This window comes from Myotis daubentonii, chromosome 4 (genome assembly GCF_963259705.1).
Source record: "Myotis daubentonii chromosome 4, mMyoDau2.1, whole genome shotgun sequence".
In the NCBI taxonomy this organism is placed as follows: Eukaryota; Metazoa; Chordata; class Mammalia; order Chiroptera; family Vespertilionidae; genus Myotis; species Myotis daubentonii.
In genome coordinates, this window is record NC_081843.1 from 75,816,814 (window position 1) to 76,105,171 (window position 288,358).

The 288,358-nt window shown below is 43.7% G+C and overlaps 2 protein-coding genes and 1 pseudogene across 2 annotated transcripts in view; all 3 read right to left on the bottom strand.

The window, feature by feature from the left end:
• Positions 1–35,994, bottom strand: part of IQGAP2 (IQ motif containing GTPase activating protein 2) — a 269,990-nt gene extending 233,996 nt beyond the window's left edge. Inside the window, exon 1 of the mRNA XM_059694287.1 lies at positions 35,655–35,994. Coding sequence (XP_059550270.1) covers positions 35,655–35,700 — 46 coding nt within the window. The 5' untranslated portion in view covers positions 35,701–35,994. The remainder of the gene's footprint in view (positions 1–35,654) is intronic.
• A 45,127-nt stretch (positions 35,995–81,121) lies between these two features.
• On the bottom strand, positions 81,122–242,344 carry SV2C (synaptic vesicle glycoprotein 2C). Its single transcript, XM_059694290.1, has 13 exons — positions 242,090–242,344; positions 205,710–206,381; positions 176,928–177,108; positions 155,423–155,574; positions 110,129–110,262; positions 109,565–109,654; positions 106,134–106,244; positions 105,592–105,680; positions 102,960–103,124; positions 99,899–100,032; positions 98,569–98,772; positions 97,933–98,092; positions 81,122–88,104 (listed from the first exon to the last, which is right to left on the bottom strand). Exons 2-13 carry the CDS (start codon positions 206,287–206,289, stop codon positions 87,921–87,923), a joined length of 2,184 nt encoding a protein of 727 aa, XP_059550273.1. The 5' UTR covers positions 206,290–206,381; positions 242,090–242,344; the 3' UTR covers positions 81,122–87,920.
• LOC132232427 (5'(3')-deoxyribonucleotidase, cytosolic type-like) lies at positions 116,493–117,310 on the bottom strand (annotated as a pseudogene).
• Positions 242,345–288,358: the final 46,014 nt, after the last annotated feature.

Sequence of the window (288,358 nt, forward strand, 5' to 3'; positions counted from 1 at the left end):
ATAAAGTGCTACCATGTAAGTGATCTCATATGACTACAGCAGCCCCATCAGATAAATGGACAACTATTATTGTGACCACTTGACTAAGATGAAAACGGGGTAAGGGCTTTGCTCAAGGCCCCAGAACTAGAGTACAGAGCTGGTTTGTATTTAAAACCAACTCTTGGTGTTTGTTTAGTTTTTACTGAACTTTCGGAGGTCCCCTATTATATTAGAGCAAACACATTTTTATTCTTTTATGTCAACAGTACAGGGAGCCATAGGAAGAAATGGAATGGCTAATGTGGGAAGGGAGTTGAGTTGGCAAGAGTGAGTGAAGCTAACATAACATCAAGCCTGCAGGCTGAGGAGAATGTACACAAACCATGATTTTGTAAATTGCTTGCAAAGTGTATAGAATACCCTGGGAAGAGCTCTCTTGTGCAAAAGAATTTATCCCATTGGGCAGCAAAGCCAGAAACATTTTGGCTTTGGTTTGTTGTGAGCTTTTTGTTCTGACATGAAGTACCACTGCCCTTAGAAAGTACATTGTCCTGAGTTTAGAAAAATGGATGTCCTTGTAAACACAATGAAAGATGCCAAGGTTTTCTTTAGCCCAAAGCTCAAACTTTAGACAACAGCCAGGACAGCAACCACCTTAAATATAATTCATTTTCTTCTGCTTCAGATTCAAATGAGTGATTGATCTTCTTCAGGCATTTCTTTCTGGCTGGGAATGGCCCATGGTTCTGTAGGTAAACCCCCTGGCCCGCAGGTCTCCTGCAGGTCAGAGGAAGTAGCCTCTAGTTCCTTAGAGGATTTGAATATAATTTCAGAATTAAGTCATTGTTTCTACTCCAGCCATGAGAGCCCTGCTAGCATTTGTGCAGCAGAAGTGGCCACGATTATAAAGCCAAATGAGGAAAGAAATTTTTTCTTATTATTGATCCACTAGGTGCAAAATGCTGGCAGAGAATTATGGAGATGCAGAGTCCTAAAATGCTTCCAAGTGTCTTATAATTAAAACCAATAAATACAACAACAACAGAATGTGTTTCTTTTGGTATGTGGCAAAGTCTCTAACTAATGGCTAAATAATGCAGTGCAGGTCAGGGGTAGAAAGAAGAGATGAGATGGGTGGGAGAAAAGACTCTGTGCCCCTAATAGTTTACCATCTAACAAAACACATATTCAACACTGGAGAAAGGTTAGAAAACCCCTTTAAGACAAACTAATTATAGGACAAAGAACAGAAAAACCAAGGGAAAGAAAGATTATTCCTTGATGGGATTAATTAGAGCTAGTTTTCTAGATTAAGAGTTTGAAGTGGGGGTTGAAGAAGGTGAGAGAAAGTTGGGCAACACACCTAGAGAAGTAAAGACAAGAATGTGGAAACTACACTCACCTCAAGGTGCATTTCCGTGCTTTGTCTCCTGTCCCCTCCCTCAGCCCACAGTCTCCACTCCTCCCCTCCCCACCCTTCCAAAGGTCTCTAAACTTCTGGAGAAGAACAGACAGGCTGCCCAGGACATTTCACAGCTGTTTCTCAGCAGTGCAGTTGAAAAGACTACAGGTTGTTTGATGACAGTGCATAGACCAGATGATAGCTCACAATCAAGAAGCTGGACAGAGTTCCTTTTATTGCCAAAAGCTCATTCAACAAAGTTAACCTGCCACATCGAATAACACACATAATTGCTATAGAACATGTAGAGTTCATTGGGCATGGGTTGTTAAATCAGTGACGTCAATTACTGTAATAACTGTTAATCTAAATACCCAGACCAAGTTCCTCCTTTTTCCAGGTCACCAGAATTCAGGGTCATCAAGGATTTGCTTTCCCTTGGAACATCTTCAGAGTTGCATCCTGGGAAATGGGGTGAAGATTAAAGAAACAGCCCTCAATCTGCTCCTCACTATCTTTGATTCCTCATTCCCTCTCCCACTGCTCCATCCACTGCCATCGGATGTTACCACTTACCCGAGAGCCTTGAGCAGCACGCCAACTGTGTAGCTTAGGTGGATTCCTTAGGAATGGTCTTGGGCCACTCCAAACCCTCCCCTAACCCAGCCTTCCCTCCCTCTTATCATGTCGGGAGGAAACAGAGCACATACAATCATATAAGTGAAATAACAAATTGATGCAGAAAGAAAGCATAGTCTAGCAGTAGTTGGACTCCTAACCAGCACTCTGCCTTCAGCAGATGCAAACCAGCCTTTCTGGGCCCTCTTTGACCTTGACATACCTCCAGGCTTCCCAAGTCGTACATCAGTGAGCCTTTCCATAGAAAAATAATGCAGAAGAGAGTAAACACATAGAAAGAACTGGGGGTGAGGAGAAGTATCTAGGGGCACAGCTCAATGCCCAATAAACATGAATTGTCTCATTTCAGTCTCATACTTGAAAAAAGATCATCCAGTTTGCATTCTTCTCCACAAGTGAACTGTGTTTCAGTATTTAAAATACAAGGAGTTCCCACCTCCAGACTTAGTAGAATTGGCATTCCAAGCAGATGTCCATGGGTACCCTGCAGGCTGCACAGCCCGCATACCACCAGTGTCCAAGTTAGTGGTGTGGGGGTATCAGGCACTGACGTCAGCTTAGCTCACAGTTGGCTGCAAATGTGCAGGCATCTTAGAGAACCAGCTGGGAGGTGTCATTCTGGGAAGCATCTCATTAGACGCACTCCACCCACTTATTCCAGCTGCCCTGGAGGGTCTGGCTATGCCCCATTGCAGCACCCCTCGCTGTGACCCACAGCACTCTCTGGAACCGGGAATGGACGTACTCCTCTCAATGCAGTGGTGCCCACAGCACCCGCTGACACAGTAGGAAAGCATGCCAAGAGGGAAAGAGGAACAGAACTTTCTCATCCCATGTGTTTTTCCACATCTTTTTTCAGGGATGGACTGGTTTTACGCTGGATGCCCCAAGTCTGTTCTTCACTCAGGTTGTACAAAACTCTTGGAAGGTAGGTTTGGTCCAATCTGGTAGATAAAACTGCGTAAACCTACCTTTTACAGACTACAGCACATAAACCCAAAAGTGCTTTGTTTCTAAGTAAGTTCTTGCCATAAGCTTATTTATTATGAATTGTCTTTCTCCTTAAAACTAGAGTGCAGTGCATATACTGCGGGGGATGGGGGGTTGGCAGGAAACACAAAATAAGGGTTCTGGTACAAGTTTTGCTGGTAAACATTTGAACCAGTATCTGATTAGCCAGATTTCCCAAAGCTTATCTAGTAAAAATATTTTATTCATGCCTCTCTCTCTTTAAAAAGACTAAGGCAACAACTTAACAGACACTAAATATTAGACTACTGGTTGTTAAAAAAAATTCTAATATTTTTATATATAAGAACGCTTATTACTAAAAAAAAAAAAAAAGACATAAATTAACAAGTATCAATGAGAATGTGAAAAAACTGGAACCTGTGTACAATGCTGGTAGAAATGTAAAATAGTGCAACCCTGTGGAAAACAGTATGGTGATTCTTCAAAAAAATTAAACACAAAATTACCATATGATTCAACAATTCCACTCTGGGTATATATCCAAAAGAAGCAAAAGCAGGGACTTGAACAGATATTTGTACACCCATGTTCACAGAAGCATTATTTCCAATAGCCAAACGGTAGAAGTAACCCAAGTGCCCATCAACAAATAAACAGATAAAATGTGTATAGACCGTGCAAGAAGACACCTGCCAAGAAGGACTCCCAGAGGCTAACTGGGCTTATATTTAAAAGCAGAGCCTAGTAGCCTTTCCTAAATAGGGGCCTCTCACACGACCCATAATTCAGAGGAAAGCCAGCACTAAGCTGCCTGCCTCAGACTCTGAACTGTCTGCCTGCTCTGTGTTCCTGCCACCGGAGCCAGTCCTTGTAAAGGAATTCATAGAACAGTATTTCAATTAATAGGGCTGAGGCTTTCCCCATCCAATTGGAGCTGTGCAGTTATAATCCCCATCCCTCTTCAATGACCAATCAGAGCATCTGCATTCTGACCAGTCAGGACAGTGCCTTTTGAACCATTCAAAGTGTGAGGATTTGGAATGCTCATTTGCATGAGGAGGGACCAATCAGGGACCAGGGGCAAGGATTTCTGTCTATAAGTCCTCTGGCTTGGAGAGTGCACTTTCCCTCTTCACCAAAGAAGAAAGACTTTGTTTCCTGGCTGGAGCTGAATGAAGCACTAAAGATGTCTCACAGGAGCAGAGCAGACCAGTGCAGAGCAGGTGGAGAGACCAGAGCACAGCAGGGCTGTATAGCTGGAGGGGGGCCTGGCCCCAGAGTTGCCTTGTTCCCAAGCTGCCTCCCAGCCATGCTGTGAGCTGTTCCACAGCTGTGCTATTCTCGCAGCACTGCTGTATCCCAATTCGACTGTTTGCACAGAATAAAGTTTCCTTTGTCACAGCAACCCAAATCGGGGGCTCCTATTGATGCCAATGACCATTAGTGGACAATACATACAATGGATTATTATTCAGCCTTAAAAAGGAAGGAACTTCTGACACATGCTCCAACATGAATGAAGCTTGAGGACACTATGCTAAGTGAAATAAGCCAGTCACGAAAGGACAAACATTGTATGACTCCACTAACATGAGGTATTCAGGCTGGAATAGTATTTCAAATTCATGGAAACGTTAAGTAGAGTGGTAGTTGCCAGGTGCTGCCGGGAGGTATAAATAGGGACTTAAGTGTTCAATGGGTACAAAGCGTTAGTTTGAGAAGACGAAAAGTTCTGGAGATGGATGGGTGGTGATTGAACATCAATGTGAAGGTACTTAATTCCATGGAACTGCACACTTAAAAAAATGGTTAAAATAGTAAAATTATGTATATTTTACCACAATTTCATAAAATGCTTACATAGCACTTTCTATATGCCAGATACTGTCATAACTTTGTTGCAAATATCAACTCACTTAATTCCAAATATTAACCCTATGAGGCGGGTTCTATTATCTTTACCGTGGTCTTCATTATTATCCTTGCCCAGAGTCCACAGCTGGCAAGTGGCACAGCCAAGATGCACAGGCTGGCGCTCCAGCTCCATCACCTCACCCTTCACCATTCTGCACAGCTGCTTCCAGCAAGTGAGACTACTGGCCTGAGGGTCTCGCCCTTCAATTCATTCTGAAACAGAACAACACACCCTGTTGCTCACACACCATGGGAAGGGTCCTAAGACACCAGACTACCCAGTCCTGACTGTGGTGAATTTGGGAATATCCAGAGGGCTCAGCACATAGGTCTGGAATCAAATTTAGCTTTGCTAACCAATTTCATAGAACCAAGGAGTTTCAAATTAAAAATGGCATCTCTCTGGTCTAATCCTCTTTTTAAGATGGGAAGTACTGTTAATCTATACCAGAGAAGGTATGTTTGCTTTTTTATATTTTCTTAAGTTTCTAGAAAAAAAAATACACAGAACCAATGGTCCCAGAAGGCCAAGGGATAAATGTCTAGTCTGGGAGGCACCACCTAGAGCAAGTCATTCACTCTTCTCTGGGTCTTACTTCCTCATCTCCTAATGGGAACACTTTTAAATCTGCCTCCTCTTTAACAGTATTTAATGGCTTAAGATTAGCTTCAGTATAGAAAAATACTTTCAAAAAGGCAAAATGCTATTCTCATATTTCCATTCACTTGAGAGGCTGTTAAAAAAATAAAACTGAATAAAATACTCCACAGAGAGGTCAAGATTTACCACATTCAGGTCTCAAACATTGTTCCTAGGGTCCTCATCAGTTCTTTACAATTCTTACTCATCCATTCTAAAGGTAATAATGAGACATTCTCATTCTACTTAGCATTCCACCTCTGCTCAAAGGAAATGCCTGTCCCTATTGTTAGCCTCCATGCCTCTCCCAAGGGCATGCTGGGACAAGGGTAAACAGACCAATAGCTAAGAACATAATGACAAATGTCAGATCCCTAGCCCTAGGCTACAATTTCCCTCCCCACCTCCTCCCCAGTATATTTTATTTTATTGTGTGCTTTCCTTAAGAACAAGGGCATGACCTCAGAACAATTATCCAAATCAGGAAATTTAATATTAATACAACACTATTATCCAATTCACAGTCCATATTCAAGTCTCACCACTTGTCCTGGTCATGTCCTTTACAGCTTTCTTTTTGTCCCATGCTTTTGCTGCTGTCCTTCTAGCCTCCTTTAATCTCAAACAGTTATCAGCCCTTGTCTTTGTTGAGCTTATGGTTTTGAAGATTACAGACCATTAATTATGTAGAATGTCCACCAGTTTAGATTTGTCTGATCTTTCCCCATGATTCTATGCTGTTCATGACTTTGGGCACTTAAAACTACCCAAAACTCCCATCAGGAGGCATGTGAATTTGGTTTGTATCAACATGTGACATTATGTAATGTTAACTTTAATCACTTGGTTAAGGGGATGTGTGCCAAGTTTCTCCACTCTACATTTACTGTTTTTCTCTTTGTAATAGAAAGTAATTTGCAGGGAAATACTTTGAGAATATATCCTATATAGTAAAAGCATAGTATGCAAATTGTCCCCTCAACTAGAGTTCTTCTGGGAGTTCGACCAGGGGGCGGGCCAGCCGGGGGAAGGGAGGGAGGCCCTGGCCAGCAGCCGGCAGCCACTAGGGACCCTACCAGTGCATGAATTTCATGCACTGGGCATCTAGAGTGTGTGTGTGTGTGTGTGTGTGTGTGTGTGTGTGTGTGTGTGTATGTATATAAAATAAAACTTTCATCCACTAATGTTAGCATCTATTAAGAATTTTCTAACCCCATTATTCTTTCTACAATTAGAAGACCATCTATGGTAAGAGCCTCCCTTCTCATTTGTTTATATCAGTTTGTAGATTTTATCATCAATCCCACACCTATATTTGAAAAATTGACATGTAAGAAAAAATGCACCCAAGGGACTTTGGAATAGAAAAGAAAAATGCCAAGAAAGGGTTAAAATGATATGCAAAATGAGTCTAGAGTTTGCCCATCTATGTGCTAAAACTTCAGCCATGAAGTCTACAGCTGAAGACATGCTCTATGTTAAAACCCTGAGTGTATTTCAGACATAAAATGCCACATCCCACAGCAGCTGCCATTCGTTAATTTACAAGGCTTTGTGCTAGCAGCCTGACAGGTAACTACTGATCTGCTGGACAGACAATCCTAACTCACGGAGGAGGAAAACACAGCTCAGAGAGCTAGGGAGGCGAGATCCAGGTGTGTAGGTTCTAGAACCCAGGCTTTCCATATACGCCCCTGTCCTCTTGTATAAATTAAGCAGGACCAAGTTGAACTTGTACATCTACCATAACCTTTGCTTCCATCCATTTTATATGTCAGATAACTATTATATTAAAATGTTATACAATGAGATGATTTAAAACTCTGGAAATGACTAACTTGTACATGTTTTCTCACCATAAATTATGGCCGTCCCATTGAACAGCTCCTTCCAGCAAAATATTTTCAGCTAGAATGTGGCTATTTAAACTTCCGTTGTATATCTCTTTAGATTCATGAGAATGAGTTTGGTATTTACTCTGGTGTTATATTGTTAGACAGTTTTCAACTTAAGGGAAAAGAGAAAGAATTGGGGCTCCAACTTAGTGATTCGGGCAAGGTGAGATGTTTACACACACTCAACGTTCAACTCTCTGTCCCACGTGAAGGGAACATAAGTGGCCAGGTGTGTTTTCATATCTGCCCTGTGGCTCCACAACAGTTCCTCACAGGCCTGCGGTCAGTTTAGTTTGTGGGAAAGGACTCACATTCCTTCCCCTCCCCAACACACACACACACACACACACACACACACACACACACACACACACACACACACCATGCACACAGCTTACTTATTCATCACTAGAGCTAGTTAGTGGGTGAAGTCAATCCATTGGTCTAACAATGAGAGACTATACATGTTATAACCCAGTTTACCTTGGTACCATTTTCATTCAAGGAAATGAGATCAGACTATTGGGAGTTAAGAAAGATTTCTTATAATAAATATACCATAGGGTTTTATTTTAATTGGAAGGGTGGGAAGAAGAGAATTACAACATCCCCTTCAGAAAATCTGAGCAATAATCAATGAGTAGCTTATACCCGAATCCCTTTTTATTGCTCCCTTAACCTTCTCCACTGGCTTTAGACAACTCTGTGTTAATGTCTCAGCTGGAGGGGCTCAGATCATATGAAGAAGAGGTCGACCACCTCACTTCCAACTTTGGGTCCCAGGCTTTGAGTCCCAGGTTGTTTTATTTTGTTATTTATTTAATTATTTCTTTCTTTATTTATTGCCAGTTCCTTTCTTTTTTCCATGGCCATTCCCTAGCCAGTAGGTAGGTTTTTTCCGACTCCCCATGCTGTGAGTAGCTCTTTATGGTTCCTGGAGTTGATGCAGAGAGAACTGGGTACCAGATTCCTGTTTCTCATAGGCCTGACTTCATTCCACATGTGCTGTCCTCCTGCGTGCGACTCCTGTACACCCGGGCTTTGAACGCTCTCTTTGTGGCACACGGAAATGCTTCCTTAAGAAAAGCAAAATTTCTTTCATTTTGATATGTTTTACAGGTCTGATGTAAGAGGGATGCTTGTCTGCAACAATTTGGTCCACCAAGTTATAGAAGGTAGGAAAGTAATAGGATTAACACTTTGCAAGTTGAAGACACAGAGGCACAAAAGGTAGTGACTGAAAGGGTACTTGTCAAACTAACAGCAGAAGCAGACTAGAAACCAGCCCAAACATGTGGCTGAGACTCACCAGATCATAACCACTGGCTTTGTAAGAAACAGCATTCTTAGAGTGGTACCTTCTCTTCCCTAAAAGCTCACTTTCCCACCAGGCTCCTAATCCCTGCTTCTTTGGTTCTTTTTCTCATATCCCATCACTGAGACACACCTCTGCAAAAGTAGGTACATTAGAGAGTTAATTTCTGTATTCTATGCAGGAAAAAAAAAAGAGTTCACTGAAATGTGAAAGACGAGACCACAGAGGGATGTGATTATACAGGAGGAGGAAAAATCAATGGGCATCTCAGACTGTGAAGATGAGTGATGATGACAAACAGTGATTAAAAAACAGACCAAAAACATGCTAGCCATTATTGAGCACATACAGCTGTGATAGTCATCCTAAGTCCTTAACATAATTATTTTAATCCTCAGAAAAACTACGTGAGACAGGTGTTATAATTTCCACCTGTCAAATGAGGAGTGGTCACTTGTGGAGCCTGGATTGGAACCAGTGGTCTGGCTCAAGGACCCAGTTCTTCACCATTACGCTATGTTGCCTCAAAGACAGCTCTGCTTATAAAGCAATCATATGGCAGTCCTCACTGTCATCCCAGTTAGCCCAGAGTTCCTCGGCAGGTCAAGGAAATGAATAGGAGACTGGATGCAGTTGAGATGAGACTCAAGTAACATGATTAAGTTCTGGTATTTATAAGTCAAGAGATTGCACAGAGAAGTAAGTATTCTATCCCTCAAAATAGCCATCTGAGAAGCTCTATGTTCATTCCAACTTGGCTGCCGTGACTGAGCACATTCTTAGATGCCTCTTTTGGAATTCAACTCAATTATGCATTTCTTTCAAATATCCTGAAACTTGGTCTTCAGAGATGAAATCAAATGTTTGAAAACAACCAGCAGTCGACTTGAGTCTAGTCTGGAAAACAAGGTGGCAAAATGAAGGTCTCAGACTGTAGATGATTTTTTTTCTTCCTGGCTGATAAAATGATTCTGCCAGCAATTCCAAAAGAAAGTAGCAAAACTCTAAACAGTACAAGCTGACTTGAAGGATATTGCTTATTTAAATGTATAAGACCTAGTTTGTTGTCCAGCCTCCAAACTTCATAGTTCCATTTAACAGGTAAGAAACTTTTCCCTCAAGTCTCTCCTCAATTTGAGGATGACAATGAGAACCTACCCCTAGTCACTATAGGCAAATGGTAAAACACTGGATTTAAGAATTACGTTAGAGCCCTAGCCGGTTTGGCTCAGTGGATAGAGCATCAGCCTGTGGATCAAAGGGTCCCGGATTCGATTCCAGTCAAAGGCCCTGGCTGGGACTCATGCAGGGGGCAACCAATCATGTGTTTCTCTCACGTTGATGTTTATCTCTGTCTTTCCCTTTCTCTTCTACTCTCCCTAAAAATCAATGGAAAAATATTCTCGGGTGAGGCCTGACATAAAATAGCCTGGATACTAATCCCAGTTCTGATGTTCACTGATCTCTAAGCCTCAACTTCTCTATTAGCAAAATGGGATATTATCTAATTAGGGTACAGGCAGGGAAGAAATGGTATTCAAACAGGATAATGGAAACGAGTTTAAGGAAAGCACTATTTATATAGGCATAAACTAGTTCAGGGAAATGAGCAAGGATTGCGGGGTACCCAGGAGCTACAGAAGCAGAGAGCCCTCACCTCACCACATCTGAAGGGACAAGAAGAGGGAGCATTTGCTGCAAGAATTTAGCAGGGAAGAGCCACCAGAGAGGAGCTGTGACTTTCAGCAGAGGAACCCACATCATCTCCAATCCCCAGCCTGGGGGAGAATGGAGCAAGGAAAATAAATACCTTGACTTACCTTCCAAAACAGGGGGGCAAGGCGCCCATACCTATAACAGCCTGCCTCCCGGGACACAGAGCAGGATGGACTGGAAAGGGCAAGCAGAGGGCATCCTGCCTGGCGTTTCACAAAGTTGTGAGCCAGTCCTCTCATAATCACTTATTTGATGTGGGCAGGAAGTATTACCTATAGCACTGCCCAGCCAGGACATGGCTCAGTCACTGACACTGGCTAAGTCACTCTCACGACCTCTCATTAGGATATTACTGAAGTAATATCAGTTTGAAACATGATTGGTTTGCCATACAGCACAGGAAATAAGCAAGGGGCTTATATATTTAAAACACAGATCCAGATCTCCATTCATGCTTCCACCGTGTCCTATTAGCTCAAGGGGTGTGTGATGCTCAAAAAAACCCACCCCAGAATATGAGCTCAGAAATAGACCGGGTTAAATCTTATTAAAGCCATAAGCCTTTTCTAATGCTGCAGAATTCCCCCAACTTGATTATATGAATACAGTTAATTCCATTTGGGAGATAATACAAGCTTAAATGTTTCAACCCAACATGAGTATGCCCACTCTTCGAAAATATGAAAGCCATTAACAAAGGTCACTTGGAATCACCACGCATTTCAGGAACCATGCTGCCTGCCACCAACGAGACTTCTAGGCGAAGTAGCAAGAAGAGAAACAAAACCAAACAAATCAACAGAAAGACTGGTTTTCTTACATCTCTCTGCCGACTACAGTGCATGCTAAGCAGACTAGTGCCTACTTGTGCAAATATTAAACCATTATTACCGTAACGGTCATATAATAAAATACAAGGAAGGTAAAGTATAACAACATCCCAATTTTTAGATATTTACCCAGTCAACTTTAATATATTTTAAAAGTTAAAATCTCACACAGCAACTCATAAGAGCAATTTAGGAATACGTAATTCATTTAAAAATTTAAACTGCATGGAATTATAGAGTAACAAGTGAATTCTCCTTCATACCTAATACCACTCAAGTCCTACTCTTTTCCACACCAGAAACCCCCACTAACAGTTTGATGTGATTCCTTTTAAATTGTTTACTAAATTTTTACATATATGCTTATGCTATATTAAAATATTAATGAATTTTTGAATATGTTTTTCCTATAAATAATAGTCACTTAATACATGTCAGTACATGTAGAGCTATGCCATTCTTTTTAAAGGCTGCATAGTATTTCTTTTTTTTTCCCCTAATATACATATTTCAATTTATTAAAACCACTCTCTAGTTGTCAGGCACTTAAGTTAACTTCATCTTAGTTTTTTTCATTAATTCTTTTTTTATATATATTTTAATTGATTTCAGAGAGGAAGGGAGAGGGAGAAAGAGATAGAAACATTAATGATGAGAGAGAATCATTGATTGGCTGCCTCCTGCATGCCCCCTACTGGGGATCAAGCCCACAACCCAGGCACGTGCCCTTGACCAGAATCGAACCTGGGACCCTTCAATCCACAGGCCGACGCTCTATCCATTGAGCCAAACAAGCCAGGGCTCATTAATTCTTTACAATGTACACAGTTCATCTTTTATTTCCCCACTTATAATGAACTCATTCTTGATATAGCTTTGCTGACTTCTACTCACACTAATTTTCTATTGAATCAGTGCTACAATATAGAGTGGACTAAATAGTTGATGTGACTTTTTTAAGTGGTTACAAATGCTTTGATTCTGTCTATTAAGAGGTGGGATCTACTCTGGCCAGGTAGCTCAGTTGGTTAGAGAGCACCATCTTGATACTCCAAGGTTGCGTGTTTGATCTCCAGTCATGGCACATACAAGAATCAACCAATGAATACATAAGTAAATGGCACAACAAATCAATGTTGCTCTCTTCTCCCTCCTCTCTCTCTTTCTCTGCCTCTCTCCCTCCCTTCCTCTCTCTCTAAAAATTAATAAAAAGAGGTGGGATCTATGCCCCATCCCCATGAATCTGGGCAAACACTCAAGAGCTTCAACCAATAGAGGGTGGCAGAAGGGACTTTACCTGACTTCTGAGGCTGGCTTATCGAAGTCCATGCAGTTTCCTCTGCATCTCTTGGAAGCCAGCCCCATGCTAGGAGGGCCACGTGGACAGACTACCTGAGGGTGCTCTGGTAAGCAGCCCCAGCTGAGGCCAACCTGTAAGTCACTCCAGCCCAGGTACCCGGCATATGAATGAAGAAGTTTTCAGGTGATTCCACCTCCCCCAGAAGTTGGGTCTTTGCAGCACATTAATTGGTCCAGTAAATGGCGAAAAGACAAGCCATTCCACTCTTCCCTGCCTGAATTCCCAGCTCAGAGAATCTGTAAGCATAAGAAGATGGTGGTGGTTTTATTCACTATGTTTTGGGTGATTTGTTATACTAGAGCACTACATAAGAGAATCAGTGGTACACGGGTCTGCATGCCTAGCTCAAGCAGGTGACATTTCTCTCATCCCAAATCTTTTTACTGTCTAAACACTCTGAGGTCTGGACTAGGTCCTCAGATTAGCCTTTAAACCATTATAAACTCTCCTGGCCTTACCTATAAATTGGGGATATCTACTCTACTTCCTCTTATAGAATGATGCTGTGAGAACAAAAAATGTGTGAAAACTCTAACAAACAGACCTGCGTGTGCGTGTGCGTGTGCGTGTGTGTGTGTGTGTGTTCCTTTTCATTCGCAGGAGCAAAGGTATTCAAATGCAAATCTCCAGTGAACTTGGGGTTTAAGATTTAGTCGGGATCTCACTTCTGGATGGAGAATGCAGGCACTTTATTTGTTTGAATTCTCCCACAGAGACTTTCACAGATGGGCACTCTTCTAATTTTGAAAAGTTACGAATAGTGAAAATTTAACATCCTCTTCAACGTGATAGGAATATTAACTAATTTTAATACAGACAGACAAAAAATAAACAAAAGGACATACGGGAGGGAATAAAAACAAGAAAGAAATATGCCTAAATGCTCACAATGGTTGTATTGGGATAATGACATTAAAGATTATTTTACATTTTTCTTAAGTCAGTTTAATAAGCAGTGTAAGGACGAGGCTATCCTTGCAGATTAACATGCGGACCTGACACCTGGCACAGAGCAGTGGGAGGCCTGGGCTCTGTGCCTTCCTCTGCATCCCCAGCCTGAGAGGTTTCCCTTACTTCCCACACTGCCCAGTAGCACCTCCCACGTCCTTCCCTGGGACCAGCGGCCCTGCAGACACAAAGGGCAACCAGTGGAGTAGCCACTGCTCCGCATGCTGCCCAAGACCCGGGAGAGAGCCCCAGGCTGAGAGAGCGAGTGCCGGGCTGCCTGTCATCCCTGCCGAGCTGAGCGACTACAAAGTTGTGCCAAAACCCTTCTGAGGGGCTGGTTCTCCTGTGCGACTCTCTGCTCAAACAGAACCCAGGGAGCGAGCAAACAGCTCGGAGTCTAAAATGGTCCAATCTGCTGCCCTGCTGGAGCCGGTCTGCCCCTTCGATGCCCACTCAGGGGGTGCAGCCATCTGTCTCAGGCCGTCCTGCTAAACTCCTCACAGCGCCAGGTGAGCGGCTGCAAGCACCAGTCCTTCTGCTGCCTGACAGCCCGCAAGGCTCAAGCTCAAGTCCCGCCCACACACAGGTCTGTGGGCAGCCCCTCACAACAGATCGCCAAGCGCCGTATGCTGCCCCCCACTCAGGGTGCTCCATCCTCCTCCTGCACATATTGCCAATCTTTAACGCCAAGAGTGGGTCCTTATCAGTGCCTCACTGCTGGACGTGTGGTTTACAGACCAGCAGCACGGCCACCACCGAGGCACACATCTCCGGCCCGGCCCAGCTCCTGAACCTGCAGCTCAACCTGGATCCTCAGACCACGTACAGCACGTCAAAGTGTGAGTGAGAAGCACGGCACTGGAGAACCCTCATTTACAATGTAACGGTGCTGTCAGTATAAACCCCATTACACTAGTCACGGTAGAAATTTTGAGAAAGTAGTTTGAAGTGGTGGGAAACAGCATAATCGCATTCCCAGCAGAAAGACCTCATTATTCATGCACTCTTGAAAGGGGAGGGGGCAGAGCTCAGCTCACTTTAGTTCAGAGCCAAAGCCAAGCGCATGAAAGTGAGGCTATTCCATTTTAAATCACCTCCCACGGTCACAAACACTAATTGGCCCAGTAAATGGTATTATAAAGGCTTACGGTGGGAGCTTGGCCAGAACACAACACAACAGCACAAAAAGAAATATCCAGAAAACAATTCTGTTTCTTTACCATCGTAATGATTCTCAACCGGGGACGTCTGGCAACGTCTAGAGACGTTCTGGGTTGTCACAAGTGAGGGGGGTACTACTGGCAACCGGTGCATCAGGGATGCTACCGAACATCCTACAACACGCAGCCCCCCACAAGAACTGTTCAGTCTACAACGTGACTCATGCTGAGGTTGAGAAACCTTGACCTTCAGACTTAACCATAGTGTCATTTGCTCTTCCCTCTCAGTGTCCCCCATTACCTACTGCTCCCCCTACCAAGACACCCCCCACCTCCAGTAAAAAAGCCGCACTCCCCTTGCTCAATGGTCCCCCCCCCCCGCCCCCCCCCGCTTGCCTCAGAAAGGCGCCTGTCCCTGAGTGTGTGACAGGCAGGGACAGAGGAGCCAGGCCCTGTCCTTTCAGCAGGAAGGCCCCGCTCGGCCCCTCCTCTTCACTCAGGCACTGCAGGCCTTAGGTTGCCTATTCTAAAATCATGGGCTGGGTGGGGGCCTCACTGATCCTCTGGTCCGGCTCCCTCAGAGGCGTGTTAAAGGGGCTGCGTCCTGGCCTGCCGACTCAGCACGCAGCCCGCGTCCTTTATAACAGAGGAAAAGGAGCCGGGCTCACAGGAATGCACAGAAAGGAACAATAGCACAAACCCCAGTGCCTGAAGCGCCCAAGCAACTGTTGAATGGCAGGGCTCTATTTTTAGCTCATCTTTCCTGAAAAGGCACCCTGCTTCCCCTTTCCCCCAGTACCCCAGTATCCTCTCCAACACTCCGGCTTCCCCTCGCCTCCAAAGGTTGCTGTGAAGTTCTGTCTAGGAAAGTGAGGCTCATTTCACAGAACAGAGAGAGACTCATCCCGATGGGCAGGGAGACCGCACGTCCCAGTCTGTCCAGAAACGGCCCCGCTGACACCGCTGCTTTGACATAATGGACACACACACACACACACACACACACACACCCCTTCTTCCACCAGGTTTCTAGGTCTGGACAACGGATTACACTGTAGGCTGTCTTCTGGGACACGCTATTCCCAAGGAGAATGGAGCTCCAGGCCTGACGTACTCTGCCCAGCAGTCAGCCGCAGACGTGAGAGTTAAGCCCATGAGCAATTATGTCTCATTTGGCTCTTGCCGGTGACGTGCCAGCTGACCGGAATTCTGCTCACCCACGAAGGGAAACCCAGAACCGAGCCCACGCACTCTAATCTTGGGACTTGAGGGTGTCAAGAGAGAGGTTATTGGCACAGATCCTGGGAAAACCTGCTCTCAACCTGACCCATGAAGTTAGTTAAACAAGTTCCAATTCAAACTCAGTCCATCCTCCAACTTCTAACACCAGCACATAAGGAAAACACCAGTTCCTGTGTGGCACACATACTGACCTGTGAGGCCTAAGAGGTCTTACGGAGCTCAGAGGCTCAGGGGAAGGGTAGCATACAGCAGGGCCGGCAAGACGAGTCGCTGGCAATTATTTGTCACACCAGCAATTTCTACCTGAGACTACACTGGCCCAAGTCAATCAAGTCCAGATGGGGCAAGACTAGACATTTCTCACAATCAGCAGGAAAAATAGGAAAACCAGTGCGGGTGAGCCCCCACCCCTGCCCCCCCTACAATGATTGCAGGGCTCTTCAGGAAAAATGACGACTGCAGAACAGGAAACATGGTTCTCTCTAAAACAACTGTTAACAATTTGATGCATGTCTTTCCAGTCCTTCCCCCCACAGGATTTAAGTTCTAAGTTCCCCACGGGGTATCCTGCTTTCCACGTTATTATATAAGCATTTCTCCACATCATTAGAAACCAATCGGTTTATTTTAAGCTGTCTGTGGTTCTCCGATGGTAACATGAACAGCTGTCTGCTATTCAGACTTCAAAAGTTTATGTGTAACATAAGGTAGTAAATAAAGAGGATGGGGAAAAGAAATACTACAGCAATAAAATTTTAATGAAGAATCCATCTCCCAAAATAGTCTTGGTCACCAGTCTCGAACCTCCCCTTGGATTCTGCTGGAATCAGGGAAGAGGGCAGGCTCCTGCCTTAACTGGGCTGCACAGTGAGATGGAACAAGCTAATACATACACGGGAAGAAGCGGCCAGGCAGGCAGGCATGGTCAGGGCCTCCTCAGTGTCTCAAAATCCCTGCCCTCGCAGCAGCCACGGTCCTCCACGCACTCTGCCCTCCTCTCCTCTAACCAACCCCACATGCATTCTCAACCCTGGGCCTCAGCTCACATGGGCTCTTCTGGAACGCTTCTTACCCCACCCACTGAGCACTCACTACACGCCAGGCGCTGTGATAAGTGCTTTACATTTGCTATCCTACTTTGTCCTAATGTCGTCATCAGATGGGTTCCCTTACTTCATTTCACAGGAGAGGAAACAAGGGCTGACGGGTAGTAAGCAACAGAGCCCAGCTTTGCAACACTGTGCCATCTCCCTCCCAGAAGGTCCACTCTCAGAGGGCAGTGAGATCAGCCCAAGGCGCTCCTTTGTTGAATAAACTTTACACATATCTCACTTCCTTCCTAAAAGTGTTGGAGCAGGTAAACAAAGATAGATATATTAGAAAAAAAATGTATAAATATGAAGAAATAAATAGGGTAAATGGAAAAATGAAAGTAGAGAAGAAAGATGAAGGCAGAAGGGATATAAATATACCAAAACAATGGATAAGCCCTAAACACCAAATCAGAAAGGATATATGCACCCCTATGTTCATAGAAGCACAATTTACCATAGCTAAGATTTAGAAACAGCCTAAGTGCCCATCAGCAGATGAATGGATTAGAAAACTGTGGTACATCTACACAATAGAATACTACGCTGCTGTAAAAAAGGAATTCTTACCATTTGCCACAGCATGGATGGAACTGGAGAGCATTATGCTAAGTGAAATAAGCCAGTCAATGAAAGAAAAATACCACATGATCTCACTCATTTGTGGAATATAATGAACAACATAAACTGATGAACAAGGACAGATCCAGAGACAGAGAGGCATTGATTGGACTGTCGGGCCTTTGAGGGAAGGTAGGGGAGGGTGGGGGTAAGGGAGAGAGATCAACCAAAGGACTTATATGCAAGCATATAGGCCTAACCAATAGACACGGACAACAGGGGGTGAGGGCATGAGCGGGGGGGTAGGGGGTAACGTGGGGATAAGGACACATGTGATGTCTTAATCAATAAAAAATATATATTTTTAAAAAAAAACAAAACAATGGGTAAGCCCTTCTATATATATATATATATGCCCCAAATTTAGTTCTGTGCTTTCTATCAGCCAAAGCATAAAAACAGAAAGTGGATATTCATAAACTTGAATTATGGATTTATGTCAAAAAGTCTTGTTACCATAGAAATTATGTTGGAAACAATGTATGTCTCAGCCATCTAGCCTGATCAAAGGACTTCTAAATGAGCCTATTTTCTGCTTAACTGTTGGCTAAAGGACAGGCACTGCAAAGTAAATTGATAGAAACTGCTCTAAAAAAAAACCACAGAGTACCCAGTTCTCTTATTCAGAATGCACTGAATAGCCGTGAGGTCACTGAGAGGGCTTAAATGATCATTATGAGGGGCTTGCTCCTGCACAGTGATGATATTACTGCTCGCTTTCTCTTTCTGTCTGTCTCTCTCGCTCACTCGGTTAGTGCCCACGGTGCATCTGCCTTCTGATGCTTCCAAATCCTTTCTTTGATATTTGCTGCCTGCACTCTCCCCACTCGCCCTTCTTTCATCTGCTTTCATGATAATGTCTCAGCCTTGCCAATGCCGAGCCCTTGACTTAATGGCAGGCACCAGTCAACCCTGCTAACTCACCAACAGCTATACACAATGGCTATACTATTCATGATCAGCCAACGTCATAGGGCTAAAAAATCAGGATGTCTAAAGTTCTTCCTTTTCCCAAACGTAGTGGCTATACTGAGTTGAATAGTATCCCCCCCAAATCATGTGTGCCCAGAACCACAGCATGTGAACTTATTTGGAAATGGGTTCTTTACAGATGCAATAAATTAAAATGAGGTCACACTGCATTCTTAATCCAATGACTGGTGTCTTTATAAGAAGAAAAACCATACATCTCAGGAGAATGCCATGGAACCATGGAGGAAGAGATTGGAGTGATGCATCTAAAAGCCAAGGATGCTAAGGATTACCAGTAACACCAGAAGCCAGGAAGAGGGGAGGGAGGAGCCTCCAGCAGAGCCTTCAGAGGGACACAGCTCAGCCGACAACTGGGTTTTGGGCTTCTAGCCTCCAGTATGATGAGAGAATACATTTCTATTGTATTAAAGCCACAGAGTTTGTGTTAATTTGCTACAAAAAGGAAACTAATACAATGGCTAAATGCTTTGCCCAGAAGACAGAGTACAAGTAACCAAAACTGACTTTTTACTTGTACCCAACGGGTATGGTAGGCACAAAGCCTGGAGTGACACTGCCTGGGTTCAAATCTGCTGCTCACTGGCTGTGGGATCTTGGGCAAGTTACTTTACATCTCTGTACCTCAGTTTTCTCACCTATCAAATGGAGACAATATTACCAACCTCAAGGGTTGTTATGAGGATTAAATCAGGTGATTCATGTAAAGTGCTTGGAACATACATAGGGCACATATAAGCACTACATGTATTCGTTATTATCAGCACTAGGAGTTAAACTAACAGCAAAGGTAGCAACCAGTCCCCTCCTTTTAGAACTGTGTACACAACAGCCACCTCTCGGGGTCCTGTCCCGTCCTCCCAGGCATGAAGCACTACAGGATGTCTCTCCCAGATCAGGATCTTCCACTGAGGTAGGGCTGTCCAAGCTTCAGTGCTTCCTAGGCTGTTCTGCAGAGCCAACATTTTCTCTTGATAAAACTCCATAAACAATACTTAGCACATTTCCAAACTAATCATTAAGAGACAACAACTTGGTTACATGGAGTTAGACTGTTATAATTCTCAGCTCATTTCCAACAGGAGTGGAAGAATGACCAGCTTTCCAAAACAGCAGGCTCCCTAGTCCGGGTCCACCTTGGCCGGGCACAATGAAGCTGGGATCCTCCACACTTTCTTAATCTGGACCCGGATTAAGCAGTATTTAAAATGACCAACACCCACCCACAGGAAATAGTTCCTCCTTTCCCTTACTTTCAGTCCACAGATGTTCTAGAGGCCTGGCTTTCATGCTTTTGCTAGCTTTCATGCTGCCAGTCGGTCACAAGACAGCCAAATAGAAATGCCAAGTCCAGCAAAACTATAACTCACTTAAAAGTACCTGCATTTCAAATAATACTTCTGAGGATAATTGGGATTATCTATGGGATAATTGGGATTATCTAAGTAATATCTTTGAAATTGATGGGAAATATATTAAGACCTTGCACTGAGTGAGTAGGTTATCTGTACCAGGCACCAAGGACTTTATATAAATCGATTCATTTGATTCTTATTACTATTAGTATCCTCATTTTACAGTTAATAACCAGGGAAGTTAGGACTTTGCCCAAGGTCACACAGCTAGTATATGGAGGAGTCAGGTTTACAACTAAAACAATATTCTGTTTTTAAAATCCTATACACCCCAGAGAGGCAACATGTTACCTCCATTAGCACTGTTTATAGAGAGACCAAAAGCAACTTATTGCCTATGTTCTAATACTATTTAAATTACTAACCCAAAACTAAACTCTTTAAAAAGTTGTACATATGCAAAAATAAATAAATAAATAAGTTGTACATAATATAAATGAAATACTACATGCTAAACCTTGTGCTACATACTACCTAAGGTCACAAAGAAGTAAATCTTACAACAGCTAGATTTTTATACCCTTTACCATTGTCCCTTTTGAAGAATGGATCCACACATGCCCCTGGGAAGGTAATCTGAACAGGAGTCAGGAGGCCTGCATTCTGCGTTATTACTTGAACCCAAAGATATTTCACCCTTCTGAGGCTGCCTCAATTCACTCCATTGAAATATAAGAGGAGTGTGTGTCCTAATGCCCATGTCTGTTGCCCCCCAAACCCTGTGCTGTGACACCTGGGCCCATTCATCACCCAGCCAGGCCCCATGACCAGTGAGGATGCTGGCCTCTGGCCACCTCCACCCATCTAGCCCTAGAGTGCTCTGTGTATAAGAATGAATTAGAGTTGTCATCTTCACTGGTTTAAAAAAAAAAAAAACACACACACACAATTCACACAAGATGGGTGTGGCCATTCTTCATAAATTAAACACAGAATTGCCATATGAACCAGCAAATCCCATTTCTGGGTATATACCCAAAAGAAGTGAAAGCAGGGACTCAAATGTATACCTGTACGCCAATGTTCACAGCAGTGTTATTCACAATAGACAAAAGATAGAAGCAATCCAAATGTCCACTGAGGGATGAATGGATAAACAAAATGTGATATATATATGCAATGGATCATGATTCAGCCTTGAAAAGGAAGGAAATTTTGACACATCCTGCAACTTGGGTAAACTTTGAGGACATTATACTAAGTGAAATAAACCAGTCACTAAAAGACAAACATTGTATGATTTCACTTATGTAAGATATCTACAGTAATCAAAAGCAGAGAAACAGAAAGTAGAAGGGTGGTTTGGTTGCCAGGGGCTGGGGGGAAGGGGAATGGGGAGTTATTGTTCAATGAGTTATAAAGACAAAAAAGTGGTGATGGCTACACAACAATGTGAATGTACTTAATGCCACAGAACTGTATGCTTAAAATAGTTAAAATAGTACTTTAATGTATATTTTACAATAAACACACATATACAGAGTGAGGGATTTTGACTAATTCAACGAATTACAAACCTTGGTTATACATTATAATCTCCTAGGGAATTTTTTAAAATATATTTTTTATTGATTTTTAGAGAAAGAGGAAGGAAAAGGGATAGGGAGATAGAAACATCAATGAGAGAGGAACATCATCCATCGGCTGCCTCCTGCACACTCCCTACTGGGGATCGAGCCTGTAACCCAGGCATGTACCCTGACCGGGAATCGAACTGGTGACCTCTTGGTTCCTGGGTCGAGGCTCAACAGATGAGCCACACCGGCCGGGCATCCTAGGGGAATTTTTTAAAGTATTTATTCATTGCCACTAGTGGGAGGATGGACATGGTGGTCCCGATGTGATGCAGCCAAAGGAAATAGTGTCACTCGGGAGGCACTCATACCAGGAGGCAGACCTGGGTTCCTCAGGACAGTCAACGTCACTGAATGGAGAGGGATACAGGAGCACTGTTCCAGCCAGGGGAGGACCAAAGGGACATTACAGCCAAAGGCAATGTGAGAAACTTGACTGGACCCTGGATCCAAACCAAGGACAGATGGGGAAAATCTTGGTGTGGAATTTATGTTGGATGGTGAACTTGAACCCGGGGTACTGAGGATGTGGTTGTGAAGGCGAGCGTCCTTGTTGGCACGTGAGACACGTGCTGAAGCGTTTAGGGGTGAGCTGCTAATGTCTGCACGTGGAATGGTGTGACAAGATGCTAACAGTTGGTGAAGCTAAGTGAAATGAATGGATGTTCACTGTATTGCTCTTTGAGGTGTTGAGGGTTCAAAAATATTTAATAGAAACACAAAACCATAAATACCTATGCCAGAACCCTACCCCAAAATAAATACACTGAACATCTGGGGGATGAGACCTAGGAAATCAGCGATTTATTTGTTAAGTTCCTCTGGAGATTCTAATGGGCAACCAGGTTGACAACTAAGCTACAAGAGCTCTAAGCCAGGATGTGACATGACGATGGTGTGGATGGCAGTCAAAGACTTGCAATTAACCTGGGAGGCTGGCCCTCTGGAAAATCTTCTCAGGCCCCCAGATGACCCAACTGTCCTGCCTTTCACCCCTCTTTTATTTAACAATAAACCACAACAACCTCAACTTTATAAAGAAATGAGGTCTATCAGCAGAGTAGGAGACAGAAGGTAAACCTTTCCAGGTTTCATCGCTGAGTTGTTAAAAAAGCAGATTTCCTATGTCACAAAGACGTCTCCCTGCACGAAACATTCTCCTAGCAGAGTCTCAAAGATGCAATTCTTGATAAGTCTTTTCAATTTTCAGGGTCCTATTACTCACCTGTGTTTTCAACATTTACACTCCTAGTAAGAGAAATGCTCCAATGGACAAGGAAGGACCTGGCCAAAGATTATATATTAGGATTTGGAAAATGGATATATCAAACAAATTGTTACCAAAAGCCAAGAACTTGCCTTTAAAGCTGGAGGAGGGGGAAAGAAGTCCCATTCCAAACAGCATATGTCACAAAAACTAAAGTGGCACTGCTTTGAGATAGGTGATTAAGTGATAAACCCTTTCCAACACTATTAAGACTACATCAAATGGTTATGCAAATAAATGGCAAAATTACCCCCCAACCACCACCATCACACAAACACATCTGACCAGTTTTCAAATCAATCTCTCATACCTCACACCCCTTTAAGATAAAAATAAACTCATTTTTTTTCAGATGTAGACGGAAGCTCAGAAAAGTCATACCCAATGTCACAAAGTGACACCTCAATCTAAGACTTCAGATGCTAGATGCTGACCTTGCCATCATGGTGTTTCATGTCTCTCATCACCTTAAGGTGACAATACTTCATCACAGCTACCTGAGTTTTACAACATAATGGCAGGGGACAATGGCAGCTTCCAAGAAGCCAAGAAGCCCATACCAGGGGTGGGCAAACTTTTTGACTCGAGGGCCACAATGGGTTCTTAAACTGGACCGGAGGGCCGGAACAAAAGCATGGATGGAGTGTTTGTGTGAACTAATACGTGTTAACACTGCTGCTGGAGAAGGAGCGGAGGGGAGAGCAAGAGAACCCGCCGCTCTTTCAGCTCCGCGGGCCGGATAGAACAGCCGAATGGGCCGGATCCGGCCCGCGGGCCGTAGTTTGCCCACGGCTGCCATAGACGGATCTGGTTTTGACTGTTCACTGTTCACAAATATTTTCCTACCAAGTTGAGGGACTAAGATAGCAAAGGCCATCTCCAGTGGAGGGACTCTCCAAAGCTCCTTATCATGTTTATATAAGGCTCCAGTCACCCTTGACCCCTGAAGGCCCTGGGTCTGCAAACCCCATGTAAGTCCCATCATGCACACACAGCACCCTGCACCTCCTAATGCATGAAAGAGAAGTCATGGGTGTTCTATGTCCTTCCAGGCTCTTGAGGTTCTCCTTGAGTCCAGAGAATAATCCCCTCCTTTTATGTCAGCAACCTTTATTGTATGTGGACACTATTCTTGATTCCTGATTGCCTTTTACAGATCAGCTTCCTATAGTCTTTCCCTCCACAAATTTTAAAAACCTTGAGTAGCTACTGCGCACCTGGGCTTTTGAGTATGTCACCATTGCTAACTTCACCATGTTGATTCCTTATGTTTTTAATCGAACCTTTCATTGTCTCTATACAGCGTAACAGCTAGAGTCCTGGACCTTCAACACTTCAGTCTTTCCATCTCTGTCTCTCAATCTCTCTCTCATGCATACCTGTGCACATGTACACGCATACATACATGCATACACACACATATATACACCTGGAAAATTACACCTCCTTCCAATAATAACAGACCTGTTTTCAGACATTAATTTTCCCAAGACACAGTTTATAGCTAATGAGAACTTTGTATCTTGAGCAGTAAAAGGTAACTGTTGTAATTTTTCTAACTATAGACACATTTTTATAGTAGGAAATTTAGAGAAGGAAAAAAAGTGTTTCATTCACCCACGATCTCGAACAGCAATTTTCAACTGGTGCACCAAAAGAATTTTTTATAGCATTCTTAAAATTTTACTTATTTATTGATTTTTTAGAGAGAGAGGAATGGAGAGAGAAACACCGATGTGAGAGGGAAACATCGATCTGTTGCCTCTTGAACATACCCCGACTAGGGATGGAATCCACAATCTGGGCATGTGCCCTGACCAGAAACTGAACCCTCAACCTTTCAGTAGTATACAGGATGACACTCCAATGAACCACACTGGCCAGGGCCCACAAGAATTTCTAAAACATGCAATGCCTGGCTATTTAGTCAGGGGTACTGACCTCTTTTCCCTTCGATTGTCAAATAAAAAAAATAACAACAGCCAACACAACAATAGCCATGAGATGAAAAAGGTTGAAAGTCACTGATCTAGAAAGAATCACTGAAGACATGTTGACTGACTTATGTACCGGACATTGGAGATATAGCAGTGACCAAAAGACACGGTCCCCACCCTCAGGGATTATATTGCTGTTCTATTTTATCCGTGCTTTCCTCAGGGCAATCAATGTAGTATTTTCAAAACACACTGGCTTTGTTTTTCTTGAAAGGTAACACATGGAAAAAAACAATTTCAAATAGTATTCCCACCCTTGCCCTCAGTCCCCCACACAAAGGCAACCTTTAAAGAGATGTTTGCACAACCTTCTAGAGATATTCACAAGTACACATGTTAAGTGTACTTTCCCTGTTTGGTTGCTAAATGTTGTTTGTCCTACTGTACAGATCAAAGATTTTCAGAGATTTCAAAACTGCTACATGGAAGCACATTAAAAGTTTCCTTTCTTTCTCAGAGTTCACCTAATTGAATGTGAAAGTTATTGCCAGAGTCAATGAGGAACACGCAGGTACAACCCTCTGAACTGTTGGCAAATTCAAACCGACAACAGCAAACATTCTAGTATTGGAGAACTGAGGAAGAAAGCTCTGGGACCGTCACACAGTCAGTGCCTGCGCAAGGCGAGGACTCATGGGGCCCTGCTTCTCGTGGAGAGAGAACTGTATCTATCTAATATTATCTATTTTTTAATGAGTATTTTCTTTTTTTGGAAAATAAAACTCAGAGATAGAATGAAAGTGAAAACATGTTTGCATTTGACCATTTCCCAGACAAACTTCCTAATAGGAGCAAGAATCTGGAAAGACAATGGATCATATGGGGGGGGGGGGGCGGGAAACAAAGCTTAGGGGGTGGGTGGAGAGAGAACTCAGACTCTGTATGACTGACATCTTGCCAGGCCCCCTACCACACCCTGTAAAGCCTACCTGGTCAGCCCAGAGCTGAGGCAGAGAACTCCAAAGTGATGGGTGTACCCAAGAACCCAGGTAGGAACCAGCCAAGTCTGGCTGATTCCAATAATCTCTTTTTGGGGAAGTGAGTAGACAGGTCAATAGGAAACATTTATATGAAACTTGCCAGAACTAAACAAACAAATTGGCAGAAAGGGGAGGGAGGTAGAATGAATGAAGAATCAAAGTGAGCAAGTGAAAAGCAGCCCAGTTTCTCTATTTCTAATGGTTCCAACGTTCCAGTTATTCCTGTAAGTTGAGCTTCATTGGGGCCATGGAACTAAAACTTCACTAACTTTCTAGAGGCAGTAAACCCTAAGGGGTGTCTGATGAACTCTGTACTTCCCCCTCCTCTTCCCCACCTCCCTTCAAACACCAGGTTGACCAGAAGGTTGGCTGATCCTGGTAGCCAAGTCAAGCTCTGCAATCTGAACCAGGCACAAAGATGAACTTACTCAAGTAGCTCCTTCCCATTTTGATAGCATTATGCACCCCTATGTTCATAGCAGCACTATTTACCATAGCTAAGATTTGGAAACAGCCTAAGTGCCAATCAATAGATAAGCGGTACATCTACACAAGGAAAACAGTGGTACATCTACACAATGGACTACTATGCTGCTGTAAAAAAGAAAGAACTCTTACCATTTGCAACAGCATGGATGGAACTGGAGAGCATTACGCTAAGCGAAATAAGCCAGTCAGAGAAAGATAAATATCACATGATCGCACTCATTTGTGGAATATAATGAACAACATAAACTGATGAACAAAAACAGATCCAGAGACAGAGAAGCATCGATCAGACCATCAAACCTCAGAGGGAAGGTAGAGGAGGGTGGGGGTAAGGAGGAGAGATCAACCAAAGGACTTGTATGCATGCATATAGGCCTAACCAATGGACACAGACACCAGGGGGAGAGGGCATGAGTGGGGGGCTGTGGGGGCAATGAGGGGCTAAGGACACATATGTAATACCTTGATCAATAAAGAAAAAGAAAAAGAAAAAGAACCCTTGGGCTTTCAAACCGGCAGCAGCAGCAATGAGCAACGTAACCGTGAAGGAGGCAACAGGGCGGCTAGTAACTGCGGAGTGACAATTCCTCACTAAGGTAGTGACAACTACCACAGCCATTTCTTTTTAAAAAAATCTTCACCAGAGGATATGGTTTTCATTGATTCTAGAGAGAGAGAGGAAAGGAGAGGGAGGCGGAGAGAGAGAGACATCAATGTGAGAGAGAAACATCGATTGCCTCAGGCACACACCCAGCCCTGGGATCAAACCCAAACCTACCACGATCATTTCAAAAATGACCCAAAAAGCAGTGTAGAAACTCAATCCCCACCCAACTTCCTTTGGAAATAGTAATATCTACATTGGGGTGTTTTTTTAAGTATATTAACAATACTAAATTTGATCTCCACCCACATTGAGATGGGCTCCATTGCCATATAGATGAAGAATTTTCCCATGCGTATATGCTTTCGAGAGAGTATGGAGCCAAGATTTTAAATCCTTCCTGTTGAAGTGAGAAAGGGATGCGGGAAGGGGAGACAGTGAGGGGCTATGGTGGTCAGGGTGGTATTGGTGTCATCACCATCACTGTTTAAGTGCTGACTCTGTGGAAGCACATTCTGAACAGTAAAGTTTCTTTAAAAAGAAGATTTTTTTTCCAATTACAGTTGACATACAATATTATATTAGTTTCAGGTGTACAACACAGTGATTAAACATTTATACAACTTATGAAGTGGTCACCCCCGGAAGTAGAGTACCCATCTGACCCCATACAGAGTTACTACAATAGTATTGACTATAGTCCCTATGCTGTATTTGACATCCCCGTGACTGTTTTGTAACAGGCAATTCGCACATCTTAATGTTTTCATGCAGTAAGCCATTTAACCCTTTGAACGTGCACTTTCCCACCTGCATTTTGTAGGTAAAAAAATAAACAAAAACTAACAAACAAACAAAAAAATGGAGGCACAGAGAAATCAAAATAACTCGCATAGGTTCCACAGAGAGTGAAAGTAAACCTAAACTCAACATTAAATATTTGCCTGGCACTTGAAAGCTACTGAGATTATCTTTAATTTGACAGATAATAGAAGCATGTTCCTCATTTGCACAAACAGTACAGTCTAGATATTTTAAGGAAAAGCTGTAATAACAGCAAGTATTAAAGAAAGTATTAAGCCTCTTCTAGGTGCCAGGGTACCAGGGTACCAGGCTACCAGCTGCTTACTGAGCATAAACATTACTTAAGTATTTGAAATATATGTTGACTCAATCACATTCAAATCAAGTCTTTTTTTATATGGAGATGACTAAGGAAATGCATTAATTGACACTGCTTAAGTTTGAATTCATTTTGGCAGCAAAATATGAGAATTGAGACAAAATTATCAGGAACTAATCTACCTTAATTTTTTTTAAATGATATGAAATGTCTTCCATCAGAGATTTAGTAGTAATGGAAAAGGAGAATAATTAAAAGTCATCTTTGGGGGGATCCCACGCAATATCATAGGGATATCCTTCTATCTTTAACCAATAGCAGAATAAACAATCTGTAGTTTCCCTGCAATGTGGGGATGACCTGGTGCACGTAAGCCTATCTAATAGTATTTCGCTAACATGCAACTGTTCCAAAAACTGTGAATAAGTGAAAGAGTGAAACACTTACTTTAAGTTGTCCTAGAGGGGAAAAAAGTGGAGGAAGAGGACATTATACAACCCTTACTGTCCAGACACCTCTGCAAGGATTAGAATTGCCAGGCTTGGAGCCTCCCTTTTATACAAAAAGTCTCTCCAGCTCATTAGCCTTCCCAGTGGCTCCTAAGAGCACTACCTCCACCTCCATCCTTAAGGAGCTGATCTCACTTAATCCCTTCGTCAGTGGGGATGTTGGACTTGATCTTCCAAATCACATTTGTTTCCCAGAAGGGAGAAAAGCAACCTTAAAGCCATACCAAAATAAACACAAAGCTGTATAGAAATCAATGCCTGGGTTTGGATGTGGTCCATGTGTATGCTCAAATCAAAAACACAGTGAATTCAGTAAATAAGCATGCAGGCATGTGCTGTGTGTTTACACTTACTTGACAAAAACCTGCAAGCACAGTGAAGAGGTAACCACACAGAGGCGTTTTTTCGCCCTTGCACAAGGATCCTCGCCAAGATCCTTGCCTACCCCTTTTTTCTTACCTGCTCTCAAAGAATTTACCTTCTGGGATAGTTTAGAGTTAGCTGTCTGTCTCCCTGGCTGGAGTCTGCTAGGCTCCAGCAAGAGAGTCTACACCTACCTCTCTTCGTATCATTGAATGGCATCAATTCCAAAAGCATAATCACTGTTCAGTAACTTCTGGTCTATCCAAGCAGAACTACCTGACAAACCAGCGCATCCAAAAGAATTCCCAAACCTAGAAGCATGGTTAAGATGCCTCTGAGCCAAAGAGAGAGAGAAGAGGGCAGCAAAGGCACCCATCCCAAGCCCCACCCCCCTCCCTCAGTTCCCAACACCATGCACTCCAACCACACCTAACCTTCCCACCATTCCCAACTTCACTGGACCACTCATCAATGGAAGTGTAATGAAAAGTTTAAAAAGAAAAAAGATCCTTTTGCTTCCGTGAGAGACTGGCTCAAGCTTCTCTCCCCAAGACAACTCTACTTGCCCTTAGTTGCCTACATATAAAGAATTCCATGATAAACCCATTCCAGCTACAACTCTGTTCCACAGCACCATCCATACACCCTGAGCTTCAACCTCACCAAACTACCCACACAACAAATACACTGAGATGCCTTTCAGTTTTCCTCTGACCTTCCTTCAAGGTCATGTTCAAACTCAAAACTTTTGTGGCAGTCCCCGCTGCCCCCATCTAAATCGGTCAATCACTCTCATGTCTTCACTGCGACAGATCTTGAAGGTACACTAATCTATATATATAAAAGGCCAGCGACCAGACCAGAAGAACGACCAGAACAACCAGAATGACCAGTGGCTATGACGGCCCATCCCCACCAGCCTGGCCTGATGGGCCCCCATTGGGGTGGGTCAGCTGGACCCCACCCATGCATAAATTCATACACCAGGCCTCTAGTATAAGCGCTATTCTTTACCTTCCAGGTTTTCTTATAAGCTGTAAACATCTTAGTCATTTTTCCTTTATCTATAGTATGCTATACATGTTAGGTGCCCAATTAATTGAATGACTGCTATTTGTTTCACACATGTGCCAGGAACCCACAACAGCCACTGTTACAGGAATATAAAACACCTTTCAAACTACAGGAGAAACCCTCAGGGCTACAAGGGCAGTCAATGGCCAAGTCTGAATTCGAACCCACATCTACTCAATTCCAACGCTTCTGCCATTTCATCAACACCATCATGCCTTTCAAGGGAGAAAACTGAAATAGAACAGGAAGGTGAAAAAGTATCGGTCAGTCAGCTCACTGCAAGCTTCTGCCTGATTTCTCATCAACCTCAGACTTTAAGGCATGGTCGGTGTATGTAATAAAGTGTGTTTTACAAATTATTGTATTTCTAGTCATTGGAGCATGCCATTATGTTATGGAAAAGCCTTTCTTTTATTTCAGTGCCTCGAAGTGCGATGGTAAGTCTCTACATAGACGTGCAATCCTTTAATGAAGCCTGAATGTACTCTGTAAAAAGCCCACGTATTCTATGCTTTTCCTTGGGGCAGGCGGGTTGGGGGATCAACTTTAGAGAATCCCATGCATCATCTTTTAAGCTCGTACTATCCGAATGGCTACAGGTTTCTGAAGTTTGATGAAGTCATGGCAAACGCCTTAAACAGACACAAGGGGTAAAACACCTACAGTCCATTCAAGGGAGGTGAACTGGCCATAGCCCATGAGCTTCAGGTTCTGACAAGCGCTGGCTTTCCAGTTCCCACTGTAACCTGCTAACGGTGTGGCCTGGAGACAACATCCTGGATTTCAGCTTCTTTGTGAAATGGGGAAGCTAGTGGCCCGCTCAAAGGTAATGAGCAGCTGATAACAATAGCACAGGAAGAGCAGCCGCCCTGAATACGTTCACACACCTTAATTCCACACCCATGCTGAACTGCCTACCACCCTGTCCGACTTATCTGACTACCAAATCAGAAGCTGAGTGTCCTTTGTTTCTCTTTTGGTTATTTTGTGTGGATACTAACCTTTTAAATAAAATGAGCTGTTAAAAGCTTTTGGAGTAGAAAGGTGAGGGGTAACAGCAAAGGGGTTAGCTAACATCCTAAGTAACACTAAAATCTAACACAAACTCTGTACTGCAAGCTTAAACTCTCCCAAACAAGTCATTTGGCTAACAACATGTGTAATTAAAGTTAAAAGCATACTAAAACAACACTTTAGCTGTTGACCTTAAAGCTCCTTGTGCAATGCTCAACCGAAACATTAGCCTATGAAGGAGTGACTTGACTTTTTGTCTCCCAAAGACAGCATCACAGGGACACTGCACACATCTCAAACCTTCTGCAGTTCGAATGAAAGCACTAACAGAATGTTAGAGCCATGCTGCATTAAACACAGATGTATTCAATCCTGTTTTACACACCCAAGTTTAACTAGTTCAGAACTGACATTTTTTCATCTCCGGCTGATGCTGGTAAAGAGGTAAGTTTACTTATTGGAGTGGGCAACTCCAATATTCCAGTTACCAGGTGATTTAGAAATCCCACCATTCAGACAAGAGCATTATTCAAAAGCTCAAAGCATCAGCCAGAACCTTCCTTCCTCTGCAACACACACACACACACACACACACACACACACACACACACACACACAGGGTTTATGTTGCTCGTTTTAAAAGAAACCAACAGTGAAACCTTGATTACTATTAATTTTACAATGTTTCTCATGAGAGGAAAGGAATGCAAAAGGTAGATAACCACAGCTCCTACTACATGAACGTTGATTACAGACCCACAGTAGGCACTTAAATGTTGAATGAGTTAGTGATAAATCTGGTCCCAACGCCCCACTTTTGCCCTTACTGGCCTTTTTAACTCTCAATTTTAACTAGAACAAAACTTTTGAGAGATCATGGTAGAAATGTTATTTTAAGAATTACTTTGAAAATACATCATAATTCATTACAATAGCACAAAAGTCATTTCTGAACATATACCTAAAGTGTCATTTAAATTTGGTTTTGAGTGTAAAAAAACATTCTGGTTATAATACATACTCTTCTAGTTTTGTCTAAATTAGTACAGCAGTTTCCACCTTTCCCTTTTTTTTTTCTCAGTTCTTTCCTGCAGAACTGCATCTAGTGAAAAGCTGATATTTTAATTTTATTCTGTAGTAATACCACACAAAATAACTTCACAGGTTGCAGGGGGATGTGGCCAACATGAAAGCAGCAGAAATTAAACAGAAAGTGGTCTCTTTCGTTTTAATTCACTGCACCAATGTGTAATCAGGAAGATTTCAGCAATCTCTCATGTCAGAAAAAAAGAAGAAGGAAAGAGAGAAATCTGAGAAGGGCGCCTTCCTGGAGAACTCATTGAGAAATCTCTCAAGTACAGCTCACTCCACAGTGTTTTACAGACACTCAGCCTGGCGGAGAGGAAAGATACTCTAACAGTCTGAGCTGAGCTTATTTACCCTGTACAAGAATTACTAAATTAAAAGGCATTTCAAGGGGAGAAGGAGAGATGGCAAACAGAAGACCAGACCTGAAACAACTCTAACAACTTAATTCAAACTACCAAAATGCTGTTTTTAAAGCCCTGTCTCAAGTTCCTTTTACTCAAAGTGTACAACACTGGAACTGAAATGGTAACAATGAACAGGGAATGTATTGGGACTTTGCTTATTTTTAAATGTCTGGGATAAAGTCTGTTTGGTATAGTTTGAGGTTTTATTGAACCTGTACTTACCAAACCCACAAAAAGTAAAACGTGAAGCCCGATCATGCAACACAGCAAGGACAAGCCTGCACTGTCCTCGTGTTGACAGAAGCCCAGAAAGCCAACAACAACCAGAAATGATCTATCCCAAGACATCATATCATCCCCTTTTGCATAAACAGTCAATGTTAGGTAGCACTTATTAACACTAATGTATATGCCACCAGATACTTTCAAAATAGATGACGAACATGTGCCAGTCACACAACTGGTATCAAAACCAGAGAAATGTTCATTTTAGGACCTTACAGGCTATGGCATTAAAGCCTTCACATTTCAGGGTGGCCCGAAAGTCTGGAAACTGGCAAATATTTCCCACTTACTACTACATTAAGTGACCAAAGAATGCCAGCTCTTCATGACCTGGGGGAAGGTAAACAGGAGTGACTCTGACAAGGTGGCATATGGGACCAGAATCGGGAGGAAAGCTGGATGATGATTTCCTAAGACAGTGGCCATGTGGAGCGCTCTTCACGCCCGTGGGATCTGACTTCCTCGACTGCTGCTTCTGAGAGGTGTAATTAATGAAAACGAAGCAACATGTCAGATGCACATGCAGAGACAGATGGAAAGCTGCATGAACACACTCCACTCACTGCAACTTTTCACACCACAATGAACTAGTGAAGGGCCGCACACGGAACAGACCATGGTTTAAAATGTGACATAGTCACCCAGTTTCCAGACTTTGTGGTCATCTTATAATTTGACAGTGATGCTACTACAAGCATGTCAAACTCGCGGCCTGGGGGCCACATGCGGCCCACATGAATTTTTTGCGGCCCAGCCAATATAATGGTATGTAAGAAACGTTTTAATAAAAATGTCTTAACTTAATTTTTACAATATTCTGTTATACATAATTATGAATAACGAACTACAACGTTTGCTAATGACTGATTACGATGATAATGTTGCATCCATTTCCCTTACACGCCTTACATGCAGGTGCACCATTTCTCTCCACTAATACTAGCAGCGAATGATTGTCACATCATTAGTCTTGGACTGACTTGTTTGGTGCGAGCAACAGGAAATATTTTGCTCTCGGAGAACAAGAAAAATAGGTTTATTTTTGTTACACTTATTAATTTGTGCAGTTATTCAGTGTCTGGTAAGTGAATGTTCAAGAAAAAATGTTAATTTTATTAAAATGTTCTATTATTTTATGTTAACAATTACTCATTTATTTCAGCCCTTCGTATTCAGCATGTCTCTATCCAAATAAACCTACGTTTCTATGAAAATTGAAGCTTTTGTTTTTTTTTGCGGCCCACATAAACAAACCTTGTTTGGCCCGTGTTAGCCTTTGAGTTTGACATGCTTGTGCTACTACATGTTCTGGGAGCTTGTCACATATATAAAGGGCTTTCTCCAATTTGGATGAGCCCAGCATGCCTCCTTGCACCCAAGGAACTCTGCTGTCTGTGTGGTCTACCAAAGTGCAAACTAAGGCTGCAAAGAACTGGGTCTTGGTTAACTGCTGAATGCATTTCCCTAGAGCACGGAGACTTCAGCTGACTCCCCAGGCCTCCTCCTCACTGCCTGACACCAGCAGGGTCACGCTGGAAAATGAACTTGCCATCTCTGACACTCCATTCCAAGGAAGGGGAGCGGGAACTTACACAAGTTGACTACTCCCCTTTTTTTTCTTAGGCAAGTGTGTGGGCCTCCCAACCAGGCAAACCACAAAAAAACAACCCTACGACTCCACCTTACCCAAAACCTGGTACCTTTGCCACCAAGGCCAGCCTCCACAAAGATTAACCTGTGGTCCGTGGCCAAGCCTCACTAATAGGAGCAACCCTGGAGAGAGAGAGAGAGACGGAGAGGGAAAGAGGGAAAGAGAGAGAGAGAGAGAGAGAGAGAGAGAGAGAGAGAGAGAGAGAGAGAGAGAGAGAGAGAGAGCGCGAACGAGCGCCAACTTTCTGTTTGTTTTAGAAGAAATACTTCCTGGCACATGTTTAGTAAAGACTCTGAACTCTGCACACGAAGCCACGTGGTTGGTGCTAATCTGGCTCCATCCACCCCCGACCCGCCTCTAAAGCAACCTCTCTCAGAGGGCAGGCCCTGGGGTAATGGACACCGTCTCGTTCTAGTCACGCGCGCTCCTCTCTCCGCGGCAGCCCTCCCGCGTCGCGGCACTGTCCCCGCGGGGTTAGAGGGGAGCGAGGAGACGCTGGGGCCGGAGGTGTTCCCTTCGGCAGCAGCACGAAAGGGTTCACATCTGTGGGGCCCAAACTGGCTCCTTCGGCTCAGGTGAAGCCCGAGGGAGCGCGATAGGAGGAAATGCCTGCCTTCCAGAAAAGCCGCGCTGGCCACGCGAGCGCAGTGCGCGGGCACACCACTTCTGCGCCCACCTGTAGCCGCAGCAAACAAACTTTCCTTTCCTTCCGAGTCGGCCGAATCCGGTCCCTTACGCCACCCCCTGGCCCAAGCGAGCAGCGGCCTGGAGCCCCGCGGGCTCCTCACCTGATACCCATAAGCCCCCAACCTGGTCGGTCCCAGCGCGCAGACCCAGCGCTGCCGGCGCGCCCCGGGGCGGGGGGGCGGGGGTTGCGGGTAGAGCGTAGGTGTTGCCAGCTGGGGATCTGAAATGTGTGGGGAGAGTGGGAGGGCGTCGCTTCCTCCCCTTTGCAACTCCACCTCCCAACTTTGCAGCCACACAGCCGCTGCCCTCCCGCTCTCCCCGCGGCGCGCACCCGGCTCCCTCGGCTTTTCCAACGCGTTCCTCGGGAAGAGGGTTCCCCGGCGGTGGGAACCCGCACGCCCGGCGCACTTACAGCCATAGCGGGGTCTCTGCAAGGACGGCAGCTCCTCGTGGGGCATCCTGCGCGGCTCCGGGGGCCCGCCCCGGGCGCGCCCCCCGCGGCTTCCCTCGCTCGCCAGGCTCGCCGGCTCCGCGCCCCGCCGGCGCGCTCGTATCCGGCTTCTCGCTGCCCTCCCCGAGCCGTCCCGGGATGGGCGACCGGCTCCCTCGCTGCTCCCTCGTCAGCGCCCGTGCAGCCGCCGCGCGCTGACAACGGAGCCAAAGTGAACTCTCCTTCCTCGCTCCCTCTCGGCTGCCGCCGCCTCCCTCGGCAGGTTTCCTTTCTCCTCCAGCCCGGCCCCGTTATCCAACGCGCAGCGAGCGCGCCGCGGCGCAGCGACCCCTACCGCGTGTGGGGCGCAGCGCCCGGGCCGCGAGGACCCGCCCCTGCCCGGCCGGGGAGAAAGTGGCTGCGCGGTCGCGGGGCCGGGATCCCCTGCAGCTGGGGCCGGGATAGAGCTGGCGGCCCGGACTACAGCGCCCGCCTGACGCTTCACGTCTGGAGCGTTAGAGGGTGGAAGTGAACCCCCGCGCGCCAGAGCAAGGAAAACCGCAGAAGACGCAGGCAGCCCCCGTCGCCCAGCGTGTTGCTCTTACAGGACAAACAGCGCGGTTCCTTTTCCCCTGGGGAGATGGAGCCTTGATCTCTCGTCTTTTTTTTTACCCCCCTTTCGAAAGTTGCTTCTCTGCCTCCTTGTCTACAAAATACAGGGTTCCCCTTTCATGACAAGAAACTGAGAGTGTTTGCTGGAGGGGCGAGATACCCAAGCAACCACTCAAAACACAACTGGGAGTCACCCTCTTTTCGACTTCGGCCCGCCCTGCCTCTCTTCCGCGCGGTAAAAAACTACGGCCCAGCCCAGCTGGGGTCGCACACACAAAAACCTCTTCCGGCGAGGCTTTTAAGGAAATTAAACCACATGGGGCCCGTCTTAAAAGGGGGGTTTTCGTGCGGTCACCTGGAGCTGCTTTTCTCTTTGTGCCTCAGAGGGATAAGGCCTGGAGGAATGGGGGGCTCTTCTATACCTGTTCCCTCAGCTGCTTGTCAAAGGTGCAGTGTGTGGGTGACCAGCTGGATGGCAAAATAAGAAACAGGTAGAGTGATAAGGGATTTAGCTGAAGGTGACAGTGGCCCCGTTTTTAAGTATGCAAAGACACAGAAAGTGGCCACCTGTTTTCCGTTTCATATGGGTGGCGTAGTCCTTCTCTAACTTGAAACTCAGATTCTTGGGCCCCACCCTCAGAGTTTCCAGTTCAGTTGGTTCGGGGATCATGAATTTACATTTCTAACAAGCGGTCAGATGATGCTGACACTAAAGATCGGCAGACCGTGCTTAGAGTGGTTATTAAAAAAATAGGCACAAGGCGTTTCAGTTGGACTTGGGGAAATCTCAATCAGAGTGACAGCAGGAGGATTCTAACTACCACCCATTTCTCCCCCCCCCCCCCCCCCCGCCCCACACACACACACAACCTCCCAAGCATTAGATTCTCACTTGGTTGGAATGGGTTGAGTGGGGGGTTTTCTTCCTTAAAAAGCAGTTGCCACTCATTTTAAGAGCAAATCAAAGGTGAAAAGGCCACATTTTGAAGCACCGCATCTCATCAGCCAGTGTTCACCCAGAGGGAGAGAATTTCCTGTATTTCAGGAGATGTTGACTTGACTTGAATGATATCTAAAGTTCATCCCACCTCTATGATTCGATTCCATGTATTGAGTACTAACAAGCCTATACTTGCACATACCCATTTTTAGTACAGTGTGTGATTTAGGGCCAAATCAATGGGTAGTCTATGTTTTTTGGAGGTGGTGAAAAATCACTGTGAATTAGAATGGTCAAGGAAGGTAATAGTGTTGTGCCCAGATTTCAAAGTTCCCAAGACCCCCCAGGGAGCCAGTCAGTCAGATGCAAAAGCAAAGAGTCCTTTTTAATGCAAGCCAGCTTGCGCTCCCCGTTCACCAGACCCACCGACACAGCGGAAAGTCCAGTGGCCGAGAGAGCGAGGCCTGATGGGACAGGGGGTTTTATAGGGGGGGTGGAGTGAGGGCAGGAGAGGGGACTGTGTGCCCCTCCGATTGGCCAGGCGCGAGTCGGTACAGGATGTGGTCATAGTGATGGCGTGCACTTCCCTTGATTATTATTGGTTAGTCCAGAGAAATCCTGGGTGTGGCTAGCAGCGGCTTCCCCGGGGAAGAAGCACATGGCTCTGTCCCAAAATGGAGGACCCAAGGCAAGTTGGAGGGCGCAGTCCTTGCCCGGCTCCCGCTGCAAGGCAGGATGGCCCTCCGGCACAGCACCTGCAGCCAGCCTGCGGGCCGACGGGGACTCCCGCAGCGTCTGGGCGGCACAGGCTCAGCACACGGGGTGTGGCCGGTGGAGCGGCCCAGCTCTGGAAGAGCAGCATCCACCCGGAGCAGGCCCAGCCCACGGGCGGGTGCACCGCAGCACAGCGGCCTCCCCGGGCTAGGGCGCCGCTGCTGCACTGGGGCCGGGGGTCTACCCGGCCCGCGTGGACGCCCGGTCTGGGGGGCAGCAGGTGGGTGGCAGCCTGCGCTGGGCTCCCGATGTGGGCTGGGGAGCCGATGCCTCATGGGGCCCGGCGGCCGGCCCACGCAGGCCCCCCTGACCGGGCCCGAGTGCCGCATGGACCCCTGGCCCCAGCGCGGGCAAGGGGGGAGCCGACCACGGGGGAAGGGTGGAAAGAGCCAGGCGGTGAGGCCTTCTGCTCCCATGACCTCCCCTGTGGTCCGTCCCCGCCTGGCCCCACCCCTCGGCCCGCCGCTGGCCACGCAGCCGGTCTGGACACTCGGACCCGCTCCGGGGGAAGTCAGGCCCTACGGCGGGGGCGGGGGGATTTCAGAGCCCAGCGGCCAGACTCCTCCTCCCGAACCGCCCGGAAAAGCGGGCGGTGCGCCTTTCAATAGCATTTGAGAGCGAGGCTTGAGGTGGACCTTGAAAAATGGATGAGTTGGATGGAGAATGTCCACTCCTGGAAGACAGGCAGGGACAAGCGACAAAGGGATGGGGCATGAGAGTGGGAGAGTATAGAAGCCTTGAAACTGGTATCAGACCATGAAGGGCACTGAACGTCAGGCTAAGAAGACTGGACATTATCACAGGATCAGTTGAGAGTTCTTAAAGGGTTCCGGCGTGGATACTGCATGATGCCAGGGAGTTCAGGGAAGGTGAGTCTGCAGGAGATTATAGGGCGGATAGAGTGAGACGTCTTGGAGGTTCAGACACCTGGTGAAGGGGCTGTGGCAGAGGTAGAAGAGAAAAGCAAAGGGGCGCTTCAATGAGGTTGACACCAGTAAGAGTGATGAAGGGGAGTTTTAATACAAAGTTGGTGTCATCAACACAGATAGAGATCACAGGTCGTAATAAAGAGAGTAACTATCTGTTCATGGTAGAAAGTGAAGGTTGAAGCATATATGTGTGATCTGCAGGAGGGTAGTTCTAACTTCATGTTCTAGTTGGTCAGCTCTTCTCTGAAGGCTCTAGGGAGCTTTCAAGACTCTACCATGACTAATGTTTCTATGGAGAAATTAACACTAAGAAGACATTGTAAGTAAAAGCAAATGTTCCCATCTTTTTGCAAGGGCTGAAATTAGTCTTTCGCCATCCAGTCTGCATTCACTGGGCAACGGTACTATTCACAGATCACTTCTCCACAGAATCTCAAAAAAGAAACTCATCTGCAGAATTCTGGGCTATTTTCTCTTAAGGTTTGACATTGGAGGTTGATACAAGGCAATGTGCCAGCTTATTTTGCCATCTCCCTGGGCTTGCCATCATATTAAAAACAAAAACTGAAGCCATCTAGTGAAAAAATGTTTTTAATAAAGCAAAAAGATTTTTCTTTAATGTAAAATAAAAGATGACATTGGAAAACTACTAGATATGGTAAAACATTTTTTAAAATATTGTTTTAAAAAAGGATTGTTTTCTAAGGCCCATCTCTCTCCTTTTGATAAGTTGACATAAGCATGAAGGTGTTTGAAAAAATGCAGCTTTGTTTTTATAACAATAACAGATTATTTATATCAAGAGGTTCAAACAGGATTAAAAAGGTATGCTTGAATAGAAATCTTGGCATGCAACTTTAACATTCCATTTACCTTTGAAATGACTTGGTGATGTTCCAATAATATCATGTTATTGATCATTTTAACATATTTACCAGAATAGTGACCAGTGTGCTTTCAAAGCATCGCCAGAAGTGAGGCATGAAGAAACGACAGGAAAGAAATGAATCAGGGTTTTTTCAAAGTCCTGGGAGCCTTGGGTTGTCAGGATTTCTCTCCCTGTCCCAGATCAGAGAAACACTGAGCAGGAGCAGGACTGCACTTTATTGCAAAGGAGACTTCTATATCTAAAAAGGAAATTGTTACAGTCCAACATAAATTTAAAAAAAATCAGGCCCTGGCCTAGTAACTCAGTTGGCTGGAGCATCGTCCCATATACCAAGGTTGTGGGTTCAATCCCTAGAAAGGGCATATACCTAGGTTGTGGGTTCAATTTCCAGTTGGAGCACGTATGGGAGGCAACCAATCAATGTTTCTCTCACACATCCATGTTTTTCTCTCTCCTTCCCTTCCTCTCTTTCTAAAACCAATAAAAAAAAACATATTCTCTGGTGAGGATTTAAAAAAAAAAAGAATCACAACAGAAATATACACAACAGTGTTTCGGTTCTCAAAAACAAAAGCGGGGGTAGCAGTGTCTGGGGAGACAAAAAGTAGGACTGATGGCCTCTTAACATCATTTGATGGACAAGAAAACAGAGAGGCACAGAGATTGCAGGATTTCCACGGCTATGGAAGAATAGAGCCTAAACTACCTTCTGAGCCTCCTGAGGGTCTCTGCCCATTGCTTTTTCTAGTGTACATAGGTGTGTGTGTGTGTGTGTGTGTGTGTGTGTGTGTGTGTGTGTAATTTCCCAATGAAGTCCTTTTTCATTTCACTAAAGCCTATAATTTTGGACAACTTCCAAATATTTTGTCAATGCTAAATCGACAAGCCTTCCAGCAATCTTGCCTTTTCCTCTGCTTTAAAGTTCTAAACAAATCAAAGTTTGGAAAGACTGTTTAAACCTGCATTCTAGCACACAAATAAGTGAAACCATGCACAATTCCATTATTATTTTTCCCATTTCACAGCTTAAGAAAGTTAGAAGTTCAGTGACTTGGAAGATGATCCCCACCGTTGCCTGGAAATGAGCAGGAAAAAGCAGCATTGACTAGGCGGCTCACTTCCCATTTTACCCCTTTTACCCTGCCTTTTCTCAATTGCATCTATCACCTGACACACCAGATGGTGGATTATTTATTTACTAGGGGCCCGGTGCACGAAATTCGTGCACTGGGTGTGTGTGTGGGGGGGAGTGTCCCTCAGCCCAGCCTGCCCCCTCTCACATACTGGGAGCCCTCAAGCGTTGACCCCCATCACCCTCCAATCGCAGGATCGGCCCCTTGCTCAGGCCTGACACCTCTGGCCTAGGCATCTGGCCCGGGCAGCGGGGACCTGCAGTGGCAGCAGGGGGCGCCGCGATCGCGCGGGCTCCGCCCCTGCCCCTGCAGGATGCCTCTGGCTGAGGCGTCCGGCCCGGGCAGCGGGGACCCACAGCTGCAGCGGCCCCACGATTGTGGGCTTCGCTTTAGGCCCAGGCAAGGGACCCCTAGCTCCTGGGACTGCCAGCTTCGACCGTGCCCAGCTCCCATCGCTGGCTCCACCCCTACTTCCTGCTATCACTGGCCAGGGCGGCAAAGGCACCTGATTCTCCAATCATGGCTGGGGGGCAGGGCAAAGGCGGCCCCAGGGCTGCCTTTGCCCTTCCCCCCAGCTCTTAGCTCCCCCCTGGGTTTCCGATCACTGTCAGTGGCAGGGAGCTTCTTCCTGCTTTCCCTTTCACCTCCCTGCATTGTGCCTACATATGCAAATTAGCCGCCATCTTGTTGGCAGTTAACTGCCAATCTTAGTTGGCAGTTAATTTGCATATAGCCCTGATTAGCCAATGAAAAGGGTATCGTCGTACGCCAATTACCATTTTTCTCTTTTATTAGTGTAGAAGATTGTTTGTCATCTCCTTCTAGAATGTGAGCTTTTTTAAAAAAAAAAAAAAATTTAAATCCTCACCCAAGGATATTTTTTTCCCATTGATTTTCAGAAAGAATGGAAAGGAGGAAGGGAGGGGAAGAGAGAATGAGAAACACTGATGTGAGAGAGAGGCATTGATCGGTTGCCTCCCAAATGTGCCCCCTCTGGGGCCAAGTATAAACCTACAACCCAGGCGCATGCCCTTGACCAGGAATCAGAACCTGCGACCCTGGGTGCTCAGGCCAACACTCTAACCACAGGCCGCGCCAGCCTGGACTAGAATGTGAGCTTTTTGACCATTGAGATTTGGTCTAATTCTTCACTGCTGTTTGCCTACAACTTGCTGCAATGCCTGGAATGTAGTAGCTGCTCAACTAGTTTGTTACAGTTATGAATTTACTAAATATTAAATATACCTGATACTAACTAGGAATTGTTGTTTATCTGAGTCCCAACTTTTTCCCCAACACAGAAGCCAAACTCCTATTCTTTAGATTAATAAACTGAACTACAAATTTCAATATGTTCACCTTCTATTAAATATGTGTTCCCTTCTCCCAGGTGAATGCTAAAGGATCCACTACAAATGCCCCAAGTTATCACCATCTATTTGCCATCACAAAGCTTAGGGACAGGTCCAGTTTGTGTCCAGGCACTAGCTCTGATGAAGTTTCACTGATTTTTCCTGGAAGTTTCTTGTTGGACTCATAGGTATTGATGCGATAAGATCTGAAAGGCGCTCAATAAAGAGCTCTACCACATACCTGTAAACCTGTTCTGAATCCATTTTTTAAAATCATTCATTCTTTCCCATTGGTTTTAACTTCAAGTATGCTTTATCTTAATCTCAGATTGATCTGTCTTTGGCAGGAGCTCTTAGTCCTAGCTTAATTTGCTCTGCCTGACTCATATATTGCCCTTCTGGAACACTCTGTCTTAGTTAACGAGAGGCGAACAAACTTCTAACTGACCCAGGAAAGCTTGGATATTTTGAAAGAGGCTTCACTATCGGATAATAAAAATGAAAACACCCCTATGTTGACAAAAATTTAAATGTTCAACAAGTGAGGGCTATCAGGAGCCCTTTCACAATGTCAGGAGGTGAGTACTTTGAGCAATCATTTTGAGGAATAGTTAAGGTAAAGACAGATGTACCTTTCCTGAAACCCAGCAATTCCACATCTACTAAGATCCTCTAGAAAAGCCCCACACACAGAGGAAAACTCGTACAGATGTTAATGGTGAATGGCACCAGATGTTAGACCTGAGTCCTTGAGTTTTGGCTAAGAAAGAATTCTGATATTCCAGGGAAAAACTGGAAACAATTTAAATGTCCTTTAGTGGCAGAATGGGTAAGCACACTAAAATATATAAATAAGATAGACAATGGTAAATACAATGTAATGTTCATTTATGTGCAATTACAAACATATAAAATAATATTACAGGGTACATATTGGGACATATGTATGCATTAAACATGCACAGGAAAAACATACCAATTTCAGAATAGCAATAACCCCTGAGAAACTAGGGAAGGGAATGGAATCTGAGAAGGTAGACAAGGAACATCAAATATATCTATAAAATTTAATTTCCCTTTAAAAACTGAAGCAAATATGGCATTTGTTGCATCCAAGTGATCCTATATAATAAAAGGCAAATATGCAAATCGACCAAATGGCAGAACGACCAGTCGCTATGATGAGCACTGACCACCAGGGGACAGGCGCTCAATGCAGGAGCTGCCTCCTGGTGGTCAGTGCACTCCCACAAGGGGAGTACCTCTCAGCCTGAAGCTGGGCTCATGGCTGGCAAGTGCAGTGGTGGTGGTGGAAGCCTCTACTGCCTCTCCTGCCTAAGCTGGCAGGTGGACATCCCCCGAGGGGTCCCAGACTGCAAGAGGGCACAGGCCAGGCTGAGGGACGCCCTCTCCCCGCCCCCCCCCCAGTGCACAAATGTCGTGCACCGGGCCTCTAGTACATATACTATAAGTATTTGATATTTTATCTTCTCTAACTTTCTCTGTGTTTGCAATGCTTTTCAAATATAGATAGATAGATAGATAGATAGATAGATAGATAGATAGATATTTAATCATCACCCAAGGATATGTTTCTATTGATTTTTGAGAGAGAGAGGAAGGAAGAGAGAGAGAGAGAGAGAGAGAGAGACAGAAACATCGATGTGAGAGAGAAACATTGATCAATTGCCTCCCATATGCACCCCAACTGTGGATTGAACCACAACCCAGGTATGTGCCCTGACTGTGAATTGAACCCATACCCTTTGGTGCACGGGATGACTCTCCAACCAACTAAGCCACCCAGCCAGGGCTCAAATTTTTTTTTTTTTTTAAAGAAACATGCAACCTGTTAATATAGTCAAAATAGAAGTAATGTCTTAGGTTGTTGGTTTCCAGTTTTTAGTTCAGATTCATTTAATTTTCTTGATTAAGGCAAATCTATATTATTTCAAAACAAAGCCTCATTGAAATAATAGGCTAGCAATTTAGATGTGCAAATATGCACATCTTTCTAGGAAAGTACTTATTATATGATAAAGGGATTGTGGCTTCTGCTCCAAAACCCAGCAGCTCCCTCGGGGACTGCTAGGACACACTTCCTGGTAAATGGCTTCTCCATTTGGGGATTTGCTAGTGACTCCTAGCTCTCTTAGCTCTTCACTTAGGGTATAGGTAGAGGTTGACCACAGGATGGTCTATTCTCTAAGCAGAAATTGCCACACTTTCACAACGTACTGCTTAAACATTTTGGTGGGGACCCGTTTTATTTTAAAGCCTCTCCTTTTTTTTTTCCTTTCTGTCACTAACCAGCTGTTAAAGTTCGGGTGCTCAGTTAGTCAAGAGTTAACTTCACATCTGGATCTGCTCAGCCCAACTATAAAAGGCTACAGTGAACCAAGGAACACCACGTCGTCGGCGTGGAAAGCAGGTCTCACCAATGCCTGCATTTTGTCATGCTATAAACATGACTGTCATCTCAAACTCAACAGGTAAAAAAGTCAGAATCGTCCACTTCCACATTACCCCCCGATCTACCAATGGCTCTTTCCTCCCATTGCCATACCCTATTAGTATATACAGTTCAGTCTCTTAGATTCAAAACCTCAATCTTTGTGGATTCCTCTAGGACAGCCGTTCTCAACCTGTGGGTCGCGACCTCTTTGGGGGTCGAACAACCCTTTCACAGGGGTCGCCTAAGACCATCCTGCATATCAGATATTTACATGATGATTCATAACAGTAGCAACATTACAGTTATGAAGTAGCAACAAAAATAATCTTATGGTTGGGTCACAACATGAGGAACTGTATTGAAAGGGCCAGAAGGTTGAGAACCACTGCTCTAGCACCATTCCTTAGCATCCACTCAGCCACTAAGACTCGGTGGGTCTTTGAATATCTCTATCGTTGGTTAATGTCTCTTCTTTCTTCTTTGCTCTTGTTAACCTAAAAATAAAAGGCCAAAGTGAGAAGCAACAAGGGTTTGAGATTAAAATATATATATACTAGGGGCCTGGTGCACGAAATTCGTGCACTGGGGGTGTGTGTGGGGGGGAGTGTCCCTCAGCCCAGCCTGCCCCCTCTCACATACTGGGAGCCCTCAGGCGTTGACCCCCATCACCCTCCAATCGCAGGACCGGCCCCTTGCCCAGGCCTGACGCCTCTGGCCTAGGCGTCCGGCCCGGGCAGCGGGGACCCGCAGCTGCAGCGGCCCCACAATCGTGGGCTCCGCTTTAGGCCCAGGCAAGGGACCCCTAGCTCCCAGGACTGCCAGCTTCGACCGTGCCCAGCTCCCATCGCTGGCTCCACCCCTACTTCCTGCTATCACTGGCCAGGGCGGCAAAGGCACCTGATTCTCCGATCATAGCTCGGGGGCAGGGCAAAGGCGGCCCCAGGGCCACCTTTGCCCTGCCCCCCAGCTCTTAGCTCCCCCCTGGGTTTCCGATCACTGTCAGTGGCAGGGGGCTTCTTCCTGCTTTCCCTTTCGCCTCCCTGCATTGTGCCTACATATGCAAATTAACCGCCATCTTGTTGGCAGTTAACTGCCAATCTTAGTTGGCAGTTAACTGCCAATCTTAGTTGGCAGTTAATTTGCATATAGCCCTGATTAGCCAATGAAAAGGGTAGCTCGTACGCCAATTACCATTTTTCTCTTTTATTAGTGTTGATATATATGTAGCAGTTTGGGAAGCACTGATTCCGGTATAGACCTGAGTACTGTTCTGAATAGGAGGTGACGGCTGGAGGTATTTATGAGGAAGGGAAGGAGGCCATTGACCGGAATAGGAGGAATTTCTGTGGGCATGAGGCTAAGGAAGAAATCTCTGTAGGTGCAAATAAGTTAACATAGTGATGCTAATTCTAAAGAAGGTCTTTATTTTCAGTAGGTTGTCATAATGTTTGTTTTCTTGCTATCTTTGCAAGCAATGCTTCTTTAGGCCCAGTCCAAAGTTATTTTGCCCAGTTTGAACATTCCCAAGGTTTGAGGAGTCGGATGGAGAAGGCAGATCCTCTGGGATGGCAGCTCTGACTCCACTTGGATTGGCTCTGTTTATATTATTTTTTACACTCTCATCATCGCCACTACTACTTTGGTTCAAGCTCTTACCTGGGCTGTTGGATGGCTATTTTTGTGTTGTTTTTTCCTTTTTGCAATTTAACTTGACTATTTCCTCCTCTGAAATTCTGTATCAAATATCTTTATTCGTGCCCTCCTTTGAGACTTTAGCAAATGCTAATTTATTTAATACTTATGTTTTCCTATTATGTAAAAAAAGTTAGCACTTGAGGTACTGTACCAAGATTTCATGTATACACCCCAAGCAGTAAATAAAAGAAGTAACCCAGAGGGTCTAAGACAGCAGTGTGGGGCGTTACAGCTGTTGAAAGCCTACTGATCTTCCAAGCTAGGGTTTTTTTTTCTAGAGACTTGGAGTTTAAAAATTGAGAGCTTTCATACAGTTGGAATTTGACCTTTGCCCAGAATAAGTAGGTGATCGATAAAGATTTGACAATCATAGTAGAGATCTAGGGTCCGGGCAAGTAACGACATTAACAAATAGGGTCTGCCTACTACATATAAAGATGATCATTTGTTCTCTACAATTTCTAAGCCAGGTCAGTAAAAACAGCTGGTTTGTGAGGGCCTCTGTCTCAGTCAGCTCTGGCTGCTCTAACAAAATATCATAAACCAGACAGAGTAGCTTAAACAACAGGCACTTGTTTCTCACAATTCTGGAGGCTGGGAAGTCCAAGATCCTGGTTCCAGCTGATGGAGTTCCTGAGGAGGTCCTCTTCCCGGTTTGCCATCTCATTAGGTCCTCACATGGCCTTTCTTTGCTGCTTGCATGCATACAGGGCGGAAGACAGAATCTCCTGTGTCTTCTGTTTATTTTTGTTTGTTTAAAAAAATATTTAAATATGTTTTTATTGAATTTAGAGAGAGAGGGAGAGAAACATGCATGTGAAAGACAAACATCCATCAGCTGCCTCCTGCACGCTCCCGACTGGGGATCGAGCCCACAACTTGGGCATGTGCCCTGACCTGGAATCAAACCAGTAACCTGGGACATGGGACAACTCGGTGCATGGGACAAAGCTCAATCAACTGAGCCACACCAGCCAGGGTTTTATAAGAGCATTCATCCTATCATGAGAGCCCCATTCTCAGAACCTAAATTGACCCCAATTTCCTCCCAAAGGCCCTGCCTCCAAATTCCATCAAATTGGGGTTTGGGCTTCAAAATATAAATTTGGGGGGAGGGGAGAAGGATGGGGGGTAGGGGGACACAGTCAGTCCATAGCAGCTTCTTTTCGTTTTCCTAAAATTTCTGTATTCTAAGCATGTTGGAGTAGCCAAGTTATTATGGTCCATATTTTTGTGAGAATTTACTATGAGCAAACACGTATAGAGTAAGGGTGGTGTTGTTGAAGTGTAAGACAGGGACCTTCTGCTGATCAGTCACAAGGTTGAGCTGGGGGAGGGGAGGCATGACAGTCACCAGAAAAACACTGCTTAATGTTCAGTCATTTTAAACCCTTAGTGTTTATTGTTAGAGTTCACAAAACCCTCAGCCCTTCTTCCCATTCCAAGTGCTACATGTTATCTAGTAATGTTTATTTAAATTATTTTTAAATGAATTTAAATTATTTTTACTTTGAGAGTGGATTCTACAATCTCTTGAAATAATTGAAAACATCCCAGGAGGTAAAGTTAAACAAAATAGGACAGAATTAGGAATTTCTTTAGCAAACTATAATGTTAACTTTAAGTTTCCTTTAAAATGTGGTTACATTAAACTCTTTTGAATGTCTGGAGTTTATATCTTCTCAGAAAATTTGTTAACTGGTATAAACTTGAGCCTTAAAATAATGCTTCCTTGAAATTGTATGTGGTGCTTTTTTTAAAAAAAGGAAGAAAGCATTTAGCTGGAAATGCTATAGAAAGGATTTGGTCCATTAAGTGGGAAGTCCTTTTCAATAAGCCATAAAACATTTGATCAAAATTTTGAAAATGTGGCCCATTCACAGCTAATTTCTTTTCAAGATTACATGGCAGGCAAATTCCAAGGATATACCTCAGATTCTACCCCACCCACCAGGAACCAGAAGATCTAAGCTCATTTTTAGTTTATTTATATACTATTTTTTAAAATAAATTTCTACACTAATTCATTTTTAAACAAATTTATAAATAACACTTTTAAATCTTAAGTGACTTACTCATTCTTCATTCTATTTTAGCATTATTAGAATGTTTTCTAATTCTGCTACTTACATTAGTGCTTCTTTGTGATAATAGATAATACACATTTTAATAGAATTCAGCTAACACAGGGTATCTACTCTGTGGCAGGGTCTTGGTCAGTTACTTGGCCTCGAAAATGAGGTTTTGGAATTACATTCCTGTTGACTTCCCTTGATATGGTTCCTTAGTCCCTTAAAACAACAACACACACAACCCAGGATCTAGTGGGCAGGGCCACACGGGAAGAGGCCACACGTTCCCTCTCCTCCTCCTCTGTAACCTGGTACCTGGACAGCATTACAGCATTGACTCTCCTCCTATGATGCCTCCATCAGGCTTCCTGATGCCTCTGATGAAAGAATCCTATGTTAGAACATAAAAAAGGAAAAAGAAGAGAAGAGTTGATATATAAAATTTCTATTTCCAGATAGTTTTCATTTCTTCTCAAAGAGTTCATGGGTCTCCATGACTTAGAGTTCTTAATTGTCTGCTGTTCTAGTTTGTCCACTTTCCAGTTTTATTCATTGCTTATATATCCAATGAATATTTGTTATACCAATGAATTACTAACTTCAATCTCAATCCTCTCCAAAATTAATTTTGTGGTGCATCCTCCTTCACTTGCCTTCCTCAAACTGGGGTCCTAAAATCAACTCCTTGCCTCTCTCCCTGGGTCTTTGATTCCAACAAGCCCCGTTGTGAAGGAGAAGTTCTACACTAATTTGTAGATACGTGAAACAGCATCTGGTTACAGGAGGGAGCTAAACGTTGGCAAATGGCCTAAATGTAAATTAACAAGTACCTGCATCGCAGTATCTCCCACCCAGAAAAGAACAGAGCAGCAGCACAGCAGGCTTATATAAGTATAATATTAGTATGGAGTTCAGAGAGAGAGAGAGAGAGAGAGAGAGAGAGAGAGAGAGGTAACTGTGACATGTCTGAGAAGGGAAGACACTGGAGTCTCTTGGAAAGTCACTTACATGCTTTCAACGCAAGGTCCTTCACTCCAACCAGTCAACCCGTTCAATTCCTACAAACAGTCCTATAAAACAAAACAAGTATGGATTTATCTTTTCCAGGAGCTGCCCATGGTGGACAGGACCACGCGGTGAGAATGCATCCAGCTAGAGCAGTGGTTCTCAACCTTCCTAATGCCGCGACCCTTTAATACAGTTCCTCATGTTGTGGTGACCCCCAATTTCATTGTTACAAATTGAACATAATTAAAGCATAGTGATTAATCACAAAAACAATATGTAATTATATATGTGTTTTCCTATGGTCTTAGGCGACCCCTGTGGAAGGGTCGTTCAACCCCCAAAGGGGTCGCGACCCACAGGTTGAGAACCGCTGAGCTAGAGGAAAAACCCAGTAGTAATAGCGGGTCATACTGGCTCCAGCTCCAGGAACAACAGGCGTAAAAGTTACATTAGCATGTTCTAATTGCTCCACTGTCTAGGTAGGGACCAGGGCAAAAAAGAAGGGTCAGGAAAAACACAAGCTGCATAAATAAAGGTGGATGAATGATGGGTTATGCTTAAGAATAGAAAAACAAAAAATCTAGGGGTCATGGGAGGCTTTGAGCATCCACCAAGCACTGTCTGAGGTAGTGTGGTGCCGGTGTCCATTCACTGGCTTAGAAGAGAGCTTGCGTGGAATTCACTCTGCATGTCCTCCCTCCATGAGCAGTGTCTAAATGAATAATGCAAGGCTGTAAGTATTAGGGGAGAATCCAGAGGGAAGTGATCAATGAGTACCTTCTCAGGAGAAAAGAAGCCAGGAGGGGCTTTCAGATAATCACTCACTTCTTAGAGAGGGGATGAGTTGGGAACATGGTGAAACTGTGCCCTGAAAACAGTATCAGAAAGGAGCTCCAATACAGCAAATGAATGCGGGTGAGGTGCAGGGAACTTGCCATGCCCTCTGCCCAGAGCTGGAGTAGCTGGGGTTCAGCTTGCAGACAGCCTTTCCACCTGCCTGTTGTTTGATTCTAATTCTCATGCATCATGTACTAAAGCATTTGCTGGACTGCCCTCTGTTCAGTTCTTCTGCAGATTCAGCAATTTCTCTGAACACCTTCTTTAGGAGGGGGTGGGGGTGGGGGGTGGTGTCCCATGTAAATGTTGAGGAGGGGTAGAAAGAAAGAAATATAAACCATGTGGGATGCATGCCCTATAGTACCTTACAGTCCCATGTTGTTCTTGCCCTAAATTCTTTTTTGTGTGTGCAAATCTGTCATTACAAAATGCCAGCTGGGTCTGTATAACCCAGGGGTGGGCAAACTTTTTGACTCGAGGGCCACAATGGGTTCTTAAACTGGACCGGAGGGCTGGAACAAAAGCATGGATGGAGTGTTTGTGTGAACTAATATAAATTCAAAGTAAACATCATTACATAAAAGGGTACGGTCTTTTTTTTTTTTTAGTTTTATTCATTTCAAACGGGCCGGATCTGGCCCGCGGGCTGTAGTTTGCCCACGGCTGGTAAAACCTAAGAAAGTAATAAGAATAGGATGGGAAAAGGGTTCCATTCACCTAGGCAATATTGTGAAATTCACAAAAACTTGTTTACATGTTTAGTTCCATGAAAGAGTGGTTCAAAACTGAATGAAGATGCAATAGAAGTGACTTTTAGGGGGGAAAGGCTCATTTCTATCATTTAAATATATATCATCTATATTCACTAAACTTCATGTCCTTTTTAATGTTGATCTCCTATATAGATGTAATTGTCTAGGTAAGATAGTGTATGGGTTTAAAAAAAATGAATACTATTTCTCCCACCTTCTAAGTTCTTCTAGTTGGGCTAATAATCAAATTAACAGAGGCAGATTAACAGGAGAAAATTAAAATTTTCAGTACATGTGCACGGGGAATTCACACAAGCATGAAAACCCCAAAGACGGTGAGGCAACATTGGGTATATTTGGCATTTTTGGACAAAGGAGAAAATTTCAGAAATGAGACTGGGTGATTTACTGGTAGTTGAGGAAGAAGGAACACACATGGCAGGCAAATTCTTGGGCAATTCAGAAGCAATGGCACAACGGGGGTAGGTATTTAACGGACAGGCTGTTTCCTGAGGTCTTCCTATTTGCCATACTTAATTCACATTAGGCTTAGGCACAGCCTAAGATTGCCTTCCGGAAGCAGGGTTTTCTCTCTGAATCTATTGGGCAGGAAAGGGGAGGGGGTCAAAGGTTCTTTCTGAGTCTTTTGTTTCTTAATAAACAGCTTAGAATCAATATCCCCAAAGGCAGCTTCAGGGTGGCAAATCTTTGGCTCTCCAAATAGCAAGGTGGTACTCGGAACAGGGAAATATGTCTTATTGTCCTAAAAGTTGTCTGTCCAGTCTTGCTGCTTTGAAAGTTGCAGAGAATCACACTCTGTGAGTTCAAATACTTCCTTTTATGCTGAATAAATAAACTTGCTTCCAAGTCAGGATGAGGAGATAGTTCCAAACACTAAACACTTAGTGGCATTCAGCATGAAAGTCCTGGATGTGATCTCTAAAAGCGGGCATTGGTACCTTCTGAACCTTGAAAAAAAGGGGGGCACAAATTCACTATGTAGTTTTTGGTACACGTGACATGTACATGTACATAGCGTTTTCTTTATGTGTCTGTATACATATACCTTGCTTGTCATTTAGTAAAATAACCAGGCTGTTGAATCAATGAAGTGTCCCTGGGGTGTGGAGAGTTCAGCAAGGGCATCAGGTAACAGGAGGTGGGATAAAGCTCAAAGAATTCAAACATCACCCATTTCACACTTTGGCCAGGGGGCATTCCTGAGTTCCCAGAGGGACCTGCTCTGAGCAGAGGGCTGGTAGAGACCCTCGGCCCCCAAGGGCCTTAGACCTGTTCCAGGAATATTTTTGTAGGGGACACTGAGGCCCAAAGGGTCTGAAAGATGAACCATCAGAGCTCTTGGTTTTGTGCTTTCCTCCCACTGCAGTAGTTTTTCTTAGTGTGCAGAAGAAGGAAATCAGATAGGCTAAGTACCTTGCCCAAGGTCATTCAGGGCTTTTGTCCAAGTTCAAAACATGTTGGCTTGGGGATCCACCTGGAACATTCCTGACTAATGACCTGGAAGCAAAGGTCTCTAAAATTAAGTGCTGCCTCTCCAGAGAAACTTTCTGGGGAAAGATTCGCAGGTTTAGGTTTTTATTGTTGTTTTTGTTTGTTTGTTTGTTTTGTTTTGTTTTGGTTTTGTTTTGTTTTTTCAGCTAGAAGAGGAAAAAGAAAAAAGAATGGATTGAACTGTTTTCAGGGTGAAGATATGGATCCGAGGTATAAAGAGGCTGACAATGTTGCACTTTGCTCCTGGCTTGATTGATTAAGGGTCTCCTGCAGGTTAAATGGTTGTGTGTTGTGTGTTAGAGCTGGGAAGGGTGGTGTTTCAGTGCCCCTGGGAGCAGATTTGGCCTTGAGTGGACTCTTCCTTCAGTGTTCCCTAGTAACCAAGTGGGGCCCATAGTTATTTCACTTCGCCTGTATTCTGCAGGGCCACACAGTGTTTAAAATGATTAAATTAGTTGTCAACTTGGAAAAAAAAACGGATTGGTTCTGTTCTTCTCCTAAAACAAACAAACAAAAAGATCTCAAAAACCAGACAGCAAAAACCTGGCGGGGGGGCCCATGTTCCCACGCAGCACCGAAGGCCTGGGACGGGTCAGTGGCTGCCTCTTTACGTGGGACACAAGCTCCCAGGTCAGCCAGAGCCCTCAGGCCCTGCTGCCCTGGGCTACGTGCCCTGCCTGTTCTTGCCTCGCAAACTTTCTCCTCCCCGACCTTTACCTGCCTCAGTGTGTAGGGAGCACCTGGTGCTGCAGGTTCTTCTAACGCACCTGCGCATTGAGACTTACCCCTGAGAGTCCTCTGTTTCCCAACGCCCTCCTGCCTTCCAGCTGGATCCGCACACCAGACATTCCAGGCTGAGACCTACCCTCCTCACAGGGGTTGTCGGGAGGGAAAGAGTACGGGGGTATGAATTTTATACCGGGGAGCAGGGGAGGGGGAGAGAGGCTTTGGTGCAGGCGAACTTCCTGTTGTGCCAGCCCGGGGGTGTGCTGGCCCTTCTTGAGAGTGGGACCGACCCAAGAACTGAGCACTGTAATTCGGTGGAAGGTGATGGAGCAGTTACACCTCTCCCGAGAGCCAGCCTGCGACAGGAGCGAAGGGCTCCCCACCCTGCATCCACCCCCACAGGTTCCCTCAAAGGAGCTGCTCCCAGGGCCTCTCTTTGAGGCCAGGCCAGTCTGACCAGGAATCAAATGTGTAAGAGGCCCAACAGAGCCACCTGTGATGCCACTAGGGTGCTGGGCCTCCTGGCCAGGTACCAGGCACTGCTTAGGGGAACAACTGGCTCCTCCCTCGCTGCGCAGCTCCAGCTCCAAGGTCATACCGGGCTGGAGGGCGGCCAATGGGCATGGCTCCCTCCGCCCAGGGAGGAAGGGAGCTCTTTTTCTTACAATTTCACCTCTGCCTTTCCCCGCCCCATGACTGGCCCTCTATTGGCTCTGTACTATGATCATCAAACTGGCAGCTGGTTTAGTTCCTACAGCTTTCCCTTCTCCTTCTCCAAACCTCTAGCTTTAGGAAGTACTTAATGAATCTTGGGTTTCAATAAGAACATAGCCAGGGCCTGAGAACCCTAAGGAATAATAGGTGGGGGGCAATGATCTCCCTCAGTCCCTTAGCTTTTGTTCACAGCCCAGAAGGAACTGTATGAATTTGGAAAAATCATACTGTGATCTGAGAGACTGCAAGAGAAAGAAGGGGTGGGGGTGTGGAGAGAGAGAACACGTATAGAGTTTGGAAACAAATTCTTAAAGCTAATGTACCTCTGAAAAACATTCCTAATTTCCTTGGGTTTGCAGGAACAGAAGACTTAAAGAGCTTAATTTCAAGTCATCTTATACATTATCATTCTTTAGATCCAAGAGAAAGAAAAGTGATAGGAAAAATGAGAGCATGCAACTCAATGCTCAGAAATGAAACTGATGATCTCCTGAAAGGTAGACATTTTGATTCTATGAGGGAAAGTATCAGGTATCAGAAAGGATTTGCATGACAACAGAGCATGTTTACTGAGTGGCTGGTAAGTACAGAAGCTCTACTCTCAAGAAGTTTGCAGTCTATATGGGTTAAGGGGGCATGGGAGGGATTACTAACAAAATAAACATTTGCCAACCAAAGTCAGAAGTCCATAGAATGAAGACATTTTTAAAACAAAAACCAGTGTTATGAGTTTTTAGGACAAAGGAGAAGAGAGATCCACCAGGGAAGGTTTTGCTGAATTCGGCGTTTACAGTGTTTTACCTCCCATACAATGGCAGCCTGTTATTTGGTCAGACAGGAACTAGGTCTTATTTCTAGCATCTAGACCCCATGCAGTGTAAGTGCCTGTGTTTGTTGACTGAGTGAATGAGTAAGTGAGGGCGGGAGGGAATGACTTCACTGTTTCTAGCATTTCTTTAGGCACATTTCCCAGCAGAAGCTAATGATGATCAGAGTCACAAGTCCTCCCCATATCTGCCAAGACATCACTGCTGCTGAGGCTCCTTTGCCGGTGCAAACCTACAGTAGCAGTTATGCTGCTTATAGCCATGTGACGCTGGGCAAGTCCCTGCATCTCTCAAGCCATTGGGCCATCGTCTGCCCAGCAGTACATGCTTCATAGGACGGTGGGAATGTCAAAGGAGACAATGGAGGCAAAGCTCTTAGCCAAGTGCTAAGTGGAACCTGCTTCTGTACAACTCATTCTAATTTGCATACAAGAAAATTGCATATTTACCTGTCCCAAAAAGCTTTTTTTAATCAGACACAACAGCAACACCTCTACTCTGCCTTTCTCTTTCTAACTTAGAAGAAGAGTTCGTTCATGGATGCAGGGGATTTTCTGGGAAACATGCAATAGCACAGGAGTCAGAAGCACCGTTACAGAAGGACTGTGGCCTCTCACCGAGGGCTCCTGCTCCCCAGAGCAGGCCCAGGGCCCCACCCCAGGTGACACCAGGGCAGGTGGGGTTAAACGTGTGGTGAATGCTGAGCGGCATTTCTCTGGCACCTGCCCCACAGCCGCAGCACCCTGCAGGCCCCAGCTCTCCCCGACCTTCTGCTCCCCTGGAAGCAGGCCATTCGGGAGGCTCGCTTTAGTGTCTGAGCTCATCAGGAAAAAGAGAAGCAAGTGGACAGGTTCGAAATGGGACTGTCAAAGTCGGAGTAATTGGCCTCGCACACATCTCTCTCCTCCATAAACCCAACCATCAAGTCTGTTTGCTCCCCATGAAACCGGGGACCTAGAAAGTCTGCAGCAACAAGGCTCCCTTGAGGGAACCAAGAGAGTTTGATTTCCAGGAGCTCTGCCAGCCTCGCCCCAGGGCTGCCTGTGGCCTTGCAGACCAGGCTTGCCTGGGGCGCTCCTGCCCGGCAGGCAGACTTGAGTCTTTGGGGGGGTCGGGTTTATGTGAGGTGTTCTGAAGACTGCACACAGCCTCCTCCCCAGTCCCTCTCCTGGAAGTTCCTGGGCAACATAGAACCAGATGATGGAAAAAATAAAAAACAAAATTCAGGTTAAAAATCAAATACCCGAATTAAGTGAATGAACATGCTTCAGCTATTTAGGGTGGGGGTGGAAAAACATTTATTGGGCAGGAAAAGCATCCCTTAGTTAGGCACTCAGTGGAGAGGGAATGAGGGGGTGGTTAAAAGTCAAGTTGTGGTTGCAACTCTACTAACTGTGAGTGATGTCAGTCTTAAGTATCTGCTTTCTCACTATACACAGGGGACAATAGTACCAGCTCATAAAGTCATGGTGAGGATTAAATGAGAGAATGCATGGTAAACCCTTAACAAGGTGGGTGGCACTCAATAAATAACGGTGATTATTAGTAATAATGAATCCTATAACATCCTGCAAAGTGCATGTATTATTTGGGGGTTCTCCAGAGAAACAGAACCAGTAGGAAGTTCTGTCTCACACACACTTTCCCAAGAAGGGAAAGTTGCCCAGGCAGCGGCCACAGAGAGCGCAGAAGCCTCGGGCAGGTGTGGTGGGAGGCGCAAGGCCAGGGACAGTCTGACACTGCAGGCGGGGCAGCTTTGGATTTCCTCCTAAAGGAGATGGGAGGCCACAGGGGTGCTTTAAGCCAGGAACGACATTACCTGGTTGCCTTACTTGCCAGGGGGCTGAGTTGTCATACCCTTTCCATTTCATCACTCACCAAGGATCCAGGGTCATAGTGGCCACCCTGAAAATGGGCTCTTAGCGAATAAATAATTGAAATTTAGAGTCTAAATACTAAATGAGGACGGCTCTTCCCACCCCATTGGGACACTTTTCTCCTTTCTGCTTCCCACTGGCTCCTGGCGGCCGTGATGGGACCGAAGGCCCAGAGCTTCCAGGACGCCCTCCATCCTTGACGCCCACCTCCCTGGGCTTGGCGCGGGGCACTGGGTGCAACAGTGGCCGACAGGACTGCTGGCCCCGAACAAACGACACAGGCACAAGACAGAGTGGCTGGACCTTCTGTTGAGGGAGAACCTGAGAGCTAAGCTCAGTTCTGTCCATTCAAAAACATAAAAACATAAATAAAGAGGGCTCCGTGCTGGGGGAGTAACCAACAACTGATCATTCCACGAATACTCATGATATTGAAGTCAGGCTGCAGGGAGTGAATACAAGATAAATGTGTGTAAAGGAGAAACAGAGGCAACCCAAGAGTTTGAGAGTTCACTGGGGGCAAAGCAGAGTCCTTTTATCTGTAGGAAGCCACTGCATTTAGCCCTGCAAACCCAGGATTTTAGCGGTAAAAAAACTGCAACCCCAAAATAAGAATGCATCTGAGAATGTCAGGATTCAAGTTCAAAGAGGCTACCCATGGGTGCCATGTATTGTGGAAGTGAATTTGCAAATGAACAGAAAACTGGAAATAGGACTTTAATGGGCAGCTGAAAAAGGAGTCCGGCTCTGAAAGGGGCTGACAAACAGGAAGCCTGCTCAGAAGAGGAGGCGCCCCTGGAGCTCCCCAGGTGAACCAGGGTCCTCAGCGCACACTGCACACCAGGGGCCTGGGAAGGAGGCTAGCTAACAGCGAGGACAGCATCCTGTGTGCTGGGCACTGTTCTGGGCACGTTCACAGGTTCAGACATGGCTTCACCAAGTCCTTACAACCCACCCTTTGAGTTGTCTGTCTCCATTTCACAGATGAGAAGCAGAAGCATTTATACTGATCCAAGACCCGCTATTTGTTCCAGGTGGTCTCACTAAATGGAAGAACGAACTTACCAACTGCCTGAGGGTCTCTATGAGGACCAACCGCATGGATCAGAGGCAATGGGCGAGGGGAAGGGCATGGCTCCTGGAGCAAGAAAGACCTGAGGTGTCTGCACACCCGTGGCTGCCTCCTTCCTGCCATCCCAAAAGGTGAGGTGGCCTCACGCTGTCATCTCCCACCTGCTTTGGGTCATATGCCCTTTACTCTCTTCCAGAGCCTCATGCCACGGATTACTGACCCCCTTTTCCTCTATCGGTTCTTTCTCTGCAATATTGAGTAGGGTCAGGTATCCCCCACCTTTAACAGTTCTTTCCTCCAGACTTCCCAGTCCTGTCTCTCCTAAAACTGTTTTCACCCCCCGGCCTCCCCCCAAGTCTGCCCCCTCTCTCCTGTGTTCCTCGTCCCAGTTAATGATATCAGTACCCATTCGTGTGACAAGGCCAGAAATCTCATCATTCTGGATTCCTCCGTCTGTCACTTTGTCATCCAATTCATTGCTGAGTTTTGTAGATAGTGTCCTGTGCACGTCTCTCAAGTTCCTTACTGTCACCACTTTCAGTTGCATCATTTTGGATCAGCTCTCCGGACTACTCTCCGTTCTTCTAGTTTTGCCAGCCTCCCCATTCATCCGTTCTCTGCACGGCAGCAGGAGTGGTCCTTATAAATACAAAGCTGATCCTGCCACTCCCCTGCTTAAAACCTTGTAGTGCCTCTGCATTGCTCCTAAGTTAAAGACTAAACTCCATATTGTAGGACATAGACCTTTGGTAATATGATCCTGGTCCCCTCTCCAGATTCATTTTCCCTCCTCCCAGAATTCTCTTCCCTGTCACCACTTAGCGAGGCCAATACTCCTCACCCTTATGATATCAACTCGGCCGAGGAAGTCTCCTCTGACCTCTCCTATGTGCTTAGACCTGGTGCTTAGCCCTGGTAACATTTATCCCACCATATCATAGTTGTTGATTTGTCCCTATCCCTAACTAAAGCAGAGCTCCTGTTCCTTGAGGACAGGGACTGTGTCTTAACTATCTGTACTTACTCTTTTCATCCTATCTGGCACCCAGTAAAAGCTCAATAAACATAGGTTGAATGAATGAATGACAAGCAAGGCCATAGGAGTGGCCAGAAGCTCCTCAGAAGGACTTTAGGGTTCAGAGTCAAAAATGTCTTCCTCATCTAGGGGCCAGCCTAGCAGCAGAGATGGACTGAAAGGGTCCGGAGGGAGCAGAGCTAACCCTTGCTGAACATCTGTGCGGTGCTAGTAATTTTTTTTCTGTTAATTCTCATAGTAGTTTTATAAGGTAGATACTGTTTTTTGCTCTCATTTTACAAATGAAAAAACTGAGGCTCAGAGAAGTTAAATAATTTGGTGAAAGCCACGCAGTAGTGATGCTGATCGAAACCCTGGTCTATATACCTTTTTCTGTGTTACCGTTTAGTTCCAGCATTTCCTTCTGCAGCTACCTCGATCACTCGACTCACCTGGAGTCTATAGGGAGTTGCCTCTGATTCCACATGCAGAGATGAAACTAGAAAACAGCTCACAGGAAGAGCAGATTTCCCACCAGACCTGGCAGTCTCATGCTAGAAGTCTGGGTATCCTAGCTGAGCATCTAGATGCACTTGGATTCTGCAATCTTGGAATCTGAGAGCTGGAAAGCACCTTAGAGATCACGTATCCAGTTCCCTCCCCTGACGCAGGAAGGAACAGAGTGACTTGCCCAAGGCCACTCAGCTGGCCGTGGAGGCAGGATCCCAGCACTGGGCCTCCTGGCCCCTGACCCACCGCTGTGTGCATTGCCGTTCTGGGGCTTGATTTTGCTTATCTGAGCCTCTTAATACAACAGGCTTTTTAAAAACTTCACACTGCATATTACTTTGTCAGAGAAAGAATTTCAACTTGTTTGATGGCCAGATGTCGGTACAACAGTGGGCCCAAACCTGCTGGAACCAGAATGCTCAGAGGAGCCAGGGAGCTCAGGGTGAGATGGGGTTTGGACGGTGAGGAAAGCCCGTGGAGGAGCAGGTGGGAACTCTCCCCCAGAAGGGCCTCCCTCTCACACGGCAGGGAGATGAGGGCAGAGGGACACATACCAGGGAGCAGGGAGCAGGAACTGGAGACAGTCCTCCAGGGCTCCCAATCCAGAGCGGCAGGCTGAGCTCAGTAAGCAGCTGCAGTGACCATGGAAGGGGGAAATTCTCAGGAGGGCATTGAGGATTTGGCCTTGGAGAGTCCGTGCAGGTTTCTGGCGGAAGTGGCTCGCGGCTGGACTTTGAAGGGAAAATGGTAGAGGAAGCAGCCATTGCAGAGAGGGCAGAGCCAGGGAAGAAGAGGAGGCGCTGGGAGCAAGGAGAGTGCCAGGATAGCAGCGCTTCCCACCGCGTGGCTCCGTGGCTCGTGGGCCAGCAGCAGCATCACCTGGGAACACGTTAGAAATGCTAGTTGTCGGCCCCAGCCCCAGCCCAGCCCAGCAGCCCAGACCCAGCCCAGCCGTACTGAGCCAGCGCTGGGAGGCTGGGCCAGGCGGGCTGCTTTCACAAGCCCCGGTGACTCGGACGCACCCAAAGCCCACTGAATCCGATCACGCCCAAGGGGAGTTCATGGCGTCTTTGCTTGTAAGGATGGGACAGCAGGACAGGTGCAGACAGAGAGTGGGTGCCTGCACTCTGCTTCCCTTCTGCAACGCCTCTTGGGCTCTGGTCCTTCTGGGACTTAGTCAGCATCACACACTGCACGATGTTCCTTATGGAGGCATCTCTCTGTTTTCTGTGAGGCCCTAGAGGGCAGCGCTTCTTATGGTTCTTGGTGCTGACCATGTGTCAAGGCCGTGTGTCCAGAAGCATCGTCATGTCTACCAGGCCAGAGCCCTGCACGGCTCCTTCTTGGCCTCCCCCCTTCATGATGTCCCTAATGACGCAAATGCCACTGTCTCATTCGTACTCTTTTTTGAAATGACACGCGGCCCTGCTCCAGGCACTCTCTACGCACCAATCTGGCTTTGCTTTTCTCCATCACAGCCGTCATCTGTCCTATGTTTTCCTTTTTGGCTTCTTTCTTGTCAGTCCCCTCAACCTCCAATAGAACTCGCGGTTCAGGAAGGCAGAGGCTTGTGTTTTCATTTCACTGCTGTGTTCTCCCTGCCAGGACAGAGCCTGCACATGAGGTTTATACCATGTGACTCCACACGGATGGATCCAGTTACAGTTGATTAAGCCAGGAATTGGCCCCTAACCTAACCCAGTGGCAGCCTCCCATTTGCTTGGGCAATGGCCTACAAGAGGGTCTGACATGAGACCTTTGTCGTGGTCACAGGCTGAACACACGGGGCCCACTGTTGGGGAGGTGGTGAGACACAGAGAGGGCAGAGGAGGATGGGATTAGAGAAAGGGGCCACAGTGAAAAGGAGAAGCTGGAGGCAGGGAGGAAGGGAGCAGAGAGAATTAGTCAGCAGGGAAAGAAGTAATGGAAGTGGAGACAGAGAAGAACTGGAGTTGTCGGAATAGAGGAGAAACTCCAGTCTGACAGTCTCAGAGGATGACCGAGCCTGCAGGTGAAATACAAGAGGTGCTGTGGGGCTAGCAGAGCTGCTCTTTGCTCTCCATTGATGCTTTGGGCGGCCAGGAAGCCTTGCTGTGTAGCTGAGTCCTGTGTCCTTAGTTCTTTGCACATCTTAGCTTGCCATCAGCTAACTGAGGGCTCTCTGGCCCCTTCAACAAAGGTGCTGGACAGTAGAAGACAAAAGCCAGCCTGGCCCCCTGGCCCTGCAGAGGCTCCCAGGGAATGGCTTGCGCTGGCCCTCGCTCCCTGTGGTGAAGGCACCTGCGCTGGGGGCAATGCCAAGGGTGGTGCTGGGGTAGACATCCTCGCCCATTCCAGGCAGCGATGCTCAGCTTGAAAGTGTGGCAATACGTACGGGAAGCTGGTGCAATTCCACTTTAAATGCACCCTTTCCCTTTATTACTGTGTGGGGAAAAGGTCAGAGCGAAGTCTTGTTGCTGAGTCAAGTCAGCAAACAAAACCCCATGTTTGCTATTCCGGTGTGGCCTGGAGCGGCTGCTGTGAAGCCAGCGGGGGTGAGGTGGAAAGTCAGAGGTGGATGTTGTGCAGGCGGAGGACCAGCACCCCTGGCTCCCCACTAGCTTGTTACTTGATCCACCCCAGGGCCTGGCCCCTCCCGGCCTGCCTGCCAGCCATTGACTGTCCTGAGTCATTTCCCAAGATTGGACTTGGAAAGCTTCGCACCTGCCCAGATAGAAGATCAATTTTTCTACAGCGTTGAAACTTGAAACCATTTTATTTTGGTTCTGCTAGACATTGAGGTTGCTGGGGTGCATACATGTTTCTTAAATGAAAAACATTCTGTCCAGAGAGCATGATAACAAAAGGTCATTCATTCTATGAATAATTATGTTCCCCTGAATAAGTTGGAGCTAGACAATTTGAGGAGAAACAGTGCCAAGAAAAGTTCCTGCCCTCATTGAGCTTCATCCAATAGAAAAGACAGGCATTAAACAAATAATTGTTAGTTATTAAGGAAGAAGCACAGCCCTAGCTGGTGTGGCTCAGTGGCTAGAACCTTGGCCTATGGACTGAAGGGTCCTGGGTTTGATTCTGGTCAAGGGCACATGCCTGGGTTGTGGGCTCGATCCCCAGTTGGGGGCATGCGGGAGGCAGCCGATCGATGATGCTCTCTAATCACTGATGTTTCTATCTTTTTCTCCCTCTCCCTTCCTCTCTGAAATCAATAAAAACATATTTTTAAAAGTGTCTCCCTTGGGGCATTTGAATATGAGGCATTAAAGTCAGCCAACAGCAACAGGAGCAGGAGAATCAGGCCGAATTTCCCAGACAATGTGATGGTGAAACCCTGCCAATGTAGGAGGCCCCCAAATCCTACTTCTGAGGGTCTTTCAGTGCCCAAAGCACAGTTCCATCTTCTGAGGCCTGGACGTGGGGTCGAGGACCCTGCCTTCCTCGCCCTCTATGTACCCCTACAACAAACCTCACTCACCTACTGGATTCTGCTTCTTACCACTGGAGAGCCAGACTCCATAAAGTGGGCTATGTTATGTAGGTGAAATAGCTAATTTTTTACTTTTACACCAGCTGTTTAAGCCACAGCCTTAGAATCAGTTTTTCTGGCTTTGCCCATTTCCTACCAGTTTAAAAAATTTTTTAGTATTGAAAATAATTCATACAACTCAATAGCAAAACCAATGTGATTAAAAAATGGGCAGAGGATGCGAATAGATATTTTTCCAAAGAAGACATACAGTTGGCTAACAGGTACATGGGAAGGTACTCAACCTCACTAATTGTCAGGGAAATGCAAAACAAAACCACAGTGAGATATCAGCTCATACCTGTTAGACTGGCTATTCTAAAAAAGGCAAGAAATAACAAGGATTGGTAAGGAAGTGGAAAAAAGGGAATACTTGTGCACTATTGGTGGGGATATAAATTGGTATAGCCATTAGGGAGAATAGTATGTAGGTTCCTCAAAAATTTTTAAATAGAACTGGCAATTCTACTTCCTGGTATTTATCCACAGGAAACAAAAGCATTAACTCAAAAAAATATCTGCAGATCCCCATGTTCATTGCAGTATTATTTGCAATAGCCAAGACATGAAAGCAACCTGAGTGTCCATTGATGGATGAATGGATAAAGAAAATGTACACACACACACACACACACACACACACACACACACGTATTATTCAGCCATAAAAAGAAGGACATCTTGCTATTTTCAACAACATGGATGGACCTTGAGGACATTGTGCTAAGCAAAAAAGTCAGACAGAGAAAGGCAAGTCTTAATAATATGTGGAATCATAACAAACAAAAACTGAACTCATAGATAGCACAGATTGGTGGTTAACAGAGGCAGGGGGTGGGAGGCGGGCAAAGTGGATGAAGGGGTTCAATTATAAAATAAATAAAGAATGGAGATGTAGTGTACATTATGGCAGCTACAGTTAATACTATATTGCATAGTTGAAAGTTGCTAAGAAAGTAGCTATTAAAAGTTCTCATCAGAAGTAAAATATTTGAAACTATGTGTGGTGGCAGATGTTAAGTAGATTTACTGTGATAGTTATTTCATAATAGATACATATATCAAATCACATTGTACACCTGACACTAATATAATGTCATATGTCAATGATATTTCAATTTTTAAAAGTTGAATAGTACCATGAAAAAAAGAACTCCGTGGTTAAACAAACACCAGGTGTTCAATAATGAGAAAAGAAAGCTGTGTTTGAAAGGTTCTAGTGAGTGTTCGCTCCTTCATTCACTGAAATGCAGGAGCTCCTGTGCCTGGTTTGGGGTCTTATCAGCATTCCTCGGTGCCGAGAGGAAGGTCATGGTGATGGTTATCTGGAAATGTGGCCTTGCTGTTTTCACATGAGCACCAGCTCTGTGCCCTCTAACAACCGTCAGTACCAGACGGAGGGGGGAGGGACACTTATACTGCTTAGTACCCACATGTGCAGGCAAAATATCAATTGTCCGTAGAACACCCGTACTAAACTGACCTCAGTGTACAGCTGGTAGGAGACAGAATCAGCATTTAGACCCAGGTCATTCTCCCATCTCCATGATAATTTTTGCTCTTCTCTGCTGCCTCGTTCGTCCGTTGAAATACACGTTACATAGTACCTTCTGTGTGTGGGATATACAACTTTAAAGTTGACATTGTTCTCATGAGGTTTGTCGCTGAGGGGGAGGAACCAGACAAGGGCATGAATGGTGATAAAACAGACTGACAAGTGCCATTCTAGAGGTGTGCCCTGGTCATATAGGAACGCGGAGGCAGGGCAGCTGAGTCAGATTTCAGGCACTGCCTGGTGATGATCAAGGACAATTTCTTAGAAAAGATTACCCTTGACCTGAGTGTGAAGGACAAATTGGAATTAAGCAGATAAAGGAACAGAGGAAAGACCTTTTAGGCCAAGGGAACAACATAGGGCTGCGATGCACTACCTGTTCAGGAAATCACAAACATGTTTTTCCACTATGGCTAACGTAACCGTGAACGTTGGGTAGGGTTACCAGATAAAAATACAGGACAGCCAGTTAGAGTTTCAGATAAACAATAAATAACTTTTGAGAATAAGTATCTGGCAATTTAACTGGTGTGTGTATTTTTATTTGCTCACTTTAGTAGCTCTATGTAGGGGGAAGCAGAAAATAATACTGAGGAGGTAGGCAGAGGGCAGCCATGGCGGAGCTTGTGCTTTTAGCAAAGGACTTAAACTTTATCCTGAAGGCCATCAAGTACCATTTAGGAACTTTAAACAGACTTGTGTAATGATCAGACTTGTGTTTTAGGAAAATACAGAGAACACGTTGCAATGGGTCAGGTAGGAGGCAGGAAAGTTTAGAAGGTGTGGAAACGTACTAATTCTCCTCTTCAATCCATTTCTTCTTCTTCTCTAGTAAGAAAGTTTTCGGTAGGCTCTGGCTTCCCAGCTAAGCATAGTTAACTGCATACTTCTCAAAAAAAAAAATGGTTCTCAGTCTTCTTGACCAATTTTTAGTGGCTTTAATTAGCATCGGACTCAGCTAAAAATGGCAGAAAACTCCATCATCATTAGGAAGTACAGCTCCTTCTGGCCTCTTGCTCTGTCATCCCCAGGTAGGCTTACACCCCCTGGTCTGAGACGACTGCTTGAGGTTCAGCTATGATGCCCACAGTCCAGGCAGCCTGACCTTTCTGGAGGTTACCCATGATCCTTCCCCTTACACCCCCTTGGCTAGAACTTAGACATGGTTACTTCTGTCTACAAGGGAAGTTGGGAAATGTGGTATTTATTCTATGGCTATGTATTTAGCTAAACACAGGGCATCTATTGCTAAAAAAGGAAAAAAAAGAAAAGAAAGAAAAAAAACAGAAACAGGGGCCCCTAGAAGTGGCAGTTAGTGTCTTCAGGGGTTGGATGATGTAAATATTCAGGAGGAAATGCTTTTTTAAATTACATTATAATAATGATAATGACTTTCCTGAAAAGGCCAAGCGGCGCTCATTTATTACTCTGGGCACAGCATTGCCACTGGTCAGGATGAGAACAGCTTCCCAAGGAGAGGCAGTGCTTAGCTGGAGGCAGAGAGGATGGAGGTTCAGAAGGAAACTAGGGCCCATGTCTAGCCTGGTGAGTGTCAATGATCAGACGAGAAACACAGTCACCTCTGCAGCAGTTCCCAGCACCAGCGGCTCAGTCACCTGCTTCTTATCTCTTGGAATCAGGACAAATCATGAGTTTTGATGACTTGAAACTTGAGCTGTGGGGAATTTAAAGGGACCTGCAGTATTTAAAATCAAATGAGCCTATGAGGGTTACGAAGCACATTTGCGTCCTCCAGAGGACGAGTGGCTGATCCCTACTCCGTTTGCTCTGCACCCACCTCACCTGGTGAACTAGAGCCATGTATTTTATATGATAGAATCAATCCCATTGAAAATAAAAATGAATGGTCAGAAATCAAACTATACCTTCAACTCTCAATGAAAAGTGACTCTTCAATGAATCTTATGTTCCCCCAGATAAAACTATCATTTGGAAACCGATTCATTCACTTGTTTTTTCATTCACTGGGTCAAGCATGGCCTGGATGTCTCTGTGCACCTGGCAGATAGACGAAGGTGACTTTGAAAGCTGGCTCAGTTCTGGCAGATTTGCAGGTGGCCATGGTCTCTATGACACTCTAAGTTGTTTTTTTTTTGCTTTTTATTCAGCTGGGAAGGCAGTGTGGTAGAAAGAGCATTGAGTTAGGAGACCTTAGTTCAAGTCAGCCCCCATGTAATCTTGGGCAAGTCTCTTAACCTTTTGGGGTCCTAACCTCCTCAACTGTATGATTTATAATTGAGTTAGATAAGGGGTCTTAAGTCAAATTCCTAAAGGGGCCAGGCATGCAACATAGATAAGTGAGGCGGACCTGGCTTAAGAAAAAGCAAGGCAGAAGTCCATTGCTTTACTCTTCGCTCAGGTTTAAGAAAAACAACAGTGTGAACCCACTGAGCAATGGTCACCAACACTCAACTTCTAATCCAGAGAAGCCACAGGGAGCAGTGGGGACTGGGGTCCCCTGAAGGGGGCAGGCCTTCCAGGCGGGGCTGCTGTGGCTTATCTTCAGTGAGGAATGTGGGCTAAGTGCTGCCAGGTCTTCTGCTTTTTCAAGAGAATGAAATATGGATTTTTTTTCTTATGGGAAACATTCTGCTTTTCTTATTTGGGGACAACTCAAAACTCTGCCAGCCAATCTTGTATAGGCCAAACTGAAACAGGTGTCGTCTCCAGGGACGCCCACTTATGGTTCTGGGCTACACTGTCGCCACTGGAGCAGCAGCCCTAAAGCTGAGATGTCCGGGCCCATCAGGAGCTTCAGCAAATTCAAACCCCCAGAAATCACACGCTAACTTTTGTGCGTGTACCTTTTTGGGGTGAGATGACTCAAATTTCACGAGAGTTAAGATCCCAGGACCTGCAGACTTTTAAGATTCACCAGTTAACCGAGCACAGGTTTCCAGCACTTACTTTTCAGAACGCCAGGCAACTAATGGTGACGCCATCAGACACCTGGCACTCACTCATTCTTAGTTAGTGAACCTTTACTATGCCTGAGGCACTGGGAATAGAGAAACAAATAAAAGAGACAAAGTACTTGTTCTCATGAAATGTACATGCTAGTGGAGGGACACAGACAATATCCATAAAAGAAAAAGTGGTACCTATAATGTCAGGTGGCGATGAGGGCAATGTGAGTGTGGAAGAAGGAGAGTGACAGGCGGGTGACAGGTGGGGCGGAGCGGCATTTCAGGTAGGAGGGAGAGGAAAGGCCTCTTTGTTAGGATTTTACCTGCGCAGAGACTCAAGGAAGGAAGCAAGCCATGCAATGATCTGGAAAGAGCATTTTAGAGGAAATCAAGACAAAGGGCTGAGGCAGGTGCATCAAGTGGCCTGTTTGTAGAGTAGCAGGGTGAAGGTTAAGATTTTATACCTACTAGTGGGGTTAAAGGAAGGCTTTGAGAATTTTTTATGAGACAAAGAATTCCTCCAAATTGTTTGCAATGACTTTATCTCTTCCTGTTGATATAGCCAGCTTAGAAACAGATCTGAGAAAAGAGGCATACACCCACCACTGACTGGTGCCATAAACTGGCTCCGTCTTTCCTGAGAGCAGTCCAGTAAATTTAACAAGAGCTATAAAGCTGTTCACACCCGTTGACATGGTCACTTCACTCTGTGGAATATTTCTACAAGGCACAAGAGCGGGGGAAACAACCAACCAGCCTACCAAAATGGTCTTAGCAGGGTCTCATAGCTTTGTACAATGCATGTGAAAAATGTTAGACAATGTTAATCCTCAAAATGGAATGAAAATAATTTCAATGTGCTTAGATTCTTAAAAACTGTTAAGATGAAAAACAAAAAGCTGTTAAAATGACCCATGGAGACAATATTAATGAGGGAAAATGTATTATATGAAAAAGTTGTGAAAGAAAGGACACAGAACTGTGTATTTATGCTGACCAAAACTGTAGACAAGGTATTGCTGCACATTAACAAAGACCAAAAGAGAATCTGAAGGGACACAAAAGAACGTGTCCAGTCAGCTCTCTTTTTGGGTGGAGTTGCTTACATTCACAATGGATTTTTAATTTTTTTTCTGAACTTGGCTTACATGTCAGATCCTTCCAAATGTTTTTATTGAATTTATCAGGGTGACACTGGTTAGTAAAATTATATAGGTTTCAAGTGTACAATTCTATGATACATTGTGTGTTTATCACCCAAAGTCAAATCTCCTCTGTAACCATGTATTTGATTCTCTTTATCCTTTACTGCCCACCCCCACCCCCTTCCTCTCCGGTAACCACCATGCTGTTGTCCCTGTCTATGAGTTTTTGTTTATTTCTCTTGTTTGTTCATTTGTTGCTTTTCAGTTTTGTATCCCACATATGAGTGAAATCATATGGTTCTTGACATGTCAGATTTTTCTTAAAGTTGAGGTTTACCACCTGTGAAGTACCATCCCTTCATGACACCGCTGAGTGGGACAGAGCTGTTCTGCAGGCGCTGAGCTCATCGTGCAATAGTGAGAAATATGCAAGTGGGGTCCACAGGGGCGTGGTCTGGCTCGCACCCACCTGGAGCTATGGGACAGCAAGATGCGTTTGTCATGGTTTTAGTGTCTGCACTACAGACAGATTCACTGACTGGGACAGAAAACGAAGGGCAGCTCGAGTAGAGGCAGCTGGACCATAAGCTGCAGTTGCAGCTGCATCATGGCAGGGTGCAGAAGAGCCGAGAGTTCCCTTTGCTGTGACACTTCCCCACACCCTTCCCGATGCAGCCCTACCTAATTTTGCTGTTGTCTCCTTGTGGGAAGAGGGGGTGCCTGGCTTATAGATTCCAAAGCAAACTCTATCTAGTCCAGACTGAGCTTTGAGACATAGCCTTGTCAATAGTCATTGAGGGCTTCCCGGGCCATTCAACCTAAGGTAGCTGCTATAGTGATATAGGGCTATCACCCTGTTTCGTGTTCTGTGTATGAGTTCTGAATACCATCCCACAGAACCTTGTTCATTTGTTTGCTTGTCTGTCTTTCCCCATTATCACGTAGGCTCCTTGAGGATGGGGACGTCTGTTTTATTGCCTACTGGTGTCTATAATGACTTCTGGTACATAGTGGTTCCTTGGTGTTTATTTAATGAATTAATAAACAAACTTGCAATAATCAGCAATTCAGGGGCTCTGGACCTCCACAGCCCATCTGGGTGTGAACGAATGTATTCACACAGGAGAATGAGGCAGCAGAACTTGGCTGCTGGCTTCATTAGAATCTCAGCAGGAGCATCTCAGGCCCCAGGAAAAGGGTTGCTCTGGGGAAGGAGGGGAGCCTGTTTCATTTCCCCTCCTTGGGGAATTCCCTCTCTTCCCATATCCCTCCTCTCCCTGCTCTCTGTCCTTCCCTTTGCGTCTTCTGGAGAATGAGGGCTAGCAGTCAGGTAAGCAATGGCAGATCGGCGGGAAAGTTCTCCATGTTTTTCCTCTAGAACAGCGGTTCTCAACCTGTGGGTCGCGACCCCCTTGGCGGTCGAAAGACCCTTTCACAGGGGTCGCCTAAGACCATCCTGCATATCAGATATTTACATTACGATTCATAACAGTAGCAACATGACAGTTATGAAGTAGCAACGAAAATAATTTTATGGTTGGGTCACAACATGAGGAACTGTATTGAAAGGGCCAGAAGGTTGAGAACCACTGCTCTAGAAGCGGCGGGGCCCCGAGAAAGGAGAACTAAATGCATGGAGAGTAGGACAGGAGGATGTGGTCACTCAGGACATGAAGATTGGTGGTTGTTTAATTCTTACATCATTTTAAACGGCTCACAAAATAGCTCAAGACAAAGAAGATAACACATGTTCTTCCTTCAACCACAAAACTGGAGTTTAGCATCTGAACATCGATGGGAAGTGATGCCATTATCAACTGGGAGCTGATTCCTGCTGGGTGGGTGAGAAAATGCTGTCTTAGGAGCACATGCTAAAGAAAGTCTCCAACGGACTACCTGAAGTTATTGCTGTGGAAGGTCTGACACGATGCCTCTTAGTGTGTGAAGGTGAAAAAAATGCAGTGATTGACGTGAAGGCCCAAAATCCGCCCCTTCCTCTGTGCTTCTGTTGAGAGCCAAGAATGCCAAGGATCTTTCTCCTCGTCAGTCACTTCCTGACCATTTAAACTGAGTTGCTGAAAATATGCGTCTTTGGTAATAATTGCTCGCATTTATTGGAAGCTTACTATGTACCTGGCATTGTTCTAAGTGCTTTATATTAACTCAACAACCCTAAGAGGTAGTTACTATTTTTCTTTTTTATTGATGAAGCAACCGAGGCACAGAGCAGTTAAGCAACTTGTCTGAGGTCATCAGCTAGAAGTGACAGGGCCAGGAAATGGTCCAGAAAATGTGGCTCCAGCACCCTGCTCTTTCTTCCCCATTATTTCTCCACTATTTTTAGAGATAGACACACCTGTAAATGTGGTTCTGTTTCACAGCGATGTGCCATAGAGCAACACTGCAGTCAATCCTGCTTTCCTCACCCCTTCGTGGGCGTTACCACTGAGGGCGCTTTCAAGGCTGCTATTATTACTAAGAGGACCTTCATGGTGTTATTATTGAGAGCCCTCACCAACACTTCCTTCATGAGAATCTGTCTCCCAGAGTGTCTTTCTGGAGAAGCCTGACTCGAGAAAGCAAGTAAGAGGGGAGGGCCTCCTAGGTCGAGGGGACAGCATGAGCAGTCTTGGCAGTGTCTCCCAGCATGCCATGTCCCAGTGAGATGGATGCACTTGGCCGTGGTAGGAAAGGCGGCTGGAGAGGGAGGCAGGGTCTCGATCACAGAGAGCCTGGTATGCTGGCTCAGCAGTTTGACTGCACCCTCAGATTGTTCACTCATTCATTTAACAAATAGTAAGTGTGTGCCTACTATGTGTCAGGCATGGTCCAAGGCACTGGGGATACCATGGCAAAAGTGAAACAGGATGAGGATATTTATTCCTCTCTTTCCTCTGAGGTTAGTGGGAGCGTGAAGTAAGTAACAGCAGTAAAGCCCTGGCCTCAGTGACTGCCGCGGTACCAGGTGCCTAGCACTTGCTAACATCTCTCCCTTCTCCTTCTCCTTTCTCCCTCTGCTGGTAGCTTGGTGGGGACTTAAGGCTGCAAGGGAGGCAGAGGCAGGTAATTCGAGCTTAGAATCAAGTCAAACAGAGAACCTGTGGCTATGACCAGTGGAATGCTGGCGTGTGTTGTACAGGCATGCAAAAGCCTATTGCCAAGTGTTCACAAATTTTGCAAGCTGTTGTTAAGCACACAGTCCTTGTTAAAAGTTAAATTACATAAACATAAAATGAAATAAGTTATATTAAAGACAAAGGTCGTAACTACTGAGAACACATCACTTCCTAATTATTTTACTGCGCTTTCCATTACCTATGCTTTTGAGGTTATTGACATCTGCTGGATCTGTATGATACAAATGCTTTATGTATAAGGATGAGATTGAGCCTTTATTTGCAAATCTACACTCAGAGCCATCACACTGGTAGCTTGAAATCAGCCATGGTGGGAGTATTAATACCAAGGAAACCTGCAAACACTACACCTCTGGAGAGATAGATGTTAAATATTTGCCAACACACCTCTGGCTACATCCCTCTGTCTATTGTGTAAAAAACATGAGCATCGGGGCAGCGACAGTTCTGAGCAGTGATGTTAAGCACCTGGTGTTTGGGGGTTTCTAGGTGGAGAGGCAGTTCAGTGTGGTGGAGGGGTGCAGTGCAGGGGCCTTCTGCCCGGGGCCAACAGGCTCTTCCCTTTTCCAGCCATGTGATTGGGTGGCCGGCTTCATCTCCCTGTGCTGCAGGTTTCAGGTAAACAGATGGGGGTGCCGTGAGGAGTAAAGAAGATAAGTGTGAAGCATGAAAGCAGTGCCTGGCACGCGTTAAGTACGCTATAATTTTTAGCTATTATCTCTGAGTTGGCGGGCAGATAAAAGAGCACTTTGGAAGTCACCCTGGCAGCCTGGACAAGCCACGACAGCTCAGCAGTCTCTAGGCCTTCCTCCAACGTCAGGCCAGGCCAGGCCAGGATGGCAAGCCTTCCCCAAGCCCTCCTGTCAGGGCCTGGTTCTCCTCCCGAAGTTCCCTTATGCCCCGGATGTCTGCCGTAATAATTCATATCATATGATCCTTGCCTGTTTCCTTGTCTGCCTTCCCCAGCTGGACTGTAGGCCGGGAGAAGAGGAACTGGTTCTGTCCTGTATGTCTACCCTGCATGTCCCCAGCAGCCAGCCCAGGGCCAGGCACAGGACAACTGTTTAAGAAACGCTGTTAAATAATTCTAATCGAATGCTTATTGCCTTTCTGGAGACTCTTCTCGGTAAAGCTCTGTGAAGGCGGAGACTGTCTGGTTTCCTAAAACACCGTTGCTTGTCCTGTGCCCCGTGTGGGAACAGACACATGGAAAGCACGCTTACCCTTCAGTGAATGGACTCTAATAAGCCAGAATGCGACACTCTGCCTTCTCCTGTTAGAGCGTGATGCCTAAGGGACAAAACTGAGACTATTGGATGAGTAACATGGATGCTAGGCCAGTCCTACTAGTAACTATGCAAATCCTATGGAGAGCTTAGTCCTTACGACTGGGGGCTCTAAAATCAGAGCGACCAGGTTGCAATGTTGCTGGTTATTTACTAGCTGTGTGTCCTTGGCCAAGTTACTTAACTTCCCTGAGTCTCAGTTTCCTCTTCTGAAAAATGAGGATAATGATATACCTATTAGGCTATAAAATATTATTACAAAGTAATTTATTATAAATTACTTAAGATACAACCTATAATCATAAAAGTGTAATATGCTAATTAGACTGGATGACCTTCCGGACGACCTTCCGGACGAAGCTGCGCCTGCGAGGAAGCCCAGGTCCCGGGTGCCAGAGGGAAGCCCGGCCAGCAGCCAGGGGAAGGAAGGCCTACTCTTGCACGAATTTCCTGCATCAGGCCTCTAGTAAATTATAACGAGTTACAAATAATATTTATTTATTTATTTATTTATTGTTAATCCTCACCCGATGATATTTTTCCATTGATTTTTAAAGAGAGTGTAGGAGAGAGGGAAAGACAGAGAGAAATTATGAAATGAGAGACACACATTAATCGGTTGCCTCCTGCACGAGCTCTGACTAGAGACTGGGCTGGGGAGGAGCCTGCAACTGAGGTACATGCCCTTGACTGGAATCAAACCCAGGACCCTTAAGTCCGCAGGCCGATGCTCTATCCACTGAGCCAAACTGGCTAGGACACAAATAACTTATTGTTAATTAAATAAATTAAACTATTTAAAATATAAATATAATAAATTATACAATCATTTTTAAATAAATTAATAAAAGTAATGTATATAAAGCACTAAGCCCTATATATGGGGCTCAACCAATGGTAGCCATTGTATTATAAGGAAGTTTTGGAAAAGAGAATGTCCCTTTCCCATAGAAATTAATTTCTTTGTAACCAATTAAGTGCAAGTTACTTTTTCTGAATTATCTTTAGTGACCTTGGTATTAAAATCATACTTATTTAGAAAACTAGGGGTGAAATGTATTTTAGAATAAATCATAAAAATGCTGGTAAATAGGGAGAAATCAGAATGTTCATGGGGAGTTCAGAAGGATGTATGAGCGCCAGAAAGTGGCCTGGGAGTGGGCATAATCAATGGTGTGATCATCAATGGGTGAGTATAGGGAGATCTGGGGAAGGCAGTATTGCCCTGGCATGTCCCAGATTTGGCTACAAACATGTTTGTACATGTCATTGGTGCACATATGCAAACATTTCTGATGGGCATTTACAAAGGAGAGGAATTCTGTACCATAAGATATGCATGCTTTCAGCTTTAGCAGATATTTCCAAACACTTTTCCAAAGTGATCACACCAATTGACCTTCCCACCAGCAGTGGGAGTTCCTTGATGAGAGCTCCAGGCCAATACTTGGTGATATCATAATATGGCTTTATTTGTGTTTCCCTGATGACTCATGAATTGTTTTCCTACTAGTATGTTTAATGTTGTTCTGGACATTTTTTGTGAAGTTTCCATTTAAGTCTTTGCTCCTTTGCTATTGGGTTATCTGTCTTTTTTTTTCCTTTTTAATTGATTCGTAGTAGTCCTTCATCTATTCTGTATAAAAGTCCTTTGTTGGCTATCCAAGTTGCCAATATATTCTTCAACTCTGTGGCTTGCCCTTTCCCTCCTTTAATGGTGTCCTCTAATGGATACTGAAGACACACACAAAAGAATCCCAGCTCAACGTAGATCTAAATGTGAAATGAAAAACTATAAAGCAGCTAGGTGAGGAGAATGTCTCCATGACCTTGGAGTAGACAAAGATTTATTTATAACAGTGTTTCCTCAAAACACTAACCTAAAATGGAAAGGTTGATAATTCGACCACTTTAAGATCAGGAAGTTCTGTGCGTCAGAGGCTCCATTAAGAGAGTGTGCTGAGCATTTGCATTATCTCATTCAATCCTTTTGAAGTGGGATATAGGTATCCTTATATTACAGATGGGGGACTGAGGCTCAGAGAAGGTAATGCACTTGCCTTGGACCACACAGCTTACTAGTGCAGAAGCACTAGTAAGGTCTGGCTGAATCTAGAGACCAAGCTCCTAGCTCCTTTATTATTTCCAAAGTGTCCAGCATGGGGCCTGGCACAATGTTGGGCTCCAGACACGTCTCGCCATTGGCTTCCCATGGTGTCTTCCTGTGCTCAGATATCACTTAACATGGCCCTTGTTCTCCTTATAAATTATTCATTTCCTTCATCACTGTTCTGAAAGCATCCCCGCTGGGAACAGTTGCTCTTTGGTTTTTTTCTTAGTCTCAAGGAAGCAAGATTCCTCTGGGTGTATTCCCCACAGCTGCACCTGGGAGAGACTTGAACTACCATTCTGTGGAGCATCTCCAATCTGGCAGGATGAATGACAGAGCCCCAGGTAACAGGAAAAGAGGCAGCTCTTGATGGGCAGTTCCAGGTCCGCCAAGCCCTGCACCAGGTACTCATGGGTGGCTGGAGTCAGCAAGGTCCCGGCATCCTGTGTGTGCCCCTGCTTCTCCTCCTTCTCTTCCCGGCAGCCAGAGGCCCTCCCGTGGAGCTGGGCACCTGGGCACCTGGCAGGGCACTGTGAGGCTGCCTTTGTGAGAAGTGGAACTGTAGCTGGGTTTGGGGGTTGTGGGTGAGTCCCTTGGAGTTGCTGCCAGGGTCACCACAGGCCAAGGTCCCTGCTAGGCATGCTGACGACAATAGAAGCTAAAGTTACATGGTCCTGTCACAAGTCTTGCGAGAGTTAGAAATGCCAGGACTCCACCCCACCTGAGCCCGACGACGGGATCTGGCTCCCATCTGAGTGCATCTCAACATCCTAGTGTGAAGGAGCAGCTTCGAGCCAACCATCGCACCACAGTGGCTACCACTTCCTTAGGACTCCTGGCACTGTGCTCAGCCTTTTCTTTACATTTTCTCACAAACCTCAGTGAAATACAAACTGTCATCCTTTCTAACCTATGGTTGTGGAAATGAACTCAGAAAGACTAATTTTAGCTTCCTCCATGCCCTCGCAGCTGCTAAGTGGCAGAGTCAGGGTTCAAACTCACATCTGTGTGACTCCAGAACTCAGAAGAGTGTTACCAGGAAACTAATGAAACTTAAGAGGCAGGGCGCCCGTTTTCATGGGTCCCTTACAAGGCACTGATCATATGGTCTTTAAAAATGTGCAACGACCCCCCCCCCCCCCAAAAAAAACAAACAAACCTGCAAGTGAATAGATTGTTTCCTTTGTCAGTTAAAACTGTTGGTTGTCTTCACTCCGTCTTCCTTTCCTCAAAGTTAGCCTGGTGTTGGGTGGAGCTGGGCACTTGGGGTTCTGGCTAAGAAGCATTGGAGTTGGGGATATATTCAGTGTGGGTTTATATTTCTGTGGTTTGCAATCACTCCTGTGACGGTGAAGTTATGCTGGCTGTCCCACTGAACACTCGTGCTGCCCGCTTTGCCCACTCGCCTGTGTCTCAAATGTAGAGCCAGAGATTGGACTGCAAGTCCAATGTGGTCTGTGACTTCAGCACCGGAAGTATGTGGGGAGTGAAGAAACAAGAAACTGTCAAAAAAAACAGCAGCTTAGTAATCGAAACTAATTTTATAGTCCTATTCTGTGACACTGACATCGCAAAACCGTTGTCACAGAAAAAGGCAATCAAAGAGGATGCTTTAGGGAAAAAATTATACAGGTGTGTCAGGCAGTTAGTTCTTCAATAAAAACTAGTATTGTCTTTTTCTGGATTTTGTTATGGCCTATGATAAAAGTTCATAAATTGTGGTAGCTTCTTTTCTCATTCCAAATAAATACTTTTGTATCATTTTTCTTAAAGAGGGTCCCTCCCATCCCAAACCTGGAGCTGGCTCTGCCCAAAGTCATACTCGCGGCAGCGGATATATTCTGCCCCCTGCACTGGAAGGTCCACTGTCCTCAGTGTGGACAGAGGCCTGGAGAGCCCGAGCTCCCTGCACTTCCGGAAGTGCTGCAGGTGGGCTCTGGGGGGAGGCTGCCCAGAACTCTCGTGGAGGCAGGAGGCTGAAGAGGGTGCGACACCACAGCGAAGGGTGGGCCTGTGGTTGGATATGTGCTGTGTTTTCAAAGCCCAAGCGAGAGGTGGGGGCAACTCAGAAGTCGTTTCTCCTTTTGCAGTGTGCAGTAGCTTTCCTTACAGGCCCATCCAAAACGGAATTTGCTGAGATTCCCTTGGACATCTCAGTCCAAAGGGCTGAGATGCATTTCGGGTGTGTTCTGCCTCCTGTGGGCTTTGGGGCACTGGACCCAGAAACAGGACTGGAGGCAGGTGGCCGCTGGTGCACACGAGTCAGGGTTGGCGCTGACTGTGTGCTCCCTGATCCCAGACCACACTGCCTCATTCATTCTGGCCCCAGGGAGCCCAGGCGGCGGGCCTGGAACCTGCCTTGGCTGCAGGAACTTGTCTCCTTTGTGGCTTTCACTTCTCCCCCTGGTGTCTGGACAGCAAACTGCAGGAGATGACGATGCATCTGTTCTCCCCACTCAACAAAGAGAGGGCGGTAGTGACGGGCTGACGCTGTCTACCCAAGCTCCAGGAATGCCCTCCTCCTGCCTATGCTGGCATCCAAGCAGGGCACAGCTGGTCCGGGCCCAGAGGAAGCTGCGCCAGGGACAGGCCACAGAAGGGCTGCTTTGCTCAGAGGATGTGGTGCAGGGTAGGCCACAGCGCACTCAGCAACTCGAGGATAAAATAAAATTGTTGTATGGAGAGCGAGGTCTCGTTTGGAATTTAATACGTGGAGAGGCGGAAGGATGCAGAATCACCGGTCTGAGAACAGCCCTGGAGGACCTCACAGCCTGGCTTGGCTGCCCTGGGCTGTCCCCAGTTATCTGTTTATGGCTCATGAGTGCAGGGCCCTAGAGTTATTCCTCACACAAGAATGAACACACACTGTAGATGAAAGGGGGCTCTGAAATAACTCTGCCATGAATTCCCGGGCATGCCATGGTAAGCAGTCACGCCTCAGGCCTATAACTTCCCTAATGAGATGTTATCTTTGCCGTATGCAAGCCCTGTCCATTGTTCTTGTGCATCTGTGTTCACACACCTTTGAAATGCCTTTTTTTTTCAGATCCCTTGTCCTCCAGAGAGCATCACATCTTGTTAACGCCCCTGTAATCCAATCAGAGATTTCCCTGCCTTGCTTTCTCTTACCTTCATGTAATCTTCCCTACATTCCCTCCTTCATTCCAAATGTATAAAAAAACTGCAAATGACAATTCTCAGAAGCATTTTTCTCAGTCTATGGAAATCTTACTTCTGGACCTGGTATCTGTTTGGCTCTAATAAACCTTTATAAAAATTTTCTACTGGTTTGGGTGTTCTTATGCTGAAAACACACATAGCCTGTGCTATATTCTTCCATGTGACCACAGCATATTCAACCACATTCTGTGCAAAGTATATGTACACAACACACTCTACACAATTATACATGTAGCATCTTGCACGCCCCCCCTCCATTTCATGTGCTGAACTCCTAACCCCAGTACCTCAGAATGTAACTGAATTCGGTGACAGGGTCTTTAAAAAGACAATTAAGTTACTAGAGGTTATTAGAGCAGGTCCTAATCCAACATGACTAGTGCCCTCATAAGAAGAGATTAGCACACAGACTTGTACCAAGAGAAGTCATGTGACCACACAGAGCGAAGACAGCCATCTAAAGCCAAGGAGAGAGACAGAAGACAACAACCCCGCCTACACCTTGGACTTGGTCTTGGACCCCTAGCCTCCAGAATTGTAGGAAAATCCATTTCTGCTGTGGTGGCCTGTAGCCGTCTGTGGAGCTTTCTTAGAGCAGCCCTAGTCAACTAACATAGATGTTAGTGACTGCATTGCACGGGACATCAATCAGGAGAAAAAGCTGTTCCTTTAGGACCTCTGTTGCCTTGTTTTAACACACCGACTGTTAGGAATTTCACATTTGGGATTTTGCAGCCACGGGTCCAGGCCAGGCCTGTGGATGCGTCCTTCCGCCCTCACAGTGATCCTTGCCAGGCACACCCAGCTTCTGCTGAGTTCCATGCCTGCCACTGTCCCCGACACTCCTGTGGGTGTTTGCCTGTGGGGACTTCTTTCCCCCTTCATGTAAGACCTCATCGTGCAACAGGAGAGACAGAAAAGGGAGGCAGATGGTAACTTTTCCTGAATACTAAATAGGTCCTGGACCTGGTGGGCTGGGGCCTGGGAAAGGGGGAAGACTGTGGGTGATGGGCATTTCTGCTGGAGGAAGAGCAGGAAACAGAGCTGCTGTAGCAAAAATAAGGGCTCTGGCCTGGGGGGCGGGGTGGGGGGGCGTTGGGGGGCGGGGAGAAAGAAGCTAGAGGAAGCGGGAGCAGCCCCAGCAGAAGGGACAGCCTGCAGAGGGGTGTGAATGCACACTGTCCAGCGTAGTGTTTTCTTTTTTAATTTGAGAGAGGAAGGGAGAGGGAGAGAAAGAAACATCAATGATGAGAGAGAATCAATGACCAGCTGCCTCCAGCACGCCCCCGCACTGGGGAGCGAGCCTGCAACCTGGGCATGTGCCCTGACTGGGAATTGAGTTGTGACCTCCGGGTTCATAGGTCGATGCTCAACCACTGAGCCACGCCGGCCGGGCCAGGATAGAGTTTTCCAGGAGAATTTTCGTTGATGATAAAATGTTCTAGGGCAAAGAAATCTCGTGGTAATTGAGCACCTGAAATGTGGCTAAGTGTGACCGAGGAACTGAATTTAATTTTAGTTATTTTAAGTTTAAATATAAATAGCGACATGTGGTCACAGCATGAAATGGCTCAGTTCTGGAGCCCACGGTTGCTAGCCTACTCACTAGCTACCTCCCTTCTTCCTTGCTCGCTAAACCCCAATTTTGTTCACGCAGTCAGAAGCCGTGTGCTTCAAGGAAGGGTGAGGTCCTTTCAAGTTCTCTTGGGGGAGGGGAATCTTGATTAGTTTAAGCCAGTGGTGGGAATTATATTCCCCTTGCTAGTGCCTGGTTTAGGAGTAGGCAAATGATGCAAATCTAGCCAAGGAGACAGAGGGGCAGTCTGCTGGAGGATTTGAGAATGACTCCCTTAAACCTTAAAAAAGGTCATAAAGAGGGGATGGTACCTCTTCTGGCCCTTAAGGTATTTGTGTGACGAAATGATGCTTAGAATTGCTGAAACCATCTCAAGCCCATGAGGAGACAATAGGCAGTGAGCTAGGGATGACTGATCTAAAAGACAGAAAAAACCTGGGTCTTAGATAATGTTGCCACGCCACATCATAGCCAACCTTGGAACTGTCCTATCTTCTTTGTTATGTGCATAACAATTCCCTTTATTAGTAAAGAGGTTTGAAGCTGGGTCTTCTTTGAAATGAAGTCAAAAGTACTCAGCAAATCCGTGGCAGACAGTCCATGTTTCTGCCTCCGATGCCAATGTTACAAAACAGCACTTTTTCTCATCATTCTTCTCACACGCATGTTCCAAGCAGCCACTACCAATCAATTGGAGACCACATGCCAGTTACAAATCCGTTTGCTATTCCTGCTCTCGGGCTAAAGAACACAAGCATCTGCTTTGCCACAAACTCCCCCGCAAACATTTTCTTCCCAGTGGTCCTGGCTAACATTCAGAAAGTGTTCCTGTAAAGTCCACAATACATCAATACCCATGACACCGGCCCACAGGAGCAATTCAAGCCAGCCGAAAGCAAGGGAAACAGGTTCTCACGCTGTCCATTTAAAAAAGGACTTTTTTTTTAAAAGGGTCAATTCATGCTTGGAAGGGAAGCCAGTCACTCGGCAATCTTTATTTGAATATAATGGAGCAAAAAAAAAAAATTGCTCTTTTATTAATTGGATGTACATGACATATCGGTGCAGCTGCTACATGAATGTTAAGTATCTGGCATATAAATGTATACACACTTCCACACTGGATGGGTTTATGCTGTACACGAGTCAGCCCCACAGAGCATGCCCTTTCACAAGGATACACATGGCTGTCTCGGGATGTTCGTCAAAACACACTTGGTCAAACGTTTTGGCAATCAGGAACCAGACACAGAGGAGCATACCAGAACGATGAGTTCACAAGAAGACCAGCTGCGCTTAAGAGGAAGACTCCAGAAACCCGAAACAGAATTTATTGGGGTTCACACATGCAGCACATTTATAGAGAGAGTACAATTGGGGCAACGGGGACATTCATAGCAGGAGGTCTTACAGAGCAGTAAAAACAGAAAAGACACAAGACAAGACAAAACAAGACGCCCAAACACCAAAACCAAGGACAGGACCATTGCCAAGATCTCAGTGCCAGGAGAGAGGATTGTGGGTTCAGCCTGTGGAAATGGGGGTTCACCTGAAAGGCAAGGCTCTCCCAGGAATTTATTTACAGGATCTAGACATCCATGAAGGACACATAATCCGTTCAGTCTGTTTTGGGTCAGGGCGAGGACACACGGCCGCGTTTTGGATGCTGTGAACGCACATAGCAAGAAAGAACATCTCTTTTTTCCTTCCACTTGATTTAGGACATAGATGCAGTTCAATGAATGTATAACAACAGTGGTGGAATGAGATTAAGCCATGAATCTGTCCTGTTCTATCGAGACGGGCCTGGCGAATGTCAAAGGCAAGGACGGAGTTTCCTTCTTGGACGCCTACTTGGGTGTGAGAGGGGAGATACTCTGTAACTTCAAACAAATTTATGTTTGTTTGCACATAATAAAATAGCCAATTTTCTGTGTGTTCTCCCTGAAGGCACAATTCCCATAGACAGCGGTGGATTCTCTGCACTGTGAGTCCTCTTCTGAGTCAATACAAATGCAGAAAAAAACCCTGTGTGTGCTGGCAGGAGGTTGAGCTTGCTATGCTAGGCCTTTCCTTCCCTCCGCCTTATGGGCCATGCTGATCCGCAAACCCACGATGCTCACTTTGTGGCCTGGGTCTGAGCAGGCTTGGCCAGCCACTCTCCAGGCACCTGAGAGCTGCTTAGGACCCTGCATCCCTGCTTCTAGGGTGGGCTGCTTGCCTGGCGTTAAACGCTATCTTAGTCTGAACACAGGGCTGAGGCTGCTTTCTTTTCCTTCTAGTTCTGGGCCCCCTTGAGTCTAAGGGGAGCATGAGTGTGGTAGGGCAGGCAGAGAAGAGGCAAGCTCTGCAACATCAGCATTTACATCGGAATGAAAAGCACCCAGCCTTCTGCACCAAGTAGGACCCTCTGTGGGCATGGAGAGGCGGGTCTACCTGCCACAGGCCAATGAGGTCCGAGGGGTGGGCCTCTCTGAGGTATCACGCCAGTGGTGCCCATCTATCTATCGCCCACAGGAACTGAGAAGCAGTGGGAAATCTGGCCCAGTACAGGGAGCTGAGTCAAGGCCAAGAGTCTAGAGCTCACATCCCTGCTCCCACTCACGTTCTTCATGTATTCTATTCTCTGGCCTCCACCACACGCAGATCGATCAGCACATTCTTTAGCCCCAGTCAAGCTGGGCCTTGCCTTGTATACTGCCGGAGTCAGAGTGACACGAGGAGGAAAGGAGAAGGAAGAGCAGAGGGGAAAGGAAGGAAGCTGAGCGTGCACTACCTAGGGCAGGTGGAGAGGACAGCAGTGCGAGTGGGTTAAAACGGAATCAGAGCTCTCAGAGGGGAGGGGGAGGGTCATGACCAGCTCCCTCTCTGCTCCGCCTTCCCGCAGAGCCCCAAAGGTCCTTAGCAGCTCCAAGACCCTTTGCCACAACCATGCACTGGTTTGAAACTGAAATCTGAAAATCTCCTGCCACGGACTGTCAGAACTTGTTTTCTGGGTGGCTTATCTGTGGAGGGTGGAGGGGAAAAGCTGCTCTAGGATATCTGCAAAGACACTTGACTCAGTCACAAGTCCTCAAAATCAGAAAGGAAACATCCGGAAGCTGAGGGCAGGGGACTCGCAGCAGCTGAGGGCTTTGCTGACTCCGCTGGGGAGAAAATGCCTGCACTGCCCTCTGGGAACAGACTGCCCGCCCCTCCCTCGAGTTTCAGGCCATGAAAAGAATGTCCTGGAAGACACTGGGACTTTAAAAATGAACATCATTATGCAGATGGAGCTATCTTTGCTGCTGATTCCTTTCCTGGGATAATACCTTAGGGCGGTTTCCTGCTGAGACATTTAAAGAAACAGCACACGCGTGGCTCCATTTTTCCAGTACTAGTTAGTAGTCTCTTCAACAAAGTCCAGACATTGAGGGCTTTCTCCTCCTCTTGGAGGTATTTCCAATTTCCAAGGACCCCCTGCACTATCCACTGTAGGCAATGACTTCTTTTAAATTTGGAAAAAAACAATACTTTGTGTTTATAAGAGGGGGTTCCAACATGGAGTGGGGTCAGTATGAGGCTCCCCAAACAGCTTCCTGAGGTGAAGCACAGTGCCTCAACCACGCACACGGGAGGTGCTCAATAAATATTTATCGAATAATCACACGAGATGACAGGAGACCAGCACATGCTCTGCCCAGCCCTCCCCCCTGCCCCAGCCCTGCTAGCCTAACACAGGGGCCTAAGCAGACCCGTGAACTGTATCCTTGTCACTCAAAATCCTGCGATTACTAAACTCATCTAGACACTGTCTGAAAAAGACCGAAGGTGAGACACTGTCAATACTTAGAGCAAAAGGGCATTATGTGGAGAGCTGTCACTCCACACCTGACACAGCGAAGGGACACACGAAATACCTAGGAGATCCTGACAATATTCTTTTGTCTGCATTACACAGATTGCAAGAGAAGCTTTACTCAAAACATACTTTGCTTGGCAGAAACAAACAGTTCATTTTAGAGTGTCCCATTGTGTAGATTGCTTTTTGCTGTCGCAACGTGACTGGGGTTTCTGTGGGTTTGGTAGCTGGACTAAGTTCAACATGATATAGAGGTTAAAGGAAAACCAATTATATAGCCGATAAGCACCTAAACAACCAACCAGCTGTCTTTCGGTATACCAGGTAAAGGCCAAATTCAGACATCCCTGCTTTCAGAGCCTTTAGTGCACAAATAGGTGAGGTGTCTTAGTGAAGAACTATGTAAAGGCCATTTTGATATTGAATAGAAAAAACCTAGAGACTACCATATTCTATTTTGGCTGAGGGAATCAGAAGGCATGCCCATGAGATGCTTTGGAAAGGATCCCAGGGTTCAGAAAGTCTCAGGGGTGCCCTAATCCTTCACTGGAACCTTCTCTATGATACCTTGGACTCTCCCTTCTGTCACTACGATTCTTTTCCCATCTCTCCCTTGATATCTCAGGATATCCAGAAGAGCAGCGCAGTAGTTTTTGGCATAAACCTGAATTCTGATTTGGTGAGATCTGTAAATGAAGGTACATTTGCCAGCTTAGGTGAAATCACTTAATAACTCTGTTTCTGAAGGCCTAGATCTACTTAAGACCAAGTTTCAAGAAGAAAGTGAGAAGTGGGAAGAGGTAACTATAGGATACAGCCTCTGCGATAGCAGTGTGATTGGAGAGTCATCTGCCTGACAGGGTGCGTCCTTTCCTGGGCAAAGGTAAGTGTTGCACCAGCATTAAATCGAGATAATGCTCCAGATCCTACGAGGCTGGAAGCACAAACAACATGAGACCTCTGTTCTCTGGCCCATCCACGGGGGCTCCCCAAACAACTTCTCGAGCTCTTGTATACAAGCCTATTTCCCAATGTTTTAGTTTCAAAACTGAACCTACTTGGTGTGTATAAAGAAGAGTTTAGCATCGAAAGGTAGGTAATCCCCCTTTTCATGAAGATTCTCTAGAATCCTGAAATGGTCCTAATTGCCAACTAGTCCCAATCCTTTACTCTATAGACAGGGAAACTGAGGACTAGGGTTGTTCGATGACTGCCATTCTCCCCAGCAAGATCTGGGTCTCACTGTTGGTTAGTGGTGGAGCTTGGGCTAGGACCCATCTATCTTCTCTCCCAGGGCCGGCACTCTGGGCCTGAGAAGCCCCTTGGCTGCTGGGTTTGGCTTCCAAGGCACAGGCCTGCGTGGGAGCTGGGGCTGTACGTGGTACAGGATTTACAGTTTGGAGCAGCTGGGTTTTTTTTTTTTTTCCTACTGCGAGGACCCAGCAATAACAATAGGATTCAGGCACATTCTGGATTGATTCTAAACAGCTATGAGGAAATTTTAGGTAGAAAAGGAGTTAGAAAAAGAGGAGCAAGTGGGGCTGTTTCCCGGGCCTTTGCTTTCGCACACACTCTCATTTTCCTTCTATTGTAGCTGAAATGAGATGCTGGGTGTGTGTCAGTGCCGGCAGTCTCTACATTGATAGAGCGGAGAGTTTCTCTTTAATCACATGGCTCTATCTTAATCTAGCTAACCCCAGAACAAGCCAGACAGGCCATACCACATACTTTGGGAAGAACCTGAGCTCTCATAGAAAATCCAGGTGGTGGGAACAACGGGAGGCAGAGAAAACTGCACAAAAGGTGGGAAAGGTGGTGACCAAGAAGGTTTGTGACCACTGACTGTCCAAGAGATTAGAATAGGTCCCTCTTGGGCCACCTGGGAGGCTTGGATTAGGTGACAAGAAGGCCAAGAAAGGCCCTTCGGAAGGGGATGTTTGATGGCCGGTCTCATGGCCGGTGGGGTTCTGCTGGTTTACCTTATTCTGACCCAACCCAGCGTTCCAATAAAATTCCCTGGACACTGAGCTCCGCAGCTCGGGAGATGGCTTACGCATTCAGAGCTACAGTGGACATGGGAGACCTTTCTAAAAGGAAAGGCGGTCCAGCAAGCAAAGTTAGGGGTCACAGGAGACAAGATTACGACATCCATGCACACCTCTGCTTTTCGTTTGAATGAGTCAATGGAGATACACATCTTACGTTTGCTGTTATTACTGCACAGGCTACATTCAACTAAAAAAACCAAAAAACAAAACTCCTGCTCAGGTCTCCAAATATGTCTTTTCTAAGAAGAGAAATCAAGGGGTAGAGAGGTGGAGAAACAAGTCCATACGGAAGAATAACACACAGGGTCCCTTCTTGGTTTGTGACTGCTGTCTTTGTTCTCCCGCAATATTACAACAGGCAGAAGGGAGGGTACGTCCTGTTTCTTTCCCGGCTTTGTTGCTATCGGTCTAATAGATCTCATCTAGTCTTTATTGATTTTCCTTCTGCCTGCCACCTTAGCAGTTTTTGGTTTGAGTTTTCCTGATGTTCTGGCCCTAAGCCCCGTCCCCAGGGAACCACCCTCTTCCTGCCAGCCCCAACCCCAGGCTGCCCCGCCCCCCCATACCAGAATTACTTCAAGGGGGAGTCGATTAATGGCTTATGTTAATGAAAGAAGCTTTTCAGGGAGTCTGAACTCCACAGTCTGGAGCTCTACCAGGATCATTAGGGAGGGAGAGGGAGGCAGAGGGGCCTCTGGGGTTAAGACAGCTTTGAATGTAATGACTATTGGAAACAAAGGCTCTCCTTAGTGAGGCCCCAGGGCTGAGGCCTGCTGGAAACGCCTATAAGTAAGAGGTAACCCTCTCACAAGAAAGAGAGAGTTAAAAAAAGGAATATTGTTTTAATATGGGATTTATTCCTGGCTTCTGGTCACTGCTGCACATCTACAAGAAGGCTTCAGATTTCAAAGATGAGTAAGAAGCATGAGCTTGGAGGAGGGGCGGGCCTGAGGGGTGAGAAGGTCATGTAGCTGACAGCCCCTAGGAATGTCCTGCTGACCTCTCTCTTCCAGGCCCAGGCAGATTGCACAGATAACATGAGCAGCCAACCACCACCCGGAGAGGCTGCCGTGCCTGCCAGAGGGCCCCTTGGGCATGGCAGGCTGTGATCCCACACAGAACACCCTGATCGGTGCCCCAGCCCAGAGGAAGACAGAAGACGGGACCTGCTTCGGGGATGCCAGCTATGAAGTCCAGTGTCACTGGGGCTACTGTCCCTCAAGGTATCACTTTGCATTTCCAAATGGCTTTAGGTGTGAATGTCTCCCCGATTGAAAATTTACAACAATGCAGATGCCTGACAATCTCCAGACTAGAGACAGTTTGGATGAACGGCAGAATCAGGTAGGCAGACCCAATTTTTAGAAAGAGGCTTTCTTTTCCTGAATCTGTTTTCTGGCAAGATCAATGGTATCTGGGGCTGGGGTAGGGGGAGGAGGGATGAATGGAGGCCAAAGATCTCTCTCTCTCATTTTCTAACATTCTGAACCACATGCCACAATCACAGACACTATTTCCTCACATTTTCAGCAATTAATTGGGCTTTCTGGCAGAAATCTTGCTTTTGCAGCTCACTCAGACCGTTGCTGCTAACTGCAGAGCCTTTATTTTTCTTGTCAGTAGAGCCACCTTAATTGTCCCTCCTGAAAGAGCTCCACCCAGCCCTGTTTGGTACCACATGGTTTTCTTTGAAAGGCTCTGCTGTTATAGCTAGAATTGCTGGGTGTCCTTTTCTAAGTAAACAGGAAATGTCACTCTGTTTGAAAAAAAAAAAGAGAGAGAGAGAAAGAATCCCTCTCCTCAGCACAAATGCAATAATACGCCAACTTATACTTCCTGTGAACGTTGAACTAGGAGCAGGATCTATGTCATATAGCTGCGCAGTCCTCTTCTTAGCTCCCAGGCCCCAGTGAGCAGAACCTCAGGGAGGCCCCGCTGACCAGGACATTTAAGAAAATGCTTCCACTAGATTTGGGGGAGGCAGTAGCATCACAGTTAGGAAAGATGACAATGCATGGAAAACAAAACCAAACCCAGACCCTCAGCAAAATCACATTTAAGGGGCAAGATGGTATGCCTCTAAGTTTCAGTCACAGCAGGAGTTAGTGTTCTGACATCTGACCACCTTTTATATCTGAAAAATCATGAAGTGTCGAGTCGGTCAGGAGGGTTGACACAGGGCAGGAGAAAGAAACACCGGGCGGATGGCTTGTTTCCCGTTACATCAGGACCTGGGTCTGTGTGTCGGGCAGGCGAAAGCCCACCAGTCCTCCACACACGAGCACGGTGGAGGCCAGCAGGATGGGGATTGCTTTGGTGATGCTGACCAGGGAGCCGAATATTAAGTTCCCAAGGACCGCAGCAGCTTTGCAGAGTGCGTTCAAGAAGCCAAAGCCCGTTGCCCTGCGAAGGAAGGAGACATGGACAAGGTTGAGAACGTGACTTCCAAGATTCCGACTTTAGACACAAATGTTCCATAAGGTACTTTCCAATGACCTCCATGTTTGGGGCATCATGAGAGAAAATAACTAAACGCATGTCAGCACATCTGGAGATGGAGAACCCCAGCTGTTGGTACTGTTCCTTCGGCCCTCTGTTGACAGTCTCACCACTGACTCTTATTCTGCCCATCAGTTCCCATTTACGAAGAAAAAATTTCAGGGAGTAAGAAAAGTTTCTACTCTCTTCCAGATTGAAATGAAAATGCACTACAGTGTATTTCTTAGATTTTTTTTTACTCCCTATTTTTTTTTTCCTGGCTTAATTAATGTGTGAGGTTTTAAATAACTGAAGTCTATTTTCAGAGAAAACCAGGAATGACTGGATTGCATGCCCCATCTTTCCGGTACCCTGGAGGGGGACTCTCATGCTCTCGTCCCAATTGTTTTTGGTGGCCGGCGGAAACTGAACACGGAGGGGGCGGTCCATCCATGAGCTAGTGACACATTTCCCAATCCTCATCAGACTTCCAGGTGGGAAATCAAGCCCGAGAAGAATTACAGAGGAGAATCAGACAGTGGGCCTGGAGATCTTGCTCACTCTGCTGGCATTTAAGAGGCGCAGGTGGTATGTCACTCAGACACATCCCATTCCTTAAGGCTGTCTTTGGAAAAGAAAACCTGTGCTTCTTTACGCGTGTTGAGTGTGGTTTTACTGTAGTCTTCTGGGAGGAGGCTTAATTTTGTTCATGAGAGCACCGGCACCACTGACATCATGAGATAATATGAAGTTCCCCGGCTTTATGCCAGTTCAGCTTGGTGTCTGTCACTGGGTACACACGTGTTAAGGGCACACTGAATGCAGGGTAATTGTTAGGTACATTTTTTCCCCACCCGAGGGAAAATGCAGCATTTAGTACACAGCTTTCTTCGATTGACGTGTAAATTTGTAAGAATGGGTTTTCCTCTGGCCAGTCATAACAAGTCCTCATCACTACTTGTGCTTTTCCTCGAGATATTTTCTTCGATGTGTGGGTATTGATTGGGGTTATCCAACCATCCCCCTTCCCACACCACAGTGAGTGCAGGGCCAGTGACTTCGCTATTAGGACAGGCAGACCTAGGCTAGGGCAGCAGCAGCAGCAGACAGTAGAGTAAGGAAGGGGTGTAATGGAATCTCCAATTGAGAGAACAGGAACTTCTTGGGAAGAGGTAAGCTGACTTGGTATTCTTTTTCTTTTTGGCTTGTTTTTAAACAAAGAGACTAGTAATCACCACCACCAGAAAGATAAGAAGATTCAATATACTGATAACTTTTTTTCAAATGAAATTGCTGGAGGCTGTATGTTGGCTACCAGCATAGAATAACATCACTCACCGCCTTCTCCATGTCCATGGAGATGATGCCATGAGGCTGAAGTTTTAAGAAATAAATAGACTTTTTTTAGTCCCATTAACTGGGATCTTTGACTCCCCATCAGGGAAATTGTATGTATGTATTCAGTAAATTACTCAATAGTGCTATGTGCCAGGCACTATTCTAAATTAATCATAATAATAACAACCCTTTTTTGAGCAGTTTTAGTTTTATAAAAAACTGAGTGAAAAGTAAAGAGAGTACCTATGCACCCCCTTTCCCCCCACCCCAGTTTTCCCTATTAATATGGTACATTTGTTATAATTGATGAGCCATACATTAGAGTTCACTCTCGATGTTGTGTATCCTATGGGCTTTGATAAATGTATAATGGCATGTACCCATTACTGCATCATACAGAATAATAGTCTCACTGCTGTAAAAATCCTCTGTGCTCCCCCCATTCATCCCTCCATCCCCCGAGCCCCTGGCAACTGCTCATCTTTTTACCGTCTCCATAGTTTTGCCTTTTCCAAAATGTCATATAATTGGAATCATACAGTATGTGGCCTTTTCAACTGACTTCTTTCACTTTTTTAAACTATATTTTCATTTCATAAATGACCAAGTACATTTTGCGGTAGTAAGATAAGCTGTATTGTTCTGGAAAAAATTGGGTAGTAAGTATAGTAAGTATGTTGCTGATAAGAAAGAAAAACACTCTTCTGCATGAAGAAGTCTGTCAACACTGAGCCTGCCGAACAACCCACGCGGAATATACATCTGTGTTAAAGTAACCGTATTTTCCCCAAGCTATAAACCTCTGGTGTAACTCAGAACAGGTGTGAAATACAGGCGGCTACCTCCTTGTATCACTGAAGCTGTGACGGAGGGAAGGATGGCTTCTGAGATTTCCGTGCAGGACTAAGAGAAACGCATCAGGAGCATCTGGTATCTGAAGCGTCTAAAACAGGATGGCCCAAAATCCTTACTTCCCAAGAAACTCCTTTTCCATTTACCAAGCAGAGGCGGTTCTTCAGATTGGGTGCAAAGCATATCGCCTCCTTAAATCATTGGTGGCATTCAAGAAAACGTGACTGTCCTTTCCTTGAATAAGTAAATTATTTCTTCAAATACCGGAGGGGGTGATTTTCTGTGCATTGGAGGCACAGCTGTCTCAGAAAAATCATTCTCAAAGTGGCCCTCCCTTGGGGGTTATCTGTTTATAAAGCAAAGAAGCTTCTTGTTTATTCATTCCCTTGTTCTTACTTCAAGGAAGGGCATTAACTTCTGCAGACACTCAAAACACAAGTCACCTTGTGCTCCTAAAGGCCTTTGAGGGTGGGGAGCTCAGAACTTGCAGGGCCCCCTCGCCCCCTCCCCTCCCCCCGCCGCTTGCTAACTTAGCAGCCGGGCAAGCTACTGCATTCTTGATCAGCCCCCAAATGCCCCATGCCTCCTCTTAACCAACAAGCACCGAAGGGAAAGAATGAAATGATCTATTACCTTTCTATAAGCTCTATCCCTTGTTCCCCCATCTCTTCAGCCAGATCCTTTGTTTTCAGTTATTGCTCAACCTATTTATTTAAATCTTTTAAATGATGGCAGCAGTCCTGTTTGTTCCTGGTTCCATTAAGGAGGCCCTTCTCCCTGCACCATTAAGTCCCTCTGTCTGAGAATCCGGTGCTGGTGCAGGCAGCTGATGTGGGATGTGGCCACCAGAGCTTCTCTCCCTGAAGCTGGAGTGTGGCTCCTTCTTTGGGGCCTTCCCAATTTAGCAAGTTCTAGTTCATTTATATAATTTTATGTACTAATTGGTGACCGAGAAAAGGAAACTCCATTCTGAATAAAATGAGGTAGTTTTGCCCTCCCATCCAGCCTCTTTTTTTGCTCTTCTGACTCCAGGGCAGGGTCAGCTGGGGTCTTGTGAGGCTCCTGGGGAGCAAACAGGGATGCTGACGAGGCAGCACTGAGGCAGTGAGTGTCAGTCATGTTTTAAACATTAGCTGACACATCTGCCCCATCGACTGACGGCATTGTTAGGGGAGAAAATAAAATGCTACCTTCTATAAAGGACTGAAATGGTGGAGATCCAGACTGAGCTCATGGAGCTTTCCTGTTAAAGGGTAAAGTGTGAGCATTCCCTTTTTCTAGTCTAAACTTTTGGAAAGGAACTTTCCCTGGACAACTCAGTCCAATCATTGGTGGAAGTGCCTCAGCATGGGGCATTTTGGAAAGTACAGGCAGTCCTTAAATCAGGAATACATCATGATCTAAAGCCTCATCTGGAAGTTGGCTATTTGAAACACAGAATAAATTTCACTTCTCTCACAGAAACAGTATTACAAATGATGACTAGGTCTTGGATCAACCTAAAAACGTTATTTATGTGTGTGTTTTTGTTAATCCTCACCCAAGGAAATTTTTCCAATTGATTTTAAGAGAATGGAAGTGAGGGAGGAAGGGGGAGAAGGAGAAAGAGAGATAGAGAGAGAGAGAGAGAGAGAGAGAGAGAGAGAGAGAGAGAGAGAGAGAGAGAGAGAGATGTGTGAGAGATATATCAATTAGTTGCCTTCCGCACACGCCCAGGTTTGTGCCCTTGACTGGGAATCGAGCCCACCACTCTTTGGGTCTCAGGCCTATGCTCTAACCACTGAGCAACACTGGCCAGGGCTAAAAAAGTTAAAATAACACTAAATAACATTCAAAGTTATTTTAATACTGAACCCATCTAAGCTATCAAACTACAATGCTAAGAACACTAGCACCTCTTAAACATTTGTCTAATAAGCAAATTTGTCCTTCTTGAACTCCTAATTTACATATTCTTCTATGTATTTCTCATTCAACAATCACTCATTAGCATCTTTTACGTTTCAGTAAGGCACTAGGCACCAGGGACCCCAAGATGAAGTGTCCATTGGCACTAGACAGATGTGAAGAGATCATGATAACACAACCTACTAAGTGCAGTGATAAATATACCCACGGAGTGTGATGGGGGCCCAGAGAGGATGGATGAGAAGAGAATTGGACTGAAGGAAGAGGAGGAGCTTACCAAGTGAAGGATGGAATGTGAGCAGAGGTGTTCTTTGCCTCAAAATATCCTCATATCTTCCTGACTTATCTGTGTGGCACCCCACTCAGGTCTGCCTTAGACATCCCCCCCAATGGCTTCTCAAGTGCCCGATGGCCTGCCCCCCTCCAGTCCCCAGACAAGTCTCCACTTCCTCATGCAGCTGTTCTCAACTTGGGGTACCCAGGGCTGAGAGCCCTGCAGTCTCCCAGAGACATCTGCATTTTTGAATTGACTTGGATTTACTGGTACATACTATAGGAAATTACCAAAGCAAAACATCCGCTCCACCCCTCCAACAAGTGGTTTTCATTTCTGAATTCCCTTTAGTGTGCTTCCAATCAGCCATATTTTTATAAATCACAGAATTTATAGAATTTTGCATTCTGCCTTTTCCAATCAGTAATATAACCATTCGTCCCCTGTCACTTATGTTTTGTTTAAAGTGAAGTGATTTTGCATATAACCATTATTTCTGTAACCACACTGTTAGATAATTAGGAGCTTTCCAAACTTGGGGGGACATAAATGATGCCGCAGTGAACACCTTCACATATAACCCTTAGTCGGGGCGTGTTTGTTAGGGAGGGTCAGGCAGTGTTGCACAGCCAGGAAAATGTTTATGATGTGGTGCTGTGGCCGCAGGAGAGGAATGCAGTACAAAGGCCTTACCAGCCTCTTTCTTCTCCCTCCCTCTCTGCTCCCGCTCTTTAACCTCTCGTGTGTGTGTGTGTGTGTGTGTGTGTGTGTGTGTGTGTGTGTCCTGCTTTATCAGCTCATTTGCATCAGAGGCGGTGTCTCACCCATCCTGAATCTTTCCTTCTCTTTCAACCCTTATTCAGTAGCTGTAGGTTGGACTGGGGCAGCCCTGGAGACCTTCCCTGCTGGGCCAGGCCCCATTCCTGCTCCCCTTAGAGCTGGCTTGTGTCAATGGCAGGGCACCCTGACTGGAGTTTGCCTCAGCTAGATCCCGGCCACATCTGTGGAATGGGGCCATGCAGTCTTTACAGTCACTCAGCACGACTCCTTTGGGACTGGCACAGGGATGCACATGACACTTGTGAAAGGAACTAAGGAATTTCCCGATATCTTTAAAATAGTTTGGAGTAGCCCGGTTGACATTGCTCAGTGGTTGAGCGTTGACCTATGAACTAGGAGGTTGCGGTTCGATGGTTCGATTCCTGGTTGGGGCACATACCCGAGTTGCGGGCTCTATCAATGATCCCCTCTCATCTTTGATGTTTCTGTCTCTCTTTCCCTCTCCCTTCCTCTCTGAAATCAATAAAAATATATTTTAAAAAATAGGTTGGAAGTAGATTTCCCTAGTGGACATTTTAATGGGCACTAGTTGGGCCATATTTGTTTATTGTTGCCAGACTATCATCTTGCTTTTTCAGAGGAAAAAAAAAAATCTAACTTTATATTCTTAAGTCAGAAAAGACTGAATTGTTTTCTGATCCTCAGAGAAAGGGCACATTTGTCTCATCCAAGTATGCAGTAGCCGAACGGTATGTGTGCAGCCTGTGTGTGCCCTCCTTGACCGGGGAGGATGGCGTCCGTCACCACTGCAAGCAGGGCCCTCCTCACTCACACGTAAGTGGAGAAGGCCTTACCTATCTGCTGGGAGGAACCTCTGGGCCCAAAGCAGCCCTCCATTCCCCTCCCACCCCCGCTGCCATCACAGGTCTTCCCAGTGTTCATTCCTGTTGAAATGCAAATACTCATGGACGGGAGATAATGAAAGCCTTTGTGTCTTATCATTTATCTGGTAAACCTAGCTTGGAAGTGAGGGCCTGGGCCAAGGCAAGTAATGATGGAATGAAAGTGACCATTGGCAGGCAACTTGCAGTTCATTTAAGGCCAAGGTTCATGAACATGGCTGTCTATCCCAACCGCCAGGTGAGCTTCCTAGGAACATATTCCTAGACCTTCACCCCGGACCTACTGGGAGCGGATAGATTTGTCTGTATGGGAAGCGGCACCACAGAGTCACCCATCTGAGTTTGAGGCTACGTGATCCAGGCCAAGTTATGAGCCCTGTCTAGTAACCTGAAAATGGAATAAAACTACCTACACTTGTAGGGTTGGAAGAAGGCTAAATAAGGTTAAATGAGGCCATTTAAAGACTCGGTAGAGTGCCTGACTCACCCTCCATTTCTCGGATGGGAAGGCCAAGTCCCAGAAAAGTGACAGGACTAACCTAAAGTTACCCAGCTCTTTCCTGGCAGCACCTTCCCCCGAATTCTGGTCTCCTCCACACTGTTGATGGAGAAGGTGGGGAAGAGGAGGAAGAGATTCTCCAACAGCCTGTGCTGTATGGGGAAGGGGAGCTGAGAGCTGAAAGACCCGGAAGTCTATGGATGGCAAAAGTGAAAGAGGATACAGAATGGCAACAGATAGGTAAACTAAGTCAGACAGAGAAAGACAAATACTGCATGATCACATTTATGTGTGGAATTGAAACAAAACAAAACAAAACTAAACCAAAAAAACACACCGAGCTCACACACAAACAGATTGGTGGTTGCCAGAGGTTGGGGGGTGAGGAGTGGGCAGGACTCTGCAGAATGGAAAAGGTGCCTTGTCATGGGCACTGTCCTGTCCTCATGGTGCTTTCACAGGAAAGGCAAGTGTGACCCCTAGTAAAAGTCAGAGGTATAGCATTAAAGGTAAAATCTGTAATGTGGTTGACAAATGTGGCTTTCAAGTGCTACAACTTTTGTAGTGGTTAGACTATACCTTAAACTATGTTTCCCAAATGTAATTCTTCTGACTGGGTTCTTGATAGAAGTTGGCTGTTAAATGGTGCAAGAGGCTCCTTTTTAGCTGGGAGCCTGGCATCAGCGGCATCAGTGTTCTGTTCTGATTATTGAGGACAGATTCCAGAAACTGGGCAAGGAGCTGGCAGAGCTGGAGTTCTACTGTGAAAATTATAGCTTCTCACCAGAATCCTTGTCAAGACACCTTCTACCCTGTCTCCACACAGAGACTATTCAGTATTTCCACACAACACCATTGCGGTCAGCAGAGGCTCCCAACCTGACCCACAGCAACATGGCAGAGACGGAAGAGAAGGTTCTCGCCGGAAACAGAGTGGGTGGTACCAGCTAAATCACCTGGGCCTTGGCAATGCTGCTCTGGAGGACACGTTATCTCTGAACCATGGAAGGAAGTGAGACCTGCATGCTGTCTGATAACATCTGCGTAAATGCTGGAGGATGTCAGCCAGCAGCTGTGAGAATGCACCTTGCAGACCTCCAAGTCACTGTCCGGCTGCTGTGCTCTGAAATTCATCACCACATTTCGCTGTTGCAATAACTGAACATGACAGGGTCCCTGTGACAGGCGGGGTCCTGGGACCCGCAGGCCTCCTCTGAAGCTGACGCTGTCAACCCTCTTCCCTCGCAGCAGCCTTGCCAGGCCTTCCTTAGATCGCTGGTCTGGGACGTTTCCACCCAACCACCCATCCTCGCGCCTTCGCTGGGGCTCAGGCTTGCATTGCGGGGGCCCCAGACTTCACCGCTCCCATTTTCTCTCACACGGGTGCTTCCCCTAATCACTCTGTGCATGTTTAGTTCCATCTTGACCTCTGTGTCTTGGAAGACCTGATCTAACATCAACAGCAATTTCCGTTTTTATCTTAGCTGACACTTCACCTTTCGGACAACAGATGGAAATTGACATCCCAAATGTTTCTCCTCAGCCCAAGAAAACCCTCCTCCATTTCAAAGTCCAGACAATACTGACTCTACCCTCCCTCAGTGAGGGCTTCCATGGTGACAAAGCACACACAGAATAAAAGAAGGCAAGAGCATTTGTCTTCACACATGTCAAATGGCAAAACAGGACTTCCATTCTTTTAACTATTCATCTGCTGAAGCTCTACCCCAAATTCCTTCTAGCCCTTTCTCTGATATGAGGTACAAAGTCTCTCTGTGTCTCCCTTTTGGGACAAGATGCATCATTTTCTTCTAACAGCAACCTCTTTTGGTAACTGGAATGTGTTGGGCTTTTCCTCCAACAGACCAGGAAGGTCAAGAGATAATTCTAGAGACGTCTTTGGGGTGCCTAACTGTAGAACTCATGCAGACACTTCAAATATAAGGACCCTCTCAGGATTGAGTAGTGGCTCCAAACAGGGGCCACAACAGGCTATGTGACCCTATTCCTCACCACCCAATTACAGCTTCCTCACACTATTAGTCAGCAAACTAAGTCATGGGCACAATTACGTTCCCTCACTGGCTTCATTGTGAGGCAGGATAGTAAGAAGCCAGGAAACTTCCTTGGTGAGTGGAATGGAGAAATTGAGACAGATGGCTGATTCAAACTGGCCTCATCCAGCACCCTGATTCTCTGCCTTCTTCTCTCTTGCATACCCACTCCCCTAAACACTAAGCCCTCAGAACAACGAGGTTCTGACCCGCATCAAATAATCTTAGGAACAAAGCCTCGGGTCTGTTGACCCCAGAGACAGAGTTTAGGTTAAACCAGAGATAACATCTAGGTCTCAGTTGTGTTCCAGCTCCAGGCCCAGAAAAGCAGCAAAACCGGATGAAGCCATGCCATGGCTGACATCAGGACCAGATGCAATGACTAATGACCCCTGCATTAGCACTGACCAATCACAACCCTGAAAGGACACACCTGGAAAGCTGATGAATATTCTATTGAGATCCTTCCCTGAGACCTCCCCCAAAATTCCTGCATATAGAAAACAGATAAAAACCCTTAAGACAAAGGACCCAGCACGCACGAGTGTGCACTCTCTCTCTAGAGCATTCCCTGGCCTCCCCCTGCCTCCTCTTTCCTAAGGGATACATCTTTGCTTTCTTTCTCCAAAGGCCCTTCTTTTGCCTCAGTAATTTGCTTCCTGAGCCCACACAACCCAGTGGGCTCACTTCTGCCTCTGTGACTTTCTTTCTAAAGGGCCAACGCGGCCACACTTAGGCTCCACTATTCCTCACATTTCAAAGGGCCAAGGCAGCTCCGCCTAGGTTCACTCCTGTTGCTATGATCTTGTCTCTTCTATTTTAAGCCCTTCCTTTGTTTCACTGTCCCCACCTTTAGTAAACCTACTTTCAAAATCTCCTGGACTTGTGTTGTGAAATTTTTCCTGCACAAAATCAAGAACCGAGAGGCCAAATTGCCAGTAATAACTGTCCTATTAACTCCTACTAGCAACTACATTCCCCAGCATTTTCCTTTTAATATATACAAGTGAAACCTACAACTTCATATGCCAGATATTTTTGGATTTTTACTTTCTTGGAAGCATGACAATTTGGTTTATTTTCTATGACTTTCAGTGGTCCTGTGGAGCTCAGAGTACCTCTTCCCAGACACCCATGTCAACATACCTCCGGTCTGTGGGGTACATTTCCACAGTGACTACATCCAGAGAGTTCCAGGCCGAGATGGTCAATCCGTTGTACAGACACAGCATACCTATCATCATGGATTCGCTGGTGCCAAACCAAAGAAAGAAACAGCTAATCCCCGAAAGCACCATAGAGCCACCTGTCAATGAAGCAGACAGAAGGCTGGGATGTTTCCCCTCGTCTTGGTAGAGCAAAGAAAGACCCTGGAGTCTTCAAGGTCTCACAGCGACACAGATCCCACGGGGAAGCTGCAGACTGGGTTTGGCAAAGCTCAGGTGCGGGTTTGCTCACCTGGATGAAAGGTTTGCCCCTCTAACTGCCTTCTGAACACAGCAAGCATGAAATGCACATCATCAATTATTCAGCTACTTAAGTGGAAAAGTATACATTAGTCACACATAATTAGTTTTCTAGGCTGTGAACGCATGGAAGCTGCTTAAATGAAATGCAATTAGACATAATTTTCACTAAGATGGTGTCTTAATGAAAGGTCTGAAGGGATTTCTCTCACCTCTGTGGGATGCAAATCCCCAAGGGGGCAGAGGGCACGTGGGAAGTGGGCTCCCTCCAGATGGCAGGGCAGCTCCTTTATTTTACAGGGCACGCAGCACTTACCCAGCATGGTCAAGCGCCCGATTCTGTCCATCAGGAGAGCAGACACGATGTTCCCTGGTAACACCGCCAATGTTCCCAGGAAGTTGACAAAATAAATCCAGTAGGCACTGTAGTCATCATCAAAGGTAATCTGGCATCCCGTTTTATTGTGAAAAAAGGAGCAGTTTTGAAATTCACTGTCAATGAATTTGTACTCCTCGAAATCTGTGGACATAAGGAAAGATAATTCATCAAGCTCTTAATAGTTATACACCAGGATAAGAAAGCCTATGGAGAATGCGGAAAGGAATCATGATACTCTACTCTCCTTGAGAGCTTCAAGGCCGGGGCTGGTTTGACTTTTAGTATCTTTGCCCTGACAAAGTGCAAGGTCTAGGACTTTACATTACAAAGCATGGTTGGCCCTCCACGTACATGGATTCCACGTCTGTGGATTGGGAAAAAAAAGTATGTTGTTGCTGATGTGTACTGTATTGCAAGGCCCGTGATAGATGCATCTGTACTGAACATGTACAGACGTTTTTTCTTATTATCATTCCCTAATAATACAGTATAACACCTATTTATATAGTATTTATGTTATATTAGATGCTATCGGTAATCTAGAGATGATTAAAGTGTACAGAGGATGTGCAGAGGTTATGCAAATACTACAGTATTTTATATCAGGGGCTTGAGCATTCATGGGTATTGGTATCCATGGGTGTCCTGGAACCCATCCCCTGGTGCTGAGGCACAGCTGCAGAATGAAGGAATACCTGGGTTGAAAAAGGAATAAGCTAAGTTAAAGAATCCAGTTACCCTCCGATTTCTTTTGATTAGCCATTGCTAATTTTGTTACTTGTTTACTCCTTTATGATGTTAGCTTGTTCTAATTATCATGTTATAGAAGGACTATCATTATAGGGCTAATAGTTTCCATACAACAATTACCAAAAACAATTTGTTTCAAAATATGTATGAATCAGCCATATGTTTGCCATCTCTGCTGACTGTAGTTCAGACATGCTGACTTAAAGAAACACCAGATTTAGAAGCCAAGATTATCAAAACAAATAAACTACAGGTTAATGCTTTGCTTTAAAAATTATGCACCAAACCATTTATTTTTTAACTTTGAACTTCTGCAAGTCCCATTTGCATTACATCTGACAAAAACAAACAATACACTCGTAACTTTGATCCGACCTGATTTAGGGAATCTGTTAATTTATACTTTAATCTCCATTTCCCCCTTAAGTCTCTGCCCACACTGTGACATGCGTATCCCATTTCCGCCCAGCGCCAGGCCCTCTGAAGAGGCCTCAGCAGGACTAAGTAGCACACCTACCTGTGTGGTCAAAAACAGTGTCAATAAATGTGCAGTTCTTGAAGTAGGTGTTGACTGAAGTCACATCCTCAAAAGTGCAGGCCTTAAAAAGCGAATCCTTGAAAGTTACAGATTTGAACTTGACCCCTAGGAATCTGCTCAACACACACAAAAAATTCATATCAATGATTGTCCACCAGGGTTTAAAGGTAAGTCAAACAGGTTTAGTGATGGGCTGCCCCTCTGTGGACACTCTTAATTACAAAGGACATTGGTTTCTGGGTTTTCTAATCTCTTAGCTTTTCCCCCTTTTCCTCATCCAGCCTGTTCTTTGGCTATCCATTGCTTGCCAAGATTATTTCCTATCCGAAGAAGAGGTGGCATTCAAGATAACTTCACTTAGCTTTTTGCAATGTTGGTAAAAGATTTTTTGTGGGGTAGGCAGTTGCAGGTAGAAATATTGGAGATTACTTGTGACTATTAATTCTTTATTTTTCAATCCTATCTTCTTGTTCCTTCCCATATGCCTTTATTTGAAAATTCTCTATTTGGGGTTCATGGCTCTAACTGGAGGATGTGCTCCCATACACACTTTTAAAGCGAGCCTGTTCCCCAAGCCCAAAACCCAAGGTTTCTTCATTCCAGTGTAGGGATTATCCTGAAGAAAGGACATGAGGAGTGACTGACTCGGGGGTCAAGAAACTCATAGCCACACTCACTCCAAGAATACTTCTCTTCTCAGAGCCAGCAGTTATTCCTTGAACCAAATGGAATGATGAGAGCTCTGCTTATTTTTGGAAATGTGTAGAATGATGAAACCTGCTCATACACACTTTTGGGTGCTGAAGGGGAAACTCTAGGTAGTAAAAATGGTAACAGTCATAATGATCCTAACATTGTAGAAGAATCTATGCCTCAGATCTGTGTTGATAAGGATCTCAGGAGACATGAATAAATGTTCAACAGTGTCTCAGTAATTTATTAAGAGAGCATGAATATATACTTATACAGTCACCGGGAGGAAAATGCTTATTCAACCACGGAAGAAGTTTTGATATCAAATGCCACTCCTATTAGGGTCAGAAAGGGACTGATCCTAGAGCAACTCACTAATTATTGGGTAATACTTTCAAAATTGTTCTCACTCTAAGGATTGACTGTGCATTGTGGTGTAACAGAACAACCGGCTTAAAAAATAATCTTGTCAATCCCCTGCTCTAGGGGTCCAGAGAGAAACCATCTAAATGGTAAATTTACCCACTTTAAAGGAGGGTAAATAATGGGACATTTTAAGATTATCAATTTTTCTGAAATGGAACTGAATTTAGAAAGGGCAAACAATTTTTTGAATGGGTAGTATATACACAGAGTACAGCTGGTACAAAATCAAAAATTTAAAAGGGAAAAAGTGAGTTTTTTCCGACCTCTTCTCAGACCACCCCGTTCTTTGGTGTTAGTTTTTTGGGTGCTCTCCAGGAGCATTCTTTATGAAAAGTGCTAGCAAATGAGACACGTTATTCTATAACTTGCTCTGTCTCCTGGTAGTCTACCTTGGACTCCATATCAGTGCAGAAAGAGGTGCCATTTATATGCTGAACAGGAAAGCTATTTTTTAAAAAATGAGTTAGCTAGTGGTATTTCAAATTTCCTTGAAAAAAAATTCTACCACTTTCTAAAATAAATATATATTTTATAAGGATTTCAGTACTATTAAAACTATTAATTATTATATTGCTAATGTAAAATATTTCTTAGTCATGACTGAATACCCATCTTAGAATTTTAACAAATATTATTTAAAATATGACTGTCAGAAATACAAACATGCTAGAAATTTCTAATGGAGTAACAGAATTTTTTTTTTTATCCTCAGTGAAGAAAGAGGAAAAGACAGAGGGAAATATTGATGTGAGAGAAACACATTGATTGGTTGACTCCTGCATGAGCCCCGACCAGGGCCTGGGCTGGGAGGAGCCTGCAACCAAGGTGAGTGCCCTTGACTGGAATCGAACCTAGAAGATTTCTTCTCTGAATTAAATAACCCAGCTAGGGCAAGTAAGAGTATTTTTTTTTTTTAATAAACAAAGTAAATTTCAATCTAGAATTACAGAGAACCAAGTGCAGCTCTGAGTTGGGGTGTCCTACGGGAGAGTGCAGGTGGTTCTATGTGGCTGGGATCAGGATTAGGCCCCTCCTTAAATTGTCAGTTCAAACAATTATCTCCTGCTGGCAATTCTCCTTTTCATTACAAACCATAAACATCCCACAAATTCTTTTTCATCTTTCCAAATTGGTTTTTTGCCCTGGGAAACTTTGATTATTTTAGCTTTTTACTTTTATCATTTTTGAAATTAGGACAATTTCCTAAGAATGATGTAAACCACTGGAACTCATAGCAACGATTATTTGCTCAGACAACAAATAATGGATGTAAATAATGACCTTGTCCATTCTTTGCTTTCCTGAAAGAATGAACCAGAATCTTTTTGAGCCAGTTCTCTGTGCTCATCAAGAGGCATTCCAGGTTCTAGTCTCAAAAATACCCTTTGCTAATGTATTCTTTATTTCCAAAGCCCCAACTTTGGAGAATCATTCCTGTTCTCTAATTGAAACTCTCAATGTAACCTCAATTTTTGATTCAGCATCATGGAGAAAGAAGGAATTCTGAAAAACGGTCCCCTTTTTCAGGAATTGAAGACAGGCAACAAATTACACTTCAGATTTCTTCTCTGAATTAAATAACCTTATAACCCATTTTATTTTTATCATACTCCTCATTCTTTTCTTCTGTGACTTATTTTCATTTTTCTCCAGGGTCTCTCTAAATTTTCATTTCATAACAGTCAATCCCACTACTTAATAAATGCAAAGCAACTCAGTTTCAGAAGTAGTTTTAAGTGAAGTAACAGATCCCTTTTCTTTAATGCCCATTTGGAAGTATTCATATTCAGCCAGAAATGACTAAATGTACAAATTAAAAAACAAAACTAAAATACTATACATATTTCAGTGCCGTGAAGGCTAGTAAGAAATAAGTTTTTGTGAACAGATAGCATACTAAGTTATTTCAAAGTTTCTGGACCTGCCATTGTAGTATTCCATTCCGGTATGAATCTGATTTTCCATGGTAAAGTTAATACTGAAATTGGCATATTTCTCTCTCGGCACATTTCTAGTTCGTAATGCATATTCATCCGATTGCAGATGTTTAATGACATCAGGGAACCAAACAGATAATCCATAGTACCTGCAAAGACAAAAGAAGTGCGAGTTTGTAAAGGTGCCAGCAACGAGAGGCGATGCACGCCTGCCTCCCTGACATGCTCAGAGGGGTATCGGTTCCCAGAGGGGTGCTCTGACGATGACCGGCTCCCCGAAACATTATGAATCATCACGCTGTCATCTGCGCTGCTCTCTCCCCACCACGATTAAGTCTGCAAAAATCAACCTAGACATATGGCCTAGGGTTCCCTGGGGAACCCCAGGTACATAATTCCTGAAGCCGGTGCTTTGGGAGGTGACATTGTATAAGAATCCCACCCTGTACCCATACGTGTCATGCTGGTCCTGAAGTTTTCTCATCACCCCAGGCTGCACTGAGGCGCCCCATCACCTAGTCTGCCACACGCCTGGTATCCAAAACCTCAAGAGCCCTTAAAGAATGACCTCTTTTATGAGTGCAGAATCCTTTTTTGGTTCCCACACTCCTCTCACACTGCTGGCCTGAGGGTACAGTCCCATTTCTCAATGCAGTTCAAGGCTGGGAAAAGGACTGTGCAGGCGATTATCTGAAAATCCAGGTTATTTCCAGTTTCTGCGGGTTGGCCTCACATGTGTCATTCCAACGGGTAACCACCGTGCTCTTCAGTACAGCAACCACTCGCCATGTGTGGCTACTGAGCAGCTGGCATGTGGCTAGCCCAAACTGAGATGTGCTGTATGTATAAAATATCACATTGAACGACTAACAAAAAAGAATGTAAAGTAAGTCTTTAATCATGGTTATATTGACTATATGTTGAAAGGATAACATTTTAGACATAATGAGTCAAATAAAATATAATGTTAAAATTAATTTCACCTGTTTCCTTTTACTTTTTTTATAGTGTGGCTGCCAGAAAATTTAAAATGACACGTGTGGCTCACATTATGTTTCTATTGAACAACAATCCTCTGAAATAGTGGTTCCCAAAGTGGGGTCCTGGGCCAGCAGCATCAGCGTTACCTGGGAACTTGTTAGAAATGCAAACTCTCAGGCCCCGTCCAGACCTGCTGAATCAGGAACTCAGGGGATGGAGGCCTCCAGGTAATTTTTCTGATGCACACTACACTTTGAGAATCATTGCTCTAGTTTATCCTGTTGCAGGTAGACATGCTGGGTTCGAATCCTGGCCTTGCTACTTACCGGCTGTGTGATCTTCAGCCAGTTCTCTAAGCCTCAGTTACCTCATCTCTCATGTCAGACTGATGATAGCACCCACCTTCCTGGGTGGTTGCTTAGATGAAATGGGATGCAAAGTACCCAGCACACAGGGAGTGCTCGGAAGACAGTATGTGTAGTTTTATCATCATTGTCTTCAGGAATCTGGAAACATCACTGGCTCAGGATTCCAGATTCCAACCCCTTCTCTTCATAAATCATGAATGAAATTACTGTGAGGATATGAGTGGTGGCCACTGAATAAGAAATAACTCAGAGATGCAACATCCATAGCACTGCTCTCTAGTCATATACATAGGACAAAAAACTTTAAAAATAGCAACCACGAGGAAGCATGCTACCCTGGGGTGTCTGTAATCAATGACATGGAGGAGTTTTAGCTCAGTTTTCATTTATTTGGCAAACATTTACTGAATATCCACTAAATGCTACTCACTGTTTGAGGTTATGGGGAATCAGTAAGAAAACCATAAAGCTTAAGATGTGGTCAATAATAAATTGTTAAACAAAATAAACAAACCAGATAATTATCATGTAACTCTTCACATCTTGAGAGTAAAACTGTTGTCTCACTTAACACCTTGCTTAGTGTTTAGCACACAGCAAGCACTGAATACATGCTAATGTTCATCCTTCATAGATTAGTAGTTATCCTAGAACTTGGGTGGGGGTTACTTTATATATTCTAAATCAATCCTCTCAACTTAGAAATGAGGAATAAAAACTCAGTAATGCCCTAAGTCACATGCAGAACAAGATGCTAGGTGTCCTGACCATCACTTTTCTTGTTTGTCCCTTTATTACAACTCAGAGCACTGGGAAAGATCAGTCATGTCTGGTCACTTGCCTGTTTTTATTTAGGGATGTTAAGACATGGAACTTAAAGCAGGAATGTGGGGCTCCACCAGACACGAAGATCCTATTGACCTGAAAGTGTAGTATACTTTTCTTGCATGTTCAAGGAAGAGCAAAGAGGCTGCTGTGGCTGGGCCAACCACATGAGGAGAGGAGGGAGGAGAAGTCATGGGGGACAAATCACGCAGGGTTTTATTGGGCTTTCCAAATATTACTGGTTTTGCCAGCACAGCTTTATGACAAGATAAGTGAAATGACTGGATTATAAAATCATAACTGTTAGCAAATCTAATCTGGATAAAATTCTTTCCTAAATGTTAACAGCATCAAACAGCATAAGAAAAGAAAGCAGCATGACTAGGAATTATAGTGTGGACATATAAAGATTTCACTTACCAAGAATTTAAATATCACTTACCCAAAGGACAGGGTGAACCAAACGATTGTAAGCTTTATTGTATTTTCCCTAACTGGGTAGTGGAAACATCTCATAAAAGTCATCCAAATCTGTAAAATATTAGAGAGTTAGTTTAGTTATACAGTTATCTAGTCAACCCCACACCCCACTCCCTCCAACAAATTATTAAAAAGTTGAGTTTTCTTTGCACTGGATTCATTTGAACTTAAAATGTAAAAGCTAGAGGCTAGAGAAAACCAAATACTGGAAATTTCATTTACCAGCTTCCTGAGGTCAATGGGCAAAGTAACTGAAGCCTACCCAGATCTACCAAGACTCCACCGAACACCTTCCCTTCCCAAAGATGAAGCATCTTAGTTTCCACTATGATCCCAAGGGGATCCTATTACCTGGTCCCAGTCCAGAAGTCAGGTGTCTGAAGTGGTGAGAAACCCATTCATGGAACTGGTCAGTCAACCCTGCTTCTGACTAACCTCAAATGCAACAATTGACCAATAGACTATTGACTATTGGCCAACAATTCAGAAGGGCTTGTTACTTACTCCATACAGTTCTGTGTGGATCCGAACGAAACACCTCCTGTACCATGTTCCTGTGTCACTCTCAATTTCAATCAACTCATCTATTTGTTTTGGGGTTTTGATTCTGTTTACCTGTAAAGAGCAACAGGGGGCAAAGTGCTGAGTTCTCTTTTCTGATGTTGCTCGGTTAAGCCTACCATCTGTTTTTAAAGGAGCAAAAGCTGACTCCAACAAAAGAGCAGGCATTTGATAATCACGTCATACATATATGAGACTGATGATGCAAGTGCACAGACCCAAAGGGCACCTAAAGGAACTGAATAAAGAATGAAGGGGAAGGAATATCATAGGGAAGTAGGTGAAGGGCAAGTAGTAATGGAATAGTGTGAAATTAAAATGCCTTTCTCTGAATCATTACTACAAAGGCACACATTAGCAGATAAAACATCCAGATAGGTCAGCTTCTGGATTAAGAATTATTTGCTTGGACTAAAGTGATTGTACATACTTTTCTTTGAAACCTACTTATTTGATGAATTTGGCCCCTAACCATAGTTCTGAAAGCTTTCCCACCAAACTTTTATCCTTGGAGCATCACTATTGCCCTCTCTTCCTTCTCCCACAGTCTAATTAGCTCACAGTGACTGGTCAGCAAATATCTACAGGTGACCATAGTGCAAGGTCAAGTGAATGAGCTTCAATGGCAAGCATCAACACTGAAGGGGAATGAGTGATGGAGGGTTGGCATGAAAAGCTGTATCTATGACTTAAGCTAGCCTCTTTTTGCTAAGGAAAAGAACCAAGAGTCAAAAGAAGTAATGCTTTCAAAACCGAGAATGAAGCCTGAAAAGAGAGAGAGAGAGAGAGAGAGAAAAAGAGGAATAATGGATCCTTTATGGATCTGTCCTTTCTATCCTATGAATAACTATTTACTTGCTTTCGATAAATCCGAGAGGCACAGAAATGTACACACGTTACCCCTGCCAGGGATAAATTTTGAACAGATTTTTTTCCCCCTGGAGATTCTGCCAATATCCAAAGCAGCACTTCTATTGTGAGAATCCAGGTACCGAGGTTGTCTTTTGATGGAGGTGCTCTGGGGACCCTTGTATCTTTCAAATTATACCAGGTAGGCAGTAGCCTTTTCCTGACTATGTAAACAAAGATGTCTATATTTAACAAAAATAATGTCTGAGTTAAATATGGGATTCCAAATAGAGTCAGATCAAAACATGCCATGTAGACACTATTTTGTGATACTGTACCTAAATTTTTTTAAAAAAATCACAGGGGTGTTCTTATCATTCAATATATTACTTTTGGGAGGCTTCCTCTTCTCCACTCATCAGTGTTTGTTCATTAACGCATTGGCACCCATCGGGTGCCAGGCCTGACACTGGACCCTGGAGATGCAAACATCAAGCAATTACCACACAAAATAAAAAGTACTCTGATGGAAGTGTATATCAGATTGGAGAGAAATATTGTAGAGAACACCCAAGTTCACCTGGGAGTGTGACAGAGAAGAGAGAAGGCTTCATGGACTACAGAATTTGAGCTGGAGTTTATGGAGAAATTTGTCATTTTGCCATTTGTGTAAACTATTTGGAGTCCATTCCAAGTGGGAGGAATACTATCTGCAAACATCAAGGGGTGTGATTAAAAAAAATACTGTATTAGCCTGGCCAATGTGGGTCAGTGGTTGAGCACGACCTATGAATCAGGAGTCACAGTTCAATTCCTGGTCAGGGCACATGTCTGGGTTGCAGACTCAATCCCCAGTAGGAGGCATGCAGGAGGCAGCCAATCAATGATTCTCTCTCAGCACTGATGTTTCTATCACTCCCTCTCCCTTCCTCTCTGAAATCAATAAAAAATGTATATATTTTAAAAATACTGTATTAGACAACTACAAAGAGTTTGGCAGTCCTGAAGAATAGTCCAAGAACAAAGGGCAGTGAGTAATGAGGGATGAACCAAATCATTGGCAGTGAGGATGTAAAGTAAGGAATAATGATGAATGATATTTAGGATGGGGAGTAATAGGACAGAGTGATTTTTTTTTAATACAATGAAGGTAAAGGAAAGAAGGAAATAGAATAGTTTTCAGGGCTCCAGGTTGGGTGGTGCTGGTGGTACTTGCTGATAGAATTTAGGAGAAGGAAGAGGCTTGGAGACTCTTAAGGTGGAAAGTTAAGATTTAGAAATTCAGATCTTAAAGGGCCTATAGCTCATAGACTCATGGCCACAAAGCCCTTCAGCAAGCATATCTGGAGCTCAGGAGATTTGTCCATTAGGCAATAGAGATGCAGAAGTAGATGAGAACAGCTAAGGAGAGTGTCTAGACTTAAAGGAAAAAATAGCTGAAATTAGCCCTGTAAAACAGTATTTAAGGTATGGGCATAGGAGAAAGAGCGTAAGCAGGAGACCTGGAAGGAACCCATGTATATTCACTGTGCGGTGGACACTCGTTTAACAAGGAACAAGGCAGATTTGTCATGGTAGAATCATGTCATGATTTTGAAAGTCACATATAAATGATTTTGAGATTATCCATTCTTTTGGATCATTTCCACATTATTCCCCTTTTACATAATAATATTACCATGAATGGTCATGGCTGGACTTGGCAACTCCAACTACTGGAAGAAAAGCAGGTAAGCAGGACAATGAGTCCCTACAAAGACACTTTCTCAGGAGTCTTTGGTAAGCGGTTTACCCTCATCGGGCTGAAAGGATTGAGTGATACCCAGTGTCTAGCTAATGTCTTGAGAATCCTCCAGCTTCACGTTCCTTTAATTTAAAAACAGCTTTCCTCTATTGTGCGTCTCCTCAAAAGAATGTCCTACTCAAAGCTCCCAGGCCCTCCATTACTGACCTTACTTTCTCCATTACACTGCATAGAAATTTTGCTAATGAAGAATCTATGAAAATTTGGACAGATGACATACTGAAGTCTATCTTTACATTATGAAAATATATTTCCTAAATAAAAATGAAGTAAGTTAGATGTGAGGGGACTGTGTAATTAGAGACCATTTCACATTTTAAGAACTATAATTCATATCATTTATGACACTGAAGATCTTACTTTTGTCCCACTTCTGTCTTACTTTATGTATTAAACCCATTTTAGACAAAACATTTTTCATCAAACTATATTCTGCATATATAAAAAAGATTTTGAAACCATGTTCCTTCTGAAGAATTCTGTGCACCCAATTTTCGTTAATTTAGACTGGTTTCCCCATTGAGAATAAACTTTGTAACAAGAGAATCAAAGAACGTTCATGCAGAGGGAGCCGCACATACAGCAGCAGTGTGGCAGGCTTAGGTAAAAGGGGCAAGTATGAGGAAAGGAAGGTATAGCGAGAGAGGAATTTACAATCTGGCCTTTCCAGAAACAGTTTCCCACCCCTGGCATAGATGATTCTCTGAGGAGCAGTACTCACCGTGAAGACCTTCTCGGGCTGACCCCGTGCCCTCATGTTTGTGTCATGAATTAACTTCAGAATCATCCAAGCTTCATCATGTTTTCCAACCTAGCAAATGTGAGTAGACAGTGAAGTGCCAGAGGTGAAACACACTCCCTGATTTTCCAATAACCATCTTCAATTGCCAAATAAAATTTGGTGTCATTGTGAAAATGCATTTAGGTGTGTCCCATTGGAACATACAGACTACTTGGATATCCTTGAATACCTTAGCAGTTCAATGGATGTGCCTATAACTAGAAATAGTGCCTTTGGATGGTAGAATTTCATTTATAGAACAATAGCCATGTTCTCTTCATTGAGCAAAGAGTAAATTGCTTGAGGAGGAACATGAGTGCTTTCTGGTCACGAGGCAGCTTGTTCACATGCTGGTTGTTGGAAGCATGTCCCCATCACACCAAACCCTCCACATAAGGAAGGAAAAAATACCTCCCAAAGAGGCAGGCATGCTGTTCTAGAATTAACAAGCTACTGTCTCCAGTGTACGTGGCTTCCTTGAGTATCAGTAATAACAAATGTTACCTCCAACAAGAACCGGGGGCTTTCAGGCATGAATGTGAGGGCCACCACCGAGCAGACACAGGGGAGGGCGCAGACAATCACGAACACACGCCAACTGTGAAACTGGTAGGCCGACCCCATGCTGAAGCTCCATCCTGGAAAAGGAAGAGGGGAGGGTGAGGGAGAGCGCCCCTCAGACCGCCTGCTGGGAAACGGGGACTCCACAGTCACTGTGGAGTCTACACCTCAAGTTCATTCGTCAGACCTTTGGACCCACGGAAGAATGAGCTGACCTGGGCTGACCAGCTCAATACCACCAACCTCATTACCACCAACAGCGCCACCCGTGGGAACACGGCTGCCAATAGCAGTGCTGAGAAGAAAGATGCTTGGAACCAAAGGGGTCAGGGCCTAAGTATGTTTACGAACAACCAAATTTTGAAGGCCAAGAAAAATTAACTTGGGATAATATTTTCCCCAATAGACTACTCTGCTGGGTATCTTCTGTTTGCTCCTGCAGATCACTCACCACTCTCCACTGAGCGTGTGCCAGGAAACGGATGTCTGTGGACTGCATCAACTGGCTCCCATGCCCTCCTCTTCCATTTGGGTTTGAAAAGAGGAAGGAGAGCAGGGAGTGGAAGTGGGGCTCAGGATATTATTTCCCTTGCTTCCCTTCTCCCATCTCCCTGGCTGGGTGGAGGTTAGACCCTGGGTATGCCCATCCCCTGGAACCTTCTGTAGCCACACCTCTTGTCAGGTTCTGGCAACCCCTCCCTCCTCTTGCCCTGTGAGACACAGGTGGGTAGAGGATGCCCTTCCGCTACCAGCTCCCAGGTGCTTATTACTCCTTTTTGATTTCTCTTTACCGTTCCCACATCACTCTTTTCAAATGGCCCCTATGAGAGCATCATCACTGCCTGCCAGCACCCTGACCAGTGCAATTATTAAGAATTGCCAGTTGCGGTATCTCTCTCCACATCCACATGTCATCCAATAGATCAAGAGAATTTTAAATTGCCAAACAGCATTTTTATTATAATAGGAACAAGCTGAATTGGATACAAATAGAAATCTCTTCGTGGACTAAAAGAAAGACAGTCTTATATTTAAATGAATATAAAATGGTTGAAAGCAAAATTCAAACATGATTCTAAATGAGAAATAATGAGGCATATCAAATCCAATTGAAAAAAGAGGAAATTTATAGAGGCATAGATGAATTATGGGAGGCAAAAATTTAATTTTGGGCAACGCTTGGTATTATAAGGCTTTTTTGTGAACAAAGTCACAGTCTACACCACACCCCAGGAAAGCAGTATAATTAATCGCTGTTTACATATGAGCCAGCGAGATTCTGGAGGTGATGTAACTTCATGGCCACAAAGCTGAAGTTACATATCAGAAGCTTCCCCACCAGGGTTTGAGGCAGAATCTTACAGCACACATGGCCTCCTTTCTGTGCACACTTGCTCTTAAACACAGAATCTGTTGACAAATGATGTAAACCTGCTCTATCAATCTTAGATTAATCAACATTTTCTGGGAACTTAATACATGAGGATGATGTGAATTGCTAAATTAACTACATCGTAAACTTTAGGAAGGGATATCCATTCTCAATGTTTTATGCAGCAGAAGTTCAAGTCTCCAATATCCAAAAGGCAGAAGAAATTCTATGATGAAACAGAAAACATACCTTGTTCAAATTTGATCTGAGAGGGTCATAGGATTTCTTTGTAAAAGGCTCCTAATGCTATTATTTTACACGTTAGATGAAAAATAAAAGCCTTAGATGGCTGATTGAGGCAAAATGCAGGGTTTTAATTTCAGGCTACAGCCCAGTACACGGAGAAAGAGCAAAGACAAGAGAGGGAAAGGTCTCTGGTGCCCCTGCTAAAATAAATTAGCTCTGAAGATGCAGTTTTATAAACAAAAATGGGAGGGTTTTGGTTTGTCTTTTTTTTTTTTTAAATTAAATCTTTATTGTTCAGATTATTACATTTGTTCCTTTTTTTTTTCCCCCCATAACTCCCCTCCTCCCAGTTCCTGCCCCACCCCCCGCCCTCACTCCCCACCCACTGTCCTCATCCATAGGTGCTCGATTTTTGTCCAGTCTCTTCCCACATCTCCCACACCCCTTTCCCCCCCCAAGAATAGTCAGTCCATTCCCTTTCTATGTCCCTGATTCTATTATAATCAACAGTTCATTCTGTTCATCAGATTATTTATTCACTTGATTCTTAGATTCACTTGTTGATAGATGCATATTTGTTGTTCATAATTTGTATCTTTACCTTTTTCTTCCTCTTCCTCTTCTTAAAGGATACCTTTCAGCATTTCATATAATCCTGGTTTGGTGGTGATGAACTCCTTTAGCTTTTCCTTATCTGTGAAGCTCTTTATCTGACCTTCAATTCTGAATGATAGCTTTGCTGGATAAAGTAATCTTGGTTGTAGGTTCTTGGTATTCATCACTTTGAATATTTCTTGCCACTCCCTTCTGGCCTGCAAAGTTTCTGTTGAGAAATCAGCTGACAGTCGTATGGGTATTCCCTTGTAGGTAACTGAGTTTCTTTCTCTTGCTGTTTTTAAGATTCTCTCTTTATCTTTTGCTCTTGGCATTTTAATTATGATGTGTCTTGGTGTGGTCCTCTTTGGATTCCTTTTGTTTGGGGTTCTCCGAGCTTCTTGGACCTGTAAGTCCATTTCTTTCACCAGGTGGGGGAAGTTTTCTGTCATTATTTCTTCAAATAGGTTTTCAATATCTTGCTCTCTCTCATCTTCTGGCACCCCTATAATTCTGATGTTGGTGCGCTTGAAGCTGTCCCAGAGGCTCCTTACACTATCCTCGCATTTTTGGATTCTTTTTTCATTTTGCTTTTCCGGTTGGATGTTTTTTGCTTCTTCGCATTTCAAATCATTGACTTGATTCTTGCGCTCCTCTGGTCTGCTGTCGGGCGTCTGTATAATATTCGTTATTTCAGTCTGTGTGTGCTTAATTTCTAGTTGGTTCCCCAATATAAGATCGAGGGTCTTATTAGTTTTCGTGTAGATCTCATTAAGTTTATTGGCAGCTTCTAAACAGTTCTTGAGAGACCTTAAAAGTGTGGTTCTGAACTCTATTTCTTCCATTGACAATTTTGTCCTGTTTCTTTGTCTCCGCATTTTGTTATGCTTCCTTGGTGCACCCCCTAGTGGTCTTTGTTCGCAGTCTTATAGATAAATCTTGATTGTTGTAGCTAATTCCAGGGAGGGTTTGACCTCCAGGCCAAGTGGCTATGAGAATCAGCTGTGTCAGCAGTGAGAGAACTTCTGTCCTCTAGGGAGGTGCTAATCTAGCCTTTGCCTGAGGCTATCCGGCAAATGCCTTTGCCTGAGGCTATCCGGCAAATGCCTCTGTGCAGGGCTTGGGCGGGGCGGGTCGCACAGGATCAACAGGGTGGGCCGGAGAGAGCAGTTATGGCGGCTCTCAGTCCTGTCCCAAGGGGCTCTGCCTCTCTGAGTCCCAGCACGCGCTGCAAAGCTCGGAGAGAAAGCTGCACTCGCTCTGACCGAAGCCAGACAGTCCCGTTTCTCCCGTTTGAGTCTGGGTCCCTAAAGACTCGCCCGGATCTGGTGCTCAGAGTCTGCGACTCCCTCCAGATTGAAAACAACAACCGCGCCCTCCGCCGCCAGCCCGCTCCGCGCACTCCGCACCTCAGAATTTGACTTCAGCACTGCGCCTCCTCTGAGTGTCTGTATGCGTTTCTCTTTCCTCCTAGTTGTAGGACTTCCACTCAGCCAGCGTTCCTGTGGTTCTGGGTGATGTCCCTTCCGTTTTTTGGTTTCACTTTTGAAGTAGTTGTTCAAAGCAGCAAACACCGGCGTTAACCTATGCCGCCATCTTGGTTCTCCTGGTTTGTCTTTTTAAATGAAGTTATTTAACTAAGGAGAAAGTCCCACCAATAAATAGCAGAAAACTCCTTGTGGTAGACAGAACAATGCTCCCTCTCTGGCAAAGATGTCCTCACCCTCATGCTCTAAACCTTCCATGGCAAAGGGATTCTGCAGGCCTGATTAAGTGTAGGATCTTGAGATAAAGTGATTACCCCATATTATATGGCTAGGCCCAACATAAGTACCAGGGTCCTTAGGAGGGAAAGAGAGAGGCAGGATAGTCAGAGTGAGAGCAGGAGATGTAATAAGGGAAGCTGAGGTCAGACAGGGGTGAGATTTGAGGATGCTACAGCACTGGCTTTGAAGCTGGAGGAAGGGGCCACAAGCCAAGGAATGTAGGAGGCTTGTAGAAGCTGGAAAAGGCAAGAACACATATTCTCCCCTCAAGCCTCCAGAAGCCCTGTCAACCCATTTAAACCTCTGACCTCCAGAATGGTAAGGTAATAAATTGTGTTGTTTAAAACCAATCAATTTGTGGTGATTTGTTACAGCAGCAATAGGAATGCAACACACCTCTCTTTGTAGGTATAGATCTATCACTAATCTGATTGATATAAGTTTACTTGAAATTTTATCCTCTATAAAACCTCAGGCCCTTTGATTTTGCTTGGACTTCTCCAGATGCCTCACCAAGGGCTTCACGCTCCTTCCTGATAGTCTTAGAAATATTGCCCTTCGCGCCTCCTGTTCCCAAACATCACATCCGTGGGTGGAGAGACAGTTTGCAGTGTGATCCCAGGTCAGCAGTTTTCAGTCCACAGAGAAAACTGGACGACAAATAGCATCTAAACCTAGAAGAGAACCAGCTGGTCCGGAGTCCACTCTCCTCAGTTTGGGATGTAGTTTCTTCAGGCGGAGACTCCTGTTTGCTGGCTGAAGGTCAGTCCACCGGCCTCTGTGCAGATCGCTCTCTACTTCTTCAGCTGTGAAGTCTGTCTCCTGGCCCCTTGCTTGGGGGCTGTGTGTACGCATGTGTACGTGTGCTCACAGACATGCAATGTGGTGGTTTCGCTTTGTATACAGGGTGTATCATCCACCCATTTCTTCCCAGAGCTCCAGCATCCTATTTATATCTACACAAAGATGCCTAAGGGCATCTCGGTTACTGTGTCCACAATGGAACTTGGGATTTCTTACTCCACTACCAAACAAAATTTTTGTTTCTCTCCTAATCTTCCCTATTTCAGCAAATGATACACTGCCAGCCACCCAGACATTCGTGCCCCAAACCAAGACTTCTTCCTTGATTCCTCTTTATTCTCTCTCACTACCCTCAATGTCCAATCTCTCAGCCAGTTCCAGTTCCAAGATATATCTCAAAGTTAGCATGTCTCCCAATTTCCACGGCACAGCAAAGCTTCCTGCTGGCAACACTCTGCCTCTGACCTTCAGCAGGAGCCTAACTCTCCTTTTCCTGCCTCCCTGGTCTTCCAGAGCCCACCCTCCTGACAGCAGCCAGACTCATCCTTTTAAAGTGTCAACAAGAGCACTTCACTCTGCTGCTTGAAAGCCTCCAACAGCTTCTAAAAGGTCTGGAATCAATCCACCGGCCTTACTGTGGCCTCTATGGCTGACAGAAGCTGACTCTTACCTATGCATCTGAGCTCATCTCCTACGGGTCCCCTCACTCAGCCTGGGCCGGTTCCATTGACCCGCTGTCAGTTATTTGAACATAACAAAGCTTAATTCCTTCCTAGTGGCTTTGCCATAGCTCCTTGGGAGCCTAGCATGCATTTAAAAGGCTGCTTGTTGTATTTTACCCCGTCTTTCTCTGAGATTTGAAGTGGGAGGGTTTTTCAGTGCATCTTGTCCTGATGTAGTCCCCTAGGGTCTCTGCCTTTGATATTTTCCCTGCCTGGATGTCTTCACACATGGCTGCCTTTTTCACACCTTCCAGGTCTCAGTTTAAGGTTATCTCCTAAGAGAGGCCCAAACCCTCAATCCCACTCTCTATCACTAAGGCCTCTTTTATTGTCTCCCAAGCAGTTACCCTGCCTAAAGCTGTCATATTCATTGAATTAGTTACACCGTTGCTATCTGTTCCTCTACCCACCACGAGAGCAGCTACTCTGCTTTGGTTACTCACCAATGTATCCCCAGCGCCTACAGAAGTCCTGGTCCACAGCAAATGTTCTTCAAATGTTTGTTCAATGGATACGCTCACACTGAGCATGTGTGTACATGAACATCTGCAAAATCACTGCAGGCTAAGACAGTAGGTACTCAAGTATCCCTTTGACTCATTTTCTTTCTGAATTCATGCTAAACAGCAAAATAACCTCGATTGACTTTTTCACATTAAATTAGTAACGTATATGCAGTAAAATTATTATTATTACTTTTTGGTTATACAGGTCTATGAGTTTGATAAATGCAGAGAGTCATGTAACCATCATCATAACTGGGACAGAGACCAGTTCCATCACCACAAAACAGTCCTTCCTGCCACCCTTTTGTTGTTGTTTTTTGAACCAAACTGTTTTATTAAAAGGTTCCTGACTGATTTCCCACCGTGTTTCCATGCCTGCCATTTTGGGAGGTGCCAGGTGGCTGGCCTGTGAGAGTAGAGGTTACTGTGTCTCCCTGCTCCCCAGCGCTGGGGTCGCAGCACGATGCTGCCCTGTCACTTAGCTCTGCTGGGTTTCCCTCCTGCTGGCCTGTCTTCCCTTCCTTTAAGTACTGTCCACCGCCCTGGGGCCATGGCTACGGTTTCCCGCGAGTGGTCACCCCAAGAAAGCAGCCGCCTCTTTGTGGGAGGCAGCGCCAGGTGCTGGTTGTGACAGCAGGTGAACAAGATGTGCTCCCAGGCTGGGGTCTCCTCTTTGCCTAGAATGGTGTCCTTGCCATCGATGAGCAGGTCCCCCAAGATCACCGTCTTGTCCCTCATCACGATGATGTGATCCACAAACTGGGGCCCCAGGTGCTTATCCACCCAGGAGTACTTCTCACCCACACAGTGGTCATACTTCATCAGGGGGCTGGTGCAGATGAAGACCTCAGTGTCGTGCACGGCGTGCAATCCATGCGTGGCTTCCAAGGCTCCAGGGATGGGGTCCAAGTCTAGGAAAAAGCCTGGGCTTTCTTACACACCGGCGACTTTGTCCGCCAGGTCCGGCCACGGCGCTCGGTACTGCTCGCGGGGGAAGAAGCCGCAGCGCTCCTCCAGCGGCCGCGGAAGGCCTGCAGGAGGCTGCCCTCGAAGTCGGCCAGCACGCCGTCCATGCCCACCAGCACCCACACGGGCCGCGCCATCGCCATCGCCATTGCCCTTCCCCGAGCGTTGGGGGCCGAAATGGGATCTGAGAGTGGTGAGTGGGCCTGCCACCCTTTTGGAGTCAACCTGTCCTCTATACCTAAGCCCTGGCACCCATTGGTCTGTTCTCTGTCCCTATAGTTTTGCCTTTTCTAGAATGTCATATACATGGAATCATACTGTCTGCAGTTTTTAAGTCTGGATTATTCGCATAATGCACTCATGCAGATTGTGGCAAGTATCAACAGTGTGTTCCTTTACACGAATGAGCAGTATTCCATTGTGTGGGTATGTCAGTTTACTTACCTGCTCAGCAGCTGGAGGACATTCGGGGTGTTTGCAATTTTAGGTGAGTCTAAGTAAATCTGTTAGCAGCATTTCAGACAGGTGTTTGTGTCCCCCAAAGTTTTCCTATTCTCTTGGGTTAATTTGTTGGTATGGGTCATTTGAGTCAGATGATAATTATATGTTTAACTTTCTAAGACACTGCCAAACTATTTTCCATTTCCACCAGTAGTATATGAGAGGTCTAGCTGCTTTATATTCTTCTCACCACCTTTTTGTAAGTTTTATTTTTAAAAAATGTTTGGCCACCCTAATAGGTGTGTAGTGGCATCGCATCACAGTTTTAATTTGCACTTCCCTAATGCCTAGTGATATTGAAAGGCCGCCGCCCGCCTCTCTGGGCGGTGGTGGGGGGTGGGGGGGGAGTCTGGCCGCTGGGATCCCTCCGCGCCCGCCTCCCGGAGCGGGTCCGAGTGTCCGGACCGGCTGCGTGGGCCCACCGCCGGGCCCCATGGGGGGGGCATTGGCTCCCCGGCCCACAGCGGGAGCCCGGCGCGGGCTGCCCCCCCGGACCGGGCCCAGTGCAGCAGCGGCGGCAGTGGAGTGGGGCGCGAGCCCTGGCTCGGGGAGGCCGCCATGCTGCAGTGCGCCGGCCCCATGGGCCGGGCCTGCTCCGAGCCTCCTCCAGAGCTGGGCCACTCCACCGGCCGCACCCCGTTTGCTGGGCCTGTGCCGCCCAGATGCGCTGGAGTCCCGGTCTGCCCGCGGGCCAGCTGCGGGTGCTGTGCGGGAGGGCCATCCTGCCTTGTGGCGAGTTCGAGCGGCAGCAGCAGGAGCCGGACAAGGACTGCGCTCTCCATCTTGCCTTGGGTCCTCCATCTTGGGACAGAGCCATGTGCACCCTCCATCTTGCCTTGGGTCCTCCATTTTGGGATGGTGCCATGTGCTTCCTCATGGGAAGAAACCGCTGCTAGCCACACCCAGGATTTCTCTGGATTAACCAATGATGATCAAGGGAAGTGCATGCCATCACTATGACCACATCCTGTACCGACTCGCACCTGGCCAATCGGCGGGGCCCACAGTGCCCTCTCCTGCCCTCACTCCACCCCCCTTTAAAACCCCCTGTCCCATCAGGCCTCGCTCTCTCGGCCACTGGACTTTCCGCTGTGTCGGTGGGTCTGGTGAATGGGGAGCGCAGGCCGGCTTGCATAATAAAGGACTCTTTGCTTTTGCATCGGACTGACTGACTCCCTGGGGGTCTTGGGAACTTTGAAATCTGGGCACAACAATATCTTGATGTACTTTTTGTTCATTCATTCAGACTTTTATTGAGTGTTTATATGTGTCAGTCATAATGCTGTAATGTGGTGGCTAATAAGACTTACCCCTGCCCTCTAGGATTAGACTCCAGTGGAAGAGGCATAGTTGTTAATAGATATGATAAATGGTATTACCGATGCTATAACAAGTTATGAAGAAAGTCTGTTGGGAGTACAGAAGAGGTGGAGGTATCTCTCTCAAGAAGCACAGCCAAATTTCTTTTCTGATTTCAGTTCATGAACAAAAAGAGCAAATTCTTAAGTTTCTTTCTCCTTCCATCACCATTTATACCCCCTATACCTTCTTCTACCTCCTCCTAGCTATCTTCCCCTCTGGTAATCACCATGCTGTTGCCTGTGACCATGAGTTTTTTGTTTGTTAATTTGTTCGTTTTTTGCTTAATCCCTTTTACATATCTAACATCTAAGTTAGAGATATAATTCAAGTAAGTACTTAAGAAGTAGATGAGACCAGCCAGGATGGATTGTGCCATACCAGATCCCCAATTCTTTCTACCTGTTTTATAACCCAGTGATTCAGAGAGAGAGAGGGGAGCCCTAGAGTGGTCAGAGGGAGTCCAACCCTCCTCTGCTTTTAGGACGTGCCCTGGAGTGTGTGCTTGTGTCAGAGACGGATGGATGATATCCTGTGGCCTGAATGAAGGATGGACACAGTGAGGGTATTGAGAAATGGCCTACCATATACTTTGTAATGTAAGGATATGTAAATAAGCATATCCTTATCTGAATTAAAAATGAATAAAAGAATGAAGGGATGAAACACTGACCACTGTAGCTATGAAGCTGTGACTGCTTGGGACCCCTCCCCAGCTCCATTGCAAGACGGCTTAAATCTGAATTTAAGAGTGACAGAAAACATAAACCACAAACTTCAGGAAGAGGGGAGACGTCAACATGAAGCGAAGAACGGAGTGTAAAAGCAAGCCGCCTGTAACTGGGAAAGCAGGTTTATGCTCTAGGACACTCATCTGCATTTAGTAAAATGAGCCTTTTATATGTTAGCACCGTGCCTTGTCTTGGAAAAAAAAAGAGGTTTTTTGCGTGGATGGTGGTTCTAATTGTCCTTTGGACTTTGTTACAAATACCTATTAAAATGTCATACTGAGGGTTTATCTAAACATAATGCCAACTCCATGCAAGGAAAGACCTCAATTAGGGTGTTCTGGAAAGCAGTTACTGCACAGCGATAATCAGTGTGGTGCTAATAAGAGCGCTGTGAGTCTTGCATAATGATCCAGGCCATTCACAACCTCAGGCTGATGTGCTCTGAATGCAGAAACCAGCTGCCTCCCCAGCTGCCTGACTGTCTGCACTCTCTCGAGGTGCAGAGGCAGGAGTATGTGATGCTTGCAGGAGAATGCTGGCTCCCGGTTCTGTCCCTGATGCGCTGGTGAAATAGCGCCCACTTCACTGATCTATACATATTTGGTTGCCAGTTCCATGATATCATCCATGACAACTGTTGGCAAGAAGACAGACTTTAGGTGCAAGACACAGATCCAATGAATATAATATTAATTAACATTAATAAAAATACATATTAAATGTGAAATCAGTTTTTAATAGTTAAGAAGTAAATAACCTATTTATTTGTTGGTGGTCTTTTAAAAAAATAAAAATTATATATATATATATATATATATATATATATATATATATATATATATATTATTGATTTCTGAGAGGAAGGGAGAGGGAGAGAGAGAGAGAGAGATAGAAACATAAATGAAGGAGAGAATCACCGATCAGCTGCCTCCTGTACACCCCCTACTGGGGATCAAGCCTACAACCCAGGCATGTGGCCCTGAATCAAACCCAGGACCCTTCAGTCCACAGGTCAATGTTCTATCTACTGAACCAAACCAGCTAGGGCTGTTGGTGGTCTTTATCATAAGACACAAAGCTAATTGAAATTCTCTTTGGAAAAGTGGCTCAAAATCCATTTTCTCAATAAGCTTAGGAAGGGAACCATGATTAGATGAATTTCTGACTTTATTCTCACAGAAATAACATTTTATCCCCTTAACATGTCACTGATTTAAAATATGAATACTATCTAATCAGCATGAAACATTAATCCTTGACAGGAAACTCAGGTTGTCATTCATCTAGTATCGTCTGTGACTCCAGAAGTCTTAACGAGATGCAGCTGGAAAGTCCCTGTAGCTGATATCAGCAGAGATTTTTGCCTCATTCTCATTTGTTTAAAAAATAAAAAAAAAGTTTGTGTGAGGGAAATACTATAGTTAAACACACTATGGTCCAGCCATGCAACAGAATACCGCGTAACTCTTGGCAAAGAATGAGGTAGATCTCTGAACTGATACAGAAACTGTCCAAGTTACAATACTCAGTGAAAACAACTCCTTTCAAAACAGGATAGTAGTAGTGATTGCATTTTTAAAAATATATTTTTATTGATTTCAGAGAGGAAGGGAGAGGGAGAGAGATATATAAATATCAATGATGAGAGAGAATCATTGATTGGCTGCCTCCTGCATGCTCCCCACTGGAGATCAAGCCCACAATCTGAGCACCTGCCACCAACCGGAATCGAACCCGGGACCCCTCAGTCTGCGAGCCGACGCTCTAATCAATCACTTAAGCCAAACCAGCCAGGGCGATTGCATTTTTATATACACATAAAACATAACATTATATCTAGAAAACAAGTGGGAGGAAAATACACTAAACCAGTGGTCAGCAAACTGGGGCTCGCGAGCCACATGCGCTCTTTGGCCCCTTGAGTGCGGCCACGAAGTTTCAATCGCACTGTACGTGCACGCCCACATGTGGTATTTTGTGGAAGAGCCACACTCAAGGGGCCGCAGTTTGCCGACCACGGCACTAAACTATTTGAAATGGTTACTTGGGTAGGGAGTGGGGACCAGCAGGGCTTTCACTTCTGACGTGATTTCTTTACTTTTTGAGTTTTGTGTCACCTTGTCTTACTTTCACTCAAAAAGGGGGGAAATCTCTTCAAAGAATTGCAAGCCTTTGGTTTTCTGAAATACAAGGTCTGATGGGGAAAGGGAGGGAGGGGATAAGGAAACTGGAATGATAATTGTGACACTCTTCACATCCATACAATTTTCGGAACTAAACTACTGTTAGTAATTCTGATTGTGACGAATGTAAACACTGACACCACAGTGCTCACTCAGAGATAGCAATGAGGAAGTGGCAGAGTCTACCCTGGTATCTCTCTGGGTGGGAAACAAAAATTTCACAGGCCTTTCATTTTAAACCTGTAACTCCAGTCACATTCTAATGTTGGATTCTTGGGGCAGAGGCCAGTTGCATCTTGAGCCAAAATCATGTAAGCACCATTGCTAACAGTGAACACAAAGCAATCACGCATGATTAAAAAAAACAGAAAACAAAAAACTGGCAGGGATCTGCCTGCAGCACAGAATCACGCCTTCAAGAAATCAGAGCCAATTCAACTGGAATTACACAGCCCAGGGAACAGGTCTAAGGTTAAATTCCAATCAACTGCAGTAGTCCTGTCTCTGAGAGAAAGCCCAAGCAACAAGCCGACCTTTCCAGCTAATTTCTCTGTTTCTGAGCTCGGGTCCTACCATTCGGAATGCGCACAGTGAGTTGTCAATGGAAGAAGGAAGTCACACTATACGTCTGGCTGCGGAGTTTGGCTTGTGGCCTTAGCCATGCTTCCAAAGAAACACATTTCCTGGTGGCTTCTGAAACTCAGAAATTCATGGGCTTATTTTTTAGTTGTTTTTTTTTTTCTGGAATATTATCTGGAGTGCTCTAAGTATGAAAAGAGCAAATGAGAAGAACTTTCGAGAAAGAATTCTTTTTTGTAAAAAAAAATATATTTTTATTGATTTTTTACAGAGAGGAAGGGAGAGGGATAGAGAGTTAGAAACATCGATCAACTGCCTCCTGAACACCACCCACTGCGGATGTGCCCACAACCAAGGTACATGCCCTTGACTGGAATCAAACTTGGGACCCTTCGGTCTGCAGGCTAATGCTCTATCCACTGAGCCAAACCAGTCAGGGCCAGAAAGAATTCTTTTTGCAGCAGTAAAACTCACTCAAGCATGATGCCTTTCAAATTCCACTGAGAAAAATGATGAGTCTGTTTGAAAAAATGATAGCATAAAATGTGTGTGCATCTGTTTTAAACAAGGGTCCTTTAGAATTTTATTTTGTAGATAAACAAAAATATAGAATTAATATGATAATGTAGCTCAGTCAAAACTTCATCAAAGATTTTTATATAAATATATCCTACAATAGCCTATAGGACAGTCCAATTTTGACCATATACAAATGAAACATAAATGTAAAGGCAGCTCATCACTCTATAAATACATTTTGTGTACATTCATATTTATTATCTGATAGCATAAGGGCATGCATTAACTTTCCTTTGCTATTTTACTAACATAAAGAATAATTTAAGATGAACTGTGTATGTCTGCAGATTTATATTAATATATAAACTCTTATATAAGCTGATGTCCATTGATAAAAATAATAAACCAATTACGTTCATTTTGTGAACAGGTATAGTCTTAGGACACTGAAAACCAACAAAAGTAAAGATTGAGAATTCTTATGTTAGGTAGAGCGTTAGACTAACAGCCTCTAAAGCTCATTCTAAGTTCTTGTGTCTGGAGCAGATGAGGCAACAAATCTCTCTTGAACCCTGGTAAGAAGTGGAAGACTTCCAAAATTTAACAATACAGAACAAATGGTAAACTGCAGTTAGTTCTGACATAAGTGCATAAAGGTTGCTAGAGGACTTGTAGCAAGATAAATGACACTTATTCTGTGTATTAACAACTCAGTCAATCTGCTTTCAAAGTAGGTGTCCTGAAAATACTTTTCCCCCTAAACCAGTGATGGCGAACCTATGACAGGCGTGTCAGAGGTGACACGCGAATTCATTTTTTTGGTAGATTTTTCTTTGTTAAATGGCATTTAAATATATAAAATAAATATCAAAATATAAATCTTTGTTTTACTATGGTTGCAAACACAAAAAATTTCTATATGTGACACGGCACCAGAGTTAAGTTAGGGTTTTTCAAAATGCTGACACGCCGAGCTCAAAAGGTTCGCCATCACTGCCCTAAACAGTGCTCCATACAACGTCATGGTTTCTATTCTACTCCAGGTCAAGATTTCATTTTGTTCTTTGCACATGGCCTCAGCAAGATCTTGCTCATGATCAACAAAAGCTCTGTCCATTCCCAGAAGACTTTTAATGATACGACACAAAAATGCCAATGGAATCCATTCTTAGGGAAAGAGTTTTTCCTGAGTGAGGGGCTGTAATATTTCCAGTGTTATGACAACAGAGGTCAGCCTGAGCGCACTTTATTGCTAACACCAAAGGTCATGCTCGTACATCTCTGCTAATTTTGACCTCTCTACCTGCTCCTTTTTTTCTAGCTTCATTTTTTGCCTTGTAGCCTCTGATCCAGAACAAATCAGTTAACACTTGACAAGTGAAACAGCTGCCTAGCCCATGATGCAGGCCCAAAATGACCCTAAAAGTTTTGTCATTTACGCCAAAGAAATTCCATTCTAATGGGCTGGGAAATGCATGCAACCACAATGTCCTGGGAGCTCTGGCTTCCAGGCTTTGTGCCTCAAGGAAGGGACATCACACCCTCATTCCAAGTACAGTGGATGGAAATACAGCTCTGGGGTGGTCCGCTCTATTAGCCCTGGAGCCAGATACTGCTCCCTTGTATGCAATTGAACCACCAAGAGAACAGCCTTCAGAACATCTCCAGTTCCTGAGGTTCACTGTCATCAGACGCTGCCCAAAGCCCCCAACCCAAGTGGAGACACTCAGCCTTCCTCACAGCCTCCCAGACCAGAAATGTGGGAGTCAGCCTCTACTCCCCTTCCCTATGGCCAGTGGGTCACTGAGAAATGCAATTGTATTTTCTGTATTTCTCCCAAACCTGTTTCTTCCTCTCCATCCCTGCTTTAGTCGATGCCCTTGTCATCCCTTGTGTGGGTCCACTGAGAAAAACGATGGGTCTGAGTGTTTGAAAAAATGATAGTATAAAATGTGTGTGTGCATCTCATTTTAAAGAAAGGTCCTTTGGCATTTTCTTTTGTAGACAGACAATAATATAGTATTAATATTATGACAATGTAGCAGGGGTCTGCATGGTTGTGACCACTGCTGGAATACTAAAGTATGCATGTCATGGTTATTGCCCTGAGGTGTGGGGCCTTGGAGCCACCATCTAGCAATGAAAGGGGTAGCACCTGGCCCAGCAGGGGCCTTGGGGGACCAGGTTCCAGCATGTTGGCTTTCCTCTGTTCTGACTGGCCAGGGCCTTATCTCTCTATATAAAAGCCTAATATGCTAATTGTCCATTCCACCATTCAACCGTTTGCTATGATGTGCACTGACTACCAGGGGGCAGACGCTCTGACCAGTAGGTTAACTTGCTGCTGGGGTCTGGCTGGTGGGAACTGGGCGAGATAGGCCAGACATGCCCTGGAGCCCTCCCATGGTCCTTCCCCGGCCCTGGTCCCTCCCTGGCCCTGATCGTGCACTGGTGGGGTACCTCGGCCTGGCCTGCACCCTCTCACAATCCGGAACCCCTTGGGAGATGTTGGAGAGCTGGTTTTGGCCCAATTCCCGTAGGCCAGGGCCTATAGTTGTTAAATAATTTTAATACCACCCCACTTTAATAGAGCTCCCGGATTCCAATCTGCCTTTCTAGTCTATGTTCCACATACATTCAAGAGATCTTTCTGTAATAAAAATCACATCACTAACCAGCCTAAAACCTTTCAGTGGTCTGCACTGGCCCTTCAGGATAGAGTCCAGATTCTTTAGTGTGGTCACCAGGCTCTCCAAGACCTGGCTCCTGCCTCTCTCTCCAGCCCCATTCCCCACAAATCCCTCCTCCCAACCTGTGCTACCTGGTGTGTAATAGCTTTGCATTTTTAATACTCCCCACCCTTGTCAACTCCTAGATTCAGTCTTCTACCAACCAAGTACAGAGGCACATCCTCCTTAACTATTCTGGACACACTAAGAAGTATTCACTCTCCCCATGAGCTATTTTGGTATCCTGTGAATTCCCACAGCCCTTAGCATGGTGCCTGACACAGAGAAAAACCACACAAGAGAGTAATTATCCGCAAGTCTGTTCCTTCAGGGCAGGGGTCATGTCTTGTCATCTTTAGTAAAAAAAAACCAAAAAAACAAAAAAAAAAACTGGCAAAGAGTAGTCGCTCAACAGATGCTTACTTAATTAATAAATAACCCATTCTTGGATTCCTTTTAAACCAGCCAGTCTTCCTAGTACATTAAAGTTTTATGTTTTTGGAAATATATCTCTGTTGTATTTCCTAATTTCCAAATATATGGGGATTTTGGGTTTGGTTTTGTAACAGAATTTCAGTTTCATTTCCTTGTGAAAAAATGCACATGCTTGGTAGTTTTTTGAAATATACTGGAACTTGCTTTACAGCACAGTGTGTGTGTGATCCATTTTTGTTTTTTTCTGCCTTGAGGTATGATTGACAAATAAAAATTGTGTTTTCTTAAGGTGTACAATGTGACGATTTGATATTTGTATACCTTCTGAAATGATTACCATAATCAAGTTAATTCACACATATACCCTTCACATTTTTTAATGGTGTGGCAGGAATACTTTAAGGCCTACTCTCTTAGCAAACTTCAAATATACACGACAGAATTATCAATATACTCACCATGACACCTATAGAACTACAGTCACACTAGACCCTCAGAACGTAATCATCTTATAACTGCAAGTTTGGCCAACATCTCCCCATTTCCCCAGCTTCTAATGTTATGTCTCACAGGCAGCCAGATGGGAAAGCAGGCTCCCTTAGAGCAATGATGTATTTTCTCATGGACAAACTTAATGCTTCCCCCCATGAATTAGACATCCTTTTGGAAAAATAAAACTCTCAAGAGTTAATAAGCTGGTATGTAACCCATAGGGGCACTTCTAACATCTTTAAAGCATGTTTCATTTCAGAATGTCTGAAGATAAAACGTAGGAGCCCAAATCAGTTCAATTGTTGGCAGAAACCTAATTCACTTTTGTCCATCCCTGATTTATGACCCTGCAGGAGACATACAAATGCTATTTCTCCTCACCTGCCCCCCATTCCCTGTTGTTGCAAAATGTCAGGCATCCACCCAGAGTTAAATTTCACCTTTGCTCTCTGGAAAGGCTGACAGTTTGGCTCATCAATCTTGGCCCAGAAAGACGTTCCTCACAGCTACCAACTGTGGACATGATTGGTCCTGGTGCATCCCAGGGCTATGGCGCCAGAAAAATCAAACCCAGAGTGCCTGAGTCTGGACGATGCGGCAGTTTTTCATCCCATGTCACCTTCTCTGGCTGCTATGCGGGAGACAGGAGCGAGTAACTCAGGGAGGCCACAGGGACAGAGCACCAGGGAGCCGGCAGACTGCAGCTCCAGCAGGGGCAGCTGCAAACCCAGCTTTGACCAGAATGCCAGTTCCCAGCCTTACAGATTCACATGCAGGCCCCCTTCCCCCTCATGACAGCACACCCACTCAGAATGCAGTTTTGGAAAAGATAGGAAGCTTTGAGCATCGACTGTAGCCTCCAGGAAGGACAAGGATGGAGTGGATTCAAGGTCTGTGGCAGATTTCCAGAACACAGGTAGCACCTCCCCCGTGGGCCAGGTACCTCACACACATCACTTTGTTTAGTACATCAACAGTCCTGTTGCCCAGTTCCCATCCCCCCACCCAGGGGGGCCAGACAAAGTACAGGCCACCAGTTAAACCTGATTTTTAAAAATTAGTGTAAGTATGTCTCATATTTGGGACATACCTACACTAAAAAAATCATTTGTTGTTTATCTGAAATTCACACTTAACCACATACCCTGTGTTTTCACTTGCTAAATCTGGTAGTCACACCCAGGGGGCATTTGGCAATGTCTGGAGCTGGTTTTGAGTGTGGTGAGCTTAGGGGAGGAGGGTTACTACTGGCATCTAGTGGGCAGTGGCCAGGGATGCGGCTAAATGTCAGACAACGCACGGGCCAGCTCCCCACCCCCAAAGAATGACCCAGCCCAGGTGCTCAACAGTGCCCCATGAGAGCTCCTGCTATAAGTTAGTCACTGTGCCTGTCACGAGTTCTCACAGTTACCAGAGCTAACGCATCCAGACACTGAAGCTTGTGTTCAAACAGAGGTTTGGAAACAGACTTTCAGAAGACCTTAGATTTCATTCCTGCATGAATGTATCCTTTGTTAGTTTTTGTTGGTATAAGCTCTTTTGATTATTATTATTTTTTGCTATAAAACTGGTTTAATAGGGTTGTCATTTTTCTCCTTACATACTTTTAAATGCACCCTGAAAAACAGGTGAAGGTGGTGCACCACAAGAACAGCGAAGAGCCCTGACCGGTTTGGCTCAGTGGATAGAGCGTCGGCCTGCGGACTCAAGGGTCCTGGGTTCGATTCAGGTCAAGGGCATGTACCTTGGTTGCGGGCACATACCCAGTAGGGGGTGTGCAGGAGGCAGCTGATCGATGTTTCTTTCTCATCGATATTTCTAACTCTCTATCCCTCTCCCTTCCTCTCTGTAAAAAATCAATAAAATATATTAAAAAAAAAAAAAAAGAACAGCAAAGAAATGTTTTCCCTCCCGGGGCCTTGGTAGAATGTCGCGTTCTCCATCGAATGCTTTCCGACAGCACCCGCAGCTGATAAACGGTTATTACCATGAGAAAGGTAATAACCATGTATTTCCTAAAATATTTTTGCATTCGTATTTCATAAGGGTGGGGAAGTTTGCTCTTAAAATCCCCTGCTAATCCTCAGGAATGGGGAAGCAGTGTCCTTGGTAACAATACCTGGCTTCAAGCACACGTCCCTGAAAGGCTACTCCAACGAAGCTATGGCAGGTCAGCGGGAGGGGCCACACTGGGTCCCACGGACCCGCATTTAGAACTCTGGGACGCAGGTGTTCTCTTGGGCCCACCTCAGCTCTTGCCTCCTGGAGTCCTCCTCTCTGTTCTATCCCCACCTATCATGGCGCCCCTGCCCTCTCTCAGCACTCACACCCACCATCCGGAACACCTCGCCTCTTCTCCTCTCCTGCAGGGTCACTCCTCGGACCCCCTCATTAATTATCCAGTCTCCGGGAGGATGGCTCAATAAAACCGTATCAACAGAGAAATGCTTTATTACAGCCTCCACATTTCCTTCCTCCTCCCACCTTTTCCAGAATTTGCCCATTAGTTATTCCCCTTCGATCTACCTGCTGAATGCATCTGTCTGGAGTACAAGGCCCTTTGTAACCTGGCCCCATCCTGCTTCTCCTCAAGTATCTGGCTTATTTCACTTAGCTTAATACCATCCAGATTCATCAATGTTATATCATATGTCAGAATTGCATTCTTTTTTAAGCCTGAATAATATATATATATACATATCATATTTGTTTATCCTTTTATCTGCTGATGGATACCTTTTGGCTATTGTTAATAATGCTGCTATGAACACTGGGATACAAATATTTCATTAATTCCTTACTTTGAATTCTTTGGGGTAGATACCTAGAAGTCGAGTTGCTGGGTCATATGATAATTCTGTGTTTAATTTTTGGAGGAACCACCACACTGACTTACCATTTTGACTCAGTTTCCTTGTCTGTATGATGGGGCTGCTGTAAGGATTAATGTGAAAGGATTATAACCAGCGCTGGGCAGCGCTGAGGTCGCTTCTGCTGTGCCAGACACGGGTCCTGCCAACGTCACTCACAGGCCTGGCCCCTCTGAACAGTAACTAAATTCCCTTTCTCCTACCTTGACCTCCATTAAGTTCGAATGATTCCTTCATTTTTAGTTCACCTGCGGTTCCCTCTCACTGGCGTTCATACTAAAAAAGGAGGAGCAAAATCTGAGGGAATAGAAACGGCACTATCTCCCACGGGCCCTCTCTTCTTCCACTGGGCCGCTGGGCCAGTCTGGTCTCTGTGGCTCTCTTTGTCCTCAGTATCCTTCTATCCCAGGTGGCTCCTCTTGCTCTAAGCAGTGAGAGTCCTCATGGGCACAGGCCCACCAGACTTTCAGATATGCTTAGATAATACACCACTAGCCTCCTCGCAGACACTGCTAAATGCCATTTTGTAGATTGAAATACCGGAGATTTAAAAAAATTAGCCTTAATATTGAATTGCCATTGTTCAGTATTATTAGTCTTCAGAGAAATGCAAATTAAAACCATAATAAGATGGCGTTCCACACCCACCCAGCGTTGGCAGGGATGGGGGGCCACTGGAACTCTCATGCATTCCTGGTGGGAGTGTAAAATGGTCCGACTATAGAGAATGGGCAGTTTCTTATAAAGTTCAACATACACCTACCTTATGACCCAGGAATCCTACTCCTGGGTACTTACCCCCCAAAAAAATAAAAACATGAGCAGAGATGAGGCTGCTCAAAAGACTTTATAAGACTGATCAGAAAGCAGCCTTTTAAAAAATTAAAATTAGGCCCTCTCTTCCCTCAAACTTTCCCCCCACCAAAACCAAAACAAAAGCAACAAAAAGTCCTGGAAGCAAGCCACACGTCCATCTGCAGGAGAATGGAGGAGCACGTTGTGGTGTGTCTATAAACGGGATACCATTTTACAATAAAGAGGAGTGAACCACTGATACATGCAACAACCTGTGTGAATTAATAAAACCAAGAGAAGCCAGAAGGGTCCACACTTCCTATGAATCTCAAGAAGGACAGAACTAATATTTGGTGATAGAAATCAGAACAGTGGTTGCCCCTGGGGTTGGGAGTAGAGAGACTAAAAATGGGCATGAGGGAATTTTGGGGGGAGATGGAAATGTTCTATTATCTTGATTAGGGTGGTGGTTACACGGGTGTATACAATTGTCAAAACCCACTGACTATCCATTTATGATTCTTGCATCTTTTTCTATGTAAACGAAAATCTCGATTTTAAAACAAGTGGTCAGATGACAACAGCAGCAGCAAGATTACATTACGGGCAACACACCAATGCTCCAGGCACCAGACTAAGACACTTAATACACTGGTGTGATTTGGAAGTGTTCAAATTCTATTGCTTTGGGCTTTGCACTATTTCAACTGATTGCATCTGAACAGAAAACATTCTTTTTGCTCTTCACACCCGAGATGACCAAAGGTCAGGCAGGGCTCAGGTTCCATCCCGCAGCTCCTTCCACCCCCTGACCAAGCTCTCCTGAACTAGGGTAACTCCTGAGGAGGGCGCTCCCAGTCCCAGGCACTTAGGAAGCTCAGGCCGCTCTTCTCTGCCAAAGGAAGATTTGCTGAGGCTGCCGACCTTCCGAGGGGACCTCAGTCGTCATCTTTGTGAATCAAATACAAACTGCAGCCTGCTGACCACCACCCAGCCCACAGAAGGCTTAGGCAGCACAGTTGCTGTTAGGGGTTCAAGACACAAAACAGGTAGTTCTGACTGAGTACTTTATCTCCCACCATTTACCTCACGACCAAACTCCTCTCTCTCTCTCTCTCTCTCTCTCTCTCTCTCTCTCTCTCTCTCTCTCTCTCTCACATACACACACACACACACACACACACACACACACACACACCACTTGAGCTCTAGAGAATATTTATCTCCGGAGGCAGTAATAAATGTGAGATTAACAAATAACATTGTATGATAGTTAATAGGATTAAGCAGGGAAAGCCAGAAATTTCTTTGCTTAATTCAGTGGCTCTGGAAGTTTGGTGCACATAGAACCCTTGAGCTGCGAAGTCTGACAACGGGCCTGGGTAAAAGAAAAAACGAAGGGGGCTTCAATGTAATGCTAGGTTCAGAAAAATTACAAGAACAAAGGTTTTCAGAATCTAGAAGTCATTTCCATTTGGCAGGAGCAGGTAGAAGTTCAGAAGCAATTGTGGAGGATCCCGTCTGATGACAGGAAAAACGTGTTGGTCATGTGTGTTTTTTAAGTGTCTTCACTTTTGAGAGCAAAGTGATATGAAAAGATAAGTATAGTGACATTTTAACGGGAAAGTAGATTAGAAAAAGATTTTGGAGTGGGTGGGATTCTGGCCAAGAAATGAATTTCTGTGGACACTGCTCTCCTGCAGAGCCCCATTTGCACAAAGGGAAACCAAAGTGAGTTTTAAAAAAAATACCTCATGAGGCCCCCCAGCCCCCGACTGAATTTCCAGAGGTGACAGGAGGGGCTTCTGACAGAAAATTAGATCTGACAGGGATCACAAAGCTAAAATAAAATGCATCGCCTCCTCCATTTTAGTGTCCCGACAGGTGGTGAGCTGTGATTAACCCTAACCGACACTGGGGGGCACCCTGGGTCCATAAGATACACAAAGATGAGGTGCGTTCAAAGCCTCTGCAGTGACTTTAATTTGCAAGTCTGAGGGGGAAGCCTGGAGCAATTTGGACCCGTGCCCATCCTCTGGAGTCCTCATTCACTCACATGCTAGGTCCACTGGCCACACTCTTCAGCTCAGCCTGCAAGGCACCCACCTGGGGACAAATACCCTGCAGGACCCGGAAAGCCGGTGAGCTCGAGTCACTGTTACCTGCCTAGGATTCCTTTGATCCTTTTCTTGGCCCTCAAATAGCAGCTGTGTTATTGTTGCTGTTTCCCCGTTATACAAACAATACATGCTTAGGTAGCAAATTCAAGCAACGTAGACTATAACTGAAAAGGAGGCAAGTCACCCAAGTTTTATCAGCCAGAGATAAACATAATTTACATTTTGGATTTAGTACAATTATTAGTATTAAGCCATGAGAAGAGGTAGTGGGAGGCTCAGGGAAAGTAAGGACTTCATTCGCTAACATTTGATGTATGAATGCTGGTTCACAATACTTTGGGGCAACGTGTGTATTTCACGTTGAATAGTAGGGCGTATCTGCATCGGACATAGCCTGTGTACCTGGAAATGTCCATGGATCGCAGGCAGCTCCTAAGGGCTGGGAGAGTCAGATCAAGAGAGACACTTCATGAAGCCACACACGAGCCCGGAGCAATGCTTGCCAACGTCTCACTCCAGCCAGGCTTCTCAGAACCTGCTTCCACCAGTGCTCCCGATCGCCTCCCAGTCACAGAAACAATGAAAAGAAAGGGGAGCGGTGTGCGAATGCTGCCACTCTGCCACACAGCTGCCTAGACTTGCAGCTGCATTACATTTTGACCTCCTGCCAAATCTGAGGAGGAAAGCAGTTCAGATTTTTTAAAAATCAATGAGAATATTCTGCAGTGGTTTTCCATCTTAACAGAGGAATAAAGTTCTTTATATTTCCTTTTATGATACACAGAAATACTTGTTTTTAAAGTAAATTATGCCTGTAGGTAAAGCTTAAAGATTTAAACTTGGTGATTAAGGATTTTGATACCAACTAAGATGGGGGAGAAGGTGGGGCGGGGGGACGGCTGTTTCCCCACACATCTAAGCCATTCTAGACACCAGCTGGGTGTCCTACAATTCAGCCCTATTCTGACAATATCTACTCAAAGATAACATCAGGTCCCACAGGTTCAGGGTCGGTCACACTAGCTGCCCCCAATTCCCCCCCGCCCCCAACACACACACTTCAGGTACCAGTTGAAAGCCCAGGTTGTCACCTGAGCTTCTGACAGAGTAGCTATAGATCAGAGGTCCCAACGACTCCCTCCTTGGGTTTGAATAATTTGCTAGCATGGCTGCCAGAACTCAGAGAAACAGTCCACTTACTAGATTACTGGTTTATTATAGAAGCTATAACTCAGGCACAGCCAGATGGAAGAGATGCATAGGGCACGGTATGGGGCAGGGGCTCGGAGCTTCCATACTCCCTCCTAGAGAACTGCTCTCTTCAAACCTCCACGTGTTCACCAACCTCGAAGCTCTCCAAACCCCAAGCTTTGGGCTTTTAGAGGCTTCATTACAAAGGCATGACTGATCAAGTCATTGGCCATTGGTGACTAAGCTCAATTTCTAGACCCTTTTCCATTTCCCAGAGGTCTGGGGGTGAGGGGAGTGGGACTCAAAGTTCCAATCACAAGGTTTACTCCACTGCAGCCAGCCCCCATCCTTAGAGGCTTTCCAATTCACTTCATTAATCTAATGAAGACACCTTTATCATGCACCACTTAGGAAATTTCAAGGCTTTAGGAACCCTGTCAGGAATGGGATTGGAGACCAAATATACATTTCTTATTATAAATCACAATATCACATTGATAATAAATAACTCAGAAACATTTGCTTAACAAAGATGAAATTCTCATGGCAAGAACAGTAAGGTTTGGGGGCAGATGAAAGGAAATATGGTGGGAAAAGAAAGAGAACAGAGACATGCAACTCTCTGGGGATGTCTGCAGCTCATTCCGCGCCAAGGAGTCAGAGATTAATGTAAAACCCAACTTTATGCTCATCTAATTCCAAGGAATTTTGAGAACCTATTCCCCTCTCAGATTTCTAAATTGACATTGACATTTTAATCTTAGCTCTGGATATATATATATTGCTAAGGGTAAACTTTCTGGCCTATTGTAAATAATGGCAACTTTAAATAAAACCATGACCTCCCTCCTTAAAATGGAACCAGTGCCATCAAAATATCACAGAAACTTGGAATCATCATCGGCCACTTAATAATCACAGGGAAAAGCTCTTGATTAAACAGGAAATTTACAAGATTCCCTTTTGTCCTTGAACTCGAAATTTCATTCCACTCTCCCCACAGAATTCTAACCTAATGTAAGCATATATTTATGTATGATTCATACATTTGTGATTTTATTGATCAGCCTATTATACTTCTCTGCAACAAACATATATTCTAAATTTAAATGTAAAACAATATCCTGTGACCTTAAGCTTTCTAAGTGATAAAAAACATTATATTTCTTGAGCTATTATAATTATCACATAATTCATCAGTATAAAAATGTACTATATAGCTTGTAAGTTTGTGACAATTTTTAAACTAAAAAATAGTTTTATTGGAAGTATATCTTTTAATAACATAAAATGGAGGGGGATTTTTCCCCCCAACTGGTTCTTCTATCCATGGATGAATATTACTTATTGCTAAAGTGAGATAGTTTTTATCATTAATTCCTATTCATATTAATAAGTAAATGTGAATGGAGGGAGTTTTACTTATAGCTCTAGCTTTCGATTCTATGAACTCGAAGTACTCTTAGCTACCTATCAAACATTGGTAATCACCTGCCAGCTTACTTGATTAGAATCTTCTTCAATTTTGTTGAAAGCAAAGAATTAGAAGCCACCTGATGGCAAAAGGATTTGTCACTTGCCCATTGGAGGCATTTAGTTTCTCACCATGTACACCGACATTCTGAACTGTCCCTTCTTCAGAATCTAGAGGTGACCAGCTGAGGACCCTGGTGGGCATTACACCTGTCTCGCAGTGAAGGAGAAGGGTGTGTTCTCAAGTAGATCAATTTAAGGAAAGGCTGTGGACGGAAGTAGAGCTTCTTAAAATTGGCTTCTTGTAACCATCATTGCATACATCCTCCTTGGACAACGGGTTTGCATGCCCTAGTTTGAAGAACAAAAGGCTCTGGAGTTCGCCTGGTAAAAGTCCTAATTCTACCACCTCATTGACCTTACGCAAGGTACCTACTGTTTCTGAACCTCAGTTTTCTCTAATAATAATATTCTGTAGCAATAGTAATAATAAACCTTAGGGGTGGTCTGAAGGCTCGAAGGAGGTAATGGAAGTAAAACTGCTTTGTAAATTGTAAAATTCTCTGACAATGTCAGGTACTGTTTTTTCATTGCACTTTTGATGCCAATAATCCAAGTGTAACAGTAAGACCCAGGGTCATGTACACAGCAATGCCAATCCCTGGAATAAGGAAACCTTGTTAATAAGTTCAATACGCTGGTTTCCTGAACCTCTAACAATAAAACAATGAACAGGTACGTGGCTAGTTCTAATACTGGATAGCACCGGTTCTCAAAGTGTGGTCTCTGAGACATTAGCATGAATATTATCTGGGAACCTGTTAGAGATGCACATTTCTTTGGCTCCACCCAGTCCTAGGGAATCAGAAACTCTGAGGGTGGGACCCAGGAACCTGTATTTTAACAAGCCCTCCAGGTGACTCTGCTACATGCCAGAGTCTTAGAACAGGCTGTTCAGGATGCTCCAAGTGTGGGGGCCCTACTGGATTTCCCTGAAGACCGGGTGGCATGAGAACACAGCAGGAGCATTTAAAGTGAATTAGTTATGTATCAACAAGCCACTGGATTGCCCAGAGATTGAGAGTGCTCCTTCATATTATAGGGAAACACCAGAACCTCAGGGAAGGGGACTTGGGGACTCCCCAGCCGTTTTCAGAGTATAACTTAAGAGCTTTTATGATACACAAGCTAATGGCTGCTCCCTTTTGTGGGTAAGAACAAGAAGTCCATTTGGCCTTCCCTTTATAAAGAGAGAAACAGGATCAGAAGCAGAGAGCATCCATTGAGATTTCAGGGGAGATTTAGTTGTGCCCATCTGGCTACGAAGAACTGGGCTTTGCTCTGGATAATAGGTTTCTGTTTAAGAGCTGTGCCAGGGTAGCCTGGCCCTCCTCTATCAGCCTCCAGGGTCCCGACGCTGACCCAGAAAGTCTGCTCTCAAACAACCCCAAGCACATGCAAAGCAGGCTTCCCCCAGAGTGGCAGGGCTGGACCCAATCCATGATGGCTCATAGAGGAAAAGGGTAGCTATTTGTCCAGGTAGATGTATAGCTCCTTTACTCGAATAAAATCTATTCAAAGCGTCTAGAAAACAAAGGCAAAGGGGTGGGTGGTTCGGAAACACTGGATGCAAATGGGGTTTGGATGGTATTTCCACAGGGTGCTTATTTAATACAAAGGAAGCAAAGTAAAATGGTGCGGCAATCCTGGACTGGAGAAGAGAAGCAAGCTTTCCCTCAGAGCATCCCTGACAGGTTGACTAATACAGTCTTTTTAAAATATAACCAGGTTTTAGCTAGCAATACATGTAAGAAATAAAAAAATCAAGTTAAATAAAACTGTGATAGGCATTTTATTTTTAAACTAGCTAGGTTTGGACTTTTTTAAAAAAAATCATACTTGAAAAAGAGCAGGGTTGAAACAAACAAACAAACAAACAAACAGCCAAAATAACATAACACAGAGTGGAGAGTGAGACAAAGATTGGGCATCTGTTGACATTTCTTTACCCAGGAGGTAACCTTTGAAACATGGGGACACAAAGAGAAATTGAAGTCATCAACCATTTTATTTTCACACCTGATTTCTACTTTTCAGAGGAAGTGACTCTGAAAGAGAACTGAAGATCACGCTACAGGCCAAGTGATCAAAACAGAACATTCCGATTGTGTAGCTAATGCCACTGAGGGCTAACATTAAGCCAGTGCCATTGAAAAATCTCATTACAAGGACTGTGGCACAAAATTGAGTTGCTGTATGGTTGACTGAGTTGAGACTTGGAGATTTATATCCCCCTGGCTCTGCAGGGATATCGATTAGGCCTAGCTCAGTGCTACCACTGACACCACACAAAAACAGCCACGGGCATTGTTAACATACCTACCTGGGATCATTTTCATGATAGCAGAGTAAAGCAGTGTCTCACACTGTCTTATAAAGAAGTCTGTTCAAATGGACATCTTAATCACCAGGTAAATATATTTTCAGGGTATTTTTGTTAAAGATATCAAATTAGTCATTTCACTAATCAAGTCAAAGTAGCTGCTGGTATTAATATGATTATTCAAAAGCCTCAGATACTGTTAAAATGCCCCCCAAGCTGGCTTGAAATTATAATGTAACAGTATTTTTCAATGCCAACGTTGAATATTTAATGAATAGTGGGACTGCATCGTGCATCTTCTACAATTTACTTCCCATGGTGTATTTTTAACTTTGTGAATATGAGAGGAATGAAAAATTGATAAATGTTTTGCATTTTCAGTTTCTGTGAGTGTGTTAAAAATAACAACAGACTCTAGAACAGTGGTTCTCAATCTTCCTAATGCCGTGAACCTTTAATACAGTTCCCCATGTTGTGGTGACCCCCCCAACCATAAAATCATTTTCGTTGCTACTTCATAACTGTAATGAATCATAATGTAAATATCTGATATGTAGGATGTATTTTCATTGTTACAAATTGAACATAATTAAAGCATAGTGATTAATCACAAAAGCAATATGTATTTATATATGTGTTTTCCGATGGCCTTAGGCGACCCCTGTGAAAGGGTCGTTCAACCCCCAAAGGGGTCGCAACCCACAGGTTGAGAATGGCTGCTCTAGAACATCTACTACAGGAGCTGCCAATCTAACCTTTTCATAAACGTGGACCATCTGTTCATTGCTCCGTCAGCTTTGAATCATAATATATGATGCAGGCAATCTTGGAGACCTCCTGCATGTGTACTTTCATTTGTGTCCCTCAAAGAGAGACTGTACCAGTCCTTTATCCTTGTCTCTTTATGGCTGATCTAGAATTTAATTTTTTAAGATTTAATAGCAATATAATTATTTTTTAAAATCAGATTGCTATTTTCCCTGAGTGGCTCAAATTGCAGCCACAGCATCATCATACTTTTGCTTCTAATACCTGCCCTTTCCTTTTAGCATAGAGCGTCTGGTTAATAGTTCTTCATTCAGTCATTCAACAATTATTTACCAAACACCTACTATGTGCAGGGCACTGGGCTGGACAGTTGGGTGATGTTATAGAATTTTGTGTCCCCCCAAAATTCAAAGGTTGAAGCGCTAACTTTCAGTACCCCAGAACATGACTGTTTTGAGATGGAGCCGTTAAAGGGGTAATTAAGTTAAAATGGAGTCATTAGGGTGGGCTCTAGTCCAACATGCCTGGTGCCCTTAGAAAAGGCGTATGTACATTCAGACGCCGACAACACAGAGGAATGACCATGTTAGGGCACCGTGGAAGCTGGCCCTCTACAAGCCAAGGGGAGGGCCCTCAGGAGAAATCAACCTGCCAAAACCTTGACCTCAGATTTCCAGCTTCCAGAATGGTGAGAAAACACATTTCTTTTAAGCCATCCAGTATGTGGTACTTTGTCATAACATCCCTAGCAAACAAATACACTGCCTTATATACAGTGGGGCCTTGACTTACGAGTTTAATTCGTCCAAGCTCGTTAACTCAAATTACTCTATCAACTCAATGCAAAAAATTGGCCGAGAGACAGCTGGTATCTCAAAAAACTCGTTAGTCGGGACACTCGTAAGTCAAGGCCCCACTGCACATGCATGCTATGCATTTGAATGATTGAGGATGATCATTTGATAAGATATGAGTGTGGAAGGCTGAAGTCCAGAACTCTTCCCTTAAGAATTCTTCCCTTAAGAATGTCATCAGTTTCGTAGCCTTTTGAAGGCAAGGTCATGAATATAACTTCACCCTCAGTAGCTCTACATCAAGAACTCTCCAGGCTTCGGGCAATTCATTTTCTCCCTTGAGATGGCTTCGCATCTCTTCTTCCAGCCATTTAACAATCCCGGCCATCAACTGCCTCGCAGGTGAGGAGGGACTGGCTGACACCTCAAATCGCACACTTTCCTATCTACTTATTTATAAAGCACCAACATGCATGTAGTCTTTGATTTTCAAATTTCATCTTAGAAGCTGATGCTAATGACATTGTGAGGACTTTGGATGGTTAAACTTCAGTTTTTTTTAAAAAAATATATTTTATTGATTTTTTACAGAGAGGAAGGGAGAGAGATAGAGAGTTAGAAACATCGATGAGAGAGAAGCATCGATCAGCTGCCTCCTGCACATCTCCTACTGGGGATGTTCCCGCAACCCAGGTACATGCCCTTGACCGGAATCGAACCTGGGACCCTTCAGTCCGCAGGCCGATGCTCTATCCACTGAGCCAAACCAGTTTGGGCAAACTTCAGTTTTAATAGAAAAAGAAAAACTACTTTTGTTCCACAATTTTTAAAAGTTCTGAGTTAAATTTACAATTCAAGTGTACAGATTGACTGCTCAACAGATTTCAAAATTGACCTAGTTCCCAGATGTTGTTACTTCCCCCCCAGCCCGTGTATGTAGCAAATTTTTATGTCAGCTTATGTGTGCCAGTGTGTGTCAACTGGAAGAAGGAACAGGCATTAGCAGTAGTTAACTCATAATCTGCAATGAGCACACAGATAATAATCACCTCAAAGGAGAAAATGAGCTGTACCCAGTAAAAATGATTTTGCCCTATTTCTCTGCCACAGCTCCTAGTACACACATGCATCCCTAGATGTGGAAAGGAAAGTTGGTTTTAAGTGAGTGACAATTACAGATCGATACGAAGTAAACATGGTGAATGGATACAAATAGTTGCAGCATATGCCATGGAAAAACATTACTCTACCAGTGTTTGCCTGCAAAATTTTAGGGTCACCTCTGTTGCATACAGCAGGTCACAGACACACTGTTCTCACCTGGTTATTTCCACTCGTGTTTCGTTTTTTCTTAACTCACTTGGCACTCTGATTACTAGTGAATCCTTGTAGGAAATCGGGACACTGGTATTTAGATGATTCTGAGTTTCTGATTTTTTAAGGTCTAATTCTTCAATTTCCATTCTGAAAAGGTCACCAGTATACCTCTCAGCAAATAAATAATTTCTAATCATTTCCTAGCTAGGTAGTTTCAAAGGAACATTGAGGATGCCACTTGATTTTCTTTGGAGCCTCTACCTTTACCATCCATTCATGGGTCCTAGTTCTGTGGGTGTTTCACTAACCCAGGATCTAATGTTAATACAATTTTGCTGGCACAGGTAGGTGGTGTAGGGTAGAAAATACAAGTGTGTATGTGTGTTCATGTGTATTTTGTGTTGGAGAAGTGTGACAATGGTGAGACATTGAGTCTTAGTGTCTATAGGGAACAGGGGGGCAGCACCACCATGTCCTGCCTAGTTGGTAGTTGGGTAATGTGGATCCATACAAAGTACTTCAAAGCACTCCCTTGGTCCCCTCCTCTTCATCCTGATTTTCCAAGCAGAATGCCCTTTCTGCAGTGTGGAATTCTTTCCATGCTGCCCGGGTTGCATGCAAGGTGCAGAAGGAAAGTATGTGTGTGTGTGCTTGTGTGCTTGTGTGCATGTGTGTGTGTGTGTGTGTGTGTGTGTGTCCATGTTCAGCATTTGTGAGCATGCACCCAGAAGATGCACAGACTCAACCACCAAACCTGACAGACTTTTCTCCTGAAAGTACTGAATTTGACCAGTTGTTTTGACAGTGCAGCAACTGAAAAAAATATGTGTAAATGGCTGTCCATGTGAGGTGTTCAACAATAAATACGACAGCCCACTGGTAGGAGGAACACAAAACCCACCTAACTCTGAGGGCATGCATCAGTGATTACTCAAGACAATTACTTATATGATATTGTCAGTTTTCCATTTAGATAAATACTAGAAATTTTTTGACTTGCATCTCGATTTCTTAGTGCCAGTAATTTAGGCAAAGGGAACCACAGGCCTCAGAGTGTAAGAAAATTAAAGGAATACTCAGGGGAATAGGCGGGCTTAGACTCACAAGGGGGCCTTAAATGTAAATAAAAGGAATTGGGTTTTTTTGGGGGGGGGTTTTTGGTAGCCATTCCCCAATACCCAAGAGCTCTTATGATGCAAACATGGAGTCAGGAACTTGATATTTGCTCATGGTGATGCTCACAATGTAAACAAACTTAAAAGATAAATATACGCCCTTGAAAACCTCCAAGCACAATCTCTGTGTGCTGGGAAAACATCCTGTTACGTCCTGTGTGTACACTTTATCTACACACACACACACACACACCTGTCTCATGGATGGAACTAGAGTCCTTTTTTTAGTTTTTACTGCAGTGTGTTTTAGTGGGCCATTTAGTAAATTGTCTTCTTTGATTAATCACATCTCTCTTCCTGGCTCCAATAATTCCATGCTTTAAGTATCTTTAGATCACAGGCCCGTAAATCACACAGCGCCTCCAGCCAGCTATGAATCCCTCACAATTTCAATTAGCATACAGATTTAATAGCTGCCATTAGTGGGAACTGCAGTAACTGGAAGCATCACAGCTGACCAAACACTTAGGACTTGGATATGGCCCTGGAACCCAATCTGCTCACCACATGCAAAACATCTACCACTCTTAAATCAGGGGTGCCAGTGAACTTACGGGAAAAACGTGGGGCTTAGGTTTGTCTGACTGCCTCTGTGGACGCCCGTAAAAATGATCTCCTGGTTACAAATCTAATAGCTTTCCTTAATTCTCATCCTCTCTGACTCGCCAGAAGCATATGACAGGTGGTTCAGTGTCCTGCACGAACTGAGCTTCTGTCTCTGCCCCCCATCACCACACTATCCTGGCGCCCTCTCATACCCTGGCTTCTCCGTTCTAACAGGGTTAGTCCTTCTGCCTTTTCCTCCAAGGTTTGGCCATTCAATTAATTCCATCATAATTAATTTATTCATTCCACACATATATATTGAGGGCCAGGCACTGGGAAATCAACAAAGACAGCTTCCTGGCTACATGGAATTTACAAACTAGTTGGAAATAGCAATATAATTATATTGATAATAATTAGAACATAGCACACCACACTGATGATAAAAGATGTACAGGGAGCTCTAAGAGCTCACAGCTGAGGGCATCCAATTCAACTTGAGGGTACTAGGAAAGACTGCCTGGTAGAGCTGACATAAGGTTGATTCCTAAAGATAAAGGTAAACTGTCAGAAAAAGAACGTGTGCAAAGGCAGTGTTCAGACCTTGGGTCTCCTCATTATATGAATTCTCCATGAGTGTGTTCACTTCCCGGATTTATATGCCTTACCTATCCCACCAGAGACCTGTGCTGTCCAATATGGCAGCCACATGTGGCTACTGAGCCCTTGAAATGGTGCTGGTGTGACGACAGAACTGAATTAGTTTTATTTTTAACAAATTTAAGTTTAAAAACTGATGCTTGATTCAGTTATTAGAAAACTTAAATATGTTTAGAACAACTTGGGTATGAATCTACTTTTTCAAGTGTGTAAACTTTATGAAATCTAAATGCAAAAGCAAGCATTTCCAATAAAAATTTGCATCCAATTGAGATATTCAGTAAATGGAAACTACACACTAGAGTTGAAGACTTAGTACCAAAAAAAGAATGTAAAATATCTTATTTTTGGTTATCGATTTCTTGTTGAAATAACATTTTTGGATATTTATTAGACTAAATGAGTAAGTTATTAAAATTAATGAAATGCACTAAATGTATCTGTAAATTAAATAGAAAAGAAACAAATGTGGATTTGTAAAATCATGTTTTTCTCTGGACCTGAGAATGGGTTGAAAGACGTTTTATTATGTTTGTGTTTTCTTAACTTAGTTCATCTTTTGCACTAAGCAAATGCCATGTGAGACTGATGGCCTCGGATAGCTGATATAAGCATTCACAGCACACCTCAATGACAAGATCTTATGTCCTGAGTTTCTGCCACGTCAAAGTCAAACTGTAGCACTGTTTGTACTGAAATGTTTACATTGATTGGATTATTATTATTTTTTTTGTAATTTCAATCTTTCTCTTCATAAATATATTTAGCATCATATTACAATTGTCCCAAATTAGAAATGTTTTCTCTCAGCACAGTGATACAGAAAGCTTTGCTGTGTTTCCTTTTACCAACTCATGTATATCGTGTCTTTAAAAAATCCATAACATAACGGGGGAAAAATCTAACCAAGTCTGGTTTACCTTGCCAAGACATATCTGCATTTTACTAAAGCATTTATTCCTTGACTTTGTGTCTTTTAAGACATCATAAAATATCTCATTGTCTTTTAATTTACTTTTTTTCTTTTGTCCCTTTTTCCATGGATAAGTCTCTTTGTTTTGTCTTTTTTCTAACCCTTTCATGGAAAAATACCACTTACATCAAATCACATTTAGGTGCTTTGATCCTGAAAGGCCAAATTAATAACCAGAGGAAAAGTGAATGTTAGCTGGCTTTAAAAGCAAAACTGAACATGAATGCACTGTTATTTACCTATATCAGTCCCTCCATCTCCGCTGCTGAACGCCCCAGCCGTAGGACAGGCGGTAAATAACGCTGAGGAGGTCTGGCCAGCATGTGTAGTTGCTCTAGCTTTTATCTCTTGATTACAGTCACTGCAAGATGAGTGGTATGAAACCACTCACCCGTATCACCTTTCATTATAAACCAGGTAAGCACAGGCCGCCCTTTTGATTGGCAATAATAAACTGCATAAAGGAAGCTTCCATTTCCCACTAACGTCTGCATCGGAGGGAGAAGAGAAAAAAGTCAGCAAATCAATAACCTTCCCCCTAAAATGAAACTGTGATTTATGCTGCTCTTACAGGGTGCCAGGGCGCCCGCCTCCCAGGATGGTGAGTGATGCTACGGGCAGCCAATGAAACCGAAGCCTGAAATCAGCTTCTTATTTGCTGCTCAAAACACTGTTTTATTGAGGAAGGAGGACAATAGATCCGAACAAAACTTCACTTATTTGGAAATCACAGTACCACACACAGAGCACTTGATTCTTTTTGAGCTAAACCCCCCCAAAAAATTTTTCCTCTAAAAATTTGCTGTACCTTTCAAACAAGGCCATTGCAGGCAAACCTTGAATATGCTGCACTGAGTGTGATAAAATGTGTATGCTATTTGGAATTGTGCTTTTAGAAACTGAATCATAATTTTCTTCAGAAACATGCATAGACTGGTATAATAGGGACTGATTACTCAGTGTGAATTCCTGATACACACACTTAATTTTGGGGGGAGGCAAAATGGACTAGACTGGTCTGGAAATAGGTGCTTCTAAATCACTGGCTCCATTCAATTTAAATATTTACCAAGTAAACATGTCATGCAAATCATGTCATACAAATCAAACTAATATGCTCATTTACATCGTAGCTTATAACAATGCACAACATTTTAAAGAAATAAAACAGCATTTGTTTAAAATAATTATATATACAGAAGCCTTGCTAATAGAGTGTGTCCCTCCATGTTGTGAATTAAAGCAGTTTCATTTTTTTTGACATAAAAATTATTTCAATAACAAACTTCCCAAGACAAAAAAAAAAAAAAAATCAGCTTTGAGCTGCAGCAGCTTGAATACATTACACCTGCACCTCTGAAGACCAGAAGAAAAACACCTGAACTGAAGGCAGCTGTTTGGGAACGTTGGCAAGGACTGAACTCTGCCATGTTCACAGGTACTAATTAACCCTGCAGATTACTGCCCTGGACAGAAATTTCACTCAGAGAGCTCCTAACCCATTCCTCAGTCTGGACTTGCTCTAGGGCAGTGGTCGGCAAACTCATCAGTCAACAGAGCCAAATATCAACAGTACAACGATTGAAATTTCTTTTGAGAGCCAAATTTTTTAAACTTAAACTATATAGGTAGGTACATTGTTATTAACTTAATTAGGGTACTCCTAAGCTGGCTTTTGCTAAAAACGCTGAGGTCGACCCCTTCCAACTCTCCCATCCACACTCGTCTTGTATACTTGTTTCGTCAATCTCCTTTCGTTCATCCTCTCTATATGTCCAAACCATCTCAACATACCTTTCCAATCCTCGACACTACATCTTCTTTCACTCCACAACGTTCCCTAAAATTAACTTAATAAACTTTACTTAAAGTTTTAAGTCAACTTCGCACTGTACGTGCGCGCCCGCGCGTGGTATTTTGTGGAAGAGCCACACTCAAGGGGCCAAAGAGCCGCATGTAGCTCGCGATCCATAGTTTGCTGACTACTGCTCTAAGGCAGCAAAATGCTAAATGGGAATTAAGGGGGTAGTAGCATTTTCTAGTGCATGTGTGTCAGGGACGAGGCTGGAGAACCCCAGGACATGGGGGATAAGTCAGATGGCCTCTGAGTCTTAGTCTGAGTCTCTTTGGGATACTTTGTTCCTTGTATATCTCATGCTCAGAAAATATTTAGTAAATGGATAATTAACATGAGCGACAATGAAACTCTTGACATTTCTTTTCTTTTTTTATCTTACTTGCAGAGGGCTGAATTAACTTCCCTGCCACCACATATCAACAGCATCATGCAAATGTACAACTTTATCTCCCCCTTTAATCAACATTTCCTTCCACACCCTCTGCCAATGTATTTTAACTGTAGATTCGAATTTGAATAAAACCTTTATATAATAAGTAATGTATCATTTTATTTTCATAATGGCAACATGCTAGAGTCCTCACTTTTTTACTCTTTTCACTCAGCATTGTTTTTATGGCATTTTTTTCCCTTTTTTTTTGACCATTATTGTTTCTAATGGATGCAAACTATTTCACCACCTTTTGCATACCCATTCCCCTAGTGATAGACACACAGATTGCTCCCACCTTCTCCTTTCACAAACAACACTGCTGAGAACATCCTCAGATATGGTCCCTTATGGGTTGACATATGAATTTCTCTGTGTATATGCCAGGGGTGAAGTATGCGAGGTCAGAGTGTACATATTTTCACAAACATCACCTGATTTTCTCCAGAATGACACCCCTACATATTTTAGAAGAATGCCAATTCAAGCCACCCTCCCCACATCCCAAACCTTGCCCTCTCCCTCATTGCTAGTGCTTAGTCATCAAGGCCCTAGCTTGAGCATGGCTTTGAAGAGGAGAGAGGGCTCTGTCTCCTGCCATTGACACCTGTGGGCTATGGGCCCTGTTCACATGCATCACTACTTGGTACACATCCTCTCTGCTCTGCTGGGCACCATCCTGTCCTCTCTAAACAGGATAAGGCAAGGAAGGGCTGACCACACATTAGCATGGAACTGAAGGAGAAGGGACTTCATGCAGGTGAGTGTGAAGGTGGGAGGGGGTATGAAAGGAGTAAGGGTCAGTGGACATGGCTCCTAGTATCCAACCCTCCTGGAGGCTTGCATTCCAAGTCCAAATGGAAATAAGAGGCAAGAGCCTGGGCTGACTAACAGGAAGGGGCAGTTGCTCTTTGTCCATTTCACTATCTTTCTACCCATTTCTAATTGCCACCCTGAAGGGAGGAAGAGAGGAAGGGAGGAAGGGAGGGAGGGAGGAAGGGAGGGAGGGAGGAAGGGAGGGAGGGACGAAGGGAGGGAGGGACTTGGAAGCTAGGAGCAAACCTCGCCTGACCAGAGGAGATTCTCAGGCTCTGAAGCAACAAATAGCATTGCAAAGTCAGATGGGGTGGGAGTTGCTTTCTCTCATCAGAATGGGAATCCTCAGCCGGCAGACATAGGCTATGAAGGTGGAAAAAGCAGGTATTAATGGAGTTTCCACTTCAGCCATAGTTTACACTAATGTTGGTTCTAGAAATTTCTCCACGCTCCTGGCTAGGCCATTTAGACAAGCCATCCTGGAGGAGGAGGAGGGGGAGGAGGAGGAAAGGCACTGCCTCTTTATTTGGAGTCTTCGATGGCAAGCTGGGCATGAGCCAGGGTGAGTATAAGTGGCTTCTGGGTGTCACACCAATAGAATGTGAGACAGTGAAGTGAAGCCACTAAGTGTGGTGTCTGGGGACAGGTTGCGTGGTTCTGAATTCCAGCTCCTCCACGTTGCCAGCTGGGGACCTTTAGGCAAGTCACTTAACTTCTCTGGGTCTCAGTTTCCTCGCCTGTAAAAGAGGTAACAGTACTGCTTCCTGGGACAGTTGTAAAAATTAAAGAATTAGCATATGTTCACTCCTCAGAATAAGTGCTTGTTAAATGTTAGTAAAGAGAATGACAGCAAATCAGCAAATCTTTTCTCCAGGAGGTGAGTGGGGGCGTCTCCCCCCTGCTCCCACCTCTCAGGCCTCCACTCCCCTTGGGAGAGCGACCTCAGCCTCAAACATAAAACCACTGAAGTCTGGAGGGCAAGCTGGTAATTTTCTTGCCTTAACTGTAGCTGCTCAGTTCTGGAGTTTTCCATCACCCCATCTGCTGCTGAGTCCTGGAGTGCAGTCTGATCTAGCCCTCCTCGGCCCGGGGCCAGCCCTCCTTGGCCCGAGCTGGACCTCCTCGCACGACAGCAACTTTCCAGAGGCCTCTCCACTGAGAGGTCCCTCTGCTGCGAGCCACACTCTCGGGTCATCGCAGGCCAGCCGCAGTCAGGCGCTCGGTGCTCTTCAAAACATTACCGTGTTGACAGGCCTTCCTTTGAGAAGTGCCAGGTGGGTCTGATGCGGCTGGAGCTGATTCCTACCAGCAGGGAAAGTCTCCTGCGCTCAGTGCCTAATGAGTGCCTGACACTCGCAAATAAGCACAGCAGTCTGGCCCCCTCCTGCAGCGGCGAAGGCCCGATACAGTGCTGTAGGATGGAAATGGGAGTCCCGGGCCAGGGAAAGAAAAGGCGAGAGAAAAAGAGGAAGAAAGAAAAACAACCCAAAAGCTTGAGAACCACTTTCACTCACAGTAACCCGGCCCTAGTTTAGCAAAGGCAACATCTCGGGCAGTGGACAAGCTACTTCCAATTCTGCTATTCTAAGTAGCAGCTCCTACGGAGGTTTGAGCCAAGTGAAATGTGATGGGACCACAGTTCCTCCCTCCAAACTCCATCAGCCACAACCGTCATCAGGATAGGAACACATTCCTAAAACTGCTGACTCACAAAGGAAACAATAGCTGCACAGCACAGGCTTCCTTAATACAAGTAATTAGAACGGGGATCGGATGAGTGGAGGGGTCTAACAGCCCCGGCCGGTCATTTATCACACGGCTCGCGACTCAGTTCAACAACACACTCACTGTGGGCTCGTCTGGGTCAGGCACTGTGTTTGGTACTGTGGGGGTTATAAAGATTACTAAGCCTGATCTCTGGCTTCAAAGATTCCAGAAATTGCTTAGAGTTTATTTTTCATTAACATTGTAAAGGAAAGTCTAAAAATTCTGGTCCCAAAATAAGGCAGAGGTGTGCAAAGAACACAAGACGGGCGTGAGAGGACACCTGGGCTACGTGCTGGGCTGCCTCCAGCCAGGCTTCTTTTATTTACAGCAAACAATTTTATATCCTGCTTATGCTTGTTAATTTATTTTATGTTTTATATCAGGTCATACAGATGGTGAACAAATGGAATGTGGGATTCTGGGGAAAACCGAGAGTCTAGTGGTTTCCTAGAATTTTTTGAAAAGTTTGTTAATTTCTCATTTCTACTTCAAAATTATGCTAACTACTGGACTACGACAGATGTTGTTACTAGATGTTGTTACTTAATATGCTAATACATTTTGACAACTACGTTTTAAAATAATTGGTTTAATTTATAAACCTGTTTATTACATTTTCTGCATTTAAAAACACTGTTCTGAAAGGAGGCCTGGCCCCCTGAGGGTGATGGATTAGTAACCCAGCTCTGCAGTGTTGCCCAGCAGTGCTAGCAGCACAGGACCCCACAGTTCCTTCACGTCAACCCATGAGCAGGAAAAATGCCATATCTTTAAAGCCCATATTTCCACTTTATGATCATGTGCCTAAGGCAGTGGTCAGCAAACTCATTAGTCAACAGAGCCAAATATCAACAGTACAACGATTGAAATTTCTTTTGAGAGCCAAATTTTTTATACTTAAACTATATAGGTAGGTGCATTGTTATTAACTTAATTAGGGTACTCCTAAGGCTTAGGAAGAGCCACACTCAAGGGACCAAAGAGCTGCACATGGCTCGCGAGCCGCAGTTTGCCGACCACGGGGTTAGGGTGTCAGGTTCTCCTTCTTTCTGCCTGGGAGAGTGGCACTATGGCCTTTAAAATAGGTCTTTATACAGGATGTGCTCTTTGAATAAAAATTCATCTAACAAATAAGTGAATGAGAGATTCTGATTCACTGGGTTCCAGGTAATCAGGGTCTTACAATATTATTTTTTCCTTGATTCTGTCATTAACTTTTATCCTACTTTGACTTTCCTCTGGCCACTCTGCTCTTCTCACCCTCCGGGCGAGGCTGGCACAGTTTAGGCATTTCAGCTCATTTTCCTTCTTTCCTGGAGCCCGAAGCGCACACTGGGCTTTGCTGACAGAGTCTGGTATCTGACGTAGATCTGAACCTGACAGCAATAATAACTACCATTTTTTGAGCATTAATGATGCACTGGGTGTTCTGACGTGACCATTAATCCCCACCACAGTGCTGACAGGAAATGGGGCTGGGGAGGCCGAAACGCTTGACACAGCTCACCCGCCCCGAAGCAGAGGGGTGCCATGCGCCTCGAGACCAGCGCTCACCGCCTGGTCTTCCCCTGGCCCAGGCCTTCCTGCTTCTTTCTTTAGCCAGACAGCTATTCGGCTCCCCCTCCTCCCTTCACCCCAGTCTCACCATGAGGGAGCAGAAATGCATGAGCTTCGCACATCTTGTAACTAAAGGGAGCAAAGACATCTTGGTCCTTAGACAACATCCGGAATATGTGTATTTTTTAAGCCCGGACATCTCACTGTGGCTGGAGGGAGGGCTGGGTTGGGTCTGGCTGTGTGGGTGTCCCCAGCTTGGCCCTGTGAGGTCTGCAGTGAAGGGCGGGCCAGATGGAGGCCCTGGGGCTGCTCCAGGTTCGATTTCCAGTCAAGGGCACGCACTTCGGTTGCACGCTCGATCCGCTGTGGGCTTTAAGAGCTGAGGCACTTCCTGCTGAACCGAGAACCTTCCCACTTAGCTAATGGAATGCCCTTGCTGCACACTGTCGCGCATCCTGGCAGGGCCAACCCCTCATCCGATTCACACACAGATTTAAAAGAGAAAATGACGACAGAGGGTTTAATGGAACAGACAGCACTGCCATCCGCAGCCATGCCAACGCCTGGGCCTGAGTGCAAGCTCTCAGCCAGGGAGGGAGGAGCCTGTGATTCAGCGCCCTGCCCCATTTTCCCCTTAAGGCTCTGGGACTTTCAGTAAATGCTGAGGTGTCCTGATCACTAGGGGGTGTGGGGGAGGGGACAAGGCTGCAGGACCGTCTTTATACACAGCTGTCTGTTCTCGCACACAGCGCTTGCTCTTTTGTGAATCGCTGGTCGATCCCCACTGTGGGTCAGATGTCATGGGCTTGAGAATAGGTGTGGGGTCCCGAAGAGCCACATTCTAAACACCCGGCCTCAGCTGTTGCAGGCACCTGACTCCTGAGGCAAAGGTGCTTCCTCTGGCTTGACTGTTCTCCTGCCCTCCCTTGCGTTTTGGGGACCACGCTTTGCCACAGGGGGAGAAACAGCCCGGGGGCCCCTGAACGGGTGGACCTGTCACAGGGACGCGGCATGATGACATCCAAGCACTCTCCCTCCTAAGGTCTTGTCAGAGCAGTCGAGGTAGCTTTATGTTGGGAACCTTCAGGTCTTGGCGGCCCTCCGTCTCCAGGGAAACTTCAGCCCCAAGAGTGGTGACATGGAGATAAAGCACCATCGTTATCCGATGCGGCTTCGGAAACTCGGCCTCCGCAGGCCAGGCGGGTCCCCCTGCCCTTTAGGCACTCCTGGCGCAGCCCACGCCTCAGCTCGCCCCCCTTTCTGCTGTCGTGTCTGACTGCAGAAGGACCCTCCCAGGCTCAAGGTCTGCTTTGCATCAGGTGCTTGTCTGGAGCCAGAATTCAAGTCTCCTGGCATCGTGTCCAGGCTTTGTGCGCTGACCACTTGGCAACAGATGCAGAAGGCAACACCCAGAAGCACGGAAGAGCGCATCCTTCCCTCATGACCACGTGCGGCGTTTGTCATTTGAAATACTTGCCATAGGGATGCCAATTACAGATTCCTTCCCTCAAGAGCAAATCCTAATCCAATGTGAGAGGGGCCGGGACCTGACTCTCAGTCGTATTATTATGCGCGGAATGCTTCCCCTGCTGGGCGAGAGCTCAATGCACTATACAGGTGATGGCCTCAGAGGTCCCCTGAGTGAGAGAGGAGGGGGCAGGGCCTGCCTGCTCTTGTTCCTATGGGCTCAGGCACCATTTACTAGTACACACTGCAGAATTTCAGAGGGAAACAGAAAGCCTTGCATGCTTCCAGAGGCTGCATGGCAAGCAGATGGAGTGTTAACCCCTTGTCTGTTTTAGGTAAAGTAAAAAGATGTCTCATGGGAAAGAAGAGCTATTTGGATGTCACAGTTACTTCCAAAGCGTGACTTTAAACCTCATGAGGGGGAAAGCCCTTTAGCCTGAATGAAATCAACAACACAGGGCAGGTCAGGCTGCCTTCCTCCTTGCTGCGTTCACAGCCTCCCTGATGTATGTGGTGGAGACCTGGGACGTCTGAATCACCCGCTGGGAGAGGCGGGGGAGGGGGAGCTGAACAATCTCAAACCAGGCTGCACGCTGCACGGAAGAACCACTAGTGCCCCAGCCCAGAGAATCGGATCCAGTTGATCAGAAACTTGGGAGGCAGCATGGGTGTTTTCAGGGGGTGGCGGAAGTGGTAAACATTTATTTAAAAGTTTAAAAAAAAAACAAACAGAAACAAACTCACAGATACACAGAACAAACTGAGGGGAGAGGGACTGCCAGATGGGAGAGGGATGGGGAGGACTGGGTAAAAAAGGTGAAGGGATTAAGAAATACAAATTGGTAGTTACAGAATAGTCATGGGGATGAGAAGTGCAGCACAGGGAATGTAGTCAGTAATACTGTAATCACTATGTGTGGTGCTAGGTGGGTACTACACTTACTGGGGGATCACTTTATAACTTATGTTAATGTCTAACCACTATGCTGTAAACCTGAAGCTAATATAATATTGAATGTCAAATGTAATTAAAATTTTTTTAATTAAAAAGAATAAAAGCAGCCCAGCCAGTGGCTCAGTGGTTGAGTGTTGACCTATGAACCAGGAGGTCACGTCTAGATTCCTGGTCAGGGCACATGCCTAGGTTGCTGGCTTGATCCCCAGTAGGGGACGTGCAGGAGGCAGCCCATCGATGATTCTTTCTTATCATTGATGTTTCTATCTCTTTTTTCCTCTCCCTGAAATTATATATATATATTCAGAGAAAAAAATCTTAGCTTCACCACTAAAAAAAAAGTGTTCACGAAAAAGCATAACATCCATGCAGTGATGTGCACAAATCTGAAACTCCACCCCCCCACCCCCCACGTCAAGTTACAGAACATCATCATCCAGAGGCCTCAGCGCAGGATTTTTAAACTTAAAACTCTCTTATTTTGAAAAAATTAAAACTCTTCAAGTTGCAAGAGTATTAACAATGAAAGCATGGGCATTTAAGAAATCTTCTCTGTTGATTCTAACATACATACTGTATTGATTGTAATAATTTGCTGTTTTTGCCACACTTCTGGCCATACAAAATCTCCAATACTGTTACTGATTTCTTCACCAGGTCATTGTTTTTCAAGGTTCCTTCAACATAGAAATTAATGGTACCTCAGATACATTTAGTTTTGTTGTACTGTGATTGTTTTTATAACTTTTCATGCATTGTTTATGATCCACAAGCTCCCTTTTTCCAGTTATATATGGATGAAGCCGCCCTGTTAGCTATAAACCAAAATATCTTATGTGTACTTGAGAAAAAGGAAGGTGGAGATCATGCTAAATATTTGTGGGTCAGCCACTGATTGATAATTGGCAAGGCCAGAGATGAAATCTGGAGCCCCCTACAGTTCCTGGGCAGGGATATATAAAAGGCAGGAGCCTGAGGAATGAAGGCCTAGTGAAAAAAACAAACAAAACAAAAACAAGAGCAACCACGCCCAGGCCTGGTGGAAATAGGCAGAAGCCAATCTGAGCTGTGAGTTCAGGAAGGCCAGCAGGAGAAATTCTGAGATGTGATGGGAAGGGAGGATGAGGGAGGCGACAACAATAAACCCAGACCCAAGCTTCTCCGGAGAACGTGTGGCCACAGTCAAGGAGCTGTGTCACCAGAGGCCGAGACACAGGACAAGGCTGGCTCAGAAGGAGTGCAGCTGCCAGGGCCTGTGGGCCTGCAACGGTGTCCACCTGAGCGATGCACCTTAGTTTAACTTGTACAAAGGTTGCGTATGGACTAGCAGTGGCTCTGGGAGCAAAGCTGGTACAGCTGGACTCTGCCCAGGCTCTGCACCTCTTCTTTGGCTCCTATACATAGTTGCAATTCCTTACACAACAGAGAAGTGGCTTTTCCATTCGCAACAGCCTGCAGAGTCGGGTGGGAGTCAGATGCAGCTCTACAAAGGAATGTTCCAGATGAAAGAGGAGAAACACCTTTAATTCCTCACGTGGTGGTAGAAGATGAGCCTGATGATGGCTGTGGGGAACTGCCTGTATGAGGGCATCTCTGGCCCAGAAGTGAACAGTCTTAAAAGGATGAGCCCATCCCTTGAGCTTGGCACCCCACACGCAAATGTTTGGCAAAGACAAGTCCTCTTCAGGCCAAGTACCCAATTCCTTACGTATTGTTCTTCTTGCAAAATATAATTTCGGTTTGCATGCAACATTTTAGGTTATTAAAAGAAAGAGTGCAACAACAAGAATTTTGTAACTCAGTATAGTAAAACAAATGACACTGCCTCAGAATACTAAAGTCTGTCTTGTCTTTGATTTTACAAGAACTTGGATTCACTTAAGGTTGTTCCCTAACAGAACTACTCTCTATAATGAAAAATTCCTCTGTTATATAAAAAAAAAAAAAGGCAGGAAAATAGAAAATGAGTAAAAGAGTGGATTTTTGAAATCTAATTTCAGATGGATTAGATTTTAGACAGAACAAAGAATGAGTTTTTGAGTCACATGTGGTTATAATTTATACAGTATTCATATTTTGCAAACTTGAGACTGTTTGTACACACACACACACACACACACACACACACACACACACAGAACATCTCCCCATCCCTTTCCTTATAGATTGAATTTGGTTCCTGGATAATGTTAACATCTCTCTGAATTGCGCTGTTTGGGAGCTTGTGGCCTATGAGTAGGAAAGTTCTGCTCAGAAGCATGAAACCGTTAAGTCTGCCGAGGGGGCAGGAGCAGTAAGCACTTAGGAGGAACTGAGGAGGGGACCTGCAGAGCAAGGACAGTAGAGTTACCTCTTAGGTTCTGCAAACTGACAGCCCACGACAAGACAGGATCCTCCCTGCTGCCATCCCAGTCCTGAGCTGCCAGAAGGGGTGGGCCTGATGGGGGCTGAGCTTTGGACTGGGCCCAGAGGGGATCAACAAAGGCACTTGTGTGTGCCTGGTGTATATGACAGTCCCCAAACCTCATGTTGCCTTATATGCTGATTATTCTCTGTGCATCTTCTCCCATCCACATGGGCAGGGACCCCAGAGTGGATAGCACATAGCAACATGCAATGATATCCCTAGGACACCCATTGGCACAGTCTTACCTTGTGCAGATCTCTGTATGGGGGAAAAGCTTAGACATTGCAACAGGGAGAAACATGATGAAGACAGTGCTGTTCTCAAACCAGCAGGTAGAAGAAAAAAAAAGGATGGGAATGGAGGCCGATTTAAAACAAGGTGTCCACCGGCTGTGCGAGGCCAGCCTCTTACCGTAGTGCGGGATGATGGCCCAGGCCATGGCAGAGGCGTAGATGCCGCCGATCATCCAGAACATGCAGAGCCAGCTCAGATGCTCGCCCCGCTTCTCTCGGGCCAGCACTTCCGCAAAGTAGGAGAACACGATGGGAATGGCTCCTCCAATCCTGCCAAGAGATACAGAGAATATGGGAAGTCAGGGCCGAACCGTCATGTGAGATACAAAAGGCAGAACCAAAGCAAGCTCTCACAACACATGCTCTCTATCCTAGCATATCAGAGAATGTATACTTTCTATCACTTTATAACTTTAATATTATAACTTCTATATAATATAGTTTTATTATCTCTCCAATGCAGTGGTTCTCAACCTTCCTAATGCCACAACCCTTTAATACAGTTCCTCATGTTGTGGTGACCCCCAATTTCATTGTTACAAATTGAACATAATTAAAGCATAGTGATTAATCACAAAAACAATATGTAACTATATATGTGTTTTCCCGTGGTCTTAGGCGACCCCTGTGAAAGGGTCTTTCGACCCCCAAAGGGGTCGCGACCCACAGGTTGAGAACCGCTCCTCTAATTCCTTGAACCTGCAATTAAGCCAGGTTACCAAAAGGTGGCAGTGGTGTCCTACTCGTGGCTTACAGATCTCAGTTTAAGATTCCAATGTTCTACATATTTGAATGTTCTACATATTTGTCAAAAATTACAATATTTGGTACAATCTAGTGAATATTTTAATAAATGCATTAAAAAGAGATAGTATGATGAGCTTTTTAGGGAAGAACACACAAAGAAGAGGTCATGTGAGCACTCAGGGAGATGGCAGCTGCCCGCAATCCAGGAAAAGAGAGTTCTCCAGAACCAACAATGCGGGCACCCTGATCTCAGCGTCCAGCCTTCAGAACTGTGAGAAAATCAATGTCTGTTGTTTAAGCCAGAAAGAGAGAGAGAGAGAGAGAGAGAGAGAGAGAGAGAGAGAGAGAGAATGATATGTCCCACCCATGACGTGATGACTTTGGAAACAGATTCAAACTCTTCTGGGAGGCTGTCTCCAACTATACCGACTCACTGCTACCCTACAGCAGCTGCTTCCAACCAGACTGATGTGTTGACAAACAGGGTTGTTTCCTAGAATGATTCTGGTCCAATCCAACAGATTCGTTGCTGAATGAATGCATGTGCAAGGGGCCCTGAGAGAATCAGCTAAGGAGCTAATGGTTTAGATACCAACAGAATGAGGTATGAAGCTTCTTTCCAGTCAGGGTAATTACCAGAGATGCTGACTGAGTTCTGGAGAGAAGATATGATCGATGACTTCTCAGGGTAAGGGTTCTCTAATGTGGGTTTACTGAATAGAAATTTTGTTCATTCCAGGGAGATAAGCCATAGAGCTCTCGGAATTTAAAATAGGTCTTGACCCCCAAATTTTAATAACCATTTTCTCAGAAAGCAAGGTTTTATGAGAAAACATTACTTTCTACCATTCCAAACAATATATGAATTCTTAAATATTTTTTAAAGATGTGAACAATGTATGCAAGTCATAGAGACAAAACCTAGTGATATAATTTTAAAAATTCGTTCAGATTTTTGTAAGGTAAATTGGTATTGACATTTCATGCAAATTTGATGGTGAGAAGTAAAATATGTGTTTTTCCATTTGGCGATAACTGATTTCTTTGGAGCCTTTGGTATGATCAACAAGTATTGGCAGTAAGCTTAGCAAATGCAATGTGGAGAAAGGCCACATCTGTAGGAGAATGCAGGATCTGTAATGTCATTCCGCCTCAATGGGTAGGTCAAAATATGGCACCATTTCATGAGTGTGCCCTGCTTACAGTGATGTGGGAGTTGGGTACTGCTGGGTATGGGCAGACCACTTAGGCCAATATTTTTCAATCTGTGGGCTACAAAATTAATGTAGTATCTGTAAGCAACATTTTAAAAAATTAAATAAAGATATTTGAGTACACTCAAGAATTAGGATAAGTATCATTTCATGAAACTTTTGTCTCCATTACAGACATATTTATAATGTTTCATGTGTATGCATACACATGAAAATGTATAATGAGTCCCAATGTGTTTCTTTTTTTGGTGTTTTTTTAATCCTCACTTGTGTCTATTTTATTCCATTGCTTTTTCAGAGAGAGAGTAGGAGGGAAGGAGGGAGAGAAACATTGACATGAGAGAGACACACTGGTTGGTTGCTCCCCGCATGCAACCCAACCAGGGGCAAGGCGCGAATGGCAACCCAGGTATATGCCCTTGACCAGAAATTGAACTCGGGACCCTTTGGTGTGGGGGCCAGTGTTCTCTCCACTGAGAAACACTAGCTAGGGTCCCAGTGTGTTTCTTAATGAGTGTTGCTGTTCCAAGAGTTTAAAAATCACTAGCTGAAAGCATCTATATGTGTTTCCTTGGGCTATGAATGTGGCAGTTGTACTAAAATTTCTAGAAATATGATTCCACATGACTTCAGATGCAGCACAATTTAGTGCCATCACACCAGGGTAGCCAGACAGCTCCCAGTCCATCAACCAGACCCCCAACAAGAAACAAGCGTGAGTGGCGGTTGTCAGAGCTGGCTCGGTGCCTCACCACGTCAGGCACACAATCCTCTGTCGGCTTGCTGAGGACCTCAAACCATGGACAGCTAGTTGAATTGAAACATTCAACAAAGTCTTGGAGAACCAAGATGGCGGCGATATAGGCAGACGTGTCCCAGGTCGTGTCCCGGAGCAAATGGAACGAGCAGCTGAAGCTAGTAACACTCACACCGAATTGGCGAAATTGCTCAGCTGGTGAGAGGGTTTACAGCCGGGAAGAGCAGAACTCCCCTGGTAAGGTAAAAAAAAAACAGGGATTTGGGCAGGAAAGTTTGCCAGACCTCTGAGCCCAGAGAGTCGGAGGGAGACCACGTGGCAGACAGCCGCGTCCCCTGGGACAGGCACAGCCCCTGACGGGGGAAAGGAGAACCGCGGGATTCCTGGCGCCGCCAGGGAAATTGAGAGCTGGGTTCTGTGATCACGGAGGACTGAGCCTAAAGGGGGCAGCCTGAAGAGCTGACCTGACCATGCAGTCCCGGTAAGAGAAGAAGCTTACAGAAACCAAGCCTTCCCCGTTTCCGCGGCCGGCGTTTGTTTGTCTGTTTTCATTGAATCCTGTTCATGGGACATTTCGGATACAGACACTCACCTGTGCTGAAGAGAGGGAGAGTGTGCGGAGGAGTGGAATCTGGGGAGAGACTGGGGAAAGAGGGGGAGCCGGGAGAGGTGGTAGTGAATTGAGTGCTGAGACACCCCAGAGCCTGGGACTGGGGCAGCCACCCGCTCCTGAGAGGGAGTCTCCTCCCCCCAGCCCCCAGGCAAGGAGCACAGCCACACCCAGATTCCACCCTGTAGGAGATCAAGGATTAAGATAACCTGATCAGTCCCTGGGAGTTAACAGGGTCTGGCCTATAGGGGGATTTTCAATCCCAGCAACAACATAGCGCCAGTAACTAACTATTACGCAGTCAGCTCTGGGCAGTGAACTTCCACTGGACAGAGAGGCCCTATAGCCTCAGAGGCCAACCCCAGAACACTGCCACCCAGAGGCTGACCCACAAACTGACTCTTTGCTAAACACAAAATAAGGCAGTCTGGGAAATAAATGCGGCATGCTTTAAAATAAGGACTGTGGTTTACAACACAGAGGAACAGTATATCGCAGGGAAACTCAACACTCTCCTGAATACCTGGAAGGTCTAAGGCGAGCCACACTGAAGAATAGAAGAAACGAAGGACCTTCACTACTGCAATTTTTTTTTTCTTTTTTCACTTTTTAACTAAGAAACCAATTTTTTTTTTCATTCTTTTTTTTTCTGTTCTTTTTTTTTTTTCTTCTTCTTTTTTTTCTTTCTTTTCTTCTTTTTCCATCACCTGATTTTACCCTTTTAATTACTACCTTCTTATTTTTAACCAGTATTATTACTGCTACCATTTTACCATTTTTTAAAGTGCCATTTTATTTTTTCTTTATTTTATTTTGGGATTAGTGTTCACCATTCTATTTTCATCGTTATATTATTGGTTGTTTCTAGTTTGCATTCATATCCAGGGAGCTGTTGCTGGAATTTGTTGGGATTAATGGCTGTTCTATAGGAGTATTCTCCTCATATAAAAAGTCTCTTCCCTCTTCCACTTCATTCTCTCTTTTCGCTCTTTTTTTTTTTTCTTTTCTTTTCTCGCTTTTATTTTCCCCCTTCCTTTTTCCCAATTTCATTTTTGCACTCCCTTTTTTTGGTCCCTACTTTTCTTTTCCTTTTTCTCTTTTATCTTTTTCTCTTCCTTCTTCCTTATCCCCTAATTCTCTTAATTCAGGTGGTCACCTTTAATTGGGGTTATTAATATCGTGAATATATTTGTGTATAGTGCCTGGTACGTGGTGCCTTGTTGTGTTGTATTTTGTGCCTTTAAATCAACGCAGCAGATCCAAGCAACAGCAACCTCCTGAGCACCTCATCCTATGCTGAGGAACAGCAGCTGTACGTGAAACCTCGCCCCACCAGCCAGAAGAGCCACCACAGCTGTGAACAGCACCCACCAGAGGAGCTGCTGCCAACTGAAGAGCAGCTGCTACCGCAACCGCCCGAAGAGCAACCACAGACCAAGGAGTCACTGCCACCAAGGGAGCAACCACTGAACAACTCAACGTCTAGATATGTCAGTGAGATCAAACATGGGTAGACAAAGAAACCCCCAAAGGAAAGAGAAGGAGGACTCTCCAGAAAAGCAGCTAAGTAATACAGAGGCATGCAACATGACAGATAAAGAATTCAGAATAAGGATCCTAGAGTGCATAAACCGGATGGAGGAAAAAATCGACAACCTCTGCAAGAAGCAAGAAGAAACAGATGAAAAAATCGATAACATATGGAAGAAGCTAGAAGAAACAGATGAAAAAATCGATAACATATGGAAGAAGCTAGAAGAAACAGATGAAAAAATCAACAACCTAAGTAAGACCCAAGAAGAAATGAAGAGTGATATAGCTGCAATGAAAAACTCCATTGAAAGTATCAACAGTAGACTAGGAGAAGCGGAGGACCGAATAAGTGAATTAGAAGACAAGGAAGCAAAACACACCCAAAATGTACTGCAATTGGAGAAAAAAATTAAAAGACAGGAGGAGAGCCTAAGGGAGCTTTGGGACAACATGAAACGAAACAACATACGAATAATAGGAGTACCAGAACAACAGAAAGATGAACAAGGATTAGAAAACCTACTCGAAGAAATAATATCAGAAAACTTTCCTGAGGTGGGGAAGAAAAAAGTCACACAAGCCCAGAGAGTCCCAAACAAGGTGAACCCGAAAAGACCCACACCAAGACACATCATAATCACCATGGCAAATGTTCAGGACAAAGAGAGAATCTTACAGGCTGCAAGAGAGAGACGGAAAGTTACATACAAGGGATCTCCCATTAGATTGTCAAATGACTTCTCAACAGAAACACATCAGGCCAGAAAAGAATGGACTGAAATTTACAAAGTGATGCAAAGCAAAGGACTGAATCCAAGAATACTCTATCCAGCAAGGCTATCATTCAAACTTGAAGGGGAAATAAGAAGCTTCACAGACAAAAAAAGACTAAGGGAGTTTGTCACCACCAAGCCAGCAATGCAAGGAATGCTAAAGGGACTGGTATAAAAAGAAGAAATAAAAAGCTCAGAAAGAAAACAGCCACACACACACACAAAAAGAAATGGCTACAAACAAGTACCTTTCAATAATAACTTTAAACGTAAACGGACTAAATGCTCCAACCAAAAGACATCGAGTGGCTGAATGGATAAAAAAACATGACCCATACATCTGCTGTCTACAAGAAACCCACCTCATTAGAAGGGACTCACACAGACTGAAAGTGAAAGGATGGAAAAATATCTTTCAGGCAAATGGAAAGGAAAAGAAAGCTGGGGTAGCAATACTTATATCGGACAAAATAGACCTCAAAGTGAAGGCCTTAACAAGAGATAAGGAAGGCCACTTCATAATACTAAAGGGATCAATACAACAAGAAGATATAACCCTGGTAAACATATATGCACCCAATGTAGGAGCACCCAAATTCATAAAAAAACTCCTGGAAAATATCAAAGGAGAGATCGACAACAATACAATCATAGTAGGGGACTTTAATACACCATTGACAGCACTGGATAAGTCCTATAGACAAACAATCAGCAAAGATACAGCAATCCTAAATGACTCACTAGATCAGATGGACTTAATAGACATCTTCAGAACACTTCACCCCAAAGCCAGAGAATATACGTTCTTCTCAGGTGCTCATGGGACATATTCAAAAATAGACCACATATTGGGTCACAAGCAAAGTATCCCCAAATTCAAGAAGATTGAAATCATAAAAAGCATCTTCGCAGACCACGATGGCATAATATTAGAAATAAACTACAATAAAAACAACCCAAAATACTCAAACACCTGGAAGCTGAATAGCATGCTATTAAATATTGATTGGGTTACCAATGAGATCAAAGAAGAAATTAAAAACATCCTGGAAACTAATGACAATGAAAACACAACAATCCAAAACCTATGGGACACATTGAAAGCAGTCCTGAGAGGGAAGTTTATAGCTCTACAGGCCTATCTCAAAAAACAAGAAAAAATGGTAGTAAATCATCTAACTCTACAACTCAAAGAATTAGAAAGAGAGCAACAAGAAAACCCCAGAGTGAGCAGAAGGAAGGAGATAATAAAGATTAGAGCAGAAATAAATGACATAGAGACCAAAAAAACAATACAGAAAATCAATGAAACCAAGAGCTGGTTCTTTGAAAGGATAAACAAGATTGATAAACCTCTAGCCAGACTCACCAAGAAGCAGAGAGAGAGGACCCAAATAAATAAAATCAGAAACGATAGAGGCGAAATAACAACAGACCCCACAGAAATACAAATGATTGTTAAAAAATACTATGGACAGCTTTACTCCAACAAACTAGACAACCTGGAGGAAATGGACAAATTCCTAGAAAAATACAGCATTCCAAAACTCAATCAGGAAGAATCTAAAAATCTCAACAGGCCAATAACTATGGAAGAAATTGAAGCAGTCATCAAAAAGCTTCCATCAAACAAAAGCCCAGGACCAGACGGCTTCACAGGGGAGTTTTACCAAACATTCAAGGAAGAACTAAAACCTATCCTCCTCAGACTACTACAAAAAATTCAAGAGGAAGGAACACTTCCAAGCTCATTCTATGAAGCCAGCATCACCCTAATACCAAAACCAGGTAAAGACAACACAATGAAAGAGAATTACAGGCCAATATCCCTCATGAACATAGATGCCAAAATCCTCAACAAAATCTTAGCAAATCGGATCCAGCAGTACATCAGAAAGATCATACACCATGACCAAGTAGGATTTATCCCAGGGATGCAAGGATGGTACAATATCCGCAAATCAATAAACGTGATACATCACATAAACAAATTGAAAGAAAAAAACCACATGGTCATATCAATTGACGCAGAAAAAGCATTTGACAAAATTCAACACCCATTTTTGATAAAAACTCTCAGCAAGGTGGGAGTAGAAGGATCATACCTCAACATAATAAAAGCCATATATGACAGGCCCACAGCCAACATCATACTCAACGGACAAAAACTAACACCATTTCCCCTAAGAACAGGAACAAGACAGGGATGCCCCCTCTCACCACTCCTGTTCAACATAGTACTGGAAGTGTTAGCCATTGCAATTCGGCAAGAAGAAGAAATAAAAGGCATCCAAATTGGAAAAGAGGAAGTAAAACTGTCCTTATTTGCAGACGACATGATATTATACATACAAAACCCTAGAGATTCCATCAAAAAGCTACTAGACTTAATACATGAATTTGGCAATGTAGCAGGATACAAAATTAACCCCAAGAAATCTGAGGCATTTCTATACACCAATAGTGAACTTTCAGAAAGAGAGATTATAAAAACAATCCCGTTTACCATTGCACCGAAAAAACTAAGCTACCTAGGAATAAACTTAACTAAAGAGGTAAAAGACCTCTACTCAGAAAACTACAGGACGTTGAAAAAAGACATAGAGGAAGACATAAACAGATGGAAGAACATACCGTGTTCATGGATTGGTAGAATCAACATCATCAAAATGTCCATACTACCCAAAACAATCTATAAATTCAACGCACTTCCCATTAAAGTACCAACAGCATACTTCACAGATCTAGAACGAACTTTCCAAAAATTCATCTGGAATAAAAAAAGACCCCGAATAGCTGCAGCAATCCTGAAAAAGAACAAAGTAGGTGGGATCTCAATACCAGATATCAAGTTGTATTACAAAGCCACTGTTCTCAAAACTGCCTGGTACTGGCACAAGAATAGGCATATAGATCAATGGAATAGAATAGAGAGCCCAGAAATCGGCCCGAACCAATATGCTCAATTAATATTTGACAAAGGAGGCAAGAACATACAATGGAGCCAAGATAGTCTCTTCAATAAATGGTGTTGGGAAAATTGGACAGATATATGCAAGAAAATGAAACTAGACCACCAACTTACACCATACACAAAAATAAACTCAAAATGGATAAAGGACTTAAATGTACGACAGGATACCATAAAAATTCTAGAAGAATCCAAAGGCAAGAAAATCTCAGACATATGCCGAAGCAATTTCTTCACTGATACAGCTCCTAGGGCACTTGAAACTAAAGAAAAAATGAACAAATGGGACTACATCAAAATAAAAAGCTTCTGCACAGCAAAAGAAACCATCAACAAAACAACGAGAAAACCCACTGTGTGGGAAAACATATTTGCCAATGACATATCTGATAAGGGCCTAATCTCCAAAATTTATAGGGAACTCATACAACTTAACAAAAGGAAGATAAACAATCCAATCAAAAAATGGGCAAAGGACCTAAATAGACACCTTTCAAAAGAGGACATCCAGAAAGCCAAGAGACATATGAAAACATGCTCAAAGTCACTAATCATCCGAGAGATGCAAATCAAAACAGCAATGAGGTACCATCTCACACCTGTCAGACTGGCTATCATCAACAAATCAACAAACGACAAGTGCTGGAGAGGATGTGGAGAAAAAGGAACACTTGTGCACTGCTGGTGGGAATGCAGACTGGTGCAGCCACTATGGAAGACAGTATGGAGTTTCCTTAAAAAACTGAAAATGGAACTCCCATTTGACCCTGTGATCCCACTTCTAGGAATATATCCCAAGAAACCAGAAACACCAATCAGAAAGGATATATGCACCCCTATGTTCATAGCAGCACAATTCACCATAGCTAAGATCTGGAAACAGCCTAAGTGCCCATCAGTAGATGAATGGATTAGAAAACTGTGGTACATCTACACGATGGAATACTATGCTGCTGTAAAAAGGAAGGAACTCTTACCATTTGCAACGTCATGGATGGAACTGGAGAGCATTATGCTAAGTGAAATAAGCCAGTCAATAAAGGAAAAATACCACATGATCTCACTCATTCGTGGACAATAGAGACCATTATAAACTTTTGAACAATAATAGATACAGAGGCAGAGCTGCCTCAAACAGATTGTCGAGCTGCAGCGGGAAGGCTGGGGAGGGTTGGGGGGCAGGAGGTAGGGGTCAGAGATCAACTAAAGGACTTGTATGCATGCATATAAGCATAACCAATGGACATAAGACACTGGGTGATAGGGGAGGCTAGGGGACTGTCTAGGGCGGGGGGATAAAATGGATACATATGTAATACCCTTTGTAATACTTTAAGCAATAAAAAATAAATAAATAAAAAAAAATACAAAAAAAAAAAAAAAAAAAAAAAAAAAAAAAAAAAACAAAGTCTTGAACAGATTTAAAATGGTTTCATGACAACACACAATTTTAATGGGAAATAAAATGTCTGCATCTTGAATCATTTGACACTATTATTTTTTCTACTCGGTGTGATGCATTCGTTTCTCTGCACCATAAGGTCCCACTTCTGTGGCCTCACTTCTCAATGTTTAAAAAGAGTCCCAGTTTTTATTGACTTTCCACATCCTAATTAATGTTTCATCAGGATTCTGGACAGTTCATATGTAAGAGCAGTAACTCACACTTCGCGAAGGCACAATTGCATGTCAGGATATGCCAGGCCATGCTGAACTGAGATCAATGCACTCCAGGGTGACTAAGACGGCAAGTGGAAGGCTGTAGACTCGCCTATTAGTTTTAAACAAATCATGTTGCATAAAAGAGATTACCAACTTATAAGGGCATATGAGCAATCCAGCTGGTTTTGATTCAATGCCTCTTTTTTCAAGAGATTATTTTTTCAAGAGATTATGTTTGTACGACAGACAGCAAGGAACTCCAATATCAGTGGATGAATGAGTCTGAAAATGAGGGAGGGAATCTATGTAAATCCTTTGCAAAGTCCTTCAGATTCAGAGACCTATAAAACAACCCAAGCATTCACATTTCTTGGGGAAAACATTGCTCCTTTTCTTACTGTGATATCCTTTAGGCGAGAAAAACATTACAGTGTACTATGATGTTAACTATTACTATTCCATTCCCCATCAGAATGCTTATGTGTCGTTTACATAATTTATGTTTACAATGATGAAGCAATTAGATCAGGGTGCTTATGAAGGAATTTTCTCAGAATTGGATATTAAGTCTATTTCATTAGCTGTCAAAAGGGTCAAATCTCAATTATCCATGGCAATAGGAGGCACAGAGGAAATAATGAAAATCCACATTCTACATAGGTGGATTCCAAATAGTTGAATTGACACAATGAAATAGAACACTGATATCTGGCATTTCAGAATTGGGATTATTTCCTAATAATATTAATTTTAGGTTTGTACAACTTTAATTATAGGAATATAAAGAAACTAAATAAAACTGTATTAAAACATATTCCTGCCCAGCTGGTGTGGTTCAGTGGTTGAGCATCTACTATGAACCACGGTTCAATTCCCAGTCAGGGCACATGTTCGATCCCCAGTGTGGGGCATGCAGAAGGCAGCCAATCGATGATTCTGTCTCATCATTGATGTTCTTTCTCTCTCTCTCCCTCTCCCTTCCTATCTGAAATCAATAAACAAAAGCAAAACATTCCTAGAATGAGTTGGGAGACCTCTCCCACCCCATTCTACATATGAGCATGCACATAGACACACACAAGTTCCTCAAACGTTCTGTATTTGACTCAACACTAGGCATCTGGTGAATATCATGAAACATAGATTTTCCCCAGTAATTTAAGACAAATTCATGAGTGGGATACTGTGTAGGGCAAAGGGTGTATCAGCTTTACAGACAGGATTCCTCCTCTGTCGGGAGAATGAGGCACGTAAGTTCAACCAGTTTATCACGGCAAGAGGAAGGAGAACGACCAATATCACTGTTTCCACAAATCATGAGGAAAAACTGGGAGCCTGGTGGTCCTAAGGTCTGTACACTTCACAGCCACACCTCCAGCTCAGGTGGCAGCTTAGGGATGGACTGTTTGTCCCTGCCCCTCATCACACTGACTTATGCTGGCTATTGAGAAGGGTGGGAATTCGGGCTTCTGCAATGGAAGAGTGAGGTTGCAGATAAAAATAATTGTACTTAAAATGGCTTGAAGTGTGACATCTTAGGGGAGAAATTATGGGATGTCTGATGACTTTCTGTCCCCAGGAGGGATTCTACTGAGTAATTCTGCTCTGCTTTCATTCTCCAGTGAGCCTGTAACAGAATAATTTCATTCTAACTTATTTCACCACGTGATTTCAAAACAGTCCCTTACCTCAATCTTCCACTTTCCCATTTCCATTGGGAAACGGGTGTTAAGGGAGAACATGAATAAGGAAGAATAACTGTTGTAAAGTCACAGGTTCATACAGGTGAAACACAGAGGGCAAAATCCACCAAGAGCTCTCTAGACAGTAGTATGGGTTTATAAGAAGAACAGTGAATGATGTTGCCTATGCAGAAATCACAGTTACAGATAATTTGCATGAAAAACACCCTTTGAATCCTTACTCAGAATCAACAAAAGAGGAAGGAAGACACAGGCAAGTTGCAGAGCAATTCAGAAGCAATGAATTATGTTTTAAATTGGACACAGAAATAACATTTAAAAGCAGCAGCCCCAAGGATGGGCTTTTCAGCGACTTCTTCATGAAAGCAAATAGGCGATCACAGAGGAGGTTGTTCAGAGGCTTAGATGAAAGAACAGAGATCTAACGGGCTCTGAATGAGCTGGGTTTGCACAGAAAATGAGCTTGCTATATTGACTAGAAGTCATACGGCTATTGTGAGTAATCAAGATAGTAACAGGAGAACACTTAATAGTAACTAAACCACTCAGCACATCAAGAGTGGGAATCTCCTAGGCCCAGTGGCAGTGCTAAACTGATGGGTGGTTTGGATAGCTTTTGTCCTCCAATCTCCAAAGCCACCGTTTGCAGAATAATAGTCTTTAACATGGGCAGTTGCTGTTGTTCAATATTATATAAACTATGAATAGAATAATTGGTAGAAAGTGATTACTTTAAAAAGATTGAGATGTAAATGAATAATTAAATGGACACAATTGTGTTTCTAAGAAAATGTAGCTTCAATTTGCTATCAGATTGGTGCCCTAAGCCCCCAAACTTACAGAAGTCTATGTGTCGATAGCAGCATACCTGGTACCACTGGTCATAGATCAGAATTCTAATGCTGCCTGGATTAATCTACCTATTGAGAGAGCTGGAAGAATGCATTCATTCCTACAGCACCTAAAGAGTGTCATGAATAGAGATGATCATTATGATGAACTGTAAGAAATGATGATAAAAATATGCAGACTTTTCCAGCCTGTACATATCTACTCATTCCTTCCTCTACTCACCCTCCCGCCCATCCACCATTTACCCATCCATCTATCATCTCCCCATCCACCCCCTAACCCAGCTATACTCAGCCAGGCACATCACCAGGTGCTAGGAGTACAGGCTTGAAGATCACAAGTTCTTGCTCTCAAGGAGCTCACAGGGCCAATTCTAAAGAGTGCATATAGCTAATTTTTCACAATTACAGGTTGTGAGTCTAAAAGAACTTTTGCTCTGTTACTTCTCTCTTCAGATCAACAGCACCATTACGAAAGGGTATACAGGAAAATAAAGTGTGTCCAAAAGATCAACTTTATGCTGGAAATTCTCATAAAAGTCATTGTCTAAGACAATGTTTTCCAATAGAAATACCACATGAATGACATATATTTTTTTAATTTTCTAGAAAAGATATTAAAATACAGCAGAAATCAGATGAAGTTAATTTTTTACATATATTCATTTAACCCAATATATCCAAATATTATCATTTTGACATGTGATCAATATAAAATTATTAATCAATGAAATATTTTGTGTTCTTTTATATGTGCTAAGTTTCTGAAATTTAGTGCTATGCATTTTGCAATTATGGTATCTTAATTTGGCCACATTTCAAGTACTTGGCTGCTACATGTGGCCTGTCAGACAACATAGGCATAAGAAAACACTGACTCTCTATTTACAATTTGGGTTTATGATTACTTTTAGATTAAAGCTAGTTTAGTCTGTTGCCTCTTCTTCCATATTGGGGGAGTTCTTTCCATTTTGATTCTCTAAATCAGAAATCTTCCTGAACTGGTCTGTTCAAAAACATTTATTTAGTGCCTATCATATATTGAGCATTGTGTCCTATGAAATCAGAGACATTGCTCATTGAATCTGAGATAGCACAGTCTGGTGGTTATGAACATGAGCTCTGGAACCAGACTGACTGGCTACGATGAAACCTCTTACCTTGGACAGCTATTTAACCTCTCTGTGCCTCAATTTTCTCATCTACAACGTTGGTAGAATAAATAGTACCTTCCTCCTAGGGTCACCATTAGGTTTAAATGAGACAATATTTATAAAGTGCTTAACACAGCATTTCTCACAGGGTGAGTACTATGTAAGTTTTGAAAATTTTTTAATGGGTTTGTATTTTTCCAATATGATACGGAAGTAAAACACATCTTAAAAGAAAGACTACTTTTTAAAAAATATATATTTTATTGATTTTTTACAGGGAGGAAGGGAGAGGGATAGAGAGTTAGAAACATCAGTGAGAGAGAAACATCGATCAGCTGCCTCCTGCACACTCCCCACTGGGGATGTGCCCGCAACCAAGGTACATGCCCTTGACCGGAATCGAACCCGGGACCCTTGAGTCCGCAGGCTGACGCTCTAGCCACTGAGCCAAACCGGTTAGGGCAAGAAAGACTACTTTTGAAGGAAAATCTTATAGCTTAGAATTAGACTAAGATGCAGAAGACCTGGGTGGGGGTCTACTGAACATTTGGAAGTCAGTCTATCTGTGCCTCAATTTTCTAATTTAAAAAAAGGCATGCCCTGGCTGGGTTGGCTCAGTGAATAGAGCGCTGGCCTGGGAACTGAAGGGTCCCAGTTTCGATTGTGGTCAAGAGTCCATGCCTGGGTTGCGGGCTCGGTACCCAGTAGGGGGTGTGCAGGAGCCAGCAGATCAATGATTCTTATCATTGATGTTTCAATCTCTCTCTCCCTCTTCTTTCTTTTCTGAAATCAATGAAATTATATATTTTAAAAAAGGCATAATATTTTTGCATTCCTAATTATTTAAAAATTTTGTGGACATAAATGAGATGCTAGATATAGAACACTTTGAAGAATTCCAGTTAATGGTGATCATTTCTACAAAACAAAGGCGTTCTGGTTATTGTAACAATATAGCTAGCTAGTGGATGGACATTGCCAAGAGCTATGAAGTATGCATTTGTGAGGCTCTGTATGCAGAGGGAGAAGTGACTATCCATTCACTTATGATAGACAGACACATTGGAATTGCATCTCACTTCCTGTTGTTATTATATTTTTCTCCTGACCTTCATGCTCAGCAGCTCCAGGCCCTCAGTGAGCAGCTCCCAACCTGGACATCGCCCAGCATCTGAAGCATTATCATCCCCATAATTAACAGTGACTGGAAGCAAATAATTTAATCCTGGGCAAATGAAAATGAATCAATGGTGTCAATTCCATTTTCCATCTTTCTAATTTTCTGTAACAAAAGAGGAGAAGGAAGTGTCTGTTCCCTGGAGTGAGATTCACTTAGGAAAGCGAGAGACAGCTGAATAATTGGTGATGCCTTATTCCTCATTTCTGCAAAAACACTGTTGTCCCCGGCAGGAAATTTATTCTTGGCACTGAATAAATATTGAAAGTCACACAGAATATAGCAGCTGGACATATTTATGTTACTAAGAAGATATATTCATGACTTGGTGTGGTAAATTAAGCAGAAAGCACAGTTAGAGGCAATGAAACCATAAGCCCCGATAGTCATCAGGCTAAAGCCAGAGCTCCTTCCCGTCTCCTTATATGCAGAAACAGGAATATAACCTAGTGCTGCAAATGTTTCAACAATAAAATAAGATAGAACAACCTACAGTGTTTTCAATAAAATCATCATGAAGGCATCTTGTCCTTGGATTTTAGGACCCACAGAGTAGCTAGTTCAAAAGAACTTAACTGCAACTTAAGTCCTAGCTGGGGGATTCCTGGTTCCATTACTGGATGGTTAGAGCAGACTGTGACCCAGAAATTCTCCTCCTTCTCTGAGATTCCCAGTGTATGGAACCAGTAGGCAGGTGCTGTACCAATGTGAAGATTCTTTCAGTTGTGATAGAATGGGACCTGGGAAATAACCACAGGATGGATTCAGGGACCCACTGAACCCACTTTGAGATGAACCTGAGCTAAAACTCCAATGATTATCTGTCTTCCATAAATCCTTACCCTGACTTTTAAAAAAATGTACTTTTATTATTTCAGAGAGGAAGGGAAAGGGAGAGAGAGATAGAAACATCAACGATAAGAAAGAATCATTGATCGGCTGCCTCCTGCACACCCCACACTGGGGATTGAGCCTGGAACCCAGGCATATGCCCTGACTGGGAATTGAGCTGTGACCTCCTGGTTCATAGGTCAATGCTCAACCACTGAGCAACACTGGCCAGGCCACAGTAACAATTTAGGTCTCCTGGAGTGTCAGTTCAGAAGCAGTGCCCAGTAATAAGTCCTGAAAAGTCTGATTATTTTCTTTTCCCTCATGCACAATTACCCTGGTAAAAGGCTGTAGGTATCTTGAGGAAGGCTGAAAGATTGACAGTATAAATTTTCAGTAATATACCAGGATCTTTCCTCAAGGGGACCCGGGATCTTTCATCCAAGGGGTTCTTCATCTATAAACTGGCTCAGTTCTTGTAATTGAACTCTCTGTTTTTATTATACAAGTTAAACTTTTGTTCACTTGACTAGAACTCTTCTGCTTATACAGATGAAGTAAGAATTAGTATCTATTTCACTTCTGGGTGCACCCTACATATAGGTCTGTGCAGTCTGCTGCTTTGACTCCACCCTTTATAGTAACCACGCCCACGTTGGGCACCTAAGCAGTTAAAGAGCAGACACACTTGTCTTGTCAATCCCTATCCTCTTGGAATTCACATGCTGGGGGAAGAGGAAAATAAACACATAAAAAGCAAATATTTTAAGGCATCAATAAGTGCTACCAAGAACACAAAAAGAGAACTCCCCGGGTCTTTCTCGGGGCCTGGGCTCACCTACATCCATGAAAGACCCAGCATGGTTTCAGGGGTAGAGCAGGTGCTGAAGTGTTTTTTGAGGTGAACTGGAGTGGAGTTAGAGAAAAAAAGAGACTTGGCTGAGACCACCCAGCAATTCAGAGATAGAGTGTCCAGATGAACTCTAGAGCTACTGAGGAAAACCTAGGTGTCCATCGACAGGTGAATTGATAAAGAAGATATTGTGTGTGTGTGTGTGTGTGTGTGTGTACACAGTGGAATATTATGCAGCATTAAAAAAGAAGAAAATCTTGCCACTTGTGACAACATGGATGATATATAGGGTATTATGCTAAGTGAAATAAGTAAGGCAGAGAAAGACAAATACTATATGGTTTCACTTATATGTGGAATCTAACAATAAAACAAAACAAATGAACAAACAAAACAAAAACAGACTCATAGAGACCAAAGGATGGCTACCAGAAGGGAGAAGTTGGGGGGGAGGGTGAAATGGGAAAGGGAAATACAGTCAATAATATTATGATAAATGTGTGTGGTAACAGATGATTACTAGTAACTCAAGTCACTCAGTTATTAGAATTAGTGTGGTGATCATGATGTAAGGTATAAAAATGTTGAGTCGCCGAAACCGGTTTGGCTCAGTGGATGGAGCGTCGGCTGCCGGGAGCCGGTCCATCCTTGCTGTTTCAAGGGACCTGGCATATATGGCATACTGTTCTTAATATGTTTGCTCACCTTCTTGGCATTATGTGTTTTAACCAAGGTCACCTCTCTGAGAAAGGTTGAATCCCCAGGTAGGGATTTTCCCCTGAAGTTAGGGAGGGAATAAAACCCCTCAACTAAGTGCCAGGCGGGTAATTAATCCCTTTAACTACGAACAATCATGCTTAAACTACATAATCTTTTCTCCCTGGAATGGAGATAAGAAACGCCCTAACCTTTGTAATAGAGATTGATAGGATTGAATCAACTGGTATAAATACAGTTGTAACAAGACAGAAACACTCAGAACTTAGAACAGAATCAAGAAGACAGAATCTACTCGGAGCCTAGAGACAGAGCCTAGCGGGAGAACATGGCAAGGGATCCTGGACTGAACCTGACTACAGAGATTGGCAGGAGAACCTGACTGGAACCTGGACACTGAACCTGACTGGAGAGCCTGGACAGAACCTGGCTGGAGAACCTAGCGAGGGAACATGGATACAGAACCTCGCTGGAGATCCGAAGCAGAACTTCTCTGGAGATCCAGACCAGAACTTGGCTGGAGATCCTGGCTAGGCTGCTGATCAACTGAACACTGTCTCCGTGTCCTTCCTTCTTCGCCGACTCCGTCCACACCTTTGGGGACCCCTGGACCTGCTGGGGCTGGACCCCAGCAGTCGGCCTGCGGACTGAAGGGTCCCAGGTTCGATTCCGGTCAAGGGCATGTACCTGGGTTGCGGGCACATCCCCAGTGGGAGATGTGCAGGAGGCAGCTGATCGATGCTTCTCTCTCATTGATGTTTCTAACTCTCTATCTCTCTCCCTTCCTCTCTGTAAAAAATCAATAAAATATATTAAAAAAAAATGTTGAGTCACTATATTATACACCTGAAATATAGGTGGGGCAAAAATAGGTTTACAGTTAAAAGTACATGAAATATGGAGTTTATTCTTGCATTTTTATTAATGATTGTATTATTTTCCATACAAACAACTGGAAAATACTTTCTTTTGCCACACTGTGTATAACCAATATAATATTGTATGCCAACTATATATAAATAAAATACTTATGAAAAAGTCCTCTGTCATTGACTTTACCCATAAACTCAGCTAAGAAAGATCACTATCTTTCTTCATTTTCTTTAACTTCATTTCCCAGGTCCCCTTAGTTGCTGGATCTCACAGAACTGTGGGAGTTTTGTCACGTGGGCCAGGCGGGTAAGCTCAGGTGGCGGCCCCTCTCAGCCCCGCCCCCAGGCGAGCGGATCTCCATCTACTCTGGGGAGCAGGGAGGCGCCATTTTACTTGCCCTGGTTTCTCCCAAGTCTTTTGCCTGTGGTTCCTCCTTTCTGTTTCCCTCATGGGCAAGACTTGAAATTTCAAAGCCAGAAAGAGGCCTCTTTTTTTACTCTCCCTCTGCTGTCATCCGGAGGCAGTGAGCACAGGCTGGACTGGTACGAAGAACAAAGAACAGTAAGTGCCAAACCATAGGGGACTGTTCCTAAACATTATCCCACACTTCCTCCTCTACCATGTACTTTTAACACATTATCTCACTTGATCCTCATACTAGCTTTCCAAAAGATGAATCAGCCTGGAGAACCCGAGTGACTTTCCCGAGGCTCACAGTACAGGGCAGGGTAGATGGACTTGGCCTCTGGACTCCCAGTCCTGTGCCAACTTCGCAAAGGCACAGTGCACTTGCCTCTGGCATCACAACTTAGAGAGCTTGCTGAGTTAGCAATACACTGGCTGTGCTTTGCCAGGTAAATTATGTTATTTAGAGGTCATCCTGCTAGCGGAAGGATGATTTATCTGCAACAGAGAAGATGATGTCATGAATATACCCAAGTAGTCTCTGCTCTGTGCTGCCCTTGAATTAGCTTCTGGACAGTCCATTCATTTTGAGTATTTTGCAGCCACCATAATGGCCCTCTTCTCTGCAGTCAACTGGGCTGATCATATCACATCAGATTGGCTATTACTATTGCCATAATAATTTGGCCACCGTCAGGTACTTTTGAGTCTGTGGATATGGTTGGAATTTCCTGGATAAGACTGCAAATGGAAAGGACTGGAAAATTCAGAACTTAGGCTATTAGCGTTCTCCAGACAGGCTAGTGTTATTATGTAGGTAGAAAGCAGAGGGAAACTTGGCCTTTCCTGGGGGCAAGAATGTCTTATCCCATGGACTTTGAGAAGGTCCTTTAACAGAGAGCCGCAAATAACACCTGTTCTTCCTCAGGTGTCTCAAGTTGCTCAGAATTAGGAATGTTGCAGCCCTTGAATCCATGAGCCAAATTACCTTCCCACGTCAGCGGTGTATGCAAGCCAGTCTCACACAGAGCTTTGAACATCAAAGACTGAGGAAAAGCTCCTTTCCTCCACCATTTCAATGCAAATTACTGATTCTGATCATTTATTTTCCAAGGAGAAAATATTTTTATACTTCCCCAAACTTTCTAACCCTCTAGGTCAGTGGTTTTCACTGTGGGTCGTGACCTCTTTGGCGGTCAAAAGACCCTTTCACATGGGTCGCCTAAGACCATCCTGCATATCAGATATTTACATTATGATTCATAACAGTAGCAACATTACAGTTATGAAGTAGCAACGAAAATAATTTTATGGTTGGGTCACAACATGAGGAACTGTATTTAAAGGACTGGCTTAGTAGTAACAAGTGCTTCAAGCTCTTTAACGAAAATGACTACACTATTGGCTGTACTATGCCACTGCACTTGGCCAGAAGGTTGAGGACCACTGCTCTAGGTTTACTCAAATGGCTTACTGAAATGTATTGACTCTGATGAAATTTCCTGAAATTTGTGCAATTTAGTCTCATATTTGCAAAGTGCCCATTGTGTGCAGAATGTAGCATGTGAGGGGCTGTAAGAAGATTAAAAAAGAAGTTTATAAAAATTTGTGGACAATACACCAATCTCAGTATGTATACAAATCTTGTAGAAGAAAATCAGATAAAAATTTAAAATTATTTTGAATGAGCTATAAAAGTGACCCATTAGTCTGCATGGGGAAATCTTTGTGCTCTTGAAGTAACCCACTTAGGCACTTTCTCTCTGATGCTTTATATTCCTGCTAATCTTAGCTCTGATTTTAAAGTACTACTCTATGTAATTAATAAAAAAGCATGTTGTAGTTCTCTGACTTTCTCTTCTGGCAAAACTGTGCTTTGCTCTGTGGGCACATTTACCATCAACAACCACAACTGATATGCTGCTCAAATTCATAACCCAGCACTGTCTCCTTCCCTTTCTCCATTTATTTATTTTATTTTATATGATTCCTATAGATTCATCTTATGCTATGCACTTTAGAAAGAATGTCTCTAATGAAAATAAAGTGCTCAAGCACAAATCAGAAATTTTTTATTTCTACTATTTTTTTCCTTATCCAAGCAGAGTTCCTTGGACTCTCCTAATTGAGCTTCTGGGTTCCTAAGCTTGGACTGGCTTAGTAGTAGCAAGTGCTTCAAGCTCTTTAACGAAAATGACTACACCATTGGCTGTACTATGCCATTGCACTTGGCTAACAGCACAACTTCTGTTAGTTCAACAGAAAGTCAAGAACTTAAAAAAAACACACAAAAAAACCTATTCCATCTCAGGAAGCAGGCTTCCTACCTAGTTAAATATGCTGTTATTATAGATCAATAAAACAACATTTACTGGAGACACTCTTGTCCTGGATTTAAGAGAGTGCCTGAATGGTTCAAACTTTTAATTATCCATAATATAGGACCAGAGCTATTTCTTGCTTGAATTAAATTTTCAGAAGAAAAATACATTTATGAATGTGCTCTGCCATGGAAACAGCTTTCCATTTAAAACAATACCCATTTCCTAGAAGTAAAATACTAAAAGAATCAGCCATGAGAACATGGACATATGTTCCCTTCTCTTCTGGATGTAAATGCTGGTAATTGCATTTCTAAGAACCAGCATTATGGTCCATAACGCTGACATGAAGATAGGGAAGGAGATGTGTTAAGGGATGATTTCTTGGTAATGAGGTCCTCTAGAGTAGAGAACACGTATAATTATGACGAATAAACACTTTACTATAAAATATGAAGGAGAAAACCTTACCCGAATCCAGAAAGTAAGCGACAGAAGAGAAAGAAGCCATAACCTTGGACAAACGAAGAAAGGAAGGCAAAGGTTCCGTTGACAGACATGCAAATCAGAAGAGACTGTTTCCTTCCCACTTTGTCTGCCAGTCCTCCCCAGAAGAACGCCCCCACCATCATCCCGAGGTAGACTATGCTGCCTGCAACACACAGAAAACAAAGAAACAGTCAGCCATTGAGAGTAAACGACACATGTAACAGCAAATGAACAAGGAGCAAAATACATTCCAGCATTTTGCATGGCAAAAGTTTCCTCTAAAAACATATCCTTTAGGACACACTGAGCAGCCTTCAAGTTGGGGGGTAAGCTCTGTGGGCTACCTTTGGCTGCCATGACCAATGAATGGCAAGGGCAAAAAACAAAACAGTCACATTCTCACCAGTTGTGGGGATGGGTACAGAGCGGGCAGGCATAAGGAGTCTCCACACAGAACAAGTCTATAATGTGACTCACAGTTACATCCCCTTTGGTCGGAATGCCTGACTTACCTCCATGACAAGGCCCCGATGAGGGACTGAGTCAAGGGCTCCCAGGTCAGAGTGGATTCCCAGTCTGCTTCCAGTCTCTGCCTGTAGCACATGACCTGGGCCAAGGTCAGACCCTTAGGGACCCTTTAGGATTCCATGGGTGCTTTCTCTCTAGTCCCTTCTGAAAGCCCTGGCTCTTAGGGAGGAAAGAAAGCTGGGGAAGGTGAGTTCAGAGATTACAAGATTTAATCTGAAAATAGTCTCACGCTCCGTGCCTAACAGGAAACGTTTTCTTGGAGTGTAAGGAGAAGGGAAATCGCTGTCAGCACTTCGGAAATGATGCCACTCATCACAGTTGGCTTCGCTTCCATAAGGAAGCAAATGGAAAACCAAGAGCTAGGTAGATGTCCCTGTTGCGTCAGTGAGTATATACACTTGAATTTTCTAATTCACTTGCTTCTTCTAAAGATCCGGCCCCGTAAACCCTGTCCAGGTTCCTTCTCAGGATTTAATGGCATTACATGTGGCAAATGTTACTTCAGGGAGGTTTCCAAAAGGGTGTGCAGTGTCCAGGGGAAGGGGCATAGTTAACAATGAAAGTTAGTTATATCTGAATGTGGTGTTTAAAGAGCTGCGAACATATCGCTTCTCGGCCTTTTGGCTAAGATCATGTGTAGTAAAAAGCTGCGAACACACCTTTCATTTATTTCTAACTTTTCCCTTGCTTCACCGAAGCACCATTTGAACAGCCCCTTTTCAAAGGCACATTCAAGATACTCAGCAGCATCTAAGTTGTAGGCTTAAAAACACACACAAACCAACCACTGGCTGATGTATTGCTTTGGATTCATTTGGGAAATAGCCCACTTAAACATTCGTCCTGAATTCATTTGCTTACCACACTATTAATGGATCAATATAAGACCCAGAAAAAGAGCACTTGACAATCTGGTGACCCTCACATCAATGACATGTGGATGCTGCTTTGCAGACGGCCAAGTTCAGACAGCTACAGTGAACGGCCAGTGTTGGAGCAATTGCAGAACAAGGCAAAACAAAGCTGCTTTCCTTTAGGCTCGGATACTGCAAAGAGGTGGCTGGCCAGCCTCGCCTGGGTGGGACGGTATATTCGTCTCTGAGCTATGGGGCTGACCATACACAGATCATCCTTTTCAATAAAGAGACTACACATACCATGGGCCCCAATGCATGTCCAGGAGACAATGCAAAGGAATGTATCAGCACAAGGCAAAGGAATTCCAAAAGCAGACAGATCCACCCAGGGAAATGCATATGCAATAGCTCTTATTTATAAGAGGCTCAAGTTTGCTCTTCTGTTTATTCTCAGAAGAATAATCAGTAGCTAAGCTTGTTCATAATAATGTCTGTGTCTTTAAAAATGCCTATGAATCCGAATGAGAGCTCCCACAGATTAAGAGTGGCCCGTGGCTGCTGCAATCTGAGCACTTGGGAGTCTTTCTTGAGCCCCAGCCCCAGGAACAACAACAAAAACAATGATCACTAGCACTTGCTGAACCCTTACCAATTCTAAGTGCTTACGTGAATGAACTCATTTACTCTCATGACGACCCTTGGAGGTTAATACTATGGAAGCCCAGTTCACTGGGGGGAGGGGGGGCCTGAGGTACAGAGAAGTTAACGATTTGATCACAGAAAAGTGAGTGGTGACTACATTCCAGTCGGTCAGTCAGCGGTTCATTGTATAGTGTGGTCATGGTTCCTCCAACACCCTGGCTGGCCTCCTGTGAAAACATCCCAGTTTGTCCAGGCCCCTGTGTGGTGGGTGGTGCCACCTAGGATTGAAAGCAGTACCTCAACATGTCTGAGGTGCCTTCTCCCTGGACATCACCTTCGTAGAGTTAGCTAAGTCAGGGGTAACAGAAAATGATTGACAGGAGCTAGGGGGAAATGCTGCTTCATTCTACCCTCCCATAGGACAAGGGGTGCACTACTCCTTCTAAGACACTTCAAAGGGGCACATTCCCAATCCTGGTGGCGGTTTAGGGGTCAATGCTGAAAACAGCTCGGTGGTGCCAAAGGGAAAATGAAAATCCAATCTGTTGTTAAAAAGTACTGGCTTCCATGCTTTGGTCCAAGGAGGGCAACTCCCCTGCTTTTCGGGTGGGGGAGGGATGATACTCCTGCCGGACTGGTCTCCACATCCTGTCATCCCCTTTCTTCCAGGCAGTCGCTTAGCCTCGTATTCACTAAGCCAGAGCATGGCTTTATGAAGCGATGATTCCAGTACGTTAAGGCTCCTAATTAGGTGCTAGTTCCCCCCACCCAGCAGTAGTGTGAGGACACAGCCCATCCCAGAAGGTAGTCAAGGCTGAGCTCACCCTGGACTTCTGTGATGGAGACGCTTAGGGACTTGGTAGGGGCAGAAAACCCTCATTTCTCATTAGCACTTGGTACTTAAGCCATTTAAAAATAAAACTTTAAAATGTATTAGGGGTTTTAATATATAAAAGAGTAAAATTAAAATGGCCCATCCTTCAATTCCCCCAGATATCCCTATTAACATTTATTAAACAAACAAATATGCCTACGTGGCCAAAAATTCAAACCATATAGAAACGTATAAAATGAAAATAAAACGATCCTTCTCCTCTACCCTTGACCCTTTTCCCAAAGGTTACTATTACCAATTTTTTGTAACTCTTCCAGAAATTTTATACATATAAATATATAAAAATGGATATCCTATAAGAACTACCTGTTAATACAGTTTCTTTTTCCTGTATAGTGTTTATCTTTTTTCCACTTGTGTTCAGGATTTCTCAACTAAGCAAACCAGAAATAAATCTCTGTCAGAATTTTAATAACTACTTCAAAATACATTTCATAAACTTCAGAAACGCAATCACTACCAGCTATTAGGGGAAAACCAAACAGTTCTGCTTCCATCTCGTATTATTGCTGTGCCTAAAATAAATACACTCCATCTCCTTAAATGACAGGATATTAAATTCAACTTTAAAGAATTTGTTAAGCACCCACTCTACATGACTTTTCCTGAAGTGTGAGAATGTAAGGATTATAAGTCATGTTCCCTGACCTTAGAGAAGGTAAAACATAGCAAATGTTCATCAGACACCTACTCAGGAGAGGAGGGAGTTGGTGTCACACCCATTATTTCACACAACCCTCCAACAACCCCATCTGATCATGGCCACTACAGAGAGGGGCATCCGGGCCAGAACTTTCCATGGCCTCCTGAGGACATAGGACCAAGACAGAACAGTGCTGAGGAGTTCACTCAGGTGCCTGGGCTCCACGTCTCTACACCAGTGGTCGGCAAACTGGCCCCTCGAGTGTGGCTCTTCCACAAAATACCACGTGCGGGCACACACGTACAGTGCGATGGAAACTTCATGGCCCATGCCACGGGGCCAAAGAGCCTCATGTGGCTCGCGAGCTGCGGTTTGCCAACCACTGCTCTACACCATCAAGATGGCTCAAAGGGCTTGTAAGTCAGTGGGAGACAACAGGCAGATAGCTGAATGAGCCCAACCGTGAGGTGTGTGGTTTGGTGAGGTGTGTGGTTTGGTGAGGTGTGTGGTTTGGTGAGGTGTGTGGTTTGATGGGTGCGTAACTGGGACCCGAGGGGCGGGAGGTGGCTACTGATTCTGACTGTGGCCTCTGGGAAAGTTTTACTGAGGAGGGAACATCTGAGAGAATCCTGAAGGATAAGAATGATTTTGAGGAATTAAATTCCTCCACCACTGAGAGGTTTAGAAGAAAAGGTAGTATTAAGCTGTATCTTCACTTCTACTCTGGTTAAAAATAGGTTTCAGACTCTAAGGTAATAACCTTGTGTGCCTACGTTGGGTTATTACCCGGTAATTAGGCTGTTCCATTGGGCATGCTGTGGAGAGCGTTAAGCCTACCTAGTAGCTTACTTAAAACAAATGAAACAATTGGAAGGTTATTTGTTGATCCTATGATCTAATTAAAGCCAGACTTTTCAATGTTAGTAAAGGCACCATGTGACTAAACCTGGAAACCCTGGGACCATCAGAATAAAAACTGTATGTATTTCCTGTCTTGTTTTCCCATTTCCACTTTGCTCTCACGGTGCTGAATGGGGAGTCCTTGAAAACTCAGAACAGAGATCTGCTCTTGACACGGACCAGCCTTGTCAGCTCTCTACTCCTGCTGCTGCTGGTGTTGGTCAGAATTAAAGGGTATTTTAGTTCAAAGTCCCTTATTTTATAGGCAGGAAACTGAGGCCGTGAGAAGTCAGTATTTGAAATGAGGTCTAGATCCTTGCTCCTCGGACTATAAGCCCTGGACCAACAGCACAGGCTCCCTGGGGGAACTCGCTAGGAACGCAGCCTGCAGGCTCCCCTGGGACCTGCAGACACAGACTGTGCATTAGAACAAGATCCCCACCCCATCTGGGTGCACCCTTGCCGGCCTTCTAGAATCTGAAAGCACTTTTAGGCTGCTGTGCTTTCCACTGAAACACATAACCTCTCCAATACTTTTTTTTTTTTTTTTTTTTTTACTTAAAGTTTGTATTCGTCTAATACATGTTTGAGAGGAGAAGATGCAGGCCATGGAATATTGGAATTCCGAAGACACAGAACAAGCAAGATCTCCCTACACAGGAGGGAGATTTCTAAAGGGCAAGCAGGAACTTCGGGCCCTCCTGGCACCTGTCTTCCTCAGGACTGGAGGCAGCCCTCCATGTTGAGAGAGGCCAGGCTGTGATTCCGGGAGCCTTTGAGGAGTCTAAGGGAGATTTTAATTCAGCTGGGCTTTCAGGAGGTTGAACCTGACCTGAGAAACAAACAGGACCTGAGGCTCACTCTACTCCCTCCACCACAGCTGGGCTTCAGGCATTGTTGGCCAGCTCAGCTCTTGGTCTTTCAGAAGACAAAGGAGGCCTCAAGCATGATTTCCCATTAAGGCATTTTCTATCATGGGGCCGATTCCATTTTATTTAATCTAGCCTCATTTCCCCTGACAAATATCACATTTCCATATCTGTCTCTTTGTTAAAGCCGCTTTTGATTCTTCCTGACAATCCCTCAGGGGCCGCATCTTTCCCCCAGCATCATTTTAAACCACCTGTAAACTAAACAGAACAATTTTAAGTAATGGTCTACAGTGTTTTTCTCAGAGTAATTTAGCCAATACATTTTTTAAAAAATTGTCTTAAGTATTGCAGTTACCTATGGCTAATGCATTATTCTATAATTCATGGCATCATTTATTTACAAAGTGATTTTTGATGAAAAACATTCTGTGGTGGTATTGTGAATTCAATGATGATCTTCATTGTGATGATCACACAAACCTTTTATAAGAGAATTTTTTTTAGGTTAAAACAACAAAATTTTTAAAGAGATATTTTTATTGATTTCAGAGAGGAAGGGAGAGGGAGAGAGAGATAGAAACATCAGTGATGAGAGGGAATCATTGATTGGCTACCTCCTGCACGCCCCCTACTGGGGATCGAGCCTGCAACCCTAGCATGTGCCCTGACTAGAATCGAACCGTGACCTCCTGGTTCATAGATCGACATTCAACCACTGAGACATGCCCAGCCAGGCTTGAAACTATTTAAACTATTTAGGCTTCGCCAAACACTAAGCCCTCACTTTTTCCAATTATTATTTTTAGCAGCCACAGCTAAGGGCCATTATGTGTTCTAATACATTTATGGACTTTCACAAAAATCAAATAAAAGTAAAGAAAGTAATAATATCAAAGGCATATGTACAAATGAAAAAAAAAAAAAAGCCCTTTCTAATTTGCAATGGAAAACACTTGCAACAAAAGTCAGCTCACCTTTGCTGAAAAGAACTGTAAATATCAGATGCAGTCCATAGCACCTCTCTGGCGGTTACATTTGGAAAGTCTGACATTTAAGTTTGTTGGTCTAGTAGGCCGACTGAGGGAGCTGCTTCTATAGGCAGGTAACGCCATATCGAGTACTATTATTACTTGTTACCTAAGTCCCCCTGGTGTTACACAGCCTGTAAAGGTCCAGGGACACCTTCCCTGAGTCCAGTGAGCCAACTGCAGAAGGGGAGTCCTAATAAGGAAGTGCAACGTAGTCTCTAATTTTTCCTCCAATGGCTATCAAACTGTACGTCTAGTGGATAGGGAAGGAGATCTTGAGGTATGTTTTGTATGTATGGCTCTGCAGAACCAAAAAAGGGCAATTACAGCTCACTTGGTGTTCAAAGCAATGAAGAAAGGCAAGTCTTAGGAGTCAAGAGCATTAGAGCAAGTCACTTGGTGGTGCACCTGGATATCACATATCAGTTCCACACCGGCGGGACCCCTGTCTCTGCAGACTCCCTCACCCCAAAGCCCACGCTGACTGAACCCCCTTTTCAATAACCCCAATCACCGAGCCAACCAATGAAGTGAGTGGTCACTAATTCCACAGCTCTCCATGACTTCCTGCTGTAAGCCAGGCCTCTTGCAGGGTCCGAAGAGAGGGGAGGAGGAGGGAGAGCATGGAGCAGTGAGGAGAGAAGTCCACAGACATGAGAGGGACATGGCCCTCCCGCTCAAGCAGCTCACAGCCCAGTGCTGTGGTTTTAGTCAGTGGCTGCACTTTAGGATCACCCAAAAGCTTTAAGAAAAAAAACAAAGATGCCCAGGCCACACCAGACAACCTGGCTCTGGGGTAGAACTTTGCAGCAGTACTTAGAAAAAACTTCCAAACGATTCGAATATGAACCTGGGACTTTAACCCTTTGGTTTCCTGGGGAATCAAAAATATACAAAAAATTACTTACCACTAAATGAAACATATGCTATAATTAAGTGAGTACATTATGCTTAGGGGTGGGGTGGGCGGGGGAGGAATGACTTAATTTGTTCCAGAGAATTCTGGAAAGCCTCACATAGAAGGTAACACGGGCCATGCTGAGTTTTGAATAATGAATAAGAATTCACCAAAAAGGGGAGAGTTCGAAAGGAGGGAAGAAAATCAAGTTTAAAGGTTTGGAGGGAGGTCAGGGGCAGAGCATACTAAAGGGACTCTTGGGCGGCCAGGGTGGGTGGAATGTAGAGTTCGTTGGTGGGGGCAGTGAGAGTGACAAGAGATGAGGCTAGAAGATACACGGAAGTCAACCCAAAGACTTGAATTTTATCCTCTGGGAAACTAATAATCGGACTGGACATCGTTTGTACCTGAAAAGATCATCTCAGTAACCAGATGGAGGAAAACCAGCAGGGGACGACAGAGGGAGGCAGGGCTGGGACCAAGCTTAGGCCAAATCTAAGGAAGCACTCACTCTCAGGTGCCAACCCCGCACTTGCTTGGCTCTGTGAGTGAGCGCTTCCTTCGATGCTGCGCTCAGGCGCCTTGCTCTCCTCATCCTAGTCCTGGTCCTGGGAAGACCAGCTGGAGGACTGTCACCGAGAAGATAACGCGGCCGCCCAGGGAAGGACTGCTGACAGCCTCGGAAGAGGGACCAGGCTGGGGGTGTTTCCGTGGCCAGTCCACAGTTCCTGTAAACTGAGGGACGAGGCAAGGAAGTGTGGAAGTTGACACTGAGGATGTTGGCTTGGGGCAGGTTGTGATAAAATAGAGGGTACAAGAGGAGGGCAGGCTGCCAGGGCCCATGCCTCAGCAAGGGAGGAAGATGTTCACATCAGTAACCCTCACTATGCTACATGTGAACGGGGCAGGATGGGGCAGGACTGGCGATGCATGCAAATCAATAAGGCAATGATCAATATAGCTGATTGTCAGGAAACACTTCATAAAGGAAGCAAGGCTTGAGCTGAGCCTTAAACACACAGGAGAATATGAAGAGGAGAATGGGCAGAACGGTACTGTTCGCTTACTCTCAGACACACACCGTCCAGGCAGGGGGGTCTGGGCTGAGAGAGCGTGAGGTTGGGAAGGTCAGGAGAGTAGGAGCCTGAGAAGAGTGGCTGGGCTAGGTGTGTGGAGAAGTACAATTAAGCTGGATCAGTAAGAGAAAGTCCTTAACTAACAAGCTAACAGATGTAAAATTGATTACACTGAGAAGGAAGATAGGTGGGCAAGTTCGGGGGCTTACAGCCTAGTTCAGTATCTAGTTAAACAGCAATATTACTTCCCCATTCTAACTGACTGGAGATAAGTCAGAGATAAGAAAGTGTGGGGAGGAGATGAGAAGAAGGCCTGGATAGAGGGGAGAACTGGAAAGACTGGAAAGGCTGCCCGGCAGGGCCCAGACACAGAAACTGAGAAAAGGCCTTTGGCTTGTCTGGGAAGAGGTGACCAGTGGCGGCTGAAGGGGCCATCTCAGCGCAGTAGCCATGACAGGCAGAGAAAGGAGACTAAAGCAGAGTGTCTGTGAGGACATGGAGGCAGGGCGTGTGGCCAAGTACAACTGCCATTCACAGGCGCAAAGGGGCACAAGGTTGCGGGCGGCAAGGGACACCGGGACAAACACGGTAAGCAGAGAACACAGGAAAACATCCGCTATTGACGTGAGCACCGCTGCCCTGAAACCACAGCAACAGACCCAAGAGAGCACAGCAAAGGCTGCTGCGGCCGGAGGAGCGAGCTACTTCGGAAGCCCAGTGTGACCATGCATCTTGCTTCCAGAAAAGAAGGAAAAACAGGCTTATGAGAAATGTACTAATCTCCTTAAGCTTAAGTGCACCTGTGAGTAATGCACGGTGGTTTATTTTTCAGAGAACTTTCTTTTCTATCAGCACAGTGAACAAATAAAGCATACACATCTAAATGGAAGTGGTATTTGAGAGGAAGAGAGTAAGAAAGCCATCTCTGGACAATGTCCACATTATATCTTTCGATATTTTACGCAACAGAAAGGTCTGGAGAGGAAGGACTCCTACAGCTTAACTCGGGCCATTTCCAGACACCGGGGATGTGACGGTGTGGCAGGCAAACAGGTCTGCAAGGGGACGCGAAGATTGCAGCGAGCTTGATCAGCACTGACTGGAAGGTGATGACACATGTCCTCCAAAACGCCTTTCTTGGAAAACTATGTGTATGTTTTTTTGTTGCTGCTGCTGTATTTTTAAAGTTTAGGTGGCAAATACCACAATAAAAAGCAGATTCGATTGTAACAGGTTCCAGTAAATGTCTAAAGGGAAAACGGGCCGCCCATTTCTGCTGCTCCAACAGACCCTTTGTCTCCCTAAGTAGGCAGACACCTAAGCTGCCAGCCCAGAGCATGAGTGAGTAGAGACGGAGATCAGCCTTGGGCTAATGGACGTTGGTCCTAGTCCACCGCTGCCAGGGAAGCTGAGGTGAATTCAGGGCAGCACTTCCTGACCCGAGATCTATGTTGTCATTAGTGACGAAACATCATACCAGGGCTCCTCAGCCCTAAACTGTCAGAGGACACTTAGGAGTTGCAGCGGTCGCCCAGTATCAGGCGCTGACCCACCGTACTGACGCTGTTATTTAGTGGCTGATTACTTTTATTATGATTATAATTGGTTTGTGTCTAGCATGAGCAGTTAGCCATCTGCTTCTCACATTAGGAAGGAAAAGGAATCGCTTTGAGAGTAAGAAACAAGTAGGAATTTTAATCAATTATTATATTACAGCTCAAAAACAAAACTGAGAATGTTGAATCCATTTTGCTTTCTCCTCCAAACTCCCAAAGCAAAGCATGTTAAAATTCAACCCACCCAAAAATCTCTGGACGTTCCTTAAACATGCTACAGCCATTCTTATCTTGGAACCCTTATCCAGATAACCTTTCCAGAAGCATCTTTCTCTAACCTTTCATCCACTTGAATTTCACTTACACATTCTTTGTGACAACACCCTAGACTGCTCTAGTTTTCATGGGTACCTTCTACAGAGTCTCACCCACATTCTGACTTGTATTATTTGTCAGTCTTATATCTACAACCAATTGGTAATTTAACCCCTATAGGAACTATGTTTTATGACATCTTACTAGGAAATTCCATGAGACTACATTATTCTATGTAATAGAATAATAGGCTATATTATAGGCATATTTTAAATAATCAGTAAAACCTAGCTAATTTAATTTGAATTGACATAGTAGGTTCAATTCAAATCTTAGTCCTTCTCACGTATAACTATGCAACTAATAGAAATCTGAAATTTTTACCACAAAATCTTGAGTGTCCCCCAAAAGTCCAATAAATGGCATACTTCAGACCTTTGGGCTAGAAGAGTGATTCCCAAATGTACATCTTCAGAAGAGGCTCCATAAAAAAGTTTCCACCAGTGTATAGTGAAATGAAAAAAAAAATCCACAAGGAAAATAATATGCCTTTTTCATAAAAATAAGCTTATTCAACTTGAAGGAAGGTCCTTTATTCTAAGGATATGTCCTTCCTATTTCTTGATGTGAAGATGCCTTTTGTTTTATGAAATGATGGTGATATAAAGAATAGTGTGAGTCATTGAAATTATTATTTTTAAATGAAGCTCCTTAGTAAAATAAAAAGTTGGCTTCCCTCTGTCAATCCTCCACATTTAAAAAAAAAAAAATTGGACTTTAAAATCTAGAAGACTGAGAGATACTAGTATAAAACACTAAATGGTGGACACAATATTTTGGAAATACTGCATTCTGAAAAAAGGCTAAGGAAAGAAGTTTCCTAAACCATGGCTCATAAAATGAGTAAGAAATTAGAGGTGTCTCCTGAGTGCATGAATGGTGATTATTCTACATGACACTCCTCCCACCCATCCAGAAGTGGAGTCTATGTTTCCTCTCCTTCTTTCTGAGTAGCTGCTTGACCAATAGAATCTGACAGAAGAGATGCTAGGAGACTTCCAAGACTGGACCATAAAAGGCCATGCAGCTTCATCTTGCCCAATAGAACACTTGTTCTTAGGTCCTTCCTTAAGCCACCACCTAGGAACTCTGACTACACTGAGAAGCTACAAATGCCATGTGGGAGGGGTCACAGGTAGGCTCCATCCTCAATATTCCCAGCCGAGCCCAGCCTTTCCACAATCCCTGCCAAAGTGTCAGCCATCTTCTACCTTCCAGAACAGCTTATCTACCAGCTAGACCAGTGGTCGGCAAACTGCGGCTCTCGAGCCACATGCAGCTCTTTGGCCCCTTGAGTGTGGCTCTTCCTAAGTCTTAGGAGTACCCTAATTCAGTTAATAACAATGTACCTACCTATATAGTTAAAGTTTTAAAAATTTGGCTCTCAAAAGCAATTTCAATCATTGTACTGTTGCTATTTGGCTCTGTTGACTAATGAGTTTGCCGACCACTGAGCTAGACACCACTGAGTACCTCCGATGGCACCATAAAGGAGGATCACCCAGCCAAACCCTGTCCAATTTCCAACCCACAAAATGTGAGATATTATGAAATGGGTATTGTTTAAAATCGCTAAGTTCTTGAGTTACACAATAAGACATATGTTACACAATAAGACATATCTGGAAAAACATATTCCTTAAGACATTTTTTAAAACATTTTATTCATTGGGATACCCAGACTATAAGAAATGCAATATTAAGAATCACATATATTTCTTCACTTTCAGTTTTAAGGAAGATCAACATAGTTTGTTAATATTTCTTTTACTACTGAATATCATTTCAAAAAAAACCTATAATAGGCAAATCTACTAAGCCCCCCCACACACACACACCTTTATTCCAGTCATAAACTAAACAGTGAGTGGGGGACCACTGTCAAGTCTTTTTCTGTTTTGTATTGTTTTGGTTTAATTGGTAGGTTTTAAACATAGTGGAAGGAGAGGAATTAAGTAAATGGGGCCAGGATTGAAGAAGCAGTTGTTTTATGGGTAGAGGTGGTAGTGGGTGATTGGTTTTAAGATGGGAGACTTGATCATGACTGCAAGGAGAAGAAATATGTAGAGAGAGCACATTCTCCCCAATGAAATGTATTCATTAGCTCCTCGAGGGAAGAGCACGAGGACGTAAATTCTGTGTGCTCTGGAGCATGCCAACCGCACTGCGGCTGATTGATAAAGCTTGGAGGCAGACGAAGCAGAATCGCAGCTCTTCTTGAAAACTGGGGAGCAGATTCACCATCATGGTTTTCTCTGCACAACTGCCCTCCCCTGAGCTGAGATCCTCCAGGAACTTCCCATTTTCCCATCTTGGGTCTCCACAAGGGGGTAAATCAGTGATTATTTAAATCTCACAGCACAAATTACACTAAATGTACTGAACTTTGACTCACCGCTGGCGGGAGGGGGTTGGGGGAAAGAGAGCAGATGCCTACAGGGTTGTCACGAGTAACAAACTGCTCCTTGGGGCCAGGCTGGAGCCTCACAGCTGTGTGTGCAGACAAGCAGAGCAGTGTCACAAGGAGGGATCAGAGGGCTTTGTGCCGCATTCAGTTCTCATTCACACCACTGCGCGACCACCTCCCACCTGCAACTTGCCCCATCCCAATGGAGAGATGCTGACAGAGGTGCAGGGATGCCGTGGGACAAATCTCACAGGGTTGACTATTGCCTTTATTACAGATAGAAGCCCGGTGCATGGATTTGTGCACAGGTAGGGTCCCTCAACCTGGCCTGCGCCCTCTCACAATCCAGGACCCCTTGGGGGATGTTGGAGAGCTGGCTTCAGCCCGATCCCGGCAGGCCAGGCAGAGGGACCCCATGGGTACACAATCGGGGCCTGGGAGGAACCATGGGAAGGCTCTAGGGTGTGTCCGGCCCATCTCGCCCAGTCCCCATTGGCTGGACCCTAGCAGCAAGCTAACCTACCAGTCAGAGCGTCTGCCCCCTGGTGGTCAGTGTGCATGATAGCAACTGGCCAACCGGTAGAATGAACACGTAGCATGTTAGGCTTTTATTATATAGGATTTCAACCCTGTGTCTCTCTCACAAAGAGAATCTGACTCATTAAACTTCCAGGTTGTATGGTTAGTTTTCATTTCAAAAGTTCCTATTTCAGCTTTTAGAATTAATGAGTTGTACGTAGGTTTCTAGATCTGTCTAAATTGTTTAGTAATTTAAAAGACAAATACAGGTAATTTTCCTAAAGTTAAGCACACTCAGGATTAGGGTTAAGAGAATCCCATCAGCAAATCAAGTCTCACATAGGAAATTATCTGGAATACAGGGAAAACTTAGCACTATTTAACCCTTCTTAGACCAAATTTGTTTTCTGCAATTCAATAATTGTCACTAGTGTGTAAACATTCACAATTTTATTGTCAATTTTTCTTATTAAAACTATATAATATACTGTATATATATTCTCCTAAAGAGTAAATTATCTTTTTAATTGAATTATGCACGTTATCCCTGGGCCATGTGAATAAAATCTAGTCATGGTCAAATTTCCTTTTGTTTTATAACAAAGAGTGATAAGAGATGACAATTTGTTTAGGTTCATTAACTGTTATTGGCAAACTCTAGCCTCTAGGAGGAGCCAAAGACTCCCCCTCATTTTGCCAGTAAGGAAGAACTCTGAATCTGAGTAGAACAAAATGGGAAACTTCAGAGACTTCAAAATGAGGTTAATGTGGTTGGAGTGGGAAATTATCTCTTCACTTGGATCGTTTTTCTCTTCCATGTGTTTTCTCATGTACATCTCCTGCCCCCACATCTCCCCACTCCCCCCCCAACCCTGCCCCCTGCCAGCTTCTCTTGAGAACTGTGAGATTCTAACAGCTGCCATCCAGCCCTACAGAAGCATCTCTGACCTTTTGGAAAACTACTTCTTTCCTACAAACCACAATATTTCTCCACAAATCAATACCACTCTTCCACCAGCACGGTTTCATAGCCAAATTCATGTGCTATTGTTGCTGGGACTGGTTTCCAAGCAGCATCAGCAGTGCCTGGCAGATTCGTTAACTGGTTCCACGTAAAGAAACTAGCTTAAAACATTAATTATTATCACCAACCTGCAGTTGGCACAGGATTTACCCAAACCTTTGCTAATCGGGTAATGGTTTGATGTAGTTGATGGATTCCCCTGGTGCTACTGAGGGACTTACCACTTTTGTTCTATCTTCTTTGATCCAGTAGCTCTCTCAGCTTCAGGAACAAAATTCTAACTGACAAGCCTGAGATAAAAATGGACAACAGGGGGATGGGAGCATGAGTGTGTGTGTGGGGGGGAGGTTGGGGGTTAATAGGGGGGATGAGGACACATTTGTAATACCTTAACTAATAATAATAATAATAATAAAAAATACATCGACTTAAGCCTCTGTAATACCCCTAATTCCTAGTTTTTCACCACCGTGCCACAGTTTCCAGCCACAAATAAGAAGTTTCCTCTGAATGTTATGTCAAGTTTAGATGCTAGTCACAGAGATCTGAGCTAATCTTGTCACACCAGCAAATTGGAATGACAGTCATCATATTGCCACAGTGATTCTGGGGACCAGCATGCTTCTAAATGGAATCACTAGCTGAATTTCACCAACTAACTACCCACTGTTCCTGGATTAATTCATTCTTAACATACATTCAGAATTCTCCCCCAAGGGGGTTGATGGGACCCCCTTGAATTGTTCATTCTTCATCTACTTCGTTCAGTAAAATGTATTTTATGCTCTTATTTTGTTATGTTTTTCTGTTATGACGAGTTAGGAGAACTGCCTGACACAAGAACCCAGTTAAGTCAGCAATACTTTAAATAACAGTTCATTAATTAATGGTGAAAAATAGAGGGAGGCTTACTTATGACAGCTACGTTAGTACCAAATTAGTTTCTCGAGATTAATGTCACACCAGAAGAATTAATTAAGCGATGGTGTCCATAGGGCAGTGTCAGAGCACAGCCAAGGAGCAGAGCAGGGGGTTTCTTTTCAGGGTTAAATTGGCCACTGGAACATCACTGAGGAGCTACTAAAACTCCTGGAGCCCACATATTTTCAGAAAAGATAGATTGTTTTATGTTTTATAAGAAAATCTGAATGGGAACCTTTGCTCTCTGGACTTTACAATGCACGCTTATTAGAATGTAATTCAGTACCATGATCAAATGTGAAAATGCCTTAATTCTGCAGAAAAGGGTCACTATATAATTACGCAGAATTTTCTTATACTAAGAGTGGGGACTTCCTTTCAGTATTCTTTTTAAAAATTTTAATTTTCAATACTATTTTGTATTAGTTTTAGGTGTACAGCATCGTGGTTAGATAACCATATTCCTGATAAAGTGTTCTCTTTCAGTGTTCTAATTCTGCATGGTGTATGTCAAGTAGAGAGGGGACCTTCTGTTTCATGGAACCCCAGGCCCAAGCATCCCATCTTAGAAGAACGCTTTACACTGGCAAACTTGACCTTGAACACTGGATTCTACTGAAATGGGAGAAGAGCTCTGCTGAACAACATTCGGGCCTGTGGTGCAGAAGAGACGCAGGTTTGTGGGTGCCGAAACAAGGGCTCTGTTGTTAATCAATGCCATCCAAATAACTTGTGTCGTTTTGTAGAAGGAGCACACACGCAGGCCCACACACAGCTACAGTCCCAAACCTGAAGGTGTGGGGAAAGTAACTCAATGAAACATTTGCTGAGGCAGCATGCACTGGTGCCTCTGTCCACTAGCTTGACCCCAGCTCATAGATATTTGCAGGATTTATTGACGATAATATCCAAGGGGGACTTTGACGAAGGTGCCTTTTATTTTAATTTGTTGCGAGTCCCATTTCTTCTACCATTTTACAGCTGAACCTGGGCTAAGCAAAGATACTGAACAGTTCACGTAGGGTTGTTGATTCTAACTATAAACTTGGGATCAAGAAGCCCGGTTTCTACTTCTTTCCTCTCCCCTGCCTTTAAAAAGCTTTGGAATTGGAGCCAAATCACCTCAGAGCCCACAGTGCAGGATGTGGGATGCTGCTGTGTCATGATGTGCTAAGTCAACTGATAGGAATTTCCTTTACTTTGAAAAAAAAAATGCTAAAACTGTTACCCATGAGGGTATTGAACCCTTACGCTGTACCTTCATTTCTATTCTGGGCATGATATTAACACAAGATACCACAGGGCTGAAACAGTATCAGTGGACTTGGGGAATAGCGGGTTTGAGGCCCTAGGGTTAGTCAGGGACAGGTGGAGGAGACATTAGGTATTTATGCCGCCCACCCCACCCACCAACTCCCTACCCACACATACACACGCTACTCTTTTTTTCTCGCCACACCCAATTCTAGATGTGAGTGTAAGCCTGACACGTCTCAGGTGCAGCTATCACTTTCCTGGGCTGGGCTAGGCAGCCAGGCCTTGTGCCTCTCACTCTGGATCTTGATTCTGTCCTCGCTTTCTACCTCAGTCTGTCCTGCTGCCTCTCTCCTTCCCACTTCCCCCCACTCCTTGGCCTCACCTTATTTACTCCCGGCTACTGGCTTGGGTTTTTTTTACTTTGATCTTAACCTAACAACAAACAAACAAACAAACAAACAAACAAACAAAAACTCTACGCTCAATGGATACTGCTCAGCAATAAATAGGAACAAATGATTAATACACACAATCACTGATGGATGTCAAGGGCATTATGCTGAATGGGGAGGGAGGGGTAGCCAATTGCAAAAGGCTACATACTATATGATTCCATTTCTATAAAATTCTCAAAATGGCAAAATGAAGGAGATAGAGAACAGGTTAGTGGTTGCCAGGGGTTAGGTTTGGGGTTAGGAAGCATAAGGGAGTTTCTTTATGGTGATGGAACAGTGATTCTGGGCCATGACTATGGTGAGGTGATACAAATTGATATATGTGATAAAATTTCTTGGAACTACACCCACCCTCTAAAAGAGTGAATGCAAAAAACAAACAAACTGATGAAATTTAAATACGGTCTGTATTTGAATTAACAGTATCATACCAATGTCAATTTCCTGATTTGACAATACACTAAGGTTTTGAAAAATATTATTATTGGGGGAAGCTGAGGGAAGGGTAAATAGGAACTTTTTGTACTATTTTTACAACTTCTTGCAAGTCTTAAACTATATATATCCCTAATAATACGGCTGTGAGTTCCATCCCCAGCAACAGTGCATCCCAAGAAAGAACAAAAAATCACAAGCAGAATGCCAAAACAGTAACCCATTTGCATGACATTCTTAATGAAAATATATGGAACTTAGTGTCAAGTGGAAAATGACTTGGCATTAAAAAGGAAAATAAAACAAACTGGGTAAGTCACCTGATTTAACCTGTGGTATGTCTTCAGTTGGCAGAACTCAAACAGGAGGCACATGAACTAGAGGTGATGCTCAAATAAGATGTGTCACATCACTCAAATCTGCTGGCAAGTGTTTTCCACCATATAGTTCTTATTCTACGTGCAGATTATAAATTTCTTCCGGATAGGAACAACAGTCCCTAATGTACATGACTATTGCATGGAAATGGTCTTGAGAGTATCTAGAAAGGGAATAGGGTAATCCTCTAACAATCTATGAGTTCCTGAAAAGTATTAGAAGCCAATAAAATAACTCTTAACAATTCTAAAAAAGATTCGAATATTTAAAGAAAACATGATACCTTAAAAATTTATTGTTCTGCCAGACCAGTGTGTCTCAGTGGTTGATCTTCAACCTATGAACCAGGAGGTCATGGTTCATTTCCCATTCAGGTCCTATGCCTGGATTGCAGGCTCAATCATCCATAGGAGGCAGCCACCCACTGATTCTCTCTCACCATTGATGTTTCTCTCTCCCTCTCCCTTCCTCTCTGAAATCAATTTTTTAAAAATATATTTTGATTTTTTACAGAGAGGAAGGGAGAGGGATAGAGAGTTAGAAACATCGATGAGAGAGAAACATCGATCAGCTGCCTCCTGCACATCCCCCTACTGGGGATGTGCCCGCAACCCAGGTACATGCCCTTGACCGGAATCGAACCTGGGACCCTTCAGTCCGCAGGCTGACGCTCTATCCACCGAGCCAAACCGGTTTCGGCGTGAAATCAATTATTTTTAAATGACATTTTAAAAATTTGTAATTGTTCTCACTTTAAGAAAGGAGGTGGTTGGATTTCTTTTTTTACAGCTTATTGGTTTTTTAGATTGAGATTAAGGGAGAAGAGAGCACAACACCAATCACCCACCTCCTGCACACCCCTCACCAGTGACTGAGCCCACATCCCATGCATGTGCCCTGACTGGGAATCGAACCAACAACCCCTGACCTGGATTCCTAGTTCAGTAAGTATTAATACCTGCTTGGTGAAGTATGAACACATGTTCTATGAAGCAAAGGGGTTCACAGTCAAATCACTTTGGAAATACTATCTTGATTATGTCACTTTTGCACATTATAGGCTCTGAGAAGTCCTGCAGTAAAGATCTGAATACTTCCTGGGACCAGTTTGAGCAACACTGCTCTCAGGACTACAGACTGGTGGCGGTGTAGGGAACACAGGCATCCACAGTGAAAAGACAGGATCATGTCCCAGGAAACATTCCAGGGCTCAATCCATGCAAGCCAGCTACCTCTCCAGAAATATTCCTGTAATCCAATTATTTGATAGGATGCCATGTGGTATGTATGCAATGCCCTTTTGTTAATAACCAACTTCCTTCTGCTTAAGAAACATGGAGATAATTCATCTTTCGTAGAATCTCGGCATCACAGAGAGCTGGAACTATTAAGTTGGGAAACTTCTGGTACTATCTTCTCATTCTACAGATGAGTCTGGACAAAGCTAATCAGCGACCTGACTCTGAAGAAACCCTGGGCTCTGATTCCCAGCCCAAAACCCCTACAGAATAAGTTCTTGTCTATTATGTACTCCTCATAGCATTTAGCATACTGTGGGTGCTAAATGACAATTACTGAACCATTCAAGTCCATTACAGTATTTCTAACATCATACTATAAAAATAAGAACAATATTAAAATATATAGCCATTTCTTTCGAAGCATTCATGGAATATTTCAGGCCGGTCAGGGGGGGCGGGGGAGGTATACCGGGACAAGAATATCATTATCTGACAGGACCTCCACCCATCACCATGTCAATAGGATTTGGAAAACTTCTTAGAAGAAATGTCTATTTAAGTCCTTTGGCCATTTTTTAATTCCGTTTTTTTTTTGTCTTTTTAGAGTTCTGTATATATGATGGATACAAGTCCCTTATCAGATATATGTTTTGAAAATATTTTCTTCTATTCTATGGTTGTCTTTCCACTTTTGTGATGGTGTGCTTTGAAGTACAAACATTTTTATCTTGATAAAATCAAATTTATATTTTTCTTTTGTTTCTTGTGTTTTGGTGTCATATCTAAGAATCCTTTGTCAAATCAAAAATCATAAGGGTTTTGTTTTCTTCAGAATTTGTTTTGCCTCTTACATTTGTCTTGGATCCAGTTTGAGTTAATCTTTGTGAGGAAAGGGTCAAACTTCGTCCCTTTGCATGCAACTATCCAGTTGTCCCTGAACCATTTTATGAAAAGACTATTCTTTCCACATTGGATGGTCTTGGCACCTTTGCTGAAATCAGTTAACCTTAGGTATATGTTTATTTATGGATTTAGAATTCCATTTCTAACTTTGTGAGAAAGTTCCTTAAAAAAATTAAAAATAGAGCTACCATATGATCCAGCAACCCCACTTCTGGGTATATATTCCAGAGAATTAAAATCAGTATCTCTAAGAGATAGCTGCACTCCCATGTTCACTGCAGGATTATTCACAATATCAAAGACATGGAAACAACCTAAATGTCCATTGACAGATGAATGAATTGTTAAAATATGGTGTATACATATACTGTAATGCACTGCGTTGTGACTCCAAGAAAACATGACCTGGGACCCCATACACTGTGCGATGTACAGTAGGAGTCTGCGGGAGCCACCATCACATGCCTGGGCCCCTACATTATAAATGTAGTATGCCCAACCCTAGTTGGCATGCTCAGTAGTTAGAGCATCAGCCTGTGCACCGGAGGGTCCCAGGTTCAATTCCCAGTCAAGGGCATGTACCTGGGTTGCAGGTTCCATCTCTGGCCTGGTCTGGGCGCATGCAGGAGGAAACCAATCATTGTGTTTCTCTCACATCAATATTTTTCTCTCTCTCCCTCTCTCTTTCTCTCCCCGCTTCTCCCTCCCACCCTCTCTAAAAATCAATGGGAAAAAATATCCTCTGGTGAGGATTAACAACAACAACAAAATTTAGTGTCCCCAGTGTGGGGTGTGTGTGGGGGGGGGGGTGCGTAGAGGAGCCTTCTTTATTGATCCAGCAGAATCCTAGGGGACAGAGTTGTAGTGTGTGTGGTCATAGAGGACCCTCTGATTGAGTCAGCTCACCCCCAGGGAGTGGCCAACTGGGAGCTGCCTTTCCCCCTCACCTCACCTGCCCTGGGCAGTTCTGTACTATTTATCATTGCTATTTTATGCTTAAATGTAAGCATTTCAACAGTTTATTTTATTGTTAAATCCAGAGGCAACAGTAAATAACACTGTTTCCAATTTGGAAAAATAAATAAAACGAGACAGCAGCAGCTAACCCAATCTGCTCCTGGTTTGCCAATTTATCTCTCAGATATACTCCGGATGTGAATATTGGCACACAATGACGCAGAAGTAATGGCTACAAATCTGCAATTTTCCCCTTGAAGAGATGGTTAGTATTTGTTTCAGCTGCTCCAGTCTATAGTATAATTAAGTTAATAGGTGTATTATCCCAGACAAATATATCTCGCTACCCTATAACCTGTTTTTAAACACTGATTTGTTTCCTCCCCTTTAAAAATATACATTAAAACTTAATTTGGCCGTTAATCTGACATTTATCCTTTCCACTCTCTGGAGCAGTCCTCCTTGCCATGGCCAACGTCCTTTTCTCGGCCATGCCCCCCGAGGCACCCCTCAGTTATGACCACCCCCTCTGTCCTGAAACCCCCCCTGCTCTTGGCCTCCCGGCAGCTGAGACTTTTCCTATCTTTCCAATCACTTATTTTATGACTTTTCTCTACTCACCCCTTAAAGCAGTCACTAAACATCTGCATTAGCCCCCTTCTCTTCCTATGTTCTCCCCCTCAACCCGCCGTCCTCTCCTGTGGGCTCTGCATCTCTATTCGAAGATCTCTCCAATGTCCATTGCTAGGGTGGGTTTCCCCATGAGCCACAGAACCCACCTCCAAATGCCCCCCTGGACCGTTTCTCCTGAGCATCCTGGTTGCCACCTCAAACTCAACAAAAATTCACTGTACACCGCTGACCACCCAGGCTCTGTGCTAGGTACCAAGGGTAGCCTGTGAATAGACATCCAGTTCTTGTGCTCACAGTCTGGTGTAACTAAACTCATCTTCCTCCCATGCACCGCCTTCCCTCTTTCCGACCAACCCCAGAATTCCAATGTCTACTTAAGTGCCGGGAGCCGGTCCATCCTTGCTGTTTCAAGGGACCTGGCATATATGGCATACTGTTCTTTATATGTTTGCTCACCTTCTTGGCGCTGTGTTTTAACCAAGGTCACCTCTCCTAGAAAGGTTGAATCCCCAGGTAGGGATTTTCCCCTGAAGTTAGGGAGGGAATAAAACCCCTCAACTAAGTGCCAGGCGGGTAATTAATCCCTTTAACTATGAACAATCATGCTTAAACTACATAATCTTTTCTCCCTGGAATGGAGATAAGAAACGCCCTAACCTTTGTAATAGAGATTGATAGGATTGAATCAACTGGTATAAATACAGTTGTAACAAGACAGAAACACACAGAACTCAGAACAAGACAGCAAGAGACAGAACTCACACAGGGCTTGGAAGACAGGACCAAGAGAGACAGAGCCTAGGCACAGAACCTACACAGAACATTCTCTAGGGACAGAAGAACTTCGCTGGCGAGAGCATGCCAGAGGATCCTGGACAGAGACTGGCCTCGGAGCCTGGAGTTGGAGCCTAGCAGGAGAACATGGCAAGGGATCCTGGACTGAACCTGACTACAGAGATTGGCAGGAGAACCTGACTGGAACCTGGACACTGAACCTGACTGGAGAGCCTGGACAGAACCTGGCTGGAGAACCTAGCGAGGGAACATGGCTACAGAACCTCGCTGGAGATCCGAAGCAGAACCTCTCTGGAGATCCGGGCTAGAGATCCTGGCTAGGCTGCTGATCAACTGAACCCTATCTCCATGTCATTCCTTCTTCGCCGACTCCGTCCACGCCTTTGGGGACCCCTGGACCTGCTGGGGCTGGACCCCGGCACTTAAGGCACTGCCACCCAATACAACACTTGGGCAAGAAGCCTCAGTGCCATATAGCTTCCTCTCCCCTGCTCCCATAGCTAATCTACAGTGAAAGTCCAAAATTCTTTCCTTTCCAGTCCCTCAGCCATCAGCTCTCACCACCCACAGGCTAGATCATTCAAATGCAAATGAACCTTAACTTCTGGCCAGCTTGCTCCTCTCCAATCCATTCCGAGCACAGCAGTCTCTCAATGGAGTGTTCTCACCACACCACTTCTCTGCTCATACATCCAAGGCTCCCCACCTGCTCCAGAATAAGCTCATTTAAAGCTCTCCATGAACAGGTAGGTGCCCGCCCTTCTTTGCAATTGCTCCCCACCATGTATGTTTCACTTGAATGAATATCATTCATAACCTTCCTAGGGACCATTCCCGATCAGCAATCCGGCAACTTGGAGCCCCTCCCTGTTATTACATTTTCAACTGCACAGGACACACCACCAGTTCCAGCATCTCTTCAAACACAGGAGACAGGCTGACTCCATCTGAAGCCAGCTAGGAGCACCCACCCATCTCCAGAAGGACTTCCTTCTCATTGTTTCTTTTCTTTTTGTATTGTGGCAACATTCGTATAACGTAAAATTATATACATGCTACAACATGGATGAATTTTGCGGGGTGAAATAAACCAGACACAAAAGCACAAAAGACTATCTGATTCCACTTATATGAATGATCTAGAATAGGCAAATTCATAGTGACAGAAAATAGATTAGAATTACCAGGGGCTGTGGGGAAAGGAAATAGGGAGCTACTGTTTGCAGTGATGAAAAATTTGGATAGAGTGGTAATTAAAGTCAGTCCATCGTACACTTAAAAACAGTTAAATTAAATTGAAGGTAAGAACTGTATATCTAAGGACCTCTTCTACTCCTCTCTTACAATATTAAAGGCCAATAAAAAATTTCTAAGTTTAAGGTAAGACTGTCAGTTGAAAATATGTGGATTAAAAATACTTACTCTAGTGATTTATGAGGCTGATTCCTCAAACTAAAAGTAATCAAACAGTTCTCGGCTCTGTAGCATTCTGCAGGAAGCCAATGGCCTGCAAAAGCTCCTGTTAGGTGAGACTATGGAGGGGCTAGATTGCCCATGAAGGGTGCAACTGCATCTTGATGTGTGGAATTCAAACCTACAAGTCTGTATTATTTGTATTTGGCTTGATCCAATTATCAGATGCTTAGTAATTCAGAGTGCCTTATTTAAACCAAAGTCCAAAATTAACAAATCCACCAGACTGACAACATATCACCCAGTTCTCATGACTTCAGGGGGATCCCAGACTGACTTAGGACACACAAGGCCAGTACTAACAGTGGATCAGAACCCTCACCCAGGAGTGTAGCACAGCGGGATACGGAGATGCAGCAAGCGAGAATCAGCCTTCAGGTTCAAAGCTGTACAGTGGGAACTCTCCCAGTGACCCTCCGGGGTACAGAAAGGCATTTACTATCACAGGCTCCTAGTCCCAGGACGCTGCTTATTGGCACGTTTCAGGAATGTGGCAGGGAGTTCTGTTCACTCCTGTCCGATGGAAATGAATCGCACACTCCTTGGATGGAGACATCTTTTCAGGCTACTTGGCTCCACTCCATTGTCGAGTCAGAAACCTCTCTTCTCTCAGGAGAGTGAGGGAGCCCGGAGGAAGCAAGGCCCAGGAACATAATGAATTACTGAGTCGTCTTCTCCAATTTGACAATAATGAATCCAAATAAGATTCTGCTAGTGTTGGTGGACAGGATGTTCTCTAGAAGCCAATAACTTTCTAATTCCAATTAGGATCACTGTGACAGCCAAAAGGCTAAACAGAGCCACAGGGCACACCCACCACAGAGACCAAACCTCCCTCTGAGATAACAAGGCAGATGGTCAAGGACCAGGGCACTGGGCAGAGTACAGAGCTGCTGAGCCTGAAATCTGCAGTGTACACTTTTAGGGTCTTAAAATTTAGAGAAGAGTTGGCCATGATAATGTTTTAGGTTCTAAATATCACTAAAGCTTTGTAACCCCCAGTGAGAAAATGTTTGAACCAATAGTGACTAGGTTCCCTGCTTCACTAGGTGGGTCCTAAGAGGAAACAGGCCATTGAGTGAGAAACCAGCCTCTCTGAAGGAAGAACACAAGGGAAGAGTAGCCAGTGAGGTGCTTATTCTGCTCTGACGGGTGAGAGCTGGGGTGGGACTGAGCCTGATCACAGCTTGAGGCTAAAATGGTTACAGCATCCTTCCTGCCTTAGAACTCAACCTACCCTCCACCCAACCCCAACAGCTCTTGGACAGGAGCTAAGATATGGTCTCACAGAGCACTCGCTGTGAGGCACAGCTCTGTAAGGTTACAGCAACCAGGAGAATGTGTGGTGCCTGAGGAAATCCTGCCATGTGAACGGGGAAAGGGGAGGGCATGCGGAGTCAGAGGTCATACTGTCACTTCGCTCAGTGCAGACTCCTTCTTTTAAAAACTTCCTAGCCTTGCCCTGGACGGGTGGCTCTGTTGGTTGGAGCACTGTCCCATACACCAAAAGTCTTCAGGTTCAATTCCCACTCAGGAAACATACCTAGGCTGCGGGTCAATCCCTGATTGGGGCACGTATGAGAGGCAACCAAATGATGATTCTCTTTCACATTGATGTTTCGCTCTCTCTCTCATTCCCTTCCTCTTTCTCTAAAATCAATAAAAAACACCCTCTGGTGAGGATTAAAAGCAAAACAAAAACAAAACAAAAAAAATTTCTAGCATGATCATTGATCAATGTGTTCATCTTATGTCATTTCCAGCAGTAACTTCTTTAATGCCAGACCAGTCTCCTCAATGAGATCTCCCTCAGCACCAGTCCCTAACTAGTGCTCAGCAGGAAACCACGTCTCCCTGGCTAAGGCCATTGGCAGGTTCATCGTAAATGAGATGGCTCTCAACCATTGGATGCTTCAGCCCAATGGGAAGTAGCCCATTGGGAATTCCTCTTCAGATGTCCCCAAGGATCTCCAAGTGGAAAGCCCACAACTAAACCTTCCATCTTTTTCCTCCAACTAAAACCTCTACTCGCCATGACCTAGATTGAATTGCCTTCCTTTCATTGACCGCCCACCTCCTCCCCTTTCCAAACTCACTGGCAGCCTAATCCTTACTGCCTGTGCCCCTGGACAGCTCTCTAATCCACGCCTTCTCTCCACGGCCTTAGTCAGGCCCTTCTCCTGCAAGGTCCCGGCCCCCCCCCCCAACCCCCCCCACGCCGCCTGAAGTTTCCTTAGTGACACTTTTTTTTTTTTTTTACAGCTATGGACACTAGTAATCCACAGAGATTTGTGATTTCTTCATACTTAACCATAACTTCCTTAGATACAGAAACCTTGCCTTTTTTTTTTTTTTTGTCCTATTTTCCTCTGTGGTAACCCTGGGATTTGCACATAATAAGTATTCAATAAATAGACTTTAGCAATAAAGAATGGATTATCTGAAAGTGACTGCACTCATTCCCCCAAAGAGCAGCTCATTAGACAATTAAATATTTCCCCTTTTCCCAGCACAATTAACAATCTTATAGATGCAAACGGACTAGACACACATACACATGCATACACGATCTGCCTTAGCTACCTTTACTAGTAAGTTAATCTTCCAGCAAACACAAAGAGATCCATCTCCCAAATAATGAAAGCATAAATTGGTTCTTATTCTTTGTTCCTGGCCAGCCTTGAGGAAAATGACACAATGCTTAGTAACAAATGAGAAATTATTTTGCAAATCCATGTCCTCAAAATGCCACCAATCATGGGTCATGCATCTTTCCTTCCTGCATTTTGATCCCATGGCTATGACTTAGTGTGATAATTATATTACAAAGCTATTATTCGATGAAATGAAAATGACAAAATAATTTAAATGACTGTCGAAAAAGGACTTGGTTAGTATGCAATTATAAGTGAAATTACAATGGCAAAATAACTGAAATCCAGTCTGGAAGGCACAGCTATGAAACCATTAAGATGCTTCTTTGTGGACTCACAACACTGAGTGAAACTCGACACTCCTGGGGACCCATTTGTAATTCCCGAAAGCTGGCAACGTGCATGGAGAAATCAAAAGGTCTGCGCTCCAGTTGTTCCACAGCATTATCTACACTTCTGAATGCCGCCTGGGGGGGGGGGGACCTCCTCAGGGATGGTAGGCTATAGGACAGTCAAATAAGAACCATGTGCCATACTGTGCTTCCATCCGGCACCGTGAAGATAAAGGCACAAAGGCAAGCTCCGCTTCGATTTTCCTGAAATGTTTCCAATATAAAAGGTGGGATCATAACATGAAAAGACTGTGTATTCTAAACTTAAGCCTGCAATTATTAAATATATGTGTGGATGTATTCCTCAGGATCTGTCTTCTTAAAACATTCTGCTGATATATTCCTTTAACAAAATCTTGATAATTATGTCGATGCCCAGGCTTACAGTGGGTATACTTCCTCTCCAAAGGGAAAAAAATAAAGTGATAGATCTGAAACAGATATGCTGGAATATCAATTTAACAAATGACTAAGGATCCTCCTTTGAAGCATGTTGTGAATTTTGATGGTTGAACATCCAAATATGTCTACTACTGGCAAAAATTATGCAAAATATGTCCCCCTCTCACACCTTCCACCTCACAGTCCTCTTTCATGGTCCCATCTCTTTCAAAGAAGCCGATGCTAGAAACTAACAAGCGTGAAAGGAGTAAGATATAAATCCTTTCACTCATGACTATCCCTCTTGTGTTGTCACAGAGCAGGTTAGGAAACGGTCTTTAATTGTTTTTCACACAGAAAATTTCTCAGCATCCATGATGATAACATTACTTAATAGAGTGGCAAGGTTTCCACAAAAGAAGTTGCCTATTTTTGTTTTTCAAACTTTAGTTGAAAAAGTCTCCTGGAACTAGAGATAATAGGTATTCTTACTCTCTTTCACAGACTCTGAAACTCGTAAAGATTTAATACGCACATAAGCATGTTCCCTGTGGCATGCTTAGCAAAATGTACAAGTGTTTGCAATAGACTCTTAAGTTGTTGAGGATATTCCACTGTGTACACATTTCTCTAACTTCTTACATTCACTGCCCAATGGAAATAAGTGAAAGTATTAACCACAGCTTTTAACAATATGAACCTTGAGTCCATGGCAACTGTATAATAAAATTCAAATCTGCTAGGTGTTTTTTTATAGGAAGGTCATATTATTTTTAACACATATCACTGAAATAATAATATGATTTTAAATAGATTTTTAAATCCTATGAGAAAAATGAAGTTTTTCCAGTTTAGGCACAAAGGTATGAACTTTGAAAAAGATAGAAAAAGTAATGTAGAGAAAAATCTATGAATAAGACTAGTTGAAAAAATGAACATGAAAACATACACATAAATTACAGAAAAAACAAAAATTAGTAGGGTCCTGAAGTATTTTAACCAAACTATTTGGAATCTGCAATCACATTTGTCAGAATTTCATATAATTAACCTCTGTATTTAGGAAAATGTCAAGTAAGTTTCATATAACAGCTTACCTTTGGAAGTTGATAAAGGATAAACCAATGTTACATTTATAATAGTATAAGTTAAAATAGTGTAACTTACTTTGAAATGCATGAAAATATAAGTTGGGTTGATGGATGGACAGATAGGTGATAAAGAAAATATAGTAGCCCTAGCTGGTTTGGCTCAGTGGATAGAGCGTCAGCCTGTGGCCTGAAGGGTCCCAGGTTTGATTCCGGTCAAGGGCACATCCCCTGGTTGCAGGCTCGATCCCCAGTGGGGGCCGTGCAGAAGGCAGCCAATGGGTGATTCTCTTCACTGATGTTTCTATCTTTTTCTCCCTCTCCCTTCCTCTCAGAAATCAATAAAAATATATTTAAAAAAGAAAATATAGTAAATGTTAACAATCGAATCTAAGTGGTGGATATATATATGGGCATCATTGACAATTCTTTTGATTTCTTTGTATGTTTAAAATATTTCATAATAAAGTGTTGGGGGAAAAAATACAGTGCTCTAGACGAATTGTATTCATCCTATTTGTTAACTATGATCAACAGATAAACCCCTTTCAAAACTTGTCCCTCTGACCTGAAGCACTCACCTAGCCACCCGGATCCGGAATTTGGTATGCACAAGTCCGTCTCGGCGCTGGGCAACACAAAGCCAACAACAAACACCTCCACACCGTCCGCCATGAGGGCCAGGCCCAGGACAAAGAAAAGGGTCCATTGAAAACGGCCATGACCACACTCTTGGATTATCAGCTCATATTGCTGAGCTAGTTCTTCCTCATCGGCTTTCCTCTCTGACTCCAGCTCCTGTCGGTCCTTGTACTCATCACCCTTGGGCTGCCCCATTGACACGATGCTGTCTTTCCCTTGGTTCGTACTGGGAATGCCCTGATACTCCCCTTCGTAGATTTCGTCATCTTCATCGTGACCCTCAGTAGCTTCACTGGAGCCTTCATCGTCATTGGCCTCCCCACCGTAGGTTTCTCCAGGTGGGTAATAGTCATCATCTTCTTCTTCGTCCTGGAACCGATTGTAGGACCTCTGGGTGTATTCATCCTGGGCCCGGTCCACTGCTTGATTCACCTTCTTTACTGTTTGTTTCTTCACCACTTTGGCAATGTCCTTGGCACCCTTCACCAGTGAAGTCCTATCCTTGTAAGAGTCTTCCATCGTGTCTCAACTGATAGCCAATGAGAAGATGGGAATTTTTTATAGACTTTGGTCAGTGGCTCAGCATCATCCACTTTAGGTTCAAAACAGAACTGCAAAAAAAGAAAAACCACAGGAGATATTTATTATTCCTTTCTACGTCTTTTTCACCATCTATTTCTTGCTGTCTTTTCACTGCCCCCTCAGGCTAAAACACATTCTTTGCCTTCCTTTCTTTGATATCACTGTACACATGCACAGTGGATGCTGGTTCTCTGCACTTGGAGCATTTAGGGTCTTTATTATTATTGTTGTTTTGTTTTAAGGAACTCTGACCACGAGGTAACTTTGCATAGAATGCAAATAGGACATCTGTCACATTTAAATTTATATCCAGCACCCAGTCGGTATGGCTCAGCCATTGAGCATCGACCCAGGAACCAAGAGGTCACTGGTTTGGCTCCCCGTCAGGGCACATGCCCAGGCTGTTGGCTCGATATCCAGTGGGGGGCATGCAGGAGGCAGCTGATCGATGATGTTCCTCTCTTATTGATGTTTCTATCTCTCAATTTCTCCCCCTTCCTCTCTCTCAAAATCAACAAAACATTCAAAAATTGTATATGACACATATTGAAAATAATACAAAGATATATACTGATGGAGAAAAATAATATTGCTCACACACATCTACACACACTACAAAAGCAAAACCAGAATATGAGAACAATCCTATCTGACCTTAATTCCTCACATAAAAAAAAAAAAAGAAAAAAAAAAACCACCAAAAAACGAAAAAAAAAAAAAAGCAGGCAAGCAGCCCTATATGCAGTGCTATTAAGTCATATATATATTTGTAAAATGTATTTTCCCTCTACTTTCATTGCGTTTCCTTCCTATAAACATATCAGAGATTCACAGGGCACCCTAAACGGACAATGAGCATTTTCCCCTAGTATAGCAGCCATGTCCTTAGGAAACAGGCAGAGTTCATCAAATGATTTTGCAGACGCCTTTGGTAATCAATGAGTCAGAACATCTGCTTGTTTAGTGGGAGGTCTGCCCTTTCAGAAACCACCCCAAGACAGCGGGGCGGGTAAGCCACATGCAATGTCCCTGCACATCCCCACCCTGTAAGTACTCTGTCTCTACTTTCTTCATCTCTGGACACCCTGGCCCCACTCCCACACTCATACCCTCCCTCTCCTCTTGTCCTGCTGCCACTCCAGTTAACTGCTGTCTAGGAAACCAGGGTCAGTGGTCTGCCCTGCCCATCACTTGGTTTTCTTTCTCAATGACAGCCTCCTAGGTCTTGGCTCATTACATTTTTTTTTTTAACAATGTGGCTTATTTTTTATTTTTATTTAATCCTTACCCAAGGATATTTTCCATTGATTTTTAGAGCAAGTGGAAGAGAGAGGGAAAGACAGAGAGAAATATCAATGTGTTTCTCACATTGATTGGTTTCCTCCTGCACGAGCCCCGACCAGGGCCAGGACTGAGGAGAAGCCGGCAACCAAGGTACGTGCCCTTGACTATAATCAAACCCGGGACCCTTCAATCCCCAGGCTGATGCTCTATCCACTGAGCCAAACCGGCTAGGGCTTGGCTCATTACATTTGAACTGACCTCATGGTAACCAATCTTTCACTTGTCCACTGAGCTATCTCCTTCGGTGGCCCAAGTGAGCCAATGTCAGGCCCACCCTTGTACATAGATGATATAAAGGTGAAAATGTTATTCTGTTCCATTTTGTTGTTGTTGTTGCTGACAATCCTCACCCAATGATATTTTTCCCATTGAGTTTTAGACAGAGTGGGGGAAATGGGAGGGAGGGAAAGACAGAGAGAAACACAGATGTGTGAGACACATTGATTGGTTGCCTCCTGCAGATGCCCCTGAACCGAGGTTTGTGCCCTTGACCGGAATCGAACTTGAGACCACTCAGTCAGAGGGCAACACTGAGCCAAACCAGTTAGGGCCGCCCCATCATTAACCCCCAAGCCCTGTGCTGTGGCAGCATTCCAAACATCGATTTATATAATGGCCATTTCTACTTCTTCCTTTTGTATGAAATACTTGGTAAGTGGCTATTACAAACATACATTTAAACTGCTCACTCAGACATCACTAACAAACCCAACAATAAAGACAAAAAGATGTTTGTTTATAAATGGACTGCGCTTCATTACCGCCGAATCCCTACACATGCCCTGTAACAGGCAAGACAGAGGCGTGGCTCTGCAGACCTGTGTTTTGGAAAACAACAGAATGAAATTAAAGTAAACATGTGATTACAAGGCTTTCTGCCCAGTGTCTTAAAGGATTTTTCTTTGTTCTCTTCCTTCTTTCTCTTTGGAGAGCTGAGAGGCAGAGGAAGGGAGAGATGCGAAGACCGCGAGGAGAGTCAGAAAAAAAGGAAAGGCAGTGAGAAGAGGATGAGGATGGGGTGCTCAGGAACTCAAGGAGGCAAGAAAAAGAGAAGGGAGCACGATGAGGAACAATGCTGGAGAAGGAGAGACATTTCCTACTTTAAAAATTGGAAGCAAAATTAAAGCATTTCACACAATAAATGAAGCCAACGGCTGTACTGCCCATAAACGGACGATCATGTCAGACGCTGCACGGCAGCAGCTTCCTGTGCACAGAGCACCATGGACACGGCGCAGCGTGATCCCAAGCCTGGCCAGTGTGAGAGCGGCTCCGAGCCGCCTTAAGGCGCCCCACCCCCACTCCGTGGCAGTGCCTGCTAGGAAACCTTCTGCAATTGCTTCTTCTAATCAATAGTAAATAAACTCACTGCACTGGCTTTCCTGCTTTTGCTCTGTCACAAATATTCTAACCTCATGCTTGAAGGGGTTCTCTCCCCTTCCCCTGAAAGGCCCCTGTCAGGGGGCCACCTCTAGACAGAAAGCAGGCATGGTGTCTCCACTGGCATAATTATGACAGAAAATCAGATAATTCTAACCTCTAACTGATCTAATCATGTGAGCAATGAAAAAAGAAAAAGAAAAATTATGATTCAACTTTTCAGTTTTGAAAAACACTTCTTGTAAAAGTCTTGATCAGGCCCCAAACAGGGAATGTGTGTATAAGCTCTTTCTGTGATTCGAGGTTCCTCATGCCCCAAACACAAGCTCTGTCAGGGGTGGGTAGGGAACAGCCTGCCCACAGGCCACAGAAGGCCCACGAAATCATTTGGCCTGGCCCTGACAAGGCATTAGGGGTGAGTTAATTAAGAGTTTGACCGAATATAGTAGCCTAATTTTTAAATTGATAATTATGTGTGGCACAGAAGCTAATCTATAATAATAAAAGCATAACATGCAAATCGACCAAACAGTCTGTCCAGACAACCTTCCGGACAAAGCCAGGGCTGCAGCTGTGAGGGTTGAGGCAGCCACCGCGACGGAGGGATAGAGGCAGCCGCCGTGGCTGCAAAGGCCTACTCTTGCACGAATTTCGTGCATCAGGCCTCTAGTGATGTAATATTCAAATGGCCCTTGGCAGTAAAAGGTTTCCCACCCCTGCCTGCTGATTCTCAGATCTTGATGGAAGAGACTGGGTCCTGTAGTTTGTAGTCTCATTAAAGCAAAGAAGAGTTTTCCATATTTCTGTATAAATAAGGGCAGGTATGAATACTTATTTAAAAAGTCTGTGTAAAATCAGATGTTTGTAGATGTTGCCATTGGAGAAAACTGGGTGAAAGATATAGGTGATCTCTGTGTATTATTTGTTACAACTGCATGTGAATCTACAATGATACCCAAATAAAATGTGAAACAAGAAAATAAGTTTGCACCAGCTTTACTAAGCAATCTCGGAAAATGTGCAAGCTGCTTCACTAGTGGGCAGACAAGTTCAGGGGAGGAGTTGTATTTTATGGCTATGTCTCTCCCTGGTAAATGGAAAAATGAAAAAATGCTGGGCTCATCCCAGAGATCAATAGGAACATGGCAGGTGGTTATCTGAGTTGAAATTTCTGGCAAATGAGAGAAAAATGGTGTTTTCTCATTGTAAGTTCCATTTGATTACTAGTGAAACTGAACATCTCTTTCCTTGTAAAATCTTTTATCTTTTGCCCACTTTTGTATTGAGGTTTATAGTTGGTTTAACGCTGGCCTCCAGAAAGATACATCTATGTCTCCTAACCTCCAGAACCTATGAATGTGACCTTATTTGGAAAGACGTGTAATTAAGTTGAAGACCTCAAGATGAGGTCATTCTGGATTATCTGGGTAGACCCTAAATCCAATGGCAAGTGTCTTTATAAAAGAGAGAAGACACAGACACAGAAGGGTAGGCCATATGAAGATGAAGGCAGAGACATTAGAGTTATCCTACATATTAAAAGCCTAGGTGGCGTCACGCCCTTGCGTGACAGCGTCACAAGACGGCGGCCACAAGATGGCCACATGCACAGCAGAGGCGGGACCCGGTGCCGCTCCACACAGTGAGGCCTGGGGGTCACACGGCTCTGCACGGCATGGAGGAGGCCGGTCCCGGCGTCTCCTCCACCTCAGGCGGAGGAGGCGGGTTGTGGCAGGGGAGGGCAGTTGGAGGCCATCAGGCGAGCAGGGGAGGGCAGTGGGGGCCATCAGGCGAGCAGGGGAGGGCAGTGGGGGCCATCAGGCGAGCAGGGGAGAGTAGTTGGGGGCCATCAGACTGGCAGGGGAGGGTAGTTGGGGGCCATCAGGCCTGCAGGGGAGCATTTAAGGGGCGATCAGGCAGTCAGGCAGGCAGGCAGGCGAGCAGTTAGGAGCTAGCGGTCCCAGATTGTGAGAGCGATGTCCGACCGCCAGTTTAGGCCTGAATCCCCGGAGGGGTCCTAGACTGGACAGGGTGCAGGCTGGGCTGAGGGACACCGCCCCCTCCCCCCCAAACACACAAATTTCATGCACCCGGCCTCTAGTATAGTCATAAGCCAAGGAGTGCCTAGGGCCACCAGGAACTAGAAGAGGCAAGGAAGGAGAATCCTCTGTGGAGTGAGTACAGCCCTACAACATCTTGAACTGTGAGAGGAAAAATGCCTGTGTTTTAAGTCCCCCAATGTGGTAATTTGTTAAGCAAACTCAGGAACCTAATACAAGGTCTTTTTCTTACTGAATTTTAAGAGCTCTTTATATAGTAAGGATCTAAACTCTTTTGTCATACATGCTGTAAATACTTTTCTCAGACGGACTTGTCTATGGGGTTTTGCTACGTAAAGCTATTAAACTATTATTATAGAGTTTATTATAGGTTCTTCTTTCATGTTTCCTGCCCTAATCATTTATCAAGGCCCTCCTGAACTTCCAAAATTTCCAGCTAAACTAATTCATTTTAGTTTCATTGTTTAATGCTTAGTTCTGGAATTTATTTTGCTATACTGTGTGAAAGGGGAAATTTAAAAAATGAGTAATCAAATATCTCAGAAACACTCATTAAAATGCCCCTTTTATGAGAGACAAAATTCCTATATGCATTAGTGCCTCCTCAGTTTTGAATTCTGTCTAATATGTTTATCTACTCTTGCCTTCCTACCATTTAGCTTTAATTTTTATCACTTTGTTATAAGTTTAATATCTATTAGTGCCTGTAGACCTCATGACTCATCCTTTGCAAATATTTATTTTTGTCCATTTTCTCTTCCAAATGAACTATTCATTAGAATTTTAATTAAATTATACTAAGAATTTTATATTAAAATTTTCGTTTGAATTTTAATGAGAATTGTACTGTTGGCAATTTTAAGGGAACTGGTAAAAGTCTTACAACAGTCATCTCATCCAAAACTGTATCTTTCTATCTATTCAAATCTTTTATGTGACTCTGTTACTATGTTTTCTTCTTATTATGCCAGTTATTTAATAAATAAGATGCACAAATACATATAAAAACATATACATATTTGTTAATTCTTTATTTATTTGTATATTTGTTTACTGGTTTCTCAGAACCATGTCATATATTTTTGCCACAAACTTTAATTTCTGTTGTATCCATTCAGTGGGCCAGGAAGTGTGCTGTGGGGAACAAGGGCAGAGAATTTTGATGGTGGAATAGATCAGATGAGCTGCAAGTGTTGGACTAACTTGCTAGAGGACAATTCAGAAAGGGAAAGTTCTGAATCAGGTAGACAGTGCTAGCCCAGCCTTCCTCTCTAGACCCTTCTATCAACCTCGGCCCTTCTCTGGTAAAGTGTTAAAACAGTGTGGTGACTGCAGGGGGAAGGATGGGTGGAGGTGGAAGAGGGTATATGGGGGATAAATGGTGATGGGAAAAATAAAATAAAGGGGGGAAGTAAATTTGAAAAAAGAAGCAGCAACTTTGCAGAAGAATTGGCAAGAGACTTGGGGTATCTTCAGTGGAGCCCGAAGGAGTGCAGTGCTCTTGGATTCCAGTCGCTAAGGGGAAATCAGATGCCTGAGGAGCGAAGCAATCTGCATCATTAAGCATCGTCAGTAACAAAACTGCCCTTCACAATTCCTACTCTTAAGTAGCAGCAAAATACTCTCTTCTCTGAAATGGCCAAAGGCATTCTGACAGATGACTTCCCTGGCATTGCAGAGGCTGGCCATCTACAAATGCGGTAAACACCCCCTGAGTGAATGTGGTCAGCCCTCTTCTCTCATGGGCCTTATGAAGCATGGGAGGAAGACGCAAAGAGAAACAAAGCCAGGAACTGAATTCCTTCCTGAAGCTTATGGGTTAACACACACGCCCTCCAAAGCAGGAAGAGTAGGAGAAGGGTGACTTCCCTCAATAACTCTCATCTCCCCTGCAATTATAAAAGGACCCCCAGGAAGGCCTGGGGTGGGACCAGGGTTGGGTGGAGGGGGGAAAAGGGGAGAAAATGGAAGACATCTGTAATACTGTCAACAGCAACAAAAGCCCCCCAAAAGATCCACTCACTCATTCATCAGGTATTTATTAAGCACCTATTATGTGCCAGGCACTCTTCAAGGACCTGAAAAGAGGAGATTGAACAAATCAGACAAAGTCCTTAAGTGTAGGGAGCTTCCTTTCTAGTGAGAGGCAGATAACAAAACAAATACATACATAGTTTCAAGTCGTGGTGAGTGCTGCAGATAAACATCAAGGGGTAAGAGGTCGGAGCAGCGCTGGCCCACAGGACCTCCAGTGATGACGGAGGTGTTCTATATCTCCTCTGTCCAATAAAAGCAGGACAGAGATTTACATTTCAATAACCACACCTGGCTGGTAGCTACCACACTGGACAGCGCAGGGACAGAGCGTGCAGGAGATGCTGTTATCTAAGGGAAGTGGTCAAGGCCGGAGCCTTTTGAGTAGAAGCCTGATGAAGGCCAGGGCATAAGCCATGCTGTTTCCCAGGGACTCAGAGCTTTCTGGACACACAGAACAGCAAGAACAAAGGCCTCAGTGGAGAATGGCAAGGAGACCAGAGGCTGAGCAGAGTTGAGGAGGGATCACAAGGGAAGTGGCTGGGGACAGATCATAAAGGGCTTTGAGGGCCACAGTAAGGCCCTTGGGTTTTCCTCTAGGTGAGAGGCGTTTGCAGTAAGGGATCTAGAAGAATGGAGCTTAATAAAGCCTTATTTACCTGAACATTGGAAATACCTCATCTTTAACTCTCATTAGCCCTGCTCCTTCACATCTTTATTCAGATTACACTCATCTGATAATATGACAACTTCAGAATACAGGCAGCATTTGTGAAATACCTTTAAGGACAGGTTCGAAGACGGAGAAGGACAGCGGGGAAAAAAGTTCCTCAGTACAGACCAAGTGATCAAGAGAAAAAGGTAGGTCTTATTTGCACCTGCCTTTTTAAATAAGATCTGTGACCATTTATCCTTCTCCACATTCACTCTCTCTCTCTCATCAGAGCTATTTCAAAATGAGACTGTTTCAGTTTCTCTGCTTGCCCATCTCTGGACACAGAGAGAAAAGAAATGGATCCAGGCAATTTATAAATGAGATAGCTATATCTTATGTATTTAGACGTTGGCTATGGAGCCAGTGAAATACTGGTGTCGGGCAGTTATTTAGACCCAACGTTGAAACACAAAAGAGCTGTGTAATCCATATCCCACCTCAGGGGAGTACACACGTGATTATTCCTAAGTTTATACAGAAACACCAGGACATCCCTTGAGCAAACAGATGTCCGAGACATATTAAAATGGACTGCATGATTAGACACAAAGTGATCCTGTTCACACACCTGGGTTCTAATACTGCTTTTGCCACTCACTAGCTTTGTGACACGAGGCAAGATGTTTATGGACTCAGTCCTCCGTGGCATTGCCTATAAAGCAGAAAATAAAAGTGCTCTTGGAGGATTAAATAAAATAACATCAAAAGGCAAAGCGTGGTACCTGGTACCTAACTCAGTAAGTGTTAGTTGGCTTGAAATTATAGAAGAATAGAAGAATGTCCTTTATAAATATAATCCATCGTCCAGCAGTGACAGGGCCAGCTCCCTTTCTGAAAGGAAAAATGACTATTAAGCATGGGCTGGCTGCGCTCTGCTGTAGCCAGGAGCACAGGCTGGGAGTCTCCAGGCAGCAGCCTCTCTTTCAGAACAGGCTCAGCCTGGGTGTTTACGGCTGTTGCCAGAGATACACTCCCTGAGGTTGAGCAGTAAGGAGAACACCAGGAAGCATGCCTATTTGTCCCCTTGCCTTTGCTGAGCAAGTCCGGCAATGTGATTAGCATGCTGGCAGAGTTTTTAATGCAATTCAAAGGCAGAGCCAGAGTTATCAAGTCTGCCTCGCTAATATTACATTGATAACAGCAAAACACTCTCCTGGACCTCAGTTAACGAACTCTCTCAGATGTCAACAGGATGAGGGGACAGAGCCCCACCTCTCTCCCCACCCTCCCCCCAGGCTTGTACTGTATTTCTTTTAGTGTCTGAAAATGATGTGTGTTTTTTCTGCTTTGTGCATGCCTTCCCTAGAAAATATTTCATTTTTGCAAGGTTCCTAGGGTGATGGCTACAAAAGCTGCCTTTGTTTACTTCATCAACGCCAAGCTCATGATAAATTCCCCAGAGCATGCTCCCCAAGGGCTGCTCTGCTCCTTGCTCCCATTGCTTGTGGCCTCTCAGAGGGCAGGGTGGTACCAGAGACTCAGCACCTCCACCAGCATTCTGTGGCTGAATGCTGTGCAGCTTAGAGACCAAGGTGTTTAGTGGTGCAGTCCCCGCAGCATGACCCACAAAGCAAGAGAACTGGAGTGTTCACTGACTCCATGTTCCATGTTCTGCCCAGGGTTCCCTTGGAACCAGATGCTTCAGCGTGATCAAGGCAGCCCCTGGAGAATGGGTGCTCTGGTCTCTCCTCTGTTTCTTTTGTAACAAAGCCTTCTCCTTTACTGTCACTGGTGAAAAGAGCTGTTCACGAATTCATATACAACATGCAAACAAAGGGCTAAGGAGTTCTGGAAATACTCCACCCTTCCTTAGTCTGAGGAAATATTTAAAGTGAGGAATTTCAAGCTCAGTAATTGGGCTGATAAGTGAGATACTGGGGGACAGGAGGGACTTCTTGATTTCAATCCTCCCCAGTGAATAGCCTACCAGTGTATGAGAACAGATCTGGGCCGAAAGCCATGGTCACAAGGGAAGTCAGAAGTCATCCATCCGCTCCCCAGATTGCCATTTCTTTAAAGAAAGAGACCTTGTTTTGGTTCATCTCATTCTTGGTGCTCAAGGCAATGCCGGACACTCATTCACTCACTCATTCAACTAACAGCTACATTTCAGCTACTCAACAGTAGGGTCTAGAGTAGACTCTGATTCTAAGCATACATGAATTAAAGGCACATCCTCGCCATCAAGGAATTTTCCACTTGATGTAACCTCCAGCTACCAAACAGATAAGTATCTTAAAATGTGAAAAGAGATATGTGCTGGCACTTGGTAGTATGATATTATGGGATAGAGTGGATTCTAACCTGTGTTTACCAGGCAAACGATAAACAAGTAAAGCATTTACTCACCAAGGACTTAGCTTAATAAAGGCCATACAAGCAACTCAGCATGGGTTGAAATAATTATAAAAACCTTTCTGAGATCCAGAACAAAAGTAAAAACAAAAATAGATTTCCAATGCTTTCTCTGACTGTCATACCTCTGGGGCCAACATCAAACTCAACCTGAACCATACTTGTTAAAACTACAATGTTCAGTTTCTTCCATTGGCTTTCTGGTATCTCACCTCTCTGACATGTGATCCACTATTAAATAGCGCAGAGAGGAAAGTATGACAGAAATACATGATCAACCTCTGATTATCTACAACAGTGTTTCCTAAAATGCATTCCAAAAGATATTAAAAAGTGTTCCTCAAAAAGAGTTTATAGACAAATAAGATGGGATATAACCAGCACTTTCTCACCACCTTAGTGCCTATCACTTGGTCCCACAAACATCCCACCTGGTCCTGCCAACATCCTATCTGACCTGGATACTGCAATGGCCGCCTTGCTGCTCTTCCTGGTTCTACCCTTGCCCCTTAGAGGCTCTTATCCACACAGCAACCAGAGAAACCCTTCCCCAAGGTAGGGAGGGTAGAGAGTATTACTCCCATGCTAAGAAGCCCCATGGCTTCCTTCCCACTTCCTTAGTCCCTACATGGCCCAGCCCACCTCCTCTCTGGGCTCATCTTCCACCACCACATACCCCTCATCCACGTCAGCCTACTCCAATGTGCCAAACACTCTTCTGCCTTAGGGCCTTTGCACTTGCTATTCTCTCTGCTTGAAATGTTCTCCCCCCCAGATAACTGCTAGCCTTCCTCCCTCCCTTCCTTCCAGTTTCTTCTCACCTCCATGTAGACCCCTAAACCACACTATCTAAGACAGTTCCCTCATTTATCATGTTCTGACCCTTTATGCTATTTTCCTTATCATCTTTCATCATCTCACAATGTATTATATATCTTTATTTGTTGTTGTTTTTTATTGTCTGACTCTCCCCACAAACAATAAACTCCATAAGGAACTTCTGTGTGGTTCTTGGCTAAATTCCCAGCACCTAGAGGAATGCCTGACCCATTCTAAAATTATTTGTTAAATCACTGAATGGAACACTAAATTAAGCAAAATTGGATTTTGTTATTGTTGTTACAAGGCCTGTCAGAGCTGCAATCTGCTAGCAGGCATTGTGTGCATCTTTCTTCCAAGAAGCAGGAAACTCATCTGAACCCACAACAAGCATTCTCAGGACTAGTGCTGGGGAACCCTCATCAAGGGTGAGCCGCATCGGGGAGAAAACATGTTTGCCAGGGCTGCCAACAGGGAGCAGAAGGCTCCCTCAAGAAAGACAGAGGCCTGAACGGGCTATCGGTGCACTTCCCACAGGAGACGGGTAGGACAGACGCTATTGCCTCTTAGTATGATCCCAGGAAAGCAAATTAATTTTGATGTTTCCTGGTCTAATCTAGGGGAGGAAAATCAGTTTGATGATATCAGTAAGGAATGAACTGTTTCTGCCATGGCCACCCAGGCTATGGAGAGATGCTCGCCTTCGTCTTGCAGTCTCCATCAGCACTGAAATCTAATTATAACAGTCCCAGAGGTCACTCTGCAAATGGAATACACTGCTGGACATATGAGGGGGGATGGAGAAGGACACATTCATTTCCTTTCTGGAAAAAGGCCTCACTTTACCCTCTCTCAAGCTCACATAATTCACAAGTGGTCATTGTAAGTATTCATCATTAATAATCACCTTTGCTATCATCCAAAGGACATCACATGTGATTCGTCAAGAAAGATAGGCCTAGATTTTAACGAAAAGGGGTCAGTGGAGGAGTTTATCATTAAAGGTCCTTTACAAAAAACAACCCCTGGCCATGGTGACATTTACCAGAACATATTCACAAGTGCCTGAAGCAAGTAGCAGCTGAGTGGTGGTAGGACCGGTGATAGGAGAGGGTGGGGGGGAGATCAGTGAGAAGGAGGCGCAGTTTATTTCCTCTAAAGTCACTTTCCCACGGGCCTCTGACTGCATTATAACCAGCTGGACTGCACACCACGCCGCAGGGCACGCTATACACACGGGGCCAGGGCAGGAGGAGCGGGGAAGGGGTCCTTCCACCAGCCTGCTGGAAGGCAGAAAGGCCTACGGGCTCAGAGTGGACGCTGCCTTCCAGTTGATTCTGCTACTTTAACCCTTTGCGGTTCAATTTTATTTTTGGAATTCAAACAGTCTGGTCCAAATTAATTGATGCGATTGAATGTTGAACTTTTTAATGTTCTTATTTTAAAGTTTAAACCAAAAATTCACTGGTTATATTATTAAGTATGTTCAATCAAAGAGTTTATTCTTTAAAACATTTCATAGTGTGGTATCTTTTGAAACTGGTCTGTCGAGTCAGCCTTGACGTTGGGCCGAAAAGGGTTCAAGCACTGCCAGTAGGTGTGTGAGCCAGTTTTGAAAGACTCATTAGGAAAGTGACCAGTGACTTGGGCTTTAACAGAGCACTTGAGACCTCTGGGTTTGAGGACTGAGCCAACATGTCTGGAAGGACAAAACAAACAAGTGCAATAAGTAGATTATTTTCCTCTAAATTGAATTTTTTACTTAAGTAAGAGCTTCGGGTCCTAATGATTTAAAAGATCCTAAAAGGTTCTCTAAATATAAGCAGAATCAATCTGGCTTATTTGGTCTCTTTCCCCTCCCCGCTCCCCCCAGTGTTTCCTCACTTGGTGCTTAATACGGAAACCACGGTAAGGCAATATTCAACTTCTAGCCCTCAGTGGTGTTCAGGGACATACATCTATGGCGTGTCATCTGTATAGCACAATAACATTCACAAAGTAATTTCACATACATTATCTCACTTGATCCTCATTTGTACTTAGAGTAGGTTTTATGGATCTAGAAACTGAGGCTGAGAGATGTAGTGGAAATGGCCCAGGGCCACCGAGGGCCAGTTCTAAGAAATGGGAAACCAACTCCAAGCCTTCCGGCTCTGAGTGCTGGTTTTCAGCGGCCAAGCAGTGCTGAACTTGCAACATGCAGGCTCTCGGCAACTTTATGGCAAGTAGGCAACACTGTGCCTGCTTTCATCCCATTCTGGCTTCCAAAATTCAGTCTCTAATTTCTCCATTAAATGCACATAAGGAGGCAAACAGAACAACAGAGCTCCACGGAGAGGTGGGAGCTGGCTGCTAGGCTGGCTCACTTCCCCATCACCCATTTCTACACACCGGCCTCGCCGCCTGGGGTCCCTCAGCACAGTTCCTGCGGGTCAGAGCGGCCATGGGACTGCTCTTGACTGTTCACTCCCAAATGCTAACTCCACAATCCCTGAGGGTCTGCTCACTTAGGTCAATAGCTTCAGGAACGTGCCTTTGCTTGAGAGAGTGCCCTGCCTACTAACTTTTTACATGCAAACCCAGCAATTCTGCCCAAGTGCGTTTCTATTGATGCTGTGTTGCCAAGGACATTCATACAGCCCAAGAGGAGACCACCACACACACTCCGCACACTTGATTTCAAGCAGAGGGGGCCTCCTCTGCTTTCGTCCCACCTCCTCCACCCTGGGGTTGGTGGCCCTTCTAGCTGTTTTGACAAACTCCCACAGCTTCTCTTCTCTTCAGCAGCATTCTCCTCCTAAAGATCTCAAAAAAACATACAAGCATGCCCTTTGTGACATGCATATTAGAACATGTTTCACTATTTGGTACAGAGAGACATCACTGATAGTTTTAGGTGATAAAAACACTGTGGACAGTCATTCCTCTGAAGAGCAGTTGGTAACAAGATGTAAACCTAATTGTTATTCTATTTCTATGGAAAATCAGAGTTGACTTAAGTCATTATGTCTTGAAATATCTATTTCCCAGGTACAAACCATTGTATTAGTTTTCTACTATAATGTATCCTACATATAGAAAATCCTAAGGACTCCACTAAAAAAACAACAACACACAATTGAAACTACTAAGCAAGTTCAGAAGTATAGTAAACCTAGGGCTGCTGGAACGAAGTACACAAATCAGGTGGCATAAAACAACAGTTCTAGAGGCTAAAAGTCTGCAATCAAGGTGTCAGCATGGCCACACTCCCTCTAAGATCTGTAGAAGAGACTCCTTCCTTGCATTTTCCTCGCTTTTCACAGTGGCCACCAACCCTCAGCACTCCTTGGCCAGCAGCTGCATCGGTTCAGTCTCTGCTTCTGTCATCCCAGGGCAGTCTCCCTGTGCTCTATGTCCAAATGTCCCTCTTCTTATAGGATACCAGTCATATTAGGGCCCACTCTAATGACCTTTACTTGATTATATCTGCAAAGACCTTACTTCCAAGTAGTCACATTCACAGGTACCAGAGGCTAGGACTTCCACTTCTTTAGGGCAGGATGCAATTTAACCCATAGCACCCACTCTATTAGGAAACTGGCTGTATATGAAATGAACCTACATTTGATTCTACTTATGAATTATAAAGCATTTAATTAATGTTTCCCTGAAATAATTGCCCCTCAGATCTCCAAAATGAGGTAGCAACTGCAAGAAAAGAAAGAGAAAAACCAAGCACCTCTAGGGCTGGAAGAATTATGAAATATGCCTAGAGGAAGGGCCCCACAGAGATTAGCTCAGACACCTGAGAAGCAGGTGCTGCTCAGCTGGTGCTGGTGTCTCTGAGCGAAAAGGAGGGACCTCGTAGGTCCGGGAACCCTTTTCTAAAAAGGGCTGTCAGCCACCTGGCGCTTATGTCTCTGACAGGGCAATGATGAGGCAGGGCATTATTTTCCCAGGCCTGCCAAAAATTACCATAAACCTGGTGGCTTAAAACAACAGAAATGTATCCTCTCACAGTACGGATAGAGACTAGAAGCATGGAAGCAAGGTGTCAGCAAGGCCATCTCCCTCTGAATCATAGGTGGCAAGTGGAAGAAACTGTCACTTCTAATGAGAGCCCGTATCTTAACAATTAGCACAAGGAGGGAATGATCAACTGTGGCAAAAGTTGCTGATGGGTAACAAAAGGTAAGAGTTGGTAACTGTCCACTGGATTTAGTTCCAGTTGTTCCATGATCAATAAGTTCAGGAAGTGCTGTTCTAGGGGTTGTTGTTGTTGTTGGCCCCGCCCCCACCCCCCAAAAAGCAGGCATTTCAGCACTCTGGCCAGCTCCTTTCCAAACTGGCTAATTTTGACTGCCATGACAACAGTGAATAGCCATTATGTCCATGGGGCCATATACAAATGCTCACAGTGCTACCCACAGCCACCACATAGCCTGTCACTCCCCCCTGCTGAATTCTATTTTGATGTTTGACATTTCTTACTTAATTTCAGTAAGAAGTCCATGGATGATTGAAAGCAGATGTTCATGTTCTTTTCCTCTATTTCTTCGGAGGGTGACAGAGGCAAGTAAAAGTAGTAGAGAGAAATCATTTTGGTAAACCTTGAGCAAACTCAATGCCCATTTTAGAGACCTAGATGCATCCTTGATACCTCATTGATACTTTCTGTAGATAATTTCTGCTTTTCTTTAAAATTTATCAAATATGGTGACACGTTGAACATTTAAAAAAAACACATAATACAAAATGAAAACAAACAGGAGGCCATGTAAAAACAGCATTGAACTATGAATGAAGGATGCTGGATTCCAATACTGCCTTTGTCACTAACTGGTTACATAGTTAGGTAAGTGTTTTAGCAGCTTTTGTTCTGTTTTTCTTCACCTATTAATCAGAAAGCTGGCGTAAAAGCTCTCCAAAAACTGTCAGCTTTTGAGTTGTATTACCTGATACTAAAGTTGGCATGAATGGCTATCAGTGTTATTATGCAATTACTATGAATTTTGAGAGTAGCAATTTTGGTTGAGGATTTTACTTCAATATATAAATTATTACTTTTGTGCTCCATAAAATGGTTTGCATTTTTCACAGAGAAGTGACAGAACTCAACAAATTTATAAGCTAATAGGAAACTAAAACACTGAAAGTTAAATTTTAAAAAACCTCACTTAAATCTATTACTTGTTATTTACTTGGCATCTATGACTTTCTCAGAAATAAACTAGTTAATGTGTCTAAACTAGATAGTAAAACAGAACCAGAAAGCAGTTAGTGTATATCTGCACATGTTTAAAACTGATAAAAGAAGACAACAATGTGAAGAATGCATATAATAAATCAATGTTGGACAGGTCATTAATCTAATTTAGCTCTATGAGGAAACAGAGAGTCCTAACTTCTTGTTGTTGAGTTTTTATACATCCATAATTTCATTTTTTACATTTGTGATTCATCTCTTAGGGATCAAAACCACCCAATAGAACTTCTTCTACACTGTACTAAATGCAGAATCTGTGGGGAAATTATCTAACTAGAATTCCACTAGGACATATATCTGGTCAAATAAAACTGATAAACAGTAACCATAGGTATTGCTTAAATATCTTAATTTGGAACAGTATGTTGCTTGCTGATAAATATCACAAAAAATCACTAAATTTGGATATACTTAAAAATAATCTCATGAAGGGAAAAGAAAGACTTCTGATAGATCTGTGTGGCGCGCGCGCGCGAGCGTGTGTGTGTGTGTGTGTGTGTGTGTGTGTGTGTGTGTGTGTTTAACATAACCATTTCCATTTGGTGATAGTTATCAACCTTCAATGTAAGGTTATAATGGAGGTTATATTCTCATTTAATATCTGAAAACATTTTTAAAAAATATTTTTATTGATTTCAGAGAGTAAGGGAGAAGTAGAGAGAAATAGAAACATTAATGATGAGAGAGAATCATTGTTGGCTGCCCCTTGCATGCCCCCCACTGGGGATCAAGCCTGCAACCCTGACAAGGAATGGAACCGTGACCTCCTGGTTCATAGGTCAATGCTCAATCACTGAGCCACACCAGCTGGGCTGAAAACATTTTAATTTAATTCAATTTAATATCAGAAAACCATTTTCTTTAAAAATATAGCTATTTCCCTCAAGCTTTCTTATACTAAAGAGAAGCAATGAATGGTCTCATCTGCCTTTGGCTGCATAAACCTCATCAAGAAATATAGAGTGACTTTTTCCTGCTTTTTTATTGGACCAAAACATTTAATTACAATGGCTCGACAGATCTTTGTTTTAGTGTCTCAATACTTGAGTGCCTAGCCATCAGATAAGCAATCAGGTGCTTTGCCTTATCAACAAATCAAATTTCCAAACTGGCCAGTGGCTTTCAAAGTTTTCCTTGCTTCTCAAAGACTGCTCTGTGGACTAGCAGCATTGGCATTACCTGGGACCTTGTTAGAAATGCAGAATGTCAGGCCCCACCCGGGCCTACTGAATCAGAATCTGCATTTTAACAAGATCCTCAGGTGGTTTGTACACACAGTAAAATGTGACAAGCACTGTCCTAAAGTATCAACTCACATTGATTTGCATTCTGACGTAGCTCCTCTAGTAGGAAAAAAAGCAGCGGAATTACATGTTTTAACCAGGAATTGTAGCTGAGTATGCCCATAGCAGTGTGCCATGCAATTCATGAAGAAAAATGGGTGAAGAACTGCTTATATAGCCACTTTTAACTTAACCACCTTAAAAGTGAATATAATTGTTGAATACCTATACAGTATATCTGTGCCATGTAATTGCTGTGACCATATGTCCTAGATTCCTGAGACAATTATAGTTTACACCTGATATCCTAGACCAGTGATGGTGAACCTATGACACGCATGTCAGAGGTGACACGCAAACTCATTTTTTTGGTTGATTTTTCTTTGTTAAATGGCATTTAAATATATAAAATAAATATCAAAAATATAAGTCTTTGTTTTGCTATGGTTACAAATATCAAAAAATTTCTATATGTGACACGGCACCCGAGTTAAGTTAGGGTTTTTCAAAATGCTGACACGCCGAGTTCAAAAGGTTCGCTATCACTGTCCTAGAATAATTATTAATAGTACCCCACCACCTTTTAAACTAAAATGTTCTCATTTGAACAATAAATTATATCATGACCCAAGTTATAATCTGCTAAAAATCTCATCCATATGTCCATTGAAAACCTAGATAAAGCCAGACACCATCATTCAGGGGCATGGGTGAGCCAGTGGAAACAAACATGCCAAGGAGAATGGTGGTAGGAACCTATGCTCTTCTAGGTAAATGGGCAAGGAGTAAAAAACTGGCATTCACTGGTTTCCGATCAGAATATAATGAGATCAAAACACAGGTTTGCTGGGGATTAGCTCTGAGGAAGTCAATTTTATGTAATTGATCAGAGGAGAGTGCCTGGTGGAGCTAAAGTCAATTAACAGGAGCAAGAGTCCATCCAGAGAGCAATGGGGGAGCTGGGAGACGAGCCAGTTATTGAAGACAAGGATAGGAGGCGCCAAGGACAGGGAAACCAAATCAGGAACAAATCTAGGTGATATGTAAAAGTTACTTGGAGACACAACACATTAAATTGTTTTAGGCTCTTTTGTTAAGGTATAATTTACATGAAGTAAAATTCACCCTTTTTGTATATAATGTTCCAAGTTTGACAAACACACATCATAATCAAAATATAGAACAGTTCTCTCACCCCCCAAATTCCCCAAGCCCATCTGCAATTAACCCTTCCCCTGACTCCAGCCCCTGGCAACCATTTTTTGCCATTTCCAATATGTCAAGTAACGATAATCATACACTATGTAGCTTCAGTGTCTGACTGCTTTCAGTTAGCATAATGCATTTGAGATTCATCCTTCTTGTTGCATCCATCAGTAGTTGTTCCTTTTTTATTATTTCGTATTCCATTGTGTAAATAAACCACAATTTGTTAACCATTCATCAGCTGAAAGACATTTGGGTTGTTTCCAAGTTTTGGAGACACGAGTAAAGCCTACATAAACATTCACGTGGACTTGTTGCTCCACCCACCCATACATTCATTGGTTGATTCCTGTTTGTGCCCTGACTGTGGATCAAATCTGCAACTTTGGCATACTGGGATGACCCTCCAACCAACTGAGCTACCTGGCCAGGGCCATTAGTGATTTTGTGTGTGTGTGTAATTCTCACTTGAGGATATTTCTTCATTGAATTTTAGAGAGAGTGGAAGGGAGGGGGAGAGGCAGAGAGAGAGAAACATCGATGTGAAAGAGACACGCGCCTGACCCAGGCTGGGGATCGAGCCTGCAACCAAGGCACATGCCCTTGACTGGAACTGAACCCAAGACCCTTTAGTCCGCAGGCTGATGCTCTTTTCACTGAACCAAACAGGCTAGGGCCATTAATGATTTTTAACATGAAAATGAATGTTGTCTTTTTGTGCTTTACAACATATAATGGATTAAAGAAGGACAAAACTAATGGCCTCCTAGGAATCTGTATTCCACAGGAGAGATTATAGTGGCCTGGACTCCGGATGCAATAAAAACTAAATAACAAGTGCCTAGAAGCATGGCTTGGCATGTGCTGGAACCATAATAACCTTACATTGAAGGTTGATAACTATCACCAAATGGAAATGGTTACGTTAAACACACACGCACACACCACACAGAATCTATCAGAAGTCTTTCTTTTCCCTTCATGAGATTATTTTTAAGGATATCCAAATATAGTGATTTTTGTGTGATATTTATCAGCAAGAACATACTGTTCCAAATTAAGATATTTAAGCAATACCTATGGTTACTGTTTATCAGTTTTATTTGACCAGGTACATGTTCTAGTGGTCTTTTGGGTAGATAATTTCTTTCTGCTGGGAGGAGTTTGCGCCCTCCCTTGAAGCATAACTGACCACTGATTTTCAGCCTGGCTGACATATGACAACACTGTTTTAAAAGGAACTGTCCAAATGTCCAATAGCCACAAGTAAAATCCCTTTCCATTGAATAAACGTAGAAAAGAATGTTCTTCAAAACAGATACTTTCATAGGTCAACAGGGAAGAAATACATTCTATTTTACTTCTATTTTTGGGCACCTAGAGAAGAGATTTCTAATAAATGTTGATGTAAATGTAATTTCACTGCAACAAAGTTGTTACTGTATCTTAATTATAAGTTTTATCACTAATATTAGCAGCCTCTCTAGTCACCAATGATCACATAAACTGTTTTACAATTTTATAAGTATTTTGAGTTTCGTTTTTATGTGTTGTGTCGGTCTCCTCCTCTTCTGGAATGTAAGCTCCCAGAGAACAGGGACTTTGTCTTGTTGGCTGTGCTACTTCCAGCAGCTGGAGCCGTGCCTACCACTTAACGGAGGCACAAGAGAGGTGTGGGCTGTTTCACAGAACAAATGGAGAAAGGGGTCCACCTATGTGATGTCACTGCAACTGGCCACTCCCAGCTGGTATCTCTACCTCAAGACTCTCTCTACTTTAAGCCACTGCACACCTGACTTCAAACTCATCTTTCTAAATGTGCAGTTCTGATAAAGATACTTCCCTCCCATCAAAATGCCCAAACAACTGCATCTGCCCTTTAGGGTACATCTCAAATGTGATTGCTCTTGCAGATTATTTTTTATTCCGTAAATCAGTGATTCTCCACTGGGGCGATGTTGCACACTACCTTCTTCTACACTGAGAACATTTGACAATGTTTGGAGATATTTTTGGTTGTGAAAACTGGAGGGAAAATACTCTCTGAAATCAATAAAAATATTTTTTTAAAATGTTTTCCGATATTAAATGAGAATATAACTCGACTACTGGCATCTAATGGGTAGAGGCCAGAGGGGCTGTTAACCATCCTTTACAATGCACAGCACAGAGCCCTACAACAAGAAATTGTCTGGCCCAAATGTCAATAGAGCTGAGACAGAGAAACCCTTCGTTAAGCAAATATACTGACCACCGCAGCGTGTTGGGTTGCTTTTACTGAACTCCCACTCTTCCTTTCACAGTTCTGCTATGTAACCCATCTGAGCCCCCCTCCCAGGTCTATGTGCTTGAGATCCCAGGCTATACCCTATCTATCTCATTTTTCCTAAGGAGCACACACTATCCCTTGCATAAGGGAGATGGCCAATTTGTTGACTAAAATTGAATTGAAATTTCTCTTTCATTAAAAAAATATTTCAATTTTCTACTCGTCAATTTTCTCCTGTTTCCTCTTAAGAAGAAAAGAAAAGGTAGGCATCATCTTTTGTGCATTTAACTTTTAAATACTCAAAGACTGTTATTAAAAAAACATATCTGTCGTCTTACCTCCAGATAAGTTCAAGTATCTTTTATGATCTTATAGGAAAGTGTACTCTTTAAGAGCAATAACAGTGCTAAATTGGATTAAAGCAGTTTTGCTGCCAGTTTTCATTATGTACTATAAAGCTGCATTTATTTCATTGAGTATATCTGTAGTTTTTGGGCTAACAAACAAAACAAATAAATTAATAGTTAACCTTAGCCCCCTGATGAATAACAAGGCAGATTTACATGAATCAGGTCTAAATAACAAATGTCAGGATTTATCTAAAGCTCCTCCTTTTCTAATTATCCTAACATTGAACAACGTTAATAAGCATTTGCTAATTTATTGACACTATAAATATTTGCTGAGCGTTTTACAAATAAAATATTATGGCCAATTTGCTGACAGGGCTGTCCATTCAGAGACTTTTGGCACATTTTAAAAATCCAGCTAAAAACCAGAATTCACATCTGACTGCCAACTCCCCATTTTATCTCTTCTGAGACATGAGAAATCTGTTAGTCTAAGAAATATACACACAGAGACACAGGCTAATTCTTAGAATTAAGTTTGGAATTTTGAATGAAAAATTCAGCCTGGATAAAAAGGAGGAAAATCTTTTATGATCAGAAAAGCTCATCATAAATTGCTCTCTCCATTAATAGAAGGTAAGCTGAACTCTCCTGAATGTAAACCCAAAAGGCCTCTGGGCTGAGGACAAGCAGAGTGCCGCCTGGGAAACTAGACAAACCGATCTCCAAGACTGTCAGTCAAAGAGACAGTGAAAACCATTAAGAAGAGAATTTTGTGTTGTCATATGTCAGCCAGACTGAAAATCAGTGGTCAGTTATCCTTCGAGGGAGGGCGCAAACCCCTCCTACCAGAAAGATACAATCTGGTCAGAAGACCCTGAGAAGGCACTTAACATTGTCATGGTTTCCTGAGTGAAGATGTCACAACCCATCAATATCAGTAGAGGAAATGAAGACCACACACACACACACACACACACACACTCTCTCTCTCTCTCTCTCTCTCTCTCTCCCACAGACACACACATACCAGCAAAAGAAAGTGCTAATATTCCCAGTAGGAGGTTAGAAGTAACTTCAGAAACATCACTGGGGCCCCAAGAACTCAAGTGCACACTCTATTGCATTTTAATTTTAGACAAAGGTAGTTCATCATCTGATTTTTAAAAATTTTGTAGTACCCAATTTCAAAATCGTCTAAGTCAGTGGTTCTCAACCTTCCTAATGCTGCAACCCTTTAATACAGTTTCTCATGCTGTGATGACCCCCAATTTCATTGTTACAAATTGAACATAATTAAAGCATAGTGATTAATCACAAAAACAATATGCAATCATATATGTGTTTTCCAATGGTATCAGGCGACCCCTGTGAAAGGGTCATTCGACCCCCAAAGGGGTTGCGACCCACAGGCTGAGAACCGCTGGTCTAAGTGAAAAAAAATCTCTAAACCAGCAACTGCATATAGCATGAAATGTTAAGTTCCATCTTATTTAGAAGCTTTATTAAATGAATATGATGTTACACACCACATGCCTGATGTGGTAATCAGCACAGCAATTGTGTAATCCTATATAATAAAGAGGTAATATGCAAATTAACCCTCACACCCTCACAAGATGTTTGCCTGCGACCAGGCCAGCATGGGGGTTAGTGAGGGACGACCAAACGACTGAACACGCAGGCTGCGTGGGGCGACCAGGCCAGCAGAGGGGGCAGTTGGGGCTGACCAGGCCGGCGGGGGGAGCAGTTACAGGTGACCAGACCAGCACAGGGGGGCAGTTAGGAGCGACCAGGCAGGCAGGCAGGTGAGCAATTAGGAGCCAGCGGTTCAGGATTGTGAGAGGAATCCTGGATTGGAGAGGGTGCAGGCTGGGCTGAGGGGACCCCCCCCCTTCCCGCGCCCCCCTCTCTCCCGTGCACAAATTTCATGCACCAGGCCTCTAGTATGATAATAATTAGGGAGTGCATAATACCAAAAAATTGGGACTAAACTGGATTAGACCTTTATTGTAAAATATCCCTTTAACCTTGGCTCAGGCTCCATCTGTGTAATGTGGGTGGAGCTCAAATGTCTCCAAATCTCCCAGTGGGTTTTGTTGCTGTCTGCCCTTAAGAAGAATCACGTAATTCTTTTGATGTTAGATAAAGCTGTAGGTGTAAGATAGGTTATATCCCTATGTCTCACATCAAATATATTAAACATTGGCTTTTCTCCTTGGGCTTGCTGGGAAGTGAATGTTGACCTTTATAGGTTTGGATTTTTTAAAATTCACTCCCTTTGAATATTATCAAACCTCTTTATTCATGCACATTTGTATCCCAAAAGGCAGGCATGATCATTACATAGTCAGGTTCACAGTAATGAATGTTTGGGCAAACAATCAGCGGTAATGTATTTATCAATAAATGAAGCGAGCCCTGTCCCAACAACAATGTCCTCTGCTTGCCATAGATAAAGAGTGTGTGCCCTTATCAATGTTCCAACTTTAGATTAAAAGGCACACAGAGCATCATATATTATTCCTGGATCCCTCTTTCACTGTCTTCTGATTTATTTCTTCTAAATTACCCTCACAGCATTTTCAGTTGATAGGAAAATATTCAGATCCTTGAACTATGGATCAAGATAGGTTGCCAAGTTTTCACTCCCTCTTTTGTCAGAGTCTATTCTGGAAGCAATTCAGGGGGCTCTCACCCTCATACACAGAAAACTCTGGCAGGAGAACCCCACAGGAAGCACTGTCTGGCAGTGACCTCAGAGAATAATGGGATTTTAAAAACAAGGTTAGGAAGAAACCACCAGATTACCACTGGGCATCTCCCGCAGTTGTTGGAGCAGCCATCTTGGAACACTTGGTTTGTTTCTTCTCTCTTCTGGGTTTTCTCACAGTTGCAGGCTAGGTTCAGCTTTCTAATTCTACCTGGAACAATTGGCTACCCCCGTGGTCGGCAAACCACGGCTCGCGAGCCACATGCGGCTCTTTGGCCCCTTCAGTGTGGCCACGAAGTTTTAATTGCACTGTACGTGCACGCTCACACGTGGTATTTTGTGGAAGAGCCACACTCAAGGGGCCGCAGTCTGCCGACCACGTGGCTACCCTATTTTCACCCTTCACAATCAAGATTCAAGTAGCGTAGTAAACACTCAGTGCCTTCACAGCCCAAGTCCCCCGACTGCTTGCATTAGGGGTGCGCCTCGAAGTAGAAGTATGATAAAGGCTTGTATATTCTCTACAGATATACCATTTCTGTAGGCAGGCCCCCCCCCCCCCCCCCCCACATCCTACCTCCCTTCACAGCCACTGCTGGAAGAATATGTGGCGATCTTTACTGAAAGAGCACGGTTCCTTCAGACACAATGCTAAGATGGAAAAGCCCTCCTTGTGTCACAACCTGCCCCTTCCCACCCCCAAACATTACACGTCAGCTCATTACACGTGCTGCTAAAATGGGGAATCTAGAACAGCCAACAGCCCTACCAAAAACATGTATTTTGCAAAGCCTTATTAAATAATTTTCATAGATAAAATAACCTTACCTGCAGACATAAATTCAAAATCCTTATATAATGCCCTAACGGTAATAAGGAGAAATAGAAGAAATAATAAATCATGTTTTTAAATATGTAAATATCCCATGGAACAACTGTAGAATACAAAGTGAAGACATGAGCTGTTTGCTTCTAAATGTAAACTTACCATGAATGCAACAAACACCAATGCAGACAAATAGAGGTGAGCTTATTAGCAACTTAAATATCACAGTGCTTGTCACCACTGATGTGATTTTTAAAATGACTTGAAACAAAACAAAACACAATCTTTCCTTGATTTATTAGTAGTTTCACTACTGAAAAATACATATTTTTGACTACATAAAATGTTATGAGTAAAATACTTGTGTTTATATATAAAACATAAAAAGTTCCAGGCTTCACTTATTAGAAAGACAATTTTCACCTAAATGGATGTCTGCTGGGACATTGGAAAGCGGTGCCGTAAGTGAGGCAATGCTTTGCTCTATGGAACTGTGCTATGCCTTGCACGTCTTTGATCAGTGGAACGTGGGCTGTAGTGGCAGGCACCAGTTCTGAACCTAGGCTTAAGAGGCATCACATGTTTCCACCCACCTTTCTTGTACTTCTGCCATCTCCATGCAAAAAAAAAACCCCATGAACTGGACAGCCAATTATTCCAACTAGGATTAAAAACCTGAACCTAACCTGCGACTTGGAGAAAATTCAGCAAGCTCCACCTAGACCATCCAGCCCCCAGCCAATCCACAGGTGCATGGGGGAACAGAAATTATCAGTGCTTAAAGTTAGCAACTTTTGGAGGGTCTGATTAGGCATCTTGATGTAGCAATAAATGTCTGACAAATACTTGCCCACCCAGCCCAGCGGAGGCAAGTATGGCTAAAGGAGGAATAGAAAAGTCAATGAGAAATTCATGATGTTGGACAGGGAATGGCTGGATATTAGGAAAAAGAAGGAATGGGTGGGGTTCAGGGAAAAGGCAGAAGATAACCAGTTCTATGTAAACATACAATGCTGAGTCACTAGCCTTATGAGTTGCTGAGATGTAGAAGGGCCCGCCAACAAGCCATTGCAATGTGTATTCCATGAGCTCAGATTCCCCTACAATCACCTTGAAGGACAGAATATGCAAAATCTGCCATATTCTGACAAATTCATATAAAGGCAGGCAGAGATGTAATAGGAATTAAATAAGACCTATGGTTGTCACAACATAAAACCCTTGTCATCAAAATTCAAATCATGGTTCATTTCCCTTGCAGATTATAAAAACATATAGCATTAAATAATCAGTAGACCCACAGCAAGCCCATGAGTATTTCATTAAAACATTTTTTAATCCTTACCTAAGGATATGTTTTTATTGATTTTTAGAGAAGGGGAAGAGGAGAGAGAGAAACATCAATGTAAGAGAGAAACATCAATCAGTTGCCTCCCATAGGTGCCCCGACTGGGGATTGAACCCGAAACCTTTAGGTATATAGGACAATGCTCCAACCAACTGAGCCATGGGCCAGGGCATGAGTATTTCATTTTTATCAAACATTTTTGCTTTGAAATAAATTGGTATCACCTGCAAACCTGGGTTCTCTCACTTAGATATTTTTTAATTAAGTTTATCTGTCATCCTATCTGGTTATTAATGTTCTGTTATTTTTAGAGCTGTTATTCCATGATAAAGAAATAGTGAGTTTAAAAACTTGCATATAACCAAAGGAAATTATTCCATGTTCAAATTAAATAGAAAATACATCTTTTTTTTTAACATATCAAAGATATATTGAGCAACAAAGATACACCATTTGATATATGTTCTCATTCTTTTTACATAAGAGAATATTGACAGAAGCCATTCTATGGACCACTAAAAATATCCAACATGATAATTTGCTGTCTGGCTTCCTAGAGAAAGTATCTTGCATGATAATTTATCTGACTTCAAAGAGAAGTTAATCTTTTGCCAGAACTAAGAGACCACTACAACCCCTACAAAGTAGGAAGTAACACATCTTAAATAATTCATATTCATTTTTAAAGGTCTTAAAGTAATGCCACAGGACTCTCGAATTCTAGAGTCTTTACAAAAAAAATTGATTGAGCCCTGGCCGGTTTGGCTCAGTGGATGAAGCGTCGGCCTGTAAACTCAAGGGTCCCAGGTTCGACTCCGGTCAAGGGCATGTACCTTGGTTGTGGGTGCATCCCAAGTGGGGGGTGTGCAGGAGGCAGCTGATCGATGTTTCTCTCTCATCGATGTTTCTGGCTCTCTATCCCTCTCCCTTCCTCTCTGTAGAAAATCGATGAAATATATATTTTTTAAAAAATGATTGAGCTTCTAAGTATTTAAAGCAATGAAGAAAACACAATTCAATGCAAGAATCACAGAGTTCACAGAATAAAAAAACACACCACACAGTGATTATAAATAACTATGCAATAAATTTGACAACCTGGATAAAAATCGACAAATTTCTTTTTTAAAAATGTCGTTTACCAAAACTGACATAAGAAGAAACAGAAACTCTGGAGACTTTAGCTATTAAAAAGAAATGATTTTGTAATTAGAGACTTAAAAGCATTAGATGAAACTTCAGACACATTCATAAGAAATTTTAGTAAATTGGAAACAGAAGGAAACATCCGTTCTGATACAAGTGAGAGTCAAATGACAGAAATGCTCATGAGGGACTAAGTCTAAGGTCAGGAGCAGAGCTGCTTGGTAGCCCAGAGGAGGATGGAATAAATTAGGGACCTTTACTCTGCCTCTGGCACCCCGTGGGTTGGAAGTGTGGGCATCTAGAGACAGCATCCTGGGCATTGTCATGTCCATCAGCAGTGGTAAGGCTCTGCCAACCAGTTTCCCAGATAGTGGGCCGGAAAGAAGTCCATGGGAGCAGGAGAGCGTTGTTAGGCATTGCCAAAGGACTGAAGTCAGGAAAGTGGAAGGGAATTATGGCTGGAAAGGACATGCAAGAGGGTTCTGGAGCACTGGGAATAATCTCTCTCAAGAGCTGGGTGTTGGTTAAAGGGATATGCCCAGTTTGTGAAAACCAATTGAGTTATATACCCTTTTAAAACATGCACTTTCACCTCTAGATTTCAATTTAAAAGGTTTAAAAATTATTTAAAATATTTTTAGCTGTTATGTGTCCAGCACTGAGAGTTACAAAGATCTCAGTGACTTGGCGCTCTCCCCTGAGGTTCAAGGGACTCAGAATGCAGCAGGAAAACACATGTAGAGAGGACATGATGACAAAGCAGGGGAAGCTCTCCCACAGTGGTGGCTACACGGGACTGAGAGAGATAAAGGGCCCTGAATTCTACCATAGAGGGTCATGAAATTTTAAGCTGAGGCTTGAAGAACAGCTAGGAGCCTTTCCCACAGACAAATGTTAGTAGTGGGGGAGGATCAATAGTGGGAGGGAGGACTTTCTAGGAGAAGATAAAAAATTGCCCATCTCCAATTCCCTCAAATACACAGACATAGCAGAATGAAAAATGTCCCTAAAAGCAAAATATTCTGAGTAGTAATACAGGCTTTTGACAGCTATTGAACACATAAGATTTATTGAGAACAGAGGTGGGGGAGTAGGGGAAGCTTTAATAACCTAAGTCAGCAATGAGCTGTCCCTCTCAAGGATCCTTGCATTCAATGATTATAAGTGGGTTCTTTTTTTTTTTTTTCATTCAAAATGAAAATGGCTTTATTGAGTACCAATATAATTTATGTTCTCACAGTTTTGATTACCTTGCCTATATTATGGACTAGAAAATTTTCCATGGGAAAAACTAGCACTGCTTTTTAGCCACTAAAAATAATATTTAGACATATTTGAAAAGTAGCATCTTAGGAGCATCTTGAAATTAATTTTTACCACCTTTACTAATGACTTAATTACAAAAGTAATATGTGATTATTGTCGAAAACTCAAGCAATTCAGAAATATATAAAGTACTAAGTGTAAGATTCTCTCTATCTTGCTCCCACAAGATAACTGTTTGGTCTTTATCCTTCCAGACTTTTAAATATATCTTAATTTTTTAAAAATATAGGCATAGCACATATTCTAGTCAATAAAGTGCTATATTTTAAACTCATAACATTTCTTCAAAATATTTTCATATTAATTATATATAGGGGTTCACTTCATTCGTTTCAGTGGCTATGTAGTATTTCATTATTGACCTGGTTACCCTCTGATGGAAATTTAGGATGTTTCCAGCTTTCCACTACCACAGATAATAATGCCACAAACATCCTGTACAAAATTCTGATGATTTATCTTAATATTGTGATACCTCTGAACATGTGTGGAAGGGAGGACCTACGAAGTCTCCTGAGAAAAGGCTCATCCCAAGTGAACAGCAATTTGAGACCCACTTTTTATGGTCCTAGGACAATGGCCAGAGGGAACTGCTGATTAAAAATACAGGATGCTGTGTCACTTGAAGTGTCCTCTCACCAGTCTCCATGCAGTCCTCTAAACTCTCTGGGGATATGAGAGGATTCAGTAGCATCAGCAGTTTCTGCAATTCTGGGGCCAGGGCACTCTGGGCAGTGAGAGGCAGTCCATCAACCCTGCAGGGAACCGGAACACAGACTGCAGCTGATCCCTGAGGACTCAGAAAACTCATGAGGAATCTCTGCAGCGGCCTGGGAATCCATAGCTGGGCTAAGAATAGAGCCAGAGAATGACTGGGTGCTATCTACGGTGGGTCTATGTTTCTCTACCTCCACACTGATTGGCCAACAGGAAACCCAGGCTGCAGATTTAATTGGATACTTCAAAAGTCATCTTTATACTTAGCTTACTTTTGTGTTCAATGCAGTTCCTAATGTGTTGGATGTGCATGAACTGGAGCATACCGTCCTGCGTAGGAAAGAATAACAGTATGAGGGCAAACATGAGTACGGCCCCGTGGAATTATTAGAATGTTGCTTCTTAAATACAAACACACTTAAGTGCAAAATGGAATAAAAAATGGCTTACTTAAAACATCTAAAAAGTAATATTAAAATGAGTACATCTAAAACAAGCTCGTCGAAGCCTGAAATGATAAAGTGGGTCACCTTCTCCACCCACTGCCAAAGCGCAAGGCGTTCGGTGCTGCGGAGGCTCCTGCGCTGCATGACTCAGCTGGGCCATTTAAAGCAAAGAACAAACATCTCATATTTCTCTTAGAAAAGTTCAACCCCTCAAGATCACTATTTATCTTATGTAAATCCGCATATTTTAAAACCTGAACACTGAGGCGATCTCGTCTAAAACACACTGCTGGTGCTCCTACAAAGGCAGCCTGGAACTTCAAGCTCCAATCATTCAGCAACTTCAGGAGCAGAGATGGGGAGGATCCAGAGGAGTGGCCTAAAATAAGAGACCGAAGGCTAGTCCTTTAGAGCCCCTGATGCTCAGGCAAAGGTTTAGATACACTGGGGGCCGTCCTGGTGTAGTGCAAAGGGCATTGAATTTGGTTCAGGCAATTCTAAGCCATATCTGGGGGAAAACACAAATTCTCTAAGTAATGAGAGGCCCAGGGTCATTAGGAAGACTAAATATAATGTTCCCAGTGCATGTGCTATATACAAACATGTACTGGTCACCCAGACCAGCGACATAGCTGGCAGGGTCCAAAGGAAAAAAAAAACATGGGGCCCCTGTTCCAAGAATTTCAAGTAGTGATGGCAGCATATAAATCAAATACAGAGCCCTTCTAATATGTTTTGTTTTTTATTGATTTTTAGAGAGAGGAAGGAAGAGGGATAGAGAGAAACTTCGATTGGCCTGCTTTGTCCCCTGCAGGCCCCCTACTGGGTCATGTGCCCTGACCAGGAATCAAACCAGTGACCTCTTGGTTCATGAGTTGACGCTCAACCACTGAGCCACACCAGACGGGCCACAGAGTCCCTTTTGCATGTGAGGTTGTGTGACTGCACAGCGACGAAAGCCCATGAAGCCGACCCCGGGTGCTACCATCTGCCGATGGGTACTCCTCCAGAACTGCCCAGGTAAATCTCAGAGCACCCTGCATTGGTAAATGTTCAGGAAACACCTGTCTGCTAGCAAGACTGCATTATAATAAAAAGGAGTTTGGGTTTCTTACATTAAGAAGGAATCCTTTTATTTTACAAGACCTTGAAAGAAAAGCCACTTTTCAAAGTACAGTGTCTACAAAATAACATGCTTATGTATATTTTCCCACTTAATCTTCATACACAATCCTAAAAAGTAGGTACAAAAATCATCTTTTCACAGCTGAAAAATGACGGCTCAGAGAGGTTAAGAAACTTGTCCATTTTTTCCCAAATAGCTCATTAATTTATCTCATAACATTTATTGAGCTTCTGCTGTGTTCCAGATACTTTTTTAGACACTAGAGACAACACAGCAAGACAAAACAACAACCTGCCCTTAAGAACAATGTATGTTCATAATCTGAATTCAAATGTAACTGAGCATCCATTTTTCTCTGACAGCCTTACTTAAAAGCAAAAGTACACTGTGAGAGGAAAGGGAATTTTAACCTCACGAGAGAGGTTTGGGAGGCTTCCCCAGAAAGGGAAGACCGGCCTAGAATCGGAAGAACACAAGGAGCTAAAACGGTGAAGGTGGGTTGGAGCAGGTGATAAGGTTGCCATAGCAGGAAGAGGCTGACGTGTGAAGGGTGCCAGGATGGGAAAGGTTTGGGAGGTTCTGCAAGATGAGGTCATGGAAGTGAGCAGGGGCCAGACCGTTCAGAGCCTTGCAGGCCTTGTAGGTTAAGGTTTTCAGTCTTTACTCTAATAGACTGGCCAGTCACACATGATGCTCCTCCTGCCTGTGCCCTCCCTTCTTTGATGTCATCTACTACACAATGGTCTCCAGAGTCCTTCCCAATCCCTGCCTTATTGACTTTTACCAAAGAATTTAGTCATCTTCAAATCGGTCTTGCTAGCTAGAATGTGACTTCTCTAAGGGCGTCAAGGAAATAATGTTAAAGAGAGCAACATAGCTTAGTAAGTCCATGGGCTCTGGCTCTATGCCACACTGCCTAGGTCAAGGGTCCCTGCAAGTGTGGTCCCATAATGATGGCATCCAACCCACTTGGCAGAGCTTGATAAACAGCATATTCTGGGCCCACCCACAAAACCACTCAATTAGAATGTCTTGGATAGGGCTCAGAATCTCCATTTGAACAAGCTTCCCAGGAAGGGATGATACACGCAACTATTTGAGAAGCGCGGTCTATTTGACGATTCTAAGATTCTAATTCATAGGATTTTCGAATAGTGACAAGTGACAAGAGAAGCACTTATTCTATCTGTCCTAAATCTCACTGTGCTCTTGAATTGTAAGAGGGCCCAAGTGCTCTGAGAAGACAAAAGCTCATCAATATGGTTCTTAGTGTCTGGTCTTAATCATTTGTATTACATACTGTCCATGGGAAAAGATAGAGCAGGCATGGTGTGCAGTACAGAAAACATTTTAAATGTTGTCATGTTAAATTGATTTAAATATCTGCTTTACAGTAAGCTGGGATTATTGTTTTTCAAATTTGACCTTTTAAAATGTTTTAATTAATGCTCCCAATGGCATAATACAAAACCCAACAGACCATTTCCTCTACAGAAACAGAGCCCATAGCTCCAAGTAAAATTTCAATCCGACTTCATCAAAATCACTTCCTATATTCTACTTGTAAGCAAAGTTCAAGTTTAAAATAAAACTCATCATATATTTCATCATTTCATGGAGGGAAAGAATATTAGGACCAGAAAAGACCAAGCCATCCAAATCCACCCCTCCCCATTTGTTCAATTCTTCCCAACAGGGAAGCCATCATCATAGTCCCTAAGTGGGGCATCAGGATAAAACTAAGTGGTGTCTGTAGATCCCATTAAGACGTATTTCCAGAAAGAATTAAAGTAGTGGCTCTTCCCCCATTGATACTCTCAGCTGTCTCAAATAAAGAAAAAAGCTCCAAATTCTATCCACTGCAACATTTTACACTGGTTGCTCAGTAGGGCTGGCAATTGAAAAAAACAAAGCGAACAAAAACAATTTTGGATGTTGTACCAAAGCTGCACACAGCTGGGGCACTGCCTCTCCTAAGTTTACAAACAGACTTTACAGAAATGATACCTTTGTGTGAAATTAACTGGCCATGAAATACATGTTCTAAACCAGATCAGACAGAAATTTCAGCAATGTAGAACCAAGAAGCACAGAGGTGAATGCTAGGTTTTCCTCTGATGCAGCCTCCTGCTTTCACTATTCACAGATATTGGTTATTACGTATGAATAACATGAATAACTATGCAGCGAGCTGGTTAGGAAGCATTTTGACAAATCAGATGTCTTTATTTATGAAATATGTCAACAAGCTTGCTTACCTCAGAGTAAAAAGTAATAATCCCTAATGATAGGAAATGGATTTTCTGGTACTTGCAGTCACATGACGCCCACTGTGGATGCCCATTGTGATGCCCTTTGCGGTAATCTGGGGGAAGAACTTGTATCCCATTCTCTGAGGCACCTTCCACATTTAGGGAATCTTATAGATTTAATAATGAGTAGGATTTCCCCCTATAAGCTCTTAGGCTAGTCTGCTGGTCAGACCAGAGAAGCTACTTTTACTGTCATTAGGTCATTAAAAATAAATTCGATTTCTCCACTACATCACCACAACACTGAGGTGTAATCCAGAGCTTTCCGCCCCCCCCCCCTTTCCTTCTCCAGACAGCAGCTAATGGCATTTGATGTTATATTGGACGATTAGGAAAAATCTATTGTCTACATCTGCTGAGTCTGAAGGCCAAATTTCATTAAAGGAACAGTACTGGAGAAAGTCTCTAGAATTTTTTAAAAGATAAAATTGTTTTATTTTTCTTTAAAGAGACGGTGTTTCGTAATATTTTGCATTCATAAAGAATTTGCATGTCCAAAGCTCTCTGAGACCATCTCTTTTGTCCTCAAAACAACTCTGTAATCCGAGCTAGTTTGAGCTATTTTCCACATTCCTCACATGTACAAAATGAACCCAAGAGGGTAAATCACTTGCCCAAAGTGACATAACATAATACCTGGTAAGGTGGGAGCTGGGATCTTTGTCTGGACTGTGTGTGATCATTGCTTTTCTGCCCTCCCCCCTCCCGCCCCCCACTTTCATTCCTTTTGCCACACACACTGCAGATTGGGGCTCACTCAGTAAAACCAGCAGAAAAAAACCTTTGCTATTCGTTTTCCAGAAAGTGTGGTCTTTAAAAAAATAATAATTATAATACTAGTAAACAGAATGAAACGCGGATTGTGCTTTTTATTTTCTACCAGGGAATGCATTCATTGTGCTGTTGTTAACGTATATTTTTACATCAGGAAAGAAAGGATGCAGCACATCGTTTTTTGTAAGCCATTCTCAGGCTTACGCCCGAAGAACAGTGAAGGAACGAGTTAGCTCCTCCGAATCCCATGCACCTCAACACCGAAGCTTTCACAGGAAAACTCGCCGCCAGCAGGAGGCCTTCCGTAATTTGCCCCTGCGAGTGAACGCCAAAGAGATTAACTAACGCCAATTCTCCTCCAGGATTAAGGATAAGAATTAAACGACAACAACTTTCTCGCGCTGTCAGTCAGCTAAGTATGCGGGAAGGAGGTCCTGCGAGAGAGGAGACCATAGGGTCCCTATGGTGGCGCCTTAATAGACGCCCCCCGTCCTCGGTCCCCGGGGGAGCGCCCGGCCGGTGGGGCGCCTTCCCGGCGCTGCGGCGCACTGCGGATCCGCCCACCTGCCCGCAGCCCGGACCGCGGGGCTTCCCAGGCCGCCCGCGCCGCCGCCGCGCCCCCCCCGCCCCCCCCCTCGGAGTCCATCCGCCCCCGCCTGCCCGCGGGTCGCAGCGGTGCACTGCCGGGCATCCATCACCAGAGAGCCTCTGACGCACACACGCGCGCTCCCAGACGGAGACTCCTGCCTCCCCCTGCGCCGCCCACCCCCGCCTGCCCCTCGTGGGTCTGCATTTGAATCACTCGAACACGTAGCGGGTGACGCGAGCACCCCCCGCTCGGGCCATCCTGGCGGCACCTCCGGCCCCGGTGCCCAGTGACTCAGCCCCTCCCCCTCCGTCCCCGGGTGCCCGGCGTCTGAGGTCCCCGCAAGCCCACAGAAATGCGCTGGGTGGTGCATTCGCGGCGGGGTGCCCACCTCCCCATACCAAGTTCATCACCGTATTCCGCAGTCCTCGTGGGCCCAGCCCGGGGGCTCCCCGCGACACGCTGGGGACATGTCTTCCCAGTTCTAGAACCCAGGCCAGGGGAAAGAGCCCTCTTAGAGAGGGGTCAATGGATTGGGTGATCGTCTCCAAAGCCCGCACCACAACTGGAAATTATCTCGGTAGTTTGTTTACATGTGATGGGTTTTTCTCCCCCACGGAGCACCACACCAATACGTCTCTTCAGCCTCACCTGGAGCCCAGCGGGCGCTCGGTAGGGTTTTTCTGAATGCAGGCGCAGCGTAGCGACGCGCAGGCACTTACAGCCACAGCCCCGCGCGTGTCCTTCTCTCCATCCCTCCCTAGACGCTAGACAGGCGCGTCGAGGACTTACTGGAACAGTTTTTCAATTCCCCGTGTTCTTTTCGGCTCCCGCAGTACCCACTGCGGCTGCCTCTGCTCTCCCGCCACCCTCACGTCTGCAGAGGAATCCCCGCGGAAAAGTTGAGCCCAAGGCTGGAATGGAGGTACTGGACAAACACCCAGCCTGGGACTTAGAGCTGCTAGTGCGGAATCAGCCTCCTCCTGCCCGTCGAACCAGGCAAGCAAGGATCGTGTAGGTCCCCACAGTAGGAGGGCGCGGCCCCCGCATCGCTGCTGCCCACATACTTCCCCCAGGAATCTGAGATAAAGTGAGCCCACCTCCCCTGACCTACCCCAGGCAACTGGGGGGAGGGTGGGGAAAGTCACACCATCCGTATATGCCCCGACTTCCCCGGTCCCGCCCCAGCAAAGGTGCCCGGCTGGGCAGCACCTGGCGCCCGCAGGCGGGGCAAAGTTGCGCTTCCACAAGGCTGCAAAAGTTCCCAAGGCTGCGGCACCTGGCCTCTGGGTCCGGAAGGAAGATTAAGCAGCGGCGGGAAATCCCACCACCGCTGCCGGGGTCCCTCACTCACCGCTCCGGCCGCTGGGGACCCCCTGCCTTGGGTGCTATCAGCGCTGCAGCCGCCACCGCGCGGGCGTCGCTCCGGCTCGCTCTCCCGGGCCGCCTCCGTCTGCCACGCTCCCCGCAGCGCACGGAGTGGTGACTCCTCCAGGCGTGTCAGCAGCGAGAGGAGGGGCGGCAAAGTGGCTCCCGACTCACACGCTGCGGTCCGCCTGCCCCTCCTCCGCCTGCGCCTCCTCCCCGGTGCTGCAGTGCCGGCGGCGGCGTGGCTGGAGTACGAGCGGAACGCGGGGCGGGAGGCGCGGCGCGCGGGGAGGCGGGAGCGGCGCACGACTCCGTCCCCGGGGCGGGCTGAAGCGCCCCGGGAGGGCGGGGTCCGGCTGCGCTGCGGGGTCGGTGGAGATAAAGCCACCCCCAGGGGCGGGTACTTTGAAGAAGTCAGGGCTCTGAGTTTGTGAGAGTGAAGGAAAGGGCACCCGTCCTTAATTAGTGGCTGTGACTACGCATTGCGCACCTGGGGGCGGCGCCCCGAGTCCGGTCCCGAGAGAGGGAATTTTCAGTGCTGAACCGCGGTTGCCAGGGAGAGTTTGCCTCCTATCCCTGGGCCAGGGACGGACCGTTAACTTCACTTGACTTCCAGGAAGCCATTAGGCAGGGCTAAATTGACCATTCCCCCGACCCCTACCCCCACTCCGCACTCCGGTCGAGGGGAAGCTTAGGGCGCAGTAGGAGCATCAGGAGGAAACTTGGCCGGGGTCTGGGGTCTCCTCAATGCCTGGTAGGGTCAGACAGCCAGGCTCACAGGCAGACATTGGAAGCGGCCCTTTGGGGTGGGGGTGGGGGGCAGACGACCAAATATTTAATTTTTAAAAACACGGTAATTTTGTTTGTATTCTCGCCCTTTGGCCTGCTGGAGACCCCAACTCAAGATTCCCCATTTCAAAGCAGCGGGACCTGGCCGCTCGGGATTACCCTACCTCCTCGAGGCCATACCCAAGTCTGGCCCTGCGAAGGGCCTGGACATAGAAGGGTGTGGCCCTCTGCGGACCACCCCTTCCTTTCTTCCACCTCTCCGCCCCCTCCATTGGGGCCGCCTAGACCCGTCTGGAAGCTGGGCTTTCTCAAGTCCCAGACTCTGCCGGCTCTCTGCTCACATGGAACCCCTGCAGGGTGGGAAGCGGTCACAGGGGCAGGTGCTTACTCGAGTAATGGGTGACCCCAAGCGAGACAAAGCACAGACTGCAGTGGTGTGGAACTCACACACCGTCTATGTGCCAGTGTGTTCTATTTGTGTAAATATGCCTGGATGCTTGAATGGCCGGATGTGTGGATATTAATATAAATATTACACGTCCATGTGCTGGGAAGGGGAGGGATCAGGCACCTCCCACTATGCATGATACAAACCGGTGGAGAGAAGAAAATAGGTAGTCCATGGCTTATAGCTTTCCCTTCTCTCCAGTTCAGGCACTCCAGAACTGTAAGTTCTGATTCTCATTTCCCATTGAGCCCATACTTGCTACCCTGGCCCTTGAAAGCCTGCCTGGGTCTTGTTTTGATTAAAGGCTTTGCAGTTTGCAACCATGAATGATGCTATAAGGTGGTCAACAGAAATGGTAATTAGGGAACATGCTCATTTGCATTTCATGGGTTCTTCTGCATAAATGAATTATTTAAATTAAATACTTGGGTTGAAATTGTGTTGTTACCAGAAGAAGGAAAATATACCCCAGGAGTGCCTATAATTCTAACTTTGGAAATAAATTTGTGAAATTTAAAAAATCATAAATCTTATCCAGATTGCCTACATCTATAATAATAAAAGCATAATATGCTAATTAGACCAGACCTCCTTCCGGGACAAATCCGGGGCTGCCAGGGAAGCTCAGTTCCAGGTGGCAGAGGGAAGTTGGTGCCGACAGCCAGGGGGAAGAAAGGCCTACTCTTGCACGAATTTTGTGCATTGGGCCTCTAGTATTATATGTATAAATGTTGAGCTCTCAACTGCAAAATATGCTGGTAATTCACTGAGTTCTCAAATGGATACTCTCTGAGACCCTCCCCCCAATGTCACAGAAAAATTGATTGTTTCTTCAAGTGATAGAAGTTCATGAAACTATGAAACAAACCTTAAAAATGAACTTTCCCTGTGCTGTCCTTGGGAGATATTTAAAGAAGTATATAAATCTTTCTAGCTGCTGAGTTTTCATGTCTTGATGCACTTGAAGATAACAGCTCTTATGGGAAAATCCCTGATTGTGTGTTTGCAGGAAGTATCTGATTTAAGACCAGGTTGTGTTGGAGGAGGGTATTTTAACGTTGTGTCTTTGGAGTACAGCAAATATTTTCTCATGATGATGGTATGTATAGGTTCCTTGGCCTTCCCTCCAGAGCTGCTCTCATTCTAGGGTCCCTCTTGGGGCACCCCTTGACCCCAGGCCTATTGGGTCTAGCACTCAGAATAGTCTTCTTCATATCTTCATTTTAAGACTATCTTCTCTCCTAAAAATACGTGTCTTGTAGGAGCTGATGGAGGGTAAAGAGGACACCACAAAATCCGAGTGGTCTAAAGTCACTACCCTCAGGCACTTCAGGAGTTTTATTCTTCTGCGCAGTGTCTGCTCGTGATGCTAGATAGCAAGCAGTTAAACACCTAAGGAGCATCAAAGATCTGTCTTCACATCTGCAAAGTGGTTTTAATGAAAATAATTACACTAAGTGTTACACAGATGCTGTGGTGATTAAATTTGATAACATACAAGAAGCACGTACTGGCAGAAAAAGCATTTGACAAAATTCAACACCCATTTTTGATAAAAACTCTCAGCAAGGTGGGAGTAGAAGGATCATACCTCAACATAATAAAAGCCATATATGACAGGCCCACAGCCAACATCATACTCAACGGACAAAAACTCACACCATTTCCCCTAAGAACAGGAACAAGACAGGGATGCCCCCTCTCACCACTCCTGTTCAACATAGTACTGGAAGTGTTAGCCATTGCAATTCGGCAAGAAGAAGAAATAAAAGGCATCCAAATTGGAAAAGAGGAAGTAAAACTGTCCTTATTTGCAGACGACATGATATTATACATACAAAACCCTAGAGATTCCATCAAAAAGCTACTAGACTTAATACATGAATTTGGCAATGTAGCAGGATACAAAATTAACCCCAAGAAATCTGAGGCATTTCTATACACCAATAGTGAACTTTCAGAAAGAGAGATTATAAAAACAATCCCGTTTACCATTGCACCGAAAAAACTAAGCTACCTAGGAATAAACTTAACTAAAGAGGTAAAAGACCTCTACTCAGAAAACTACAGGACGTTGAAAAAAGACATAGAGGAAGACATAAACAGATGGAAGAACATACCGTGTTCATGGATTGGTAGAATCAACATCATTAAAATGTCCATACTACCCAAAGCAATCTATAAATTTAACGCACTTCCCATTAAAGTACCAACAGCATACTTCAGAGATCTAGAACGAACTTTCCAAAAATTCATCTGGAATAAAAAAAGACCCCGAATAGCTGCACCAATCCTGAAAAAGAACAAAGTAGGTGGGATCTCAATACCAGATATCAAGTTGTATTACAAAGCCACTGTTCTCAAAACTGCCTGGTACTGGCACAAGAATAGGCATATAGATCAATGGAATAGAATAGAGAGCCCAGAAATCGGCCCGAACCAATATGCTCAATTAATATTTGACAAAGGAGGCAAGAACATACAATGGAGCCAAGATAGTCTCTTCAATAAATGGTGTTGGGAAAATTGGACAGATATATGCAAGAAAATGAAACTAGACCACCAACTTACACCATACACAAAAATAAACTCAAAATGGATAAAGGACTTAAATGTACGACAGGATACCATAAAAATTCTAGAAGAATCCAAAGGCAAGAAAATCTCAGACATATGCCGAAGCAATTTCTTCACTGATACAGCTCCTAGGGCACTTGAAACTAAAGAAAAAATGAACAAATGGGACTACATCAAAATAAAAAGCTTCTGCACAGCAAAAGAAACCATCAACAAAACAACGAGAAAACCCACTGTGTGGGAAAACATATTTGCCAATGACATATCTGATAAGGGCCTAATCTCCAAAATTTATAGGGAACTCATACAACTTAACAAAAGGAAGATAAACAATCCAATCAAAAAATGGGCAAAGGACCTAAATAGACACCTTTCAAAAGAGGACATTCAGAAAGCCAAGAGACATATGAAAACATGCTCAAAGTCAATAATCATCCGAGAGATACAAATCAAAACAGCAATGAGGTACCATCTCACACCTGTCAGACTGGCTATCATCAACAAATCAACAAACGACAAGTGCTGGAGAGGATGTGGAGAAAAAGGAACACTTGTGCACTGCTGGTGGGAATGCAGACTGGTGCAGCCACTATGGAAGACAGTATGGAGTTTCCTTAAAAAACTGAAAATGGAACTCCCATTTGACCCTGTGATCCCACTTCTAGGAATATATCCCAAGAAACCAGAAACACCAATCAGAAAGGATATATCCACCCCTATGTTCATAGCAGCACAATTCACCATAGCTAAGATCTGGAAACAGCCTAAGTGTCCATCAGTAGATGAATGGATTAGAAAACTGTGGTACATCTACACGATGGAATACTATGCTGCTGTAAAAAGGAAGGAACTCTTACCATTTGCAACGTCATGGCTGGAACTGGAGAGCATTATGCTAAGTGAAATAAGCCAGTCAATAAAGGAAAAATACCACATGATCTCACTCATTCATGGACAATAGAGACCATTATAAACTTTTGAACAATAATAGATACAGAGGCAGAGCTGCCTCAAACAGATTGTCAAACTGCAGCGGGAAGGCCGGGGAGGGTTGGGGGGCAGGAGGTAGGGGGGTAAGAGATCAACTAAAGGACTTGTATGCATGCATATAAGCATAACCAATGGACATAAGACACTGGGTGATAGGGGAGGCTAGGGGACTGTCTAGGGCGGGGGGATAAAATGGATACATATGTAATACCCTTTGTAATACTTTAAGCAATAAAAAAAAATAAAAAATAAAAAAAAATAAAATAAAACCTATAATGGGCAAAAAAAAAAAAAAAAGAAGAAGAAGCACGTACTGGACATAGAATGTTACTCTCCCATCCCCTTTCAGTAGCTACAGTGAGGTTTTCCAAAGGCTGTGCCAGGGAGAGCTATATGATGCTCCTGCAAGCTCAAACACATAGCTTCCAGAACAGGGGTCTAGAGAGAGCCTCATACACTTGGACCAAGGCCATACCTCTCCCACTGTACTCACCTCCATCACTGAGGGTCAACAGCAAGGCATAGATATCCACCCCTTCACTCCCAATATTCATAGCTTGAGTCTAACAATATTAATCTCATTAAGACCTTAATGCTCATAAGGTTCACCCTCTATTCTGTCCCTTTCTTTTTCTTTTATAAAATTAAATCTTTATTGTTGAAAGTATTACATATGTCCCTTTCCCCCCCATTGACGTCTTCTAGCCTGCCCCCTTCACCACCCTATTGTCTGTATCCATGGGTTATGCATATATGTATACAAGTTTTTTGCTTGATCTCTTCCCACCAACTCACCCACCCCTGCCTTCCCTCTGAGATTCCACAGACTGTTCTATGCGTCTATGTCTCTGAGACCTATTTTGTTCATCAGTTTATTTTGTTCATTAGATTCCACATATGTGTGAAATCATGTGGTACTACAGGACATTACGTGATAATGAATTTTATTTTTAAAAAGCCACTTTAGAGTTTTTAACTTGTGGCTAAAAGCATTCTTATGCCTACACTACCCCCAACTCTGAAAGAATATCTGGCACATAGATTCTCAGCACATGTCTACTGATTTAAATTGAGTTGTGCGTTGAGTTCATTTCTGTTGAGAAAACAGGAAGGATGTCTCCATCTGTTGGTCCCCAGAGCATAGACAGTGTTTGGCAAATATTTGCTTAAAGCCAAAATGGCTTCAGGATTTAAGCAGCTAAAAGGGAAACTTTAGAAGTCCAGATGGAAGGCTGAAATAAAATAAAAAAACTTAGCTCAGTGAAAACTGAAGATTCTGGGAGAATCTTTCTGCTCAAATTGCCAGGAAAGAAACTGCCCCAGGCACGGTGAGGGAAAGAGATCCTGGAGAGGTCTCTAGCCTCCTTTGGTGGCTCAGAGGGGAAGGCAGCCTGTCATGCAGGAGTCTGTGCTAGGGTGGAGGTGGGGGAGGAAGTGGAAGAATAGCCACAAGACACATCCCTTAGGAAAAAGAGGCATATCGATGTCTGGGAAACTTTCTGTTAAGGAGGAGAGAGATGAATTAAGGGAAACACTAAGATGTTCAGAGACGCACCCTAGTATACTCCCTGGGCTCATAACTGTCCCTTCTATATAGTTTGTTCCCGTATGTATTTGCAGGTCTAGAGTAAAGCAGGTTTGTCACCAAGAAAATGTCTAGTCTCAGTGGCAGAAAAGGCTGGGCCACTTCACACAACATTGTAGAGTCCCAGCCTACAGTGGAGATGCCAGAAAGTGCTGCTGTGAGTAGGCAACTCGCCTGCTCCAAATCTCTCAATGATGGTTCCTCCCAATGAAGTGGGATTTCCCTAGCTTGTCCGTAAGTCTCATGTCAGTGCCCACCAGAGAGACTTCAGCACAGAGAAAGCAATGGATGACGAGGGGTTAGGATGACCTGGACAGTCTCTGACCTCAGTCACTGCAGTGCTTGCACAATGGCCTGTGGACCCTTAGCTCAACCAGTGAGGAATGGGAGTTCTTATCCCATGGAGAGGCAATTCTGAGGAGTGTTCTACACAGGCTCTCAGAGGCCTTCTGGTGGGATAGCACCCCATTGCTCAATGTGGTAAGCAGATCATTAATCAACATTTCACTTACTATTCCTTTTCCTTGTCTCACTTCTCTATGCCTTCTCCACCCCCACCCACTCCCACCCCCAACCCATACTTTACAGGATCATTTCTCCAGTAAACTACACGTACTCAAACCCTAAACTCAACTGAGACCTGCCGTGCAGAGCCATCTATAATCTGGCACCATCTTCCTTTCCAGCCCCTCCTCACCCCCCAATATTGTCAATTTGAATCTTATGCCTCAGATAGTCTGGACTAATAGCCATTCCTTAAAGAGCCCCAAGTTTCTCTGCCTCTGTGTAAAGCTGTAACACCCATTTACTACCTGGAATAGCAAATGCCACCTTCTCTACTGTACCTTTGCCAACCGTTCTAGGCAAAAGTGTTCTTCCCAGTCTACACTCTGATAGCAATTAGGTTCAAATGCATGTATGGCCCTCGTTACTTACCAGCTTGGTTATAAGTGATTCTGCCTCATTTCCTACAATACAATAGCCTTGTGAAGGTCTACCAACTCCCCAACACAGTTCCTTCTATATGAGAGGTACTAAGCATAGTTTGAATGATTGCTCAAACATTTAATTAATCTACATTCCTTCTTGAACTTCTTCTTCCAAAGTGAGACTTAGCAAGGATCTTTCCACATGAGGGACCAAAGAGCTAATTTTGTACGACCTTCTTTGGAGGGGTAACAGTACAACAGTATTCTGAGAAACCACAAGCGTTCCTAGAATTTTAATTTGATTTAGATCTTTTAAAAACACAGGAAAAAAATAAAAATAGATTTAAAAAACACATGTGCTCACTTTGTTGCAAGAGTCATCTCTCTGATTTTTTTCTCATTTTCTCAGTGACTTCTGCTGCTGCTCGAAGCTCTACAACCAGTGTATGGATCCTCTGTATCCATAGCTCAAGTCTGAGTACTTCAATTGCATCCTCTACATTATCACTGGCTGGCTTTTCCTTTATAAATTCTACCACAAGTTTGCTAATCCATTGAATTCTATTAAGTTATTTTCCTGCTCAAAGGAGAATTATCGTTTCCAAGTTCAGATTTTGTCTTGTATAATCTTCCTGCTCCAAAGGAGTGTTCTAACACTCGGTTTTTCTATTTTAAAAATAGACATGCTGATTTTCCCCATTTGATCTAGCTATTAAGAATGCATGTGGTAAGCCCTCAGGAAGTTAGGTTCACTTCTATTTTTGGTATGATCCATAGATATTGGTGCTGACCAACTTTTGGGTTACAAATGTCTTTTTATTTTAAGAGACAGCAGAACCAAGAATGTTAATGATGGAAACATTTGATATTAATAATTTGTCTAATTCATGTTATGCTCTTTCTCTACACTTAGATTAAAGCCATTTCTTGCTGATAAAAAATATTTTTAAAAACTACCCACTTGGCTCCACTCCCAATCTCTGAGTGCTATATTAATCATTTCCTGCATAAGATGCATCCTATACGGACATTAAATTTCCCATGGTGCAATGAGCTCATTTCTGGAGGTTCTGTAATAATGGGGCCTGAAAGAGCAGGTGAAGCTTAGTGCCTCTTCCCCACACACTTGCCAGGGGTTCTCTGCAAATCCCAAGAAGGTCGCTTCTCTCCTTTATGACTGATGATGTAAAGTCAAATCACGCTCATCCTAGGCTATTGTCACCTCTAAGGGAAGGAACAGAAAGTCTCATTTTGTGATTAAGCTATGATTTACCAAAAGTTCTATGCCTGGGACTATGGAGAACTTACCTGCTCACTCTCTGAAGTGCTGGGAAAGAGGCTCCTTCCTTTCTTAACACCCCCTTCTCCTTCACCCAACCAACAAGAGGCAGAGTCAGGGAACTAGTGGGTGCCTTAAACGTATGATGGACTCCATCTTGTCTTTCTGACTCATTACCTCGAATGCCACCTTAATGCCATGTGTGTAATTCCTGTTTCCAAAAGAGGTAGCTCATCTCTGAAGGCTTTCTGGAATGTAAACGGGGGGAGTCCTTGAAAGAATAAAAGTTGGTCCAGGATTTCTCTCAAAAAAGATCTCTAAAACACTCTTCTTCAGGTTGTCCCAGAGGCAATGCAGAAAAGGAAAAATATAAGGACTCCATAGATAAATAGGCAAAGGAAATAAACTGGAAACTGCCGAGGAGGAACCACAAATGGTTAAAATATTCAGTTTCATTTATTCTCAATAAAATATTATTTAAAGCAACATCAAATTCATCATCAAAAAGTTTAAGTAAAAATTATCAATTAACTTAGATTACATCTATTTTATTTAAAAATAAAAAGCAGTTTAAAAATGCAATTAATGACATAAAAGTTATTTTGAAGGTAAGAAAATAAAGTCAAAGCCAAGATAAGGTCAAACAATAAGCCTTTCACGATGTTGAAAAGTTAGCCACAGTCTGGCTTCCCTACTGGTCAAATGAAGAGAGAAGCACAAGAAACGCATGCAATTATACGTCTGACTATAGTTGCCAGTTATTTACTAGGGGCACAGTTCTTTTTTTTGTTGTTGTTGTTCTTTTTTGCAACGAAATCTGAGAGTAGCTTCTCTCCTATGTTTTCCTAAGGGGTCAGTAAGTGGCAGACCATGTCTTCAGCAACACCTGTAGAAAGATAGCTGTGTATGGTTTTTTCTCACAGCATATCTTGATGTGAACCTCAGTTATTTTTTTTAAAGTGGGAGGGGCATATGAAATGAGATGACACAGAACACTGGTTAGAGAACTGTCCTTTCTGATAGACCCTGATGGCAGTTTAAATTGGTGCAGCTATTTGAGTGTTTAAGGAAATAATTTTCAATACATGCCAAGAACTCTAAAACCATTTCTGCTATAATATGCAATAATCCCCTTTCAGTGTCTGTCCTGAGGTGGGACCCTTAAAAGAGAAAGCCTTAACCACAAAGCTGTTAAATGCAGTTGATTTGTAACAGCACAAAATTGGGCACAACCTAAATATTTAACAATAGAAGACTGTCTGAGCGTATTATGGTATTCCTGTGTAAAACAATAAATTAGTTACTAAATATTATGTAACCATTCAAATGATATTAATGAACAGTTTCTAACAACATAGGGGAATCATTAAATGATATTAACAGAAAAACGCAGGGTACAAAATTGTATTGCAGTATGATCTCAAACACATATACTATGTCTAATAGAGTCACATGAAGGAAATACTCAAAATGTTAACATTATTTTATATTTTTCTATACTTTTTTAAAAATAAGAGGCATTTCCTTATAATCAGAAATTATAAATTTTAAAATGCATGGAAGACAGATGGCTTACTAAATAGATGTGATTACTGTGCTTAGTGTATCTACCTCAGTACCTTTTACCCTCCACACATAGGTACTAAGACAAGTGCTGTTTATGTCTTTCATTTTTAAGATTTCTGGTTTGCTGTCTTCTGACAGATGTTCAGTCCTCTGGCCTGGAGGTTTTGATACAGGGCATTTAAAAATAAAAAAGTATATTTCATTTAATATTTTTAGTCACCAGTTTCTGTTGGGTAATTTTAAGAAAGGTTTACTAGGCAAGGGATACTATTATATTTTTCTTAATCATAAATGTTCCCATATGCTGAAACTTGCATATACACTAAAGATTGAGATTAGTCTTTTGTTCTTCCTTGAGATCTTGATTTTATGTAATATGCAATAATTCTATAGGACCAAATTAGAGAAACTTTTCCCAGTGAAGTTTAAAATTTGCCATTTCATAAGATGTTTTAATAACATCAAAACCAACCTTTTGCATATTAAAGACAGTAATAAATTACCAGGTTTGTTTTCCTTTTTAAGTTTCTTTTAGATCTACTTCTTAGGAGAAAAAGAAAGAGATGAAGTTAGTTTTTCATGTTGTTCCTTTCACTATTCATGTCTTACCATTCTTAGCATTTTGGCGTGTTTGATCTTAAAATCTCATTAACAACAGGAAAATATTAACAGTTAATAAAGCATTCTGATGTTCTCAGAACAATGATACTTAAAAGAAGAAAGGTTAGGGAAAAATAGATCTCAACCTTTTGACTTTGTGAGTGTTGTTTTATTTGTTGTTTCCATGGTAACACTTCAAAGCAGGCTCCTGCACCCTGGGAGGAGCCCTGTGAAGGCAGGATCCCTCCTCCTCCTCCCACGTCCAGGGCCTGAGCCCCATGGTGTCCCTACAGAAGGCCTATACCTTGAGATTTGCAATCTGCTTCCTCTAGTTCTTTCTCAGATTTCTATCTCACACTCTCCTCCCACCCCAAAGTCTAGTACTATCTTTAATCCCCTTCCACATTCTGCATGAATTAGGGCTTATTACGAGTGAGAGTGCAGTCTCATACTTAGGCTGCCACATTCTTCATGCTATTCTGCTCTTTTCGTCCTTATCCTCCCACTCCTTCATTATCACTATTTCCTTCACTCTTTTTTAGTGTATGTTTGATTAACAATGCTCAGAGGCACCCAGGGGACAGCTGCCTTTCTGAGAATATCATGTAAAACTGCTTAAAAGTTGTTTATATTTCTTCAAGTATGTTTCAGAAATAGAGTTTAAAAAATGAATAAGTTCTTTAAGAATTAAATACAAATCTCTTAACAGAGGCAAAATTATAAAACTGTAGTTTCGAAGAAAAAGTATTGTTATAAAAAATACTCTATCCATATATCTCTGAGTTCTTTGTTGTAAACAAAAGAGTATGAGACAATTCAACGAGAAAAGGACTCTATTAAATCATATGACGTAGTTCCCAGTATCTCTGAGAAGACCGAAGGGTCAGGCTTGGAGCCTACACAGTGGGGGCCAGTGTCTGAACCACTCTATGGGATGCTCCTGCAAGGATTTCATGGCCATCAGGTGGGCCACTGACACCACAACTCCACCACTAGGGAAGGCCAGCCCCTTCGCCACCATGTCCCTCAGGCCCGAGATACCTTCACCACTGCCTCTGCGAGGAGAAGGCTGTGACTGGTTCCCCACATTCTTTTCTTCCGGCTTAAAGACTTTCACAAAGGTGTTCTAGGAAGGCAGACACGAGGGCACACGGCTGTGAGTTTGCTGCAAGGAAGCTGGGAAAGTGTCTCTAGCTCCTCCCTAGGGGAAGTGGAACACAAAATACAGGCTGTCTCACAAACACGTGGGACAACAGAGCAAGACAGTACAATGGGGCAAACAATTCATCAGCTCCCAGAAGGAGAAGACTCCTGTGGAGGGGCAGTTGCCTTCCGATTAGATAAAAGCAATCACATTTGATGATGCATGGACTAATTTCATCTTCCAGTGTAAGGCAGGTCATGTTAATGGGCTGGGGAGGGTATGTGCAGAGTTAAATAACTACTTAGTATGAAGGAAGCGCTTCTATGCCAGAAAGGCAGGGCAATGTGGTGGATTAGTGGGACCACTCCCCCACATTTTTCCGGAACCTACAAATCCAAATGCTTGCGCCACGTCAGAAAAGCCCATGCAATCCAAAAGGCACACTGCTTTCTTCTCTGTACCTTTGTAAGAGCTTATTTGGATTTAATTAAAAGCACTCTGGTGACTTGGCTGACTGCCATGGTAAGAAATGTGATACTACTTTTAGTACTTTCATCTCCTAATTGACCCAAGCATATGACATGGTCCTCAATAAAGAGCCTTTCCTACTTCTCATAATTTTTTGCCAAGTCACCAGAGTAGAGAACTATAAAGCAATAATAGAAACTGAACATAGGAAAATTATGTATTTTTTTTTTCAGGTACAATAAAACCCTGATACCCAAATTTATGTAATCATCTATCAGACCTCTCCCTAAATCTCCTTTTTCCATACTCCAAAAATTGCATCAAATAAAAAAACCAAACCTACCCAGTTTTTATTAGGCAAGATGACAGTAGGTTTTATAAATATTTTGGGGGCCACTAAGCTTCTAGCCTCAGGGATAAAGGAAACTCAGGAACATTGAGACTATTTCAGTGCAACATTCCTTCCCCATTTTTGTATACTAATAAGGTTAAAAAAAATAATCAAACTATATTCATCTCCCTATAAAGAAAGTAATGTTTTTGTTTTGCATTTTACACAAATATCATTTTGTAGATTACTTGACCCCTTTTGGCAATTTTCTTGCTGTACATTTATCTCAAAAAGTCCATTATAAAGTTTCAAGTAAATGAACACAGAAGCATAAAGTTTAGAGGGCAGGTTATCATGCCTCTATGTATCCTATATAATCTTGCATACAGCAGGACCTCAATACATATTATCTGATAGAAATGATGATGTATGATTCTCTCTCCTAAAAATAAGAGCATAGAGAAGAGAAGGTGTGGTCCACTATTCTACACATTTAGATATAACTCTTACCCATAATACAATTTGAAGTGGGAGGAGGATAGTCTCATTTCTTTTTTCTGACATGGCTATCTCCTGAACCCATCTGGGTACCTTGATATAATAAGGATGACAAATCTAGTCTTTAAGGAATTATTAAAAACTAGAGGCCTGGTGCACAAATTCGTGCAACAGTGTGGTCCCTCATCCTGGCCTTCAGGATCAGCTGAAACCAGCTCTCTGACATCCCCCGAGGAGTCCCAGATTTTGAGAGGGTGCAGGCCAGGCCAAGGGATTCCATGGGTGCACAATCAGGCTGGGAGAGACTGTGGGAGGGCTCCAGGGCATGTCCAGCTCATCTCGCTCAGTCCAGATTGGCAGGACCCCAGCAGCACGCTAACCTACCAATTGGAGGTCTGCTCCTGGTGGTCAGTGCACATCATAGTGAGCGGTTGAGCACCCTTAGCATATCATTAGCATATTATGCTTTGATTGGTTGAATGGCTGACCGGACTTAGCATATTAGGCTTTTATTATATGGGACTAGAGGCCCGGTGCACAAAAATTTGTGCACTCGGGGGGGGAGAGGGGGGGTACCTCAGCCCGGCCTGTGCCCTCTCGCAGTCTGGGACCCCTTGGGAGATAACGCCCTGCTGGCTTAGGCCTGCTCCCGGGTGGCAGAGGACAGGCCCAATCCCTAGGTGCAGCCCCTGGTCGGGCTCAGAGCAGGGCCAATTGGGGAGTTGGGGCGCCGCCCCCTGTCATGCACAGAGCAGGGCGACCGGGAGGTTGTGATGCCACCCTCAGTCACGCTCAAGGTAGGGCCGATTGGGGGGTTGGGGCACCGTCCCCTGTCACACTTAAGGCAGGGTCAATGGGGAGGTTGCGGCGCCACCCCCTGTCACGCACAGAGCAGGGCCGATCAGGGGGTTGGGGCACTGCCCCCTGTCACTCACAGAGCAGGGCCCATCAGGGGGGTTGGGGCTGTGTACCCTGTCACATACAGAGCAGGGCCAATCAGGGGGTTGGGGCGCTGCCCCCTGTCATGCACAGAGCAGGGCAGATCAGGGGGTTGGGGCGCCGCCACTCTCACACTCAGGGCAGGGCGGATGGGGAGGTAATGGCTCTACCCCATCACACACAGAGCAAGGCCTGTGGGGGTGGGGGTGTTGGGGCGCCGCACCCTGTCACAGAGCAGGGCCAATCAGGGGGTTGGGGCACCGCACCCTGTCATACACAGAGCAGGGCTGATCAGGTGGTTGAGGCGCTGCACCCTGTCACACACAGAGCCGCAGGGCGATCAGGGGGTTGGGGAGCTCCCCCCTAACAGGCACAGAGCAGGGCTGATCAGGGGGTTGGGGCGCCTTCCCCTGTCACGAACAGAGCAGGGTGGATAGGAAGGTTGTGGCCCCGCCCCCTGTCACACACAGAGCCGCAGGGCGATCAGGGGGTTTGGGCGCTGCCCCCTGTCACACTGATCCCGGTGCCGGGAGGCCTCTCAGCTCCGCTGATCCCAGTGCTGGGAGGCATATTACCCTTTTACTATATAGGATAGAGGCCTGGTGCATGGGTGGGGCCAACTGGTTTTCCCTGAAGGGTGTCCTGGATCAGGGTGGGGGTCCCCACTGGGGTGCCTGGCCAGCCTGGGTGAGGGGATGATGGCTGTTTGTAGCTGGTCACACACCCTTCAGGGTGGGGGTCCCCACTGGGGTGCCTGGCCAGCCTGGGTGAGGGGATGATGGCTGTTTGCAGCTGGTCACACACCCTTCAGGGTGGGGGTCCCCACTGTGGTGCCTGGCCAGTCTGGGTGAGGGGCTGAGGGCTATTTTCAGGCTGGGGGTGACTGAAGCTCCCAACCGCTCCTTTTTTTCTTTTTTATTCTGGGCCAGCTTTAGCTTTGAGGCTTGGCTCCAGCTCTTAGGCCTCTGGTGCTGAAAGTAGGTTTCTGGCCTTTGCTTACAATGTTGCGATTCTGCTGGCTGAAGCCCGGGACTAAAGCAGGTTTCTGGGGTTTTGTTTAGCTTCTATAATTGTTACATAGTTGCTTAGAGTTGCATCTCAGAGGCCTGCAGCAGCAGGCAGGGAACGTTGGAGTCCTCCGACACTGAAACAAGCAAGCCTCATGTTAGTTTCAAGCTGCCTGGCTGCCGGCCACCATCTTGGCTGGCAGTTAATTTGCATATTGCCCTGATTAGCCAATGGGAAGGGTAGCGGTCGTACGCCAATTACCATGTTTCTCTTTTATTAGATAGGATAATATGAGAAAATGATTATAGCTATTTGTTTTTCATAATAAAAACCATAACCCAATGCTCCATTCTTTATCATAAATCAGAATATCTGTGGTCACTGACAGAACTTTGGAAATTTGAAAGGCATAACAAATTTGAATAGATGTCTAGGATCATGGTAGAGTATTATAATAAGAATTTTCTAAAATCTACATGTGTTTATCTTAGTATTCTGAAGTGATCTTTAAATATTCTTATTTATATTTTAAATTGTGATTAGACTTACTTTGTAATACTAACTTCTAATTTCAACTTCTAGTCACACTCAAAAGGCAAATCATCTCCTAATTTATTCTGTTCCAAATTTAATTTTGTAATAATGAAAAAATAGAATGTTCAGTATTTGTTGGAATATTTTTTCAGCCCTTAGGAAATTCCAAGTCTGTATCTATATTCTAATAAGCTCTTAAAAGTATGTCTTTGCCAACATTTCTTTCTCTTCACTCCTAGCTGTTGCTCCATAAAAATTAGAATTTAATCAGCCATGAGTACTGGAATAAATAAACCTGACTTGGTTCTGGACTGGCTTCAGGTTAGTAAGTCAGGACTAGGCAGGAGATGATTAGGTTGGAGTTGTTCTGGCAATAGACCACCCAATAGACCTTGCAAAAAGCTAGGGGCTGATAGGGAGGATTTGATGTACCCCAGTATAGATCAAAGAGCTGCAAATGGCTTTCCTTGAAATGTGGCATAATTCTCACATCAGACCCAAACCAGGCTGCGTTATTATTCATGGTCATGGCATTTGAGCTCAGGCATAGAGATAGTTTCAGGACTTGCCTTGGTACCTTTCCTCTCACCACAGCCAATTTTCCGTCTGCATCTGCACCCCTGGAATTAATCCAGACAGAATGCCTGGCTCATAGTAGATTTACTGAAATAAATAAATGCACATATGAGGAGAAAGCAAACACATCATAATGATTCCACATCTGTGTGGAACAAACTTCAACCATATCTAAAAGAAATGTTCTTTCTAAAATAAAGATATGAACACTGAATAATCCCTATAAAGGACTTCTCAAAACAAATAAAAGATACAGCAAAAATATTACTGAATAATTCAAATTACTCATAAACACTGAACCTGTTTCAAAAGAAAAATATTTCTTTGTTTGCCATACTTTCCTGAATGGCCATAAATCTTGATCTAAATCATTAGACCATCTGGTGAGAACTTAATCCAGAACAATAATAATAATTGCAACCAGTCTCATTGATCTATACTTTTAGATGAAGTATAGTCTCTAATACTCATAAACCTGTAAGTAGTAGGCACTGATACGCATTATAGATGAGGAAACCAAGATGAGAGGTTGACTTGTCCAAGGTCACATATCTAGTTACAGCAGAACCAAAATTCAAACCTATTACACTTATCATATGAGTGAAGAACTGTAGCTCTGGTTATATATAAAACCAATTTTTTATATAAAACGAGAGGCCCAGCACGCAATTGAAATCACGTGAGGTGGTGCCCCGCGGGGTGCCAGCCCGAGAGATGCTCCATGCACCTCATGGTGACCAGTAATTTGGTCATTTTGGTCGTGACACCTCTTGGCTTTTTATTATTATGATTCCTTAAACCCTTTTTCTTCTCATTAATTGTTATTAACAGTTTTCATCTCTCTTTCATCTATAGTACCTTAACATGTAATGTGGATATGAGTAAGCAATTTACAGAAGGTACCTTTTGATCCTCAGCACACCCTATCAGATTGTAGGGCAGGTAGTAGGGTCTTCTTTTTATAGTCAAGGAAAATTGAAGCTCAGAAGTTTTGACTTGCCAGAGTCACAAAGCTGGACCCACAATCCAGTGATTTTTTTCATAACACATGCTCCCTCCTTGAAGCATCTCTCGAAGTGAACAGAGAATAGGCATTAAAGAAGCACAATTGATTTGCCTAAAAACCAAACAACCAAACAAAAACACTGTGGATATTTGACAAAATGATAGTTCTCGACCAGAACTAGTGATAGAAACCATATTTTTTTAGATCATAAAAACCAAAGCCATTGTAAAATTATTTCCTGCCAAATGAAAATGTCACGCTTGGTCTTTGACTAGCTTAGCTTAGATAAAAACAGATCAACCTCACAGCGTGGAATGTTCTTCCACTTCATGACTAAAGGCTGAATGATGTGTTCCTGCTGAACCACAGAATCAAAATATCTGCTATTTGATCTGGTGGCTGGTACATTCTGGACTGAAAATATATTTTTCTCATTTCAATTTCAGAGACTAGCAATGTATCTCAGGGCTCATGTCAATCAGGAGTTTTGTTGAGCAATGTGACAGAGTCATGACCTGAATTGTTGAGCGGAAGAGACAAATGACACCTGAAGCTAAAAGCAGGTCAGCGTTCTGCAGGCATAGATGCTTGCTGCAGGTCTTAGAACCCACAACGGTTATCTGAAATTCTTGAGTATTCCACTCTCTTTTGGCCCATATTGAAAAATTAGGAATCAAGATTCCTTTAGTCTCCCATCAACAAGTTGACTACCTCCATCTTCAACAGCTCTGGGGATCATCATGTAAACATTGGATAAAGAGAAATGTTATAATGTTGTTTTTTAAAATATATTTTTATTGATTTCAGGGAGGAAGGGAGAGGAAGAGAGAGATAGAAACATCAATGAAGAGAGAGACTCACTGATCTGCTGCCTCTGGGGATCAAACCTGCAACCCAGGCATGTGCCCTAACCAGGAATCGAACCCTGACCTCACTCAACCACTGAACCATGCCAGCTGGGCTATATTTTTATTTTTACTGGCATTTCTTTACAATTAGTGTGGTTGAACATTTCAGGGTATATTAGATAAGCAGTTATATGGTACCTTCTGTAAATTGCTTACTCATATCCAGTATTAAAGTCTACATGTTTTCTTAATGATTTGTGAGAGTATTTTATAAAGATAATTCTTTGTTCTAATTGCTGGAAATTCCCATTATTTATCTTTGTGTTGATTATGCTTTTAATTTTAAGAATTACGGTCATTTTAAATTCACAGTCATACGTGTTTGTACTTTACATTGTGATCTGGCTTGCTTATTATTATTTTTTATCCAGGCAAGGAGCAGAATGTGGAAACACTTTCCCTGTGTCTTGCCCTTCAAGAAGTAATTTATCTAAATGTTATGAGCAGGAAGAAAATCACATATTTCCAAACATAAGATTCATCTTGATTTTTACTCTGTTACTTGGTACAATTCTGAACTGTCGCAGATCACTGCCTTTTGGTGCTTTCCTCCAGTGCATACAGATAAAAAGCCATCAATGAGAACAAGGGCTTACCAACAGACTTAAATGCGAGTTCTAAATGCTCTGGAGAGTACTGATCAGGAACTGGGGGAGGAATACTAAGGTGTTAAATCTTTTATAAGAAAAAGGGAATGGATGAATGGCTAATGAACAGATGAGTGAAAGAACACTGCCTTATCAACGCAAACTGCAGTGTTCGCCAGCCCTCGTGGGTGAACTCCATTGTTACCTGGGTCTTATCAACGCAGGATCCCCAACGCTCAGACTATGAAGATCCCCTAGGATTTTTCTGTACATTTTGTCTCCTGCTTGCCAGTGATGTCTTCCTGCTGGATTTGCATATCCTCCTCTCTAACCTCCCTATTTTAAAAGAGAAATAGTGTGAGAATATTTCAAAGATAGAGAGGTTTCATCATGGAAGAAAAGGAACATTATGTTATTTGCCCTGTGTTGAGACCAAATAAATAATACCACTCACAGTATCTCTTCAACCCTAATATCCTATCTAATAAAAGAGAAAAATGGTAATTGGCGTACGACGACACCCTTTTCATTGGCTAATCGGGGCTATATGCAAATTAACTGCCAACTAAGATTGGCAGTTAACTGCCAACAATATGGCGGTTAATTTGCATATGTAGGCACAATGCAGGGAGGCGAAAGGGAAAGCAGGAAGAAGCCCCCTGCCACTGACAGTGATCGGAAACCCAGGGGGGAGCTAAGAGCTGGGGGGCAGGGCAAAGGCGGCCCTGGGGCCGCCTTTGCCCTGCCCCCCAGCCATGATTGGAGAATCAGGTGCCTTTTCCGCCCTGGCCAGTGATAGCAGGAAGTAGGGGTGGAGCCAGCGATGGGAGCTGGGCACGGTCGAAGCTGGCAGTCCTGGGAGCTAGGGGTCCCTTGCCTGGGCCTAAAGGGAAGCCCACGATTGTGGGGCCGCTGCAGCTGCGGGTCCCCGCTGCCCGGGCCGGACGCCTCAGCCAGAGGCGTTAGGCCTGGGCAGGGGCAGGGGTGGAGCCTGCAACCACGGGGAGCTGGGGGTCCCCTGCCCAGGCCTGACACCTCTGCCAGGGGCCTCAGGCCTGGTCAAGGGGCCGATCCGGTGATTGGTGATCGGAGGGTGATGAGGGTCAACTCCTCTGGCCAAGGCATCAGGCCTGGGTGGGGGGCGGAGCCGGGGATTGGGGGGATATGATGGTCCCCTTGCCCAGGCCTGAAGCCTGGGTCAGAGGCGTCAGGCTTGGGCGGGGGGTGGAGCAAGTGATCAGAGGGAGATGGGGGTCCCCTGCCCAGGCATGATTCCTGGGCCAGAGGCCTCAGGCCTGGGCGGGGGCCAGAGCCAGTGATCAGGGGGAGATGGGGGTCCCCTGTCCAAGCCTGACACCTCTGGCCGAGGCATCAGGCCTGGGCTGGGGGCAGAACCAGTGATGGGGGGAAATGAGGATCCCCTGCCCAGGCCTGACGCCTCTGTCAGAGGTGGGCAAGGGGACGATCCTGCAATTGGAAGGTGATGGGGGTCAACGCCTGAGAGCTCCCAGTATGTGAGAGGGGGCAGGCTGGGCTGAGGGACATGCCCCCCCCCCCACACACACACCCAGTGCACGAATTTCGTGCACCAGGCCCCTAGTTCAATTAATATTAATTGAATAAGTTGCACAGCGTTTTACCAATATCTACTATATGAGTGATGGTACTTTGGACAAGAGCAAAAACTGATCATGTGCTTACTATGTGTCAGGCCTTATTTCAAGTGCCTTACATATGTTAATCCCTACAATGACTCTATGAGGTATGTACCATTATTGGCCAAATTTTGCAGATGAAGAACAGAGAGTTGGATAAATGACCCAAAGTTACACGGGTAAAAAATGATGGAACTGGGCAGGAATCAACTTGGGCTGTCTGGCTCCTGAATTTCTGCTCTTTGTAGTTATGACATACTGTTTGTGTGAAAAATCTGTTCTGCCTTGAATAAAAACAATAATATCACTAAAGACATATGACATAATTACTGAAGCCTTTGTTACAAAATAAACATGAAAATTAAACAGAGTAAATGTATAGTGGGAGCTGCTACTTACTGAAACACCAACTTTCTCTCCTGCTCCTGGGAAAGTACTTAATGCAGGGGAGCCCCCCGCCACCAAAACAAAAATACATGTTACAACCACTGACCCACAAACAACAAAACACAGCAATTTGTTTCCTCCTGTCCTTACAGCCAAAAGGGACATTACAGTTGTTCCCCTTTATCCATGGGCCATACATTCCAGGATGCCTAGTGTATGCCTGAAACCATGGATGGTACTGAACTCTATGTATACTATAGATACATACATGCCTATGATAAAGTTCGTTTATAAAATAGGCACAGTAAAAGATTAACTAATTATAAAATAGGACAATTATAACAATATACTATAGTAAACGTTATGTGAATAGCTTGGGGCCATTATTATGTAAATAAAGTTGACTTGAACACCAGCACTACAATCTGATAACTGAGATGGCCACTGAGTCACTAACAGGCAGGGAGCACATATGCCTAGATACACTAGACACAAGGATGATTCACCTCCCAGGCGAGACAGGTCAGGACAGAGCAAGACAGTGTGGATTTCATCATGCTACTCAGAATGGCATGCAATTTAAAATTTACAAATTGTTTATTTCTGGAATTTTCCATTTAATATTTGAGACCTCAGTTGACTGCAGGTAACTTAAACCAAGGAGAGTGAAGCTGGGTAAGGAGGTGGCTGTTGACTAGAGTGTTTGTGTGTTACATAAAATCCTAGCACTTTAGAATTGGGCTCATCTCGTTCTACCTGCCTCCCACCTACTACTGCAGAAATGCCTTTTACAATAATCCTGTCACCCGTCACTCAGCCCTTGACAGAACATCTGCATTGACATAAGCTCACTAATTAGTAAAATTGCCTCCTAGGCAGTGTTAAAAGATAAACTGAAGCATATTAAAATTTATAAGAGCTTATTTGAATAAAAATGAATTCAAATTGGGCAGCATCCTATCTAGCAGATAGAAAGAAGCTCCGAGGAGCTGTACAAATTAGACTTTTATAGGCAGAAGGGAGCAGGAACAAGAAAGTTATACTAGACAAAAGACGATTGGTTATTGCTAAGTTATTCTCCATTAGGGGAAGGCAGGGGTTACAAAGCAGATTCCCTAATAGTTCTGATCAGGCGATTCCTGACTGACTAGTTTAAGATTCCATTTCTGGGGGAGCTGAAACTGTAATTAAGTCTTGGTTTGGTGACTTGGGGCTTTGGCGTAAGTGACTGTTTTCTTTTTATCAGTGGGTAGTTGAAATTTGCCTATTTGTAAAGTTCATTTATGTGTTCACCAAATGTTTGCTCAAGCTGTCTTCATGTCAGCCTCTACCACAAAACAGCTTCTGAGCCCTGGCCGGGTGGTTAAGTTGGTTAAAGTGTCATCCTATGCACCAATAGGTTGCAAGTTCCATTCCCAGTCAGGGCACATACCTAGGTTTCAGGTTTGATCCTAGTCAGGGCACCTATGGGAGGTAACCAATCAATCAATGTTTCTCTCTCACATTGATGTTTCTTTTCTCTCTCTCTCTCTCTCTCTCTCTCTCTCTCTCTCTCTCTCTCTCTCTCCCTCCCTCTCTCTCTCTCTCATCAATGAAAGAAAAACAAGTCCTCAGGACTCAAACAACAAAAAAGGAAAGAAATAGCCCCTGAGAATCCAGTGGGGGTTAAGATATACACCTTGTTTTCAAGGAGCTTAGTATACCTTTTTAGTTAGAATCTTACTTGTAATGATAGAGTGTATATTAGCAGCATAATAATTATTTTCTTATTAATCATGTACAAGTTACATAAATTGCTTTGAAAGCAATCAGCTAAGTCATTTAGCCCTATATTGGGAACAGCCCAAATGCCCTCAACAGCAGAGGGAAAGACATGTCATGGTCTAGTCACACTATGGATACACCTGAACACGGCCCCACCCGAGAACATGTAAACTGCAGCCACCGCAACCACACGGTGAATCGCAGAAGCCAATAAGAAAGAGTTCAGACTACATGATTCCATTTATGATTACATCATGTTCAAATCAGGTAGAACTAATCACTGTCCCTAGAAGTCAGATTGTGGTTATTCTGGGGGTGGGGGGGCGATAGTGACTGGGAGAGATGTGAGGGGGCTTCTGGGTGCCTCAAAGATTCTTAATCTGGGTGCTGGTTACTCGAGTGTGTTGTTCACTTTATGGAAATTCATCAAGCTGTACACTCAAGATCTTTGTACCTTTATCTTTGTACATTTCAATCAAAGTACACAAAAAGAAAGCCATTATTAGAAACAATAGAAAAAAATTCATCAGACTTAAGAAGAACATGAGTCAGATGGTGGAAAAACTCCAATTCCCATTCTTCAGTGGGATGTGTATAAGCACTCAATTCAGAAGATGGATTGGGAGAGAGCCAAAGCATCACCATTAGTAAATACAGGCCCAATTTCCGTAGTGGGAAAAGGCACTGGCAGAGCTCTGCAAAGTAAAATGCATGAACAAGGGCAGTCACTTTCAGACCTGTCCTAAGAGCTGAGGCTGCCCAGAGACCACCTGAGAGAGCCCCACGGGCAGGCCGGGCCCCAGGCTGCCTCCTCTTCCACAGAGGTCTTCCTGGCGCAGAGGCAGGGCTTTTTATTTTTAAAATGCTGACTTGGCAGTTCTGTTCCTTATTATGAGAGCACATGGAAGCACTGCTTTATGTTCTTTACATTTTATTTGAATTCTGTAGTGCTGTGGAGTGTGTATCCGCCATTAGAAAATAAATTGTCATTCAGTAGGAAAACCTTTTGAGGCTTTATGTTTGAGACAGCAAACCTTCACACAATCATGAATTTGAGTTTAATAGCCAATGTTTTGAAATAGATATATACCCATGGATTAAGAATTCCCTCAATGATCATCCTTTCCCCTCTTCTTTTCTGCTTATCTTTTAAGACCCAACTCAAATGTCACCTCCCCCATGAAGCCTTCCCCAAAACCCTTCATAATTCACTGCTTTCTTATTTTCTTCTATTGAACTTTGTGTCTTTATTTTGTGTCTTTATTTTAATATGTCTAAAGGGAAATAGCATGGTGTCCTTTGAATTATACAGATCAACATTTCTTGATTTCTCAGAACCCCAATTTTTTTTTTCCATTTTCAGGATTGGGTAATTTTGATGATCAAGAGTTCCTGTAACACATCTGGCACAGAGAAGAGACTCAAATGAAGGCACTTAATTCCCCCTCACCCTGCTCTATATATTTTTGAGCTAAAATGCATTACCTTCTAATATTTATCAATCTCATATATTAAGTTTATTATTTAGTATCTATCACTCCCCACTAGAGCATAATCTCTACCTACTTGTCTGTTCTGTTCATTGACAAGTTCCAAATGCCTAGAACATTGCCTGCAGCATTGCAGGTACTCCAAAAACATTTGGAAAATGAATTCCTTCTCACCCCTCTTGCTGTACCACCCAGGAAGCCTGGTAGATTTATTTTATTATTTTATTTTAGCCTGGTAGATGTATTAACTATCACTAGCCTTAAGCTTTTTGAGGGCAAAAACCTTCTTTAGTGCAGCATGGCTCATTGTTTGCAAATAAGGGATTATTGAGAAGTCAGCAGCAAGTTACCTTGCTATTACACTTACACCCAAAAGCAACATAAAATAGCTTTAACACCTTAAGCGCCCAGCCTGTTTTGTCTTCCAGATGGAAAGTAGTCAGACACCAGTGACTGACATGGCGTTTAATGTGTTAAACAATGCAGTTTAGAGCAACAAAACCTTAGCATTAGCAGTGTAAAAGAGCATAAGCCACTTAGCCCTAGAACAGCATCCTGGACCACAACAGATTAATTTATGTGTTGTTTCGTTTAAGATTGCAGCCAACCCACTCAATACAGATCAGTATAGGAAACTGAGAGGACAGGAAATAAATCAGAGCCAGAAGGGAGAACTGCATGATGTTAAATGTTACTTTTTTCTACTTTTAAAATTTATTTTACACTACAGAAGAAGACACGACCTGCTGATATACATAAAGACATGAAACAAAATGCTTGGAGAAAGCACTGGAAACAATAAAAACAAGTGACTACACTCTGTGGTGTCTGGCTTACACTGAATGATGTTTAGCAGCATAATAAATAAATCTAATGTGGTTTCACTTAGAAAATGAAATATGCAGTATAGTAGCTCATCATTTATGGGAGTGGGGTGAGGCTCAGGGATTGTTACTAAGCAATAATAAGTATATTGGGGGCTCTCCTGAATTCTAGGATAGGTAGAAGGTGTAGTTGTTAATCATGTGAGCTTTGAAACCCTGCAGTCTGAACTTGAATCTGGGTTCCACCTATTATTAACTATGAGTGACTTTTACTTAAGTCCATGATGGCTGAATTTCTCCAGAGCAAGTGCTGACAGAGAGACTGACTGAGACTGCAGTCTTTTATCCCAACAAATACTTCTTCTGTATGTTTTATTACATACACAAGTCTTAATACAATATAAGACGACTACACCAGAGTGCGAACATTAGGAGGTGGGATCATCGAGGCCATCTGGAAGGCTGGTTACACAGATGGCTGAAACAGCTAGGGGCTGGTGGATATCTCTCTCTCTCTCTCTCTCTCTCTCTCTCTCTCTCTCTCTCTCGCTTCCCACACAGCTACCTTGGGCTTCCTTATTCCATGGCAGTCTCAAGGTAATAAGGCCTGGGTTCAGAAATACTGAAAACCATCTCTGACTACATCCTATTGGTCAAAGTGGCCCACTCAGTTTCAGGGCAGGAGAGACAGACTTCACCCTTTGGCAAGGTGACATTGCAACAGTGGAAGTTGGATCAGAGAGGTCAACCACAGCCATTGTTGAAAACACAATCTACCACATGTGGTACATGAGAGTGGGAAGGAGAGAGATCAGTGGTTCTTTGGAAGAGGTTAATGCTAAGCTAGGCTTTGACATAAACTAAGACCTAGGATCGGAGAGAGGAGATCCAATGCCAAGAGCTACTCAGGGGTTGGACACACTGCAGCTGGAATGACATCAGCAGAGCCATGGAAGCCGGATAGTGTGAGTCACTTGTGGGGATGTATGGAAATTTTCTTGGCAGGAACAGGAAAGTCACATCAGGGGCAGACAAGAGATGGGGATGGAGACAATTGTACCAGGGCCCTGGATGCTAAACTGGAAACCCAGACTTACAAGAAGACTACATAGATTTTGGCAGAAAGTATGCCCTTGGAAACACTTTTGAAGCAAGGACCTTGATATTTATGAAACATTTACCATAAGTCGGGCACTTAGTTTGTCCAATTCTTACAGCAAGCCTACAAGGTGAGTATATCCTCTTCATTTTTTTAGATGAGGAAATTGAACCTTGGAAGTTTAAGTGATTTGCCAAAGTTTACAAAGCTAGTAAGTGGAAGATCTGGGCTTCAAACTCAGGTCTGTTTGAAATCCCATACTCTCAACTCATTCATTGTTGTCACTGTAACATTCCAAAAGGAAGAAATATTTCAGGTGTCATTAAAAAGAGGCACCTGAGCCATGTGTCATAACTAATCCAGAGTAACCAGACCACGTGAGCAGCACCTTGGACAGAGGGCTGTGAGTTACACAGGGAGTGTGGGCCTCTCCAGGTCACAAGGTGGGACAGAGGAGCCTGTGTAAACATGGGCAGAGAAAGCTGGAAGAAACAGCCAGAAGAGCTGCCCGAGGTGAGAAGGCAGAGCATGGAAAATCATCTAGATTTTGGGACTATACTCAAGGAAAAGGCCCTAGAACAGTGATGGCGAACCTATGACACATGTGTCAGAGGTGACATGCGAACTCATTTTTTTGGTTGATTTTTCTTTGTTAAATGTCATTTAAATATATAAAAGAAATATCAAAAATATAAGTCTTTGTTTTACTATGGTTGCAAATATCAAAAAATTTCTATATGTGACATGGCACCAAAGTTAGGGTTTTTCAAAATGCTGACACGCCGAGCTCAAAAGGTTCGCCATCACTGCCCTAGAACCTCCTCTATCTGTGAATGTTGTCTTCATTGACTAATGGGGCAGCTTTTGCAGAACTTCAGGTAATGGAAAAATTAACTCTGGTGTCCAATGGAGGTCAGGGGGCAGGTGTTGGTTACAAATATTGCATTCAGATGGTCCTTATAACCAGTGTTTAATCACTCACCCTCACCCTTACACCAAGGCTAGAGGGCTCTGCTATTGCCTCCACTGGCTGTGTCCCTCTTCATGAGATGAGGAATTCACCAAACCAAAGAGGTGTGCCTGCATGAATCCACTCCCCCATCTCTAAATACCAGGCATCCCAGAACTCACTACCCAGATGTCTTGAACTTGTTTCAGGGTCTCCATAACCCTCCAACTTGGTCCTTCTTTCCAAGAGTGAACTCTGCCACTGCTCTGGGTACCTCCAGGGCTTAGGGGTGGCCCAAGACACAGCTGTTTAGCTGGATAAGGGGTCATGAAAAGAACTTGTACATGCAAGCTAGGATGTCCACACACATGTGCATGAGGCCCTTTGACATGAGGAATAAATCTGGAGGTGGGAAGAGAAGGAGTCTGACTGAGGACTGGGGAAGAACTCACAGAATTTAAAGTTCTAAATTGAATCTATCTTTTCAGTTCATTCTGAAGGCATATTTAGGAAGGTAGAAGGATGGAGTATATTTTATCTAGCATCAGTTAGCTTATCTATAACTCTATTTAGATGTACAAAGCATGGACCTCTATTTATATTCCTGCACAAACCCTGCAGAAATGGGCCTGTGAATCCTGATGCAGGCACAAGCTTGAGAAGCACCTGATTAGACTTTCTCTCTACCCTCTGCTCCTCCCAGCCAGCTCAACTCACAGGACCCCACAGGCCACTTCCCAGGCTTGACAATGGTAGTTCTTGATCATGTGCCTTGATAAATAGACTGTTGCCTATTTCGCTAAGCTTGCTGCCATGACTTCCCCTATTTCTCAAGCAGATGGTTTTCAACTGTGCTGTATCCCTAGTTTCTCAGTTTGAAAACATGCCAAGAAGAGTAGCGTTCAAAACCCTGTGACCACTCAAGGTAGCCAGCATTGCAGGGTGACATCTATGAGTGAGGGCTCAGCTGTGGTCACCACACCAGACAGCACCAACTTACCAGAGGCTGAGGGAGACTTGGCTTCCACACTCCATGTGCACAAGTGTTCATATTTAGCCCATTTGCTGCAAAATCAGCATCCAGGATTTGAAACGTTATCTCCAGACCACATTGTTCTTCCTCTCCAGGCTTACTTCCTTTGTGCCAATGCTCTTATACCAGCCTGTAAATGTAATTCAAAAAGTCTTCACGGAATTTAATATTGTATTTCTATTCAAGTGAATATTTAATTTGGCACATGAAGACCGTTTCTGCATCTTCTATTTGCTGATATCAAGGGCATTTTCTGTTGCATTATTCACTATCTTTTGAAGAAAATTTCATGCACTAAATTTGTCTCATAATTCAGTGCCAGGAAACTGTTTTACTGGAAGAGCTGGAATGGTTCCCTTTAAACAGATAACAGTTGACTTTTCAACCCATTATTTTTTCTTTCTGCATTGGCTGCTAAGAGACTCAGTTAAATCTAATACTCATAATAATGATCATATTCAATTACCTCTTGTGTTCCTTAGTCATACTTGTTTCACCTTTATTTTTAACTATCCTATTGTATATGTGTTTTATATGTTTTACTGTTTAAAGTTAAAAGAGCTAATTCTTTTTTTGAAAGCAGGAATAGACTTATAAGTACATGTATACTTATTTTATTATGCTGTCATTTGTATAAAAGATGCTAATATTATTATTGACTCTTATGGGAATATATAAGCTTGAATTTTGGTAGGGATGAGTTAAACAGTGATACCCATTTTTTTTCTTTCTCAGAATATAACAGTAACTGAACTAAGCAGTAGATGTAATTAATAATTTCTAATGTCAACTCATTAATTTAAGCTGATTGTTGTAGAATGTCACCCTGACCATTAACAAATGGGTCCCCTGCTGTAATGTGACCTAGGTAATAACAGAGATATTGAATGTATTACCATCTCAGGCAGTTTTTTCATAGGTTAGACAATTTTGGAATGCAACTGCTACTTGGTCAACTTGAAAGAGAAGTGCAATTTCCTACTTAGTGAAATTATGAGTAAGAACCCAGGGATGCTACCCAGTTGCAGTCTCGTCACTGGATCTGTAAGTAGCCCTGGCAGTCACGGAGGGGACCAAGGTGACAATGGCAATAGGGCAGAGTTCAAGGCTTGCCTGCTGCTCTAGAAACAGACAGCATTGCTGAGGTGGCCTCATTCAGAGGGGTTGAGGGCATAGGAAGTGGGGTGCCATCATTGGCAGGGTCTGAGATACGGTTTCTCTGAGTCCAGATCGTGTGGGAAGCACTGGCATCAAGTGCGTACCTAGCTGTGATGAGCAGGCAATGTGCCCGGCAACTGCAGCAGAGCCCAGGAGGCAGGGCCAAAGGGTGACTGATTTAATGGGGAAGTTATTGGAAGAGTTTGACGCAAACCCTTCACCAAATGGTAGCTCAGGCAGGGGCATCATTTAACTTGTGACAGTGGGTCAGACAAAAGACCACACTTGCAATTCTTAAAATTCAACAAATCATTTCAAAAATATTAGGTTGATTTGATGAATATTTTGCACAATTTATATCTGTTGTATGCTATCTCATTTAGCTGATCTAGAGAATAGAAGAAAAATGTTAATGTTTGATGTATATGTTAATTTATATTACTATGCTGATTGTGAATACTGTGAAGTATTTTGAACTTCACCCATGGATAGGTCCCAGATTAAAACCAGTGAAAGGTCTAGTGGTTCTCTCCACCCCGGAGGAGGCTCATTTCTGAGCTAACTGCCCTGCGAGAGCCAATCAGGATAGTACTGCCAGCCACACCCAGGGTGCCTCCTGGAAGTGTGCACAGCAATAGCTCTGAGCCATAAGTGTACCAAGAAGAGCATGTCCTTTCTTAACGCATGTTACATTGTTATCAGCACACATCAGCAGATCTTACTCCTATGGGCCCCTTTCGTTGCAAAGATTATAATTCCCACGTGGCATTGACCTTTCTGAATCCTTGATCCATTCCTGCTAGAATACTCTGTGGCCAGTGAGTCTGTGAAGTGCTCCAAAGCCCCCCTTTTCTCCAAAAGCTCTTGGATAGGTGGGGACATAACTCCTACTCCTTAGACCAGTGGTTCTCAACTTTCTGGCCCTTTAAATACAGTTCCTCATGTGACCCAACCATAAAATTATTTTCATTGCTACTTCATAACTGTAATGTTGCTACCGTTATGAATTGTAATGCAAATATCTGATATGCAGGATGGTCTTAGGTGACCCCTGTGAAAGGGTCCTTCGACCGCCAAAGGGGTTGCGATCCACAGGTTGAGAACCGCTGCCTTAGACAAATAGAATGGAAACTATCCTATTTGAAAAGAACTTTATAGGAAGAAAGAAAACCAAGTCTCTGACCACAGCAATCTGTTTTACAGGAAAATTACTAAACTAAACCCGAAATATGTAAATATATTTTCCTAAATAGGGTCTCTTGACAATTGAAAATATTAAGAAATAAAGCCTTTCCTACTCAAAAGTTATTGAATTTTTTTTAAAGTAGCTAATCATTAAAAATCCTTCCTTTAAAGTGATTTCCCTGGACTTTCAACCCTATGAAATAATCACCATAGAAACAGGGTCAGAGGTCACTTGGACCGAAATCTGCCTTTGGAACTGAAGGGCTCTATTCAATCAAGTTCTGAAAGAAGTGGCCGATGCAGAAACTGAACCCATTTCAAGAACTGGCTCTGATTATAGACCCTGGTTGATGGTTCTACTCAGAGCACTAGTCAAAAGATGCCACATTGAACTCTAAGCTGACATTCTGATTTTTATCCCAAAGTAAACATCACATGGTAACTGGCATCATAATGTACAGTTGTAGGTTAAGCTGAATTTTTTTTAAAGCAAATTCTTCTTGGACCTGTGGAGGAGCCAAATATTTGTTTACCTGTCCCTGAAATTACATATGCTTACTGAATAGGATAGGTAAACATGGCTAGAGACTTTATTATTAGTGTATTTTTTCCCTCTACTAAATACTTTTTAGCATTGTAGTTGGATTCGGGGCTTTCTCAGATTCTGACTGAGAAATCACTATAACCCATGTTAAAATGCAAATTCCCATGCCCCACCTCATATATATTAAATGACTCCCTGGGATCGGGGTTGGAGAATCTGCATTTTAATAAGAACTCCGGTGATTATTAAGAACAGTGAGCTCTGAGGATACTTGTTCTATAAGACAAGGACTGATGACATTCATCTATGCATGCTACTCATTCATTCATTCATTTATTTGTTAATTGCACAGCCATTTATTGAGTGCATTCTCCTGCGTGCTGGGGATATAGAAATTAATAAAATGCAATTAAGGTCTAGATTTAATTTGTTTCTCAACTGGAGGCAATATTGTCTCCTGGGGGACATTTGGCAGTTTGGGGGAACATTTTAGGTTGTCACAACTGGGAGTGGGGGTGGCAGCTGGTGGGTAGAGCCAAGAAGCTGCTATACATCTTAAAGGGCACAGGAAAGTGCTCCCTCCAGCGAAAACAAAAACGATCCACCCTACAGTGTCAATAGTGCTGGGGCTGAGAAACCCTGATTTGTACTGTACCCATTCATTCAGGCAGGCCAATCACTGGCATTACCTGGAAGCTTTTCAGATATCCTATAAATTATTGTCTGAGCAATGTGCATGTACATTGAGAAGTGGGGCTGACCCATGAATACGTGGATTACAAGGTGCTAGAACTAAACAAGTCCTGATTTGCAGTGTGAACAGCAGAAGGAACTTTCATTTGCGACATAAAAGGCTCCAGTGACATGCCATGGTTACTCTCCCAACCTGATTTTATAAATGAAGACTGCCGGGGTCCTACCCCAGCGGGTCCAGGGGTCCCCAAAGGTGTGGACAGAGTCGGCGAAGAAGGAATGACACAGAGACAGCGTTCAGTTGATCAGCAGCCTAGCCAGGATCTCCAGCCAGGATCTCCAGGCAAGTTCTGGTCCGGACCTCCAGAGAGGTTCTGCTGGTTCTCCAGCCAGGTTCTGTAGCCAGGTTCTAGTCAGGTTCTCTTGCCAATTTCTGTAGTCAGATTCAGTCCAGGATCTTTTGCCATGTTCTCTCCAGCGAAGTTCTTCTGTCTGTAGGTTCTGTGTAGGTTCTGTCTGTAGGTTCTCTCTTCTAAGCTCTGTCCCTTTCTGTCTTGTTACATCTGTATTTATACCAGTTGATTCAATCCCATCAATCTCTATTACAAAGGTTAGGGCGTTTCTTATCTCCATTCCAGGGAGTAAAGATTATGTAGCTTAAGCATGATTGTTCGTAGTTAAAGTGATTAATTACCCGCCTGGCACTTAGTTGAGGGGTTTTATTCCCTCCCTAACTTCAGGGGAAAATCCCTACCTGGGGATTCAACCTTTCTCGGAGAGGTGACCTTGGTTAAAACACAGCGCCAAGAAGGTGAGCAAACATATTAAGAACCGTATGCCATATATGCCAGGTCCCTTGAAACAGCAAGGATGGACCAGCTCCCGGCAGAAGACATATCGCCAAACTGATTTTGGATTATCTTTACATTGCTCAATTAGCCAATAGTCTAGATAATGTTTAATAAACATATACCATCCTTAAAAAATACTATGTACTTCCCTACAGCTAATATAGCACAACAGGAATTGGATTTTCCTTCCCATCTGAAACAACAACAACAAAAAAGAAACTCCAGACAAAATATATGAAAGAACAGTTTTCAAGATGGAACATTAGGCAATGAATGACAGTGGTCCTGGGAGACAAAAACAAGGTGCTGAGCCCCAGCTTGCTGCCTGGATCTGTTGTTTCTGCTAATGGATCATTCCTTTGTGTGGTTTGTAATTTTGGTTTATGAGTTCACTTTCTGTTGTTTTTCCTTTTTCCTCTATGAGTCTAATTTACTCTCAGTTGTGAAAATATTTCCACTTAATAGTTTTTGCTTTGATTTGATTCTGCTGAGTGCTCCAGAGGGTTTTACCGACCAAGAACTAGGATTTGTTTGTTTTTAGTGATACAGAATTGATGTTTTGATTTCCGATAGGACCCTTTTATCCCCCAAAAGCCCTAGTAAAAGACACACTTGTTTATCTTTCTCTGAGTTGGTGAATGGCTGTTTTTCCCTCCTTATCCTTGAGGAAGTCCCAGCTTTCTGAAAATCGTCTTGGGCCCAGTTTTACTTTGAGCAGGCCCGAGTTCACGCTCACGTACCCACGAACTTCCTACACCCTATCCTCAGCCCCCACTCAGATGTCAGGGCTTTTGCCCAGATCCAACACCCTGACCCCCATGCAGCTGTTAACTTCTATAGCTTTAAGGTCTTTCTTCACTTGTTTACCAGAAATTTCTCCTTACTTATTTCGGATTCAACTGTATTTAAAATAATTCAATTGTTGTAGTTTAGCCAGGATTTCCATGTACATACAGTTGGAGGATAGAGTATTGGTGTTTGCTCGACCCCATTACTCTCTGTGTTCTTGCCTAAGTGCGTCAAGTAGGCTGTAAGGGATCACACCTTGGGCTTCTTAGGGTAGAGATCACATCTTAGAAATTTTAGCACACAGTCTTCCACTTAACAGACCCTCAATAAGTATTTGTACGATGAACAGTACTATGCGAGGCTCACCAATGTCTGTTGACTGGAAGCTGAAAAAAAGTACATCGAAAAAATTTATATTTGTACTCTTCACTGCACCCAGCACAGTATCACCTACAGCCTCCTTTTAGTAGTATTGGGGTGTGTGTGTGTGTGTTTCTATTTGCCAGGCTGATTTCCACTTGAATAAATCTCTTCAGATATTCAAATCAGTATCGTTGAATCTTTTCCCATGCCCCACTCACCTGAGGTACCTCATCATTTCTAACTGTAATCGGCTTACTTGATTGTACCTTTGCTGGGGGTGGGTGGGATGCCTTATAAAAGGGCGTGTCAGAATCCCAGGTGAGATGCGTAGTTTTAAAATTCCTTTTCCACCCACCGCCCACCATTCTGGTTGAAAATCATTGACTCAGTAATCCAGACAAACTTCTGAAAAGAGTTCTCATCTAAGCTAAAATTTCCCAGTGTTTGTTATTCATTTTGCATCCACACATGTTTGAAATGGTCAGGCACGAACAAGCGTTAATACTTTCATTGGCTTCCCTGAAGTTGTACAGAAGGTTAATGGAGTGATACAGCAGAGATGGGCCATCTGACTTCCATTTTTTTTCAATGTGCTATTAAACACACAAACTCTTGGTCACCATATTGCATTTCTTTGGGTATACAGCTGCAAGTATGTATCAAACAGTGTGGCAAATCTTGCATGTAGAAATTAATGGGCTCAGTGCCTCAATACAGAGAATAAAGATTTGGATTTTTATTTTGTTTTCAAAAATACACAATTTTAGCAGATGTGATAACATTTCAAGGAATATTTTCCTAATACATTCATTCTTTTACAGGAAACAGATTTCCAATGTGATATGATGTTTATGGTGTTAGGCAGAGCTTCTAAAAGCCCTGCTTCCTTCTGCCACAGATAAACAGCCCAGCGGTTTGTGAAAAGACATTATGCCATGTGAACACATTAGCCTCTAGGGCTAGGCTGTCTCACTTAAACTATCTATGAGCCTGCTCACTGAATGCTCGCTGGCAGAAATCCCCACCAGGAATGCCCCATAGCCATCTGCTCTATCCCTGGTACCCTGCATATGTGCCAAGGGGAATGGCAATCTCTCCCCAAATTTTGCTTAGGTGTTTAGATGGCTAAAAAGGGCAACATAAAATAATTATTATGTACTCAAGGCACGTGGGTTGTTATCATGTTATGATATTTGATTACACTTTGCTGTCCTGCATTTTCAAGTCCATTCTGCTAGTTGTTTGTAAACATGCACAGATGGAGTGGAGAGGGCAGGGCAGAGTGGGAAGAGCAGCTCCCTGCTGGGTAAAGGGAAGCCCCGAGTGGGGATCTGTGTCCTGTCTCTGATCTACCTTTAACTGAAGATGAAACTTTGAGCAAGTCACTTCCCCCTTGTACTTCCCTATATTAAAAAGGAAAGACTTTTCCACAGATTAACCTTATAAAATGGAAAAAAATTACAGCATCAGAAAACAAATTCAAAAGATAAATGATGGACTGCAAAACAACAACAACCAATCAACCAAACTATTTGCAATACTGATGAAAAGGGTTAATATGCCTAATTAAGAGCTCCTCCAAATTGGTGAAAATGAAAAACACAGACAACAAATAGGCAAAGAACATGATAGGTTTCATAGAACATGAAAAGCAAATGACCAATAAATAAGGGACGACATGCTCACAATGTTCAAAGCAACATTGGAACACGGTTTGTTTTTTTAATGCATCTCACTAGCAAATAGAAAAAAACAAACATGATGGTTAATATCCAGTGCTAGTGAGAGTGGAGGGGCTCTTTCAGGCACTGTGGCGGGAATGTGAATTGCTGCGTGCTCTTAGGAAAGTAATCTGACAATGCCTATCAACTTGCCTAGCAACGCCATTTGCGAAAATCTACCCTACAGAAATAGAAGCAATGTTGTTATAGGAGATTTTTATTGCAGAGTGGGACCAAAAATTCCGGCAAATGACCTGAATCCCCATTAACAGGAAAGAGTCGAATAAGTTATATCAGTGATTCTCAATCAGGAGTGACTATGTGCCCCAGGGGACATTTGGCAATATCTGGAGATATTTTTGATTGTCACACCTGGGGACTGAGGACCACTGGCATCCAGTGGGTAAAGGCCAGGAATTTCACTAAACATCTTACAGTGTACAAAACAGCCACCCCAAACAAATAATAATCTGGCCCCAAATACCAATAATGCTGAGGTTAAGAAACCTGCATGTATGTGTGTGTATATATACTGAAGTGAGTCCTTGAGACAATACTAAGAAAAAGTCAGACTAATTTGTAATATTCCATTTTATTAAAATATTATTAAATAACTCCAAATATATATATATATATATATATATATATATATATATATATATATGCATGGTGTAAAGTATGGAGGTATTTATGCCAAGCTGGTAACACTGCTTGCCTTGGGAAGGACTAGGGGTAGTGGTATGGAAAGCAATACCACCCCCCACCCCCTACAAATACTCACAGACACAGATGCACTGCTAAATGCCTGTTTTGGGATGGCTGAACCAGAATCATATAGAATGCTTTTGAAAAATGTGTATTTCCTGGACATAATCTAGATTTATTAGATCAAACACCATGCCTCTGAACATTTCAAAAGTTCCCCCCAAATTATCCTTTGGAAAAGATGGAGTTGCCTTCTATTTAAGTCCTTATATCTCATTCCATTGGGATGCTCTCAATTACTTTATTTTGATAGCAAAGCACTGCTTTGAGGAGGAATATAGCAGCCTGAAAGCCAGGAACAATGTTTATAGAGGTAATCTGACAGAATCTCGTTATGTCCTCACATGGCAGAGAGAAAACACTCTGTTCCCTTCATTCCCTTATAAAAGTACCAAACCCATCACAGTGGCTCCATTCCCATGACCTCATCCAAACCCAATTACCTTTCAAAGGCCCCATCTCCAAAATCCATCACAGTGGGGATTAGGGATTCAACACATGAATTTGGAAGGGACACCAATATTCAGTCCATAGCAATGGCCCTGCAATGGCCAATTACCTCCTGCCTTTGTCTTCTGAGAGCAGGTGATGTTTCCCAGCAGAGGGCTGCCTTTTAGCTGGTATAAAGATGATAAAGAGGAATTGTTGTGGGATAGTCTTAGCAGGTGATATGGTGAAAACACTCTACAGTGCTAACTCGATTTGTTGCAATACCTGAGATGGCACAGATTAAAGAAAATACAGAGCAGTGTGGGTCAGAAGCTGGGACTGGTGTTACTGAAGTATGCACTGTTCTGTTCTTCTACCATCTGCCACTCATGGGAAGTCAGGTACCTTGGAAGATACTTTGATATTCTGAAGCCAAGAAGGCATCTGTTGATGCACCAGGCATGCTGAGAAAAGCAAATCATCTTTGAGTGCATTAAATGACACGGGTGAGTTGATGCAGCTGTTAGGCATTAGGCACCTGGGAGAGTGAGAGGCAGAGGAAAGCTGTCTTAGTGAGCTTCAGTCTCTCCACCTGGCCTTGCCATGCTGCAAAATGGTCAGGAATAAATCATTTTAACCTTGGATCTCTGTTCTGTTCAATGTGATTGTTAATGCCTGCTTTAATGAATGAAGACTACAAATAATCCAAGAAAAGTTTAAGAAGACACAACATGTATTAATAACGTCAATAATTTTGATGACTTTTATTTTAAGAAAAAGATTAGCCCAGCCTGTGTGGCTCAGTGGTTGAGCGTCAACCTATGAACCAGGAGGGCACGGTTCAATTTCTGGTCAGGGTATATGCCTGGGTCAAGGGTTCGATCCCCAATGTGGGGTGTGTAGGAGACAGCTGATCAATGATTCTCTCTCATCACTGATGTTTCTATCTCTCTCTCTCTCCCTATCCCTTCCCCTCTGAAATCAATAAAAATATATTTTAATAAAGAATAAGATCAAATAACTTTTACTCACCTACAAAATCTTAATACAATAAAAGGCCACTTAAAAGATTTCATCATGATTCAAGACCAAGTACTTTTAATTATTAAATTATGAAACTAAAAACTTCCAAGGGATTAATGGGATCAAATGAAAGGTACAGAAGTTCCAAATGAATCATTAGCAAAACTGTCCTTCCAATTATAAAATGACTTTTCCAGGAAATCAATAAAACTGATATTACTAGGACAGATAAATAGCTAAAGGAACTCAGGCCTTTCCTGTATCGCTTGTAATTTTATATTTTTCAAATCAAGTTCAGTTTCCCAAATATTAATTTGGCTTTTACAATGTGTAAGGTGTCTTGCTAGGTATTGGGGATAGTAAGATAAATGTCAAACAATACAAAGATAGGACACTAGAATTGCCACGAATGCAGCTAAAAGGGTTGATAAAAATTGACCTGTAGAGAGGTAAATAAATGCTACTAATAACAGAATGCAGTTTCTTTCTAGAATGAACATTCATTTGTAATGATCAACCATTTTCTTCTTTCTGTGCTTGGAATTGTCGCTTCATTAAACTCATACAATTCACATATTCAAGTTTCATAAAATAGAACCTATCAAGTTATTGGTTGAGTATTCATGGTAAATATATAAATTCAAGAATTCAACTAACGTAAGTTGCATTGTTATTTACTAGGGAAAATAATGCTTGCAAACAAAGAAAACTAATCTTCATATTAATCTTATTAAAAAAACACACACACACACAAAAAACACCCTACTATCTTATGTCCCTTTTGTCCAGATTCCAGATCGATGGCCTCAGGCCATCAGCAGGATAAGATGGAAAAGAATTCCTAAAAGTGAGTGGCTGTAGTTGATGTTAAATGCTGTTTGTATTGGCTAAATCTGAAATCTCAGAAGAAATACCAACCTACACTATGAAGACAAATGAGGAACTACTGGTTAAGGTCCTATTTTTAAGACTCAGTGATAGAGATTACTTAACAAAACTAACTCATTATTATTGATAAAGTATTAGGCCCCATGGAATGACAGTTTCTGATTAGGTCTCAGTTTTCCATTTATTTGTACTATTAGGTCAGGAGGGCCAAAGAGGCGTTCCAGGGAACAACCTATGTTCCATATATGGTCCTTCCTGTACTCTGAGAGCAATAATCCAGTGACTCAGGATCAGTCATTCCTGCGGGCACAGTGACCCTTCTCTGCCTGTTGGTGCAGCTACATAAGGTACCTATTCATTAGAAAAGCAAAGTGATGCTGGAGGTGAAAGGAGGGGCCTATGGAGCCTTAGGTGGAGTCAGGGAAAGAATGGCAATGAGTGCTGCACAGGGCTAATGCGAAGTTCATTTTTTCATGATGAAATTATAGGGGGTATATTTATAATCAAATAGAATATAATTCTCCACCTCTCAGTAATGAGTGAGAAATTACTGTGGAAAGGTTGGTGAATTTTAGTAAACACAGCTGCTCTGATGCAGCTAATGCAGGTGTGCATTTTAGTAATGCTAATGACACTCATCACTTTTGCTTATTGAACCTGGCAAGGAGATTCTCTCTGTGAGTGGAGTGGGGCAGAGAGAAAGCCATGCCCTGGAGGTTTTCCACAACAGGCAGTCACAACAGTGCCATGTTCGTGTCGTTATTTAATACCAAGCGAACTGAATTCAGGCTGCCTTTTATTGAGTGCCTTCTGCAGTCCACATTGAATAAGGGGCTCTAGGTTTTTCACTTGTAACATCATCACAGGAATCCCGGATGCTGGTATTCTTTACGATATATACCATTTAACAGAGAAAGGATAAGTGATTTGCACAAGGTAGTAAGATCCTCAGAGGCTTTAAACTGGTATGTGTCTAAATCTGTAGTGGGGACACATTGGTTTTGCTTGCCCACCATTCCTCCTCTCCTTGTGGTTTGGCTGGGTTGGCTCTGCGGCCCCAGTGTTGGTGTGGGACACAGGGCACAATTGATCAGGCACAGTGGCCAGAAGTGTCATGTGACACAACCACAGCCTATCAGAGAGAATTGCCTGGCTTTTTCCACAGAAATCAAAAGAAGGGTTTTTCTCTCTTTTCAATTGCAATGGGATTTTGAAAGCAGATACCTATAATGGCTGATGACCTCTTGCTACTAAAAGGAGAGGGAGAAGCCTGCTATGAGTGGGATCAACACAGTGGAAAGGAAAGATGAGAGACAGAGAGAAATTGGTCTTAATGATACCTTGTAAGTATTTAAATGCAGTCATCCCTGAACCCAGGGAACCCATGGACTTTTCAGGTATATAAGAAAAGTAATTCCTTTACTTCCTACTCTATTTAATTCAGATTTCAAAGCCCATGTTCCTTCCATTGGGTCACACTATTTTAAGTATCAGAGAAGAAAAAAACCTCCAAACAGAAATAAAATTTAATACACTAACAATTATATACATAACATTGTTTATGATATATTCTCTAGCTTATTTATAAAAGTGATTATTGAAATCATTTTAGCCAGCTGGTGTGATTCAGTGGTTCAGTGTCAACCCATGAAGGCTAAGTGAGAAAGTTAGATGGTTAGCTTGGTTCCTGGCCTTTAGCAAGCAATAAATAATGACTATTATTTCAATTATTATTACTAATAAAGTTTAAAACTCAACATAAAATATGTAGAAGCCAGAGCCTCAGAATCTTAGACATCCTCTCTGGCCATGTCAAAATGGCTACTTCTTTTTTCTCTATTTTCCTTGGTGGTGGGAAGGTATCTTTTCTTCAAATTCTAGCTAAGCCCTGTCATGTCAGCTGTGAAAATTAAAAGTTTTTGGTGTATCTTGATAGAACCCGTGGGTTTCTTTGTCAGTATTTTTCTGCCTTCTTTTTCCTCTTTAAAAAAAAGTTACTTATCTAAGCACATGCCATCTACTACCACACACCATCCACCCACACAGGCTGCCTCTTGGAGGGTGTGTAAGGGTGGCTCTATTGTTACCTGCCTTCAAGAGCTTGTTGTTTGAAAACAGTCAGTGCTGTTCTGTAGACAGGAAATGTGCTTGTACTTTGTTTTGGGTCAAACATAATGCAGGGCTTTAATGATCCCATTAGTGAAATATGCTCTATAAGATGAGGAGTCTAAACTGGGCAATTCTCTTTAGAACCTTCCTCTTCTTCCTAAATTTAGTTCCATAATGTAGCTGCCAATTGCACTAAAAAGAGACATTTCCAACTCCTAACCTGAATCCTTGCAGACTTAAGAAATACTATCTAGATCTAGACTCTTCTTTTTATACCCTCTAGCACCTAATAAGCCACATGATGCCGAAGACACTGCACTGAAGCTGAAGTGTCTGTTTTTAGCCAATTTTAGTATTAGTATGAGTGCAAAGTAGTTTCAATATCATCAGAGTAACTAAAATGGATCTCTTATATTGATTTGTTTACTTTCCTGTTTTTCTCTCAACAGGTGGCCAGAACATTAAAGGGTTAAAAAACTGAAAGAGGGCCAAAACCGGTTTGGCTCAGTGGATAGAGCGTCGGCCTGCGGACTGAAGGGTCCCAGGTTCGATTCCGGTCAAGGGCATGTACCTGGGTTGCGGGCACATCCCCAGTGGGGGATGTGCAGGAGGCGGCTGATCGATGTTTCTCTCTCATCGATGTTTCTGACTCTCTATCTCTCTCCCTTCCTCTCTGTAAAAAATCAATAAAATATATAGAAAAAAATTAAAAAAAAAAAAATTAAAAAAAAAAAAAAAAAAAAAAACTGAAAGAGGGAGGAGGAAGATGATTTCTTAAAAGAGAATTTTGGAGCTTGCTTGTCTTTCTACCTGAAAACTGAAGACTTACATAAGACTGAAGTCAGAGACTTTATAAGATTCATCCCCTTGAATACTCACATTGATCCATTTTAAGAAAATTGCTGCACAAGCAAATCATAATTCAGCTGTCTTTTCCTGGATAATTAGCAGTGAGTGATCACCTATACTGAGAAGCAGGCATGAAGGCGTGATTGAGCCTACAGCTAGGCTCCCAGTGATTATTCACCTCTGGGCACTCCAAAGAGAGCGGGGAGAGAGACTGGGGCCCACCACCCTACTTAAGGGCTGCAATGGATTCCTTCTGAAAAATACAACATATTCACTCAACAAATAGGTCTTGAACTTCCAACCATGTAACAAGTGCTCTTCTAGGTACTGGGGATACTGCAGAGAAAAGCAAACCAAAAAAAATCCCTGCATTGGTAGAGTTTGTAGTCTAGTGGGAGAAGATAGACAATGAGTAAAACGTATAAATACATCTGCTATTGTATCAGAAGGCGATAAATCCTGAAGCAGGAAAGAGTGCTGGGAATGCCAGGAAGTGGGAGGCAGTCTTAGTAGGATGAACAGGGTGCACCCACTGGGGAGGTGACACCTAAGACTTGAAGGACTGAGGTGGTGCACCATGGAGATCTCGGGAGGAAGAACATTGCATGCAGAGTGAAGCTTCCACGGGAAGGCCTGTTTGAGGAAAAGCATGAATTCAGTGTAGCTAGAGGGGGAGCAAGGGGCTTGTAAAGCTGTGGTAAGGCAGGTCGTGGAAGCCAGATCCTGGGCCTGTGGACTATCCTAAGGACTTTGACTTGGCTCTGAGTAAGGTGGGGAGTCACTGCAGAGTTTTGATGAGAGCAGTGACATGATCTGAATTAAATTTTAAAGGATCACTCTGGATGGAGAAAGGCCTGGGCAGCGGGGAATAGTTCTTTTTCCTCTACCCTCTTTTGGTTCAGTGGCTGGGGCCCTGCAAATTATACTGACAAAAGATGTTAGTAGAAGAAAAGCATACAAATTTTACTTGATGTTAATTTTTATGTAATGGAGGGACGGTCTTCCTAGAAAAGAAGTGAAGACTCAAAGAAGTAGATAGGATTGAGAATTTATGTGCAATTTTTTAGCAAAGAGCAATAGACTGAGACATGACAAGACAAAGGAAAGGGGAGTTTAGGCTTCCAGGGGCTGCAAGCTGTGGGAAAGTAAGTATATTGTGGAAGCTGGAAGATAAAGGAAGAAGAAAAGGGCTGTCTTAGCAAGGTTTGTTTGTACAGGTTGATCTCGGTGCCAACTCTCCAACTTCTTCCTGGCCAAGGAACTTCCCCAGGAGAGAGATTTAGGGCCACACTCATTTCTCAAGAGTTTCTGCTTCCAGTCAGATAAGGGCTCCAGGAAGGCTTCTTTTTGAATCTGTTGAATCTCAAATGCCTTCAGCTCAATATGATCCTCAAAGTGGCATATTTTGGGGTGGAATATTTTGAACCCCTGCATGGGGACAAGAACAGGAGCAAAGGGTTTCACAGGAGGTTCCTGCAGTAATTCAAACAGGAGATGACGGTGGCCTGGACAGTGAGAATAGTGGAGGAGGTGAGTGATAATCGGATCCTAGACATGTTTTGATGGTAGAGCCAGGAAGATTTCTTGTAGTGTGGAGATGGAGTGTGACAGAGAAGAGGCCAGGAAGCCTCCAAAGTTTTAAGCCTAGAATTTTGAATCATCTGGGCGAGTGGAGAGAATAAATGGTTCCAATTTAAGTGCGTTATTCCTGGAATCCATTTGGTTCTGTAGATAGAGGTCAGGAACATCCTTCATCTCTAGAGGTTTCTAATGCCTCCTGAACAATCTCTGGCCCAACAGGTATCAGCACAAAGTACAGTTCCACACCAGCAATATACTGGTAGGATGCAGCCTGTTTAAATTCCACGGGATTCCCTGCTGCAACAGACCAGGGCTCACCCTCAGAAGTCTTTGCTGTCTTTAGACTCCACCCTAAGGAGACATTCAAGTATAGATGTTCAATTTTTATTTTAAAAAATGTAAGTGAAGCCATTCATTAATTCTGTAAAGAATGTAGGAAAGAGAGGACATTTTCTCTTCATCATGCTGTGGTGAAAATTCACACAGCTTTTGGACCTGCCAGAATCTAAAAATCAATCAATCAATCAATCAATCAATCTAGAAATTTGCCTATACCTTCATGGACAAAGCAAATGGAAAGGGAAGCCTTTTTGCTACCTGTGTTGGGTTTTCTTCCTGGCCTTGACCAAGAAACAGCTGTCCAAACTTAAGAGAATCTCCTTGTCAGCAAACAAGCAAGGGAAGCAAAAAGATTACTGTTCCTAATACTTATGCTTTGAACTATTACAGCTAATTCCCATAAGTCACATGAGATGGAAGACCTCTCATTAATTTGGAGAAAAAGTTGGGGAAGGTCTCCTAAGAATTCCTTCAATGAAAAGCTCAATGGGGGCCAAGTCTTTGTCTTGGTCATGCTCAGATCCCCAATACCTTGCAGTTTCTTGAACATAGTAGATGCTCGGTAAATATTTGCTAAATGAATGTAAAAACAGATGTTCCCAATTTCCTCCTAATTTTGCCAAGTTTCTCTCATATAGTAGTAGTAGAGTAAGGTGAAAAGAACTCTGCTAAGGGTAACTGTGATATAAACATAAAGAGAAGGGAGCTAATGCTTATTAAACACCTACTATGTGCCATAGACTAAACTAAGAATTCTCCACCTATTATTTTATTTAATCAATTTCACAATTACACTATAAGTTACATATTACCATGCACTTTTTACAAATGAAGAAACTCAGACTCAGAAAACTTCAGTCATTTGTTCAAGCCCAATGTCTGTTGTCAAGTGCTATGCACATTGCACTGTACTCTGCCCTCAAAAAACTTACAGACTAGGGAGCAACGTGTATGTGTTGTTGATGTGTTGTTGTTGATGATGATGATGATGATGATGATGATGATGATGATGATGAAGCTCAGTAAATGCATCAAGGAAAAGAGGGCCTGGCCAGAAAGAGTGGAACTTGGGTAGGTAATGATTTAGGGAAAGCTAAAAACATATAAGACTAGAATGATGGAAGGCATGGAAACTGGAGAATATCAGAGGAACAACAGTGACAGAGTTTTAATTTTCTGAGCTTGCTCCCTAAATGGTCTGTTTATTCAGAGTTATTCTGAAGTTAAAAAGATATACCCTAAATAAAACACACACACCAGGGCCTATCACACAACGAGCACTCAGCAGGCCAATATAACATTTTCTTGGTCACAAGTGTTACCAAGAAATCTAGGGATACCACTAGCTGCCAGACAGGAGCTTTTTTGATTAGCCCAAACCCCAGGATATGAGCCTCAGTATCACTAAGAACAACACAAACACAATAACGCTGATTCTAATGCCGAAGGCAATGCATGCCCCGTGCTAAGGACTAATCTATGTGCTTTTTAAGTCTCATCTCACGTGATCCTTATAATAACCCTGTAAGGTAGGCCCTATTATTATGCCCATTTTACAAATGAGGAGAGTAACCCTTGGAGAGCTTAATTGGCTTCCAACACTTGTACCAGCCCAGCCAGTAAATGGCCAGGGTAAGCAAATGTTTGTTTGTTTTTTGATCGATTGATTGATTGATTGGAGAGAGAGAAAGAGGAAAAACATTGATTTTTTGTTCCAATTAATTATTCATTCCTTGGTTGATTCTTGTATTTGCCTGACCAGCAATCAACCCTGAAATCCTGGTGTACTGGGACGATGCTTTAACCAACTGAGCTACCCAGCCAAGGCTAAGAAATGGGTTTTACTTGCAACAACTGTGCAATCTGATGTAACAAATAAACTTTTGGTAGTGAGGATGGTTTAGCAACGGATCTGGCTATCACTCCAGAGATCCTTAAACACCATTATCCTTGGAGATTTTGCTGACTGCCTGGCTGTTGAAACTACGGGCTTTCATCATTCTTTGATTTGGCCCTAGGAATTGAGATGGAATTAGGAATAGGGAGTGAGTCTTTGAGTTTGAGCCATTCCCTAGTCCAACCTGTAAGAGCCTGCAGCACTCCATAATGACCACTGAAATTACTCCTAGCCTCACCTTCACCCTCTGCTTCAAACCCTCTTCTCTCATATGGTTTCTCTCTTAAACCTGTGTGGTTGGCGACTCACTTAGACAGTCTGCCTGACTTTTGCTTTGTTTTCTCCCCAAGATACCCCCTAGTCTTCTCAGCTCTACACACCCCAGAGCCCTGGGAAATGGGATGTCCTGACCCAGATGCCCAGACCTCAGACCTCAACTAGCTCCATAGTCCCACTTTCTGAGATTTGCAAGGCCGCAAGGCTCCTTACTTGATAGTCACATTTTTTTCTACCCCCCTCCTCATCCCCAAGACCTAAGGAGTTTTTGGGTGACACTGCTTACAGAAAAGACATTACTGTCCCTGACAAACAAATTGAAGCAGAGGGTTTTGAGGTCCCTGAAACATTACATAGCAGAGGAGATACAGGCTGGAAGTCAGACTTGTCTATCTATGAGTTTCTGTTTCTGAAAATTCAATTATTATAATAACAGTACCTGAACAATCCCACTCATCTCTCTGCCTACATCATCTCAGTGTTAGCTCTTGAGATATGCTATATATTTAAAAAATAACACATGAAATTTGTCCTGAAATGTAGCCCACACTCTTAGCTCCTCTTTATATTCCCTCTGGTTACTTTACCTACTTAAAAAACACAGAAGTAACGGGCAGGTTATGCAAAAGAATCCATCTTTTATTTTTATCGTTTTTATCCATGTTTCTTGGGAAGTTTCATAATTACTCTCCTCCCAACTTAGATAACAAGAAGTTTCCTGAATTTGTCCTTGGCTTTCTGGTGCATAGTTTAGAAGTTTTCCCAGAGAATCAAATTGTAATTTCCAAAGAGACCTCACCTTTTTCTCTTCTTTGTGACCCTTAGATATGCT

Bases quoted from the DNA above. Each gene is read 5' to 3' on its own strand.
- SV2C (XM_059694290.1), bottom strand. From the start codon at position 206,289: ATGGAAGACTCTTACAAGGATAGGACTTCACTGGTGAAGGGTGCCAAG. The intron at 155,575-176,927 runs GTAAGGTTTTCT...ATCTCTTGGCAG, and splicing joins CGCTTACTTTCTGGATTCGG to GATTGGAGGAGCCATTCCCA. The intron at 103,125-105,591 runs GTAAGTGATATT...TTGTCTTTGCAG, and splicing joins TGGTTCACCCTGTCCTTTGG to GTACTATGGATTATCTGTTT.